Source organism: Zootoca vivipara, chromosome 14, assembly GCF_963506605.1.
Source record: "Zootoca vivipara chromosome 14, rZooViv1.1, whole genome shotgun sequence".
Classification (NCBI taxonomy): domain Eukaryota; kingdom Metazoa; phylum Chordata; class Lepidosauria; order Squamata; family Lacertidae; genus Zootoca; species Zootoca vivipara.
The window spans coordinates 21472941-21714900 of NC_083289.1; the positions used below are offsets into that span (position 1 = coordinate 21472941).

The window sequence follows — 241960 nt, forward strand, 5'->3', positions numbered from 1 at the left end:
GCTACAGAATTTATTCTCTGGAAAGCCATCAAAAGGGCATCCAGAAGGAAAAGAGTCTAGTGACAACATGGGTCTTGGCTCAGGGCATTGATGGGAAACTATAAACCATAAATACGTTCTCTCTCTTTTTCTCTCCCTCCCTCTCATTCAACAGCACACAAATTACTTGTCATTGTGGCAAAACAAACAAGGCTTCATTATCATTAACATTTGGATGGTGGTAAACAAGTTTATTTATGCTTGAGCTCTGCTAAAGAAACAGGTCCCAGTGAGAAAGAGGAGCTCCTAGTAGGTGGCCTGGATGGTTTTATATATATATATTTTGGGTTGTTCCCACCCTCCCTTCTCTTCACATTGAGAAACGGCTTTTACAAAATCCCTCTGAACTCAGAGAGACAGTCTGCTATTCAAGCTGGCCCCGGGTTAATGAAAGTACGGGGTGTGCTTGTTAAAAGGAAGGACTCGGACACTAGCAGCCATGGGTGGTCACATTTTTATGGGATGATCTGTCTCTTTTGCCCTTTCCACTGTTTTTGCCTTTAACTCTTACATCCCAGCTGCTCACCTTGGGGGACCTAAGACGGTAACCCATCCCAAATAATGGAACAACCACAGACATGATCTCAACAGCTTATCTAATCCAGCTCCCTGACAATGCATGAAATCCATTGCTGCAGCATCCCTGATCCAACCTCTGCTTTAAAACATCTGGTGAAGAAGACTGCGCCACCTTCCAAGCAACTGGTATTCAGAAGCATCTCTGCCTCTGACTGTGAAGGCAGAGCATAGCCATCATGGCTGGTCGCTATTGGTAGCCTTTTCGTCCATGAATTTATTTTATCTGTCCTGAATTTTCCACCATTCAGCCTCATGGGATGGCCATGAGTTCTAGTGCTATGACAGGTGGAGAAAACGTTTTCTCTATCTTCTCCAGTTTATGAGAAAGGGACAACAAACACCATTCCCACGCCACTTACTCCGTGCTATGCTTAAGTTTATATACCTCAGTCAAATCCCCCGGCCTTCTATAGCTTGGTTTTTCCATAGACTAAAAAGTCTGCAACCTTTCCTCACCGGGGAGTTGCTCCGTCCCCTTGATCATTTTAGTTGCCCATTTCAGAACTTTTTCCAGTTCTACAATATCCTTTTTGAGATCAGGTGACCAAAACTATTATGACCCTGAACCATACACAGTATGGGCGTGCCATAGATTCGTATTAACAACATTATGTTATCGATTTCCTAATGTTTGGTCTAAATCCTTCACCTTGTAATTTGGAGCTTGTCCTCTGGGGCAACAGAAAACCAACTAGCTCCATCATTTACGGGACAGTCTTTCGATTTATGGATATATCTATCCTCTCGCCTCATAATTGTCTCTTCTGCAGGTAAAACGTACCCAAACCCTTCAAAAGGGGGAGACCGTCAAGGGAAGTCCAAACTTCTTGAACACATGATGGAGGGGTAGGGGATATTTGGAGGCAAAGCCTGACTTTCAATATCAGTACTGGACTAGAGGTGTTTGCAGATGCGAGCTTAATATTTCAAACAGGTTTTCACACATTGTTTGCCACTCAACAGCTTCGATATGCAGAACTGGCATCGTTACAGGAGCCACATAATACTGTACTTGTTCCACATTGGTAAGGGACGCAGGTGACACTGTGGGTTAAACCACAGAGCCTAGGGCTTGCTGATCAGAAGGCCAGCAGTTCGAATCCCTGCGACGGGGTGAGCTCCCGTTGTTTGGTCCCAGCTCCTGCCCACCTAGCAGTTCGAAAGCACGTCAAAGTGCAAGTAGATAAATAGGAACCGCTACAGCGGGAAGGTAAACGGCGTTTCTGTGTGTTGCTCTGGTTCACCAGAAGCGGCTTAGTCATGCTGGCCACATGACCTGGAAGCTGTACGCCGGCTCCCTCGGCCAATAATGCGAGATGAGCGTGCAACCCCAGAGTCGGTCACGACTGGACCTAATGGTCAGGGGTCCCTTTACCTTTACCTTTACCCACTCTTGGGAACACCCTGCATACTGACATTAGGCACGTGCCTTCACTGTACTCTTTTTGGCACCTGCTAAAAACATTTTTTAGGAAACTGGCCTTTTCATCTGGTTTTTAACTTATCGTCAATTAAGGAAAAATCAAAAGCGGAAATGTGAAAGTGGGTCCCATGTTGTAACTTGGGAGTCAGAGGTGGCTCTCGGGTCTGTGTAAGCAGGTGACAAAGTAGACCTTCACTTGAGATCCCCAAGAGTAGCTGCCAGTCAGAGCAGGCAATATTGGGTTAGGTAAGCTAACAGCTTCCTATGTTTCTGTGATCAACACAGTGAGCTTCCCAGCCATGAGCTCCCTTCAACTGATAATCTGGAGTTGCTCATCAGCAATCTTCCTGACAAAGAAACCCTGAATCAGCATTGTAAAATCGCCACTCAGGGTGGCTGGGTGAAGTGAGCTGGGTGCTCTAGAATGGATTGTGTGTGTGTGTGTGTGTGTGTGTGTGTGTGTGTGTGTGTGTGTGGTTTTTCCACCTGAGGGCCACATTCCCTTCTGGGCAACTTTGTGGGGGCCACACACCAGTGGCAGACATGGCCGGAAACAAAAGTGGTCAGGTTGTAAATTTTGCTTTTACAAAGTAGGCTGTACACTCCAACCAGGCAAGAGGCATCCTGGGAGTTCAATGACACGTTCCGGCCTGTTGAAAATACTCAAGGAGCGGGGAAGCAATGCAAGCGAGGGCGTGGTCTAAGGAGAAGGAGCTTTGCCTCAGGAGAGTCCTGAGGGCTAGATAGAGAAGACTGGAAAGCCATGTTTGGCCCCAGGCCTGAGGTTCCCCACCTCTGCCCCAGAGGGAAAATTGTGTATGGTTTGAAAGACCCTGCTTAAAAACCCAAAATCCGTCCCTACCCATCCTTAACGTTCCTGGTGTAGGCGAAAGATGAAGGAGTCGCTCTTCAACGAGGCTGAAGGTAGGCGGGAGAGAATGACAGAGTTCTCATCTCACCTCTGCCACGGTGTTTTCACCACCCTCTATGGCCTCGGGCAAGTTTCCTCACCTCGCTTTGGAACACTGTTTCTCCCTTTGGTGACACAGATATAATAATAGCAGCACAGGGCGGTGTTGCAAGCATCCATTACAGAAAGGGGGGGGGCATTGTTTATTGCCTTGGAGATGGAAAGTGCTGTTGGAAGTCTTGTTTATTATCTTCCGAAGCTGCCAGGCTGGTCCGGCAACCTTGCATCAATTGGGGGGGGGGAGCTGTGTTTGTATGAAGGGGGGAGGTTGTCCTGTGACTTGCAAGAGATAATTATGGTGTCTCCTGCCCCATTCTGTGCTTAGGGCTGCAAAAGAACCAAACTCCAGTTCCAGAGGGTTTTATAGCAGTTTGGGGGAGACCTTCCTCCTCTGGATGTTGCTGGACTATAATTCCCATTATCACTGACCATTGGCCATGGCGCCTGGGACTGATGGGCCTTGTAGTTCAGCAACTTCTGGAGGGCCAAAGGTCCCCCTCACCTGATTAACAGGATGGTGGGCTGACCCAAGACATTTTGCGGCCCGATTTGATGCTGCTTCAATATATGCCAGACTGACAGTTGAATCTTATTTCCATTTTGGCAAGGCCAGTGAAGGAGGTGGCCTGGGGAGGGTGTGTGTGGCTGAATAGCTGGACTGAGGTCCAGCGCCGAGGGCCTTCTGGCGGTTCCCTCGCTACGAGAAGCCAAGTTACAGGGAACCAGGCAGAGGGCCTTCTCGGTAGTGGCACCCTTCCACCAGAGGTCAAAGAGAACAACAATTACCAGACCTTTAGAAGGCATCTCAAGGCAGCCCTGTTTAGGGAAGCTTTTAATGTTTGATGGATTTCTGTATTTTAATATTTTGTTGGAAGCTGCCTAGAGTGGCTGGGGGAACCCGGCCAGATGGGCGGGGTATAAATAATAAATTATTATTATATAGCAGGTATAACCTGGAACCCGATGGAGAGATCTAGAGAGCCACACTTAGACTCCATGCCTGAGACTCCGCAACCTCCTTCAAGCAGCTACAACCACATCAGCCCTATTCACAAACTCACAGCTTTTGGAATCACTCAGAGCTTGCCTGAAATATTTTGATGCATGAAGCTGGGTAGGCATTCCCAGGGGCTGGGATTCCGGTGGTCTACATAGCTTTTTGACCCTGCTTTTCATTAGCAGGAACAGAAGGAGGAGGAGGAGGAGGAGGAGGAGGAGTTTGGATTTGATATCCCGCTTTATCACTACCCGAAGGAGTCTCAAAGCGGCTAACAATCTCCTTTTCCCTTCCTCCCCCACAACAAACACTCTGTGAGGTGAGTGGGGCTGAGAGACCTCAGAGAAGTGTGACTAGCCCAAGGTCACCCAGCAGCTGCATGTGGAGGACCAGCAGCTGCATGTGGTTCACCAGATTACAAGTCTACCGCTCTTAACCACTACACCACACTGGCTCTCAGAAAGAAATAATGCAAACTAAGGGACGATAGAGTATTTAATTAATTGTTTATTTACAGCGGACGCTCTGGATACGAACTTAATTTGTTCCGGGGTTCCATTCACACCCTGAAAATTATGTAAATAGAGGCGTGATTGAGTGCTTCTGTGCATGTGTGCGTGGTGGAACCAGGAAGTATACACTTCCGGGTTTGCCGTGGCCATAACCCAAAGATTCTGTATCCAGAGGGGTATGTAAGCAGAGGTACGACTGTATTTAATGTCTTAGATTTATATACCTCCCTTCATCATAAGATCTCAGGGCGGTTCACAGAGTAAAATACAGTACAAGTTAAAAGCATGAACCTAATTAAAACAAAACAGCAAAACATTAAGGGGACTTGGCATTACCTTGATACAGAATTTGGATTTATGTGTAAAGCAAATCAACTCTTTGCTGTAAAATCCATGTAGGTGAAACCAATTCAGAGGACGAGAATTTTTTACTCTCAGTGTGACCCAGTTTGTTTTTTCGGGTTGAGGAGCTGTCAGGGTCAATATGCACCAGCTGTTAAGGAGTCATGAACCGCTTTGTAAGCACAGTGATTTCTGGGTGCTTGGAGATGTTAGCCAAAGGATGTGTCTTCCATGAGAACTTTACAAGACTCTCCCTTTGGACCTCTCTTGGCAAGAGAAGTGCTTTCCTCCCAAGGTGACACCATTTGACCGGCGCTTCTCACTCTCCTTACATAGCAACGAATGAAAGCAAGGCTGGCCTCAGATGCCCACCATCCTGCGCCGTATTCTTTGTTGATATTACTAGCTCCAAAGTATTAGGGCCTCTCAGATGTCACTTGGAGGTGACTAAGAGTCAAATCTGATTAAAAACATCTGACCTTGCTGCCAAGTCAACGGTGTAAACTTAGTAGGCTGTCGTATGTCAAGTCATGTGAGCCAATTAAAAGAGCCCCCTCCCTTCACTCAAAAGATTCAGTTTATATTGTATAATCCAGTGCAAAGGGCATCTATTACATGCCCACCACAAAGTTTCTCTTTGAACTTTTCCTAGCGTCAAGGAGTCTTCAGTATTAAAGAAGACTGTGTTTGGACAACAAAGGGATACTTACTAGATCAATCCCGCAAACCTCAGAGTTTCTTAGGAAGGTCACATAGCATAGATGGATGGGGCATGAGATGGTTGAACAGGTGTTCATTCAGAAATTTGACTGTATTAAGCCAGGGCTTAATAGAGATTGGGGTTTCTTTGCACACCAGTCCACAACTAAAGAACATAAGAACGTAAGGAGTGTCTGCTGGAGTGGATCAGGACAATGGCACATTGGCTCCAGTATCCAAATATTGCAGTGGCCAACCAGATGTCTGTGGGAAACCCTCAAGCAGGATTGGTGCACAAGATCAACTCTCCCCTCCTGTGGCTTCCAGCAACTGGTATTCAGAAGCATTGCTGCTTCCAACTGTGGAGGCAGAGCACAGCCATTGTGGCTGGTAGCCATTAACTGCCTTATCTTCCATGAATTTGTCTAATCCTCTTGTAAAACCATCCAAGCTGGTAGCCATCCCTGCCTCTTGTGGGAGGAAGTTCCACAGTTTTAACTATGTGCTGCGTGAAAGACGTTATTTTATATGTCCCGAATCCTGCAACATTCAGCTTTATTGCATCTCCACAAGTTCTAGTGTTATGAGAGAGGGAGAAAAACTTTTCTGTGTCCACTTTCTCCATGTTGTGAATCATTGTACAAACTGGTGTTCAACTGGTCCAACAGTGGAGGCAGGAATTTAGCCTTCATGATTAGAAGTTATTGATACTAGTAGTTTGGTTTTCAATCCCTTTCCCAATAATCTCCCTCGCGTGGAATTCACCTTTCTCACAGCTGTCTCACACACCTAGTTGACATTTTCATCAAGCTATCCACTATGATCCCAAGGACCCATTCTTGGTCAGATACTCCCAGTACAGACCCTATTAGCGTACATGCAAATTTAGGATTTCTTTGTCCCAACAGGCATCGCTTTACTCTTGTTTACATTGAATCACATTTGTAATACCTGCTGCTTAGGCGTGCAGTTAAACAGACTTGAAGGCATCCAAATCTTCTGTAAGCATTAGCATTGAATCATAGACCCAGAAGAACTGAACGTACACTTGAAGAGCAGGCATAAGCATCCTGGCTAATTAAACACTTTTGTCTGTGCTTGCAAGTGTTGCCTACAGTTCTCTGTAAAGGAACAGTACGCCACAGCGTTTGCCATTTTACTGCCCGTTCATCCAACTTGGACAGATAATTTTGGAGCTCCTCATAATCCCCTTTCGCTTCAACTTCCTTGAAGAACTGGGTCTGACTCAGTATAATAAAGCTTCCTATGTTCCTAGCTTGGCTGATTGGCACCTAAGATGCTTCTCTCATTATTATCTGTAGACACTGCAGAAATTCAATGCAAACAGTGGGAGAACATTTTGTAAGCACGGAGTTTATTTGAGAACAAAGGAAGTTCTCAGACTGATAATCAAGACACATGACTTCCCCCACCCCCTGTTTCTGTTTTTTAAAGGAAGCTAAATTACAGCTGTGGTATCAGCAGAAAACTTGGCTACCTCACAGCTCACCCCTAACTATATATATCATTTATGAACAACCACAATTATTAAAAAGCACAGGTCGTGACACTGGTCCATGAAGAAATCCACTTTATATATTTCCATTGGGAGAACTGTCCATTTATTCCTGCTCTTTGCTTCCTGTTCTTTAACTAGTTACCAGTTCACATCTTGTTTTATAGAATAGGCTAGGACAGCACCTTTGGTGGGTAGGGATGAGTGAATATGTCAATTTCATTTCCCCCAGTTTCTCTTTTTTCCCAATTCCAAGTTCAATTCTCTACATTTCCACATCAGTTTTCAGTTTTAAAAAATCATCGCAAACATTACTCAGCATTTTAGCGCAAAGTTCTCCTAATGTACATATTTTGTATGCATTTTTACCCAAGAAACCATTTTTACATGCAGATTCATTTTTGTGCACAATACATTGCTGGAGAACTGCATTTGGAAAAATTCAAAGGAGAGCTGTGTTTAGGTTAATGTATTGTTTCAAAAAGTGTGAATTAGGTAGGTTTGCCTTTCAATGCCAACCAAACTGAATGTCTTCATCAACCCTAGTTTCGTAGTTTCGTCTCAGGAACAAAATATGCAAGAACACAGGCTGGATGAATCTTCCAGCTGGGGAATTCACCACTTGGAGTTTGGGGAGCTGGAAACCAATGATGGCCCCTGCTCTTAAATGTACTTTCTCCCAAAAGAAAGAAGTGGACTAACCTGGGAGAAAGCAAAGACTGCTAAAGTGCTTTTAATTCCCTCTGAGGAGAATGAAGTCCGGACCTAAGCAAAGCACTTGCTGAATCTATCCCACAATACAGGCTGAGTCGCTACAAGCCCCAGTTCCTATCCTTTCGAAATGCTTTTAAAATGCCTTAAGATGCCTCTCTTTAGCATGCAGGGCAGAGGTGCACATTCTCTACCTTCTTAGGTCAGACTGGTGGTTACAATCATACAGAAATCTGGTGTTTAGAGTCAGAGCTTGGTGTTTATGCAGCCATTTCTCAGTGGATTGGCCAGCCATTTTTCTAGCTTCACCTCTCCAATGTGTCCACCTTCCTTGCTTGGCTTTTAGGTCTGAGACGTGGATCTCATGAAGTGCTTTTGATCTCAGCATACACACCTGTCTATATGCCTACCAAAGATGCATGCTGTAAGTCTACAGCTTTCTTGCTGTAGACCTATCTCCAATCCTCTGTTGCCCTTCCCTCTTTATTCTCATTTTAGGCTAGGATTCCCTGACTTATTGACAGAGGCTGAAACCTACAGCTTTCTTGCTGTAGACCTATCTCCAATCCTCTGTTGCCCTTCCCTGTTTAATCTCATTTTAGGCTAGGATTCCCTGACTTATTGACAGAGTGGCTGAAACCCACAAGAATGGACACACACACAAAATACAACCATGCCTAGTATTGCTCCACATCCTTCAGTCGTAACGTGCTTTGCTAAGAGCAATCCTATGGTTGCATTAATATAACTCCCATTAGCTGGAAGACTTTGCATAGGTTATCTCATCTTATACGCCATGATTTTGCCACAACAAACAAACCAGCTCATCAATGGCAGAGATAAGCAAACGAAGGAAAATGGGAGTGAGGGGAAACCTACAGCAGCAGCATTTTAAAATGCAGATTTGCTTGCAGAAATTCACATGTAGGTTTCCATATTCTTCCCACCCCAACACCCCTCATGTGTGGATGCTGTTGGATTAAGGGGTGTGGAAAACAATAAGGTATGAAACTATCAAATTCAAGCAAGGGGTACCCTTTTTTTGGCCCAGGGGCACAACTTTCCAGGTGTGACAGGTCAGTCATGGGCAGGGCCAGAGGCAAAAAATAATAATGGGTGCAGCAATGAATGCAATTCACCTTTGCACAACAGGCTAGTTTCTGCACGCACTCAACTCCCCGCCAATCCTCCATTCAGGCAAGTAAGTCTCAGAAACACAGGTCGAAGGCACATTCCAGCCGGGCAGAATCCTTAAGGACAGTGTGAACAGGGGACCTGTGAAGAGTGCATATAATTGACTTAAAATCCATGAAACCTCTTAAGATTTCACAGTGCAATGCAGCCCGAGTTAAACATTTCATGAGCTCAAGAGGATTCTAGTGCATGCTTAAAACTCTGCCATTGAAATAAAATAATTTCAAAAACACTTAGATGTATGCATTGTGTTCTGAGTTTTCAAAAGCTTCCTCAGACTTCAGAAGCAACAGCTGTAATTTCTGTTTTTTAAAAATGCCACATTGGTGAGTGTGTGTGAATTTTGCTTCAGTTCTAGTCCATGCCAGAGGTCAAAAATGGCTCCCACATTTGGGAAATGTAGTTCCATCCTGCAAACTATTTAGAATCCAAACTTTTAAAAATAAGCTTCCGGTCCTCAAGACGGTTGGTGTTAATTTAGTCATAATGTTACAGTGTGATCTGGCTTATGTGGATTAATATCTGACTTGGGGTAGAATTGAAGTTGGGGCTGAGGGGTTTCTAGTCACATGATTCTAAAGCAGCCTTTGCCTGGAGCACTCCAAATTTTTGGAATACAAGATCCATCATCACCAGGCAGCCATTTTAAAACGTGTTGTGGAAGGGAAGATTATAGGGTTGTCTTTGTTTCTGATTTTATTATGTATTTTGAGTTTTTTATATTGTGATTTTATGTTGTGAACCTCCCTGAGATCTGCGGTTGCTTGTTTTCCATGAGTTGTAATTAATAACTAACCAGGTCATTCCACCTCATCTAAAAACAGAGGTCTCTCTGTTTTTGAGTCCGACAACTGAGATTTGGGTTGCAAGGACTTAGTAACACATTCAGTGACCTCAGCAAAACTCACTTGAGCTCGATTCCTGAGAACTTTGGACACTGATCTTATGGTGACCTGGCATCAGCAATTTTGGAACTTGGCACTCATGGACAAATTAACCAATCAGCTTTGAGCTTGTAGAAAGTTTTATTATTTATTTAGCAACAAAAGGACATGGATATTAACAGGCATGTCCAACAGGTAGATTGTGATCTACCAGTAGATCACTGGACGTCTGTGGTAGATCACTGGTAGATCATTGGCTCCCCCCAAAGAAGCTGAACAACTGTGTCTCCCCTAAAAAAAGCTCCACATTTTACCTTCTCTCTGAAAAAAATTCAACAACTTTGACCCGAACCCCCCAAAATGAGCCTTCCTCCTTCTTAAAAAAGCTCAACAACTAACTTTGACTTGAACCCCCAAAAAGGGAGTAGATCACTGCCAGTTTTTTATTCTGTGAGTAGATCGCAGTCTCTTGGGAGCTGGCCCCCCCTGAATTATAGACCATAGGACTTCCATGGAATTTTTTTGGCAGGACACATTTGAAAGGCAGATATGACTTATGTAACCATTTTACTGGAACTGATTGAAACACCCCCCTTTCTTTTTCCTTTCTATTGTGTTATATCGTATTGTTTGATATTTGAAAAATGAATAGGAATGTTGTTGTTTTGAAAGAAAATCTTTGCAGGGCGCAGGGGTCAAACCATCACAATATTATCACCAAATTACAAACGTATCAGGATAGCTATTGTTACATAAGAAAAATAGAAGGAAATGATGGTGTTCAGTTGGCTCGGGGGTCACATTAACTCCACACTACACAACATTTCTTTGATAAAAATAGGGACATCCTAGCGAAAAGTGGGACATTCCGGGATCCAAACAGAAACCGGGACAACTTCTGTAAATCCAGGGCTGTCCCTGGAAAATAAGGACACTTGGAGGGTCTGAAAGTAGCCTACTGCACAAAAGTAAAAATTACATCCACTGCTCCACCCACTTTTTCCTTTGGCCCCTGGTCACAGCAGGCATGCGGCCCTCAGAAGGTTGCGTAGATGGGAATGTAGGTTTCTGGTTGAAAAATTTCCCTCAGCCCTGAACTCTCTTCTGTAAAGGCCCCGTTCATGAACAGAGATGTTCCTTGATCATTAATTGTCTCTTTCCAGGCTTCCAAGTGGTGAGGGAAGCCTTCGTGGGCCTGTAGCTGAATGGTGCATGACATAACCACCAATAAATGTAGGCTCTAATTATACTTTTTCGGCACCCACAATGAAGTTGACTGGAGCATTATTAAAAGGCCTTTTCATTTGCCAGAGCTCTGCAGAGGAAGCCCATGTCCAAGGCCCCTTTTTGGATCACTTAAGCACCGTTTGTGAGAAGGCCGGTGGTGGATTATTGGGCACATCGCTTCGACAGCCACCCTCAGCGTCGATGTGCCTCCGCCTGGCCACCCACTGCGCAGATACCTCATAGGAAACCCATTCACACAAGGATTAGGCTTTGGGCATCTTTGTGTACTGCGTTATACATGTGCTCAGGGCCAGCTCCTGGATGGAGACCGCTCCAGGGAGTTAATAATGGAGTTGAAGGGGGCCAGCTGTAGCTGTGATGGCTTCCCATCCTTTCAGAACTGTGCTGTGAAACAAGTCTTCTGGTTAAAGAAACTTGAATTTGGCCCAGCTTGCATTTTCTCCCCTTAAGACTCATGGACCATGATGGCCATGCTCTGCCTCCACAGTTGGAAGCAGTAATGCTTCTGAATACCAGCCGTTGGAAATCTCAGGAGAATGGCGTGCTCTTGTGCTTGGGTCCTGCTTGTAGGTTTCTCACAGGTTTCTGGTTGGCCACTGTGGGAACAAGATGCTAGACTAGATGGGCCATTGGCCTGATCCAGCAAGCTCTTCTCATGATCTTAAGACCCTTTAAGCAACTACATTTCTTCCCCCTGCCCCAGGCTTCATAGGAGGTTTATGGAGAAAAGCTGTGGGAGTTATTGCTTTACTTTGTTCTAAGAAACAACTCTGGTTAGATAAGAGACAGTGTGGTGTAGTGGTTAGAGTGTTGGGCTAAGACCTTGGGGAGAAAGGTTTGGATCTCCGACTCAGCCATGAAGCTCCCTGGGTGTGACCTTGGCCAGTCACTCATTCTCAGCCTGATCCACCTCACAGGGTTGTTGTTGTGTGATTAAACGGAGAGGAGGAGAACTCCTTAATTAATGAGGAGAATTTAATTAATGATAAGATGAAATAAGCAAAAGGACTGAGCAAGTGAGGGTCTTTGATGTGGGAGAGTCTGTATATTTGTCTAAGCACTCCATAGTTAAACTGTGTATGCAGTATATTAGATCAGCTTTCCCCAACCTAGTGCCCTCCTGATATTTTGGACTAAAACTCCCAACAGCACCTGGCTGGAGTTGATGGACATTGTAGTGTAAATCATCTGGAGGGCACCAGGTTGTGGAAGACTGATACATTCTTTAAACAGTGACATTGCTTCCCCTATTATCCTCCCTCACAACACTTCAGGGATCGTTTGACTTTGTCCGTGTCGTTCCCCATTCTTAAGAAAGAAAGTGGCAGGTGATAATGGAACCATAAAATTGTAAAGTTGAAACAGACCCCGCAAGGATCATCTCGTTCAGTGCATAGCTCTATCAGTGCAACATGACTTGCAAACACAGGAACTACTTTAAACATTCGTGGCTTTTCCTAAAGAATCCTGAAAACTGTAGCTTGTTCATACTGCTGAGAGTTGTTAGAAGACCCCTATTCCCCTCACAAACCTGCAATTCTCGGAGCAGCTTATCAATAAACTCATATTTCCAGGGAACTCACAGGACACAAAAGCCTTGATCATGGGAGTACTGTAGTTCTCCCATGGGCTAATGCAATTGCTGGGGAATGGGGGAAACTGGGGATTCATCTGTGGCTTAGATTTTTATCTGAGCCAGAGAATAATTTAGAGGGGGGGGGAGCTTTAAAATCCGATGTTCCTGTTATTTGTATTTCTGTATTTAAAAACAAACAAAAAACCCCACCTGTCGTTTGAGATGGGCTTTTAAGTGTCCCTGAAATTTGTTTCCCATAACCCCTAGCTCAAACCCTGAAACTTTGCATCAAGTCCAGAGACCTGGCATTTTCTTGGGTCAGCCATTACAGGCTCTCAAACAGATGCCTCTGTTCCACTGCATTCATTTTACAATTTTAAAACAAATTTCCATCTAGACAGCCAGTTCCGTGGTAACTATGGCTTTTGTGCTGCCATTCTCCCTCTTATGCTTGGAAGATACTCCCACACACTCTTCCCTACACAATGACAGAACGTTGTCTTTGCAGTGTGTGGTATTTTCACATTGATGGGACTCTTTAAATAGTGCACTACAAAAAAGTAGTGCATCCTAATAAGGCCTGCCAAGTTAAGGCAACATTGGAATGGATTATGTACTTCCCAAGAATCTCTGTATATGTAAACCAGCACCTTAAGGGCACATCTGCACCAAAGATCAGCCTTTAATAACCTGATAACCTCCAGGTATTTTGGACATCAGCCCCAGCCAGCATGGGAATTGTAGTCTCAAACATCCAAAGAGCACCAAGTTTTTGATAGCTCTCATAGACGGTCATTGCAGTCCCATACCCTCCAACATTTCTCCGATGAAAATAGGGATGAGCACCACAACCTGAGTCGGTCACAACTTGACCTAATGGTCAGGGGTCCCTTTACCTTTACCTAATGTAAGTGTGCTGTGTGTAGTGCATATTGATCAAGTTGCAGGTGCTTCATTCCTTAAAGGGACCCCTGACCATTAGGTCCAGTCACGGACGACTCTAGGGTTGCGGTGCTCATCTCACTTTATTGGCCGAGGGAGCCGGCGTACAGCTTCCATGTCATGTGGCCAACATGACTAAGCCGCTTCTGGCGAACCAGAGCAGCGCACAGAAACACCGTTTACCTTCCCACCGGAGCAGTACTTATTTATCTACTTGCACTTTGACGTGCTTTCGAACTTTACCTTTACCTAAAGGTTGTATAGTTATCTCCTTGGCCCAGGGCTCGCATAACTCCATAACCTCCAACGTTTGGGATAAAGCAGGACATTCCAGGATCAAATAAGAAACTGGGGTGGCTTCTATAAATCTGGGATTGGAGGGTCCTCTGTGTGTCTATTCAGAAGTAAGCTTCATTGAGTTCAGTGAGACTTCCAGGTGTGTATAGGACTGAATTCCCACACTGCTCTGGTGGGTGCAGGCAGGGCCGTCTTAAGCACCTTTGGTGCCCTGGCGCCTTGGTGTGACGGATCCCTCCGCCGCCCCGTTTTCCAGTGCGATGGGCGGGTGGGCTCAGCGCGCAGCGTGGTCGCCGAGGGCGCTGCTGCGCGACAGGCGGGTATGCGGAGCGGCGGGCGTGGCAGGCGTGGCTGCGTGGTGGCGCCCGGCGGCACCCAGCCTGGCCATAGAGCCGGCCCTGGGTGCAGGGAGACTAGGATTGTCGTTCTGGCAACAGGGACCTATAAACTGGCAGCGAAGGACCTGTGGCCTTCCAGATCTTGCAAGACTTCAGTGTTTATCATACCCAAACAAGCCTGCGTTAGGGACGATGGGAGCTGCAGTCCAGCAACATTTGGAGGACAACAGTTTCTTCACACTGGCGCTAAATAGATAACCATATCAACCAGGATTTTTGTGAAGAAATTATTGCTGTTACACTGGAACAGGACTGCTAAAACATTGTAGTTACAGATATACAACTATAGTGTTTGCAATCTGTTGTATAGTGGGTCTTCAGTGATTTCAGCTCAGTGCAAATAAGAAACAGGAGGCGAGGATCTGGTACATCTCTTTACTTCAAAGAACAAGAGCCAGAACACTGGGAATGGGGAAAACTGGGGCTTATATAGTAACAGAGAACAAGCAGGGGAAAGATACATTTTGGCGGGAACCAATGGCAAGGATTCCCTCCAGCGGAAACCAATCCAGCAGCGGATCCAAATCCTGCACTCTGATAGACATTCCCTCTGGAACTTATACATTCAAATAAACTCTGTAATACAATACAATAAACTCTATATTACAATACATACTTGGCTGTGCTATTACTTTAATACACAACACAATCCTTCATTGCAGGGAACTCTGGGGAATGGTAGCTCTCTGAGGGGATTAGGGGTCTCCTAACAACTCTCCCCACCATTAACAAACTACAGCTCCCAGAATTCTTTGAGGGAGAAGACTGTTTAAAGTAGCACTTTAAGTGTATGGTGCGGAAATATTCTCAGGCACCTCCCTAGAAGTGGGGAACAGCTTCAGGGACAGGAGGTGGTGGTGGAGTCATGTCAGGTGACTTTTCCATGGGCAGTTGGGACATCCAATAATGCTAAGGAAAGTCTCTCCTCAGACAACCTGCAGGGCCTCAGCATCTAGATCACGGGTAGGCAAACTAAGGTCCCGGGGCCGGATCTGGCCCAATTGCCTTCTAAATCCGGCCTGCGGACGGTCCGGGAATCAACATATTTTTACATTAGTAGAATGTGTCCTTTTTGCATCCTTGGGTTATTTGTGGGGCCTGCCTGGTGTTTTCACATGAGTTTTTTTTTAAAATGAATATCTGGGTTATTTGTGGGGCATAGGAATTCGTTCGCCCCCCCAAAAAAATATATATACCGTAGTCCGGCCTCCCACAAGGTCTGAGCGACAGTGGGCCGGCCCCCTGCTGAAAAGGTTTGCTGACTCCTGATCTAGATCAGAGCCTCCCACTACTCAGGGCCCCTTCCAGTTTGGCATTCACATCCCATTCTTCCTTTCCTTATGAGAGATGCTGCCACATGGCTTGTGACACATTTAGACACTTAAAATACACTAGTATAAACAACTGGTGAGTAATACGAAAGTCAGTTTTCACACCCCCAGCACCCCAACTATCTCCATGTTTCCTGCCCCTTGACGCCAGATTTTGTTCAAAAACTTGGTTTGTTTCCCAACACTTACAAGCACAGACACACAGAGTGGTGGGGTTTTTTTTGGGGGGGGGTAATAGCCAAAGCACTGCCTCCTTTAAAGAAAAAATGGATCAAATTTTTTAAATGCCCATTAAATTGTTCTTAAAAGGTTACAGGTGACATTTGTATCCATTTAGTTAATTGACAAGAGCTGGGGGTTTTAGTACTGGAAAATCCATCTCAGTATTTTACTGGAAATCGCGTTAAGATGGATTTTGGCGCCAGAATGTATACCTGAAATGTGTAAGATATTGTGTGTGTGTGTGTGTGTGTGTGTGTGTGTGTGTGTGTAAATTCTGTAAAGTGATTTTAAATTTCAGGATGGTTTTTGCAAAATGTTAGTGCAAACACAAATCTTCCACATTTAAACAAGAGAATCTTCCCCAGTCTTTCCGCATCCATGTTGCTCTATATGAAATTAACATTTTTATGTGCATTGTTTGCTGTTGGATTACGCCTTTGGCTGCTGCCTCAGTTTTGAACTCAGCGACGTTATCAGTCAATAGACATATTTATCGAAGCATAAGAAATGGACTCGTGTATATTTAACTATCATTAATTTAGATTGTGGGCAACAAAACAGATTTACCGTATATATATATATACACACACGCACACATGGGGGGGGGCGATCTGTTTCGTGACTCGCTGGCACAGCCCAGTGAAATCCATGTAAAATAAACAGTGCCTATTTATAGCCTTGCTCAGGCTGCCTGTAGGCTTTTGTGTAGCTGTGTTTACTCTGCATGAATGGGGGTTTTCAATCAAAAGCCAGATTCCGGAAGGGAAATCTGCCCCGGGTTTTCTGCAGAGCAGAGAGGGTAGCTCATATGTCATGAGCAAAATATGTGATGCTATAAAAAGTGGAGTGGAGTTTCACTCAGGCAGAATCAGGATCCCTCCCCACCGCTCAAAGGCTTTTTAAGTGCCTTGAAACCGAGTGCATGTGATTATTAGAGCAGATGTCTGAGAGAAGGGAGGGTTAGAGCTGGCTCCCTGATTCTTGTTTGGTTGTCGTACAATTAATTAAAGTAATTGGGGCAGTCTGGCGCCTCAGTCAGGAAGTATTTGGAAGGGGATACTCCCGTCTATGAGAATTCGGCCATTTCAACCATCAGTATTTCTTTTTTAAAAAAACCCACAGTAGGGAACATGAGTTTAATATGAGGGGGATGTGTTGATCCCAGAAGCACACCTGGATGGAAGCAGAATTTACTTCAGTGGGTCAAATCCTCCAGGAACTAAGGTTGCCAACTTTTCCTTACTGGCAGGGCTCTTGTGCCTATTAAACATCTGGCTGACAGGCAGATGTTCAGCAGTTGCAGCTTTTCCCAGCCTTGGAAAGACAAGAGGTGGGAAGAGCGTCATCTCTGCCCATCCTGCAGCTGTTAAAAGCACAGGTGCCCTGGTGGTTGGGAGAGGTAGCAACTTACCTTCTTCAAAGGTATTAATGCACTGCGGTGTCTTGCATTATTCTTTATGCTCAGAGCAAAAGTAGTTAGCCTCTTTCCCCAAGTGCAAGTATTACTGAGAGAGAAACATCCACTGGTTTTATTTTTATGCAGACCTGTGTGCGTATACACACATTTACACACAAAACAGATATATAGACACATATAATTAATATAGGTTAACGTAGAATTATTTTATCTTAGGTTTAGAATGGAAGATTAAATTAAAAGTGCACCCCTTGAAAGCAAGTTCCCCTTACTCATTTGTTAGCAAATATGTTTGGGGTTATAACTTTATGGTGCAAAGCCCCTTAGTCTTTTATTTTTTTATTTTTAGTAAAGATGTTGAGTACTATAGATTTGTTTCTGGGGAGCACAGGCAAAACACCACCCAAATTCTCCCTCCCAGCTATTTCATTTTCAATAAGGAAGCATTGCCATCCCTTCTGCAATTATTTATGTGTCTCTCATTCATGTATCTGTAGTTCTCTGCATGTGGTCAAACAAGTCCATTCTGGGTTGTTGACTCACCAAACAGAAACGTAATCTTCTGAGACTGAACACACAATGAATGTTGGCATCTAAACAGCTATGTAAATATAGATGGAAGCCAGTTCTAGGGTGTGTGTGTATTTTTGTTCTGATACAGGAATTCAAAGGAGGAATAATTTCAGGTGATTTACAGTATATGTGATCCAGTTATGTAACTTCTACAAACATTCCTCTGATTTATTTTTAAATATAAACTGATTATGCCATTACTAGTACTGGAATTTATTGCTTGGTAAATCTGCATGTAGCATCATTGCATTCATTACAGATTTAAAAGAGTGTATTTATTGAAAAATCACAGCTGTCCCTATTAAAAATGCTAATTACTGATAGGATTTTAAACAAATTTGTGTACATCCTCCAATCCCCAAATGATTTGCCTTGCAAGTGAACAGTAGCAAAAAAATAGTCATTAAATATCCCTCCAGTGACATATGCATATTTGTTTATAGAGGCACTGTGATCTTTTAATTGGTTAAAATGCATTAATTGGCATTTTTTAAAAGACCTGACTTTGTAGAGAGTTCTAACTAGAAGGGGGAAGTGAGAAGATCTAGTGAAAGGTTTATCCTCTGATTTCAGTTTCTTTATTTTTGAGTCTATATTGTCTAAGGCTGTAGTCTTAATCACACTTACTCAGAAGTAAGTGCCAGGGAATTCATTAGGATAAAGCCCCATCTACACTATAGGTTTAAAGTAGTATCATACTTTAAACAGTAATGCCTTCCCACAGAGAATCGTGGAGAATGTAGTTGGGTAAGGGTACTAAGAATTGTTCAACCCCCCCAGTTCACCTCACAGAGCTACAATCTGCAGAGTGGTTTAACAAGCAATCCCTCTGGAAACTGTAGCTCTGTGAGGGCAAGAAGGATGCCCTATCAGCTCTCCATATCCAGTTCCCAGGATTCTTTGGGGGAAGCCATGACTGTTTAAAGTGTCATGATACTGCTTCAAATGAAGCCTTATGTCTAAGTAAATGTGCATAGGATGAGGCACATTTCTCCTCTTTGTGTCTACCAGCAAGAATGCTTGTCTTATATCAGGGATGAGCTACTGCAGCACTTTTTCCCAGGCTCCTGGTAAGCTTACAAAATTATAAATCAGGATTTCCCAAACTTGGGTCTCCAGTAGGGCTGCCATACATCCAGATTTCCCCTCATTTTTGTTTTTTACTTTTTGAAATTTGGCAACCCTAGACTCTCCAGCTGTTTCTGGGCTACAACTCCCATCATCCCAAGCTAGTAGGACCTGTTCTAAATCAAGTTATGGTAAGATGCTAGGTTTAAGGAAAATGGGGGATGCTTTATTTAGAATACGTGTACCCCATTCTTCAGCCCAAAGGTGTGCAAAGTGGCTTACATACTCAGGAGTCTTGGCAAGAGGGCACGAGTTTGTATTTAATAAATCTGCATGCTGCTTTTCAGTAAGTGTTCTTCTGAAAGCAGTTTGCAATCCAGATGTCAAACATACATTTGGTTCCATGGCTGAGTTTCCCACATTTGGTTTAGGAGTTTAGATGAACAACAACCCTAATTTCTGGATTTAAAATTGCCAGCCTCCTATTTCAAGTTGTCAGTCACTGCTTAATTCTTTTCTCCTCTTGTTCTCATTCCCTCTCTGCCTTTCTCTCATTTATTTCCTTCCTTCCTTCCTTCCTTCCTTCCTTCCTTCCTTCCTTCCTTCCTTCCTTCCTTCCTTCCTTCCTTCCTTTTTTAACATCCCTTCTTCCATTTCTTGCCCTTCAGTCATTTCTTTCCTTGCTTTAATTGTGTGTGTTTTTTAAAAAAAATATTTAACTAAAATTGCTTTATTCTCAAAGTTACCAGTATCCAAAGACAGTTACATATCAAAGGAGAAACTGAGTGTTTCATTCTGTTTGGTGCAGATTATAAGCATGCAAATATGTTAGATTAGAAACAGCTTTTCCAAAATAGAAGTTGGAAAATGGCAACTGAAGAATTTGGCCTTATTTGGGTCCAGAAATTTGATCTTGAAAATATGTTCTGTTGTTTGTTTTAAATATATGCAGTGATGATTGAGTTCGCAACAGAGGATGTGGTAGAGTGTGAAAAAAAATGAGAGAGGGTGGCTCGGGTGGGATCCTCATATTGTTTTAATTATGTAGCTTCCAATCATTTTCACAAAGCTGATTCTCAGCTCTGCACCTAGTCCTTTTCCTGTGCTTTAAAATTATTACTTATATTTAATACAGGTTTCAAATGACATTTGTTATCACCCGACCTGTTAGCAAATCAGAATTCTGGAAAAATACAAAATTAGCCTTTCCTGATCAAGGTGGTGAATCTCTTCACGTTGCTCTTGGTAATACATAATTTTGAAAAATAAAATAAACTGTGAGTACTGGTGAAGTTACAGATAAGCATGTTCAAGGCCAGGTGGTTAGGAGAAAACCTTTCCATAAATCTGCAGGTGGAAAAACACAGAATGAGCTCAGGGAGAGACATATCAGCAAAATGTCCAACATGCATCAAGCATTCTGCCCATTCACCCCCCAATTTTGCAATCCTCCATATTACAATATGCACACACAGCAAAAGGAGGTGGTAGAAATCCTGAATTGTACCACATCGTTCTATAGGTAGGGGGATGTTCTTTTTAATTTTCTCCCATGTAGAAAAACTTTCTGCCAGTAAATAAACAAATAATAGTAATGGTGATAATAAATATTATTAATAATAAAAGCAATAATAATACATTAGGAGGAACGGTTACCATAGTCGTCCCTGCATAGTGATAGTTTTCTATTTGTAGACATATATTTTTAATATGGTGGAGAAATTAAAAACTGTTTTCCCGCACCCCCAAATTTTGAAATGGAGCAGCCTATCCCACCTACATTTCATTCTACTGCATGCATTGATTAGGAGGGAGGGACACAGTGCATATTCAAAATTATCAGTTGAAAATACATTTAATATTAAATTGCTTCAGATTAAATTGCTCCCCCCTCCCCACGTATTCAAAGAAAAAGGAGAATTCCAGGCATAAGTAAAAAAATGTTTTGCAGTACAACAGAGATTCAGCCACTGCTTTTAACTCTGTTATCTATGTGTTTATGATGTTAAATGTTGTTTTGTTTGTGTCACAGAAGCAAATAAAATTTATTTAAAAGAGAGGGCAGTTTTTGTGGCTAGCATGTTACCATTCCCAATGAACACTGGTGTGAGAACCCAGAATTAGACCAGGGAACCATCCTAGGAATTCTTTTGTCCATCTGTCCCTACTGAGAATGGGCTGATTCAGTTCATATTTAAAAGTGAATTTACCTAATCTGAGGTTTTGAGGGGAAAACACATGAGCTGAAACACAGCCACCATTTGAAATTTGCTAGAATTCTGAAATGTAGTTCTCCAGCCAAGTAACAAATGTATATATATATTAGGGTGAAGTGTGCCTAGAATTGAATATATAGGTGAAAGAAACATAGCAAATTGCATCATATATATAGGGAAATTGCTTGACAAAAATGTGAATAGTAGGCAAAGTTGCACAATAACTGTTTCTTTCAAGAGGACTTCACACTAAAATGCAGATGAATATTAAGGAGGACATTGGGGGGGGAATTGTGCTCTAGTGTGGAAATGTGAAGAACTGAATGTGAGAGTTGAAAAATTACAAACAGGAATATTTCCGTACTTGCCATTTATAGTGGTATAGTTGCCATTTTTTTCAGATTTTTTAGCATGTTTCCACATGATGCAATTATTTTTCAGTTAGACTATACATCATTATTCAGAATGATGTATAGTTGACTCGCAACTTGCATGCATTTATGGCCGGTTGAAATGACACAAATTAAAAGCACGCAAGGTGGCGAGGTCAGAGGTCTTTCTGCATCAGGTTTTCTGGCCAGAGCCCTTGCAAGAGCTTCTCAGAACCTGGTAGGAAAGGTGCAGAGCTTAAAAGCTCTCTGCCTTGCTTGGGGAGTAAGGCCTGTTTGACCCAGAAATTAAGATGGTTCACATGGGGGCGGTTCACATGGGGGCTACGTGTTTTTGTGTATATGCGCCACCCCCTGCACAAGATGTTGGTCAACTGTACCAAAGAAACTTTTTCCTTCTACTGCCAAAGAAAAACTGACTTTCGTGATATATCCCGAATGGATCCTCAATATTTTCATTTTTGTGGCATATCTGCAAACATCATCCTGGTTTCTGTGTGGAAGGGAGCGAGAGGTTCGTGGGCGGGGCTTGAGACCCATCTCCTTTGCACCACTTCCTCTGACTGTGGCCCGCGAGCTGTCGGTTTGCGAGCTCAGTTCAGAGGAGAGATGTGCCATAGGGGGACAATGGTACTCAAAGTACTGTTCGTGAAAGCAATCTTTAGCTGCGTACAAAATTTTGTAATAATAACCAGGCTTGCCATAGCTCAAGCAGACACATATTTCTTCTAGTCTCTTAGTCCAGGAGATAAAAAAAAGTACACAACTTTCCCCCTGTACAGTGGTACCTCGACTTACGAATGCCTCAACTTCCGAAGGTTTCAACTTCCGAAGTCCGATAACCCGGAAGTATTTTCACTGCATGCGTTCTGCGCATGCACAAAGTGCAAATTTGCGCATGCGCAAAATGGACGATTCGACTTACGAAGGATTTGACTTCCGAAGAGCGCCGCAGAACAGATCGCCTTCGTAAGTCAAGGTACCACTGTATTGGAAAGTTTTTAATGTTTGACATTTTATTATGTTTTTATATGTGTTGGAAGCTGCCCAGAGTGGCTGGGGCAACCCAGCCAAATGTGTGGGGTGTTGTGGGTGTGGTTCTTGTTATTTGGCCCAATAATATTCCAGAATATTAGGCATTATTATTGGAGAATCATTAGGGTACATATGGGATGTGACTACAGCCCTTAAACTTTTCTCATTCAGGTACAACCCGCCTTTAGTGTGGAAAGGAGAGGAAAACTCCCTGTCTAATAACAGCAACATATGACCAAAGGGTTCAGACAAGCAGCTACAGATTCAATGCAAAAAATGTCAGATCAAACATTAACAATGACACCATAAAATAGTAAGTGTTGAATGGTCCTGAAATTGATAGATTTTATGATCTCTATCTAGAACGCACCCAACATTCCTTTGCAGGGTAAAGTCAGTCCAGACACTGTTGAATCTACAAATGCAAAAAATTGTAAATATGTTTGGCTCACATCTTACTTTATTCTAGATGCAGCAAGTGGCCGGATCTATGCCACTTCAGCACTACATTCATTATACACTATTAATAGTGTGATTTGGGAGCAGCTATTCTAGTATTTTGGGGGCTCAGGTGTTATATAGCACCAGAAGCTTGTAAGCACATAAAAGCATATTGCTCATTAAAATCTCGATAGTCTCCATTTTACTATGCCTTCTTGAGAGCATTATGTTTTACAAGGAGCAATCCTGCTACGCACACAATAAAACTCTAGCGTGATTGCAACAATGCAAAATAGACTCCCTTAAGGACGAACACAACCACCCTATGTTGTAACTAGGGATGGGGGAGAAGCTCAATCCAGCTCACATCTAAAGGGAAATGTAACATTTTTGTATTTTCTTAAACAATATATGAACTGAAAATGCAGCCACATCTTTCATATTTTGCATTTCTCCACTTTTTGCAATGGAACAATGTGTACAAAGATTAATATACTGGGGTAAAGTATGCATATGTTTGTGAAAATAACATACAAAAATTCATTGCATTTGGGAAAATTGTGTCGTGTACATTAGACAGAACTGCATATAAAAATGTGTGCAGTAGGAGAGGTTAAGGTTAAAGGACCCCTGGATGGTTAAGTCCAGTCAAACTTGACTGGGGTGCAGCGCTCATCTTGCTTCAGGCCGAGGGAGATGGAGTTTGTCCACAGACAGCTTTCCGGGTCATGTGGGCAGCAGGACTAACCGACTTCTGGTGCAACGGGACACTGTGATGAGTGCCAGAGCACATGGAAACGCTGTTTACCTTCCTGCTGCAGTGTTACCTATTTATCTACTTACGCTGGTATGCTTTCGAACTACTAGGTTGGCAGGAGCTGGGACAGAGCAACAGGAGCTGTTGCACAGTCTCAAACTGCCAACCTTCTGATCGGCAAGCCCAAGAGGCTGAGTGGTTTTAGACCACAGTGCCACCAGCTCCCACCCTGGTGGGAGAAATTAGACCTCAAACACCGACAATTTTTCACAAAGCCCTCTGGGGCAACCCTTTGGCCTCCTACCTCTTGTGCCTCTGGCATTCTGCGCTTTCAACCAGCCAGTCAGACCACACACAAGACAAGGGCATCTCTCCAGGCTGCAGTGTTGTCAGCTGACCTCCCATAACCAATGGAATGCCACTTGGCCTTTCTTCTAGGCTGGTCCAGCATTCTGAGCAACTTATCTCATTCGGTAACTATGCAGATACTTTGCTTTGCTTTGCTTCTGCGGTTCGGTATTTGATTTCTAGTCTTTCTATAACGAGACCCTTGGCTCTCTGATGTTGTTGTCCGATCTGATCTCAAGCTACCTACCTGTTTACTACCACCCCTCTAGCCTCTGGTCCATGTGAATAGGCTTGGGACAGAAATTTGGTCCTGTTGGCATTTTCATGCAATATTGCTCCATTCACACTTCCCAGAACAATGTGCAAACCAAAACACAGACCTATCCTTGAAAATTCACACAGTTCTGAATTTTGCAACACAGTTCTCCTCAACTGAAAATGTTGGTTAGGGAAAAGCATTCATAGCAATGCATATACTAGTGGAGGTAACATTAAAAAATGCATTCTATTTTATCTGATTTTAATGTCTTTGCTATGGATACTTTGACTTGACCTATTAGTAAGCAGCATGCTTACTTAAATGTTTGTACATGTTAAATGAACGGTTAATTGTTGGTTATTAATTTTTTTGTGTTACATTGCAGAGATATATGTATTAAGCATGTAGTTATTGTATTATTATACTGGGATTTCTGTGTGAGCCACTTTGAGCACATATTTAATTGTGGAAAATGTGGTATGTAAATCAATTGACAAGGACATTTTTGTTTTACTTTGTAAGTTGCTTTAAGGTACTTGAATGTGACTAATAAGTAACAATAATAGCAGACTAAAATGTGACAAATAAAAATAGCAGAAATCGCTAGTGAAAATGTGTAGACTGGGAAACATTGCAAAAATGTGTTTATTAGGGAGGGAAATGCACACTAAAACAACACCAACAAATTTTCATGAGGGCTTTAAAAAATATAAGAAAGAAAACAAAACAAAAAAGAATCTACATGTTGAACTGAATTTAAGGGAAATGAGAAACCCGAGAAACCAGTAGTAACATATTTTTTTGGGGGGGGGGGCTACCAGTGCCGATCCCCTTACCTGTGTCATTCCCAGTGGCAACCTGTCATAAGGGAGGCATTGGACCAGATATTCAGAGTCCACCAGGTTCCTGTGGCTCCTTCTCTGAACTGCCTACCTCTGCCCTAATCCCACTCAAAACCCATTACACCTATTTTTTTCCTAGAGGAAGAGGTGCCGGAACTCACCACAAACACCTCCCTCTTTCTCTTAGAATGGCAATGGCACCCACTTGGGAGCTGCTGGAACTGAGTTCCAGTGAGTTCCTGCTGAAAACCCCCCCTGCATTCCAGCCTGATTCTGCCCCTGAACTATTCTGATAAACAAGACACAAATTATCCTCAAAAAGAAACAGTGAAACATTTTGCAAACAGAGATGATTGGGAGGGATGCATATATATATATTATAAAAAACCCAACAACACCAGCATTGTTTATTATAATAAAATTTTAATTTATATTCAAACACTACAATGAAAATTCATTAAGAGGCTGAACAGTGTGAAGCATATTTTCAACAGAATAAGCCAAGCATGTTTGGATGAAAAGGTCTTCCTTGGTGGTCTAATATTATATTATATTATATTATTTATTTATTCTTTACTTGAAAGGTGCTATTTTTAAGAAGAAGAAAGTTAAGAAAAAAATAAGAAAAAGAAAATAGTATATCACTATAGCAATTGTTAACAATTAAATTTTTTAACCTAGATTATTTTGTTTAAATTAGTTCCAAATTTCATTATAATTATCCGTGCATTAGTATCCATTCACATTGTCCAGTTGTCAAATTCCATGTAGTTAGGTATGTAGTTCAAAAGAATATTATCCTCTGAAATTTTTTAGCTTTTCCCACAGTCATATTTATATAATCCATTATTTTTCTCCAAAATGTACTAAGTATAGAACATTGTAAAAACTTTTGTTTTAAAGAAACAATATCCTTGCTACATCTCCAGTGAAACGCTATCTTAAAAAGGTAAAGGGACCCCTGACCATTAGGTCCAGTCGTGACCGACTCTGGGGTTGCGCGCTCATCTCGCATTATTGGCCGAGGGAGCCGGCGTATAGCTTCCAGGTCATGTGGCCAGCATGACAAAGCCGCTTCTGGCAAACCAGAGCAGCACATGGAAACGCCTTTTACCTTCCCGCTGTAGCGGTTCCAATTTATCTACTTGCATTTTGACATGCTTTCGAACTGCTAAGTTGGCAGGAGCTGGGACCAAGCAACGGGAGCTCACCCCGTCACAGGGATTCGAACCGCCGACCTTCTGATCAGCAAGCCTTAGGCTCAGTGGTTTAACCACAGCGCCACCTGGGTCCCTATCTCCAGTGAAACGCTATCTTACTATATTCCTTTTTCAAACAAATGTAGCGGGGTCCAATAAATACAATTTTCTGTTATGCAAGTTGTAATTCAAGGTTCACCAGCACCCTTGTTATAGAAGTTAAAACACTCTCCCATTGTCAAGGCAATATAGGAACCTCAAATTCTTTGTTCCATTCATTTTATAACATCTGCATATCAAATGATAATAAATATAAAAATTATCACAGGTGTTTTTTTAGTTCTAGTACAAGTTCTAGTACCTCAGCTGTCTTAGAAGCTGAAAATGCTGCTGATCCAAAGTTTTTAACAAATGTTGAAGCTGTAGGTATTGCCACTGGGTTACATCTGATAGCTGATATTTATCTCATACACAATGTATGCTAAAAATTCTTCTTAATCATCTCTCAGTTTATCCAAAGTCAGTATTCCCACTTCCATCCAATTTTTCTGTAACAGCATCTTTCCCCCAATTTTAAAAGTTGGGTTTCCCCACAAAGTCAATTTAGCGTGGGAAACATTTTTTTGGTTAAAAAAGAGAGAGCTAAATATAGTGAATCTGGATAAGCAGGCAATTTTCAATAGTCACTAAATTAACCTTCTCAAAACTTACTATATTGTTAGCCATCAGTACAAACTTTCCCAGGCCGTCCTTATTGATGAAAAATGATTCCTGTGGAACACTCTGCTGTAGGAGATTGTGATGGTGTTAAGCTTAGCAAGGCAACGGAGCAAAGTTATCCAGTCTCTCCAAGTATTGGGGCTGGGAGTTTTTGGTTTTTTTGCCTTGCATTTTTATTTTTGAGGGGTGTGTGGGTGTTTTCTCTGTTGTTTTTGAGGGGATTTTGAGCATCCAGTGACATAGCGTGTGGGGGGCCCACAGGGACAGTTGTCCCAGGCACAAAATGGTTATGGACGCAAACTTTCAACACCCGGTGCTGCCTCAATACTGCTATCATTGGGCTCCATTGAAAATGGCTTCTCTGTGTGAGCCAGGAAGTGACCTCTCCAGACAATGGAATGACTCTTGTCATCTCTGCAGCTGTGATGTCCTGGGTGACTTAGACGCTGTTAGGCAGTTGAATGCGCATGCGTACTCTGTGTGTTTCTCTCCCCCCCCCTCCACACGGCACCTTGAGCTTATCCCAGCAGCTAAATGGTCACCAGATTACCAGATACTGTGGGAAATAACAGGACAAGTCTATCTCCATCATGTTCTCCTTTTGAGTTTTCCCTCAAGATCTGGCTGATATTATAAGAGACTGTGCTAGCGGGTGTAACAGTGTTCAATTTTGAGTCCTCAGATGTTGTTGGGCTACAATTCCAACCATGAACACTGCCCATCCATGTTGATTTGGGCTCATGGGAGTTGGGAGTCCAACATCTGGAGAACATCAGATTGGGTAAAGCTGGTCTGCACTCACCCATTCCCCAAGTGTAGTCTTCTATGCCATTTGTTGTTATCTGGGGTGTATACAGTGGATTTGGTACAAGTGTTCAGCCACTGACTGTTATCCTAGAAGAGCATGCAAAATATCATGGGTTATGGAAGGTCATTCTAGCCACCAGATGTTAATTGCTCTGGAGGACAGAGCAAACATGGAATTATGTAAGATGGGTGATCTCAAAATATATATCCACGATTGTGTGAATCTGTAGATGTGTTAATTTGGGGAGCTCCCTATGAAATTGCCAGTTAGAAAGATTGGGGGATTATTTACATCTACTGTATTTATATTAACTATTTTTAACAAAAAATAATAGTTACGCTGAATGAATGCTAGATTAGAACTATCAACTTTTGAGGGAATTGACACTTGCTGCCTCTGCTATTGATCCATAGAAGTTCAATCTCTCTCCCATCTACAAAATGCAATAGACTTCTTAAGCCTCACAAGTGTATACGAAGAGCTCAGAAAATGTTCTGAACCAGTTATTTAGTTTTGCACTTGAGGAACTGACAAATTCTGTCTGCTTGCATATAACATAGAGCTGCTAATTTAAACTGAAAGACTGCATAAAAAAAACATTTTATTATGTTTTTCATCCTTATTGTGAGCCACTGTTGGTGTATCTAGATTATAGGACAGGGTTGTAAAACACAAATAAAGAGTGCTCTGGTTGATTCTTTTAGGTTCTGGTATCTTTTACAATGAAGAATTTTAAAAATATATATGGGAGATAGGCAACGTTTTATACTTGGAGGAGTACTATACATCTGCTGAAATAAATGGATGTGAATAACCCTAAAGGAGGATTTTCATTCTTTTACTTTTGAAATTGTATACTTTCTTCCATTTCCTCCCAATAGGTAGGCGTTGGTCACCAGAAAATATAATTAAACCCAATCACTTAATTGTTTGAAAGGCAAATGATTTATCAATCAAATAGATGATCCTTTTAGTCCCTTCCAACACTTATGATTCTATGATTTCCATGATCATTTCATCTGTTAACAAGGCCACCATGATTTAACACTGTCGTACATTCACCATGAACATGGGAGGGAGGGAATTCCCTTTTGAATAAATACTTTGTGGGTTATTACTTTAAGTGCACTTTCCCCTCTAAATGAATGCTTTATGAGGTTTAACAAGATCCACACAGAACTTTGCTCACTTTCGTGTCCAGGTTGGTTTTAATTTGCTGTTCTTGAGCCCCTTACAATGACCAGCCTTCTTCCCTTCTCTCTCATATTGGGACCAGTATTCCATCTGGCTAGCGTTGCACCTATATGAGTAATCCATTTCTCAAAGATGCAGTCATACAAAATGTAGAAAAACACACAGAACGCAGGACTATGCAGGGAAAACCTGATGTCACCTTGATGACTATCAAGTCTGAAATGCTTTTAAAAGCTGTCCTTCACAACATGCTAATATTTGCCTAGTTCCCTACAGCAAATGGAAATCAGCTAAGATGGTTATAGTAGGCCTAATCAGCATTTTAAACTATACGGTATAACTGGTCTTTTTTTAAATATAAAAACAATCATGTGGTCTGTTTCGAGAAGCTGGAGGACCCCCTAACTGTTCTGGCAAAATTCCTGTGGAACATTCCCCACCCCCAATCTTAATACAAAATGAAGTTATGATTCACTGATTTGCAACTTGGGATGTATATTTTTGTTGCATTTTCCATTTTTCTAGGTATGCATTGGTGAATGCATTGGTGAACACCACCACAAACCTGTGGCAGATTCCACCTTCCTGATCCAATGGAAGGATCAAGGGGGCTTTCGGTGCAAACTTTCAGTCCAAATGAAGCATCTTCTGCATTCCTCCTAGTCAACAACTGAGATTGCTCAGCCCGTTAAGGGAGGATTGCTGCATTTCATATCGTTGTGAGACTGACGTTGCAAGTACAAACTGTTTTCTGTGTTGCATTTGATAGCTTTGGGTCATACCCAACGTTAGTCATACTTAGACCCATTGGAATTAATGGACTTGGCTACATTAGGTCCCTTCATTTCAGTGAGCCTACTCTGAGTAAAACTGGAGACAACCCTTTGCTCTGAATGTGCAATTGCAAATTGCGATTGTTGAAACACCTTTTTGGGGGGCTCTCATTTGATTGTAGCTAACTAATCAAATGAATTGTAGCTGATTGTGCATACAGAATCAATCAAATTTTTTTAATGAAAAAAACAGTAATTCTCCAGAAACAAAAATAGTGCATGCATTTTTTGCTGAAAAAGGCACCATCTCACAGGTATTCCTTCTTAAAAATTTGGAAAACATATGCTGATTTAGGGCTGTACTCTACTTAGAGCCACTGAAATCAATAGCTACATCCACTAATTCCAGCAGATCTACTCTAAGTAGGACTAGCATGGGACACTATCACTTACCTAGATGTTAAAGTCCCATTAAATTCAATAGGACATACTTCTGAGTAGACATGGTTAGGATTGTGCTGTAATTAATCTGGGACATCTTTCTAGTTGATCAAAATTGGCTAGCTCAGGGGTTCCCAAACTGTGGTCTGTGATCGTCACTCAAGTGGTTTGCAGCGTATCTGTGCAGAATGTCAGGTGCTGCAGCTCTGAAATTGTTCTTAAGAGTCAAGTTTTCCACCCGGAAGGTGAGCAGGATGTTAGTGACAAGGGTAGAAGCAACAGGGGAAATAGGATTAACAGCAAAGTTAATGGTACCAAATGTGTTCTGATGCATTTTAATTATTGCTTTTAACTAGTTTGCTTTGATTACTCTGTATTTCATAATGTTTCTTAAATGTTGTAAGCCACCTTGAATCCCCGCTTGGGAGAAAGATAGGATATAAAGACGACAACTACTACTACTAATAGTATGCACAGAATTCAGGCACATGTGGTGCTGGCTAGCATCTTAGCAGCAATGTCACAAGATGTGGTGAGGATCACTACTTTAAATGCCTTTCAAAAAAGGGTTAGACAAACTCAAGAATGCTGGAGGAAGAGTTGGGAAACCCAGGATTAAATCCCCACTAAACCATGAAGATGGTTTGGTGACCTTGGACCAGTCATTCTCTCCCTCTGCCTAGCCTCCCTCACAGGGCTGTTGTGAGGATAAAATGGTGTGTGTGTGACCTTAAGGTCTTTGGATGACAGGCAGGATCCAAATAAAAACTGTGATTGGCTCCGATTTTAATAAGGCCTCCATATTCAGAAGCTCTGTTTTAGATCCCATGGACAAACAACAGGAAGCATTCCTGAACACACAGGTTGGGTTAGAGAAAAAGGAAGCTAGCTTTTAGGCTACCAATCCTACTGGCTCAGAATTGTCTACACAGAGTATGTGACTGGAAGGGGCTCCCTAGGATTGCAGAATGCGAACATTCCTAGCTCTACCTGGAGATGATGGGATTGATCCTGGGATCTTCTGCATGCAAAGCAGATGCTCTACAATGGAGCCACAATTCTTTTCCAGCCTCAGGATTGCTCAGCACAAATTTGGTTGAGTTGCCAACTTTTTCACTGTCTCTGCTCTTCCTTAAACACGCACACACACGCACAAACGTCTGGCATGCCTAAATTAAAGAGGTGACACTTTTCCAGTGATAGATACAAAACTGTCTGGAAAGCTTCCCTCACTAAAATTCTGTGTCAGTAAAGGCTGTTAGTAAAGGCACAGGGACAGAGAGAAAAAGTTGGCAAGCCTATGAGGATTGCCCTTAACGCTTTCCAGCTGCCCTGTGCTACTGAGATACTGACAGGTTAAAAAAAAGAAAGAAAGAAAAGAGGGGAAAGGGTTTTCTTCCTATTAAGTGGTGTACAAGTGTATCCAACTTTTGATATAGTATAAAACTGAATTGCATTTGCTACAGATATGATGCTTCCAAGCCCAAAATAAGAACAATATTATGTAAACTGCATTTTGTTGAAATCCACGTTAGGCCAAACATTTTGTGTTGAGAGTTTTGAACCATTTGGAGTGTGTGAAGAGGCAGGGAAATTTAGGACTTTTGCAATACATAAATACTTGAGAAAGAGTCTCTTGGCTCCCATGCTGTTTCTTCCTGGCCCTTTACATCTGCCCATAAAAAGGTAAAGGACCCCTGACAGTTAAGTCCAGTCGTGAACGACTCTGGGGTTGCAGCGCTCATCTCGCTTTACTGGCCGAGGGAACTGATGTTTGTCTGCAGACAGTTTTTCCGGGTCATGTGGCCAACATGGCGAAACCAGAGCAGTGCACGGAAACGCCGTTTGGCATGCTTTCGAACTGCTAGGTTGGCAGGAGCTGGGACCAAGCAACGGGAGCTCACCCCGTTGTGGAGATTTAAACCGCCGATCTTCGATCAACAAGCCCTAGGCTCAGTGGTTTAGACCACAGCGCCACCCGCGTCCCACATCTGCCCATAGCCAATGCCAACCAATTGACCTCCTGGCAAGCTAACCTTGGCTACAAGGACATCCAGTTCACCCAGGGAGATCTGGAATAATTAAGCAAACCAAACCAAACTAAAAATCCAGCAGATAACGTATTATGTAATAGATATTCAGAGCCATGAATACCAGTTGCTGGGGATCACAGTCTCTCTCAGGTCCTGGTTGTCCTTGGCCAATGTGAGGACAGGTTGCTAGGCTAGATGGGTCCTTGGCCGGATCCAGCAGGGCTCCTCTTCATGTTCTCATGCTAAGACAGACCATTGGATCTGTCCTTTTGGTTTAGGATTGCCTCTGAAGACCAGTTGCAAAGAATCACAAGTGGGGAGCGCTGCTCTTGCAGTCAGGACCTCCCTGCTTGTCCTCAAGTTTCCTTCACACACACACACCCTAAAATTTATATACCGCTTGCGTTGCAAAAGAAATACTTCCAAGTTCCAAGCAGTTATAAATGATTGGAAAGCACGCCCCGCCGACGAAGCCCAGTTGGCATTTCACTGAGCAAGACCATGCGTAGGATCACATCTGCGCGCGCCTTGCCACCTCAACCACGCCCCCTGCGCAGTCAAAGCAGCTCCGTTGCAAACCTTTTGCGTTGCATCTAGAAAGGCTTACTTCCGACTCGAGAGGAGGAGCAGGCACACTTTTTGAGAGAAGCGTGTGAGTGCGCTTCTAATGCAACTGCGGCTAGGAGCGCCTGCGCGCAGCTTCTCCTGGGCGGGCTTATTAACCGTGCTTCTCTCCCCCCCCCCCGTTTCTCTCCCTTTCCCCTTCTCGCTTTTTGCCATTAGCTTTGCCTTCCTCCCGGCTTGCCTCGTTGCAAGGATCTGCAGCCGCCGCCGCCGCCGCCGCCGCCTTTGACCACCACCAGCGCGCGCTCCTCCTCCCTGCGCCGCCAAACGCGGCTCCGGTCCTGGATTTGAGCGGCTCCTGCTTTTACCACGCGCCTGCCCGGGCCTTGCGGACGCGCTGGTTGCTTCTGCAAATTGCTGTTGCGCGCGCGCGCCGCTTGGGCCTCTTCCCCCTCCCTCTCCTTTTTCCCCTCGGGTGTGTGTGTGTGTGTGTTGCGGGGGGGCGGGTTGTTGTTGCCGTTGTTGTGGTAGCGCAGTCCGCCTCCACCTCCTCCGTTGCTTTGCGACCCCGAGGGCGCCTCTGTAATCCTCCCTCCCTCTCTCTCGTTCGCGAGCAGATTTCCCTAGCTATGGTCCCTGTGCCATAATAACCGAGCACACACACACACACACACACAAAAGCCCGCACAGCAACCGGGATCCTGCTTTTGAGAGCCGGCTGCATCGTTTCTCAGCCTCGCGCGGCCCCTTCTTTGAGGAGGGTGTGTTTTTGCGCAAAGCCAACAAGACCCTTCAATCAATCAATCAAAAAAAAAAAATCTTGTGAATCCAGCGGCAGGAGAAGCAAAGCAAGGGAAGACCCATCTGGCGCTCCTCCTTTTTTCGCTCCGCAGTGGCGGCGGCGGCGGCAGCAGCGGGAGGAGACGCTGTGCAAAGGCCAACCTCTGCAACGGGGAGGCGGATTCCTGCGGAGAAAGCGAGCGCAGGGCTGGACAACACGCTCGCCCACCGCCCCCTCCTTCCTCTGCCAAGCCCAGGAAAAGGAGCTCCAGGAGAGGAGAGCGAGAGTCGGGTGGTTTTCTCGTTTTGTTTGTTTGCTTGCTTTGCTGCAAAGCTTTGACCTTCAGCGACTGGATCCTTCTCCCTCCGCCTCCTCTTCAGCCCCAACGGATCCCAAGCAAGACAGCACCAAAACCATCGTCTGGCGTTTTTACAACTCCCTCCTTTTTGCAAATTGTAGCTTTTGCTTTGGGTGGACAGGAGAGGAAGAGATTGGGAATGGAATGAAATAATATATATATATTCCTAAAAAAGCAAGAGACAAAAAGAAAAGGCCGCTTGGATTTTTGTTTGTTTTGCTTGGATTTCCTTCTTTTCTTCCCTTGTTGCAATGGCCAAACAGCAGCTCCCGGGGATGGAGTGCTGAGGAAGAAACGACCTCGGCCGCCTTTCGCTGCCTGCATTTTCTGCCTGCTGGGACTTCTCTATTCTTTCCCCCGTTTTTGGGGAAGGCGCCTGGAGGGGGGGAGGGAGAGGGAAGAGGTGGAGTGGGGGAAGCCACTCTGCCTCCTTCCATTCATTTTGATTCCGCATTTTGTCTCTCTCCAAGTCAAACGCTTTAAAAAAAAAGAAAAAGGGGGTGGTGGTGATTTTGGGAGATCCCTTTAAGGGAGCCTCAGATTTCTTGCAAAAGGGGAAGGGGGGGGGAAGGCTGTTTGTTTGGGAAGCTTGATTTCCGCTCTCTTAAATTCGGGAGTTTTTTTTTTAAAGGAAAAAATTGTGTGTGGGGAGGGGGACGCTGGAAATATTTTCTCCCCTCGTTTCTCTCCTTCGATCTGCGGATCTCTCCATTTGTTTATCGGAAAGCCCAGGCACGCACGCAGCTCCCAGCCTCTTCTGTGTTTTTATTTAGAGAAAGGGAGGGAGGGAAAAAGAGAGAGAGAGAGAGAAGGGGAGCAAAAGAAAAGATGGAGGTCGAAGATGCGGACTGTTTGCTCCAAAGTGGTATATGTTTGCTACTTCTGGGTGACTGCAGGCGACGCTGAGCGCCGCGACCTTTCTCCAGCCTCTCGGAGTACTTTGGAGGAGGAAGAAGTTGTCTCAGGAGGGGGGAAAAGCGGGGGAAGTCTGTTCCCTTATTTTGCAGGCACCAAAACAGGCTTTTTCCCCCTGCCTCCCCTTCCCCCGTCTTGGTTTCTCATTCAGAGGGGGACAGAACAATTTCCTTCCTAAGGAGGGGGAAGAAGAGAGGAAAAAACCCCTTGGCTCCAAAACATCTCTTATTTTTCACCTTTCAAAATTCCTTATTTCCCCCCCCCCTCCCCTGAATTTTTGAAGGAAGGGGAGGCTTGGATTCCCCCTCCCCATTATTTTTCGTGGGGAGGAGAGGAGAACTGAAGACTTAAAACTGTTGGGTTTTTGTGTATATATATCAAGAAAAGGCCGTTTTGCTCCAAAATAATAATAACAAAAAAGAGGAATGAAGTCAGGCGCCGGAGGAGGGTCTCTGACCTTATTTGGGGGACTTCTGATTATCTTGACTGCATTTTGCCTGTGGCCAGCAAATGGAAAAAGTGAGTATTGTTGTTTTGGGGAGCGTGGGGGATTCCCTTCAATTTAATGGGTGTTGTTGGGGGTTTAATTAGGGTGTGTGTAGACCTGTGCCTCGCATTGCGGTGGCAACGAGAGAAAGTGGGTGATTTTAAATGCTCGGGTGTGCTGTTGAAATTGGCCCTGAAAACGGGTGTTTAAATCAACAACCCCTCCTCTTCCCTCCATTTGTTGGTGTGATTTCTAGTTTATTAAATGCAGAATACATATTCTTCCCATTTTTAGAAAAAAGCAAGCATTTTTCCCTTTTGTTAGGATGTTTATTCCAGGCCTATATAACCTCCCAGATATACATATTGTGTGTGAGTATGTGTGTTTATGTGTATGTGTGTACACACATACACACACGTGTGTGTGTATCTGCTACGCATCAAAGCAAACATTTTAAAATCTCAGAAGAGAGACTGGTGATGCCTTCTTAATACGCTGCCAGCGCTAACCATTTTAGGCTGAGAATAATGCGTTCGAAATAATGCACTCACCATTCGAATAATATTTGTGGGGAAAATAAATCTCATTTCGATTGATGTTGTATTCCTAGTGAGTGATGCTTTGAGTCTCCGGCCCCCCCGACCAAAAAATGGGGAAAGATGAATGGTTGCGAGAGCAGTGCTGCGTAAAAAACAACAACGCAGTTGTAAAGATGCTTTTCTCTCGACCTGGGGGCGAAAGGATTGGTGTGGGGAATGCTGTGGGTCCGGCAGCAGTCTGAGCAATCGAGAAGATCGGGAGAACAGAGAGAGGGATGCTGGCGGTGTTTTCTTCTCCCCGTTCCCCGCCTGCTTCTTGTTTTCTTTTGTGTCTAAACGTGCCCCAAGTTCCTGCGTTGCGAAAACGTGGTTCCTTGTGCGCGCGCCTTTCTGCTGGTGCGCATCGCTCTGCAAATGGTTAAAGTCTCCAGTGTGTGGACAAAGATGTCTGGATTGTGTGCGTGCGTGTTTCTCGCCGGCCCGCCACCCCCCCCTTCCCGCATCTTTTTGAGATCAGCGTCTGTCTTGGTTGCTTGGGATAATATTTTTTTAAAAGTCCCGATTAAGGCTTAATTTCGAATTCCCCCCCAACCCTCTGCCTGCCCGCCCGCTTGGGTTCTAAGAGGGACCCAAGTGGGGTGGGGGGAGAGAGTTGGGTTGTAAATAAGTCCAACTTGCAATTAATTATAACTCTGGAACTATCACGGATAATGGTCTGTTTGAATAGCTAAGGGGCTATTCTTCCTTTCCTTCTTTACCCCCACCCCCAAATGTGGTTTATTCAGTTTGCTTATTTCAAGAGGAGCGAGAGTGTGTGTATGTGTCGAGTTGCGGGGGGGGGGGGCGGCGGCTATTGCTTCAATGCAACCATTTTAACTCTGCATCCCTCTGTCTCCTACTGCCTGGGTGCAGAGAAATGCGTTGTTTGAGAGTGGGGAAAGAGGCATGCGTTATAAGCTTTGCCACTACAATGTGTGAATCTATAAAAACAAACGAGGAAAAAATGTGCTCCCAAATCAAAGCTGGCGGCTGGATTTGTTGTTTACCCTGCAGTTATTTTGGTGATAAAATGTTCTTGAATGAAAGGGATGCACCTCCTTTGTCTTAAGAGTGATCCATTATTAATACACTTCTTTAAAAAGTGTTGAAAGGGTGCTGGTTGGACATAAAAGCGCTTTGGACCTGCTGTGGTAAGGTTACTAGATACAGAGGTCATGTTGCTCTTTGTTTTGTTTCTTTACTACCTGGTGAAAATTCTGGGTATAAATGGATTTTTGCAATTGTTGCTTGACCTTTCCCGCCACACACAAAGGGAGCAGAGGGGAACCCCAGAAAGCCCTCCCCCTCCCCGAATTTAAACATTGGCCACAAATTTGCTTTGGGGATAGAATGCGGGAAGAGCGATTACCAAATTTTAAATGGCTGCGTAGGTTTGTGCATGCATGTTTGGCAATAGAATTAGAAGTACAGTAGACAGTTGAACAAGTGCGATTTAATGTCTTGAAAGAATTTCATGCCAGGCGTAATTTTTAAGATGTTGGTGTAAAAGTTTTGTTTTATACTTTACCTGTGTTAACTTTCCCATCCTTAATGAAACATCTGAACAACATTCTTAGTAGCCAGCAAAATAAAATAAGATTGCACGTTCTTTTTATATTCATGGGGATTCCTTTTTAAATGGTTTCTTTTGAGCTGTTGGACTAAAAGCCCTTTTTTCATGGTGTGTGTTCCAGATAGTAAACATAACATAGCTGCTTCTGTCTGGGGGGAATTCATCTTCGTAGTTCAGTTAAAAGCACCCTCATTGTGTGGTTTGTTTTTTTAAATGCTCATGTTAAGAGAAATGGTCCTGAGCAGATAATTTCATGATGCAGCCCCTTCATAGTAGAGGAAGGAACATTTTGTCTTAATTTTTATGTGATTTTTTTATTTAAAAAAATAGAATGTGTCATAGTCCTACAAGCTCTTCCATTTTCGGTCATAAGAAGCCATGCATTCCTAAATAGGAATACACAAGCGTTGAGACCAAGATTGGGGGGTGGGGAAGGCAGGGTGCGTGCATGTGGAAGCTTCAATTAATTCACTTAATTTTAAAGTTGCTAAAATGTGATTGGTGAAGAAAATAGTAAACACACAGTCAATTAAGAAAGCAAGTGATCTGTTGTTGACGCTTATGGTTCTTCTTGCTGAGATGTCTTTGTACAGCACTGAAATGTTTTGCATGCAGGTGTGTGTGTGTGTGTGTGTGTGTGTGTTGGTACAAATTGCATGTTAAGCTTTTCCAAGCAGGTGGGCGGCCCCTTATGCATGAGGCGGGTTTTGCGTGGACCCTCAACTTGAATTCTTATCTGGCCTTTAGGTTGTTTCCCCGAGGTAGTGCGCATTAAGCTTCTTCCATTCAGTCCTTAAGGCGCTGACAAATACAGGCTGCTTTGACACCAAAACAACCTCCTCTGTACCTTATTGATTTGTGTGGCGGGGTGGGGAAATCGCCCCAGTGCTGGTCCCCATTTGCTGCACTAAAACTGTGTTATTTAATAGAGCACATTTCAGCTCTGTTCACTTAGATCTCTATCTCCGAATAGGTAGCAAAAACCCCTCATAGCTGTAATTACTACTCTTGTGAGTGTGTGTATAGTATCAACATCAATATCTCTTAATGTGCTTGCTGATAAAGCGAATATAGTTAGCTTGAGAGAGCGTAAAAGGTAATTCCCAATGTAATTTAGATACTTGAGTGCAAAATGGCCTCGCCACTAAGGGGATTGGTGTACTGACTAAGAACCTAGGTGGCAGAGGGACTGGATATTTCATTGCAAACCACCAGTGAGAGGTGATATGTCAAGGGTCCATGGCAACGAGTGCGTTCCTAAATACTGTGTATTGGTCGTGCCTCCTTCGATTCTTTACAGCTTGCTTGCTTGCCAGCTCCGTTACGCCAGTATGTTCTTTGGCTAACTGAATTGTGGATGCTGCAAACTGTTTTGGTACCTGAGCAAAGGATTGCATAATTGGATGCAGTTATGACTGTGCAGTTCTCTTGACAGGTGGTGTGTTTGGGGGTATTCACAGTGGAATAGGGGTTGAAGGTGAGTAGTTATTTGATAGCAGGTGCAACTGATGTCAGAAGGAAATGTCAGTTGAAGCCTTGGCCCTGTGTGCAACAAAAATAAGGGTAAAAATTTGGCTCTGGAGGTTATACCACTGGAATCAAACACTTAATGTGAGTTAATAAATGAGAAGATACAATATTAATATATTACCTGGTATCAGCTTTAGATAACCTTGGGCCTAAGCAGACAAACTCAAAATTTCCAAATTGTCGAAGATTTATAGGAAAAAACTCATTTTTGACGCAAATATTGTTTTAAGTGCTTATTGCTGCATGAGTCCACTTCCGTTTTCCATATCCCAGTTGTGCTAAAAGGGAAAATAAACATAAATATGCTTATTGTGGTCACTTGGAGGCAATTTTTAATTGGCACTAGTGATTATTCCTCTTCTTCCTTCTTGTATATGTAGACTTAAGTCTTAGCTCTTTCACTTACCTGTGTTGTGGCTCAGGCATCTTAAAACAAACTGGCATTCTAAATTTGACAAACAGTTCAGCTTTCTGTACTGTACTAATTCAGAACCCACCCACCCCCATTTTGTGAACTAGCTTTAAAGGATTTTAAATGGCTAACTTGAATGAAGCCATAATTATCCTCTGTTCAGAAGAAGTCCTTCTGTTCCGGCAACTTTGCCATATTTAGATTTTGTGATCAAGACACTGTGTTCTGGTTGTAATGTTTTGAACAGAGACTTTTCTTTCCTTGTGAACCAGTACTCCATTAAAGCCAAGTTACTTTGCTCAGGATGTACACAATGGATCCTAGGTTTTGTTGATGGTGATTTACAGTACAGTCCTAACTGTGCCTGCTCAGAAATAGGTCCCGTTGAATTCAATAAGGCTGACTCTCCAGTAAATGGGATTAGGATTGCAACTTTGGTTATTTGGAGTAACAACCTCACAACCTGCTTCTAACCACATGGAGGTGTAACCTCTTTTTTTAAGTATGTGAGAAGCCTCTTAATTCATTTGCTATTACTAGGATATTATTTTAAGTATTTAAATATGCTTTGGTGATGATAATAGTTAGAAAAATGATGATGGGTGTTCTGCTATTCTGAAACTTGGAACCGTGCAAATAACTTATTTTGCTTAAGTCATGATTCTTGGGTTGGGGTGAGAATTTTTCTCTACCTGCTTAGTTAATCCTGCATATGTATTGATGGGTCCTAAGAGAAGCTAAGCAAAATTACTGTAAAGTTCACACATTGCCAAAGCCCTTGTAGTAGATCTGGTAAGCAGGGAACGGAAAATAATAGTTTGCTTTCGCTTCCTCCCATCTGTTCATTCTAAAGAATGGATTTCATCATCAAGATCTTAGATACTCCAAGCTTGAAAGCCCATCCCTATTTCACCATATTAAGACACTTCCTTAAAAGAACTGTAGTATTGCAGCTTTTTCAAAACATTCTTGTGGTTATGGTTTTTGAGGTATTTTTTCTTGGAAAAAAAAGATCTCTACTTAAACTTAACTGGGAAGTGCTTTGTCGACTTAGCTTGCAACAGCATAGTAAGCAGGGAGGAAGTCGTATCTCTCTGAGTGGGTTTTCCAGACAGATTCTGTAGGTGCCATTTAAAAAGCTTTAAAGTTCTCTCCTGATTTTTGGCTCACTCCCTTAGAAAATGTGTTTTGTATTGAACCCCAAATCGTGTCTTTAATAATAATAAAAAAGGAACTTCCACAAAACTTGATTGACATAGGATTTCCCACCTATACAGAAAAGTGATTCTGCAGAGTTTATGGAACTCAAACTCTGCAAGTGCTTTAAATACTTGGAAGTTGCCTTGCTTCAAAAGTGTTTGAACACCTTCACACCCTGTAAAATCGTAAAACTCCCTAACATGTTGGGAGATGCTGTGGTTTTCTTATGGCTGAGTAATAAGGGAACTTTCCTAACTGTTAGCCTGTCCCTGTTGCTCTTTTAAACTAATTATAAAAGGCAGATTGCGGCAAGCTTGTTATCTGGGCTCTTGTGCAACTTTGTTTAGTCTTCCTTCCATTCGTGGAGTGTGTGTTGAATTTTTGGCTGTGCATGTGCTGTTTTGAGCCTCTGTATGTGTGTTTTGCTGAGACGGGAAAAGGCCACTGAGAGGCTCTTTTCCGCAAGTTATGCATAGGATCTCGGCGCCCTGGCCTGCCATCCTGTGCACACTTACTGTACCTGGGAGTAAGTTTCCTTGGACTCAGTGGGGCTTAACTGCTGAGCGATGTCCATAGAATTGCACTGTCAACATCATAATACTACAGCAAGTTTAGCATGCTTTGTGAGTTTTGTACAGGAAGGTGCTGCTTTCTTACTTTACAAAAGGAACTTTCACAGATCTTATCGGAAATCTTAAACTGAATCCATTTTCTGTACGATGGACACAGATAAAGATAACACTTCTCTGTTTACAAAATCTAGGGAAAGCTGCTTTGCTAGTATGAATGGTGTATGCTAAACATGGAGGATAACTTGATAAGAAATGCTAAAACCCATTAAAGCTCTTCAGAAAAGGTATACTGTTTTTCTCCATAGCTCTTCCATAGTGCATTTGGAGTGCTTTGCACATATAATTTTGATGAGCACCCCTGTAAGGTAGGCTTGCGTTTACTGTTGCATACTGTATTGCAAAGGGAGCTTAAACTGAGAGATCATGAATTGCCTAAGGCCATATTGGTTGAGGTAGGGTTTCAACCCAGTTTCCAGGTGATGTCACAGTTAACTCACTAGAATGAAAGTTTGCTTGAAGTGGATGGATTGACTATCTTGGTTGGAAAATACGTCACTTTATTGGGGTTTCCCAGGATTCAATCAGCACCATACGGGCTGTTCTTGCTTAAAATTTCACAAGAACAAAATGTATGTTGGATCAGCTGATTATGTGTAAGAATACGTTTGGTTCCTTTTAAAAAAAGGAAAAGAAGTGGTGTTTTACGTTTTCTAACTGGTGTAAACCAATTTATTGCACCTCGTCGCAAATTCAGCACAAGATGCTAAATCCAGTGTTGGGAAACTTTCCCAGCTTTAGGGCCTCATTCCATTCTAGGCAACCTTTCGGGGGTCACTTGACAGTGGTATGCATTCTTGCATTGCAGGGGGTTGGACTAGATGACCCTTGGGTTCCTTCCAGCTCTACAATCCTATGATTCTATGACTTCCCTTTCTGTGCAACTATCAAGACAAGCACGAAGCATTATCAGAGTTGAAAGACACATCACAGGCAAAACCACTCAAGAAGTTTGTAAAGCAGGGCTGGTGAGGGGTGTGGCAGAGGGATAAGGGGTGTGGCTGAGGAGGGGGTATGGCTGAGGAGGGTGTGTGGCCTTCAGAGAGTCCCCACAGCCAGAAATAGAGTGCTGAAGGCTGCTGGGAACGAAGTTCCTCAGCCTTGTATTAAATGGTGCATTTTCCCAAGCTGAGATAATAATCAAAAGATGTTCTATAGTCACTGTTTTAAATTCAGAAGTGCAGGCGTCTCTTCATGATAGTCACAACCTTCTAAGATTATGCAGCCTTCTCAGAGTATATAATAATCTTATAATTATGGAACAGTAATAATTAGGAATGCATTGCAATGATGAATGCAGATCTTCATGTGTTGTATTTTAGCTTGATCTACTGTTTTCTGTGAGCTTAACATGGGGAAATGGATTTGGAGTGCTCCAAGTATCCCATTTTGAAGCGACCTAAGTTGTTTTCCGTGAAGTTGCATTGTGTGTAAGAGAACTTGCACGCCCTTCTCTTGAAACTGAAGTGGCGTATGTTTGAAGTGTTCCTAAACACTTTGGAGCTTTTGGAGCATACAGCAGCTAAAAAGCTCCGCTTCCATGCTGGATGGCTGGCTCTGGAACTTTGCAGAAGATGGACCCAGCTGCAGAAATAGTTACAGCGGTGCCTCCACTTACGAATTTAATCCATTCCGAAGGCACCTTCGTAGGTCGAAAAATTCGTACGTCGAAAAACGCCATTGGAAACGCGATTTCCCATAGGAATGCATTGGAAACAGAAGAATTCGTAAGTCGGAAAATCCCTATCTAAAACTGCCGCGGTTTCCTTTCGGATATCGAGACATTCGTAAGCGCGCGGCCATTACCCCCATTCATAAGTCGAAAAATTCGGTTGTCTAGTTGTTCGTAAGTCGAGGTGCCACTGTATACTGTATGACCCTAGACAGCTACACCACTGTATACAATAGTTCAGGTTCAGTGTTGGAAATTAGCCAGGTGCATTTTGCAACTGACGTGCGTCTGATTGCGACCACGTGGATGCCAGGTTGGTGACTGCAGAAAGCAAAATGTCACTTGGAGAAGGATCTGAAATATTTTCCTTGAAGCCTAAATTTGTTTTATTTGATGTTTTAATGTGTTGTAAACCACTTTGAGATTTGGTCTTTAAAATATAAAGCGGTATAGAAATGAAAACAACAACAATATTCATTTAAAAATGGAGCCTGGACATTCCATTGTGATGACCTTAACCTAGGTTTAAGGTGGCATTTTGCGATTCGATTATATTTCTGAATTTCTAACACTGTTTAGATTTATCCTCTTGTTTTATTTTTAATAACCTGGTGCACTGGGTTACTGCAGACCTGTGCAACTTATGTTTGACCAGTCATTTACAATGTTCCATTGGGCTGCAGTAAGCCTTCTTTTTTTGATGACTACCCACTTTCAGGTCACGTAATGGATGGGTCGCAGTTGGCTCACAAGTTGTGCAGGCATGGAATACAGTGCCTCAGGCTTGGGGACATAAGAACCTGCCTAAAATAGTCAAGGCAATTGGCCCATAAACCTCAGTGTTCTGTATACTGACCGGCAACTGCTCTGCAGGTTTTGCGGCTAGAGTCGTGGTTCCCCGCTTCCCCCCGCCGGTCCTACCTGGAGATGCTGGGTATTGAACCTGTGCCCCTGGCACTTGAGCATCTGCCTCTGATTGCTATCCTGGCTTGTTCACAGCTCCTGCCACTACTGCCACATCAGCTTAGGTTTGAAGATGTGGGGATACAATGACGGTGTGAAGTTGCCGTTCTAGGAGTCTGGCCAGCCAGATTGTTGTCTTTGAGCCCATTGTCCAGGAACCAACAGCAAAATAACACAATAGCTAACAGCTATGTGTTTCCCCCCCTAGTAATAAAAGAAAACTTGTTCAGGGCCTCGCTTTCCTTACAAGTACAAGCTAGCTCAGTGGTTTCCAGTTAGTGGTCTACAGACCCCAAGGGGTCCGTGCCACATACCCGTCAGCTGTCTGGGACAACATGTATTGGGGGCCATGCTCTCGCACAGGTTATGTAAATCATGTGGGAGCACAGCCGGGAAGACGCATGTCCCAGTTCGGTGCTGGGGCATTTTGGAGAGTATGATGCCACCATTCACATAACAAAAGCTACCACCAAGATACCAACAGTTTCAAAAGTAGGTGGTTCATGGCTTGGCTTTTGAAAAAATGGGGTCTTCATTACTTAGCTAATTGGGAACCACTGATGTAGGGCAGGGGTGTCCAACAGGTTGATTGTTTTCCTAGTGATCTTTTGGCGAGCGACTTTCCCCCTTTACTAAATTTTGACATTTTCCTCCCTAAAACCTGAACCCCCTAAAAAGAAAAGCTCAACAACTTTGACCTGAACCCCCCCCCCCGAAAAGGGGCAGATCAGTGCCATTTTTTTCTACAAGTAGATCACAATCTCTTAGGAGTCGGACGCCCATGGTCTAGGGCAGGGGTAGGCAACCTAAGGCCCGTGGGCCGGATGTGGCCCAATCGCCTTTTCAATCCGGCCCACGGACGGTCCAGGAATCAGCATGTTTTTACGAAGTAGAATGTGTCCTTTTATTTAAAATGCAAAGTTTTGTGGCAATGTTGACCACTTGCAATGGTCTTAATTGGTAGCTGGGTTGTTGTTTCATTTTTTTATTTTAAAAAGCCCCTTTGCATTCACTTTCTGTGGAAGGCAATGTTCACTGGATGCTTTAACCTTAGCATACTTAGGAGAAAACTTCACTAATTTGGATGTGACTTCCAAGTGAACATCTTTTAAAGATTTAAGGAGGTGACTATTGTCCCGGTGGGGCGAGAGTTAATGCTAGTAATAGTCGTTCTCAGCCACATGCTTCCCATTTCCGTGGGCAGATGAGTCTAGCTGAACCTGGTGACTTCATCTCCTACGGTATGTGATGCCAGCAAATAGCATTAAACTGTGTGATGCCAACAAATAAGCATTGAAAAAATTGGAGGTGGGGTGGTGGTGGTGGTGGTGGAATGGGAAGTGGTCAGGGAGAATGTTTATCATGTGTAAACCTATTGATGCTGCAGCACACCGTAAGTGATAGCCCTGTTTACTTCGAAGTATGAACCAATATTGTGGTCCAGCTGGCTATGACATTACATCTGCTGTGTTTTGAATTTTGCTGTTTTGTGTCTTGGGGGGGGGGGAGGGAGGGAAGGAACATTATTATTTTGGAAGGAGAATCGAGTGAAGCGCAATGGCTCAGAGCGAGCGGCACGCAGCACACGGGTTCTGATCTTCAGCAAACAAACCATTGACCTTCTTGGCTTCTTCCTATCAGCACAATTCTGCCCTTACTACAAAATTCAAAGGGGCTGCTATCTTGTTTTCTAAGTTTCCCAGATAATAAAGAAACTCCTTTTGGGGAGGGAACGACCCGTGGCCATTGATGTTGCCCTGTGACCTTTGCTCCAGTTGCTTGAGAAACCTGGAGAGCAGCCACTCTCACCTCAACAACCTGAGCTGCTTGGGATGGGGAAGCCATGGATTCCCGATATGCAGGTAGCTTCCCTGTTTGTCCATCCAACTCAGCCTTGTCAACTCCTGACTGGCAGTGCTTCTCCGTGATGTTGGGCTGGGCTCTCTCAGCCCTACCTCCAGTTGCCAAGGATTGAACCTGGGACCTTCTGTATGCAAAGCAGATGCTGAACCTGTGATGCTGAACCCCTTTGCCAACATGGGAACGGGACCTTCTCTACATGTAAAGTGACGTCTAGCGCTAGGGCCTGGCCCTGATTGTAGTTAGTTGATTCAGAGTGGGGTTTGAGCTCTTAACCAAGGCCAAGATGGTAGTGTGTGTTGTGTTCTGCAGAAGGTGGTCACAGGGGAGGCCCACACACAGCCCTTACGTGATTGGGGGCAAGCTGTGTGATTGTGGCAGTTCCCAGTCCCTCCATAAACAGTGTTCAAAATTCCTCAGGCACCAGGCATGTTTTGCAACCAGCGTGAGTCCAATTTCAACTGCACGGAGATTTCTGGGCACCACATTGGCGACTGACATCTTCATCGAGCCAGCTCACTCGTGCGCAGCAAAAGATGCGCATCTTGGAACCATGGACCCCTTGCTGTGTACATCTTACTCCTCCTTCGTTACATCAAAGAAAGTGTGTGCAGGGCTGAGTACAGATATATTTATTATGCTGCAGCCTTTTCACCAGCCACCCAAAGGGAACTCACAGACCACAGCTTAAAAACCTCTGCCTTAGTCCTTAGACTCATAGAATCGTAAAGCTGGGAGGGATCCCAAGGGTCATCTAGTCCCAACCCCCAGCTCTACTTTAGACCTTGCAAAATTTGACACAAATATACTGTGGCTGGGAGAACATTTTTGGAAGCCCAGAGTTGAGTTGATTTGCGAACGAATGAACTTAACAAGAGTGACTTTTTTCTGTTCCCGTTTTTTAAGGAAGCTAAATTTTCATAAAGTCAGAAGGTGAACAGTAACCATTGGAGCGTAGCATGATATTGCAACTGGGGGCACACATTGAACTGGTACTCTCTTGGAAGGGAGAAAATAGTGTGCTGGGAAATTGATTAACCAAGGAAATAAATTTATGCTACCTGTTGGGTGGGGAGGGAAGAGGGGAATAAAATAGGCAGCAGTTGAATGAAAGGTAGCATGAGAAGCTTAGCCATTGATCCTGCACAGGGTTGAATAAGACATCTGCTTTCACAGTATTTCTGGATGCCTCAGTAACGAGGCAAATGGGACTTCTGGGCTTGCTTAGAAAGAAACTGGAAGGTTAAAACTCTGGTTTTGCAAAAAAGGTGCCACCATTGGTTGAATAGAAATGGGTTGGGTGGGTGAGGAAGAGGTGTGCCTCGCCTCTCCACTAGCAGAAGTGCTGTGCTTATGCATCTTCCTTCAGCTGAACTAACTTCCTCTTTTACAAGTGTCACAGATAGTGCAGTGTAGTGGTTGGAGCCCAGCCTTAGTACTGGGGAGACCAGGTGCAAATCTTCATAGCACCATCATGATGCTTACTGCACAGCTTTGGGCCTGTCACATGGTCTCTACCTCCCTGACAAGGTTGTGAGGATAAAATGGATAGGAAGATAAACCCACATAATGCCACTCTGGTCTCCTCAGAGGAGAGGAGAGCTACCAGTGCATTAAATAAATACTACTGGCTTTTATTTTTTAAAGTGTAAAATGGCTCCGAAGCTTAGAGAAGGGTCTCCCACAGTTGGAGATTTCATAGCGGAGTGGTTGTATCTGAGTTGAGGGAAAGGTTTGCGCTTGTTTGTTTCTGGCATTGATATCCCACCTTTCCTTCGCAGAGCTCAATAGGGCTGTGGGCGATACCAACTTTTCAACATCGCACAAAACATTGGGATACAGGAATACATTGCAATGTTGACAGGCGGAGGGAGGAACAAGCTGGATCGGCCGTGGTCCCGTGAGGCGCCAGGGGAAAACTGGCTCAGGGAGGAAGGAGGCAGGGGAGAATGTAAGGCACAGGCAAGCCCCAGCCATGATATACTGCTGGGCAAAGGCGCCTTCGCTCTCTGGCCCTCAAACCGGTCCTGGGCAATGTATCAATACATCATCCAGGCCTAAAGCCTGAGGTGGCATTCATGGCTCTCCCCATTGCCCCCACAGCAGTCTTGTGAGGCAGGTAATAATAATAATAATAATAATAATAATAATAATAATAATAATAATAATATATACCCCGCCCATCTGGCCGGGTCCCCCCCCCGCCACTGGGCGGCTTCCAACACACATTAAAATACATTAAAATATCACAGATTAAAAACTTCCCTAAACAGGGCTGCTTTATCTCTCGTGACCTCTGATGGAAGGGTGTTCCACAGGGCGGGTGCCACTACCGAGAAGGCCCTCTGCCTGGTTCCCTGTAGCTTTGCTTCTCGCAGTGAGGGAACCGCCAGAAGGCCCTCGACACTGGATCTCAGTGTCCAGGCTGAACGATGGGGGTGGAAACGCTCCTTCAGGTATACAGGACCGAGGCCGTTTGAAGGTCAGCACCAACACTTTGAATTGTGCTCGGAAACGTACTGGGAGCCAATGTAGATCTCTCAGGACCGGTTAGGTTAAGAGCCAATGACTGGCCCAATGTTGCCCGGTGAACTTCATGGCTGAGTGGGGATTTGAATTCTGGTCTCCCATATTGTCGTCTACCACTCCCATTCATTACACCACACGGGCTCTCTGGCTGTTAGAACAAAGCTTGTGTAGGTTGGCTCTGCATTTGTTTTTCGTACGTTTTCGTCATCCCTCTCCTGCTTCCACCGGGTACTTGTTCCCAGTTCTTTTGTTTTCTTTCAAATGCCCAGCGATGTGTAATGCTCCAGTCCTCCCAACCCTGCCAACTGTGCCATGAATGTTGCAAGATTCAACAGGTGGGAGGAGAATCTGGGATCGGCAAAGGCGGTGACATTTGCTAGGCTCAGTTATCATGCAAGGGCCTCTGCAGGGTGGTGATGGGGAGGGAATAAGTCAATATAGGAACATAGGAAGCTGCCTAGTCAGACCCTTGGGTCCATTCTAGTTCAGTATTGTCTACACTGACTGGCAGCATCTCTCTGGAGTTTCAAGTAGGATTCTCTACCGGTCCTACCTGGAGATGGTGGGGATTGAACCTGGAACCTTCTGCATGCAAGGCAGATGCTCTACCACTGAGCTACAGACCTTGCCGACTTAATGGTTGTGTTTGCTCCAGAGCTTCTGTGTATGGTGTGAATGTGGCCCAGAGATAAGGGTCATAGTTCAATGGTATAGCATCTGCCTTGCAAGCAAAAGCTCCCAGGTGCAATCTCCGGCACACACACACACGCCAATGACCAAATGCACCTTAAACTTAGGTTATGGGCGCCATTCCCCCCCCTCAGTGGGAGGAGTTGTTGTTTTCATTTCCATACCACTGTATATTTTAAAGAAAAAATCTCAAAGTGTCTACAACACATCAAGACATCAAATAAAACCCAGAAGAAAACAAACTCAAGCTTCAAGGAAATTGTTTCAGATCCTTATCCGAGTGACATTTTGCTTTCCCCATATTTATTACCTACTTAATTCATATAGCTGCCCCATAGCAGAAGTACTCTAGGAAACCTGTGCGGTGTAGAGGTTAGTGTGCTAGACTAGGACCTGGGAGGCCAGGGTTCAAATCCCCATTAAGTCATGAAGCTCACTGGGTGACCTTGGGCCAGTCACTGCCTCTTAACCCACCTCACAGGGTTGCTGTAGGGATCAACTGAGGAGGAGGAGAACTATGTACTCCTTGGATAAATATAATTGCAATAAATAAGCTATTCTGCTTAGCTGTGTAGCAAAACTGGAGGGGTCAGCCAGGTGGAATATTTTTTCAGCCTTGGAAGGGTGTTGGCGACGCTTCTGCCGTCATTGCATCCACTTCAGCCTAGGCCACTGTCCCTCAGACCTTGTGGGGGGCCGGACTATATTTTGAAAAAAAATATGAACGAATTCCTATGCCCCACAAATAACCCAGAGATGCATTTTAAATAAAAGGCGATTGGGCCACATCCGGCCCACAGGCCTTATTAGTTTGGGGACCCTGCAATATACAAAAGCCCTGGCTTCCCCCAAAGCGTTCTGGGAGTTGTAGTTTGTTAAGGGTGCTGAGGGTTAAGAGACCCACATTCCCTGCTGCCCTGAGCTACAATTCTTGGAGTTCCCTGGCAAGAGATTGATTGTTAAACCACTCTGGAAATTGTAGCCCTGTGAGGGGAATCGGGCGGTCTCTTAACAACTCTTAGCACTCTTAATGCACAGAAGTTCCAGAATTCTTTGGGGGGGAAACCATGACTATTGGCTAAAGGGCTTTAAATGTAGCGGTGTGATTGTGGCCAGGGTGGTAGAAGAGACTAGTTTCTCTTGCAAGTGCTCCTGCTTAGTGATGGTGAGTTTTTGAGCTCGCCCTACTGGTTGCTGGACCACTCACAAGCACCTTGATTGTGTGAACTGGCTGTTGAAGGCTAGATGGCATTCATAATTTCCCATTTGAATGTGTTCTTGAGCATACCAAGTCGTAAGGGGTTCCGGCAGGGCAATCCTTATCTGGATTTGTTGTCTTTTAGAGATGAGATCGCTTGTTTGGTGGTTACTTATTTTAGATAAATACACAAGTTTATTTATTTCAATTTGTATGCCACTTTCCCATTATGAATATGTCCGAACGGAAATGCGAATTGGTACATCGTTACAGTCTTCTGTTTGCACCATGGTTACGCTAACACTGAACCATGATTCTCCCCATAAATTTCCCAAATTGTTATTGCTTTGGGTGCTCCTGCCATACCCTATTCTCTGTTTAGGATATTTTGGGTCCTGGCAAGTTTGGCACCTACAGTGCACACCTAGAATGAGGCCACATATTGCTGAAGTCTCTGTTTGTACTGTGACCCCCACCCTACCACTCCAGCAACAATGGAATTCCAATAAGGAGTGGAATATTTTTAACTTCGTATGCAACAGTGGAAAGTCGATCTAGTTGATTGGAAGTTCCTGCTTTGGAAACTCTTGTAACATACACAAATGGCTCCTTGAGGACAAATGTGTGTGTGTGTGTCTCCCCTTTTACTATGTTTTTATATATTCTGGAAGCCGCCCAGAGTGGCTGGGGCAACCCAGTCAGATGGGCGGGGTATAACTATATTTTAATTGTTGTTGTTAGGCCATACAGATATTTTGCCTGAGAGAAATCTTCCTTGTGGTGTAAGGGTTAAGTCTGAAGCTCCACCCCACGGCTTGCTTAGGTTTGCAAGGGGGGGAAATGCAACATGCTTCGAATTTTTGGAATTCCTAACCCTAATAGTTCACTGGATGAAGGAATGGTTTATTCATAGGAGGTGGGGGGCCCCCTCCCTCTTTGCATTCATCAGACCACTCTCCACCCCCTTACTTCCTGATGTTCTGCTCCCAAGATTTATTGGGGAGGGTCTAAGACTGATTGTTTGTTTCTTTCTCTCTTTCATATTGAAAAGCAGCCTTTGAAGCGGCAAAAGCTGTGCTTCCTGTTGCTGTGGCTTGAGGTTACAAAGGGAACAGATCATGGAAGTCTAGCCACTTGCTTGGGCCTTTTTCACAGATATTAAAGAGAACCCTTAAAACATATACACACACAAACAGGACCCTTGCACCACGGCCACATGCACACCATACATTTAAAGCACTATAACACCACATTAAACTGTGTATCTGAAGAAGTGTGCATGCACACGAAAGCTCATACCAAAATATAAACTTAGTTGGTCTTTAAGGTGCTACTGAAGGAATTTTTTTTATTTTACCACATTAAACAGTTACAGTTTCTGCAAAAGAATCCTGAGAAGTATAGTGTGTTAAGTTGCTGTGAGTTGTTTGGCGGCCCCCTGTTTCTCTAGCAGAGCTACAATTCCCAGAGTTCCCTGGGAAGAGGGGCAACACCCTGGGAACTATAGCTTGTCCGTGCTCCTACCAACAGAGTGTATGTAGTTTATGCTATCAGTGGCTACTAGTAATGTTTCTGAATGCCGGTTGCTGGAAACCCCAGGTGGAGAGGGTGTTCTTGTGATCAGAGTCTGCTTGCAAGCTTCCCACAGCTGCCTGGTTTGCAGCTGTGAGAACAGGATACTGGACTTAAGTGGGTTATTTAGCCTGATTCAGCAGGGCTCTTAGCATTCTTGCTGGTCTGCAGCATGCTCAGTTTCATGGGAGAAAAGGCTGGTTAAGAGATACCAGTTTGGTTGCTCTTTTCCCCACTCTGCCGCAGTCTTTCCTTAGATGTTGTTGGACTACAGTTCCCATCATCCATAGCAAGCAGTGTCAGTGGGAATGTGTTCATTTGCTGGGCTCCAGTGGGAGTCTGCGGGGGATGGGTGGGTGGGTGGGAGATGCTTAAATACAGATAAACTTCACAGGGACATGTTTGAATTGGGAACATAGGTAGTTGTATTAACGGGGAAGTTTTGAGTGTACAGTCGTACCTCGGGTTACGGACGCTTCAGGTAATAATAATAATAATAATAATAATAATAATAATAATAATTTATTATTTATACCCTGCCCATCTGGCCGGGTTCCCCCAGCCACTCTGGGCGGCTTCCAACAAAACATTAAAATACAGAAATCCATCAAACATTAAAAGCGTGTTTTCGGGTTGCGCACCGCACCGAACCTGGAAGTCCCGAAACGGGTTACTTCCGGGTTTCAGCGCATGCGCAGAAATGCTAAATCACGCTTTGCGCATGCGCAGAAACGCCAAATCGCGACCCACACGTGCGCAGATGCGGTGCTGTGAGTTGTGAACGCTGTGGGTTGCGAACGTGCCTCCCGCACGGATCACGTTCGCAACCCGAGCGTCCACTGTACTTGCAAGGTCATGATAGGGCATAGCAGAGACACCTGTTGCAGAGTGTTTGCCATCATATTTATGCTTGCAAGTTTAAGTTATTGGTTATGGAGGTTGAACTGCCCTTGGATTTGCCCCCCATGTAGTCAGGATATCTGTACCCTTGTGCAACCTCTTTGTCAGAACCTTGACATGTTTAATAGCCCTTTTTGGACATCTGCTGAGTCAATCTGGGCACGGAGAATGTGTTGATCAGAGCTAAAAAGAAAGAGAAGAGAAAATTTTCTTTGAGAGCTAAAGTAACTCATTATCTTCTCTGGGTGGCGTAGCATCCATCTGCTGATATAAAAATGAGTATGAAGCAAAGCTTGTGTTCCTTTAGAGGTTAAGCATAGTTATATAAATTCTCTGGATTGCGTACTAGTTAGAAGGAAGTGGCAGAGTATTTGCTAAAAATGGTGAATGAAGAACATTGTAGTCCTCAGTTTTGTCCTTTGGGAAGATGCACCACGGTAAGCGCGAGCACACACATACACACACACACACTTCCTCTGTGTGTAAAATGTGGTCCAAAGAAAACAGAACGCAACCAAAAAGAAACTGTAGTCCTCTTTGAACTGGGATCAAGTTTGTCTTTCTAATAGATTAATTTCAGGGCGAAATGAACAAAAATAAGAAATAACGTGTTGTGCAGTCGTTAGTTGAATTTCACAAAAGGAAGGCAAGATGGGACGAAAGGGCAAAGGCAGGTGTAAAACAGAAAAGCAAAAATGTTAGATACTGCTTCTTGAAAAGCATTCAAATCTTATTAAATCATGTGAATTTCGTCTTGAAACCTCAAAACTCTGGATGCATTGTAAGCAGTGTAAGCTTAAGTGGTCCTTCAGGGGAACGAATAGCGAAGTCTTATTAAGCGGCTATTAAAAAAGGTGCCCTAGGTATATTCTTACTTTGTCTTCTAGTGCTGTCACTCTTGTCTTCAGACCAAAAAACAGACCCCAAGGGGAGGTTTGGATGTAGGGAGTGGCTTGGGTTGTCTGTGGCCTCCCTGACACAACACCAAACCAGAGTTTTTAGCATTTCATGCTCAAACCTTTGGCGTTTCTGCTTCTCCCGCCTCTTTCTTCCTCGTGTTTTCAGCCAACTACAGCCACTTGCTTGCTCCAAAATTGAACAAGGTGAACCATGGTTTAACTATGATTTAGGGAAGCAAACCAACTTCAAGCTGTGGCTTTTATGGTCCTGCCTCATTTCCCTAACCAACAAATGCAATCAACTGTGTATTTAAGTGTTTGCTTGGGATCCGTCCTTCTTCCATCAACCTGCTTGCTCACCTGCATGCGATCTATCTAGCAGGCTGTGCCTGGCATAGAAACCAAATGGCTTGCTGCTTCTGTGCCCAGAAATGGAGTTGTGTGCTGCAAGAGGGATAGATCTCTCATTCCTTCCTTTCCCAGCCCTCAGCAGGATAGTAACTTTAGTGGGCTTAATTGCAGTGTTGACAACAAAGCTCTGGTCCCTCTCCCCCACCCTCAATAAAAAGGTTCTATATAGCAGCATTACAACACCAGTAGTTTTATTTTCAACTCCTTCCCTTATGATCCCTAGCATGGAATTTGCCTTTTCCATGCAAGCTGCATGCTAGGTCAACAGCTTCATTGAGCTGTCCACTATGACCCCATAGTCTCACTCCTGGTCAGTCATTGCCCTGTCAAACTCCATGAGATTATCTCTGAAAGTAAGGTGGCTTTCACGTATAAACTTATTTTGAATTGCATTTGCCATTATACTCATTCACTTGGGGAAAGTACTTTTGGAACTCTTCGCGATCCTTTTTTGTTGTTGTTGCTTTGAGCCTGAAACTAGTATCAGCAGACACTGCCACCTTACTGCTCATCCCTAACAAAAGCTTTGGTCCAGTATAGATCCTTGGTGGCTTGGGATTCCCTCCCTTGGGAGAACTGCCCATTTATTCCTGCTTCCTGTTGCTTCGCCAGGACTTCTCCTCTTATTCCATGAATGCTAAGCTTACTCATGCGTTTTTGGTGAGGTACTTTGTTGAAAGTTCTTAGGAAGTCCAAGTACACTGTGGCTACTGGATCTCCTCTTGTTGACATTCTCAAAGAACTTTAATAGCTTAATGAGACGGTACTTACAGGATTCATAATAGATTAGTGTGACAGAGGGGAAGAATGGTCTCTGATGCTTTGTATTGGAACCCATGATATTGGATGTATCCACGCCATATATTTACAGCAATATCATACCACTCATGGCTTCCCCCAAAGAATTTTGGGGGTGGTAGTTTAAGAGTGCTGAGAGTTACTCAGAGACCACTGTTCCTCTCCTAGAGCTACAAATTTCAGAGCAGTTTAATGATCTGCCCCTCTTCACTTGGAGAATTGTAGTTTTGTGAGGGGAACGGGGGCCTCTTAACTACTCTCAGGACCATGAACAAACAACAACTCCCAGAATCCTTGGGGGAAACCGTGGCTGTTTAAAGTAGCATGATAGCCACTCAAATGTATGGTGTAAATGTGGCTTGAGTTTTTCTAAACCGCAGAACGGTTCGATTTTAAAGTATATTTTGTTTATAACCTTAAGCGTAGCTTTAAAGATGAGTCCATGTATTGTTCTTTAATCCTGTTCTTTCTGTTCTTCTCCCTACCCCCGATTATTTGCCTTCCAGTTTGTGGGCCAAACATTGACATTCGTAACAATGTGGAGCAGTTCAAGCAGCTGGACGACTGTACGGTGATTGAAGGGTACCTCCGGATTTTGTTGATCAGCCAAGCCGAGGACTTCAGTCACTACCGCTTCCCGAAACTCACGATGATCACGGACTATCTGCTGCTGTTCCGTGTGGCGGGCTTGGAGACCCTCAAAGACCTCTTCCCCAACCTCACAGTCATCCGCGGCAAGAACCTTTTCTACAACTACGCATTGGTCATCTTTGAGATGACTAACCTCAAGGAAATTGGACTGTACAACCTGAGGAACATAACCCGGGGGGCCATCCGGATCGAAAAGAATTCTGACCTGTGTTACCTCTCTACCTTGGACTGGTCTCTGATCTTGGATGCTGTTTCCAACAACTACATCGTGGGGAATAAACCGCCAAAGGAATGCGGGGACTTGTGTCCGGGGACAGCCGAGGAGAAGCCGCTTTGTGAGAAGACATCCATTAACAACGAATACAGCTATCGCTGCTGGACTTCCGGCCACTGCCAGAAAAGTAAGCATGGGTAGTTAACTTCTGCCCCCTTTTGAAAAGCATTTCATTTAGGAATAACACTCCTCTCAACCTCTTATAACACATACACCTGACATGTATCGTTGACAGGAGCTGTCTGAGAAAAGGCACGGTTTTAAAACCAGTGTGGATTTGGGCAGAAATGACCTTGAAACTGCAGATAATTCTCTTTGTCCACTTCTTGAACCAGATTCTAGAATAAGACAGAGAAGGATCGGGTGTTCTATATTTATTGTAGGGGTGGGGACACCTATGGCTGTTCAGATATGGCCATGGCTAATGGCCATGGATGATGGAAGCCGTAGTCCACTAAGAATGGAAGGCCACAGGCCCCCCGCCCCTGATCTTTTTATCTTTGCTTTCATGATGGAGTTTGAGGTCATGGAGATATTCAGAGTTGTGTCCAGTGGTGCAATTTAGCTGATGGTAAGGGAGCATCAGTGGAAGGGGGAGGGAAGCAATTTTCAATGATTTGCCCTCTCTAAATCTGCTCAAGAAAGTTGTGGGAAACTTGAAAGCATAATTAGGGGCGAGGTATTTCTTGCGGAGGTGCAAGGAGGGGGGGGGAATAGCTGAAAATGGCTTTCCTCCAAATTGCACTGATGGAGCGTCTTCTGAGCAATGCCATTGGATAAAACCCAAACTGCCCAGGTGTTCTCTTCTTCCAGGCACTGACCAGATTAGCTCTAGCAATTGTCGTTCTCTGGTGTCCCTTGAACCATAGCCTGGTACCACTTTGGGCAGCTGGTGGGGAAGATAGTATGTTAGGAGACTTCACAAGAAGAAAAGCATACCATACTGGGAGGGTGGTCAGGACGCTATATGGATAAAGGCTAGCTTTGTATGTGCCCATAATATTTTCTCCGTGTTGAAAAAAACACAAACATGCAAATCCCACCACCACACAGCAACCTAAACATGGACAGCCTCAGGAAAAGCATCACCACTTCTGTATGCTGAATGTATAACTTCACGGAAGTTACCCTGGTACTGACTTCGTGATGAGTGTGTGGAAAATCATAGAACCACATAACCAGATGGCGGTTAGGTGAGTTTGTCTGCGGCGTGTAGATATAAAATTACCTGAAATTTGAGAGGGGGGCAGACTATGCAGGTCCTTTGATTTGCACTGTTGCTCCTCTTAGAGAGTCGCTTTATAGGAGAGACTCCACTTTTTGGAAATGGGTTCTACATGATGCTGACAAATCTTCAAAAGTGCAAAGTAGTGCATTTTTTTAGAACGACAATGCTCCTCCTCTCCCATTTCAGGCTTTCAAACTGATCTTTCACTTGTCTATCAAAGCAAGTGTGGACGGAGGTGGGTTATTTTTGGAGTAAATATGGATTTTGAATGTGGTACCTAGTGGTTTTACGTAACCATTACACCTGGGTGCACAGGTGAAATTGTGCTTGGCGCTGCTGTTCGCAGTCTTATCACCTGTGGCAGAGTTTGTCTTCCCCCTGATGAAAGCAAAACAAAACACTTGTGGTTTTTTTTTCTGCTTTGAGGTGTGCGTGTGGGAACTAGGACGAACATGCTCGCTGCTTGGATAATGGGTAGTGCATCCATTCTTGTATTCGTCCAGTGGCGTTGAGCAAACAGAACTATGGTAGTGTGTTTTGAAATGGTGAAGGGGCCTATGGGTTATTGTTTTAAAGCAGAAGCCTCCATTTTGTAGTGAAGATGCAGCTGGCATCAGTGGACAGCACCAAATATGAGGAGAAATTTATGGCATGTTATCAGTAGGAGTGAAATATTTAGGTTGGGAGGGTGTACTCTGTGGGTCTGTTATGAGGAAGACCCCCAACCTCATATGAGATGTGGGCAAACATAATCCATTCTCTCTGGAGAGAAATTTGGGTAGATTGGGTTTTGCTTTATTTATTTAAGTTACATAACGTATTCAAATTTTGAAACCAGAGAGAAGGATCATATCCCAGTAATAGGGCCTCTACTGGGCAAGAAGGGTCTAGATTCAATCGCTGGCCTCTCCAGGAAGGACTGGGAGAGATCTACTGTAATCTGAAATCCTGGAAAACTATTGCCATTCAGAATCGATAATACGGCTTCCAATATTCCTCTGTTCCATTTCATGAAGTAAACTTTGTGAGGTAAGTCAGAATTATCCCCATATTACTGATCATAGGAACTGAGATTGAGTGGTTGGAAGATTGAATTGGGGACTCGAAGCGCCGCACGGGGGCCGGGGGAGCATGCGCTCATGCGTGTGCGCACACACTATTTCCGGCGCACTTCCAGGTTGCCGAAGCACCGGAAATGGCTAGTGTGCATGCACACGAGCCTCCTCCAACCCGGAAGTGCGCCGGAAATGACGCATGCACGGAAGTTATTTCCAGCGACCCGGAAGTGGGCCACCGCGCCGCTAAGAGCAGGCAGTGGCGGCGGGTCTGCCGCGGGCCGGATAAATTGGTCCATTGGATCGTATCCGGCCCATGGACTGTAGTCTGGAGACCTCTGTTCTATATTCCAAAAAAAAATGTAAGGCTGCCTTTGTGTAGCTCCCATTGGTGTTATAAATGTACAATGCAATTGTGGCCTAGTTTGCCTGGGAGGCTGGAATGCACTCCCAGTGCGCCAGGAGACTTGGGTTTCTTTCTCCTCCTCTTCCTCCCACACTTGAGGTTTTAGTGGGAGGTCCTCACCTTTATAGGTGCAGAACAAAGGATGGTTTGGGCAAGATGCCAGAAGTGTTTCCCAGGCTTCAGCAGAAATGACACATTTGTCAATAGTCTGTTGAGGGCTAGAAGCTTTAAAAACAGCACAAAACAAGGTTGAGATTTTCTGACAGAAAATTCCAGGCCCACAGGCATGAAATGAACCGATTAAGAAAGAGTTACAACTCATTTTATGGGAAATTTAAAGGCACTACTGGTAATAAGCCTGGATTGCAAAGAGGGAAAACATCATCTTTCCCTTCAGCATGACTGGAGGGGGGAACTGCCTGCTCTTTCAGTAGGGAAAATAAGGGAAGTATAAATGTTCAATTGTTTAAAAGGGAGCTTCCTGTTTACCCTGCTTGGATGTTGGAGAGCATTAACAGAGGAGGGACAGGAAAGGGGTTGCAGCTTAGCTGCGGAACATCAGCTTTGCTGCAGATGCTGACATCTCCAGGTAGGGCTAGGAATGCTCTCTATCCGAAACCTTGGAGAGCTGCTGCCAGTCAGAGTAGATAACCCTGATCTAGATGGTCTGGTGTGGCCATTCCCTATGTTTCCTTGTTGGCTTGGGATCAGGTTATTTGAAAACTTACAGGGAAAGGCTGTGGCTGTGGTAGAGCACAAGTACTGTTTGCAGAAGGCACTAGGTTTAACACCTGACATCTACAGGTAGTGCTGGAGGGACCCCCATCTGAAAACCTTCCAGGGTTTTAATAGGTTTGTGTCCCTTGGGCAGATGGGTTCTGGACTTGCCTCGCCCTTCCTCTGAATGGGGAGCAATACCTAGCAGAATGTTCCCAAATGCTTGGCTCTCCTGCCTGCTTTTCATTTCCACTTGAGTCTGTGAACCCCGGATCTACCACCATCACCCGCTGCTCTTTCCTTTCCACGATTGCACCCCATTTGGTTCCCTTTCATGCTTCCATTCCACTTCTACCTCTTCGTTCAAGCCCTCATCAAAAGCCACCTTCTTCTCTGCATCTTTTGACATTGCCTCTTAGCCTCCAACTGTGGCAAAACCAGAAGACGCATACAGTTTGATTGGAAGCTCCACAGGGCAGAGTCCTATCATGCTTTCCCTTATATTCATTTATAGATGGATCTGGCGAGTGAAGTTAGCCCTTGGGATTCTCCCCAACCACACCCCATCTCCTCAGGCCACGCTCCTAACCGACTTGGCTTCACACCCACCTTGCAGCATTTTTGCCCTCCTGGAATGTGTCCTTGAACTCGGGTAATTATGTCCACTTGCCTGGGTGGTGGACCTGGAAGGGTGTGTAGAAGCCAGTTTGCTGTACACTAGTACATTGCCCCACCTACTTTTGCCCCTGGCCCCACCCACCAGTGTTCAAAATTAGCCAGGCACCAGGTGCATTTTGCACCTGGCTATCAAACACTTTTGACCAAGCGAAGATGCCTGGGCGCCAGGATGGTGCCTGACATCTCCACCATCTGAGGATCATTGGAACTGGACTGTTTTCACACACTATTACCACCTCCTGTAGAAGTCTATCAGCTATATTTTATCTGCACAATCGGAATGAATTTCAGGAACCAGATTGCTTTTTCTGTGCAGCCTGAGCAGGAGCAGTCACCATTAAGAAAAATAGTTCGGAATAGGCCAATATATATGTGGACTCTCGCTGGATCAAGTGACTTTTCTTCTTTAAGGTCTCAAAGCTGTTCACCTAGCTCAGGGTTGTCATCTGAACGAGCCAGAAGTTTAACTGAAAACCAACCATAGTCACTCCATCATTTGAAAAATAAGACTTTAGAGCCGTCTTGCCCCCAAATGGCAACTAGACATTCCATTTTGGCGACTGTAACCTTGGTTCAAGGAGCCAATGTGGTGTAGTGGTCAAGAGCGGTAGACTTGTAATCTGGGGATCCGGGCTCACGTCTCCACTCCTCCACATGCAGCTGCTGAGTGACCTTGGGCTAGTAACAAAGTCTCTCAGCCCCACTCACCTCACAGAGTGTTTGTTGTGGGGGAGGAAGGGAAAGGAGAATGTTAGCCGCTTTGAGACTCTTTAGGGTAGTGATAAAGCGGGATATCAAATCCAAACTCCTCCTCCTCCTCCTCCTCCTCCTCCTCCTCCTCCTCCTCCTCCTTCTTCTTCTTCCATTTGGTGCCTAGCTTATATATATATAAGTTTCTAACATTGGTATCAACTTGTACAAAAATTATGTTTGTGGCTGTATGTGTGTGTGTGCGCGCACACACACTGCTTTTGGAGGGTGGCACAGTCGCAAGTGTCCTTATTTGTGCTCTCGGCTGACTGGCTTGGGAAGTTTTGGTGCGGATGCCCCCACCCACCCCAGTTCCTCCAGGAAGCTTGTGTTCGAATCCCTTTGTCCTTGCTGAGACCTTCCACTGAAGGATATCAAGTGGGTGGGTAAGTGCTGTGTGGGAACACTCCGTTCTCTTGCGAGCAAGCTGGCTTGTTTAATTTCGTCGCCGAGCAGAAGCCGGTTATCACAAACAAAGGAGCAAAAAAGCTGTCGCTTCCTTTGGCCCAACTCTCATGGAAACAATGTCAAAAGTGGGCTGTTCTCTCCCCCCCCCACCGGCCCCAGCTATCCAGGACTGTGGTATTTTTTAATAGCGATAAATAAACGGGATAGAAAAGTCAAAAGAGAGGGGGAGAGGAAGATTCAAGTTTCTGTGGGTACCTCTCTTCTCTCCTCTCTCTCCCCCCCCCCTTTAACCTTTTAAGTACTTGTATTCATGTTAGTTCCCACAGGCATTTGCAACGCTAATCCTGCAATATTTACTCTTTGCTTTCTTCACAAGCTGTAGGGAGAATGCCAACTGCGTAGTTTCGCTTACATCTCCTTTTGGCAGTAGAACTGGAGAATGATGTTGCCATTCCGGATTTCCGGAAAAGCGAAGTGGTTGGATACTTTCCAGCAGCTGCTGGGATGAGTAGTTGTTCCCTTCTCTCTCTCTCTCTCTCTCTCTCTCTCTCTCTCTCTCTCTCTCTCTCTCTCTCTCTCTCTCTCTCTCTCTCTCTCTCTCCCCTCCCTCCCTCCCTCCCTCCCTCCCTCTCCTCCTCCCCCTCCCCCCCACATTTTGCTAAGGATATATTTTGGATGAAAGTTTGGCATCAGGAGTAAATTCTGGAGAGCAGGGAGAGACTTTTGATGTTGCAACACTGCATAAAAACATTAATCGGATCTCCATAGGAGTCAAACAATTGTTGTATTTTGAGGGCCTCCCCCCCCCTTCCCCAGTCAGTGCTGTCATTTTATAGCATTTATTTAAAATGCCGCCCAGAATTTATTTACGTTATCATTTTTTTATCTCCCCACTGCTTTCTCTACACTTGCCAACCACCGGATCACAGAAAATATAGCCAGATTCCTTTCTGTAGCAATCAAAACTAGGTCGCTATTATTAAAGGGAAAATGAATCCAGAGTTAAAAGTTGTCTGTGCTTTTTAACTACAGTAGTTCTTTTTCTTAAATCCAAATTTTTTTTTGGTTCTCATGTCAATACAAGAACAACATATAGCTACAGTAACTTGTCCAGTAGAGTCACTTCCGACGTAGAAGGAGGTGAGATTGTGGGCGGGCCACGAACCCAAGCACATGCTGAGGGAATGGCTGCCATTCTCCCAGCCCATTGGCTGGCTCCCAGATGCGGCGCTCCCTTGGCGTGTCCAATCAGGGCGCTCCAGGGGGGCGTGGCTCACTAATTTAAGCGAGCGCGTGGCTGGGATTCAGTCTCTCCGATTTTGTCATACTCTCCTCGTAAAAGGCACTATGTGTGCACCTGTATACTTTTTGTGTTGTTTTCCCTGTGATTGTCTTGATTAATACTACATGTATTTGACATTTATGGCCTGTAGACTAAATAAACTGGGCTTGACTTCACTGTACATGAAGACTCCTTGGCTTCTCTAAGGATTAATCTGCTCTTTAATTGGATTTATCTACTGTTTTGGTATGAACTGCAAGCTGCTGACTCCTGGAGCAAATTGGGCCCCTTAAGGAATACATGTTAGACATAATCGGGGGCTTCATCAGACCCTTTACTGCTATTCCAGTAAGTCAGTTTTGGGGAACCTTTTGCTTTCCAGATATTTACTGAAATACAACTCCCATCAGCCCCAGCAAACATGGCCAGGAATGATGCGAGTTGTAGTTCAGCGACATCTGGAGGGCCCAAGGTTCCCCACACCTGCCTTATGTCCTCCCCCCTTCTTATTTTTCTGGGGTTTTGAGTTTTGCTGTGTTCACTGGAACCTGTATAATACATGCATACATCGTATCATATATAAGCCTGTTTACATGATGGTTTTGTGCTTTTTTATTGTAAAAAAACCTATTTATTTTCAAGTTGTGCAATACCTCTGTGACAAAATTTGCAATAAACTAAACATATAACTGTATATTATTGCATTTGTTATTCCAGTACATTGAGAAGAACCTCTTTCTCCCTAAATTTATTAGGTTGATTAGCTTGTAGTCTCCCTTAGTAGGTTAACTTAACCATATATCAAATCAGTTCATTCAAATATAGTAGATGGTGAGGGTTTTTCTTTCCCTTCAGGTTTTTTGTGTGTGTGCTTACTATTTTTGCTGCAGTGATCTGACTACCTCAAGATCACTTTCCATAAAATGTATCTAAGGCTCCAATGGAATATAAATCCCTATAATTTGTATTATTCCTATAATGTGTTTGGACTCTCAACTCCCACAAGCTGGCATGCCCATCGGTAAGGGATGATGGGAGTTGTGGTCCAACAACATCTGAAGGGGGCATGGATGAGTTAGTACTGGTCTCCATGATTGGGGGAAGAATCCTGTCTGCCCATCAGGTACTCTGAAAACACAGTTTCTGTTTGTGAGTAGCGCTGAATGATGATGTCTGGTTTTCAGCATTGTGATATATCACCAGCTAAACATCACAGTAAACCTAGGACCCAGTCTCTGCTGGTATGCAGCTGAATTGAGTGAGTGGACCTTGTTTTGAAGTTGGCAGCGCAGTGGTGTTGAAGTTGGCAGTCCAGTAGAAAGACTTGTGCTTCACGACGCGCCTCCAAACTCTTCTTTCCTTCTTCGGCTGTCAGACCATGTTCTTTGTCCTTTAGAAAATATTGAATCTATGCAAAGTATGCAGGCATGACTGGAAAAGGGAGGGGGGGAGCCTTTAGGCCCTGAATCGGTTCCTTCTGTTTTATTTAGAAGCTGCTTCTTGCATTTGTCTTGTGCTGTGTGGAATGCAGGGGAAATCTGTAGTAGAAGCTTAAAAGGGGCAACTTAAATGTGTCTTGGTATACCTCATTCCTGAGCTCTCTCTACCCCTTTCTCTTGATCACCCTGTGCCAAGTTTTGGACTGTGTGTTCCTCAGAACAGGAACTTGTCCTCTTCTGCTATGTATGCTGCAGGTGCTAAATAATAAACCAGCAGCCACAGCTCAGTGATGGAACACCTGCTTTGCATTCCGAAGGTCCCAGGTTCAATCCCAGGCCAGTGTTAGGTGGGGTGAAGCTTCAGACCCTTTTAAGAAAATTCTCTCCTAGAAATTAGATGTGATGCAATAGTCATTGCGAAAGCCCTGCTTGAAAATTTAGCTTCCTCTTGAGGAACAGGAAAGTGATGACGGTGGGGAAAGGACTGCTTGAAGCCCAAGACTCTTAATCCCAGGGTCGTGGGTTCGGGCCCCACATTGCATCGCAGGGGGTTCTACTAGATGACCCTCATGGATCCTTTCAAGTCTACAGTTCTATGATTCTCTTAAGAAGAGCCTTCTGGAGCAGGTATATGTCTCATCTAAGTCTAGCATCCTGTTCTTACAGTGGTCAACCAGATGTTGCAATGGAAAATCCTCAAACAGAACCCAGGCACAAGAGCACTCTCCTAGCTGTCTCCACCAACTGGAGGCAGAGCATAGCCATCATGGCTAGTAGCTGTCAATAGCCCTCTCCTCCATGAATTTGTCTAACCCTTTTTAAAAGCTGGAAATGAATGAACTGCAGCTAAAATATCTTCATTTTTCACATGGCCTAGTCCTCATTTGAAGACTGCAACAAAAAAGCAAAACCATTCTCCCCCTGCCTCCCCCCCAGTGTAATATTCTTATGAGGGTCCCTTCTCCAGTCTTCAAAGAGTGGCTGGAAGTGGGGAGGCAGAAAAAGGTCCTTTTCTTGCAGCAGTGCAGTGGCAATTTTAATCTGAAATCTTAGGCTCAGTCCAGAGCTCAGAAACTGCTTGCATTGATGAAATTCCCTGTCACAAAATGTGCCTAGAACAATGGGAGTTTCGAACGCTGATCATGTCCCTTCTTCCTTGCCTTTCCCCTAAACTGAATTTCAGTCTTGATACTAGTTACAGGTAGGTAGCCGTGTTGGTCTGACGCAGTCAAAATAAAATAAAAAAATCTTTCCAGTAGCACCTTAGAGACCAACTAAGTTTGTCATACGGTAGGTATAAGAAGTGTGCATGCACACAAAAGCTACCTATGACAAACTTAGTTGGTCTCTAAGGTGCTACTGGAAGGATTTTTTTTATTTTGTTCAGTCTTGATATAAGAGATTGTGCTTGGCGAATGGACACTGTGCAGAGCAGCCTTCCTAAACGTAGTGGTGCCCTATCAGCTGCTTTGTATTGCAGCTAAGCCAAGATGCTCAGTGGTTGGCTATAATGGAAGTTGTAGTTCAGCGACATTTGGAGCGCAGCAGGTTTGGAAGCTGGTGTGGACCAGTAGTTCGCAAACCTTTCTCCCCCCCCCCTCCATGTGCCAGTTGAAAATTGCTGATGGTCTTGGCAGACTGCTTCATGATTTTTCAGCCTGATTTTTAATGGTGTCTTTATTGCTTATATTGTATCTTATTGTATTATGATTTGCATTCCATAGAATTCAAATTGCAATACAATAAAATGCAATATAAGAAACAAAAGAAGCAATTTAAATATAATTAAAAATCAATATGAATATTTTATGTGGGAATGCTGCAAACCACCTGAATGGAGCTTGAACACCGCTGGTGGTCCATGGGGCACGGTTTGGGAATGCTTGGTCTACACCAGGGATGTCCAACAGGTCGATCTTGATTGACTGGTCGATCCCCGGGTGGTTTCGGTAGATCGTGGTAAATCGCTGGCTCCTCCATCTGGCCCTGGCCCTGTCCTCTAGACTGCTAGAGCGATCATTAGCGATCTCTTGGTAAGCACCTTTTTTTTAAACCTAAGCCCCTAAATTAAGGAATATTTCCTCCCTTCCACAAAAAAGCTCAACAACTTTGACCTGAACCCCCCCCCCAAAAAAGGGGTAGATCACTGCCAGATTTTAATTGTGTGAGTAGATCGCAGTCTCCTGGAAGTTGGATGTCCTTGGTCTACACCAAGCACTATTGAGTTAGATTGACCAGTGGTCTGATTCTGTTTAAGGCAGCTTTCTACGTCCCAGCAGTACTTAACCCTGGTGTAGGTTTCCTGGAAAATTTTGAGTTGGAAAACATTCCTACTTAAATCCGCCTAATTTGTGTTGGAAAATATGTAGTTTGCATTGGAAAATTTTCTGATGCCCTGCCTAGAGAGTGATCTAATTTACCATGTTTGTTTTACTTGCACTTACTTTTTTTTTAAAAAAAAAAGCTAAAAACTTACGATCGTGCCTAATATAGTATTTGCAGTTGGCACCCATTTGTTGTTACTAATGAACTTTACTTAATGGGTCTTTTGAATTGCCTGCTTGTTTGACCTAGCATAGGAGTCGGGAGCCTTTTCAAGCCCATGGGCACATTTGGATTTTTGAGTGATTACGAACAACACCCACTCTGATCACTTTCCCCCTTTCCTTCCCTGAATCTGTCCCTACCCCAAGAGGCAGACGGAATCCACACATGCACTTTGCTTTTCCAAGCAATCTGAATAGAAGTCGAATTACCCTGAGCCTTGAAAAGTGCATAGAGCTGAAAGAGGAAGTGGGTAAGTGTCACTTTCCCAATTTCCTCCTTCAGTTCTGTGTACTTTTCAGAGGTGAAAAGGGTAACCATCTCATGGCCGAGTGAGTAGGTCAGTGGCTTACAGGAGTGCAAGGAGATGTAGCAGCTGCTGTTTCATTCTGAATTTTGTAACTTTATTGTAGTGTTTATACACTTCTTTGTTGTCCTTATGAAAGGCAGTGCATATAAATGTTTCATTCAATAAAATTGCAACGCCTGCCCTGTGGTTGCTGGCCACTGGTGGCGAATTCCCTGTTGAGGAAAAATCCTGCAGCCCACTGCACCCCAAGTAGATCATGGCCAAATCAGTGTTAGAGACTCAGATATATAAGCTAGGTGCCAAATGGCTCCTTGAACCAAGGTTATAGTCACCAAAATAGAATGTCTAGTTGCCATTTGGGGGCAAGAGGGCTCTAAAGTCTTATTTTTCAAATGATGGAGTGACTATGGTTGATCTTCAGTTAAACTTCTGGCTCGTTCAAGGTGAACAGCTTTGAGACCTTAAAGCAGAAAAGTCACTTGATCCAGGGAGAGGCCACATATATATTGGCCTATTCCGACCTCTTTTTCTTAATGGCGACTGCTTCTGCTCAGGCTGCACGGAAAAAGCAAGTTGGTTCTTAAAATTCATTCTGTTTGTGCAGTTAAAATATAACTGATAGACTTCCACAGGAAAGAAAACAGTGATCCTCAGATGGTGGAGATGTCAGGCACCATCCTGGCACCCAGGCATCTTTGCTTGGTCAAAAGTGTTTGATAGCCAGGTGCAGAATGCACCTGGCAGCTGTCTTAATTTTGAACACTGGGCCAAATACAAGCAGTTCCTCCAGCTAATACGCCTGTCACAATAGGTAGCTGTTTTCATTTTTCATTAGCTTCCTCTCTGTCTCCTTTTATTTTTTGTCGTTTCAATAAAAAAGGATTTGTTCAAAACACGATGCTTCCAACACTGCACTCTTGAAATTTGAATGCATGCAGTATCAGGATGTACTAGCAAAGCAGTAATTTTGTTGTTGTTCAGAAATCTGCTAATCTAACCTACACGGGGAGGATGTGGATTGTTGCTCAACTGGGCCATCTGCTTTCACAGTAAGTCCCTCTGTTAGAGGCGCCTGAACAGTGTGGTGGCTAGCTGGTTGCAAAAGGGGACTTCCCTTCTTTTTCCCCATTTTCTTTTTTAAAAAGTTTTTCTACTTCTTTTTGAAGCGAAAGGCTTCTTTTGAACAAGTGTGGGAAAGAAGTTAGGAATTCTGAACCTGAAAGAGCCTCCTGTGTGTTCCCTTCTTCCTGGACACTTTGTTAGCCTTTGTCATTGATTAAATTGTCCTGAATGAATGCTGTAGAGCCTCTTGATAGCGCTTTGGAGCGTTTGAAAATGCTTCACATACATCATCTCCGTAATCCCTGCACCAGCTCCATAAAGTGGGGTTGTAAAGGATTTCTATGTCTTTCTCCTTGGCCTGGCTGTCGAAGGCCTCACAAGCTGAGTTTGGTGGGGTTGATGCCCATGAGTTGTGGGTGAACATGGGAGAGTTAGAGAAAGATCGATCTAGCTGGTCTTAGGCAAGTAGAGAAATGTGGAAACCCGGAACCTCACTTAAAACAAAACAGTGGACTGGCCTGTTTTAATTTGTATGTTTAAATCAGGACTGATGGATTATTAATCATAACAACAACAACAACAACAACAACAACAACAACAGCTGGCAGTGTTTTTTAATAAAATTATATTAGTTTTTCTTGTATGTTTTTTATTTGCAAATTTTAAAAAATTAAATGCAAAACAAAAAAAGTCTCCAGAAGGTGGAAAAACTGGCAACTTGGAGGAAAACATTTCATGAGTTAAGGATGGGTGAAGTGGTATGTTTAAATCAGGGGTTCCCAACAAAATTTTCTCGAGGACCCCTCATCAAGCCGCTATTGTGACAAGGACCCCCATTAATTCCTAATCCTAAAATTAAAAAGTAGGAGCCAAATTAAGAGTCTTTTTATATTTTATATTTATACGTTTTTTACAGTTACAACAGAGTACTCCATCAGTATACAGTTAGTTTTAATTTTCAGTTCTTAATGAGATGAGTTAAATCTGTCCTTTGAGTCCATTATTTCTGAAATATTAGGTTCCAAACTTGAAACTTTCACTCTGAAATCCGACCGCATGTCGAACCGATTCCTATATTTGTTTTTCATGAAACACATGGAAGAAAATGCTTGCTTTGTTTACAAACACTACTGTTTTGCAAAGAGGCAGCGCGCACCAGGGAGGAGGGAGGGGAATGGAGAAGACAGGGTACCTGCGCAGTAGTGCACAAATGAAGCCGACACGCACAAAGCATCTTGGGGAGGTGAGCGTTAGTAGAATGCGCGCGCTGCCTCTTTGCAAAACAGTAGTGTTTGTAAAGCGCCACCTAACGGCATACAGCAGAACTACTGCCTCTATCTAATTCTAGTTTTGCGCTAGACTCTGCTCATGCAGGAAGCGGCCAAAACAAATATCTGTTATCATACGAAATATATTTAATATTTTGTTTTATTCTAATAGCATCTTGTGGACCCCTCTGGCATAGCTCGCGGACCCCTGGGGCCACCTGTTGGGAACCACTGGTTTAAATATTGCTAATGGGCACTTTGCAGTGCTACAGATCCTCAAGATTCCAACGGAGCAGTCTTGCAGCAGTTGCTGTTTAGTATTTATATCCGTCAACAGTAAGTGCCAAGAACAGCTCCTCTCCCCCCTGAAGAAGAAGAAGAAGAAAGAATTGGAGAAGTTAATACATCAATTCATGAACATGACCAATACCGGGTTTTTTTTAAACCAAACACTACACATTGACATTAGAGAGATAGCATTGCTTCTGTTTTTTGACTGCGCTGCTAAACTCTTGTAGGACTTGATGGGGACTGCTGCTTATTTCCTGCTTGTGGGCTCTGCAAAACAAAATTCTGGATTAGATGGGCCTTTTGTCTCACCCAGAGAGGCTTTTCTTACATTCTTACAAAGTTATGGAAGTTGATCTATATCTGAAAGTTTTCGGGGTAGGAAAAATGTTTTCCCATTCATTTGTTAATTCCTGGCTGCTGTTTTGATACCGTAGACCGTGACGTCACATTGTGATGATTTGAACCTCTTTCTGGAGTGTCTGGTCTTGCACTTCAGGAATCCAATTCTTCTTGGGAGTGGTTGCCAGTGATCATAATTTAGCCCCTTTGAGATGGCTAAACCTCAGGGCTCAGTCTTGGTGCCTGTCATGAAGGGGCTTAGTCTGTTTGGGAAAGAAGGGGGGTTTGTTAGTTTCTGGGTTTGAGACAGGATTTTTTCTGGAGATACAGTCATACCTCGGTTTAAGTACGCCTCAGTTTGAGTATTTTCAGTTTAAGTACTCCGCGGACCCGTCTGGAACGGATTAATCCACTTTCCATTACTATCAGTGGGAAAGTTTGCTTCAGGTTAAGTACACTTCAGGTTAAGTATGGACTTCCGGAACCAATTACACTCATACCTCGGGTTAAGTACGCTTCAGGTTGAGTACTCCACGGACCCGTCTGGAACAGATTAATCCACTTAATATTACTTTCAACGGGAAAGTTTGCTTCAGGTTAAGTACGCTTCAGGTTAAGTACAGACTTCTGGAACCAATTGTGTTTGTGAACTGAGGTACCACTGTAATTGGGAGTTGAACTTGGGAACTGCAGGATGCAAAGTGGGTGCTCTATCCAGCGTTCAATATCTGCCAGGTGCCAGGTACATTTTGCACCTGGTTATCTGCCACTTGCAACCAAGTGAAGATGCCCAGACACCAGGATGGTGCTTGACCACCATCTGGTAGTGCATGCCTGGGGGGGGGGGTCCTTGGATCTTAATTTTTTTTCACACACGAGCAACACACCTTGTAGAATTCTATCATTGATATCTGCACAATCAGAATGAATTTCAGGAACCAAAATTTCAGGATTTTTCAAGTCGAAAAATATGACTTTCGAGCCATCTGCCCCCAAAATGGGAACTAGGCATTCCGTTTGGCGACTGTAATCCTGGTTTAAGGTGCCGTTTGGCGCCTAGCTTATATCTCTGAGTTTCTAACTCTGGCTCTACTGCTGAGCCACAGCCAGTTCCATTTGCTGCTGGGGGCTAGCAGCAAAAGGACACCGCTCCTGCAAGAGCCCACTGCAGCCTGTGCTTGGTGCAGAGGAGGGAACTGAGTGTTCCGCTTGTGGAATCTCATGCACTCGCCTTCATGCAATTCCTTCTCGCCTGTGGCTACTTGGCCAGCGCTTAAAGCACCAACTGATCTATTTATTATATATCTCTATATATAAAATAGCAAATTATGTTCCTGGGAATGTATGTAATTACTAGGTTGGAATGGTTGTAGTGCAGGGCATTCTGCAGCTGATAAATGCAACAGCTGCTTGTTTTTGATTTGGGGGGGGGGAGAGAGAAATAGTTAAAATTAGAAATTATATACATACATGATGTTGTTTCTGCATGGTTCCATACCCTGAGACAGAATGCCGTATCAGGGATATACCAATGGCCATTAGCCCTGAAGACTAAATTGAAGCCAAAGTACCTGTGATTTTCATGCTCGAAGCAGTGAAAGGCTATGTTGCCTTCAGGACATCCTGATAGGCTTCCTCTGGCTCGACTTCATTGAAGCCAGTATGCTGGGCTTCATGGACCCCTTGGGTTGGTCTTGTGTCCTTGTCCTTTCTTGCAGGTGGCCCAAATGTTGATAGCTTAGTATGTGCCCTCCAAATACAAGGTGTGGGGAAGCACAAGTGTGAAGAGTGCTGTTGGGACCGGCTTGTGAAGGGCAAGTATAAAATAAACCAACAACAATATTGATACGAAACTCACATGCACAATGGGAAAACTAGACCACCAAAAGGAAGATCACAGCAGGTTCACAGAAAAAACATGGTTTTCTTCCAAAGCATGATTTGGATCATGCTTGCTTCTCTTATTTTCAGAGATTATGCTTTTTAAAAAATTACTAATCTAGGGTTGCCACACTTCCAATATAGGCTGCCGTACGACTGTATTTCCCCAGACATTTCCAAGTGACTTCCTAAAATTCTGCCTGGACGTCATTTTTTACAGACGAATCCTGGCTGTGTCTGGGGAAATTCCAAACGTATGGCAGCCCTAGCTAATCCGAACCTGTTTTTTGTTTTGTTTTTTTGTTACGCAGACATTTGCAACGCATGACATTCATCTGGCTTTACTCTTGACATTTCCCCCCTCAGCCCGCCCACCCATCCCCATTCTTTGCCCCCAGCCAGTTAAAACCCTACAGACACAAGCAAGCAGCAAGTCTAGGCCTTTAAGGACTCCCTCCTCAAATATACTTTCCGAAACGAGTTGTGAACGAGTTGCTAGACACTGAACAAGGGCGATTAAAAATTATGTAAAAAGAAGCATAGAGGATCACCTCATCCGGGGTGGGGGTGGGGAACAATTATTTTAGTTATGGTAAGAATTCTAGGCTATGGCATGGTCCACAATGACACTCCATTTAGGTCCAAGAGGTGGAACTCCTGTGTGACTGCACCAATGAATACTTAACTAAAAGCAAGCAGCTTGTCTTTTCTCAAATTGCCCCATTTATATGTTTAAAGTTCACTCTCTCAGGTGAGAGGGCGAAGACTAGGCTAGAAGTGTTCGCTAGTGTTCTCTGCATTCTTAACATGCAAATACCTACCTGTAGCCCTGTGTCCTACTCTGCAAACTGACCCTCTGTTCAAGTGTCCTAAGCAAATCTCTCGTACATCCCCGCCTCCTTCCCTCTGACCGCCCCTCCCTCACCTTTTGTATAATAGGGCTTTGACCTTCTCATGAAAATGCATTTAAGTGCTGTTTTCTCCCCCAGGAGTGTTCTTGGTGGCTTACAATGGCCTCCTCTTAAAGTTCAACGTGTGCTTCTCAGGTACCTTGACGTTTTGCAAAACGCTTGAGCAAACCTTTATCTAAGCACAGTGACCTTTTCGGTTTGAGCCATTCTCCGCTGCCCCCGTTTGCTGCAGAATATTTAATTTGCAAAAGGTTTTCCAGGGCAGTCAGACATATTTCTCTTGTTTCGATTAATCCCCACCCCACCCCGCATGGCTGTGTTCATTGCCTCATCTCTTCTCTCTCTCCCCCCCCCCCCCAAACTCTACTTTTCTCGGCAGTGCCTTAATCTCTGTTTATGTTGGTAACTTGACTCAATTTTTATTTGCTGGCTTGCATTAAAGCGCCGGTGTCTCTTTGTGTATAAATGCAAAGGCTTTTTAATAAGGCAAGATGAATTGGATTAGGTAGAAAAGATGCGTTCTCCAAAAGCGCACCAGAAAGACGTGCGCCTAGAAAAGGCATTGCGTATTCAGCATGTGGGCAAGGTCTTCGAGGTGGACTTCTCCCCCCCCTCCTCTTTTTCCTTCTATGAATAGAAACTTGCAGTATAGAATGGCAGAGGGGTTGGGGGGGGTGCGTGTATGTTTGGGGGGGGTTGGCTTGTTCTCTTTAAGTGGGTTTATAATTGGGTAGGAATTTTTGTCAGTTTAGTCATCCTAGCACTGGGTGGATTAAGGTGGGGAGGGGGGGGGGTTGAAGAAGCCACAAGCCCCAACCGTTAGAGGCCCTTGGATAAGAATTTGTCATCCCTAAGGAATGTGTGTGAACGAAATGCGCTGTTCTCGCGTGAGGCTGCGACTGTTGGTCTGAACAGTGATGCATTCTTAGAGCTTGGCTCTGAGTCACATGGAGCAGATAGATTGTTTCGCTAAAATGGAAGGTTATCTTCCCCCCCCCCCCCGGCTCAGCCATCCCTATCAGGGTTTTCAGCATGGTTTAAACAGACTGGGGTTTGGGTGTGGCGAATGGGCTGGGGAGCAAGGCCTCTGTGGGTCGGACCATGGATGTGGAATTCTGAAGACGACAACAGCAGCAAAGTAATCCGTTCCCCACTGAGTCACTTTGGTGGTCTTGTGTATGCTTCCAGGGATCCAGACACGATCCCCTAGCAGGAAAAAGAGGAGGGCAGGATCTGTAGGGGAGAGAAGGGGAGGCTGTTTAGAACTCCTTCTCCCAAACTTTTGCACTTTTTGTAAACAAACCAACAACAAAAACCCCACCAAGCATCATCAAAACATTTTAGGCGGAAATACACAAAAAATAGTTACAAATGCACATATTTGACAGCCCATGAAGTTGGTCAGCAGATGGCCGAATGTCTAGAGAGATGTTTAAAAGAGGAAAAGTGATGTGATATTCAGTGAAATGAGGAAAAGATGAGAAATATAGACTGCTACATGCTGCTGTGTAGCTAGGTTTACAGAGCTGCTTCAAGGGTGTGCGAAGCTGCCTTAACACGGAATCGGACTATTCGTCCACCTAGCTCAGTATTGTTGACATTTGATTGGCAGCTGCTGTCCTGGGTTTCTGACAGGGAGTATTTTCCAGATCTATGTGAAGATGCTGGAGATTAAACCTGGGGTCTTCTGCGTGCAAATCAGGGGCTCTGCTGAGCTACATTTCCCTTTGCCTACAGAAGGTTTGAGGTCCAGTCCCTGGCATCTCCAGATAGGACTGGCAGAGACCTTTGTCTGAAACCCTCGAGAGCTGCTACCAGTCACTGTTGACAGTTCTGAGCTATAGAGACCAAGGGCCTTGCACAGCAGAAGGCAGCTTCCTATATCACAGGGTTATTGAATCCAGGTGTCAGAACTGGGATCATTGATGCACCATAGTGAATTCAACCTGGGGTATCAATTCAGTTCCCTTTAGGAATTGGGCTCTGCAAGGACTGGACAGACCTAGGATTTGATTTGTAAGGAAAATATCTTTTCATATGACTAGTTTTGTAAGAAAAGAATGTCTAGCCTAGAGGTATGGATTCTTTTAATATTTAAAATTAGATACTTTATTAATAATGTGCCAGAATAATTGGGCCTAGGGAGATGGCAGAGGAAGGGGAAAAAATATTAACAGAGGCAGAACAAGGAAAGATTATGCTATGATTTTTATCAAGCTTCGTTGGAATGGAATCAAAATGCAGAGGGCAGACTTAAAAAAAACAGCCATAGAGTGTTAGGTCCAAGGAGAATAGACTGCTGTGTTTTCCATGACTGTGTTGTGGTTTCACATACAAGAAATGTATAAATACAGGCACAGTTATTTGATATAAAAAAATGAATATATCAGATGTGTGTGTATATGTACCGCCTCCATTCTTGCGTGTTAAGAAAAGAAAAGGGGGTGCTCTTGGTTGTTCTGTCACCATCAAAAGTGTGGGGAATGGCAGCCCAGCAGAGATGCACATTTTGCACCTGGCTATCAGGGGATGCAGGTGGTGCTGTGGTCTAAACCACAGAGCCTAGGGCTTGCCGATCAGAAGGTCGGCGGTTCGAATCCCCACGACCGGGTGAGCTCCCGTTGCTCGGTCTCTGCTCTTGCCAACCTAGCAGTTCGAAAGCACCTCAAAGTGCAAGTAGATAAATAGGTACCGCTACAGCGGGAAGGTAAACGGCATTTCCGTGTGCTGCTCTGGTTCGCCAGAAGCGGCTTAGTCATGCTGGCCACATGACCTGGAAGCTGTACGCCGGCTCCCTCGGCCAATAATGCGAGATGAGCGCGCAACCGCAGAGTCGGTCACGACTGGACCTAATGGCCAGGGGTCCCTTTACCTTTATCAGCCCATTGCAACCAAGTGAGGATACCCGGGCACCAGGGTGGCACCTGACGTCTTTACCATCTGGAGGTGCATGTCTGGGGATCTTTGCTTTTACACGCTAGCAACACATCCTGTAGAATTCTATTCATGATATATTTGCACAATCAGAACAAATTTCTGGAATCAAAAAGTCGTTTTGAAAAATACAACTTTTGAGCTGCCTGGCCCCAAAAAGGCAACTAGACATTCTGTTTTGGCGACTGTGGCCCTGGTTTAAGTAGCCATTTGGCGCCTAGTTTATATACCTGAGTTTCTAACACTGGTTTCAATCCCTAGCACCACCATTTAGGGCTGGGAATGTCCCCTGTCTGAAACGCTGCCAGTCAGTGCAGGCAATACTGAGCTAGATGGGCAATGCACTAACTCTGTATGACGCAGCTTTGAGTGTTTTTTGTGCCAGCTTTTAAACCATGGAACTCTCTTCTTACAGAGGTGCCTCTTCATTGTATAGTTCTCTCTATAAGAAGACAAAACTCTTTCCACTGGCCTTTGATAGTTACGGTATTTTGTTCTGTGGGACACACCTCTTTGGTTGAACCTGTACTGTTGTGTTTCTGCTGTAATGGTTATGCTTTGCTTGTTTTCATAGTTGTGATGGTTCGGCTTGTTTTTTATAACTATGTGTTTGTAATATTGCCTTGCGACCTCTTGGTGAATGGCGGGTGAGATATCCTGCTCACAAGCAGGCACAAAATAAATAACTGATTCCTAACAGAATTCCTTAAACAGCAGGATGTAGCAGCATGGATTGCTTCCTTAAATATTGGGAAAGGGTTATCAAAATGAACAGTAAGTTTTTAGTTGAGGCAGAGAAATTGGCACATCAAATGGACTGGGGAAAGGAGGAATTATAAATTGATCCCACTGTTGCATGTCAAGGATAAGCTTCTAAGACTGGAAATTAAAAGTATAATTGCTGTCCCTGTACAGTATTAGAATGCATTAATTTCTTCTAAATAACCCCCCCCTTTTGCTCTGAGATGATTTATCTGCATTGGCTGTTCCATATTTTGTGGAAAGGAAATAATATTTAAAAAGAAGGTGAAACTTGTAAAAGGTTTTTCAGCTTTGTTATTGAGGATGTCTCTCTCTCTCTTTTTCAAAAGGATCAAAAAGTTGTTAAATGCAGCCTGGGTCTGATACAAGCCACATAGTTGACTCATTCTCTTACCAGTAATACTTTGAAGTTCTGCTTGTAGATAGTGTTCACTGTGGGGGCAGTTAATAGCAGCAGTTGTACAACATTTCAAGTATATAATTCTGCTTTGTAAACTGATGAGGTTGGAAGACCAGTTGTGTGCAGGAGAGAAGAGAGTCTGAATTCCTGAGACTTCAGCTCGTGTACTTAGCTGCAGTGCCTCACCAAATCTCATGTGTGGTCATATTTCACCAGTGTGGGGTGCAATGTTTAGTGTTGGACTTGGACCTGGGAGAGGAGTATTCAAATCTCAATTCAGCCATGAATCTCCCTGCAAGACTTCAGGCCAGTCACAGTCTCTCAGCCTAACCTACCTCACAGACTGGGGTGTGAAGGTAAGGAATAAATGGGAACCTTTGTCTTATGGGTCTCATCAGGCCTACCATGGGGCCCAGTTTGGCCTGTGAGGCCATTCCGCACAAAACAAGCCCACCTGCCCCATATACAATATCATGTGTGGGGCAGGTACGGATGCGGCAATTGGGAGCTTGCACACTGTCAGTTCCACTCAATTGATCATCACTGATAGGAGAGTCCCCTAAGGCAGTGCTCCCCAACCTTTTTATCACCGCGGACCAGTCAACGTTTGATCATTTTACTGTGGCCGCTGAGGGGGGGGCGTTTATTGTTTATATTTTATTTAGATTGTTTTGATTTAATAATTTTAATTTAATTGTATTTAATGATCCTTAGGCGGCCCGGTACCAATTGATCCACGGACCGCTACCGGTCCGTGGCCCGGGGGTTGAAGACCACTGCCCTAAGGTATTAGCTACCCTAGGGAGCACCACATTGGAAAACCCTGAGTGCAGCCAAGGCAGCTCTGTTTTGAAGCATTTGCAATTGAGGCTGCTTGCTAAGACAGCTTCCCCAGAAAACCCCCTCAAATTTTATTAGTTTCTAGGCAGATTGCTTCATCAAGCCCTGTTAAAGGTTTGTTCCCATCTCCAGTCGGTGGATTGGCGCTCTGTAGCACCCCATCAGCTGATCCCCTTTGAACTTTGACATACATGAGACCTGGTGATTGCTAGGTGGGAAGTTCTGCTCACCTGGCCAAGTTGGCCCATGGAAGGTGGGGAGCCTGAGGGATGCAGCCTGATCCTGTTCTCTGCCCCAGCCATGTGTCGAATCCAGTATCTGATTCTCCTCTGCTTCCTCAAATCCTAAATTTAAAGAGAAACACCCCATGTTGTAAGGATTGTTTTTCTATTCGAGCTTCAAACTCCCTAATCTTCTCCCGCTTGTTGCAGACAAAGAAAAAGAGGAATGCCGCCTTCTGCTGTATATCCAGTTCAGCATCCCATTTGCATTAATGCACATTCTGTTCCTGCATATAATATCACTGCTTGAGAATGACTTTTGAAGTACATGGGCGAAACCAAATATTACCCTTGGCTTTTTTATTATTATCTCACACTGTAGTATGTGCAAGAATTATACGGCGAATCCCGGAGGCTAATGGGGAACCAGTTAGACAGGGACTGAGTGCTCCAGTTAAGCAAGCCAATTTTGAATGCTGCTGATGAAATCTCATAAATCCGCAACATGGACGCAAACTCTAGTAACCCTGGTATAGTTAAGCATGGAGAAGTTGTTTTGCTCTCGGACTTTTGGGATATCTGGTACCTTTTTTTGGGGGGGGTGTCAACTTGCGCTGCAGACAGGCAGGGGTGGGGTTTCTCATGGCGCATCTCTAGGATTACCAGCGGTTTGGAGAGTCGTGTTTCCTCACTGCTCTATTTCTTCATAGATTTGGAGAGTTGGAAGGGACCGCGAGGGTCATCTAGTCCAAACCTTTGCAATGCAGGGATTTCAACTAGAGCCTATAACTTGTAGGTTACTTGCCTTGCAGTTGGTTTGTAACAGTGACTTGCAAGAGAACAGTCATCCTATAGAAAAGTGTGTGAGTCATTCAGCCCAGATGGCCCTTGTTCAACACTGTGCATGGAGGAACTTGGATGTAATAAGTCAGTCTGGTTTTGTTGTGGGTGGGGTGGTTGCTTACAACTTCAGCCATCCTGAATTGATCAGTTTATGTCCTGACTGGCTACTCTTGTGTTGTGTTGTCTTGTGATTGTAGATTAAGCTTGCCTATTGCCTTTCCTTTCCTTTCCTTTTTTTGTATTCTGTACTTCATAGCAGAAACTGGGATTTAGAGAGCTTTGCTTGAGGCCAAACAGGTACCCGACGCTGTTCTTGAGTATCTGTGTTTCCCAGATACTCTGGGAAAGTCTTCCTTGACTTTGGAAGGGGTCTGCCTTTTTGTTTATAGCCATCCTCTTAAGGTTTGTGGTCACATTTGTGTATTTGGGTGGGTGTTGAAGACACCACCCACTCTCGCCACTTCTTTCCCCTGGATTAGCAGCTCCCCACCCTGAGGGAGGAATCTGGGTAAACCCAGTAGAACTAATCTAAATTTTGGGCAGCTGGTAGAGCTGAAAGAGGAAGCGGGAAAGTCTTCCTTGCTCCTTCAACTCTACATTCTTTTCAAGGGAGAAGAAGGTAACCACCCCCATGACCAAGCAGGCAGTGAGTGGTGGTGAGGCAGGGGTGGTGATCTCAGCGGCTTTGCAGGCATCAGCAGAAGACCTCCAGGGTGCCATTGTTTTCACAGTTGCCATGTTGGATAGATCGCTATGGAATAAATGGCTTCAAAACTCATTCCCTGAGCCTGTTGTGCTGTTGCTGTCCTGGATCTGAGAGGTGATTTAAAAAATGTGGGGCAGATTATTGACTCTCCTGAACTTTGGACTGCAGGTGGGAGATTAATTGATTGTGAATGCTGTACCATGTTTTGCAGAATTATTTGTTCCAAATGGAATGTGGATGGGTTCAGACTTGTCCTTTCTCTGACGTTCTAGCTTTTCATGGGCAGGGTGTCCAGGCAACTCCACACCCTACAGTCTGCTTTGTTTGGCTTTTTCTGCATTCTTTAATTTGACTCCAGAGTAGCTATTTATATAGGACAACTCCATACTATTAGATTGAGCCCTGGCTATGTATTTTTTCTCTTTTCTATTTCTTTTCTATTCCATAGTTAGCCTTTTTCTTGAAAGAGGGGCAGTATTCAAAACTAGTCCTACACAGAGCAGACCAACTGAAGTTAATGGGCCTGGCTAACTTAGGTTTATTAATCTGAATAGCTCTATTCAAATTGAATACAACAAACAAATTCTAGAACTTGGGGCCCAGATGAGGTGGGGGATGAAAGGCTGCTCTTTGGGTTAATACCCAGACTAGAGCCTCAATCACTTCTTTCATTTGCTCCATTTTAAAAATGAAAAGGTATATTTTGGGAAATGGAACTTGCAACTGTTGGTTTTTAATGTGAAGATGGAGAAATCTAATTGGGAAAAGCCTGGATCTCTATTGTCTCACTCATTTATCAGCCCACCTCCACAAAACCGCTCTTGCATTTAGGGTTGCTGAAGTCAAAACCCTCATTTTTTCAAGGTTGCACTTGGACTTTAATGCCCAGATTTCATGAACTAACTAATCTACTTTTGCATCGTTTGGAGTATTACCATGTGGTTTTCATATCATACAGCAAATTCAAACTTAAGCACCACACTGTCCATTTCTTTGTAACATCAACAGGAAAATGCTCGTTTCTACTTACCCACCGTTCCTTCATGTAGTGACTTTCTAATTCTGTATTGAGCAAAGCAGAGCAAGAGTTTGAATTGCATTCCTTGTAATCTTAATGTTATTTGAGGTGGAGAAGCAGCAGCAAAGCCAGGCAGGGGAGAGCATGTACAGTGATGGGCATACAGGAGTCTTGCTCCATTTAGATAATATCCTGACTACATTAATCCATATCCTGTTATTTCACCTTGCTCAGTCACTACTGCCGGCTCTCTAATGTGAACTAATTGCATTTGCTCTAGGAAAGCAGTTACACACACACACACACATGAATATTTCTGCAGTGGATTTAGCATTATCAATTTAGTTGCATGAATGGAATTGCAGTGCATGATGTCAAAAGAAAAGTATGATAGCAAAACCTTCCAGTTTTAAAGCAAATAATAATAATTGACATTCTGTGTATTCTGGCACGCACACATAGTAGAATTGTGCTGCTTTAGAATCACAGAACCATAGAAGAGTTGGATGGGACCACGAGGTTCATCTAGTTTGTAAAGGGTTTGATTAATTCCAAAAAAACTGGGAGGGCAAGAAGAGCAAACAGCATGCTGAGGCCACTTCTTAGGTCTTTAAATTTACATTTGGTGTTCCCCTTTTGTTGTTTGTCCCAAATGGATGGACTGAAAAGTAACATCCTTTAGAGAGTCTTTCCTTTGAGGAGACTGTGTGCGTTTAATTCCCACAATGGGGCTTGGTGTGGGCTTGTGCTGGCAACAAGCCACTGCGGCTGAAAGAAGAAACCTTTTCCCTTGAAAATCAAGTGCCTAGATGCTGACCGGTCTCTGAACCTGAGAAAAGCAAAGGCTAGGTCAAGGTATGGAGCTCATATCCTCCCAGATGATGATGGACCATAATTCGCATCATTCCAGACCATTGGCTGTGCTGCCTGAGTGATGTCTGTCTGTCAACATCGTATCTCCAGCTAAACATTGTGATACACCAATACATCATGATGTCAGAAATAAGGATGTAACTGTCAAGGGGAACAAGGTACAGTGGTACCTCGCAAGACGAATGCCCTGCAAGACGAATTTTTCGCAAGATGAATGCGTCTCGCGATCTGATGGTGAATCGCAAGACGAATTCGTTTTGCGAAAAATTCGTCTTGCGAATCGCGGTTTCCCATAGGAATGCATTGAAATGTAATTAATGCATTCCTATGGGCAAAAAAAAAAATTTCAATGCATTCCTATGGGAAACCGTGATTCACAAGATGAATTTTTCGCAAAACGAATTGACTCGCGGAACGAATTAAATTCATCTTGCGAGGCACCACTGTAATGTCCTGAAACTGCTGCTACTTAGGTTTAAAAAAAATGGTGCATTTTTACTTACCTTTAACATATTGTGACCTTTTTTTTTATAGTACAGAGCAACAGGGGCAGCAGGAATTATGAGAGAAGTGATGATCCTCTTCACGGTTTTTCCCATGTTATGATTTTTTCTCTTTCCATTTCCTCCGTGCCATTCATGTACTGTAGACATCGCTGAGCTAGATGGATGAATGTCTGACTCTATGTATAAGGCAGCTTCCTATCTTCATATAGATGCATTTATTCACAACATTTTTCTCTTGCTACTACAGAGTGTGTCCTATTGATGAGGTCACCCAGTGTTGGTGCCTTGCAGTGCTTCACAGGAATCTTTGTCTCTCTTGGTGTCAGCATCTTACTTAAATCAGCTGTGTAGCATTTGTCAGTTTCTGGATTGATAATAATAATAGTTTATTATTTATACCCCGCCCATCTGGCCGGGTTCCCCCAGCCACTCTGGGCGGCTTCCAACAAAATATTTAAAATACAATAAAATATCAAACATTAAAAACTTCCCTAAATAGGGCTGCCTTCAGATGTCTTCTAAAAGTCAGATCCCGGTAATTGTTTGCTGACAATCTGTTACGCAAGTGCATTCCGCCTGACTGAAAACACATAGCAATTTCTGCAAGAAGATGACTCCATATTTCTGGTGGAGTGTTTTAGAGAAGTCTTAGTGTCCCGGGAATCTTCAACTTTGGTTGGCGATTGACATTTCCCCCCCTAATTGTTACCTCTTTGTGAACCTTCAGTACAAAAGTGGTATTTTCTGCAGTTTGTGTTATGATACTTTTCACAGTCACAGTCAAGTCAGTTTATTGTGTTTTATTAGCAGGCTGCCATTATACACATGAAAACAATAACAACAACAACAACAACAACAATAATAATAATAGAGATTTACATTTATTCTCCTTAACCTTTAACGGGTAGATAATTTCCCATACCCCCTTTAAGTTTTAATAGCACATATTTGTGGAGCCTTAGGAAGAAATTTAGATATTCTAAAGGATATAGACTTATCTACATTGGATAGCAAAAAAACCCCAAGTTTTTGCTAGGGATGACTTTCTCTGCTGTGATCTTAACAATGGGTAAATATAGTTATTTCTGTGTTCATTATGAAAAGGGGCATTCAAGGAACACATGAGTTGCATCTTCTGTTGACACAGAGTTGCAACTACAAACTCTGTCCTTCTTAGGAATTCCTTTGTGCTGGCCCATCCATTCTGTTAGTGGAAGGGCTTTATAAAAGTTTTAAAAATCATTGTTTTGTAGGGCTTTATATAAACAGCATCCTCTCTAAGCATTGAAATGAGTTACTGCATATTGCACTCAGTTTATTTACTGGATTTGAATATTTTCTGTTACGTCGAGAGAAAGGGTGGTAGAGCACCTGCTTTAGAAAAGGTCACAAGTTCAGTCTTCATCTTTTCCAGGTAGGGCTGGCAGAAACTCCAGTTTGCTGCTGCCTGTCAGCGTAGAAATTGCTGAGCTAAATGGACCGATGCTGTGTCTCAGGATAAAACAACTTAGATTTCTGCCTAAATTACTTGGCTTGATTGCTTTGTCTAAATTACTCACTGAGTGTACACGCATTGTGTGATGGCTGTTCTTTTCCTGGGAGTGGTTGAAGCAAGCTAGACCTCTTAAAGTAGTTTTGCACGGCACATCAAGATCTTTTGAGATTTAAAAAACAGTTTTATGAATTCGGGATATTATTATTACTGCCCTGATCATATAGCGTGTCTATTAAGTATTTGAGCCTCACTCCAGAGTGCTTGTTAAGAAAGGTATCAATTTGTCTAAGAAATAATGATAGCTTTGCGAGTAGAAAATATCACCTCCATTGCAGGAAAAACCTTATAACCTAAAAGGACAGGGGACAGATACTGTGTGGGGATCATGTCAAAACTGGGCTCATGCAGAGTGTCGCTTTGAATGTCCCTCTGAGCTAATGTCACTGAAAATTGAAATGCTGAAATTCAAAAGTGGCCTGTCCCTTAAAAAAAACATTTTCCATAAAATGCTTTCTGAAACTCATCTTCCAAGTTGTCTATTCATTTTGAAATATCATTGGCTTAGAATGAAGGAGAACTCCCTGTTTTTCTTCTGCAATGATGCAACCACTTGTATCGAATGCTGCCAATTGCCACCATGCATAGTATGGATGCAGAACTGTTTCGCTTGTGAAGCTATGTCGTACTCTGGCTTTGCTCAAACATTTTTCTAGAGAGGGGATTGCAGCTTCTGGACAACCTGCCACTGTGAAGTAAGCCACTCTATTTTAGAGACTGCTGCTCCTTTCTTTGTCGAGGGGATAGAGAACTGCTGATAAAACTTGAATGCTGGCCAGCCGCCATTTTGAATCAAGATGGCAAGCCAAAACATGACTTTTCCCAGTTTGGCCTGACAGTTACAAACAATATGGGACTTTTTGCGGGCGCCAAGTTATTGAAGGAGCCGTAAGTTAAGCAACGAAGCAAATGTTTTCTCTTAAAAAGTTCTTTCCTTTTGTTGGGCTTCTAGTCCTTTTGTTGAGATTTCCAAACCTCCTTTATCCTTGAGGAATGTGAATGCATCATGTAATCCTTGTGTTGCTTTGGAATCCCAAGTAGGAATTGGAAAAAGCCTTCCAGACCACCAAAAGACTTTTCACCTACATGCCTGCACGTAACTGTGGTGAGTCACAGGGCAGCTGGAGAACTCCCTTACTGGGCGCTGACTCACCTGTGAAGAACTGCAACGCTGTGGGCAAGTAGCTAATTCTCCACCTGCCTGAACTCTCAAGTAATGGAGAGTGGCATTGTGGGCTCTCTTCACCCACCCAGCTTGCAAAATTCCTCCTACCAAAGCTTGGGGCATGGATAGAGCTGTAAAAAAATCTCAGAGTCATTATTTAAGCATTGCTTGATCCCTCCATGTGCTAGAGTTGATATAGGCTCCAAATATATAGTTTTATTCTAGAACCCAGGAGATTTTTCCCCACCACAAGATCTGCATTTGCAGGTGTGTGGATGCATGAAATCTTATACACCCCCTCTATCCGGCGATGAAAGTGGCTTACACATTCCCCCCTGCAGTCCGTAGCGTGCCTGTTCTTGTCCACTTCACCAGTGTCTTTTTGCCCCAGCTGCCAGTATATCCCCAGGGGAACTCTGTTGAGGATATGGCTAGCGGAATGTTTTGTGTGCAGAGGTTTCCAGGTTCAATCCCTAGCATTTCCAGGTAAGTTAGGAAGGACTTTTGTCTGATACCCAGTCAGTCAGTTTAGACCTGGGTGGAATCTACACACAAATAAAAAACGTTCTGAAAATGCTTTCCCCCCCTCCCCTGAAAAAAAAGCATTTTAAAAATGCATTGAATTTTCCGTAAGGCTCGCCATCGCCATCTAGTGTCACATTGTATATTGCATTTAAAACACGCTTAAAATGTTTTATTTGCAGGTGTACAGCTGTGTCTGTGGTATACCCAATTACTTGGCAAAGAACACCCAACAGCGGCACTGAATACCCCTTTAGCTCCCGCTTAAAGCCCTCTGCTCCTCCAGCTGTTTACATTTTTTTATGGCTTTGCAGAGGGTCATCTGATTCGGGGGCAGAGATGGTGGAGTCTGTGACCCTACAGAAGTCTACAGCTAGGCACCAAATGGTTCCAAATAATATATAAGCTAGGCACCAAATGGTTCCATAAACCAAGGTTGCAGTCACCAAAATGGAATGCCTTCTTGTCATTTTTTGGTAAGGCGGCTCTAAAGTCATATTTTTTCAGTTGATGGAGTGATGGATTGATCCTCAGTTAAACATCTAGCTAGTTCAGATGACATCCTTGAACTAGGTTAAGAACTTCGAGAACTTAAAGAAGGAAAGTCTCTTGATCCAGGGGCAATCCACATATATATATTGGCCTATTCTGACCTCTTTTTCTTAATGGCGACTGCTTCTGCTCAGGCTCCACATAAAAAGCAATTTGGTTCTTGAAATTCATTCCGGTTGTGCAGATAAAATATAACTGATAGACTTCCACAGGAGGTGGTGTTAGTGTGTGAAAACAGTCCAGATCAAATGATCCTCAGATGGTGGAGATGTCAGGCACCATCCTGGCACCCAGGCATCTTTGCTTGGTCAAAAGTGTTCGATAGCCAGGTGCAAAATGCGCCTGGCTAATTTCGCATGATGCATCTAGGTTGGAGGCTATCACAGTTTGTCGGGGGACCAAGTTCCATAGTTTAACTGTGTGCTGGGCAAAAAAGCATTCTCTTTAATCTTTTCTTAACTTTCCATCTTTTAGTTTCCTTGGATGTCCACAGGTTCTTGTATTATGGAGGAGGGAGAAAAGCTTCTCTTTGGCCACTTTCTCCAAGAATATTCAGCCTTCTAGTTTACAAAAGCGAACAGAGTTTGCAGCAGGGGAGGGGGGGGGACCTCTACTTGCAAGTCAGATTTGGCCCGCCAGGCTTCCCTGTTTGGGCACGAGGCTGTTTGGGCCAATTGAGCCAAATGTCAGGTGTGGACACATAAACGGGCTTTCAGAGCTCCATGCACAGCATTTTGCAAACCCCACTGAGCAGTTTGCAAAGTGACTTGCACTGGACTTCGTAAGCACCTGTGGTCCAGTTTCCCACCCTTAGGGCTGTCAAATATGAAATGGATCTTCTCCCTTGAACCATCAAAGCAAGTTATAGCATTAAGTCATTCTTTAGGGGGTGCAGGGCGCAGAAAGGAAATAACCAGTGTAGTCCCATGGATTATGGGACAGGATGCTTCTGATAGAGGCTCGGCTGACTTGAGAACCTGAAATAAAATTGTTTTGGTTAGAAATGATTCACATCCCCTCTCTTCTAGGATCTAAGCTGTGTGGACTGTGGGCTAATAAGCCAGTGTTCTAGGAAGTTTGGCAGGCGGCTATGAAAATACTTCAGAGCACTCTGTTTCCTGATGTGGTGTAAGATGACAGATTTAGAAACCGCTTTTCATTTTTCTCTCTTCCCTTAAAACTAGGAGGGGGGGGAGTGTGCAGTTTTATAGAGCTTGATCCTCCTAAATACCTTTTATTTCTAAGCCAGAAAACTTCTCTCTTCCCACTCTAGAAGATTTTTTTTATATTAAGAATAATTATAATCTTGAAAAGGCTCTTTACAGGAGACTGTTCTCCGTCCAAGAAATGTTCTAAAGGCTAAGAGCTCAAAGGAGCAATGTTTAATAATGTTTTGAAATATCTGCCCTTGGTTATGTCACTTTTTTGTAAACGGCCTGTGTTTTAAACATTTTTTTAAAAAAGAAAAGCCTCTCTTCATGAGAAGCTTTAGCAAGAGCCAACAGTCTAATACAGGCTCAGATCACATCTTAGTTCAGAAGTCTTTAATTTGATTGTGTCTTGTGTGCTTTTTTTTTTACAATTTTTTTTTTAAAGAACCACCGCTAACAATTTTCATTGAGCATCTTTGGCTGGTCTTAGTTACAGGAAATTTAGAAAATTAATATAATGAAGTGTGTGCATGTGTCACTTAAAGAAGCAAACTTTCTGATAGCTCTTGTGTAGCTCCGTGGCAGAACACCTGCTTTCTATGCAGAAGGCCACTTTTTAAATCGCAGACATATCCAGGTAGGGCTGGGAATATTCTCTGCCTGAAATCCTGGAGCACCAGTCAGTTTAGGGAATTCTATTAGCTCGATGGACCAATGGCAACTTCCATTCATTAGAAGAGCCTGCTGGATCCGGTCAATGGCCCATCCAGTCCAGCATTCTGTTCTTACAGCATCCAACCAGATGTCTCAATGGGAAGCCAGCAAGCAGGCCCAAAACACAAGAGCCCTCTCCCCTCCTGTGGTTTCCAGCAGCTGGCATTCAGAAGCATTATTGCCTCTGACTATGGAGGGCAGAGCATAGCCATTTCTTTTCTGCAAATTTGTCCAGTCTTTTAAAGCAATCAGAGTTGGTGGCCATCAGTTATTCCTGTGGGAGTGAGTTCCATAGTTCAGCTATGCATCATGTGAAGAAGGACAGGATCACACTTCAAAATGACCTTAACAGATTAGACAACTGGACCAAAGCAAACAAGATGGATTTTAACAAGGAGAAATGTAAAGTACTACACTTGGGCAAAAAAGAAAGAAAGGCACAAATACAGGGTGGGAGACACCTGGCTTGAGAGCAGTACATGTGAAAGGGATCTAGGAGTCTTGGTAGACCACAAACTTGACATGAGTCAACAGTGTGATGCAGCAGCTAAAAAAGCCAATGCAATTCTGGGCTGCATCAATAGGAGTATAGCATCTAGATCAAGGGAAGTAATAGTACCACTGTATCCCGCTCTGGTCAGACCTCACCTGGAATACTGTGTCCAGTTCTGGGCACCACAGTTCAAGAAGGATACTGACAAGCTGGAACGTGTCCAGAGGAGGGCAACCAAAATGGTCAAAGGCCTGGAAACGATGCCTTATGAGGAACGGCTTAGGGAGCTGGGTATGTTTAGCCTGGAGAAAAGAAGGTTAAGGGGGGATATGATAGCCATGTTCAAATATATAAAATGATGTCATAAAGAGGAGGGAGGAAGGTTGTTTTCTGCTGCTCCAGAGAAGCGGACAGGTAGCAATGGATTCAAACTACAAGAAAGAAGATTCCACCTAAACATTAGGAAGAACTTCCTGACAGTAAGAGCTGTTTGGCAGTGGAATTTGCTACCAAGGAGTGTGGTGGAGTCTCCTCCTTTGGAGGTCTTTAAGCAGAGGCTTGACAGGCATATGTCAGGAATGCTTTGATGGTGTTTCCTGCTTGGCAGGGGGTTGGACTGGATGGCCCTTGTGGTCTCTTCCAACTCTATGATTCTAAGTATTTTCTTTTGTCTGGGCTGAATCTTCCAGCATTCAGCTTCATTGGATGTCCACGAGTTCTAGTATTATGAAGGAGGTTGCAGCCTTTCCTCATTTTGCTTGCTCTTTTCTGAACATTTTCAAACTTTTGCAATATTGTTTTTGGGGTAAAATGATCAGAACTATACACAATACAGTTTTGGTAAGTTTGAGCTGTTTTTCGCCACTCTCTTCCTCTGCACCCCCCGCCAAAAATAAAAAAAAAAGAATAGAGAAGACTTGTTTGGGGGGCAGAAGATGAGTTGACCAAGTCATAAAAATACGCAAGTTGGAGGTCTGGAGGGAGAAGCAAGAGGTAGGGCATTTGTGTGAATATACCTGAAGGGATAGCTCAGTTGGTAGAGCATGTTAATCTCAGGGCCGTGAGACACCATTTAAATCTAGGGCTGCCTGTGTGGCCTCTGCAGGTAGCTTCGTTGCCCCTGAGGCTTCCCCTGTCATTCTGCCTCCTTGGTCATAAGGTAATGAGGATGTTTACCTTTCTCTGCCTTGAAAAATATATAGAGCTATCCTCTGTACATGCGAGAGAACCTGGATCCCTTTCCCCTTACCTGTTTCCTCTGCGAGATCAGGAGAAGGGGATGCTTCCCTGTTACCTGGGCAACAAAAGGGCTCGATAAATATTTTTGCACAGTCCGGTCTCGTGCGACTGCATTCTTAAGATAGGGAGTTTCAATTGGCTCCTCTTTTTTTCCTGGTTTGAAGTCTTGCCCTCGGTTATACTGGAAGGCTGTTTCATCAACACACAGTGTAATCTCGGAATTGAAAGTTGTCAGCACCTAATGTCACAGCCCCCCCCCCCCCCCCGTGCTGCGCATTCCTTTCTGGTACACAGTGGATCTGTGCTGGGGGATGGGAAAAGGGCACAGGACCTATACAGAGGGGTCTGTTAGCTCAGGGTGGAATGTTGGGCTATTTAGAGTTGTTGAAAGACGGGGGATCTTAATAGGTTGGAGAGCACCTGCTAGTCACTTGATAGGGGGTCATTACTTGGTCACTTACCTGTCACCATAGTCCCTCTTTTTTGGGCTACCTGCCTTTGGATATCTCTCTCCCTGCCCCATCTCCTTTCTTGCAATGCATTGCCCACTGTTGGGCAAAATTACAGAAAGCAGTATGGTGCTGTTTGTTTTTCGTTCATAAGATTTATATCCTATATTTTCTCCCGAGGGGGAGTGCAAGGTGGTCCTCATTTTTATCTTCACAACAGCCTTGTGAGGGAGGGTTAGGTTGAGAGGCTGTGATTGGCCCAAGGTCACCCAGTGAGCTTCGTGGCTGAATTGGGGATTTGAACCCTTGGCGTCCAAGGTCCATCACTTCTAACTGCTGTGCTGCAGAGGCTATTAAGACTCTTAATATGCTTGCTAAATTTGACAGAGATGCCCACCTCCAGGGCAGTGATGCAGAATTCTGCTTAACTGGTTGTTTTAACCCAGGCATCCCCAAACTGCGGCCCTCCAGATGTTTTTGCCTACAACTCCCATGATCCCTAGCTAACAGGACCAGTGGCTGGGGAAGATGGGAATTGTAGTCCAAAACATCTGGAGGGCTGAAGTTTGGGGATGCCTGTTTTAACCTGATGCTTTTCTTCTACTTTTAGTGTAACTTATTTCTCCCCCCCCCCTTCTGCCCCACCCCATTTATGTATTTGGGAGGCTGTGTGTTATAGTGAAATCATGCTCTTTGTGAGATTTTTTTTTTAAACGGAGAGGTGTAGAATATCAACCTACCGACCCCTTTTCACTGTGTGTCATTGTTCTGAGTCAGATTTAGGATTTATAGGAGCAGAACAACAACAGCAACCACTCCCTTCAGCAGCAAACATTCCTCTGCATCCACAGTGATTGAAAGCTTAAATTCAGAGGTAGACCCATGATCTTTGGGTAGGCCTCTGCATTATTTGAAGTAGATAGGCAAGAATTTCCAACTTAGTAGTTATCCCCCACTCGCCCGCCCTGCAGCCTCCAAGATACACTGCTGAAACGAATATTCCTTAGAGAAGCAATAACCAGAAGTTAATTTTTGTGCGAAAAGACTATGTATTCCCTTCAGTTCTGGCACTCAAATTCCTGGTCTCAGAATTCTAGTCTTTAAATGTATGCCATTGGTACTTACGTTCCAGTTAATGGATCGTTGAGTTCTAGTAAAAAACAAAACAAAAGTAGATTCAACAAGTCTGAACTCCACCCTCCCCTGATCTAGTCAACCAAATGCAGAAACATGCCAAAATCACCTTCTTGCCAGGCCGATTGGAAAGAGGTCAGGTCAGTGCAGTGAATCGTGCAGAAAGGCGGCAGGCAGCCCTTTCTGTGGGTGGAGACGTTTGGCTCGTGGGAGCTTTTGCTTATTTAATTCTCTTGCTAGAAATAACAACCATCTCGTGGCATTTGGTGTGATCTTTGGGGCTAAAATGCCATCACTGTACGTGTTGATGGTGGAGCGATTATTGGGATCCTTAATTGTCCTGTGCAAGCCTTCTTACTTGGAGACCATTTTTATTCTTTAAAAAATACCCTTTTAGGTGAAGAATTCATCTCCCCCCCCCCTTTTTTTGCTGCCTTTGTTCAAAAGCATGCTCAGAGAGGCGGCTGCGCCTCTGCAGTGTTTTGTGTGTGTGCAGACATGTGCTGTGTGTGTGCAGCATCCATACACTCTGTGGCACAGCTGCAGCACTGCCGGCAGCCAGACACCCAAACAAAAGAGGCAACGGTAGCCCGGCTGATAGCAGTAAACAGAAAGGTGATGTGCTTATGGCTTCTGAGTGAAGCTTACTGTAATTTCAGGTCACCCTGCCATTTGTCTTAAGTAAACAGGAGCTGCTCTGCAGCAGCATCACAAACCTGGGAGGGATTTAAACTAGCTGCTTTCCCTATCAAGTGTGCAATGATGAAAAGTGGGAGGGGAACCCTCTGAGTCACCTGTTTTGTGTTGTAGGTTAGCTGGGCAACTGTATTCTACCAAGTTATGTTTTGATTTTAAAGAGAGGGAGGGAGAGCGTGTTTTCTAGCTTTTACTTTTTCGTGGATCTCTCATATGTTCTGGTACCTGCTGCTTTTTCTCCTTTGTGTGAAGAATCGTAGAATCCTAGAATTATAGAGTTGGAAGGGACACTTGAGGATCATCTAGTCGAACCTCCTGCAATGCAGGAATATGCAGCTGTCCCATACGGGGATCAAACTTGCAACCTTGGCATTATCAGCACCATGCTCTAAAGAAAGCAGTCGGCACATTGGAATAGGTAGCTTTGGTTGAATAACCTCTTTCACAAAAGATCTCCCCCTCCACAACACGCCCTCCCCCCCGCAAACAACCCCAGACTCTTGCATGGAAAATCACAGGGACATATAACCTGTGCTCAAATTTTGTGATAAATAAATTGGGACACGGTGTGGTCGGGTGCTAGCCTGGGTTGAAGATTGCACTTAAGATTTCCTTCATTAATAATTGGGTGGGGGCAGTTCCTTCCTGTGAAGCGGTGACCGCTTCCTTTTCTCATTTCCCTGAAACCTTTTCTGAATTCCCACTTGCAGATACAGTCATACCTCGGGTTACAGTCGCTTCAGGTTGAGTCTTTTCGGGTTGCACACTGCGCGAACCCGGAAGTACCCGAACGGGTTTCGGTGCATGCGCAGAAGTGCTAAATCGTGCTTTGTGCATGCGCAGAAGACCAAATCACAACCCGTGTGCAGACGCGGCGCTGCGGGTTGCGGACGTGCCTCCCGCATGGATCACATTCCCAAGCAGAGCATCCACTGTAATACATTCTTGCCTTCTGTTAATGTGTAACTTCAACTCTTTCTCACCCTGTCCAGGCCTTACTCCCCATTTGCAGCCCCCTCCCCTCAAATGCCTTTCCATATAACAAGGCCTCTGCCTCCCACTTGTTGGCTTGTGTTTACTCTCTCATAGAGGCCAAAGGATCCTAACATTTCACATACTGAGCAACTTGTACCCTCTGGCACACGACACTGCCCCCCCCAACCTGAACAGGTCTAAATTGATCTAGGGCAGGGGTTTCCCAAACTTGGGTCTCCAGCTGCTTTGGGGACTACAGTTCCCATCATCCCTGACCACTGGTCCTGCTAGCTAGGGGTGATGGGAGTTGTAGTCCAAAAACAGCTGGAGACCCAAGTTTGGGATACTCATATTTAGGGATGGATTTAGGGATGGGATGCTGGACTAGGTGGGCCATTGGCTTGATCCAGCAAGCTGTTCTTGTGTTCTTCAGCTGAGAGTGAGTGACTGGCTTGAGGTCACCCAGGGAGCTTTATGGAACGAAGTGGGCTCTGCACCATCACTAATAATACATTTGGGGTAAAGAATCCAGCCTGCACATTGGTTAGTTTCCAGAGCTCTAGGACTGAGACCCCTGTTGCTGGCTGGAAAAGAAAGAGTAGCAAAAGGACCTCCCTTTTTTGGCACTTCAATTTTTCTCTATCTTAATGAGGTGTTAAGGTTAGTTTACATTTTGATAAATATAATGACTGCTTGCTGTGGCTCTGCGCCCAAGTGGGGCTGAAAAACAGACCACATTCAGTGACTATCTAATGGCAGGATAATGGCCTTTTATAAGTGTTAACAGGTTTTTCTCTCCCCTCCCCACTGCCCCCCCCCAATGCTAGTTGTAAGTAGTGCTCTTCATTTACCAAGGAAGGCCCTGGCTTTGTGGTTTGTGTACATAACAACAAAACAATTGGAAAGTTCTTCCTCTCTTTCCCCATGGAATTCCGTGGGACTTTCCTCCCTGGCAACTGGAGATAGCACTTTGTTTTTTAACTCCTTGGAAACTTCTTCAGTGCTGTAAAGTTTGGCAGAGTGAGAAAAGAGGGAAACCACTTCACTCATGCCAATTCACTGCAAAGCGCTCACTGGTTTGTTTGCATGACGCTCTCACAGGTGAATTTAGAGGTGCACTGAGCCCTATAGCTAGTGCAAGGGGGCGGCCACCTTGCATTTCCGGCCGTGGAATGTTTTGCACCATCCCTTGGCAGCACATTGGTTTTTATGATTTGCACCAAATCTCTAGATTGGGCGGGAGTGGCGGAGTTACAGGACATGAGGGTCTAGTAATGTTTTCACATGGTGAAAATTTCCGTTCTTGTTAAAGAAGATAATCTTTCAAAAACGTTCCCATTCCTCTCCTTGGTTGATAGAGGCATGCTTGAAATTGCTTGTCTGCTTCAGCTCAATACTTGTTAATTTTTCTTCCCGTTGTTTGTACAGAGCTGGGAAATTCCCAAGTGCTTGCTTGCCGGAATTGGACTCCAGAGTTTTAATTGCTGAATTGATTATTTAAAGGACATTTAAGTCTGCAAAAAATAATAACAATTACAAAATCCCAGCTCTTTACAAAATTGCAGATAGCAGATTTGCAAGATAGCAAAAAGAAGCAAAAGCTGGACTTCAATAAAAATGTTTTGCTGTTGTCGTGTGCCTGACCCCGTCATTTGTTGTGCACACTCCCTCTGCCTACACCTTCGTCCTCTCCGCTATCCTGGGGCTTCCCTGAGGATGTTGAAGGCTCTCCTTCTCCCAAGATGCACAAGGCGACAACAAAGGGGGAGAGGGCTGTGGAATGAGGGGGAGGAGGCAAAGTCAGCAGAAATCTGCTTGCACGTTTAATTGTAACTATTATGTATTATGGTTATTGTTTATATTTACAGTCATACCTCTGGTTGCGTCCGCTTCAGGTTGCGTATTTTCAGCTTAAGTATGCGGCGGACCCGGAAGTGTTTACTTCCGGGTTCTGCCGCATGCGCAGCAGCATTCTGCGCACTTCACGCATGTGCAGAAGCGTTCTATCGGTGCGTTGCGCTTGCGCAGAAGTGCCGCTCCGGATACGTACTTTTGGGGGTGAGAACGGCACCCTGGAACGGATCAGGTACATACCCAGGGGTACCACTGTATATTTATATTTAAACTGTTTTATTTCCTTTCAACCACTCTGAACATGGAGGTATATTTGACGAAAACATGGCATCGGGGATCAGCAACTGGGCTGCCTGCAGGTCCACGTGTTGCTGCAGGGTCCCCTCCAACTTCTCCCCTGCCTTGCTGATATTAAGCTTATTCCGTTCTAGCCACTGCAGTGTGGGGTTGATTGTGAGGGGTGTTTTTGATGCCCACAACAGTTTCTTCCTATTGACCCCAGAAAAGCTGGCATCACCTGCTAGGACTATGAAAGCTGGGCAGTGACCTTGAGAAATTGTGCAATCTGAACATGCATGGTGCCACTGAACATCTGCCTTTGTTCATCCCTCCACTTGGATGAAAATGGTGTTTTGTGTGTGCGTTGGGTAGTCCTTTAAGGTCAAGGGGCTATGCCCAAATTTCATGATTGGTTAGGGATCTGGGTAGTGCTCCTTGAGGCAGGAACTTCAATGGCAGCCTTTTGACATAGCATTTGCTCTCCTCTTAGCTGATCTCACAGGGTAACTGGAAGGGCTCCTCTGAAGAAGTGAGATGGAAACATCTCCCCTCCCCTGCTACGCTCCCAAGCAATTAACAATCCCTGAACTGTTCCCACATGACACATTACCCCTGTGGAGTTAGAAATGACTAGATGCTTAATTTGCATGTGTAAAACCCAGCCTCCTGCCCTTCTGCCTACACCTTTTTCTGTGCATGATGATCAGCCTCTTTTAATTAACTTAAAAAGCTTCTAATTAAATATGGCTTTTATTATAGGGATGCTAATTATTATTATTCTACCCCCCCCCCCCAACATCCTCTTGCATATGAACAGGGGGGACGATGTCTCTGCCCAAGTAAGAGATTTATCACAGGAAAATTATTATTTTCAATAATTTGAGTAAAAGAATTACAGTTTTCATACATGACTTGGGTTGTCCTGTTGAAATAAACACATCAGTCAATATATTTGGATATTTTGGTGCCTGGGGTAGGAAATCCATAACACACACATATACACACACACATACACACACAGAGCTGTGCCCCTGCTTACTCCACTTGCCAACTCCCCTGCCATTCCTCCCCCCATTAACACCCTAGAGTTTATCCTCCCGCCCCATGCAACTACTGAGCTTGCTTTTCTTGGCCACGCATGCAGAAGGTCCCCAGTTCAGTTGCCAGCATCTCCAGGTAGGGCCAGGAGAGATTGCTGTCTGAAATCAAGGAGATCTGCTGCCAGTCAGTGCTGAGCAAGGTGGGGGGGGGGGTTCCTTACTCAGCATAAGGCATCTTCTTGTGTCCCTATGTCTTCTTCCCAACAAGGTCACAGCCAAAGCTCATCATCGGGGAAAGGGAACAGTCTCCTCTTCCAGTGGGTGGACAAACACCTTTTTTCTACCTTGACTGTCCGTGTGAAAGGGACCCTGAACACTGAACATCCAAGCTGACTGGCTGAGCAGGGAAGCCATCATCCAAGGGGAGCGGGCTCTTCAAAAGGAAGTTTCCCCACAGATCTCCCAGAGATGGAGTCCCCCCTTGCATCGTCCTCTTTGCCTCCTCCTTGTTACTTGGGCAAAGTTGAGGCCTTCTGTGTGGCTTCTCTGAACGCAGATACCTTGCTGGCATTTTGAGATGTCACAAACTAGACTACAATCCCAGGATGTAGTGTGGGAGGACGGCACAGCAGCTAGATTTATTACTGGCCCCAACTGCTTCAGTTTGCCACGATCTGCCAAAAAGCTACACAATGCTCCCCTTTGAAGAGTTAGTTCATAGGAGTTAGTTTGCATACTTTTTTTTTTCAAAGGGTTGAATTTCCTAACCATAGCGTCTGTCGCTGCAAGTAGCAAATGTGTATCGCTTGAATTTGTGATGATAATCTAAATGTATTACTTGAGTTTTCTTGAAAATCTTGTCATGCATGGGCCTAAAAATCATGTGCCATTTGCAGTGCGTGTTATTTTTTAAAACACTCTATCAAAGTCATGAGTACCAGCTGCTTCAAAACTTGAAAGAAGTTGCATCCCTTTCTAAGAAGAACCACCTTCTTCCTTTTCTCCTATAAAAGTGCTGTGTTGTACATTGTGAAATAGGGAAATAGCTGAGTGAACACTCTTGCTGTCAAGGTATGTGGTCATCACTGTTTCCTTATTTTACCTGGCTTCTTGGTCATAGAAGCATAGAGTTGGCAGGGAGCATAAGGGTCATCTAGTCCAACCCCCTGCAATGCAGGAATCATTTTGCCTAACGTGGAGCTTGAACCCATGACCCTAAGCAAAGAATGTGACTCCCCCCCCCACCAGCCCTGGGTCGGTAACAGCAACAACTAAAGCACTGCATTAAAATCCTGCCTTTTCTCTTCGTTTATCTTTCTCCCAACCCCGTAAATTTATACCTTACTTTCCCCCCCAGCAGAAATCTTTCTCTTCAGTACTGTAGGTTTATTTCAATCCTTATTTATTTAGCCTGTTCCAGACACAGTGACCAGAACAAGTTGTCACTCCCTGTCCTATGAACTGCCTGCCATTTCCATAGTAACTTCAAATTGGTTTTAGATGACTTTTCAATTGCCAAGAATGCTACCCTTTCTGCCCCCCCCTGCTCCCCCCTTAATTTGGGGTGGTCTTTGAAACGGGTGGCCTTTTAAGCTGCTGGCAGTTTAGTGAGTTTGAGAGAGGGCCAGCCTTTTAAATGGTTTGCCACCTCTTGTGCCTACGTGTGGGGGCTTTAGGAAGGATTAAGGAATGTTGTCAGGAACAGAGATTCCAGAAATTCCTCAGCGTTGGCTCCTCTTAATCTCCCAAATTACCTCGCCTTCTGGCTAGCTGGCAAGGAACTGGGAGAGCAATCTGCTTAGGGAGGTTGAAAATTAGAGGAGGAGGAGGAGGAGGAGGAGGAGGAGGAGGAGGAGGAGGAGGAGGAGGAGGAGGAGGAGGAGGAGGAGGAGAAGAAGAAGAAGAAGAAGAAGAAGAAGAAGAAGAAGAAGAAGAAGAAGAAGAAGAAGAAGAAGAAGAAGAAGAAGAAGAAGAAGAAGAAGAAGAAGAAGAAACTGGGCAGGACCTAAATTTTCAGAGCCATTGAGCCTGGAAAAAGTAGAAGTACCTTCCACTGGGCAGATTAAAAATGAAGTTGTGAGTCAGAAGGTGAATGGAAGTGAATGTACTTGTCTTGGCATACACTGTAGCATTGCTACCATTTACCATTCACAGCCTATATTTAAAGTGCTATGATACCACTTCAAACAGTCACGGCTTCCCCAAAGGAATTCTGGGAGCTGTAATTGTTTGAGGGGCACTGAAAGTTGTTATGAGACACCCTGATATAGCTACCATTCCTAGAGTTCCCTGTTAAGAGGGATTGATAACTAAACCACTCTGGGAACGGTGGTGCTGTGAGGGGAACAGGGGGTCTCATAGCAACTCTCAGCACCCATAACAAGCTGCAGTTCCCAGAAATCTTTGGGTGATGGCGTGGCTGTTTAAAGTGGTTTTTTTAGTGCTTTCATTGTATGATGTGAATGTGGTCTTAGGCAATGTGGAATCTGTGCCCATATAGTCACTAGAATCCTACAGGAATATAGGAAGTGTGAAATTCAACACTGAGTGCAAGGTTTGCTTTTAGGAAGTGTGAAATTCAACACTGAGTGCAAGGTTTGCTTTTAAGTGTTTTAAGTTCTTTTTTAATATATAAAATATAATAAAATATAACTTCTAGTTCTTACGGTTTCAGATGTAGAAAGCGTCAGATCAGTGCCTGGACTGTATAGGAAGACCAACAAAATTTCTGGATTTTCATATTTTCCTGTGATCTGGTGTGTACGTTTTCAGCCTTCAATACTGGCCCTAATCCGACTTTGTGCAAAGTTTTTCAGGTTTCTTCATTGTCTAACCAGCCCTCCTCACAAGACTATTGTTGTTGTTATGGAGATAATGAAAGGGGAAGAGGATTTAGGATTTAAATTAATTGTGCAGCTTCGTATGTGCTATAGATAGTCATGAAATAGCTCAGTTTGTTCAGGGACAGATTTGCTGTCTGGAAATAGAAAATAATCCGGGAGAGAAGGTGGCCAGCCATGCAAATTTTGTAAACAAGGCAACCTTGTCTAGGGATTGCAGGTGATCCTGTCATGTAATTAGAAAGGCCAGAGAATCCCTACCCCCCCCTTCAACAAAACAGAAAACCCAACATCTTCCTTGATGAGATCAAAGTTAGGTGTTGGAATATGGGACCTGTAGGTAGTTTGTTAACTTGTGTGTGTGATTATGCTTCAAAGAATTTTTTTGGTGTGCTGATTTCAGATGAAGCAAAGGTTTCCCGGCATTTTTCAGTTTTGGCAGCTAGAGGTAAAACAAACCGAAAAAGCAGGATTATGTTGGCATTGAAATCAGTTACTTTTGATTAATTTGCAGCTTGCATAGGCCGGTGTGTGTTCTGAAATTATGAATAGTTTTTGTTTCGCTGCCTGTGAAACTCCCACTGCCCATGTCAAAAGGATGGATGGGGTGGGAAGGTTGCATGAGCCATCTCCAGCTGCTTCTTGCTCCAGCAGAAGGGCCTTGGGACAGGCTTTTCTTCTCATGGTGTACTTATGTTCCACAACCACTCCTCTGGCCAAACAGGTTGGCAGGATCATTTGAACGTCATTGAAACCTGCCAAACCTCTACACCAGAAGGGGAAAGTGAAGCGAATATACGCACCGCAAAAAGAAGCTGCTATGATCTCAAACCACCTTCAAGCTCTTTGAAAGCCCTTCTCTCTTACCATAGTTTTTTTTTAAAAAAATCTTAAGCAGAGGAGGGGAGAAAAGAAGGGGCAAGGATACTGCTGCTTTGTGTTGCAGTAACTTGTCTAACACCTCACCACGCCCATGCCTGACCCTAGAGAGTCACCAGTGTTTTGGGGCCCGTGGGCACATTTGCAAACTGGAGAAACTGTTTTGGGCCCCAAGCACACACACAAAAAATATCACATTGCTAGAATAGAATGTTTCTTCCAAACCTAATTTCAGAGGGAGTGGGGGAGATGCTATGACTGTTGGTATGGCTGTTATCCACAAGTGTGATGTAATAAATACTTGCCCTAGACAATAGGCCAGAGATCTCTAGCCTTCCTTTGTTCTGGGAACTGTCTAGGGCACCACAAAACACCCATTTTACTGAAGAAAACTGATCACACTCAGAGGCCCTCAAAACAGGCAATACAGTGGTACCTCGCAAGATGAATTTAATTCGTTCCACGAGTCAATTCGTTTTGCGAAAAATTCATCTTGCGAATCGCAGTTTCCCATAGGAATGCATTGAAATTTCTTTTTTTGCCCATAGGAACGCATTAATTAAATTTCAATGCATTCCTATGGGAAACCGGGATTCGCAAGATGAATTTTTCGCAAAATGAATTCATCTTGTGAGTCGCCATCAGATGCCCTTCGTCTTGAAGGGCATTCGTCTTGCGAGGTACCACTGTACTCATACACCCACCTAAGAAATAAAATAGAGGCAAAAAAGCAGGCAACTCCCTTGACTCCCCCCCCCAACTAAGCAACCCTTCAGAAGTGGGAACACCCCCCAAAAAATTTTTCCAAAAAAAATTGAGTGTAGGGAGCTTTGGCGGGTGTCAATGTGGGAGTATGAGATTGCCACACACAGCAGTAGACTGTTGGACATAACCTGGCAGAGGCTTCTTTGATTTCTTTCCGTCCTTTTGCTTTGTCTTTTCCTGCCTGTACATTGTTGTAAAAAAAAAATACTTCTTTTGCGAAGAGGAGACTCAGCCATCGAAATGCGCAATGCATGCAGTCCCACCTCTAGTATCTGCATCCCATTCTTCCAGAGCAGGCTGGGCTGCATGTGTGCGTGCGTACCCATTGAGACCTCTTTTCCCTCTGGTCCAGCATTAACACCTGTTGGAGAGTTGGACTGTAAGCTTGTTTACTATCTCTTAGCCTGGACATAGCCACATTAAAACTCCATTTAAGGTTCTATGACAGCAGCTTAACTAGTCATTGTTTCCCCAAAGAATCTTGGGAGCTGTCACTTGTTAAGGGTACTGAGAGTTGTTATGAGATTACTTTCTCAAGTGGTCAGTAGGACACCTCCACTGCTTGGAGGAAGCAGAAAGATGTTGTCCCTTGTTGGGTGGATGTGAGTGAGTCTCCTTCCTTGGGTGCTCAGTTTGTTTCCTGCCTTGCTTTGAAGCTGGACCTATTTTGCCACCTCTGTTCTGGCCTTAGTAAGAAATTTCAACCTCTAAACATGAGATGTAGTTTTAGGGTGCAGTCTTCTATTCTGCTCGCAGAGCTGCAATTCCCAGAGTTCCCTGGGAAAGGGGGGGGACTGATTGTGAAGCCAGATGAAGGAGCACTTTTCATCTGTTTGAATCAAGATGGCAGACTGAACCTTCAAAATTACACTGTTTTTTAACCACTGTTCTGAAAACGGCACTGACTTATTCGTTTCTTGGAATTCCTGAGTAGTGCTGAGTACAAGGCAGCTAGTGGTAAATAGATCCCATATGAATATTTGAGGCTGGTGAATTATGAAAAGTTAAAGGCTGTTTTCTGATGCGCCTAGTGGTGGCTATCCCCCTTATTTATCACTGATAGCTCTTAAATACCTTCTAGGGGAAGAGGTGTGACTCTTTCCTAGGCATTTCCCCACAGCACTTCTTCCTTCTACAAACAATGTCTTGATGTGCCACTTGATATAGTCGGACTTGAGCTGCCTGAAAATAAATGCACAGTACCTTCAGTATTCTAGCTAGACAGTTGTTGTTTTTTCAATTACAACTTAGCAATCCCCTCCTTAATGTTTTGCAAGCCAGTAGCATCTTCAGCTGAAAATCACCAGGCACAGTGTTGTTTATGAGTATTCCCAGGTAATTATGTGGCTTGTTTCAAGGTGAAACTCACTTTTGGAGTACAGTACTGGAAACAACGTGGTTTTTATTGACTCTGTTTCTTGTGAACTTCTTCATTCTCTCTCTCTCTCTCTCTCTCTCTCTCTCTCTCTCTCTCTCTCTCTCTCTCCCCTCTCCCCCCCCACTCCCTCTCCCCCAAAGTTCTGCATTGGATAAAATCTGGAGACCCTTAGAAAGTCACATTATTTGTTTGATTCCTCCCCTAGATATTGCATACTTATTTTTTAAAAATATATATATGTTTATTGGTTTTTTTCTAGCCAATCATGAAATCAACACACACAACAAAATCTTAAATGCAAAAATACAAATATTCAAAATAGCAAAAGAAAAACAGAAAAATAAAATAAAAAAATAAAAACTATCACCATATAAACACATTTCATAACTCAACTTCAACTTACCCGACCCTCCATTTCTGAGCCTTTGTAATATCCAATTTACACAGCTTTCAAATTATGACCATATTATTCTAAATCATTATACTTTACAGTACTATTCATTTATAATCATCACTTATTTTAAAAAATAAAATAAAAAATATTAAACTAACTTTTAATCAGATCTCATTTCCAATTTACCTATCTTCAAATTAAACCATATTATATTGAATCATTATATATAACTTCCATATTTTGCCAACCCTCTAATATCTCCCCTTAGCCTATTATTTTTCTTTAAAAACAATTATTTTGCCCAATCAAAAATCCATTTCTTAAACCATTACAGACATTGCATACTTATGCCCCCTGCAAGGCAATTGGGCCGTATAAAAATGCTGAAACTACTGAATGTTTCTAAGCACATTTGTGTGAGAGTGTGTGTGTTTACACTGCTATAAACTCGCAATTCGCTGTCATACCGCATTCAACAAAGACCTTGTCGATGTGCTCTATTAATTTCCATTGTTGCAGAAAAGGGACATCTCCAGAGTTAAGCAGTGCAAGTATTTTGTCTGTTTGAAAGTAAACAGCTGCTCAGATTATTTTAATGCACACATTTATTATTTTAATATCTGCAGCAAGATGTTGTTGATGATTATTTTTTGCAACCTCCCCCCCCTCCACTGGCCCCATGGTCAGCTAGGATTTCTCTTTTCTGTGGATCTTTTTATTAATGTGTCCTGCCCTTCAAATAAACATTTTGAGGGCAGCTGCACAATAATCCATGCCAAGCAATCAACTTTATAAAATAACAGAATCAAATTGCTGTTGTGGCATAAAACCCAATTGTGTGATACTTCCATCCACCAACATCTCCAGCTTGTTGTCTGGGTTGAGCTCTTTGCTGTTCCATGACAGAGCAGAGAATACCGGTAGTGGTTTATGCTTAACCTGTATCAGACGTCTGGGGAGAGAGCTTGTTCTCATCATTTTAATGACACACTACCCTATATCCGCCTTTGACCTCACTCAGTGGTTCTATATAGACCTTACAAAGGAAGTGGGGCAAGGTCAAACCCTGCCAAGCACCATAGCCTAAATAATTGGTTCTTAACCTTTTTTAGGTCATGGACCCCCTTGAGAATATGATTAAAGCTATTGATCCCCTCCCTATACACACAACATTTTGCATGCAATGTATATTATTGCACTGGAAAATCTCTTTGCACCTGTTTCATGGTCCACAGGTTAAGAACCCGCAGTCTAAATAGAGTAGTAGGCCCCAGAACCACCTTCTGAAATTGGGCATTCCAGGTAAGATTCTTAACCCAGATAACCCTGTTCACATGTATATTATTGGCATATTACCGGTAGCCAGATAAACCAATGGGATTGCCAGATCAAAACATCCCCACAACAGTTGGGTGCTGCATCAGAAAAAATGTTCATGTGAATAATCAAGGTGGCCAGAGCATTAAGAGGAAACCCTATGGGGCGACACGGGTATTAGTATCAGACAGTAGATTGCTTAACCTTTCTGGAAGAAAATGTGATTGAATGGGCCAAAATGATACCAGAAAATTTAGTTTCAGAACACAACAAGCAGAATAACTTAAAATACAGGAGATCTTCCAGCATGGAAGCTCCACAAACACAAACCCACCATGCCAACAAAATCTGCAGTATCTGTGCCACCAATCATGGCAGCTGGCATGGTTTGAAAGTGAATAGCTGTAAAGGCTTGTGTGGGTTTGGGGAAAATAATAGTCACACAGGAGACTGAAGCCAAAGGAAGGAGAAGCTAATGACTTTCTAATCATAAATACCAGGAGTGAGGAACTGCAGGCACTGTGGCTGAATGTGGCCCTCCACGCATCTCCATGTGGCCCTTGAGACATCATCCATGTTTCCTTTCCAATCCCACATTCCTCACCAACCTTGCTCCACACTCTCCTCATGTGCTTTTTCCTCTGTCTGGAAATGGGTCCAGAATTGTGACAGTGCCTCTTGTTTGACTTCTCTCTCTCTCTCTCTCTCTCTCTCTCTCTCTCTCTCTCTCTCTCTCTCTCTCTCTCTCTCTCTCTCTCTGTCCCCGTATCCTTTTAAGCAGATAATTAATTTTTGTTATTCCCGGTGTCACTGAAAACAAGGAAATGGTTTTCCAAAACAGGTTACAGGGATATTGCGGCTTTTGAAATATGCTTTAGTCATAAATTTGCAATCTGATGTTTGGAGACGTTCTGTCGTCCCAAACACAACTGCCGCCCTTCTTTGCAATATTCAGAGAAAGATGAACTCTCCATGTGGGGGAGGGACCTTTGCTGTGTCTGAAGTTAATGATGGGAGATCATAGTGTGTTTGCCTCCCCCCCCCCAAAAAGGGAGAGAGGTCCTGCTTATAGTGGTTTTTGGCTAAGAGGTGTGAAAACCCTCAAAGACCCTTTTGTTTTTCTGCAGAAGAGTTTTTTTTTTTTGCATACTAACAAATGTTTTCATACAAAACAGCGCAGCATTCCTCGGCCTGGCGTTCTGTGAGCAACAAACCCCTATCAACCCTAGTTGGTAGGGCTGGGCTTGCAGAGGCTGATGGGAGTTGTAGCCCGAAACATATGGAGAGCACCAGGTTGGGGAAGGCCACTGTAAGAAGCATGAATATATTTAGTAACTTGTTTTTAATATGTGCAAAAGTGGGTGGTTTGTTTTTAAAAAAACATTTTTGTGAAAGGTGCTGGGAATTGAAGCCTATCTTGTGTCTGTCCTCCTGCTTTTAAGTTCTTATCTCTGACATGTGGTGTAGGGTTTTACATTAAATGCTCCTCACCCTTCTCTAATTGGTGGTGATAATAAGTCCTTCAGCTGACTGGATAGCTCTGTTGGTTAGAGTGTGGTGCTGATAATGCCACGGTTGCAGGTTCGATCCCCGTCGGGGACAAACTGCATATTCCTGCATTGCAGGGGGCTGGACTGGATGATCCTCAGGGTCCCTGCCGACTCAACAATTTTATAATTCTGCGATGGTGATGATGCTGATGATCCTCAGGGTCCCTTCCAACTCTACAGTTCTATGATTCTGATGATTCTGATTTTATCTCATCCTTCTTCCAAGGAGCACAGGACAGTGTACCTACCCTGCTTGCTCTCAACAACCTTGTGAGGTAGTAGGTTAGGGTAAGAGAGAGCAACTGGCCCCCCAAGATCACTTGGCAAGCTTTGCTGCTGAGTGGGGATTTGAACCCTCTCTCCAAAGTCCTTTTCTAACACTCTTTAAGTGTTGCACCCCACTGGTTGACTCTCAACTGAATGGAACAGGAAAGACTGAATACTGAGGTGTAAGTCTGCTGACCAGGATCTGCCAATCAGAAGCTTTGGGGTAGATTCAGGAACTTAGTGGGTGCTCTGTATTGATGTGATTTGAGGGTTGCTTCTGTCAAGCCCAGCTTTGGCTGCAGTTATTTTGAGGATAGTGTGGTGGTTGAACCTGCGCTGTAATTAATTAGAAACCTCAATGATGAAAGCCCTGTTGAAATGAATAGGAGTTGCGTAACATTCCCACCCACATTTCCATGGAGTTTGTTCTGAATTTCTGGAGGTTGTGCATTTGCTTTGCAACAGGCAGTCTCTTGGCTTATCTTCAAAATAGGATGAGGACACTCGTCTTCCAAGTTGGTTTCCTAAAAGCAGTGGTTATAGAACAGAGTAACCTTGTGCTCAGAAGTATTTTCATTAGTTGTCCTCACAGGTGACAGGTGAGACCGCCACACCGATCGTCATTGGCCATAGCATGAAGTCAATACTCAGGTGGTTGGGTGATTAGATCCTTCCACCAGGTAAGTTTATGTTAGCTTACCTGGAATAAGTACACTGAAGTGAAGACCGGACTTGTGGTTCTTAGAGCAGGCAGTATAGGGGCTTCAAATTGCTGCGAAATGCAGTCGTACATGTTTTTTCTCTCTTATACTGAATCAGAACATTGTCCACCTAGCTCAGTATTGTCTCTGCACTGTCTGGCCGTGCCTCACCAGAGAGTTTAAATGGGGAGAATTCCCAACCCAACCTGGAGATGCCCGGAATTTAGCCTGGCGCCTTCTGCATGCAAAGCAGGTGATCTACCGCTGAGTTACGGCACTTCCATGGAGGTATAACCTAAGGGCATGGTAGTTTCTAGATCGAACCCTAGACAAATAATGCACCACACCCTAGTTTTGCACCACCAGTTTGGTGTTGCAGATGAGAAATCTCTGGCTTCATTTTTGTGCTTGTGTATTTCGGAGAAGTGGAAAGTCCCTTTTCATTCTTTAGGGTTTGAAAGTGCTGTTGAGCGGTTAAAACGTTTCAAGGTATACCTGAGCCACATTGAGCAATGTGTGCCCTGAAAAGCAATTTTTGCTCCCCCCCCCCACATATTTGCTTCTGCCGTTGGCCATTTCCCCTTATAAAAATGGTACTTTGGAGGGTGAAATCTGAAAGATTTGTGATTTAAAATATTTGAAAGTGGTGTGCTCACCTCTAACGCTTAACTGTATAGACATGATTTTTTTTTAATTATACGTCTCCTGAGCATGCTGTTGGCTTACATTGGGATTTTTCCCCCTTAAACGCTCTAGAAATGCAGCAATGAAAGACTAACTTTCCTCAGAACAGCCACTGAGTTTACTACCCTGCCCACGATGAGCCATTCATGGTTGCATTCCACATCCCCTGTTCATCAGCTCGTCTATGTTTTATAATTACTGTTTATTTTTAAGAGCCTCTTAAAGCCACCCGGAGAGGAGGTGAATCATAGGGACTCCTGGTCTTTGCAAAAAGAAACCCTTTTTTGTGTGTGAGAAAGTCAGGCTTTGGTCCATGAAAAGGATTCTCCTCTTTTTTGCTCCACACTCTCTTAAGTTAAAGTCTGGCAAATGGTACCTTTTGCAACTGACTAAAGAGAGATGCAGTGTGCTTTTCATATGGATGCCGGTCCCTTTTCAGCAGAGAGGTTCCTTAATCTGGGGAGATCTGTATTCGAGTCTTGTCTGTGTCATGGATTCTTAGTGTAGCTTGAACCAGGGTGGATTTGATTTAAATCAAACTGATTTAAATCATGATTTAAATCACGATTTAAATCACTAGTCAGTAAGGCTTGATTTAAATCATAGTCGATTTAAATCACATGAAAAACTTAAATACTGTCCACTCCAAACAATCAGAAAAATATTGTTTCTATTCTATTCACTGAACTTCTTGAAACTTAGCACTGAAGGGGTTGTTTCTGTATTCATAGGTTTGTAGAACAATAGGATTAAGGTCTTTTTCTCAACTCTGTTCATGTTATAACATTTTTGCTGTGAAGAAGAGGCATGTGATCTCTGTTGAGTCAAATTCAGTTTTGAGAACTGCAAAAGTAAACCAAGTATCTGTGATAATATCTTGTAGGCAGAGAATCTGCCCAATAATCTTACAAAAACCTCTGGAAGAGCATGACATTGTGAATGGATTAATGGCATTTATTTACCCCCAAAAATAAACATATACAACCTTATTCTACATAATTAAAAAACCAATCTTTATTTCATGATGGAATAACCTTTGGGTGGTAATATATTTTCCTCAAAAAGCATTTTATTTTAAAAAAATCCGATTTAAATCAAAAAAATCCGATTTAAATCAAAAAAATCCGATTTTTTTGATTTTTTTTAAAAAATCATTGATTTTTATCCACCCTGGCTTGAACAGGTTGCTTTGCAGAAACATCTGACATGCATTGGCTAGAAAATTGAGAAAGGAACCCCTTGTTGGCTGCAACTGGATTTTGGAACTCCTTGCTGAGAGAGGTTCTTCCACCAACAAGCAGTAACCTTTTAAATAGTTATAATAAGCTGCCTTCCATTGAATCAGATGATTGCCCCGCCTACCTCAGTATTGTCTACACTGCCTGGCAGTGGCTCTCAAGGGTTTTCAGACAGGAAATTTCCATCCCTACCTGGAGATATAGAGGATTGAACCTGGGACCTTCTGCATGCAAAGCAGATGCTCCACCACTGGGCTACAGCCATTCCCAGGGTCATTCCGCCTACTGAACAGACTCTTATTTTTTTGCTCTGCTGCTCTGTGCTAATTGTTCCTTATTATGGGTTTTATTGTCACCTTGACCTTTTTTCAAAAACTGGAAAGGCAGGGTATGGACATGGGTGTTGATGATAAAGTGGGAACTATAGTTAAACTTGCCCTACAATTTTATTGAGAAACAAAGGGCACAGTGCTATCTAGTGGGCCTCCTCCTTTCTGCAGTCATGCTCCCTGAGAGACTGGGCAGCTTCCATTGGTGACTTCTTCTTCTTCTTCTTCTTCTTCTTCTTCTTCTTCTTCTTCTTCTTCTTCTTCTTCTTCTTCTTCTTCTTCTTCTTCTTCGTCTTATTACTCATCCATCTGACAGAGTTGTTCTAGAGTGCAGTGGGTTCTGCCTCCCATCTAAATGTTGTGTGTGGTGTCTTCTGTAACGCCATCCAATAACAAAAGGAGTTGCAATGTCAAATACAGTAACATATAAATAAAGCAAAGCAACAACAGCAAATTACTCAAAACAATCCAACCCGATAAACTGTAATAATTCAGAATATTGGAAAGAGTGTTGGGGAGCTTTAGCCCTGAATGCCAGGTGTGCCTGCCTTCTACTTTGCTGGGTAGAGCATGGGACTCTTAAACTCAGGGCCATGAGATTGAGACCCACGTTGGACAAAAGATTCCTGCATTGCAGGGGCTTGGACTAGGCGACTCATGTGGTACCTTCCAACTATACAGTTTCATGATTCTGTGTTTCAAGGTGATGCTTTTTCATGCCCTTGGAACCTTCTAGGCCCACACACTTTATCTCCTTGCTTCACCACCCTCTTCGGTTGCTTTTACCTCACTGTAATGTGTCCTTGAACTTTGAAGGAGGATAGAGAAGGGTGTGGATGTCTGTATAGAAACCTAGCCTAGATTGCAGAAGTAAAAGTGACCTTAGTTGCTCTGCCCTCTTTTGCTTGTGGCCCCACCATTGTCCTGCGGCCCCCAGAGGGTTGACCAGGAGTGGATGTGGCCCTCAAGCTGAAAAAGATTCCCTCCTCCTGCTTTAGACAGTAATGAACTTCATGGACCCCTGGCCTAACTTGTGTGCCTGTTAATTACAAAGTCTGCCAAGTTAGAAAAGGACCACTATTTTGTCACTTCTGAACAAGGGAGATGGTAATTGCTTGCTCAGTTGAGGCCATTAGCTACTGCCTGCTTAAGTAGGGTTGAATCAACCGACTGTGTTTGCATGACCAAATTTTTAAAGAGCAAAATGCTGCCAGTGATATTTGGAGTGTGGTGTGTGTGTGTGTGGTGCCAACCTTTACTGTGTTGCAAAACGATTTCGCTGAATGATGCACCCCTCTGTTCCCTCAAACGCCGCGGTGGCAGTGCTGGGCTTCCTCCGAGGCCTGTGAATAGCTTTAATGCTTTTTTACTCAACGTGTCAGGATGCCATTTCAGCACATCTGTCAAAGCAGGAGCCAGGAGCAGCAGCTGGTGTTTGGAAGCTTACCTTGACGCCTTTCATCGCCTGATTCATCCGAATTTGGTGTTCTGGAAGGGCCTGCATGCAGATTTTGTTGAAGTCCTGGAGGTATACGTGCCAACTTGACTGAGGCTTGGATCTAAACCCTTTCTCCCTTCTTTCCCCACCTGCATTTTGGAGTCCAGAGAGGACTACGCCATATGCTATTCATTTTGACAGAACAAACCTGTGCCAGTTTATTGATAGTGAGGTGTTTTCTTTAGCCTAAAGGTAGCATGCTAAGTCATACTTGCAGGAGCTCATGAGGGAATAGCATGAAGCTCCTTTCTCCAAAGATACTTGACTTTCTTGTGATTTTACAATGCTCGGTGTGCTTCCAGAGCCAGCCATTTGGTTGCCCCGTGTCATGTTCTTTTAAAAGGAACATGATACATTGTTTACCAAAACGGTTCCTGCCTGGAAGAACAGGTTTTTATTACACCAGCCTTCAGTTTCCAAGCCCCTATGGCTGCAAAGTTCCTCAGCTTTTTTTTGTGCTTTAAAATCTTCTCAAAATCTTTCAGGGTGGGAGGTGATATGGCTGCAGGAACTGCTACTGGACTTAATGGTGGGACTAACTTCTTATTAATTCTCTTCCTGGAGCTGGAAATGCAAATATTTTGAGCTGTAGCAAGATGACTTGTAAGAACCTCTCCATGCAGTCTCATTTCAGTGTAGGAAACTGTGTGTTTTGTCCAGCATATGTGCTGGGAGGCAGAGAAGGGAATGGACCTTACATGTGTGTTGCAGCTTCAAATATATCGGGTCCTTTGAATCTAGTGATAGCCAGCATGGTATAATGGTCAAGAGCAGGAGTCAGCAAACTTTTTCAGCAGGGGGCTGGTCCACTGTCCCTCAGACCTTGTGGGGGGCCGGACTATATTTTGAAGAAAAAAAGGGGGGGGAGAATTCCTATGCCTCACAAATAAGATGCATTTTAAATAAAAGCACACATTCTACTCATGTAAAATCACGCTGATTCCCGGGCCATCTGCAGGCCGGATTTAGAAGGCGATTGGGCCGGATCCAGCCCCCGGGCCTTAGTTTGCCTACCTGTGGTTAAGTGTGTCATTTTAGGACCACATTTATATCATATGATTCCACTTTAATAAACAGTCATGTCTCCCTCCCCAAAATTCTGGGAACTGTAGTTTGTTAAGGGTGCTGAGAGTTGTTAGGGGACCTCTATTCCTCCTCACAGAACTGCAGTTAAGTGGATTGCGAAGCCACTCTCGGAATTGTAGCGACTCTGGTTGTGAGGATGAAATGGGGCAGGAGAGAACCATGTACATCAATCACACCAAGTTTCTTCAAGGAGACACGGCACAAAATGGTAATAATTGAAAATATTACTGTTTCATAACAAAGCCAAACATTCTAGGCTTTGTTGCCTCGTTGGACTTAGCACTCTTTCTGGCATGTGAGTGCAGGCTGTGGGCGCTCCCATAGCAAAAGGGATGAAAGACGGTCTGCACACGCTCAGGAAAAACGTTGCTGTTCACTAATCTCCATTTCTTCCTGCCATGGAGTGGGTGGGGGAGCCTTGTTTATAACATGACTAACAGAGCCTCGGTGGCGCTTGTAATAACTTATTACGGTTTTGAATCTGGTCAGCTTTTGAAACTGGGGCACGGCAGCTCTTTCTCTTTCCTTTTCCCCAGAGCAGACTGTGTGCGTTGACTCGTCCCAGGGATGGCTTCTTTTTCTTCCTTGCTTTCTTTTATAACGTGCATGTGTTTGAGAGAGAAATGGGGCCCCTGGCCTGCTAAAAAAAGGCTGCACCAGGAAAGCGACTGAAAAGGCCGAGGGTGTGAGTTCCGAGGAGCTGAGATCAGGGGTGGTGAAACTGGTGCCTTTTCCCTCTCTCCCCACCCCTTCGCTGAGGCCCTGTGCTTGTTCAGGCTGCTCCAGGCCCTGGAAGGCTACGCTCAAGTGAGGCACCTCGAAAGGGGTGGTTGAAGCGAGGGGGTGGTCTGTTTTTCCGCCCTTTGTGTACAGGGAAAAGAGGGAGGGCTCTGGAGCACACACTATTTAAAGCTACCCGAGAAGGCGAGCCCACTTGCTTGAAGATGGCTCCTCCTTTATTTCCCCCCACCTCCACCCTGCACAAAAAAAACCCAACTCTTGTTTTCGGAACGGAGATGGAGATGTTTGCTGTGCCCGTTTTAAGTCAAGTGATCGCAGTTTGGTACTAGTGGCTCCATTCATGAGCTGTGTGGCCTTTTGTCTGTGGAGCTGTGGAAAGAGAGAAACATATTTCGGAGGGTCTCTCTCCCCCCACCAATCTTCTCCCCACCCCTTTTGAAAGGAAAACAAGGAACAGCCTTTTCTCCTAGGCTGCCATGCCTGTTAAAAATCACTTTACCTGGCAATAATAACATGCTTAGGAACATAGGGTTGTATCCATCTACGTTGTTCTCTGGGCCTAAGTTGGTCAAATCAGTGCAACTGCAATGGGTCTACTCAAAGTATACAAGCTGTAGGAAGCAGCTTTATTTGATTGATTGAGTGAGTGAGACCATCTAGCTTTGCATTCTCCTGCACTGTGCCTCTCCCAAGAGTTTCAGTCAGGAATCTTTCTCAGCCCTATTTGGAGATTGAACCTGGGTCCTTCTGCATGGAAAACAGTTGCGTTACCATGGTGTTGTGGCTGTTCCCCAAGATTCCAGTCCTCATGGTTCTGGTATAAATGGGAGAGGAAACCCTGTTATGTGGAGTCAGACCATTGATGCATCTAAAGGTAAAGGGGCCCCTGACCATAAGGTCCAGTCGTGTCCGACTCTGGGGTTGCGGCGCTCATCTCGCTCTATAGGCCGAGGAAGCCAGTGTTTGTCCGCAGACAGCTTCCGGGTCATGTGGCCAGCATGACAAAGCTGCTTCTGGCGAATCAGAGCAGCGCACGGAAACGCTGTTTACCTTCCCGCCTACTTGCACTTTGATGTGCTTTCGAACTGCTAGGTGGGCAGGAGCTGGGACCGAGCAACGGGAGCTCACCCCGTTGCAGGGATTCGAACCGCCAACCTTCTGATCAGCAAAAGCCCTAGGCTCAGTGGTTTAACCAACAGCGCCACCTGGGTCCTATTGATGCATCTAGCTCCGTACAATTTGCACTGACCAGTAGCAGCTCTTTGGGGTTTCAGACAGGAGCTTTCCCCAACCCTACCTGAAGATGCTGGGTATGCAAACCAGTTACCTTCTGTATGCAAAGCAGATTTTCTGCCACTGAGCAAAGTTCATTCCCCAGTGGTGTTTCCCGCTTCAGAAGACAAGTAGTCTATCATTGGACTAACATCCCTGATGCAGTTTTCAGGTGGGTAGCTGTGTTAGTTTCTTTTAGCAAAAGCAGCAAGGAGCCCTCAGGAAAAAACAGAATATTGTGGCAGCTTAATAACACATTTCTTGTAGGAAGTGTTCGTGGACTACAATCCACGTGGATTTCATCAAGTGCATGTGATGAAGTAGTCCATGTATAGTAAAAGTGTTAATCTTTAAGGTGCCATAAGGCTCCTTGTTTTTTTTCCAGAACTTCATCTTTGTACAGCTCATGTTGTACTCCAGTGGGGAGCAGAATTATTTGTTTCCCCCTATAATTTTGTTTTTGTTTTTGCTGCAAAGAAAATAGTGAACATTACATTTTGTGAGCAGCTAAGTATGTGTTCAGTGTTGACTGTCCTTAGTGATTTTGGCTGTGGCTATGCTTTTCGGCATATATTTTTTTAAAAAAAGAAAAATGCTTTGCTTGAGGAGAATTTTTAATCAAAACCTAGCAAGGATAATTGGATTCTTACTTTGTGTTTCTGTTCCACCTGTCCTCATGGTTTCCTTCATCCCTGGGCCCCCAATTTCCCCCTTGCAAGGTAGGTTAGACTGAGAGATTGTGACTTGCCTGAGGTGAGACCAGTGAGCTTCAAGGCTGTGTAGGGATTTCAATATGGGTCTCTCCAGGCTTCTTACAACTCTCATAACTGCTGCATTATACCAGTTCCCAGGGGCTGCAATTTTATCTATCACAAATCAGTGGGGACTTGAATGTGGTTAAGTTTGGGGTTTGTGTATTTACTTTGTGCCACCAGTTTGTAGGGTTGGTCTGTGTACTTTTCAGTACCCTACTAACTCTATGGTTTCCTGGGACCCTTTCTTTTGCCTTAAAGTGCTTGTGGTTTCCTGTGGTCCTGTATCTTAACTGTTAATTAGGGCTGGAACAGTCATAATATTTAATTCTTTTTTTAGTTTATTACAGTTTATTACAGACAAAACATCAAAACAAACAAACCGATATAAAACAATCAAAACTCATGCAAAGCTCATGCCGGAAACCCCCCCCCCCACATGTGAACTGTGCAACCTCATTACACACTTTGGAAAAAATATATAGGATTGATTAAAGCAGCAGGCATGCAAAGTGAACAACAATGACATTTAAACCTTAGAGAGAGTCAGTGGAATGATATCTAAATAAAGAAAACCTGGAATATCAAGATAAAAGTTCAAGATAACAACTCTCCAAAAGAAGAGTGAACAAAAGGTGGTCTAGGTTCTTCCGGTGAGGAATTAATGAAAGAAATGAAGGGTGACAAGTTATTATAAAATTGACCTCTGTTAATGTCACCTCTGTCACTGCTCTGCAGTGTTGTGTTGGTTTCTTGCAAAGTAAAGGTAAAAGGTAAATGATCCCTGGACAGTTAAGTCTAGTTAAAGGCAACTTTGGGGTGTGGCGCTCATCTCGCTTCAGGCCAAGGGAGCCAGCGTTTGTCCACAGACAGCTTTCCGGGTCATGGGGCCAGCATGACTAAACAGTTTCTGGCGCAACGGAACACTGTGATGGAAGCCAGAGCGCACAGAAATGCCATTACATTTCCACCGCAGCGGTACCAGTACTTGCACTGGTATGCTTTCGAACTTCCAGGTTGGCAGAAGCTGGGACAGAGCAACAGGAGCTCACTCTGTCATCCGGATTCGAACTGCTGACTTTCCAATTAGCCAAGCCCAGGAGACTCAGTGGTTTAGACCACAGCGCCAGCCGCATCCTTGCAAACCTTATCACATCACTGCAGTATTTACAATTTTAGAAATCACATGGAACACATTGTCCCAAAACTTGCTTACATCCTGACACTCCCACCATAAGTGAGTATAAGTCCCATTAGTAGAGCACCTCTGCCAACCAAGAGGGAAAACAGCCGTAAATAAGATATAAATGCACTGGTGTTAGATACCAGTTGTGGCAGAGTCATTGCACCTTAACAAGTGCAGAGATCGATTTAAAAGAAGATCTCCTCCAGATATTTCCATTATATCTGCTTCCCATATTAAGCAGAAGCCACCCTTATCCTAAGGGACGCAGGTGGCACTGCGGTCTAAACCACAGAGCCTAGGGCTTGCCGATCAGAAGGTCGGCGGTTCAAATCCCCACAACGGGGTGAGCTCCCGTTGCTCAGTCCCTGCTCCTGCCAACCTAGCAGTTCAAAAGCACGTCAAAGTGCAAGTAGATAAATAGGTACCCCTCCGGCAGGAAAGTAAATGCCATTTCCGTGTGCTGCTCTGGTTCACCAGAAGCGGCTTAGTCATGCTGGCCACATGACCCGGAAGCTGTACGCCGGCTCCGTCGGCCAGTAAAGCGAGATGAGCGCTGCAACCCCAGAGTCATTCGCAACTGGACTTAACTGTCGGGGTCCTTTACCTTTACCTTTTTACCCTTATCCTAGTACTGACGATCATTATTTAATTTAATGGTTGTAAAGCTGGCTTGTTCCCTCCCTCCCCCTTTGTATGCAGATTCCCCACTTCCTTCTCTGCCTGGAGATGTAATTAATAGCTAACCATGGTTTGCTTCAACCCAGGGTTTGTGTACACTGGTTTTGCTCTCACCTTCTGCTACTTGCTAATAGTAACTGATGTCTGCCCTGATGCCTGAACATGTCAAATTGTGGTTCTCACAAACCCTAGGTAGCCTTCAAACCAGGGTTTTTCATTTGGCTTGGATGCGCAATTTAGCTGCTTGTCATATTGAGGCATCACTACAGACTGGTTGCCATGGAATGAGGAAGCAAATGGAGGTGCAGTAGAGGGGAGGGTGTGCCGCCCTATAGACAGTAGACGGCTAAACCGAGTTTTGGCCATGACAAAATATAAAGTTTAACCATGGGTGATAACTCTGGTTGGTACAGTTTCAGCTCTGAGTCACAGCTGACTCTAAAGTTGGGAAGGAAGCCCATAGCAAAGCTCTCATAACTGAGATCAGATTGTCCACCCCCCAATTGTTTAGTGAGGAACAAAACTCCTTGCATGTCTTTTATAAAGTTATGGGCAGATTGCATTTTACAGGTCCATTTCTTGGGTGCTTTCCCCCCTCCCCCTACCCCAAATAACATAAACTAATTAGAAATGGTTTGCCTAAATTATACTGAAATTGCATGAAGAAGAGAATGCGTATTTTTGGCGACGTGGGGTTTGTTTTCAGTGTAGCATTTCATGGAGATGAAACCTACTGAGGAACACAGACCCAGATATGAAATTTGTGAACCACCTGGGCGGCAAGGCTGCTAGTGGAAATTTCCCCAACAAACATGTTGATTTATTTGAAGAAGAAGAAAAAAATCCATGTCTCCGTTGAGTCTGGTTCATTGATAAGCTGCTGAATTTAGAAGCTTGGGTTTTCCATATTGAAGCGTTCCTTGGTGTGTTTATTACACAGCCCTTGTATTTATAAAAGTAGTTTCAAGATTTGGGGGCAGAACAAGAAGACAGAATCAACTTAGCTAACCCAGACAAGCCCTGCTTTTCATTTTGGTATTCATATCCGCCAATCATGTAAGAATTTCTGGTTAACAGTTTTAAAATGTCCACATATCTCATCACTCAAGGAGTCTAAATTGCTTTCTGTCTGCTTGATAAACGGTCCAACCTTCCTTCTGCCTTAGTATTTTTTCCAAGTATACTTGAGGAATATAGGTTGACACTTGGCATATCTTCTGGTGATAAGCAAATGTGGAGATTTTCTCATCAGGCTGGAAATCATTACTCTTGCTTCTTGCTAATGAAATGTAGGCACATCTACAGTACTTGCTTTTCGGGGGTTTCCAGAGGAAAAATAACCTTCCTTTTGCATATGCCAAACAACATGGCTTCTTATGAGCTTATTCTTTGATGTGAATTAAAAAACAAAGCCATCCTACTCGCATTAAGCTAGCAGGGATATCAGCTTGGCTGTCTTGCTTATCCTCTGCCTTGTATGTTATATTTTGTTTTCTAGTGCTGTAATAGGAGCCAATCTGTCAGAAAAGTGGGGTATGAAATTAAACCAAAATTAATAATTTTTGGCCTAAAATGGAGGATGGCAGCAATGTTTATTTTGCTGGGTGCTGGGTGGTGATGATTTCTCGCCACAATTTATACCAGGTGAGTCGCTATTTACAAGGGGTTCTTCACCCAGTTGTGCACCAAGGTTAGTAATGTTCATAGTGTTGAATCAAACTTGGTTAATGCAGCCTTGTGCCTGGTTGTCTGTGGCACATGACCAGGAGTGGCATGTGTGCCAAGATGGATTCCAGATGGAGGTAGTCATTCATTAATTTCCACATGTTGTATAGCAAAGAGAAAGTGCCTTGGCTGACTGTCCATCTCTGAACTACCCTGTTTCCCCTATTTTAAGACGTAAGTCGTAAAATAAGCCATAGCAGGATTTTTAAGCCAGTGTTTCCCAACCAGTGTGCCTCCAGATGTTTTGGGACTACAACTCCCATCATTCCTGACCACTGGTCTTGCTAGCTAGGGATGATGGGAGTTGTAGTCCCCAAACATCTGGAGGCACACTGGTTGGGAAACACTGTTTTAAGCATTCTTACCCCGAAAATAAGACATAGTGATAGGCGCAGCAGCAATGCTGGCCGTGGCAAGAGGAGGAGGAAGAAATTAAGATAGCCCCTGAAAATAAGCCATAGTGGTGGTGGGTTTTTTTTTTAGGAAAAATAAATATAAGACGGTGTCTTATTTTCGGAGAAACATGGTACATGGAAAAACACAAATGCTAAGTACATAAACCCAACATTCCTCCATATATGCTACTATGGGCCCAGTTGTCCAGAATGTGGAATGCCTCCTTGTTGCCTTGCACTTTTGTTTATCCCCCCCCCCCAAATCTCCCCTTTCCTCTCCTTTGTCATCTTAACAACAGGCTGTTGATTTTTGGGAAGGAACTTAGCATGCAAAGTTTCAGGTTCAATCTGTAGGGCTGGGAGGAACCCTGTTTCTAAAACCCTGGAGAGCCAGTCCCAATCAGTGTAGACCAGGGGTAGGCAACCTCAGGCCCGTGGGCCGGATGCGGCCCAATTACCTTCTAAACCTGGCCCGCTTTTTTTACATGAGTAGATTGTGTGCTTTTATTTAAAATGCATCTCTGGGTTATTTGTGGGGCCTGCCTGGTGTTTTTACATGAGTAGATTGTGTGCTTTTATTTAAAATGCATCTCTGGGTTATTTGTGGGGCACAGAAATTCGACTGTATTTTTCTTCAATATATAGTCCGGCCCACCACATGGTCTGAGGACGGTGGACTGGCCCACAGCTGAAACAGGTTACTGACCCCTGGTGTAGACAGTCCTGTGCTCGATAGGCCGGTGGTCTGACTCAATAGAAACAAGTTTCCTATGCACTTGGGTTCTTCACTTTTTATTGCTTTACTGATGGCATATTTGTTTTCCAGAAGTGTTGTGCAGACTAACAGGAGAGAGAAAAGCATTTAAATTTTATTAAAATGTGCTGGCCCTTCAAGTCTCCCCCAGTTCAAACTACGAGGTATCACTGTATCTCCTTATTCTTAACCAAACTCCTCCTCGGCAAGCCGGATTTAAGATGTTTCTGTATATGTATACTTCTTAATCTTGTCCTTGCTGCTTTCGCTCACTTACACACGATGATGCCTTGGCAATTGTTGAAAAGCTTTTTCGTATAAGTCAAAATAGGAGGCCCTGTGTTGTAAAATCCAGCCCTCCAGAATTCCTCTTGGATGACATACAAGCACCTCAGATTGCAGAGCCTCACGTGTTGCCCCTCCTTCAAATTAAGCCTCTGCAGCTCTCGGCTTTCCTGAAACGTCCAAGTTGAGTTACAAATTGTGCAGCTCTTTGACTTGGGGCTGAGGGGGTAGGGTGCGCGCGCGCATGCATGCTATACTGAGTCTGGTTTGCGGAGGATTTTGAAGTTTTTCCTATTTGCCTTGATTCCACCAATCTCTGCATTCTGCTTTATAAAACAAATAAATGTATACACACACTCCAGCTTCTGCTGTTTTCTCTGTCTTTCCACCTCTTGGTTTCTGCTGTGAAGCCTCCCCAGAGCAGCCATTTATAAAAGAGGCACCAGTGGCAGGGGGAAGACAACCTCCGATACGATAACAGCCTGGCACTCTTGTTTCATTTAGTGGCTTGTGAATCCAGAGAAATTAACCTCTGTTTTTATCCATTTTACTTTTCGAGTGGTTTCCTAACATGGCTGTTAAACCAGGGTTGTTTTCTGTGTGTCCCAGATCCCCCCTCCCTCTTCCTGAACAATTGTGTGTGTGTGTGTGTGTGTGTGTGTGTGTGTATGTATGTGTTTTATGGCTGAGGAACACATCAACCCAGCTCTAGTTTCTGCATTCTTCCACCAAAGTCTCCCCTCCCTCTGGTTAAAAAACAAAAGTTAATAAAAGCATTGGTTCCTTTTCCATACTGTTTCCAAGTAGTAGTGAATTAATGCGCCCAGCAGTTGTATACCATGATTCTGTGATGATATGGTACAGAATACACCTCTGTAGGATTTTTTTTAGTCTGTTTTTGTTCTGCAGAGGGATTTTTTTTAAAGTGTGTAAGCAATGCCTAGAATTAAATTAAGCAAATGTTATCAGTTCACCCAGTTTGTGTAGGCGGTTGGACCCTTTAGTTGGGAGTTTTTATTTTATTTTTTAAAAAAGGAATAAAGTTGCCTTAGCATGGAACACAACACTGACCAAAGGCCTGCCCCCCCCCCAGCTCCCCATAGAAGTTGAGGGGTTTTGCATCGGAGGAATGGCTATGGGACTCACACAGGCTACGGTCCCGTCTTCCCCAGTGCGCCCCCCCCTTCTTGTTGGCTACATTTGGTAGCCGGTTGTTTGTGGCAGGCCAGACCCCTCCTGTTGCTCACAACTGAATTGACGCTTCCCCGACAATGGCACCCTCGCTTCCTATTCAGCGGGGGAATGAAGAGACTAGCCATTGTTCCTGGGCATAATTGAGCCTCTATCGAAGCAAAAAAACAAACAAACCCCAAAACAAAACAAAAAACAAAAGAGATGGACAACCCAGTTTAAAGCTTCTTGTTTGAGCCTTCCAGCAGTGGTGACTGCATAGGGCGAGAAACCTAATTACTAACAATAAACTCTTTGAAACTCATGCTTATCCCCTTTATAGATAAGGACCTGCATGGCAACCGCAGTGAGAGAGAGATGGAGAGCGGGAATGTGCACACGAATCCTAGTGGAAATAGTTCCGTTTCCCTTTCATTCCACTGCAAGAATATTTGGTTGCCCCAGCCTTTTTTAAGGAACAGGGATATCCCTATCCAGGCATTCGGTGCCCTTGCATACCAAATACCTGCATAGGGTTAAACTATTTTTTCTCTGTAGTTGTGGGGTGAATGTACGAACCTTGAGAAACCCCAGAATTTTTCGATGTTGGGAAGCTAGTACTTAAGCTGTGGTTCTTCCAGAAACCCCTTATGTGGCTTTGGGTAGACCACCCTCATCCCTGTCCCCCCTGCATGTAAAGAAGCACAGTGGTACCTCGGGTTACAAACGCTTCAGGTTACAGACTCCACTAACCCAGAAATAGTACCTCGGGTTAAGAACTTATGCTTCAGGATGAGAACAGAAATCGCGTGGCGGAGGCTCTTCTTCTTCTTTGGCGATCACTTGTAGCCGAGTAAGATTGTCTTCCATAAGCACGGTGTTAACAATGAGTCCGTAAGTGACTGTGGAGGCCAATTCTGGATCTGCACGTCCTTCCACAGTGGAGACATTGGTTTCCGGGCGGGAGTTGATCATGGTCTGGATTTGCCAAGCGTGCCTTCCTCTTAGCATGTTTCTCCCTTGCGTCCTGAAATCGAGTGTCTTCAAAGCCCATGACACCTTTGATAAAGGCTGTTCTCCAACTGGAGCGCTCGCAGGCCAGTATTTCCCAGTTGTCTGTGTTTATACTACATTTTTTTAGATTTGCCTTGAGACAGTCTTTAAACCTCTTTTGTTGGCCACCAGAATTACGCTTTCCATTTTTAAGTCGGGAGGCCCCATTAGCTAAAGTGGTACCGTACCTCAGGTTAAGAACAGTTTCAGGTTAAGAACGGACCTCCAGAACGAATTCAGTTCTTAACCCGAGGCACCACTGTAATAGTGTCAACATAGCCAGACCTTTGGTCCAGTGAGCTCAGTATTGTTTACATTGACTGGCAGTGACTGCCCAGGATACCAGATGAAGAAGGCTACATCAAGAGTCTTCAAGACCATAAGTAAGTGAAATCCTCAGGCCTTATGCCACCCCCTGCCCTTGGTTCAAGTGAGGCTCCCTGAGAAGCTGGTTACAGCAGCTCAACCTCTGTCGAAAAGTACAACAAAGTTATCAAATGCCGTTCAGAGTCAAGTGATAAAGTTAAGCGTAGGCAAGCTGGGTTAACTGCTAGAAAAAGCTTTGTAGTAAGACAAAACAGTGTTGCCAGCAGCAAAGGGGGAAGATAATCAGATAAACGCTTCACACTCAAAATACAGAAATCAACCAGCTTCAAGGAAGATGAAAGCCAGAAGGGCAAATTAACTCAAGTTTCCCGTCAGACTTTAAGGAATAGCAAGGCAGGTAAGGAAGCGCCTGTCTGTTCCCCGTGCTTTTCAACATTTACATGAAACCACAGGAAGAGGTCATCAGCTTCAGGTTCAAGGTGTGCCAGGTTCTATCCTTGGTGTCTTCTGGTAGGTAGTGCTGAGAAATAAAAAAAAACCTGTCCAAAACCCTGCCTGCCAGTGTGGACGATACTGAGCTAGATGGACCAATGGGTTGACTGCATAAGGTAGCTCCCTATGTTTCTATGGTTTGTATCCAGCCACTAGCTTGGTGTAGCACTGGAATAGACTAGATCAAGGAGCTCCAACGCACGAACCGAGGGCAACATTTGGACACACACACACACACACACACACCAACTCCTATCTGTAGTTTAAACACAGAGTTGATTGGCTCCTCATAGGCACAGCTTATGATCCCCAACTTGGAGCTCCTGGTGTTGCAGAAACGTCCCTCCAGGGGAAGTGTTAGCATGCTAATAGAGAGGACTCTTGGTTTAAAGCCACTAGCACTGGACTGTTCTGAAGTAATTCTCAGGCACCCGTGATGACTTCACAGGCCACTTGTTTGCACCTGTTTTTGTGTGTGTGTGTGTGTGTTTTTTGGGGGGGTGATCTAGAATAGTGTGTTCCAACCTCACTGCAGGATGTGACAAGATAGCATTAGGGGCAGGAGAGGAGAGGAGATGGTGAAAAAGATATGCAGTAGTTTCCTCCCCACTCTGCTGCCCCCAAATCAGAATCCTAGTAGTTCGAAGGAACCCCGAGGGGCATCTAGTCTATAATCTCCTGCAATGCGGGGATCTCATGTAGATCATGCATGACAGATGACCATCCAGCCTCTGCTTGAGCTGATGAAATTTATTTATGGATGTTCAAAGATGAGCATTTAGATCATGGCAAGGAATTATTTATTTTTATGTTTAGAGCGATTTTGATGCCACGTCTCAGGATCGCAGTTCATTTTAAAGCAGCTTGCCTGCAACTTGCACTAAAAAGTCAGAGAAACACAACACATTAACTGTTAGTGATGAGTGCCTGGCGATGCCTGGGAATTTGTATGTATAAACAAACAAAGTGTATTCTTTTAAATGGGTAGTGTAATTTGTGAGTTTGGACCTGCTATGGTAGAAATTGGGTGAAGTCATGCCAGAGTCACATTTTGGTCTTATCTTCAATAAAAATGACACCTGGCATCCAAATGCTGCTTAACATCGCCGCCTCCACTTAAGCAACCCTCATGTCGAGTTTGGTGATGATATCTTAAAAGGCAGACAAACTTATAGACAGCGGATAGACAAACTTTCCAAAACATATACAGTGGTACCTCTGGTTAAGAACTTAATTCGTACCGGAGGTCCGTTCTTAACCTGAAACTGTTCTTAACCTGAAGCACCACTTTAGCTAATGGGGCCTCCTGCTGCTGCCGCGCTGCCGGAGCACGATTTCTGTTCTCATCCTGAAGCAAAGTTCTTAACCTGAGGTACTATTTCTGGGTTAGCGGAGTTTGTAACCTGAAGCTTTTGTAACCTGAGGTACCACTGTAGTAAAGAATAATAATAATAATATAATATGCATGGGCATAAATGCTCACGGGTTCTGAAGTGGCCGTGAATGACCAGGAGCAAGACATGGGGTGTGAAAGCAAATGACCAGGAGCAAGACATGGGGTGTGAAAGCAAATAGCTTGATGAAGGTCCAGTGTGTGGCAACTACAAGCAGTTATTTTTCTTTCCATTGGCCGTAGTATTAACTCAGTTAAGGTACATGTGAAAAGGATCTAGGAGTCTTGGTAGACCACAAACTTGACATGAGTCAGCAGTGTGATGCAGCAGCTAAAAAAGCCAATGCAATTCTGGGCTGCATCAATAGGAGTATAGCATCTAGATCAAGGGAAGTAATAGTACCACTGTATCCTGCTCTGGTCAGACCTCACCTGGAGTACTGTGTCCAGTTTTGGGCACCACAGTTCAAGAAGGATACTGACAAGCTGGAACATGTACAGAAGAGGGCAACCAAAATGGTCAAAGGCCTGGAAACAATGCCTTATGAGGAACGGCTTAGGGAGCTGGGTATGTTTAGCCTGGAGAAGAGAAGGTTAAGGGGGGATATGATAGCCATGTTCAAATATATAAAAGGATGTCATATAGAGGAGGGAGAAAGGTTGTTTTCTGCTGCTCCAAAGAAGCAGACACGGAGCAATGGATTCAAATTACAAGAAAGAAGATTCCACCTAAACATTAGGAAGAACTTCATGACAGTAAGAGCTGTTCAACAGTGGAATTAGCTACCAAGGAGTGTGGTGGAGTCTCCTTCTTTGGAGGTCTTTAAGCAGAGGCTTGACAGGCATATGTCATGAATGCTTTGATGGTGTTTCCTGCTCGGCAGGGGGTTGGACTGGATGGCCCTTGTGGTCTCTTCCAACTCTATGATTCTAAGGTCTGGGGTTCCCAAATTGTGGTTTGCAGACCACCAGTTGTTAGAACCATAGAATGATAGAATTGGCAGGGGCCCCAAGGGTCAGCTATTCAAACCCTCTGCAAGGCAGTAATCTCTTTGCCCAATGTAGGGCTCGAACCCACAACTCTGATATTAAGAGCCACCTGCTCTACTGACTGAGCCGTCCCAGCGGTGCTGTTCACCAGCTTCATTCAGGTGGTCTTTGGTCTGCCGGTGAAAAATGGTGGGAGCAGCAGCCGTGAATGGTGGCTGCTTTCAGCTGCTCTTAGAACCTGGCAGTCTACCCATAAGGTCAGCAGGAAAGGCCAGAAGTAACAGGGCCGAACCTAATCTGAGGAGCCATTCCTGCTATAGGGGGTGTACATGTGGTGGCAAAACAGGGTCTGTCTGCTTTTAATTGATTGGTCTGTTTTCAGCATGGGAAAAGTGCAGTCAAGCATCTCTGCTCTATTCCACCTTGCAGTAACTAGTGGCCGTTCAAAACTTTTTGTCACTAACAGAGTTAAACACACACACACACACACACACACACACACACACACACACACATATGCTAATATAATCCTGGTTCTTCATGACTGGCAGGCTGGAAAGGCATTTTGTAAGGGGAGGAGAAGGGGTTAAACCAGCCTCCCAGACGGATGCAATAAATATGCTGTTTGCATAGGAACCCAAAAGGCTCCCAAGGCAAAGACTGTAAATGGCTGCTCTTCAGATGGCCCTGCCCATCAGGGGGACCTGGTAAAGGGAATAACTGCTCATGGGGCTTCCTGCTCTGCAGCTGTTTTAGTTTCCAAGTGGATGCACATTCTAGGAAATAATAAAGCCATAAAAATGGAGGGGAGGAGGAGAATGTCTTGAAGTGGCAGTGCTTGGACAAAGGTGGCCATGAGGTTACGATGGTGGAAAACAACCAGTGGAGGTGAAGAATAGATGGGCTGATTTGTGTGACAGGAACTGGAATTTAAGAGAACTAGCTTTAAAGTTGTGGAAGTGACCATCTATGCTTGTGTTCAAGGTAGTAATTGGAGTCCTCTGTTAACTGTTTATGAGCTGTTTCCGTCTCTTTTCCTGTAACATGCTTTTTTAAAAGGCCCCCAGTCCCTAGTTTTTGTGAAGAAAATGTAGAGTTCTTTGCAGGAATGTTGACAGTGTTTCGATGTAGTGCATACACTTGTCACTCTTTCTTGGCTGCAAATAAATTTACATTGTGATGTTTAGTGTTCAAGAACATAAGGCAAGCCTTGCTGGATCAGGCCAAGGGAACATGTAGTTCAGCATTTTATTCTCGCAGTGGTCAACCAGATGCCAAAGGGAAACCCACCAGCAGAACGTAAGCACAACTGCATTCCCCCTACTTATGATTCCCAGCAACTGGTACTCATAGATAGGGGAATGACTTGGAAGAAGTTCTGGATAAACGTAGGTAAACATGGGAGGAAAGTCTACAAAACATAGCATAGAGAATTGCAAAGTTTAGGGAAAATATTTGTCTTGGAGGCTTAGGAGATGTTGGGGAGAAAGCAACAGAAGTGCAATTGCAGATAAGAATCTGAACATTCACATTGCTTATCTAAAGCTTTTAAGTCCAGAAATTGGATTGTGGAAAAAGGGGAAGAGTGACAGTTCTCAGAGCAAGACTACACAGTAACTGCGATTTAACAGATGTGCTTTGACAACTACTGGTTGCTTAGTAGGTGAACAAGGATGATGTTTGTTTGCTTGCTTGCAGCAAAATACAAAACACATTAAAATAATTAATATAAAGAATATAAAGAAAAGGCAGAAAGTCAGCTATAACTTAAAAAATAATGTGAAATGGAATAAAACAGTTGTGAAGCCGCAGGGGGGGGGGGAATGCACTTGCACCTCTGGCATTAAATACCCTGCAGGAGAGTCTCTTTTCCTTATTTAAATTTATCTGCAACAGGGATGGGGAAGGAACATGTGACTTTTGCCAGACTCCAGCTCCCATCATCCCTGGCTGATGGCCATGCTGACTGGGGCAGATGGGGGTGAAGGGCCCTGAGATGAAGGGGCTCCAAAGCCCTTTCCCCTTGAACAGGCGTTTCGGGGGCCTAAACTGGCCTGCCGGTCAGTTTAATCTAGCCCCTGTTAAAAACAACTTAAACCTCAACAACTTCAATCCTAAAAAAGGTCAACAACTTTGGGTTGGCTCTTTGGTCGGCCCTCACGGCCCTTCACTTCATCAAATCTGGCCCTCTTTGAAAAAAAGTTTGGACACCACTGCCCTTGGGGAAGGAACATACCGTAGCTCAGCGGTAGAGCACCTGCGCTGCATGCAGAATGTCCCAAGTTCAATCTCTAGCGTTTCCAAGAAGGGCTGTCTGAAATTCTGGAGAGCTACCGCTAGCCTGCATAGACAATGGAGTTGCAGATCTAACTTACTGAGATTCCTGAGTCCAGCAACATCCGGAGGGGCACAGATTGTCTCCATCCCTGATCTGGAAGGCAAGACTTCTTTCCCTTCACCTTCTTCTGATTCGCAAGCATAGACCTTGTTGGTGCTTGAGTGCTTTGCTTCCCCCCCCCCTTTCCTCACAGCTTAGTCTTGTGGAGGTTGTTGCTTTAGTGCAGAAAGCAATGAATTTATCAGATGGCCAAGCCAGGCTGCGAGCAGCGGCAGTAGGAGGGAAGGGTGCTGTGCGATTACAGTATCAGCTACGCAATAATAATGGTAATAATAGCAAAGTGACCCTGGGCTTGTTTTCCAAGGCAAAAAGTCCTCTTCTGGCCAAACTTTTTTTTTAAAGCAAAAGCAAGCCAACTATTTGAGGACTTCTTTTTTTAAGTGATCTTTTAAAACAGAAAAGAGTTCTTACGCAAACCTTCCACTTTTGCTTGTTTCCAAGAAGGAGGGAGGTGGAAGTTACAGCTGGAGATGGGGAGTGGGAGTAGACTCTTGAAGGGGCATTGGAGGGGGGAAATTTCAGTAGTAAGGTCCCAAGTTCTGAAAGCAACCCTTTGTGTGCTCCCCCATCTCTCTGCACCCCCCCTGCTTTGCCCATGGCAAAACATTGCACAATCAAGCTATTGTTTGTTTGGGGAAAGCTACAACATCCTATTGCAATTATTTATGGAATAAAATATTTGATGTTTTTCTAGGGGGTGGGAGGGGGCAGGAAAGCTCGTTTCCCTTTTATCCTTAAAAGAAAACAACACCAACCACTTATTAACTCCTTTTATGGATTCCGCAAGGAACTTCCATACCCTTTGTAAATTCAGTTCAATGTAGGTGCCTCTTTGGTATAGGGCAGCCTTGCAAAGAATTCTGTTCAGGGGACTAGTCTTACTCTTGTTGCAACCAGACTGTCAACCCACACAGGGGTTAGCTCAGTGGTAAAGCATCTGCTTTGCATGCAGAAACGTCTCAAGTTCAATCCCCGGCATGCCTAGGTAGGGCTGAGAGAGATCCCTCGTGCCTAAAACCCTGGAGAGCTGCTGCCAGTCAGGGTAGACTAAGCTAGCTGGATCATTGGCCTGGTTTACTGCATAAGACACCTTTCTTTGTGGTAGACCATATGCAGCAGTGGCATGGAAAGACCAGGGCCGGCTCTACGTAGACCCCCGGTAGCGCAGGGCACCATGGCGCCGGCCCGCCCGCTGGCCGGCTGGTCACGCGCGGCGCCCACCGCGCTGGGAAACGGGGTGGGAGGGCGCCGGAGAGATCGCGCTGTGCCTGCCCACCCGCCGCGCAGCAGCAGCGCCGCGCCCACCCGCCCACCGCACTGGGAAACGGGGCGGAAGGGCGCCGGAGAGATCCGGCGCACCATAGCGACAGGGGCGCTTAAGACGGCCCTGGGAAAGACTGGGGGAACCTAGCATTTCCTTGCCCGCCCAGTTGTTTTTCTGCAGCCTTGTTATAATTGCTTCTTAATGGCTGGAAATACCTTGCACTGAGCAGTGACTTCCTGTTTTAAGGTCTCCTAGTCCAGTATTTCATACAGTCTTTTGGAACTTTTGAGATTGGGGCCAAGTGTCTTGACTTCACAGTCGCTCCGAACAAGTGCAAAACTTAACAGCGCAAAAAAAGTTCAGCATCCTGAGATTTTAGAAGGAAAAGAGAAGTGCCTAGTCCTTAAGGTTAAATGCACAGGTTTGAAAATGTAGCATCAGGAGTTGGGCAAGGAGGGAAACAGGATTTCCCAGTGCCTTGCAGTGTAGCTCTGAGTGTCATTTTCTGGGAATTGCAAGTCAGGAGAGTATTGCTGAAGCGCCCAGGTCCTCCTTGCAGGCTACCCAGAGAGCATCTCTTTGGTCACTGTGAAAACAGGATGCTGGACTAGATGGGACATTGGCCCAATCCAGCAGGAACTCGTTTCTGTTTTTTTGACACTCCTCAGAATGATAACAGGAGAAAAAAATACACAAACGGGTAAATACATGCAAGTTGTTCCCTCTTCTAAAATGCAGTATATCCATAGCACTTGCAGCGATTGCTCGAATGCATTGCTTATTGGACAACATTTCAAAGGGGCAAAAGAAGCTAGTTGGCAACATGACTGTCCTGTCCTTCATGTTGGTGTGGACGTTTTCAAATTCCAGTAGTGGAAGGATCTTGCGAAAGATAGAAACGAAGGCAAGATCCCAACCAGGAGAAAGTGCCAAAGGAAAGGATTAGCACTGAAAACATTCAGCGCTTGATTTCTGTTCCAATTCTCTCTGTCTCCTCCCTCCCCCCTTGCCCCCAGCCCTTTGACTTAACTGTAGACTCCAGAAAGCACATTCTGTGTGCTGGCAACAGGTTAATGTGAAATAGGCTTACAGTAGGAACGTCATCGTGATTGATCTCTCCCCTTAAAGAAGATGGTTCACTTGCTTCAATGCTAGAAACATCTTTCCAGTACAGCTGTGTCAGATCTTACTCTTTTTAAATGTATGTGTTGTGTCTGATTCCCAGTCAAACAAGCCTCTTAGGATATTTTCTGTTTGGCAAATGAGCCTGGAAACGTGTCCAACATAGTTGTCATCCCTAATCCATCTAAGTGATCCTGGGCAGGAGAAAAGCCATAGGTCTCCAGGCTCTTGTTCAGCTTTCCCAGACATCTATGAGTTTCTTCAGCATAATAGAAAATTGTTCATTCTCCCCACCTACCCTTTTTTTATATCAGCTTTGCTAATAATAACAATCTACAACAATGGTTCCCAAACTCCCCGCCTTCCGACCAGTGTTAGAAACTGCGACAGAAAAGCTAGGAGCCAAATGGCTTCTGGGACCTGGGTTGTAGGTGCCAAAACAGAATGTGTAGTCGCCACCGGGGGGTGGGGTCGGCAACCCTTTTTATTTTTTTATTTTGATAAGCATGAACTAATACACAATTCACATAAGTGACACGTCGTTAATATCATGTTTCAGCAAAAATTGTTTAAAAATGTTTAATTTGGTGTTTACAATAAAAATATTGGTACCATACTTCACTCTACTGTTGATTGTTAAACTCCTTAACATATTGTCTATCCTTAACATATACTTAGAGGCTTCAAAGCCCATACATTTCAGAAATCGTTGAATGTTAGCCATGCGCAAAAAATGGCACCCAGGCTTTTTGAGGTGCTCGCAAATGGAGAATCCATAGGTGCAAAATGCGCCTGGTGCCCTGCTAATTTCAAACCCTGCTCCCGATTTTCTTTTTTCCTTTTTCCTTGCATGTTATAGCAATCGTAGGATCTCTATTCAAGCCACAGGTGTCAGAACTGAATTGCATAATGAACTGGGATTCAACAGTTTCATGCTGAAGTTTCCCTTTGAAGTTCCTCCTTTGAAGGCTGCTTCACTTTTGGCTGGTTAAAATGTTCTACTGGTTACTACTGATGATGATTAAGCTACTTGCAGCACATAGCATAACTTATACCATTAACAGAAGTCATACAAAAGTCCTGCAAAAACCTCACATTACACATATAGCCCATCCTTCCCCCACCCTTTTTTTTGGGTAAAACAGAAAACCATTATAAAACCAGACGAAAATTAAAAGATGAAAGTGTAAAATAGACACATAGAATGAGTACAGTTACACATGGGTTTAAATTAAAATAACAAAGTCCAAGTGAAGACTATCAAATGTTACCAGATCAGCAAGTATAGTTCCAGATTGGCCAGGCTTGTGACAAGGGTTGACTTAAAAATGACGGTTCCATTGTATATGTCATAAAAGAATGTCAAATGTCATAAAAAGTGACATATTGCCATTTTTAATATCAGATTTCAATCTATGATCACCTGTTTGTCCTACATGGAAAACAAAAATGGCATCACTGGGAGTTTATTGCTACTTACTGTATTGGAAGATGACCTGGCAACCATTGCAGCCATTTTACATTTATTTGTTTGTTTATTGCATTTAGACCCCACTTTTTTATCCAAGGTTGCCTACATGGTTCTCTCCCCACCTTTCTCCCTGATACATAATCCCAACAATAACACTCGTGAGTTGCGATGTTCTAATCTGACACTCTTACTATGACACACAGCCTTATGGTATTGGGTATGTGTGACTTAAGCTAGTTTGTCTTCTTTCAGTCTTGTATGGATTTCTGCTTTTACCAGAAGTACTGGTAATTTTGTACTCCACAGTTCTCTTCCCCACCCCCATTTTTCCATTTTTGCAGGACCAACAGTGCAGGAAAAAAAATGAGTTCAAGACACAGAGTGGTTGGTTTAGTTTTTTTGGGGGGGCGGGTAGTAGTTATGGTGTGCTCTCAGTCCCCTCAGCTCCAACTAAAATATATATAGATATGAAAATACAAGCACCTTAAAGAGAGGCAAAAATCCTATAGGCAAACAATATTGGCATGTGACTTAAAGGCACTGGTTAAAGAAGTAACAACAGCATCTGGCAGTGTTAGAGCAACAAGGGAAAGTATTTTAAAGGGAAAAAGTAGAAACTGTAGGATCATATGTTAAATCTATTTTCAGTTTCCCCGGCAAAAACACAGCTATTCTTGGTGATTTGGCATGATGCATGGGGTGGAAGAATGTGCACCTCCTTTGGGCACTGTTAGCCTTGTGTGTAGATCCCTGCAAAGAGTATGTGTGCAAAACACGCTTCACAGTCGCACACAAAGCAATTTTTGCTAAGGGGATCACTGTTGTAGGAGAGCTTACAGTGTCTGGTTCAGCACTCCTGCCCCATAATCCGTTCTGCCCTGGGCTTTGCAGATCTGCACGTTAGCCTTCTTGGGTTATATTACAACATTATTGAACTTTTGGGGAAAATGGAACTTTTCAGCTGCCTTGACTTTGCTCCTGCTGATAAAGATTCGAGTCTAGCGGGTAAGAGAAGCCCTCCAGCACATGTCGTTGAGAAACCATGGCCTCTGAGCGGCCTGGGCTGATCTGTGTGAGGTCTTAGAGAGCTGCGGGACAAGGAGGAGGGGATCTCAAGTGCAACCGGGAGAAAAGGCTTAATAGTAAAGTGATGTCATGGCTAACCAATCCGGAAAGCCCGTGTTAACTTCCCTGCTGAGACGTGATTCACAGGCGCTCAAAAGAGAGGCTAAGTTGTCTTGCCTTTTGCCCACTAACTTTGCTGCTGGGAATCGGATATTTTGATGTTGCTGCTAGGATATTTTGATGCTGTCCAAACTTTTTTTTTTTTAAGGGACAGTCAGTTATTTTGTGGTTTCCAGAAAGTGTGCAACAACAGAAGAGGCAGGTTACCAGTGTAGTATGAGGTAGAAATTTGTTGCTACAAGATAATTACAGAATATGTATGAATGCACACACATTCATCTTAGAATAGCCTCGGTCAACCGGGTGCCCTCCACCTGCTTTGGGCGGAAACTCTTGTCAGCAGGCACTGTTGGGAGTTGTAGTCCAAAATTTCGGGAGGGCACCCAGTCAGCAAAGGCTGTATTAGAACATAGGCTGTTTGCATAATGGCTTGTCACAAATAACTCGTGACGTTTTGCTTTGATATTTTATCACAATATATTTTAAATAGTGAACTGCTGTGGGCGTCTTGGCGAGAAGGAAGTACAAAAGCATAATAAAATAGAACAAAATGCTTCATAGATTTGTTTTAAATACGTGCACAGCCTATTTTCATTAAGCATGTGTTAATGCTATATTCTGTGCTTTTAAATAAGCATATCAATTTCCCTCCCCCATCCCCATGACAGACCTGTGCATATTTACTCCAGTTGTGTTACAACACGATAATGTAGTAGTCCAGGCACATCCAACAGGTAGATCAGTGGCTCTCCCCCAAAGAAGCTCAACAACTTTGGCACCCCTAAGAAATGGTCAACAATTTTGCCCTGCACCCCCCCCCCCAAAAGGGGTATTCCTTCTCTGTAAAAAAAAAGCTCTGGTAGATCACTGCCAGTTTTTTTACTCTGTGAGTAGATTGCAATCTCTTAGGAGTTGGCCACCCCTGTCGTAGTCTATGGGAGATCTTGCCAAAATGCAGCCTGCTTTGCAGCCTGCTTTTTCACAGTTCTCTCTAAATAAGAACCTGCCTTTTACTGAGTCACACTGTCTACCCATCTAGCTCAGGACTCTTGCATTGACTAGCAGCTGTTCTCCAGGATTTCCGACAGTGGTCTTTCCCTGTCCCACTTGGAGATGCCAGGGATTGAACATGGCAACTTCTGGTATGCAAAGTGGATGCTTTACCACTGAGCCCTTCCCCAGTTCCCTGCTCCTGATAGAGCTCAGTCCCATTTTGTTCTTGCAACAACCCTGTGAGGTAGCTTAGGCAAATGGCCTAAGGGAAGCCCCATGAGCTTTGTCACTCAATAGTCACTTGATCCCTGGGATTCAGGGTCCTAGTCTGGCACTGTAACCACTTTACAATACCATTTCAAGCTGAATCGTTGTATCAATTACTTTGGCTGAGTGGACTGTCCGTTTGAAACGCCTTGCATTCTCTGTATATTGGTGTTTGTGTGTGTTTGTCTGCAGGTTCTGCTTGGGATAGATCTGTTCCTGTCTTTTGTTCTTTGAATTTTCTAATAATCTTTAGTGTTGGGGGGGGGGAGGCAAAGAAGGAAGGGAAGTACCATTCATCAACCAAAAAACTGTATGTTCTGTGGCTAAATCAAAGACCTCAGCTTTAATGTCCTCAACAGACACCTGCGCAGAACTTGGATCCTCTTGTTAGAATACACAAAAAATTGTTTCTAGATGAAGTTTAAAAGTTCATCCTGACTCCAAAGAGATTGTTGTCCTCATTGCTCCTCTGAACATCCTGTGACTTCTTAATGCAGCTCTTTTTAATATGTAATAGTTCTGACCTTCAAGGAACACAGTGGTATTGACATTTACTCTTATAACTTCTTAAACTATTCCTTAAGCTATTTCCCACATGACCATGGGAATTATGCAAGAGCTCTTGCATACTGCAAGGTCTCCTGACTTGGAAAGTGGAGGTGTACAGTGGATCTCTTTGTGCTCTGTGCATATACAAATGGTGGGTGAGTGCACACCCAGTGGGAACTGGCCGATATCAGTGGGCAGATTTTCTTGGTGCTCTTAAGTGCAGTGATTTTCATTCCCCCGATAAAAGCGAGCATCCTCTTAGACGTGGAACATCGGAATCTGCCTGTCCTAGCTCTCACTCAATGAGGAACTCAAAACTCAGGTTGCAGTTTCCACCAAATATTTAATGCTTCAACTAGCTCCATATTGTCTACACTGACTGGAAGCAGCTCTTTGGGATTTTAGGCAGGGTTCTTTCTTTCTCCATTCTACCTGGAGATGCCAGAGATTGAATCTGAGGGGCTTTCTGCATGTAAAGCAAATTGATGAGGGGTTTAATGAGATAATAAACTTACAATTTTAAAACAGACCCTTAAGGTTTGTTATTCCAGGCAGTATCTTTGTATTCTACATCTGCCCTTATAAGCGGGATTATTGTCAGTTCTATAACTATTAACTATTAGGCTATCATAGTTTCTGTGCATAACTTTCACATGCTCGCTGGATGACCTTGGGTAAGTCCTTCAGATGCACAAGGTGCCTTGGAGGCTGGCCAGCTGCACATTTACTCCCCCCCCCCCAAAAAAAAGTCCCCAAATTTTTCAAGTTGCAAAAGGACTGCTCACATCAGATTGTCAACGGTTTGAAGAGAGGGAGCAGGGAAGTTAGTTGCAGCAAGGGTATGTGGAACTCTTTTCATTCCGAGGGCCACATTCCCTTCTGGGCAGCCTTCTGAGGGCCAGGGGCAAAAGGGGAATGGTGCTACTAATGTAAATTTTGCATATGTTGTAATAGAGTTGGCTAGTTTCTACCCTCCCTTTCCGTCAAGGCAAGCATGAGAAATCGCCAGAGTTCAAGGACACATTCTAGCTAGGCAAAAGCATTTGGAGTGTATAAGCAGGGCCAGTGAGAGGTGTGGTCTAGGGAGAGTTTCAAGAGCCAGGTAGAGAGATCCGGAGGGCCGCATTCAGCTCCTAGGCATGGCGATCCCCAGCCCTGAACTTCAGGAATAACACACTCCTCATTCCACATTTTCCTCTTACTTACCTTGAGCATATCCTAAGAATTGGGCTTCCACTATCTATTCAAATCACACCTGTTCAGGTACGTATTGCTATGGACCACTTTGCTCTTTCCTCTCTGATTATAAAGGCTTCACAATCAGAGAGGTGCTGTCAAGGGTTGGCCCAATGTGGCTGTGGCGTGGGTCCGCGAAGAGAAGATGCAGTGCCTCAAGGTAGAAAAACATTTTCCAAAAAGGGCACGGTTTCAAAGGCTGAGGTTCTGCAGAAGGAACTTGGTGCCAAAAACGTAACCTGTTTTCCATAAACATGGTGGACAGTTGCAGCCAAAACAAACAACGAAGGTCCTTAAATGAACCTGAGTGAAAAATGGGTTGCTGTAGCGAATGGATAATGCTGGTTAAATGTGCTCTCTTTTTTATAATGCTAGTTAAATATGCTGTTTGTTTGAGGTGGGGGGCCGGGGGGGGGGAAACAACCGGAATAACGTACGTCTCTTGAGGCTATACAAGTTCGGTGGTGCTTTAAGAGTTAAGGAGCTGTGCAAAGAGGCACACACTCTGGAATGCATCATATTCTTTATGTCCGGGGTGGCGAACCTTTTTCTGGGAGTCATATGCTTGTGATGCGTGAAGCCGTGAAGCCATAACACAAATGGGTGGAGCCAGTGGTGCCACACTTAGCTTTGGGCAGTAGGCTATATTTCATTCGGAGGTTTTTACATAGATTCGCACACATCTCCCCATCCTTCAGGCGAGTAGGAGGCATTATCACAGTTCACTGAGACATTCCAGCAAGGCAGAAGCACTTGAAGAGAGTTCAAAGCAGGGCAGCTGAGGGCAGAGCCTAGGGAGTTGTGGGTGTGGCCTGGGATAAGCCTCAGGGCCCAGCTTGAGAGGCCTATGTGATTAGACCACTTCCTTGCGGGAAGGAAGGAGCCAAAATTAACTTGATAATCTGAACATTTGGGTTTGGTGTGTGTTACGAATGACAGAGTCAGTATGTGCAAGGCCTGTTGGATCTGGCCACACACTCGTAAAGGCCAGTGTCACCTCTTACAGAATAGTCAGCTTTCCTCAGGCTGGCTACACAGTGCAAAGCATCCATCCTCCTTCCTAAAAGCTACCCAGAGGCGTCTTTCCCATAGGGCCTAGTGGCTCGTTGCACCAGGGCGCCGGCCTCTCAAGGGCGCCCCAGCGAGTGGGGAAGCTGCGCGGCTTTGCTGGTGGCCTTCCCTTTCCCTCGGCCACAGGAATACCCTCAACCGCTAGCATGTTTTTAAAAGGCTTCTCCTTGAGGCCCCGCTTGGGTCTCACTGCAGAGAAAGCGGCGCCCGGGTGGGTGGCTTCCTTCTCGCTGTGCGGCAGCCATTACAGGCGGCGCCTCCTCCCTCAGGGCGAGACAGGGAGGGAGTTTGCCACCCGCCGGCGCGGAGGCTCGGCTGCCTTTCCCTCTGGACCTTGAGGAAAGCCCTGGGAAGCGGCCTCCCCGGAGCCTCGCAGGGCAGAGCGGCACAGCCGATGGGACCCACAACTCCTGCCTCTCGCTCCACCGGCTAGAAACCGCTCAGCTGTCCCTGCTGAGACTCCGCAGGTTTGTGGCCAGTAAGCAGGGGTCCTCCTTGGGGGGAGAAAGCTGTGCTCCCGGGACGGCGCAGTGAGCTCTCCAGCAGACCGGTGATCGTCAGAGGTGTGCATGCGCTTGCCTCCTCAGGCATTCTGGCTGCATGTTCATGTGAGCGAAGGAGTTCCTCAGCCTTAGACAAGCATCCCATTTCTGACAAGCGTCCAGCATGTATTGAGGACCAGTTAAACTGCCCTGGAGGAGGTCCCCTCGCCCTCTTCACGTTAAAGTACTCATTTACACACCCACAGCCCGTTCATCGCAAGCACTGTGTAAGAGATGGGAATGTGGAAGGCAGGGTTTCTAGAGCTGCTGCTATGGGTGTTGGGGCTTTGCAGTTGGGACCTCTTCCGAAGTCTTTGTGGCAGGCAGACTTTAACAAGGGGCAGGTACCCCCTGCTTTCTACACACCCATTAGAGCAAAGGTAGGGAGGGGCTTCCACACCCAGGCAGAAGAAGGGGGAAGAGAGCATCTTTTGCACGCAGAGGGGCCCAGCTTCAATTCCTGATGTCTCTAGGAAGGGCTGAGAGAGACCGTAGGCTGAAATCTGGAGTGCTGCTGCCAGTCAGTGCAGACAGCAATGAGCTAGATGGTCTGTCTCAAAATAAGGCAACCTTCTATCTTGCTAATGGATCAAAAAAAGGAGGAGTGCTGTATGGGCCTATGTACCCCTTTGCCTCATACCTTCCTCAGCATCTGATGCGACCATTCTGCACGCACGCATACCCGCACACATTATGTCTGAATGGCCAAGTTTGCCAGGGAACATCCCAGCAGCCCTCATTGCCACTTGGCTGTGAGTGCAGGGGTAATAAGTGGAAGAGAGAACCTCATCTTGGCCAGCAAAGGGGTGGGTGCTTCTAGGGAACAGTGTTAGTGTCAGAGTAATGCCCTTCAGGCAAGACACAGTATTCATATATAGCAAAGAAGATGGGGAGAGGGTTACAACATACAATATAGGTTGCTATAGGCATTGATTCTCTTGCTCCTGCCCAAATCTCTGTTTTTATTCTAGAACATTTAGCTTGACATATAAAGGGCCCTATTACCTTCAGTAGCTTAGGGCCAGGGGCATCTTAGCCATAGAAGCTAGTGGCACGAGGTGCCACGGCGCCAAGTTCTGGAGGGCACCTCCGCCATGCCGCGCCTGCCAGAGGAGCCGTCCTCCAGCTGCTGCCCACCCGGAGGGGGTGTGTGGGGTGGGGGCGCGAGAGGGATCCTTGCACCACGGCACCAGATAAGCTTAACACAGCCCTGAAGCTACCTTACCAATATGTTTTCGTCATGCAAGCACCATGCATTAGCAAACAGACATAATAAGAGCTGCTGGATCAGGCCAGTGGCCCATCTAGACTAGCATCCTGTTCTCACAGTGATGAAGCAGATGCCTGTGGGAAACCCACAAGCAGGACCTGATTACAAGAATACTCTCCCTTCCTGTGGTTTCCAGAAACTGGTATTCAAACGCATTACTAACTCCAACCATGGAGGCAGAACATAGCTATTATGGCTAGTATCCTCTTTAAAAGCTATCCAACTTGGTAGCCATCACTGCCTCCTGTGGGAGGGAGTTCCATAGTTCCATATTGCTGGGTAAAGAAGGACTTTCTTTAGTCTTGTCTTGAATTGTCCAGTGTTGAGCTTTGTTGGGTGTCCCTGAGTTCTACTTTTTTGAGAGAGGGAGAAAACTTATCTCTGTCCACAGAGATGCATTTACCCGGTAACATCAGGGAAAAGAGCAGACACACAAGAAGAATGCATTTTACTACTTTACTTTTTTTTTAAAAAAAAAGCAAGCTTAATGCACTCCCCCCCTCCTTTTACCTCAAATAATAGTGTTCATCCACAAAGCAAGACTGTATGCCTGGTTTGGACCCACAGATGCTAAGAAAAGTGATTTTAAGTGTGTGTGAAGAAACAAACATCACACTTCAGATTTTTTATGAGCTGTTGCCGATATTGGGCTCCTACATGATGGCTTCATCTCATAAATGCTTCATCAAGGAAATAGAAATGGTTGGCTTCCTTGAAATTTACCACGGCTTTTGGGATTCCTACAGATGTGCTCTGTTTATCCAACTTTCCTGTGAAGCATCTCTTTGGCAGCCCAAAGAGAGAACCTCTCTTCCGTCGCGCAAATCTGGGAAACTTTTGCAAAGCTTCACCACCTTTGGCTTGAGTGTCCGTTTGACATAAAGAAAACAAAACCAAACACTGTAAGCGTGTAGTAAAAGAAAATTCAGGGAAAGAGGGGAGATGACAACTTTATTTTCAAAAGGCACCAGGGTGTCAATTGAGCTGGTGGTCTGGTTCTTTCAAAAACGCTGACCTTGTGCTCCTTCTTTCCTTAGGGATTGTGATTGTCTTTTCCTATCTTGATGCCTCTTGACTCTTAAAATTGCAGATTATTTCCCCTCTTTCTTTGAAAAGCATTTAACCTTTTGTCATAATTACTCAAACCACTTTTCCTAAAATTAAGTAACTGGCTATTTCTGTGCTTTGTTTCTGAACTCTCATGCAGACTGATTCATAGATGACAAATTGAGAGCAATTTTCAGGGGCTTGAGTTTGGCTGCTTAGGAAAACATACGGAGAGACTTGGGAATCTGAATTGAGCCTTAGTTCTGCCTTCTGCCTTTGCAGGGTGGTGAGTGGAAGTGCACAGCCATCTTTAAAGACATATTACCTGCCGCTTGTACCATTGTTTGGAAAAGCATAGCAAGATGGCAACCGCTTAGTACCTTTCCCTCTTGAGTGCTACGCTTGCCTTGAATGGTGTAGCAAAACCTGGCATTGAACAGACATTAATCAATCCCGCGTGATCTAGCAAGCAGAGGCATATTCCTTTTTAAACATATAGTAATGAATGTTTTGGTGGCAGTGTGTGTGTGTGCGTGCAATTGCACTGCTTGTAAACAAACAATTCCTTTTGCTTTGAAGTGAGTGCTCCAATCTCTGCATTTGCTTCTTTAAATGTGGGTGGATGTTGTGCCCTAGTTAGTGTTCCTTGCTTGGGTTATATCTCAGAATGAGCAACGTGTGTGTGTGTGTGTGTGTGTGTGTGTGAGAGAGAGAGAGAGAGAGAGAGAGAGAGAGAGAGAGAGAGAGAGAAAACAATTTCAGTACATGCATAAAATCGGCTTTTGGGTTACGGTATTCTCCTTTGGCCTACACATCTGCAGTTTTGCAGAGTAGGTGAGACTTCTTAAATAGGAAGAACCCCAGTGTAGTGGCTAAAATGACTTCTCTAGGGAAATGCCTGGCATAGCAGCATGCATACCTTTGTGGTGATATCTTCCTTGGCAGTGGGAAGGAGGAGGCTGTGAAGGCTGAGAGTAGCCTTTTTGGAAAAACCTTAAGCTCAAGTCCTCCCAGAGGAAGCTCAAACTCTATGGTTGGTGGAGGGAGGGGGAAGCATAAGAGAAAGCATTCTGTTTCCGCTTGAAATGCAAGAAATAGGGGTTTGGGGGGGGGACTTTTACTGTTTTTAATTTTGCTTTAGGTGGAAGGAAGGGAAACAGAAGATCATTGTTTTCATGGTTGCCAAGCCCTTAGACAACAATTGAGCCTATTGTTGTTGGTCTGTGATTCCAATTGCTAGAAAGTAACTCGATAGTGAAATATGCACACCAGATTTCAACCGAAAACAGTCTTTCTTTACCTGCAAAATGATCTGTATTTGCAAGAGAAGAGGGGTTGCTTGGAGGGGAGTGGGCAGATGAGCCGTAACCCCCAGATTGATAGCTTTCATTTTAAAAAGAATTTGTAGAACCTGAGGATCAAACCACTGTGAATTTAAATCAGCATCATACCAGTTATAGAGCTACACTTTACAGAGGAGTTTAACAATCTGTCTTCCCAGGGAATTGTAGTTCTGTGAGGGGAATAAGGGTCTCCTAACAACTCTCTGCATCCTTAGGAAACTACAGTTCCCAGGAATTGATTTGGGGTGTGTGTGTGTGTTTAAAGTGGTATGACACTGCTTTTAACAGTATAGTAGAGATGGGGCCTGAGATATGAGGCAAAATGTACACACTATATTCTTGACATTCACTGTGTTTGTGTGTGTGAGTGAGTGTGAGTGTGTGTGAGAGGGGGCCACTTGGCTGCAGCAAGATTTGAACTGGGAACATCATGGCTCTCACTTGCAGCCACTACATTGCACTGGCCCTCTGTGCATGCTCCACTAGTTGGTACCTAGAATTTCTCAAGATGTGTCCATGGGATAGAACTACTGCAAATAATTCCACAAAAGTTGCATGCCCAGATTTTTATTTTATTTTGCCAATACTGTGTGAATTTGTATGAGCTCCTACTTGGGCAAACAAACACTTTTTGTGGTGGGGGTCATAATCCCATACTTGGCTTCCTGGATTTGATGTTTGCTTACAACAGGTGAACAGGTGAGTGACTGTTTATAAGCTTGAGAGAAAAGCTTGCAGTTTCCCAAGGAACTGTTTGTCCTCCCACACTGCCAAGATGTTTCCAGGTGCTGCTGTGGAGGCCATTCAGGCTTAACGCAAAAACGTTGGCCTGTCTTTTTATGGAGGGGGCATATGGTTAAGCCTTCAAAAGTTTGCTCATCCGTAAATTGGTATCCATATGATTTAAAAGCAAATAAACTCATGTTCAATTAGTGGTTCGCCTAGAAAAATTACAATTCTGTTAAGTGCTGCACTGTCAGCAGCAATGTGTCTTCATTGGGGTGGGGCAGAAGAGGTCTATTGCTTATAATGCCAGCATCACTTTAGAAATTCCCATGAACTTTATGCCAAGTGGCCCATTTTTCTTTGCCACAGATGGCTCTGTTTGTTTTCTGGTTAAACATTAATTTAACAAAATCAATTTAGGACTCTGCGTTAAGTGGAGATCAGGTAATTCTCCCCTTTATCTGCTGTAAATAAGAAAACATTTCTCAAGTGTGAACAAGCAAGCAATCCCTGGCAGAGGATTTCATTCGCAAACAAATGTCTCCTGGTTGATATACCTTTTGCCTGTTATGATATCGTCTCTGTTAATCATTCATCTATAGTAATGTATACAGGCATATGAGGACAGACAACTGTTTGCTGCCATTGCTGATTTTAACATGAAGGTGGTGGTGGTGTGGTGTATTGGTTAGAGCATCTGACTAGGACTTGGAAGCCCATCCTGGGTGACCTTCAGCCAGCCACTCTTCCTCCTGGCCTAATTTACCTCACAAGGTTGTTGTTAGGATTAAATGAGGCAGAAGAGAACAATGTGCACCATCTTGAACTCTTTGGAGAGAAAAATTATATATAAATGCAATAAGTGAACATAAAATAGCCAGAATGGTTGCCAGTTCATTTCTGAGCCTAATTCAAGGTGCTCATGTTTATGTTTAAAGCCACATAGGCCCAAAATATCTGAAAGACCACCTCCTCCCCTACAGACTGGCTCAGGTTTTAAGATTAACAGAGGGGGCCCTATTTGTATATCTGTTACTTTCACTATGCAGTTTTATGTGTCTGCTGAAAATGCACCTCTTGTAATTTTTAAAAACAACTTTTGATGTATTTTATATTGTTGTGACCTTAGGATGAAGGGCTGATAATAGGTGAAATTAGATGATGATGATGATGATGATGATAATCCTTATACCGCTGAAAACCTCATTACCGAACCAGATACCTCTCCTAACATGAATGTACCCAGACCATACAAATGTCATCTGGGGCCCTTTGTGGTTTACCCCTCCTTTTCCAGAGCCCGCCCCCCCCCAAAAGCTAACATATACAAAAAGCAATAACCAAAACATTGCAATTTGAAGATTTAATAAAATCAGTTGAAGTGCAGTAAATCATCTGAGGCCTTTATTTGTGTGCCCCGCCCTCCAAGAGGCAGTCAGATGGTGGGAACAAGGAAAAAAGCCACCTTTAGATTGCCCCCCACAAGTGGAATGCTCTCCCCATTGAAGCCGGCCTTACGCCAAAACTGATTTCTTTCCAGTACCAGGTTAAAGGCTCTTCACCCAGGCATTAGACTGAATTTGAAAAGTTTTTGTTGCCGTCTATGGGCTCGCATGCGTTAGGCGACCCACTAATTAATTGAATAAATAATATATTGTCTATTGCACTTCTGTAATGATCTGTGGCCAATACAAAAATAAGACTGAAAATGTATGTTGGCAGCAGGGGAACGGGGTGTAATGTTGTCTTAATGCAAGGTGGAAGGGTGTAAAGGAAATGGCTTAATTGCGTGACTTTTTGCATATGAAGGAGGAAATTAAGAATTCACGAGGAGTTCAGAATGTGTTGGGTCAGTGAGATTCATTGGAAATTTTTTGTTAAGACCTTAAAAAGGAACACGAGTAGGCTGTTGGCTTTTCAGTAGTTATTTTTATAACCCCATGAAGGGGATTGTGAAACTCACATGGCCAGCAGAATTTAAGGCAGCGTTTTTCAAACTGTTCTGGGGAAATTGGAAGTTCCTTAGAAGCTCATCTGGGAATCCTCAGTGAGAAGGTCAGTCTGGTGAGCGAGTTTCCTTGACAGATGGTTTGCCCCGTGTTACCAACAACGCACAGCTGTGAGGAAGTGTTTGTCTGCAGTGTGTGGAAGAGGCCCAGCAGGCCAGGGCAAGTGCAGGCCTCCTAAGACACTCTCCAGAAACCTTTGCATCATTACAGGAAGACATTCACATGCGAATGAATGCATGAGGAGGGAGTAGCAGCATCCCCCCTGCACACTGATGCGCTTGCTGGCTGTGTGTTAGTGCACCTGCTTTGTGTGCAGAGGATTCCAGGTTCAATTCCCGGCATCACCAAGTAGGACCGGGGAAAACCTCTGTCTGTAACCATGGAGAGGCACTGGTAACCAGAAATGAATTCTTGTGTAATGGGACTGTGGGAGCTCAGTTCTGGTACTGAAAACCAATTCCTGGGCTAAGAGCATGTACTCGGAAGTATCTTGACTCTTAACTCTATATTTCCACCTGACTCCTGTGTGTGAATCTGGGGTTTGGGGGTGTTGAGTGAACATTAAACAGAGCCTGGAAACCTGAAGTGTGCCCACTCTTGCCTAACATGGCGGAAATAGGAGCATCAAACTGGTAAAGCACCTAGAAATCAGGTTTTGCCCATGTGTTTAGAACAGTGGTCTTCAACCACTTTGCTGTGGCACCCTGGGGTGCCTTGAATGATGGTCAGGGGTGCTGTGAGCAACACTGGCCCTCCCTCTTTCTTTCTTTCTTTCCCTCCTCTGATGCCCTCTAGCATCTCTGCCTCCCAAATGCTTGCACAGCTGTTTGTTGCAGCAGCCCTAGCTACAAGCTCCCCAAGTGAATGCTGCCTCTGGGGCTGGTCAGGGGGTGCTTCTCAGGCTCCTGTGGGGTAGAGTAAGGAGGCACCTATCTTTGGGGGGGGGGAGAAGCTCAGAGACCAGGGATGGCAGCTGCAGCTGCCCAGAGGACTCTCAAGGAGAGGGGAGAAGAGAGGAGGCTGAGGGAACCCTCCACAAGGGAGCGGAGAGGGGCTGCCAGCTCTGCAAGCAAGGGGTGACATAACTGGGCTTCTGAGCCCCACAGGGGTGCCACAGAAAGAATGTAGGTGGTCAAGGGAGCCGTGGACCCAAAAGGTTGAAAACCTCTGGCTTAGAAGCTCAGGTTTTGGGCAGTCTACATAATATCAAGAGAGGGGGCAGACCCACTCAGCACAGTGAACCAGGCAAGATTATCATACAAGCCCTACTGAAAGCCCAGCACCTGCTTTGCATACAGAGGACCCCTGGTTCAGTCCAGGTAGGGCTGGACGAAACCTCTCTCTTAATTCCTGGAGAGCCGCTGCCAGTGTAGGCAAGACTGAGCTGACTCTGTTCAAGGCAGCAAATGAATCTTTCATTCAGAATCATCAAGTTCAGCGACAGCAGTGAACTCGAGGAGGTGTTTACATCTTGCTTGGTTTTTACTTGCTTGGGACAGAGTTTACCAACTGCTCTGGGGTAGCCGTAGATTCCTATTTTGGATGTATAACAACAGTGAAAAGGCTCTCAAGTGGATTGTGGTTTCTTGCTCGGAGCAGTATGATAAAGGCATGTGGCCATTGTGCAGCAGCCAGGCAATTCCCTTTCCAAGATTAGTAAGTAGGGAGTGTCAAGTGTGATTTCATAAGCATTTCCAGATAATGGTGGCAGGAGCATGCTTGGTTCACATGAATTTCCATTGAATTTGCGTAGTTAACCCTACTTCACAAGAAAACGAAACGTCTTTTTAAAAAAGTGATTATATAATAATTTTCCTTTGCCGGATGTTTTGCACAAGTACATCTCCGGTGTGAGCAGAGATTTCTTTAACCCCCTTGTCTAGGGTAAAATATTTGATGAGCTTACAATTTGTCTTTCCTGTTGCTTGGAGACGCTTGAGAACTATAGAACAACAGGATTGGGAAACCTTGGACCTGTGCCCCCCCCCCCCCCGCCTCACTGTCTGGCCCTTGGGACTCTTCTCGGACATCCCAGCCCTGCTCTGTGCCATCCTTGTGTACTTTTTCTATCTGGAATGTGCTGGTGCTTCTTACTTGCCTAGATGGTAAGATATCTGTGTTAGATGTGGTTGTGTAAAATCCTCTTGGTTGGTTGGAATGTAGCCTTAGCCATAGAAAGGGTCGTACTCGCTGCTCTTCCAACTTTTGAAAGGCAGCAAGTTTTGAGATGGCAGCAACAAGAGTGGAAGGCACGAGGGATGGGGAAGAGCTTTGCCTACAATTCTGGGCTGCTGCTTCTTTCCAAAGAACGTAATACTGGACTAGCTTAGGGGTTGCAAACGTATCTCCCCCACGATTCCTGTAGGCATGTGGGTTGGCATGGTCGACCAAACTGAGCAGGATTTAATGCTTCCTCCCTCATCTGCTTAAATAAATAAAATAAATTAGTACTGTACTCCTAGTAAGGCTTCATGCATTCGTGCTGCAGCTACTGAAAATTTGAGATTACCCAGTGGCTAATAATACCAAAACCTTTCTCCCTGGTTTGCTAATGTGACCATTTTTGAATTACACATATTATGTGGAATGATGTTTCATATTGCCTAGATAGATACGCAGCATTAAAAACAAGACAGTCAGTTTCACCTTCTGTTTATAGGCTTCCTAGAAATTCTCTGGTATTTGAATGTTCAGCCCTATGGTTAATAAACTTTTGTCTTTTGGGGAGACAGAACATGATGTCCTATGTTTTAGTTTATCGTTTTATGAAAAACAACTCATAAGAAACAGTCCCTTCAGAATACAAACAAACTTGTTTGACTTACTGTAATTTGTTAAATGTAGGTGGGGATATTGTGTGTGTGTGTGTGTGTGTGTGTGTGTGTGTGTGTGTGTACGTACGTGTACCTGCATGCGTGTATCGGGAAGGGGAACAAAAACCTTTTGTTCTTCCCTCCCAAGTCTCAAAGATGAGCTTTGTATATATAAGTTGGGTGCCTCTTGCTAATCTTTCCATTGTTTTAGAGTTGGCTTTATCATTCTGATCAAGGTTTGTGCTGAGTGCACTGGGTGCTACAGTGACACGCCTCTTGTTTACACAGCCCTCATTACCTTGTTGCTCCTTTTATTCTGTATGTAGACTCCTGGTCTCTACTGAAGCAATAAGAATGCGGCCAAAGGCTCACCTATTCCAGCATTCTGTTCTCACAGTGGCTAACCAGGTGCTCCCAAAGGAAGCCCACCAGAAGGACCTTTGCTGGCCGGCACTTTCCCCACTTGCAATTCCCAGCAACTGGCATTCACAGAGAATACTGCTCCCGACAGTGGAGGGGAGAACACAGTAGCCATTAATAGCAGCCTCCATGACTTTGGCTAAACCCCATTTAAAGCTACCCAGGTTGTCGGCTGTTACTTGATTTTGTGGGAGCGAATCCCATAGTTTCACTAGGCACTGTGCAAAGTAGTGCACCTTGGGGTGGCCCAGTAATACGGGTTGCCAGTAGATTCAGGAAAGCCAAAATGAAATGTGTCTCTTCCTACAGTAAGAACATAGGTAGAGCTCTACTGTACTGGATCAGACTAAAGGCCAATCTAGCCTAGCATCCTGGACAACCAGAGCACGACACCAGCACAGCAACATTTCCTCCACTTGTGATTCCCAGCAACTGGTATTCAGAAGCATACTGCCACCAGCAGCAGAGATAGAACATAGCCACAGTACTGTAGTTAGTAGCCACAGTGTAGTAGCATAGCTGTCAAGTCCTCCCTTTTTTAAAGGGAAATTCCCTTATGCTGAATAGGCTTCCTCGTGAGAAAAGGGAAAAGTTGACAGCTATGGTAGTAGCCTTACACTCCATGAATTTGCCTAATGCTCTTTTAAAGCAGTCCAGGTTTGTGACCTCCACTACATCTTGTAAGAGCAAACCCCATCATTTAACTATGTGCTGTGAATTTTCGTCTGTCCTGTCCTGGTTAGAAAGCCCATTTATTTAGTTAGGGGGGGGGAGTTCCCCAGGCTGTGTACAACTACAAAAGTTGTAGCTGAAACATAGCTAAAGTCCCCAAACCAATTAAAAACCAATATGCACACAAACTTTATCATTAAAAACCAAAGATAGAATTGGTAAAGCTTTGAGAACTTTCCCATGTCGTGTGTCGGAAGCAGAAAACTACTTGAGGGCATAAATTATGTCTGTATGTGGTATCTGGGGTTCGGTGGAAAGTCAAACTGTGGGCCAGATTGAGCCTATTTCTCGCCTTCCAATCTACGGTATCACTTTGAACAGCTGTTCAGTTTAGCACACAGTTGTGAGGGTTTTTTTCTTGGGGGGGGAGAACAGCAGCTGCCCCGTGGCACTTCATCTGGGTAGCAAAACTGCAGGTGCCTTTCCCACCCAGTTTCTCCTGCCACCTGCTCCTGCATCGCTGGCATGGCAGCACCCACAGATCATATTTGTCTTCCCCCTCCAGGCATTTCAGGCCCGCAGAAAGTCCCAGGTTCACTCTCCAGAGTCTCCAGGAAAGACTTGGAAAAATTGGACCCTGGGCCTTTCTGTATGCAAAGCAGATACTCCGCCACTCAGCTGTGACTCTTGCCCAGACAATTCCTGCTGCCAGTGCGCTGCTTGGCGGTGGAGCATCACATTTCAGATCGACAAAATGTAAATATTGAAATGCGGCAAAGAACCCACATTTAAAACGCCTGTGCCGCATTTAAAATGCATTTATTGTGCTGATTTGCTTATATGGCATGCAGAAATGTAACTTGCTTGGGTGCAGGATTATTGTGATGCTCAATCCTTCAAGCGTATGTTACAGATATCCAAAATGTCACCATGGAAAGGGTGCAGGACACATTTAAGAAGATCAGTCTAATACTCAGCTGTAGGGCATCTGCCTTGCATGTAGAAGGCCCCAGGTTCCATCCCTGGTGTCTCCAGGTAGGGCTGGGAAAAAGTCTTTTCTGCCTGAAATCCTTGCTGCCTTTTCAGTGTGGACAGTACTGAACTGGATGAAGGCCGGGGTGGGGGGTGGGTATTGACTCTCTGCATAAGAGCAACTTCCTGTGTTGTTCCTATATAAACAGTTAAGGGCGTTAAATGAATAAAATATTTCTTGGTGGAGGGGTGGGGACATAGTAAACCTGCTTGTTTTGTAGTAGAGGATGCAGCTTTGAAAGGGTTCTTAGAAGGCTTTTTGCTGTGTGAAACTGCATATCCCACCCTCATCCTCTCTCTCTGGCTACGTGTGACTTTGACTCCACCTCAATGGCTCTTGCGTGTCCTCTTTTGTCTTAGAGCACGCCACTGGGTGGGAGAGATTAAAGGGTGGAGCACGGCAGCCAGCGGAAGAGAGAGGGAGGGGGGTTGTTTACTACTTTCTACTCTGAATAACATGCCAATCATCTGGATCCGCCCTCCGTGCCATCCAATTGGTTCCTTCGGAAATTCCACCTTTATGGCTGGGCTCTGCAAAGCTGGCTGACTTGTCGGGATTTTTCTTTTTTTGTTTTTTTGGCAAATGATCCAACTGGGCATCGTGCAGAGCAATGCTGCTACAATAGAACCGGGGAGACTCTTGCTTCTAGCTGGGATGTAGTAAAATAATTGCTTCCTGTAAACAGGAGAGTGTCTGTGCATTTAACAGAGCAGGGCGGGGGGGGGGGTGCTTCCAGGGAAGGAATATGCAATCTTTGCTTTAAATTGATAGAGGCAACCCCTGCCTTGCGTTTTTGTATTTTTTAAAGAGCAATTTCCAGAGCACAGTCCTCCTTTATATATCTCCCAATTTTATTGTGCTCATTTCTAAATGCAGGGTTTTCTTATTGATATGTGAGCTGCTACGGTAGGAGAAACGGCATGCATGCTGAACTCAAAGGTGGTTTGTTTCGGCTGGGGGAGGAAAGCCTTTTGTCCCACTTCCTTTGCATCTTCCTATCTGTTCATCTCCCACTTTTATGCTCTTGAGAAAAGGCTTAGACGCCTCGTCTGTTTATTAATAATGGCACTGAAAGGAGCATGGCGGCGGAACACGCGGATGGAACCATTTTGGGATGCAGGCAGCCAGGGGGAAACAAAGCACTGGGCGACTCACATTCACTCCACCCCCCACCCACCCCAATCTAGTATTAGGTTTCCCTGCCTTCCACAACAGTTTCGAATTAGCGGTTGGTTGTAGGAAAAGTAGGGTTGTTGTGTTAAGATCAATGTTGTGGTGTGAGTGGGGGGTGGGGGGCAGGAGGGAGAAAAGCTTTTTGCTATGACCTGAATTAGGTTTCCTATTTCCACACAGCACAATGTGCCTGTATTCAGTATGACAGAGGAGTAGTGGACATGAATTATTTGTGACAGGGTTGCTTGGAACATGTGGCGTGGAGTCCTCTTGCAGAATGCAGTTGCTCCAATATTAACATGGATAGTTTGGGTAGTGAATGCTCGCAAGCTTGCACACACACACACACACACACACGCCCCCTTTTCCTGGCCAGAAGTGTGTTGGAAAGGTGATGCTTCAGGTTAGGTGCTTGAAGCGTTTTTATTTTGTTTTATCTTGTCGGCCAGAATTGTTGCTTTTTCATCTCTCAGAGTATTAAATGTGGGAGTCATGCTAAGAGAAGCTCTAGAAACTCTTTGCATGGGAATTTGTCCTTTTTATTATTATAATAGAAGCCGGCGGATTTGATTCAGTCTGTTGTGAAAGATCAATGAAACGTCAACAGAAAGGGCTCCATGAGGTTTTTATTTTACAAATTCCCCTTATTGTACACCGTTAGTCTTAAACAGCACAGCACTTGCATCACAAAGGGGACATGCAGCCCCGTTGGTCTAATAGAACAGAATCCATAGGTCACAGTTTGGCAATGCCTTGATTTGAACCAGCTAAAAATGTCACAAAATAATGAGAGAACTTCTAGATTGTTCAGAATTCTTCATTGGAGTGGTGGGAAGCAGGAGAGACAAAAGGTGGGGAGTGGCGCATCCGGCATGATAACAGCAGGAGGTTATGGTTTTGAGGGGGGGGGATATGGGGGGTATAAAAGGGAAATTTTCCTATGCGAAATAGGGTAATTTGCATTGGGGGCTTTTTAGTTTGCTTCAAAAAATCTTAGGGTGTCCCCAAGAGTGATCCAATTGCAGCATGTTTGCTTTACTTACGTTTAGTAAACACAGTAGAAAACTTTGAAACTACCATCCTCACCTGATACTGTATTTGCAATTGCCCCCACACCCCATATTCGCCATTGACTGGACTTAATTGTCCAGGCGTCCTTTACCTTTTTTACCTATTTGCAATTGGCACCCATTCCTTCTAACTAATGTATTTATAACTGGAAATCTGTCCATTTTAGAAGAATTTCTGCTTCGCTTCACTAGGTTTGGAGCATCCAAAGTTCATGGTCCATCCTTGTCCTGAAACTTGTTTGGCTATATGAAAACCTCTAAATCTTAGCCTCAGTTCCTTCTCTCTTGCAAGGATGTTGTGAGCATTATTCAGAATTTGTGGTTTTGTCCTCCAATGCGTGTTTATCACATCAGTCAGTCCCCCACCCCCCTTGTGTACAGTGTCAAAACACAGCTTTTACAGTAGTCTGCAAAGAATATGATGAAAGTGTCCTAAAGCATTTCTGAATGGTGTCAATTTTTTCCAAATTGAAGAGCAGGACAGAACAGGCTGCATGTTAGTGGTTTACACTGTTTCTCTGGAACACTCTCATTCTGTCAGAATTGAACTGAGCCGGTTTGGCCTGACCATGTGGCCCAAGCTTCTGGATGCAAAGTAGTAAGTGGCACAACTGATGGTGTATTAAATTAGAAGGGAAATGGTTGGTACTCTGGTTGATCCAGTGCACATAAAATAATGTTAATGGTTTAAAGAACTCCGCCTCCTTTCTTAAGTTTAATGCCTAGATGTAGTAGAAGCATGGAAGATTTGTGAGTATTACTAGGATGGAAATTTAGTATTTTGTTGACTAATTGGTAGATCTTGCTTTGAAAATCACTATAGCCTCCCCAGGAGTAGAGTGAGGCATTGCCACTGATTTCTTGTGTATGTTCATAAAAACACGACGTTTGAGTGGAGGGGATAGATAAAAGGAGATATTTTTGTTCTTAGACTTCAGCATGAAAAATCTTGGTTCAGTACCTAAGTCTCAGGTGTGAATGTTGCCCACCCAGTTTTGCAAAACATGATTTGGCCATGACTCATGGTTGAATAGATTTGGCAGTGGCAAACTTGGGTTTGCCCCAGTATAATGTATGAAACGACCAGACAGGTAGGGGTGTGTGTGTGTGTGTGTGTGTGTGTGTGTGTGTGTGTGTCTGCTTTTGGGTGGATATATTTATAAGGGATTGTAAAAGACATGATCAGTCTTTGGCACATTAATGGTGCAGGAGTGGGGATCCTATATCTTCTCACTCAACCCTGTTAGTGTTTTTCAGCAAGCCACTCTTCTTGGACTTTCTCCATACGAAATGTGGGGATGTGGCTGGTCTGGCCTACCTTACAGGTTCGTTGCAGGCGTTACTGAGAATCTGCAGCTCTCTGAGTGCAGTGATAATAATAAATAATAATGTTCTGTAATAATAAATAGGTGCTTGGGTGAGCACATTGCCAAGATATAAAAATCACGAGCCAATTAAAATAAAATACAAGGCCACTTTAAGTCCCCCCAATAGCTTTTAAAAAGCTCTTGCTTATCTTCATTTAAGTTCTAGCTTTTCTTTCTTTCTTTCTTTCTTTCTTTCTTTCTTTCTTTCTTTCTTTCTTTCTTTCTTTCTTTCTTTCCTCCCCACCCCACCCTACCCTACCCTACCCTACCCTTACACGGTTTGGCTGTGACCAGACGTAGGGATGTGCGTGGCAAAAGCAAGCTAATGGAACTTTTTGTTCTGTCTAGACATTTTAGGAGCAATGTTGACAATAAACGAGGCAAAGAAAATCCGGCAGATTAAGTAAGAAGGCAAGCCTGATAACCACATGCAGCAATAGGAGGTGTGGGAGAGAGACTAGTATTTCTCTGTGTTCCAGGCTGCTTTAATGGGCTTGCCTCTGTCTTCTGTTCCCTGTCATTGACGATTTTTATGAATATGAAACAAATGTTGGCTGGAAAACAACCTTTCTGGAATCTGTAGTACAATATGTGTTGAATGGATTATGGAGGCATCTTTTAAAAAATCCAGAAGGATTTCCTTTCTATACGCAATTTATCTCTGAGTGGCTGGGATTCTTTGGTGTTTTGTTTTTTGAATAAAAAAAGTGATGAAAGAACATAGATACCGAAAAACCTGCATTTAACTTGGCATTTAATTATTTTTACTCATCCCAATAGGGACCCAGGTGGCGCTGTGGGTTAATCCACAGAGTCTAGGGCTTGCTGATCAGAAGGTCGGCGGTTCGAATCCCTGCAACGGGGTGAGCTCCCGTTGCTCGGTCCCAGCTCCTGCCCACCTAGCAGTTCGAAAGCACATCAAAGTGCAAGTAGATAAATAGGGACCGCTCCGGCAGGAAGGTAAACGGCGTTTCTGTGTGCTGCTCTGGTTTGCCAGAAGCAGCTTTGTCATGCTGGCCACATGACCCGGAAGCTGTCTGCGGACAAACGCTGGCTCCCTCGGCCTATAGAGCGAGATGAGCGTCGCAACCCCAGAGTCGGACACGACTGGACCTGATGGTCAGGGGCCCCTTTACCTTTACCTTTACTCATCCCAATAAGGCTTCCAGGGCACACGAATTAAAGAAAAGCAGGCCATCACTTCAAATGAATAGTTCCACATTAATTATCTAGTTATTCAGGGGTAGACACTGGCCATGTGCACACATGTATTTTCTAGAATCAATTGGCTCTAAGTACTTGGTTATGTATAAAATTTCTATGCTGCCCTTCATCTGAAGACTACAGGGCAGTTTACAGTTTGTAGTGTACACACAATGTAGATCTACTGCGTATATTTTGCCCCTGAAAAACACATCTTGAGAAACTAGTTTGATTCCAAAAATGAAAGCACGTTGCAGATTAATTCTGTATTACCTGCAGTGTGTCCAGTTGAAAACAAATGTAGCGGTCCCAGCAATTGTTAGTGTGTGTGTGTCTCCATATCTTCCCAATGGTGTTGTGGGTAGGTGTATACCGTATAAGACGACCCCCGACTTTTGAGAATATTTTCCTGGGTTAAAAAGTAGTCTTATACGCAGGAATATACAGTACCAATATTGCAGTTGACACATCCTTCTTCATTTATCTGGAGGAAAAGTTGTGGATCACCAAATCAAGGGGAGAATTTGCAAATGTATTTCAAGTGCTCAAATCCGCCCTTGTAGATGGCAGTGTGTTCATGGCAGAGTAGAGATTTGAACTGGGTACTTATCTCCTACTTTGCTATGCTAGTTCTCACATCTAGAATGGAAATCTGTTTAATATTAAAACACATTCTCTCCCCCCTCCCCACATAACCCATCAGCCGTAGTCAAGTGGTCAGGGATGGTGTGAGTTGTAGTCCAACAACATTTGGATGCCATCATGTTGGGTACCTCTGCCTCATGGCAGAAGTTGTCCCCTCCCACCCCATGAGTCCTCCTGTCATGATCAGCAATAGGCAAAATTACTTCCTTTCTCCTTTTGCTACCCTGTTATATGCAAACAGATTAAAGAACATTCCTTGACCCAGTTACAGTTGTATTTTTGAAAATAGGCATAGTGCATGTCAGTTGATGGATTTATGCAGTTGATTTGTACGTGTCTTGTGTGATAATGCATGCAAACAGCTATTATATATCCTACTAACATTTTTTGAAAACACATTATCTAAAAGATAATGCAACCTTTAAATATAGTGCAAACGTATTTATGCATCTGCTTCCTTCCTTCCTCCCTCTCTCCCCCCTCTTTTTGAAGTGTGACTGAATCTAAGATTCAAAGTTTTGTTTAAATGGATAGACATGATGCACATTTGTGGGAGAGCTGAGCTGTGCGTGAAAAGCTTCCAATGCTCTGAATTTCATTGTCCTTGGATTGCAGTGGAAGTTCCCTGCAATGCATCCTGGTTGATGTGTTGAGACAGCATCACTGCCCCGAGATTTCCTACCCGCCTCCTTATAAGCAGGTCATTGCTGTTTGTGTTGGCAAAGCTGTAAAGCCTTGTGTAAGGCAGGAGGAGGAGGTGTTGGCAGCGTATCATGTGACTCTGCTCCAGACTCATAAACAACCATGTCATGTGGTCTGTCCAGGGCTTCAGCGTAAAAGAATATGAAGGGACCTGGGTCTTTTATCTCTTCTCTTTCAGCCATTAGGATGATGCTTATATGTATATATTATGGGACTGACTGACTAGTAGATTAACCAGGTCTCTTCCCCCAACTTCTTCCAGTTAGTTATATGGCTGTTTCTTTCCCTGGTATGTTTTGTTGCAAAGAGTCGCATGCTAGTGTTTTTTGGTCTTTAAATGCAGGTTTTAAATCACCAACCCCAGTTTGTGTCTCTCTCCCCCATCCCCTTTTGGTAAGTTGTCTGTCTAGATTCTAGAATATTGGGGAGGAAAGCATTCTTCATATTTCAAGGGCTTCTGGTTTTCTTTTCAATTCTTGCTCAAATAATGCAAGTTACAGTACCACTTGTAACACTATCTGTATGTTGTTATGTACAACCAGGGCAAACTTATTTGCATAAGCACAGTTAATAATGCAAATGAAGAAAATTCAGTTTGGCTTGAAACAGTTCATTATAGTTGAGTTTCTAAACAAAAGCAGATGCCCCAATCAGTGAGCTACAGCCTTCCACGAATATTGAGAGAGGGCAAAGAGGTGTGGGTGGATTTCACCATCCAAGTGCCTACAAATCCCATGTCCACCAGCCCCCAGTCAGCATGGCCCAATGCCAAAGATAATGGTTCAGCAAAATCTGGAAAGCCAAAAGTTCACAACTCCTGCATTAGAATGTTTTGGATCAGTGGGCTGCCCTTTAGAACATTAAGTTTAAAGTTTCATTATTTTTGAACATTTACAGTTTGAAAAGCTTTTGGCAGGAGGTTTTTTTTTTAAGTTCAACCCTCTTAACTCATCTATAAAAATGCTTTGCTTGAATTTGATGGCTTGTGTCCAGCTAAATGTTTTTTGAAGTGGACCTATTAAAATTAACCAGCCCACATTAAGTCATATTCACACTGTACATTTAAAGTGCTATAATTACATTTTAAACAGTCAGGACGACCCCCCCCCGGCAATTCTAGGAATAGTGCGGTAGTTTGTTAAAGGTGCTGAAAATTGTGGGGAGGCCTCCTATTCCCCCCATAGAGCTACAATTGCTAGAGTTTTCTGAGAGAGGGATTGATTGTTAAACCACTCTTGTTTATTGCAGCTCCATGAGGGAAATGGGGGTAAGAGCACTTAGAGTTGTTAAAAGGTAAAGGGACCCCTGACCATTAGGTCCAGTCGTGACCGACTCTGGGGTTGCGCGCTCATCTCGCATTATTGGCCGAGGGAGCCGGCGTATAGCTTCCAGGTCATGTGGCCAGCATGACAAAGCCGCTTCTGGCAAACCAGAGCAGCACATGGAAACGCCGTTTACCTTCCCGCTGTAGCGGTTCCTATTTATCTACTTACATTTTGACGTGCTTTCGAACTGCTAGGTTCCAAGCAACGGGAGCTCACCCTGTCACAGGGATTCGAACCGCCGACCTTCTGATCAGCAAGCCCTAGGCTCAGTGGTTTAACCACAGCGCCACCTGGGTCCCTACTTAGAGTTGTTAGGAGGCCCCTATTCCCTTCAGAGGCTACAATTTCCAGAGTGGTTTAACAGGCAATCCTCCTTCCCAGGAAATCCTAGGAATTGTAGCTTGTGGAGGGAACAGGAGTTTCCTAGCAACTATCAGCAACCTTATCAAACTACAGTTCCCATAATTCTTTGGGAGATGCCATTGTTGTTTAAAGTGGTATCATAGTGGTTTAAATGTATGGTGTGAATGTGGCCTTAGTCATCCATGAATTGCAGTAGGTCTCCTGTGAGTATGAGTAACATTTGATACAACCCTATATCTCTGCCTACGTCCCCATCACTAAACATTACATTATACTCTGGCATATGTTTTTTGTTTGTTTTTTAAAAACCCAGCAAGGGAACCGTCCATGTTTTTATATCTAATGAATTACCTCTTTTGCAGCCTCCAGCACAGTCTCGCTCGCATAAGGGGTGCTGCTGCTGCTGCTTGATTGCTACCCAGCCCTCACACATGGGTATCTGCAATACTCATCTCTACTTGGGAACAGTTGCCTTAATCCAGGGATGAAAGAGAGGGTGGGATGGCTGTTTTTCAGCTCTTTCTTTTATAATGGGAGCTGAATTTACAAGCAAAATAGGACTGGTATGACTCTATTGCTAATTATCCCCGTAATGACTTCAGCCTATGGCTCTTTTTGTTTTGTTTCAGGGGTTCCTAATTGTTTGCAAAACATGTTCTGAGGTTGGCATCACTTGCCAGAACTTGCTCTGGAAGCTTTCCTTTCATTTCAAAACTCCCAGATGAGTTCACTTGAACTTGGGTTTTTTTGGGGGGGGGGTTGCGGCTTGATACAGAGCAGCATGTATGTGGGGCCGTCTGCATTTTGAAGAAGGAAGCATTCTAGGATTTTGGTAAAGGGACCAAGTGTGGACTTGGACACCATGGCAGCTTAATTGCAAATGTGGTGGTAGAACACTTTCAGGAATGCACTGCTTGAGACTATAGGTGGAAGAATTTCACAGTATTATTTTTAAACGAACAACAACACTTCCTTGCATGAGAAGGAGGGACCGTTTATTGGTGACTAGAGCAGTTGTTTTGCATGCAGAACGTTCCAGCCTCTTCAGTTAAAAGGCTTTCATGAAGCACGTAATGGGAAAGGTCTCTCTCCCCTGCTCTCTCATTGCCTGAGACCCTGGAAAGCTGCTGCCAGTCAGTGTTGGCCTAGATCAGGAATGGGGAGGTGCCCAGGCCCTTCCCCTCACTGGCCCTGCTCCCTGCCCTACAGGAGTACTTTTGCATGACTGGAAAATGCCCTTGAACCCTGATTCTGTCTTATTCCAACCTGCGGTCCTCCAGATAAATAATAATAATAATAATAATAATAATAATAATAATAATAATAATAATAATAATATATTATTTATACCCCGCCCATCTGGGTGGGCCTCCCCAACCACTCTGGGCGGCTTCCAACTGAATATTAAAAACAGTACAGCATCAAACATTAAAAACTTCCCTAAACAGGGCCGCCTTCAGCTGTCTTCTGAAAGTAGAATAGTTACTTATTGCCTTGACATCTGCTGGGAGGGCGTTCCACAGGGCGGGTGCCACTACCGAGAAGGCCCTCTGTCTGGTTCCCTGTAACCTCAATTCTTGCAATGAGGGAACCGCCAGAAGGCCCTCGGTGCTGGACCTCAGTGTCTGGGCTGAATGGTGGGGGTGGAGACGCTCCTTCAGGTATACAGGACCGAGGCCATTGAGGGCTTTAAAGGTCAGTACCAACACTTTGAATTGTGCTCGGAAACGTACTGGGAGCCAGTGTAGATCTCTCAGGACCGGTGTTATGTGGTCCCAGCGGCCACTCCCAGTCACTAGTCTAGCTGCCGCATTCTGGATTAATTGCAGTTTCCAGGTCACCTTCAAAGATAGCCCCACGTAGAGCGCATTGCAGTAGTCCAAGCGGGAGATAACCAGAGCATGCACGACTCTGGCGAGACAGTCCGCAGACAGGTAGGGTCTCAGCCTGCATACCAGATGGAGCTGGTAGACAGCCGTCCTGGACACAGAATTAACCTGTGCCTCCATGGACAGCTGTGAGTCCAAAATGACTCCCAGGCTGTGCACCTGGTCCTTCAGGGGCACAGTTACCCCATTCAGGACCAGGGAGTCCTCCACACCTGCCCGCCTCCTGTCCCCCCAAAACAGTACTTCTGACTTTTCAGGATTCAACTTCAATCCATTAGCCGCCATCCATCCTCCAACCGCCTCCAGGCACTCACACAGGACCTTCACCGCCTTCACTGGTTCTGATTTAAAAGAAAGGTAGAGCTGGGTGTCATCTGCATACTGATGAACACCCAGCCCAAACCCCCTGATGATCTCTCCCAGCGGCTTCATATAGATATTAAAAAGCATGGGGGAGAGAACGGAACCCTGAGGCACCCCACAAGTGAGTGCCCAGGGGTCTGAATCCCCAGGGATCCCCCACCACCACTTTCTGAACACAGCCCAGGAGGAAGGAGCAGAACCACTGTATGACAGTGCCCCCAGCTCCCAGCCCCTCTAGACGGTCCAGAAGGATGTTATGGTCGATGGTGTCAAAGGCCGCTGAGAGATCCAGCAGAACTAGGAAACAGCTCTCACCTTTGTCCCTAGCTGACCGGAGATCATCGATCAGCGCGACCAAGGCAGTTTCAGTTCCATGGTGAGGCCTGAATCCCGATTGAAAGGGATCCAAATGGTCCGCTTCTTCCAGGCGTGTTTGGAGTTGTTCAGCAACCACCCGCTCAATCACCTTGCCCAAGAATGGTAGATTTGAGAGTGGGTCTATAGATGTTTTTTTAAGAAGCGGTTTAATGACCGCCTCTTTCAGTGGGTCTGGGAAGGCTCCCTCGTAGAGGGAAGCATTCACCACCCCGCGGAGCCCATCGCCCAGCCCTTCCCGGCTCGCTTTTATTAGCCAGGATGGGCAAGGATCAAGGAGACAGGTGGTCGGTTTCACTCGTCCAAGCAGCCTGTCCACATCCTCGGAGGTAACAGATTGGAATTGATCCCATATAACATGACTAGACAGGGCTCTAGCACTCTCCCACCCTGGCCCTGCTCCCACGGTGGAGTCTACCTCCTTCCGAATCTGAGCGACTTTATCTGCAAAAAACTTTGCAAAAGCATTGCAGGAGATCTTGGGGTCCCTACCAGGCCCCAATGATGAAGGTGGTTCCAATAAATTGCGAACCACCTGAAAAAGTCTCCTGCTGCTGTTTTCTGCAGATGCAATAGAAACGGTGAAGAAGGTCTTCTTTGCCGTCGCCATTGCCACTTGGTAGGCTCGATGTTGAGCTCTAACTCGTGTCCAGTCTGATTCAGAATGAGTTTTCCGCCACCGGCGCTCTAGCCGTCTCAGCGATTGTTTCATCACCCTCAGCTCTGGGGAAAACCACGGGGCTGTCTGGGCTCCATGCAATCGGAGAGGGCGCTTCGGAGCCAGACAGTCAATAGCCCTGGTTAACTCCACATTCCAGCGGGCCACCAGGGAATCAGCTGAAAGGCCATCAACATGGGATAAAACATCCCCTACCACTCTCTGGAAGCCAATTGGATCCATTAAGTGGCGGGGGTGGACCATCTGAATCGGTCCCACCTCCCTGCAGAGGGGAAGAGTCGCGGAGAAGTCCAGTTGCACCAGGAAGTGATCTGACCATGACACTTCTTTTGTTTCACTTTTACTTAATGTCAGATCACCAACATCCATAGAGGTAAACACCAGGTCTAAGGCATGTCCGCGGCTATGAGTTGGGCCAGACTTATTCAGGGACAGCCCCATGGCGGCCACGCTTTCCACGAAGTCCCAAGCGGCCCCTTGTAGGTTCGTGTCGGCATGGATGTTAAAATCCCCTAGGACAACCAAACTAGGTGTCTCCAGGAGAACATCCGCCACGACCTGAAGCAGCTCGGACAGGGAATCCTCGGTGCAGCGGGGATGTTGCTGATCTACAGCTCCCATCAACTCCAGCAAACATGGCCAATGGCCTGTTAATGGTATTGTCATTTAGCAACATCTAGATGGCCAACAGGTTGCACACACTTGCTCTTTGCTTGCCTGGGAGGGATGCCTGTGTGTGGAAACCTCTGCCTTTTGTGTGGTTGGAATATAGTCCTCTGTAGAAGTCATATGCATTGTTCCACTTTCTGCCCTAGCCTAGTCAGTGAGGCTGAAATGGGCCAGAAAGACACATAATTAGCCCCATCCAGCATGGAAGGCTGAGTTAGAAGCTGGGGCTGTTTGGAGTTGTAGTCCAAAACACATAGAGGTTATCAGATTGGGGGATGGCTGAATTAGAAGCTCCTGGTGACCAAATGCAGCTTCTTGGTTGCATTTCTTGACTATTCCTAATGTTGTATTGAATATAGTTGGGCAATATGTTTTAGTACTTCTATCAGTATTATATGTTGATAACCAGTAGCAGGGATTGAAAACTTTTGGGCCCTCCAGAACTACAACTCCCTTAGCCCTGGTCAGCATGGCTAAGGATTATGAGAGTTGCAGTTCACATCAAAAAATTTAAAGCGCTATGGTACCACTTTAAACGGTAATGGCTTTCCCCCAAAGAATTCTGGGAGCTGTAGTTTAAGAGTACTGAAAGTTGTTTTGACACAGAGCTATAATACTCAGAGAGGGAACTATAACTGTGAAGGGGAGTAAGGGTCTCCCAATAGTTCTCAACAGCCTTAACAAACTACAGGTTCAGAATTTCTTTGGGGGGAAAACATGACTATTTAAAGTGGCTTTATAGTACTTCAAATGTATAGTGAATGTGGCCCTGGAGGGCTAGAGATTCCCTCCTCCTCACTTACAGCTTGACACAGTACAGAAGATTTAAAAATGACTCCTACCCCCAAATTGTACACTTTCTGCTCAAACCATTTTGCATTAACAGAACTATAGAGAGAAACGAAAAGTAGAAAAGGAGTTACCGTATCTTTCAGACATTTTGATGTGGAGCTGTATATCAGGCATGTAATTTACACATAAATGGTCTCTGGTACCAGGTCTGAGATGTACTGCCAAACCCCACTTTGTGTGTTTGAGCTTGGAGACGCTGCTTCAGTTAGGCTTCTCTTTTTCAAAAAAACAAAAACAGCCCTGGGTTTGTTTCTCCCTGGGACACAAACCTGCCTTGTTAGGAAATCGGCAAAGTTTGGGAGCCCACAATACCTCGCATAGCTCTGCACACAGCAACAAAGTGTAAAAATGGGGCCCTCGGCACAAACAAGCAGTGGAGCGATAAATATAGAATACCGTCTCAATTCCACTTTCATTAGTCATGGACGGACAGTTGAGAGTTTAATAAACTTATAAGGAATATTGAAACAGCTTTGCATTTAAAGCAACTCATCAAGTGTTTAAAGTTGGTGTGTTTTTTAAATGCATATGAGGGTGCCCTTCCTTTTTTGAGGACATCGTCACGAGAAATGTGGATTAATGGAGATGAAAAAATATTGATAAAAGATCTGTTCTGTACAAGAGCGTGCTTTCTTTGCTTTCTCTCACACACATATACACACTGTCCTTTTCCCTTCCCAATCTCTTCTGGTAAACACCAAATGATATGTCAGCCTTATAGCAATGTTAAACATTACACCTGGTGGAATAATTTTTCTGTCGCACGTTTCAAGTTGTTAACCTCGGCTGCCCTTAGAAGAGGCCTTCAGTCTCCAGTATCTTTTCCTTAGTCGGGGAGAAGTCTGCTCACAGCTAGGGGTCTGTTTTTGAGAATCATTTGCCATGTGGCTTGCTGCTTAAATGTTTTGGGTGGGCGACAGCATAGCTGTAGGCTGTGGCGAGGTGGCTGGCTGAGAGTTAGCATAGCTTGGGTGTGGCAAACCTTTGGCCCTCTAGATTTTGCTGGACTACAACTCCAGTCAGTCCCAGCAAGTACCGTATGGCCAATGGCAAGGGATGATGGGAATTGTTATTTCACTTAAAGCTCACTTCCCACGAGCCATCCGGAAGCAATTTACAATACAAAGGCTGAATATATTAAAAAATATATAAAAATAAAATAAAAGAGCTGAATATATAAAACAGCTGAATATATAAAAAACAACTTTCAAATATTCAAAATACATTTGGGATGTCACCTCCCACCCCATCCAAGGATCTGTCACTTGCCCTGGCAAAAGATGAATTTTTGGAACTTATTAAGAAAAACCCAATAATACTGTATTTAGCAATATATAACTCTGTATGGAATTTGTTAGTGCAAATATTTATAGTGTCTATTATCCCCCCCCCCCAAAAAAAATACAGAGGTCCCTCAACTTACGAATTACTTGACATCTGAAGTTTTCGACTTAGGAATGGAACAAATGGCCGCACGCTTACAAATTTTTTCTACATCCGAACGGAAACTGCTGGCGGTTTTAAATGCGGTTTCCTCGACTTGCGATTTTTTTAATGTGATTTCCTCAACTTACAAATTTTTCCTAATATTTTTTTCCTATGGGAATCCACTTTTCGACTTACAAAATTTTCGACCTACGAGTGTGCATTCAGAACGGATTAAGTTCGTAAGTCGAGGGACCCTGTATTTGAAGTGTTGCTTTAGGTTAGGTTCTTAACTTTATTATTTTAAGCTTTATAAAATAAAGCACTGTGACATTCTGAAATACTTTGTCTCCAGGAACTTTGGGTTCCATTTAATGATAGTGTTATATGTTTGAATTAATGTTACTAGTGCAATGCTCCGCCAGACTTGTGAACTGCTTGCTGATTGATGTCCAGTTCTAAGACGTTCGGTGCTGCATTGTTCTTTTTCCTCCCCCCCCCCAAGATTTGGTTTTAATATTAATATTTTTATTGTTCTTGTTAAATCCTCAATAGGTTGGTATTTCAACCAGTCACCTCAGTCAATCAATTGAAAGCAAGGCAATTAATTGGCAAGGTTTTTGAAGCTTAATTCGATTAGGGTCTGTATGTATTAGTACAAGTCTCAAATGTAACTCCCCCAACCAGATGTTGTTAATTCTGGAAATGTAAGTGGTAGCAGGAGGGAGGGACTGCTATGTGGGAAGATCCTCAGAATATCTTGGAAGCCTCCGTTGGATAAGAGTGGCTCTGGTAGGATGTAAACAGGGAACATATGGTGGTTCCTGAAATGAATTTGGGTCAAATGTAATTCTTGGATGGTAGACAGCATGCCCTGAGTTGCTGTTGGGACAGCAGAATCTTTCTATGCTCTTTGCAAGTGCAAGCAGTTGTGTGCAAACTCTGGAGTTTAAAGCAAGAGCAGATAATTGCTTGCAGTTCTTAGCACCTGTGAACGACAGTGAGAATGAAAAGCTATAAATAAGGGCCTAGCAGGCGATTACTCCTTCCCCAGCCTGTTCTCCCCTGACCACCACCTTCTTCAAGAAATCTTCTAATTGTGGTTTAATTATCAGGAAGCTAAAGGAAGCCATTCAGTGTTCTCATGCTTGGTGTTATGACGCTTTCCTCCTGTGAGTTCCTCCTCACAGAAGTGTCATGTCTTTTATCCCATAGCTGCCAAGTTATCCCTTTTTAACAGGGATTTTCCCTTATGCTGAATAGGCTTCCTCGTGAGAAAAGTGAAAACTTGGCAGCTATGCTTTTATCCCACCCACCCCATCTCTTTCTTTATTAAGCTGCTCTGGTGAAGAAGAGGATTTACCCAGTGAGGCAGGAGTGGGGAGTATGCAAAGTTAGGCCACATTCAGGGCATTCACTTAAAGCCCTATCATACCACTTTAAACCATCATGGCATCCCCAAAAGAGTTGTGGGAAATGTAGTCTGTTAAGGGTACTGAGATTTAGTAGGAGACGCCATTCCCCTCACAAAACTACACTTCCCACAGTTCCCTGTGAAGAGGGATTGATTGTTAAACCAATGGCTCTTTCCATCTGTCCTTTGTTCAGAAGAGGCTAGGATTCCAATCCTGACATTCAGTTAAATGTGGGCACATTTAAGGGTTGTGTGTGTTCAGTGTAGGAGAGGCCCATTCGGTACAAACAGGAACTGTGTAGGAAGAGCAGATAGCCTCTCATATAATGCGGATTTTTGAAGGGATATTTAAAAGACATTCAACTGGGCACTATAGATGGTACTATTGGGCATCCTGGCACCCATAGGTGCCATGTTGATAACCTCTGATTTAAGAAATTTAAAATGCACTGAATGAATACAGTGGTACCTCGCAAGACGAATGCCCTGCAAGACGAATGTGTCTTGTGATCTAATGGTGATTCACAAGACGAATTCGTTTTGCGAAAAATTCGGCTTGCGAATCGCAGTTTCACATAGGAATGCATTGGAAATTTAAATAATGCGTTCCTATGGGCAAAAAAAGAAATTTCAATGCATTCCTATGGGAAACCGCGATTCACAAGACGAATTTTTTGCAAAACAAATGTACTCGCGGAATGAATTAAATTCGTCTTGCTAGGCACTACTGTACAATAATGTGTTCTGAAGGGCAATTTCTGTCGGATGATGTCAAGCAGATAGTTAGAAAACACATTTTAAAAGCCTCTTCCAAGATTTAATACGAGTTACTATTTCCAAGTTCCACTTTTTGTGAGTGAAATTAGGCACGTTCATATACACAGCTCATATACAAATGCATAAGTCATATACAAATGCTCATCACCTTCTGAATTCCCTTCTTGAGACAAAAGTTTTGTTGAAGTACTCAATTGGATGGGGATTTGTTTTAATTTTGGGGTTTGTGGGAAGGATAGGGCTTGGCGAGAGCAAAGGGAAGACTTGACTATCATTTTACAAGAAAGGGAAGAATATTTCTTTTAAAAACTAAAAAGAAAAAAAAAAGAAAACCACCACACTTGGCAACTCTGTGTCTGCCCGCGTGCGACTGGCTCCCTGCCAATCTTGGCGGAGGCTGTGGCCTTCGCTTGCCAGGCGTCTTACGCTGCTGGCTACGTTTCTTCATTCCCTCCAACTGACTGTTTATTCACCTGATTGTTCTGTTTCAGCCTCGGTGAAGTCATGGCGACCTTTTGAGGCATTCCAGAAAACTTAGTGTGTTTGCTCTGTTATGCTTCGACAAAATAATTTACGGAGAGGACTTCCCACGACACAGTCTTGTGTTCAAAAGACAGTAGTATGGTCCCCCTAATACTGAAACTGCCCCCTTTTTTCTTTTAAATAATTTACTTTTTTTTAGGAATGTGAGAAATTGCTTCATTTGTATGTTTTCCCTTCTGTTGTCTGCTCTCCTCAGAGTCTCAAGGCAGAGAGGACTCTCTTTATAAACAAAGCAAAACTATATATATTCAACAATAAAAGAGGGGAAGCATCCCATTTGTTTGTTTGTTTGTTTGTTTGTTTGTTCTTATGCATTTATAGCCAAATATTGCTCAAGGCACTGTACATGGACCTCTCCTCCACCCCCATTCCATTTAATCTCCACAACAGTCCTCTGAGGTGGGTTAGATGGAGAGGCAGTGACTAACCCTAGGTCACCCAGTGAGCTACATGGCCAGGTGAACCTTGATCTCTCACATCCTAGTCCAAACACAAACCAATACACATAAATTAACCTCACATACATTTCAAAGTAACATTTTTTTTCTTTTGCATTTTCCATTCATAGCCATCCTTTTTCTGAACTATTTTTTTTATAACACAAGAGTAGCCCACTCCAACACCTGAAGTATTAAATTGTCTTTTTTACATAAGCTGTTAACTGACTCTTCTTGATAATTATCCTCACTGGCAATTAATCAAGCTCAGTTCCCAGATATTTCTGCTCTGTCGGTTTGCAGGTACTTTCCTGTGTTTTGCCATATAATAGCCTTGTTATAGTCCAAACCTGCAGAATCTGGATCTTACTCCTATTAGGGGGACTTTCAAATCACCTGTTACTTGAGCCTTCTAACTAGAGACAGAATGGCTTCATAATAAAATAAATATTTCAAGGCACGTACTGAAAAGCATTTTCTCGAAGAGAGTGTTAAGACGAAGACTAGTGGTCTAAAGTTAACACAAATGGGCTGCAGCTCCGCTGAAGAGCTGTGTGCAGACAATCCCAGGTTCATTCCCCAGGGAGGGCTGCGAATGTCCACTCTGAAATGCTGGGGAAAGTTGCAGGAGATTGCCCATGTCCTGCTTGTGGTCAAGCCATTGTGGAAAGCAGGATGCTATACTAGATGGGCTTTTGGTCTACTCTAGTAAGGACTCTCTTGTGTACTTAAAATGATAAAAGGGCAAAAATCGAGGCCAGGAAACCAGAGGGGCTCGGTATAAACGCAGCTTGTGTTAGAAACAGCCTGTTCTGATTGTATTGTAGCTTTTTATGCTTTCTGAAACATGAGTGATGCAAGAGAACCTTGTGTAACTGTGCTCTTCAGCTCATTGATGCCAGATTAGTTTGGTGAGATGGTGTGGATGACCCATGCAGTGTTGTAGGTTTTTGTTTTCATTTGCAAATCACCCTAAATAAGTGTGCATCAAGGTACATAATATTTCTAGGTATCACAAGCTGAGCTCTAAAGGCATGGTATATATGCATGTGTCTGCGGCTTTGCTTGATATCCTTGTGTAAACGGGAAATCTTGTTACCATACTAAATCTTACGTTTTGGCACCCGTGGGGAGCAGCAATCCATCTGTTTGCAAGACGCGCTGTCTGGAGCTGCTAATGAAATCCCTTAATAGCCTTGGAGACTTCTAATATTTACGTACACTGAGCTGAGGCACAGCCCACTGCAGGCTAGCAAATCTGGCATCCAAGCAGAGAGTCCTTATGATGTCAGGTTAACACCGGTTGACTTATTTAAACTACTCGTTCAAAGTAATACTGCGAATGGTCATTTACTATCTTTAGCTGAAGACAAAAATAAGAAAACTCGCAGCCGGCTAAGGCTGCTGTGATGTCATGCAGTGTTCGCTAACAGCTCTGAACTGCTTGAGCGGGGAAATGTCAGCAAAAGAATGTTGTTAGGCTGTGTAACTTCTGTGAGGCAAGTGAAAGGGTTGAAACTGTAGCGCAGCGTTCAGACTCCTGCTTTGCAAGCCGAAGGTTCCTAGGTTCTTTCCTCGAAACCTGTCCCATGGGTGGGTGGGGGGCGACTGGGAAGAGCTGGGGGGCAGTTAGAGAGCCCCAGGTGACTGCATTCAGCTCCTGGGCCTGAGATTCCCCGCCCCTGTGCCATTGTTTGGGTTGCGTTTATGCCTTATAATGTGCCCCTTATTTATGCTGCTTTGCTCTTTTTCCTCCTCCTTACAGTGTGCCCCAGCTCATGTGGCAAACATGCTTGTACTGACCAAAATGAATGTTGCCACCCGGAGTGCTTGGGAAGCTGTACGGCCCCAAACAACAACTCTGCATGTGTGGCTTGTCGCAACTACTACCACGATGGGACCTGCGTCGCCACCTGCCCGCTCAATACGTACAAGTTTGAGGGCTGGCGCTGCATCACGAAGGAGGCCTGCTCCAAGGTGGCCTTGGAACACTTCGACTATGACAGCTTTGTGATTCATGACGATGCGTGTGTGTCCGACTGTCCTCCTGGATTTGTGCGCAATGATACTCAAAGGTAACACACACACACACACACACACACACATTGCAAGTTGCTGTATTCTTTGAGGAACAGAATTGGAGAAAGACTATTCAGACATGGAGGATATTGCAGTAGAACACCTGTCCCGTTTTCTAATATTCCGTTAACAATGCAGTACCTTTTTTTTATTATGGAGGTGTGGCTTTTTGATCAATGTACCAACTATTTATGTGCGGACCAGGGGTGGCCCATCCCGTTTAGCTGCCTGAGGCGCAACAGAAAGATGCAACCCTATGCTCGCACTGCACTGCACACCCACACCCCTTGCCACACCTCTCGAAGCCTCACTTACTGGGGTTGCACAGCTACTGCTTCTGGGTTCTGACAAGATCACATGACAGATTTTTGTCACAGACCTCTGGAGGTCTCTGTGATTTTGCAGAATTCTCACGAGATCTCGCTGGGAGCCACTGCAGCCACTTTGGCAGTGGAGGTGGGCCTGGAAACGCCACTTGAATTCTGCTACCTGAGATGGCTGTGTCAGCCCTCGGTGATGGGCAGGTGTGTGCACAGAAACTAGACTTTTTTTATTGCAGGAACATAACAGGGTTGGAGTAAGATGAGGGTCTTTTGTTATTTCCCTGGGAAGAGGGTTTGACTGTTAAACCACCTTAAGGAACTTCAGCTCTCTGAGGAGAAGGGGGGGGACTCCTAACCACTATCAGCACCCTTAAAAACACTACAGCTCCCAGGATTCTTTGAAGGAATCCATGACTGTTAAAAGCGGTGTAGTAGTGCTTTAAGCGTGTTGTGCCCACGAGGCAAGTTGAACAACACGGACAGGTATTCTTCCACTGCAGATCAACTTATTGTGCGCAGACTACTTCTGCGTTGCAGTCAATGAGTAATGAAAATCTGTGTGAACTTGCCCCTAAATCCCTTTGGCATTGTAGCATGTGTTTCATTTATAAACCTTTGGCCAAAGGGCTTGGGTGACAAATTCCGGAGGGATGACCATGTTAGTCTGTTGCAGCAAAAAGAGACAGACTAACTTAATGGGTCAGAAGTGAGCCCAGAATCTTACTTTGTTGGGTGCCATAAAAATAAAACTTTGGCATTCTCATGAGTGGATGGTTACATAAATAAATACCATCCTTCCTCTTGAACTTTTTTTAAAAAAATGTTCTGTGGAGTGTTTGCCTTTATTTGTTCAGGGATTTCATTTCCTGTTGACATCTGACTTCTTACTTATGTTAATTTATCCAAACAAACCTTCCTCTGGCCCCCCAAAGAGTTCCTACTTTATATACAGGTGCAAAGTACTGATCTTTGCCCCTAATTAGAAGCCCAGTGTTTACTGGGGAAAGTTTTTTTCCTTGCTGCCTCTGTCTGCTTGAGTTTTCAGGCGATTAAAAACACTCATAAAAAGCATAAGCTCTTTATCTGAGCCTCTGTGTGGCAATGGAGAAGATGGGAAGTGGTGAATTGAAAGCCAATGAAATTTGTAGTGTCCCCTCCTCCCTTCACCACTTGCCTTCCCATGATTAGCACTAATAGCTGCAAGGGAAGGGTTGGTAATTATTGGTGTGTTTACTTTTAATGGTTTCTGGCATGAACCAACAGGGCCATGTACTGAGAGCGCTTGAAATAAGTGTGAGGATCATTCAATCATTGGGCTGTTTTTGTTTTTTTGAATGTATTCTTTGTTTTTATGTTGTAACCTGAGACCTGCGGGTATAGGGCGGTATACAAATTAAACAAACAAACAAATAAATTTGCATGCTGCTTTTCCAAAGTTCAAACCATGCTCAAGGTGGCTTACAACATATAAAACATTACATAATTCCAAACGTAGCAATAATAGTCAGAAACAATAAACAAAACATCAAAAAGTACACAGCCAAATTGGACAATTTCCACATAAACCGTAAGATCTGAAATAAAAGTTACAAAAAATTAACAGCAACAACGTACCCACACCCCGCCACCCAGCAACGCTGCCTCCTAAACAATGTCCCAGCCCAAGATTCTGTTCAGCAGCCTCAGCTTGTGTAGCTGGAGTCAGTCAGAGCCCCACCCTCCCAGGCCAGGTGGGAAAAGGCCTGCAAGGCAGGGAGCAGTTCTTCCGGGACTGGAGTATAGTCATTGTGGGAATAGCTGACTTGAAGAATCTCCATGTAGCTCATAAAACAGAGAAGAGTCATTTCTCTGTCCCCAAGGAGCTGGCAGTAGAAATAAGAGCAGCCTTGCTGGAGCAGAGCAGAGTTCCATCTGGTCCAGCGTTCTAATATCACGTTGGTCAAGGAGATATCTCTGGGAGACCCAAGAGCTGGACATTATCATCTTCTTCATCATTATTATCCACATTTGTTAATTAATTGCCTTCTAAACCATTGTCTCAAGGCAATTTACATCAAAAAAAAAAGCTGATGGCAATTTGTCCCCACAAGGAACCAAACCACTGTGTCCTGCACCAGCTGCTGCAGCCTCCTGACCAGCCCTAAGTGTAGCCTTGCATAGAACATATTGCAGCAACCCAACCACGAGCTTCTCAGTGCAGAGAAAATTGTGGCCAAACTATATCCCTATCCAGGAACATCCATAGCAAAAGTGTTCTCCTACATACTGCCTTTCTCTCTCCAATATTGAAGGTAATATAGCCATCATGACTAAAAGCCATTACCTACCTATATTACCATCATGACTAAAAACTGGCGGCTTATGAGAAGGTGACCCTCTATAAAGTCGGGAGAGACTGGAAGTTCTCAAATATATGGACTTCTTGCCCAGTTTTATTTGCTTGAATGTCCCACCACTTCCTCCTCCCCCTCCTCTCTCCCCCCTCATTAAATGTGCACACAGAACATAATTGTTTTGATTTATTTTTGTTTATCTTGTGTTGTTTGACTATTGTTTTGCTTTTTCCTTGGGGAAGTTCAATTAAAAAAAAAACCATTGATTGAAAAATGGCAGGTTTTTGCTGATCATTTGTTGCCCATCTCTCCTGACAGCATGTTCTGCAGCCCTTGCGAAGGACCCTGCCCCAAGGTGTGCTCCTTTGAAAAGACGATAACCATTGACTCTGTCACGTCAGCAGAGTTGTTACAAGGATGCACAGAAATCAAAGGGAGCCTCGTTATCAACATTCGCCGTGGAAGTAAGAAGCAGTTTCTGTTCACTTGCTTGCTTGCACATGTTTGTGTGTGTGTGTGTGTGTGTGTGTGTGTTTAATCACCACCAGTCCTATTTTTCTAGAAAATGTAGATGAGCTTCTCCCTGGCTCTCTTAGAATGGCAGTGGCGCCTACCTGAGAGGTGCCGGAACTGAGCTCCTGTGAGCTCTGGCCAAAGAAAAGCTCCGATCAACACTGCTGTTGTTTGAGAAACGTCTCCATTTTGGACACCTTGCAAATAATGCAAGCTTCTTCTTTTTTTAAAAAAAAAAAAGTTTTCCCTTTTTAATGGTATATTTTTATTTCTTTATAAAAAGCAACAAGCTATGCAGAAGGATGGTAACGTAGTCCTTTAAAAGAAATGGAATAATGTTTGCTTGGTAGAATGCAGGCCATTTGGGAGAGCTACTTGCTAAAGCAGGCATTGGGAGGGAGGGAGGAAAGGAAGCATCCTTCAAACAGTAGGCAGACTGCAGGCAAGTTGAGTCTCCTGCCCTCTCCACTGGCATTGACTTCCCCCTTTCATCTCTGCATTACAACACCTCCTGCCTCACCAGCAGAGTTTCTCTAATAATTACAGGGACTTCCCGCCTTCCTCCATTGCGTCAGTAAGGAAAATGAGAAGATTCCTCTTGCCTGGAGTGCCTTAGCCAAATGGCCAGGGAGCATATTTAGCATTTCCATTTGGATTGTTATTGGGAACCCGAAATCTGCAAGCTTGCTTATGGGCAACTTTTCAGCTTGTAGCAAAGTTTCTAGCTCTCATGAGTGGTAGAATGGTTTGGTAATCTCTTGAATCATATTGTACTTTAACTTTTAATGTATTGCTTATATATTCAAAGCTTACTATTTCGTTTACCGGTATTATTTAAATTGTCTAGGCCAGTGCAGTAAATTTGATGATGATGGAAAACTACATTGTGCTTACCTTACCTGGTCTACCTCTGTTTATTTGGCTTCCCACCATGAATATAAGTATTTGGAAGTTTGATTGTTGAAACAGAATAAATAAAATGTGTATTAAAAGTGCATGCATATATATATATATATATATATATATATATATATATATACGCACGCATATGCGCCGATACGATAAATCCACATAGTTATTACAGTTGAATTTTTAGTTTGATCTGGGTAGAATGGCCTTCACCAAACCACTGTACAGGTGCCTACAAATCCCATACATCCCAGCCACCGTTAGAATTCAGTGGTTTATGATGATGGGAATTTTAGTCCAAAACATCCAGAGGGCACCAAATTGGGGAAGGCTGGAGTAGATTATATAGTGTGGAGAGAAGCTCTGAGCGGTGGATGAAGAACCTATTTTGTTCCACAGTTGTTCAGACAATTACTGCCTCTTCTTAGATAAGGGAAATGAATTCACAGTATGACCTTGGAGGGGGGGATACTGAGATAAGGGCAACATTCACAACCATATATTTAAAGCACCATGATACCACTTTAAACAGTCATAGCTTCCTCCAAAGGATTCTGGGAGCTGTAGTGTGCTTGCCATAATTCCTGACATCCCCTTTCTTTTGAAAGAAAGAAAGGACACATTTTCCAACTTCAACCCTCTCTCTCTCTCTCTCTCTCTCTCTCTCTCTCTCTCTCTCTCTCTCTCTCTCTCTCTCTCTCTCTCTCTCTCTCTCTCTCTCTCTCTCTCTCTTCCCTCCCAGCCTCCTCCCGAAAAACAAAGCAAAAATCCACCACCCCCAGCGTCTTCAAGAGCTTCTTCTTCTTCTTCTTCTTCTTCTTCTTCTTCTTCTTCTTCTTCTTCTTCTTCTTCTTCTTCTTCTTCTTCTTCTTCTTCTTCTTCTTCTTCTTCTTCTTCTTCTCTTCCTCCTCCTCTTCCACCAGGGAGGAAATAAAGGGAGATTCCCATTTGAGGTGCCCCCACACACACTTTGGGAGGGTGGGACTGAGCAAATAGCTCCTAGGCAAGTAGCCACAGGTGCCCTGTTCCCTTTTAGCCAGGCTCCTCGCCTCCTGCTCTGCATCCTGGAAAGGGGAGCAATTGCCCCCCTCGAGGCAGCAGCTGCGGCAGCTTTGAGAAGGTAGCACAGCGGCTCTTGAGATGGGAGGAAGGCAGGGACAAGATAACTGAGTTGTCTTTATTTTCCTCTCTGGACGGCTGGTGGGTCTCGGGGCTGCTCTTACCCTCTTTCCACCGTCCTCCGTGTTCCCCTCCTCCCCCTCAGTTTTGGGCTGCTGCGCATGGGGAGGCGGGGGGCACAAGCACGCTTTGGGTCTCCCACATAAGGGGGGGGGACATTCTTTCCACTGCTCAGCGGGGGGGGGGGAACTGGGGGGGGGAGCCTGGGTTGTCATGTGTATGGGAAATTCCGGACATCTCTTAAAATTCAAAATTTCCCCCAGGACGTCATTTTAGGCTTCCGATTTCATGACATGCCTGGAATTTTTCGGACATATGGCATGCCTAGAACCGATTCTCATCCCAGAGCTGCAATTCCCAGAGTTCTCTGTGAAAATTGGATTGATTGCTAAACCACACTGGGAATTGCATAACTGGGAGGAGAATAAGAATCTTCTAACAACTCTCAGTACCCTTAACAAACTATAGCTCCCAGAATTCTTTGGGTGGGGGAAGCCATGACTGTTTAAATGCGGTATCATAGTACTTTAAATTTGGCCTATGTTTTCAAATCAAATATGGGAACAAAGAGCTGCTGCCGTTTAGAAGCTTGTGGTGTTTCTTTTTTCCCCTTGTTTCTCTTTTAGTTTTTTTTTTAATGTAAGGATGCATTTTAATGTTGGCACCTCCTATCGCATAGACGTTGGGTGGCACGTCTGTGGATTAAGGTATTTGCCCACTGGCAAAGTTTTTCCTGCAGTGTACATGATGCCCTCTTTAAATACTGGCGCCGAAGCTTCCATTTCTGCCCTCCCTGGTGCCATGAGCTGGCCTCACCAAGTACATGTCTTAACAGAATACAAGTGCTTAGTTAACGATTCGTCGGGGTAGTGAATCATACTCTGGGAAGATTCCAACCAATGCTAAACTCTTCTTCTTTTTCTTGAAATGTGTGATTTGTCTTTATTATAAACAAGCAAGGAAGAATCCAGAGAGGAACACCATAATTTTGTCTGTTTCATGAAGCCACATTTCTGCTGAACATTTAAAGGCACCATAATCCTATATAATAAAGTCCCTGTGTCTCTGCGTCCAGTCCCTGTGTCCGCGCTACTGCGCACGTGCCCCAGGGACACAGGGATTGGACGCACACTTGCGCGCGCTCCCCCCCCGCCTACCGTTTACCTGCGGCCGCCAACCGCTGCTCCCGGCTGCTCCCCCCGGCAACTAGCAGCAAGCGGGCGTTGCACACGCGCTCTCCCACCCCACCCCGGCCGCTCTGCTTTGACCTTTCGGTCTCCGAAGCCCCGTCTCATGCTGGAGGTGTGCGGCGAGGCGGTGGGGGAGAGAAGCGCTCCTCCCCCCCCACCGCTGCCTTGCCGCGCACCGCCGGCATGGGACGGCGCTTCCTCGGCGAAGGCAAGCAAGCAAGTGGGCTGTCTACCCGCTTGCCTTCGCCGAGGAAGTGCACGCTGCCGCTTCGACTCGGCAGCAGCAGCGCTTCCTCGGAGAAGGCAAGCAGGCAGACAGCCCACCTGCTTGCCTTCGCCGAGGAAGCCGAAGGGGCAGCCGAAGTCACACTGCAGCCATTTTGGAACTGGGCAGAGCTGCATCAAAAGTCGCTTCTGAGCATGCTCCGCCCTGTTCCAAAATGGCCGCCGCACCAGAATAAACCGGGGGGAAACAAAAAAATCCGTTCTTTCAGCTGGGAACAGCTGGAAAAACGGGGGTTTCCCAGGGAATACGGGAGAATTGCTCCCTGCCTCCTGCCCTACCAGCCCCAATGGGATCCAGCCTCCATTGATTACAACTTTGTTTCCCTCTTGATAGCATTTTCACACCTTTTGAAACAGAACTTTAAATTCTGCCTCATGTTGACTGTTAAGTTAGTTCATCGTTTGTCTTAACTGGATCTGCAAGAACAAAACGTCCAAGATAAGAGAGGCAGTTAAAAGCTATAATTTTGGGGGGGGGGATGACATTCCTTTTGGCCTGAGTCATGATACAGCCCTAGAAATACCATAATTTTTCCCCTCTATTTATTTCCCTAAAGCAAAGCTTGTGGGAAACCTAAACTCAAAGAAGTGATAAGCAGCTTTCTTAAAAGTGCTGTAGAGAATCTGTACTCCATTTAGTCTCCTGTTGTAAACATGGACCGACTATTCTCCTTATCCTAATGGTACAGGAATAGGGAGGGCTAGTCTGGATGTCAGCTTTGAGTCCAGGCCTATGGTTTTTTGCCTGTATGATGGAATTCTGTAGAAAGAGGCTACTAAAGCGGTCAAACCAGTCTCTTGGTTAAATGAATAGCTATAGGATATCTCTTTGCATGATTAAAGAGTACAGGCAACTAGTTGCCATAGAAACTACTGTGCTGGAGATGCATCCAGAAGGCAGGACTTCCCCTGCCTCATGCCCTGGCTATAGGTGGTATCCCTGGTATGTGTAGGAGAACAATGTCTGGGCTAGTCCGATGTGGGCCTGGAGGTGGGCAGACACAGCATCCACAGCTATGGCTTTCAGGGGCCTAGAAACCTAATGAGGAAACAAGTACTATTGGCACATTAATGACCTGAATCGTCTTTTGTTCTGCTTGTATGTATGTGTAAATAAAGCCATATCTCGCAAAGAGAGCACAGACTCCAGTGAACTTTATTCCAAGGAAACAAAACCTGGAGTATGCTCTGGCACCCCTGAAATCTCTCGCTTCTCAGAGATTTTTGGGTGTGTGTGGGTGACACTAATTTGTTTGGAAACCCAAACACTCCTTGGGAGAGTTATCTAGGTGAAGCTTTCTTAGCACAGGGAGTCTGTTGGGAATCTGTTGGCGCTTTATCAGAAGGTTGGCGCTTTATCAGAAGAGTGGAAATCCTACCATTCCAAATTACCCAATGAAGCTAAGTTGTTTTGGCAGTCCTGGACCTACTTCCAAAGGAAGTATTACTTCTCACCATGCGTAACTAACTTAAAAGAGACCACCACTACAGAATGGGATGATGGTCATAAGTTTAGAGGCCATTAAACACAGATTAGACAAATTAATGAAGACCATGAGAGCCAACCTCCAAGAGTCGCAAACCTCTGGATAACTAAAGTTTCTGACCAAATTGGTGATGGGCATTGACCACTATGTCCTGTGTTTGAGAAGAGCCTTACTGGATCAGGCCAGTGGCCCATCTAGTCCAGCATCCTGTTCTCACAGTGGCCGACCGGATGCCTATGAGAAACCCACAAGCAGGACCTGAGCGCAACAGCAATTCTCCACACTTGCTATTCCCAACAACTGGTATTCAGAGGCATGCAGCGTCTGACAGTGGAAGTAGAACAATAGCCATTGTGGCTCTTGGCTATTGAGAGTTATATCCTCCCTGAATTTGTCTAATCCTAAATTGAGTTTACGGACCTTACATTTTAGAGAAGACCCTGCTTATTTCTCTAGCACAACTTGCATAGCTTGAGGTTCCGGGGGCAGAGGTTCTCAGCGGGATGTTTTCTGTTAGCATTAGTATGGTAAAATTTACGTCTGTCATGGAGCCTAACAGGAGCTGTGGCTTCCTGTATGTTTAAATTTACAACTGCATCAGAAACTCTTGCCAAAGCATTGGCTGTTGAAAGCTCAGAATCCGACGCTGGCACTAGCAGGGTGCATTCATAATGAAGGGAAGGCCATCCGTACTGGCCAGAAACTGACGGTGTAAAATTGTAGCGGTATCTTGTTTTGCGTTCCATTTGCCTTGTGTTCGTAGGTAAATCATAAAGGTTGGACTGCTGAACAAGGAACCTGTATTTAATCAGAGAAGGCAATCATTAGTATTCTGATTGGGGCCAATGTGCAAAGGGAAGCTTCTGAAACTAGTAGTTTTTCTCCAACTCTTCTTTCAGGCAACATTGCCTCGGAACTGGAGAACTTGATGGGCCTGATAGAAACAGTGACTGGCTATGTGAAGATCCGGCATTCCCATGCACTGGTGTCCCTCTCATTTTTGAAGAATCTCCGCTATATTAACGGAGAGGATCAGCTGGAAGGGTAAGCATTTAATTGCCATGTAATGATGTTCTTGTTTCCACTATTTCTTCTGAAAACAGTGCCATTGGAGATACGTTCTTTGGCATACACACACACACACGTGGTGGTCTCTCAGTGGTCATGTGCTTGTGGAAGAGGCAAAATTTTCTGTTGGAATGGAAAGAGTACCAGCCATGCAGCAACTAGTTAGTGGTGGCACCATCAATATTATTAAGCCTCCCCACTCCAGCTTCTCACCTGGCTTTCCCAAATACATCTACCCAGCCATGAGGCCTAGAAACTTGCTTTAAAAGACCTACACTGATGTTTCTGTACCACTGCAGCATCCTGTATTATTTACGCTGTCTTAAATAACGGCCATGCATGTGAGGCAGAGGTCTTTTGAGATATTTTACTCACTATTTCATGTGTTCTGACCCCACTCCTTGTGGTCTCAAACCACAGGGTGATTTCCACCTTTGCACCATATGCGTGCAACAACATTTATCAGTAGTGGAGGGGAGACAGCATGTCAGAATCTTGCAGGTTGTGGTTGTTTTTGTGGCAGTGGAGTTTGTTTGGGAAATTGCTGTGTATGTTCTCTTTCTCTATGCTCTCTCTCTCCCCCCCCCCCAATTCCTTTTGGATTTAAGCTGTGACAGCAGTTAATAAACACAGATTTGGGGAAAACAGTTTGTGAACAAGGTGGTAGCAAGGTCATGGGAAAGGCACTGTATGTGTCTGATTTCTGATTTATCAGGTCTGAAAGGATTATGTTACAGCATGAGGGTTTCTTCACAAGCCTCCCTTTTTTCTCAGGCTGTGCTTTGGTGAGCTTTAAATTCTTAAAATTCCACTAAGTGATAGAATAAGCTCGATTCTACACTCGAAAAATCCCACTGTCTCCCTTCCCTGTGAAGATTGCCCTGACGGTGCACATTGAGAGCAGCAACCAAGTACTTTTCTTCTTTCTGCTCCTGGCAAATCCTGGGATCTGCTCTTGTTTCTTGAATAAGGAAAGTGCCTCGCACCAAGGGAGACCATTAGCCCATTTAGCATAGTACTGTCTGCACTGGCTGGCAGCAGCTCTTCAGGGTTTCAGACAGGGGACATTCCCACCCCTACCTGGAGATGCCCGATGACATTTTTCATGTAAGGCAGATTCTCTGCCACTGAGCTAAGGCCATTCTCTTAAGACATGGGAGCATTAAAAAAATTGCCTTATACTGAGTCAGACCAGTGGTCCATCCAGCTCAGTATCTTCTACACTGACTGGCAACAGCTCTCCAGGGTTTCCAGCAGGGGACATTCCCAGCTCTCTCTGAAGATGTCTACGGCTGAATGCGGCCATACATAAGAAGAACCTATTTGATGGCCCATCTGTTCCAGTATCCTGTTCTCACAGAGGCCAACCAGATGCCTGTGGGAAATCTTCAAGCAGGATCCAAACACAAGAACTCGCAACTCCCACAGTTTTCGGCAACTGGTATTCAGAAGCATTGTTGCCCCTGACTGTAGAGGCAAAGCACAGCCATCAGAACCGATGGCCATTGATAGCCTTCTCCTCCATTAATTTGTCAAATCCTCTTTAAAAGCCACTATGGGAGTTCCCTAGGGCCTCCAGGTTTCTCTGCCTGACCCTCAGGCCCAGCATTCAAAATTCACCAGGCACATTTTGGGCCTGACTGTTGGCCATTTGTGACCAAATGAAGAAAGATGCCAGGATGGCGTCCGACAACTCCACCATCTGGAGATACATGCTTGGGGATCCTTGGATCTTGACTGTTAGAAAAATATGACTTCTGAGCCACCTGCCCCGCAAATGGCAACTAGGCATTCTGTTTTGGCAACTGTAACCCTGGTTTAAGGAGCCATTTTGTCCGTAGCTTACCGTATATACTCGAGTATAAGCTGACCCGACTATAAGCCGAGGCACCTAATTTTACCTCAAAAAACTGGGAAAACTTATTGACTCGAGTATAAGCCGAGGGTGGGAAATGCAGCAGCTACTGGTAAATTTCAAAAATAAAAATAAATACCGTCCTATGCCTTTCCCAGTTGTCGGCAGGGTGGGGGGAGAAGCGGCGAGGAAGGGATCCCTTCCTTGCCGCTTCTCCCTCTCTGCCGCCTCGCACATAGCAGGCATAGGACAGGGGTTTGGAGAGTCGCAGTGCAGCACTTCTCCGAACGCCCGGTCCTGTGCCTTTCTCCACCGCCACCCACCTCACTCGAGTATAAGCCGAGGGCAACTTTTGCAGCACATTTTTTGTGCTGAAAAAGTAGGCTTATGCTCAAGTATATACAGTATATATCCGAGTTTCTAATGCTGCTGAGGGCTCTCCCTAATCACACCTCCTACTAGCCCTGCTTCATTCACACTCTCCTTGAGTGCTGGAATGTGCCCTTGAAGTCTCAAAATGCCTCACACTTCCATGGATGGAGGATAGAAACTGGCCTACTGGTTGAAAGTAGCATTTATATTCATTGCTACGCCCTCTTTAGCCTCTGGCCCTACCTACCCCAGCATGTGGTCCCCAGGAGGTTGCCCAGAAGATAATATAGTCCTCAAATTGGAAAAGGTTTGTTGACCCTTGAGTTAATGGTGCAGCCCTCTGCCACCCATTCTTACCAGTATGGAAACCAGTAAGCTGCAAGCAGTACTGTCTACCAACTAAACACATAGTCATGCCCGCATGTTTCTCAGGGTAGTCTACCGCATACAGTTTCTGAAGACATGTTTGTTTCTATTCCTTGCAATAAAGGTGTTGTTGGAGAAGTGTCTGGGCATGGTACTATGACCATGTTTTTCAGAAACGTAAAAGATACATCTTGTAAAAAAGTCCTTCAAAGTTTCCAGTCCACAAGGGAGTTATTCATTCACATACAGTGGTACCTCGGTTTATGAACACAATTGGTTCCAGAAGTCTGTTCATAAACTGAAGTGTTCATAAACTGAAGCGAACTTTCCCATTGAAAGTAATGGAAAGTGGATTAATCCATTCCAGACGGGTCCGCGGAGTACTCAACCTGAAGCGTACTTAACCCGAAGCATGGGTGTAATTGGTTCCGGAAGTCTGTTCATAAACTGAAGCAAACTTTCCCATTGAAAGTAATGGAAAGTGAATTAATCAGTTCCAGATGGGTCCGCGACGTTCGTAAACCGAAAATTCGTAAACCGAGGTGTTCGTAAACCGAGGTTCCACTGTACTGTATTCCTTAATCAGTCATTTGCAGGCAAAAAAGGGAGGGGAAACCAGCTTTTATCCTTTTATTTCCTGAAGGCAATGCTTCACTTTCCAGGGACGATTATACAAGTGCCTCTGTTTACAAGGCTACAGCAAGAATGCTAGTTTGACTTTTGAGCCATTACTGTGCCTTTAGATTCTAGATGCTTCAGGAGAAGCAAGCAAAAGCACATCCTTTGGGTGCAGAAGGTTCCAGTTCAGTCCCTGACACCCAAGAGAGCTGCTGCAAGCTGATGTTGATAATGCTAGGCTATATAGACCAGTGGTCTGATTCTGTGTAAGGAAGTTTCCTATGTTTCTGGAGCCCCAATGGTAATTAGTGCACTATTCCTTAGTGGCTTTGGATGCCTGCAATGCACAGCACTCTCCAAAGTGCCTCTTAATCTGCTGTTGCAGCTTTTCTGGGGTGGGGGAAGTCACTCTCTCTGAGCATCAGTGATTCTTGTGGGGGTTCTCCCTAGATCTGATTTATGGGGACTGCTTAAAGATGGCTGCTGCTGGCTGAGAGAGAAGGATCTTTGGATTGTTGCACGGACCTGGCAAGGTACCAGCATGCGAAGAGACAGCGTTAACGTACAGAGGAATCATAGGCGCAAATTCGCACAGAAACTTATATGTTGGTCATATTCGCTTGCCTGAGAAAACTCAGGGGCCTGAAAGAAGATAAAAGGATTTTAATAGATTATTGGATAAGATCTGGATATTATTGATTAGAAAGCAGTGACAGAAGGAGGTCAGAGCTTTCTGAGTCTGAAGCATGAGAAGTCAATTTTAAATTTGTATAATTTGGCAGAAGATCTGGATTAATTGTTTAATTGATATTTGCATAATTTGTATAATTTGAGAATGAATTAGATATTTAAATTGGAAAATCTAATAAAAATGTTTATTAAAAAAAGGCAAGCAAGGAGTGTGTGCGTGCACACACACACTTGTGTGGATTGTCAGCCTTGTAAGCTCCCTACTGTAATGTTTATTTGTTTTATTTGCAGGGAGGCAACATGCAGAACAGAAAATGTGTACAGTTGTTAGCAAAGACTGAATTTGCTTTCAAAACATTCCTGTCCTCTCCCTCCCTTATTTTTTTTTTATAGGAATTACTCATTTTATGTTCTGGACAACCAAAACCTGCAACAGCTATGGGACTGGAGCCATCACAACCTGACCATAAAGGAAGGCAAGATGTACTTTGCTTTTAATCCCAGACTCTGTGTTTCGGAGATCCAGGATATGGAGAGGGTTACTGGAACCAAAGACCGGCAGAGTAAAGGCGACATAAATCCAAGGAACAACGGAGAGAGAGCGTCCTGTACGTAAAGGAAGTATAAGATAATGATGGTTCTGTTACAGTTGCAATTAATGAAAGTTGTTAGTTGTTTTGCAAATACTCTCCAAGTGCCTTGCAATATATTTAAAAACAGAAGTGAAAAAAATACATTATACTAGAAACACATTTACACAGAAACACATGCAATTCAGTAAAAGTACACAAAGCAATCCCATAGTGGCAGAAAGCTTTAATAGTACACTGGCACCAGACAACATCATTGTACTGCATCAAAAACCTGGGAAGGAAAAGAAAAGTTAAGTTTTTACTTGGTGCCAGAAAACCAGGCATCTCACTGAGGAGTGTGTTCCACAAAAAGGCAGCCACATCTAGCTCAGGATTGTCTGCGTTAAATGACAGTGTCTCTTTCAGACAGGAGAATTGTGCAGCCCTACCTAGAGGTGTTGGGTCCTCCTATATTCACTGCCATTGAATTGCTGGCCCTTTCCTGGTTTCTAGTCCTCAGCCTGCTTTTTTGCTGAGGGGGCAGCAGGCTTATGAGCCCTAGACGAATAACAGGTGCCTGGAATGCTACTGCTGCTACCGCTGCCTCCAAATCTCACGCCAGCCTTTGTTTGTTTCTTAAAACATACACAAACACACAAAAGAGCTTTCTGACTTGCTCGCCTTCCATGCAGAGAGAGAGAGAGAGAGAGAGACTTCTCAAACAAGCTAAATGGGCTTTGAAATGCTGGCAGTTTTTTGAGCCAGAATACAAAAGGGATGAAGCATTGGTAGTTCTCTTGAGATTTGCAAGCTTCTTTTTAGAAACAACAGCAGCAAAGCAAGCAAGAACCTGCTTCCCTGTTTGACATTCTGCATGCTGGATTCTCAATGCAAGAATTAAGGGTATTTAAAAAGAAACATACACAAACACACACATCCCTCTTTGTTTTGAATTGGATGGCTTTGGAAGATGAGGAATTAAGTCGCCTGTTCACTTGGCGCTCTTGACAAACCCTGGACTGATCTGGAGGGTGGGGTGTCCCCTCCCCTGCTTGATGAGTCTGAAGACTCGAGAATCCAGCCTGTCTCAGCTGGAGGGAGGTGCTATCCTGGGGGGGTCACAACTTCTCTCCATGAACAGAGGTTCATGGTAAACAAGCTTCCAATTTAACTTGGCAAGGATTGGCTGAATCACTTCTGTATGAAACATATTAAGAATAGTCTGGGTGATAAATTGATATATGGTCCAAAACTGGTTTTAAGACCATATCGTGATAACGGTTTTTAATAATTTTTGACCTGGAAGTATATTGCAAATCATGGTGTATGTGTGCACACGCACTATGCAAAAATTGTGATGCCGGAAAAACGTGAAGCTAGCCAATGCTCCTACATACCGTGTTTCTCCGAAAATAAGACACCGTCTTATATTTATTTTTCCTCAAAAAAACACAGGGTGACTTATTTCCAGGGGATGTCTTTTTTTATTATTATTACGTGTCCAGCCTGGCCTCTTCCTTGGCGTCCTCCAGAACTGTGCCTATCACTATGTCTTCTTTTCAGGGTATGGCTGATATTGTGCAAATGCTTGGAAATCCTGCTACTGCTTATTTTATGGGTATGTCTTATTTTCGGAGAAACAGGGTAGCTCCACCCTCATTTCAGACATCGTGGTATATCAGTATATTATGATATTTAGCTGGTGATATATTATGATGTTGAAAACCAGATATCGCCTAGCCCTAGTTGGGAAGCTCTTGGCGTTGAAGGACTTTGAAGCAGGGATGAGGAACCCCTTTCAACTCAAGGGCCATATTACCTTCTTGGCAACCTTGGCTGATTTACACATTCACATTCCTGTAGCGGGGTGGGGGTGGGGGGGGAGTGCATTTGTGCTTACAGGAATGTTTTACCTGTCGCACCTTAAGTGCCAGACAGCCCCGTCCCAGGCCTCTCACTGCAGGAGAAGACAAAGGCCATAACCCCCCTAATCTCCAACCAGTTTTATCAGTGGAAAACTTCTGAAAGTCGGGTGATCCATGATATTCCTGACTAAGTAGACTGTAAGTGCTGCTTTGCTAGTTTGTAGCCTGGGCTACAAAAAAGTAAAAGCAGAACAATGATAGAATTAGAAATGAAGTTGGAATGTAACAAGATTCCTTGTGTGTGTGTTAACGCTTACATATTTGTGACACTTCAGCTCACTTGCTGTCCTGCGTTTTTCAGGTGAAAGCCACATTCTGAAATTCATTTCCAACACAACCAGGAAGAATCGGATCATGCTAACCTGGGAACAGTATCGCCCCAAAGACTACAGAGATCTGATTAGCTTCACCGTTTATTACAAAGAGGCGTGAGTATGCACATCTCCAGATGATACCACTAATGTGTGTGTTTTGCGTATGTGGGGTGGAGGGAGGAAAGGGTAGCAAATTGTATGAAGGATGCTACTGACTGTGTAAAAAGAGGGCCTGGGTCTTCATGTGGCTTCTACTGAAGATCGCCAAGTTGAAGACAAAGAGAAATGCTGTTAAACTATAGCAAGGGTTAAATTGCATTTTAAAAGAGCTTTATCCCAAGTAGGCTGAGTAAGGTCTGCATGTGTATGAGAGACTGGTGTAAGGTAATCCACCGAGCACTATGGCTCAGTGGAGACTTGAAATGAAGTTGAGGTTTCCCAAGGGTATATATGCAACTAAATTGTGTGGTGACTGTTCATATCATGTACGTAGAGCAAAAAATGTTTGCAGCATGAAAGGGTAGAGCACCTCTTGAATACAGTGGCCACATAACGTTAAACTATGGTTTGTTGCAATATGCTTGAGCCTGAAGATGCCTGATCAAAGTGTATGGCTTGTGTGCTCCACTTTCTTTCTCCTCCTACACTGGAGAAGGACAAACTGCTAAAGAATCCCATTATGTTTCAGCCAGGCATCCTGGTTTAAATCACTCTGCTTAGTTTATCAAGTCAGCTGCATAACCCATGGTTTGATGTTGGCTTTTTATGACAACAACAACAACTACTACTACTATTTATTTATTTATGCCCCGCCCATCTGGCTGGGTTTCCCCAGCTACTCTTTTGTGAAAATTTTATTCCGTGGTGTTTTTCAGACTCTCATGTCTGCTTTGTTAACCTTGTTGCCTGTTACTTTGCAAAAAAAAAACACCCTTATATTTTCTTCTATTACCCATCTTTTCCCTTGCCTCTTTTTAATTTTTTCTTCTTTTTTCTGACATTGTAAGTGGCCCTGTCAATTTCGGTATGTAAAAAGCTATAGAATATCTTGCCATCCACAGTAAGTTTCCATCTTGCCTAGGATTTTCCCCATCCCCTTTCTCCATACTCCTTTCCCTTGGCTGCATTCAGACATAATAATAAACTCAATAAGGCTTATGATAGGAACAATAGTAGATGAGCTCACATGCTCCTTCCTCCTCCAGCATAGCTTTGAGGTGGCAATCTGGTTTGCTTTTGATTAACCACAGCTCAGCATTGCATCTGGACTGTGAAATCTGGTTAGTTATTGTTTATTGAAGTGAGCCACTTCCATAAACCATGGTTTGAAGTTGGCTTCCTTAAGTAAACCATATTCGAGGCTAACCACAGTTTGTCCAGGTTCAGTCATAATGCTAAACTGTGGTTAGTCAAAAATAAAAATGGAATCTTCTAATTTCATCAGAGTTGTAATGGAGGAGTGGGGAGTGTGAGAGCCCAAGGCTTGGGTAGGGTTGTTCTCTTAATGATAAATCATAGTTTTACTCTTGAATGCAGTCAGTGTCTCTTGTGCACCTAGATTGTGACTCTGTGGGCAAGGCCTCTTAATTCTTCTGTGTACAGTGCTTTGGTATAATCTAATATTTTTACCATTGTTGCTCCCAAAACTTCAAAGTTGTATATAAAATAGTAGTTTGTGTTTCAGCCAGGAGTGGGTGAGGAGGGAGCTGTTTGAATAATGCCACTCAGTTGACTAAACAAGTTTCATTGACAGTAAAAATCTGTCAAAACAGTGGTTTTCTTTTAAATATTGATCTGTTCCCCTTTGTTAAGCACTCGTTAAATATAATTAGTGATTGTGTATGTATTTTGACTAATAATAGAAGGAGACTGAATCCATGGGGTCCTGGTGAGATGGACAAGGGCAGCCTTTCTCAACTGGGTGCCCTCCAGATGTTTTAGACCAGGCATCCACAAACTTCGGCCCTCCAGATGTTTTGGACTACAATTCCCATCTTCCCCGACCGCTGGTCCTGTTAGCTAGGGATCATGGGAGTTGTAGACCAAAACATCTGGAGGGCTGCAGTTTGGGGATGCCTGTTTTAGATGGTGCCAGTGGGGGCTGATGGGAGTTGTAGTTGTGAAAGGCTGGATTGAAGAGCCACCTTTTTTTCCCTCATGGCAAGATTGCTTATGACATTGCTGTTTTCAAAGCCTCTTGCAAAGCTTGCAGGATGGTGATGACATGAGGTTTCCCCCCATCTTACAGAGGGCAGACTGGCCTTCATCAGAAGTCAGGCATTAAGGCTATATTCACACCATACATTTAAAGCACTATGATATCACTTGAAATTATCATGGCTGCCCTTGGAGAATCCTGGGAAGGGCAGTTTGTTTAGGGCAGGCATCCCCAAACTTCGGCCCTCCAGATGTTTTGGACTACAATTCCCATCTTCCCCAACCACTGGTCCTGTTAGCTAGGGATCATGGGAGTTATAGGCCAAAGCTTCTGGAGGGCCGCAGTTTGGGGATGCCTGGTTTAGGGTGCTGAGAGTTGCTAGGAGGCCCCTATTCCCCCCACTGAACTACAGTTCTCAAGAGTTCCATGTGATGAAGAATTGATTGCTAAATCACTCTGGGAATTGTAATTGGGGGGGGGGTATTGGGTCTCCTAACAACTGTCAGCACCCTTAAGAAACGACAGCTCCCATAATTCTTTGGGAGAAGTCATGACTCTTTAAAGTGGTATAAAAGTGATATAAATATATGGTGCAGATGGGGCCTCTATGAGTGATGTGAAGGCAAGAAATTGAAGAGTAGAATGAGATGGGTGAATCCTCACAGGGGCTGTATAACTTTCGGTGAGAAGGAAGTAATGGAGTCTTCAGACTAGGGAGCTAAAAGAGTGCAGGGTTGATAGATTTAAAGCAGGAGAGGGTGGAAGGTAGACTGGTACCCGCTGGTAAATCTTGGGGCAATCTTCAGTAGATCATCAAGGATTTTAAACATCGCAACATCAAACTGACTTTCCAGTGGCCTAATTTAGGTTGGAAATAAAGAATGTGATCCCTTCTGTGAGAGGACTGTGGGCTCAGCTGAGTTCTAATGCTGAAAACAAATCTTTAGGCTTAGAATGTGCTCAGAGGCACCCTTGTGTGCCCTTTCCATCTGGTCTGTTTGGTAGATCTTGGGTTCTGGGCAGGGGGAGTAGATATGACAAGATCTGCCTATCCCTGAAGTCTGCCCACCTCTGATTAGTCAGTCTATTGTAGGAAATAAATTCTGCCAGTGGTGGCTGTTAATATCACTTCAGCATTGTGATGATCCCACAATCGTAAGGGAAAAGTGCACACACACACACACACACCATATAAAAAAGTAGTGTTGGGACTAACCATCCAAGTCCTAATGGAGGCTGCAAGCATGCATCTTGTCCAAGAGGAGTGGGAGGTTCTACTTGCTTGCTTGCTTACTTACTTACTTACTTACTTACTTACTTACTTACTTCTTTTGCTTTATGTCTGCTTTAGCCAGGGAGTGGCTGAATAAAAAGCTGTTTGCTTTTGTCTTTAACAAAAAGCTTCATTTTGTGGGAAGCAAAAACAACAGTGGCCTGCCCCTTTTGGATATCCCTTGTCATTTCAGTAACTTGCAAAGGCTTGGTTTCCTAAATATGAATAGAACTTGAGAAGTAAAAACCTGGGATTCTCCAGGTTGGTTTTTTTAAAAAATCCTATAAAATGCAGAAGTTTTATTATTATGAGTTTCATTGGGGGAAAGTTGGCATGAAGCGTCCATCCTTAAAAGTTTTTAAGAGGGATTTTTGTTAGAAGTAAAAAATTCACAGCCCTCTTTGGTTGCCCATTTTCAGACCTTTCAAGAACGTGACGGAATACGACGGGCAAGATGCATGCCGCTCTAACAGCTGGAACCTGGTTGATGTGGACCTTCCTCAAAATAAAGAGGACAATCCAGGGATTTTGCTACAGGCGCTTAAACCATGGACTCAGTATGCCATTTACGTCAAGGCTGTCATGCTCACTATGATGGAGAATTACCATGCTCATGGAGCAAAGAGTGAGATCGTCTACATCCGAACAAAAGCTGCAGGTAAAACAAAAACCCCAAATATTATGTCCAGGATTAGTCATATTCAGACATTTTCAAAATTCATGAAGATGTCTTAACTCCATTAACTTTCAGAGGGTTTACTGTGAGTAAAACTCTGTTGAATACAACTGCGTGACAGCACTTGGTCCCGATAAATTACTTCGCGCTTTTGTAAGATGGTATTGCTTTGTCAGAGAGGGCTATGTGCTTGGAAAACCAATCCACGATGCCTTCAGTGGGTAATATAAACTAACAATAAATCTCAAGTGTTTCGGCTTAATTAGGCTTTGGCTGCAAAACATAGATACTAGGATGCAACTCAGATTTTGTCCTGCTATGTCCCAGTGGGATTTGCTTATGAGTAAATGTGCATAGTAGCATCAGGCTATTAGTCAGTACTCTGAGATTTGTATTGGAAGGGGAGGTGTTGCACAGGTTTTCCAGCAGATGGCCAAAAGATACGGTTTGTTGGTTTTTGCAACATCTCATCCAAGCTTTGTTTAATTCAAAGATCCAGGGATTTTTGATATGAAAATGCAGAAACAAGGAGCAAAAATAGTCACTGTTGAATTTTAGAATCAGCTGCTTTAATGTGGCTTACCAGTACGAAGGCTGAATGCTATCAGGGCTGCAGTTTTTTCAGAAGTAAATACATTGCAGAATCTAAGGCTCTGGCCAGTTCCGTCACGCATATGCATAATTTGGGTGCCCTTCTTTTAAACCTACATTGAAGTTCTGCTGAAGTTTCACCTGTGATGGTCAATTCAAGACTTGCTGCTACAGTCAATGGGTGATGAATGAGCCTTCTCCTTAGATTGTTATTTTTTATTTTATTAATTATGTTTTTCAATACTTGGTATAGATATGGCATCCAATATCACAGATTCTCACAACTGAGACTGAAAAGGTAAAATAAAGGAGGCAGAAGTTATATTATTATCAAACCAGTGACTAGAAATGCTTAGGAATTACACCTGAGCAAGAAGGGTTTTTGCAAAATTGGAGTAATTTACCCTCTTGTTTATTAACATAAACAATGAGAGGTGTTGCAGGTAATGGAGAAAGATTTCTGCATTTTGGCTTCTCTGGCCTGTCTGTTGCGCTCTCTCAATTTCTCTGTCACAGCCAATCTGCAGATTCTGCTCCAGCAACCTCTTAAGCTAAAATGTGTGTGGTACGTCCAGTACTAAGCAGCTTCCGTAAGTGCATCTGCTAGTAAGAAAACGATTCAATCTTTATATTGCACGTTTCACATTGTATCACGCAATATTGACAATAAAGCTAGTCCAGGGTGCATTGAAAAAAGCTGTTGCACTATAGCTGAGACTTCCTGAAGTACTTCTCCTCAGAACACTTGTATGACTGGGCATTCCCACCACATGTGGAAATAACCCACCAACCTTTGCAACCCTCGATATTGTGCAACTTAGCCAGTGCAAAATACCATTAGTAGGTTAATTCAGCATAGCTTCCCTAGTTTGGGATGGTACTTTTTTTTTTTTAAAGGAGATGTATGCCATTTATCATTCCACGAATTCTCTGTTATCAGGCCCAAGCTTCCCTAAGACTTGTCAGTGTGCTCCTTAGATTTCTGGTGCCTCTGTGTCTCCTGAATTCTGGAGAGGATGCAGTAGCAGTGCATGTCCCATTCAAATAATAAGAGGTCGTGTTGGGAAAGTGCTACACAGCTGTACCTTGGAAGTTGAACAGAATCCGTTCCGGAAGTCCGTTCAACTTCCAAAACGTTCGAAAACCAAAGTGCAGCTGCGGAAGCCCTGTCGGACGTTCAGCTTCCAAAAATACTTCGCAAACTGAAACAGGGTTTGCGGTGTTCGGGAGCCAAAACATTTGAGAACTAAGCTGTTCGAAAACCAAGGTACGACTGTATTTGTGGGACCAGCTATGGTGAGGTTGGGGGAAACCTATGCTGAAACAGGGAAGCAAGGAGTCATCCTTGTTAGCATGTCAGGCAGCTCCTGTAGACCGGTGATGGCTTTAACTATACAACGCCACTCCACCCTGGCCTTGCCAGAACTTAATTGTATCCAATACAGGGCTGTGTGTGGAGAGGTGATAATTGTCAGATTAATCAAACACAGATAAATGCCCAACAGCATTTAATCATCTTGAACGAAGTCTCTCTTAATTGAAAATGGAAATTGTATCTGATTCAGTGCGGAAACGGGATTGATTCTGGTTCTGCTGCAAACAGGGATCGGGGGGGGGGGCTATATGCATGCCATCCTCTGCAACATACACTTTTCGTGGTAAAAATAAGTCTCATTTCTCCTGAAACAGAGTTTCTGATGCTTTGAAGTTCTGTGCGGTTCCTCTTTAAACTCCCCATCCCCTCCCAGGCTAGCCGGAATTAAATATGTTACGGTTATTTGCATTACTAGAGTCCTGAATGTGTTTATTTTTAGCTCAGAATCTCATGTATTAAGAACAGAGTATGCACATCCCTGACCATATTTAAGGTAGCAGAAATTATTATATTTGTTGTAAATTCTCTTAATTTCCATTCTTCCTTGGAAAGCTAAGAGTGTGCACAAGGATTTCCCAGTGGTCTCCAATCCAGGTACAGATTGGTACCCAATTCTACCGGTATAGCGTTGGGTACACCTAGACCATTTACTGGGCTAATCTGTTTAGTTGGCTATGCCTTGATGTCATTGGTTTTTGAAACTTCCCTCCTTCAAAGAACACTTTGCACGCCAGGAATTCCTGTGCGTTGCAGAGGGAAAGGCGGAACATTCTGAGGAGCCTCCTAGGGTGCATGCTGTGTTCACATGGGGCACTGATTAGACCTCTAGGGCCCTCCCCATTGTCCCATGTGAACCGAGAGTGCATCCCAGTGCAGAGTCAAGCCCCTTTTGAAGGCTGCATGTTGCTGGAGGGGGCAGTTGTGATTGGGAGAGAAGCCAGGGGCTGCCTTTGAGAGAAGCTTCTCTGACACAACTGATCTAATTAAGGGACATTGATTATGCTCCTGAGGAACCACAGGTTCCTTTAATGAGTGTCAGGTTCATTTGGGGGCATATGAACCTGTGTTGCTTTGGAACAGCCTTTGCTGACCTTTTTAGGCATAGGAGCACAACTGCCACAGGTACCTACAAATACCCATTTCACAGGGGGGGGGGATTGGTAATACTCAGAACTACCTTCACCCCACAAAAAAGAGACACCCCCCATAAAATAGATAAAAGCAGGATTACCCCCCTCCTCAAGCAGCAACCCCTACCTAGTAAAAAAAGGCCAAATCCCTCAATTTTAAACGTAATACTAAAATTAGGGGGCAGGAGGTGTTGGCAGGCATTTCCATTCCATTGTTTTGCATTCATTTTACACCACTTAGAGACTATTGTAATGGACCAGTACATTAATTGTCTAAACCCATAATTAATAAATAAATAAATAAATAAATAAGGATGTGCATGTTGGGTGCCATGTTGTACTGTATTTGTACTTTAGCTCTGGTGAATGAGCGAGGATATTATTTTATTATTTATTAATTAAATTTGTATACCTCCTTATGCCTGTAGATCTGAGAGCAGTTCACAACATATCCTGCATGGAGAATGTTAACAATGGTTTTCTTCACTGTAAATATAATCCCGTTCTGTTTCTGACTTTAGCAGATGATCATCCCCTTGCAGGAATTCTAATTTTCTTCTTTTCTTATGTTCCCCCCTTAGTACCATCTGTTCCTCTGGACGTCTTTTCAATTTCCAATTCTTCCTCTGAGTTGATTGTGAAATGGAACCCGCCCACTTTCCCCAACGGCAACCTTTCCTACTACATTGTGCGGTGGCAACAGCAGCCTCAGGATACTTACCTTTATAAGCACAACTACTGCGCCAAAGGTGAGACCAAGGTTGAAATGCCCTTACACCATTTCAGGGTTCCTCTTCATCTTAGCACTTGAAAATCCCTAAGATCGCATAGAGCAAGGATGGGGAACCCACCCCCCGTTGTGGGGTTACAACTCCCAGCAGTCTTGAATGTTGGCTTTGCTACCTGCAGTCAATGTGAGATGCAGTTCAGCAACACCTTGGCTGATGAATTATATCTCCCATAGTTCATGGTGGGGTCTATAGCAGATGTAGTGCAACAACATATGGTCTTTTAGGGAAGGGCCATAGCTCAGTGGTAGAGCATCTGCTTTGCATACAGAAGGTCCTAGGTTCAGTCTCCATCATCTCCAGGTAGGGCGGGGAGAGACTTCTGTCTGAAATCTTGGAGAGCCACTGCCAGTCAATGGAGACCGTACTGAGCTTGTTGGACCAATGGTCTGACTCAGTATAGAGGCAGCTTCCTATATTCATAAAACTTCTAGAGGGCCAAAAGTTCCCCACCCTTGCATACTGGTAGATCATCTAGTTCAACCTTTACTCTCCATATGTTTTGTACTATGACATCCATCATCCATGACCATTGGCCATGCTGGCTGGGGCTGATGGGAGTTGGAGTCAACCAACTTAGGGAAAGTACCAGGCTGGGGAAAGGCTGGTTTAGCTTTTCACAAAATTGGCAGCAGATCATCAAGGTGTGATCTACACATGCAGAAGAGTGAAGTTTCAGAATGGGCTGTACCGCTCCTTCATCCTACTGTTGGTAGGTACTGTTTTTGAGTATTCCTCCATATTATAAACAAAAGGAATCTCCTTGCAGGTTTAAAAAAAATGGAACAAAAATTCTAGCACCCTAGAGAAATTCTAGTTCTCATTTTAGGGAATTGGAGAATACAGAAGAAAATTTGTAAATGTGATTTCCTCCGCCTGGAGGCAAAAGTAATATGGGATGCCTCCAGACTGCCAGTATTTCATGGGAGTGATTTAGTAGCATGCCAGAATTTTAGGTTTGTGCATTTAATGTGGATTAAAGTTCTCCTACATCCTAGTACAAAAAATCCACTTAAAAATTAAACATTGAATTTTTGCAGTTTGGAAAGTGGCAGAGAAATGTATTGGAAAGTGTAAATATCCCGCAAGCAAATCAAGATGAATGTGGGATGAATGTTTTCTCTGGGTCTCTCTGTAGAAGCTGCTGCCAAATTGGGTTATTATGAAACATTTCTTCCTATTTGTTTGCAGGGCAGTTATATGGCAAAAAAAGGACTTCTACTCACCATGAATGGGAATTCTAAATCTCATAGAAGCTGCTGCCAAACTGTGTTATATTGCCATCCGGCAGTCAAGAGGCAAAATAAGTTGAAAATTACAAACAATTCCTATTTAGCTCCTCCGTGTCTCTACTGGAGCCAGTTTTTCTTTTGCGTGCATCGAAAGCAGTTGTGTAAGACTTCTGGCTCCATCGCCAAATTTCAGACATTATCCCAGATTGCTTCTTCCTTTCACCTTTGTTTGCCTTCATTAGAGCCCCTCTTGGGTGACACTACCCCCCCTTTCTCTTTTTCACTCATAACTTCGTTATTTAGCTCCAGTGTGGCTTCCTCCAAAGCGTCCAGGCCCACTTTTACTTTCATTTTCCACTGGGCCTAGAGGAGTCTTCCCCCTCCTCTGCTTGTCACTGCCTCCCACCTTGCCTTAAGCCCATTGATCTGTGCTCTCAGCCCGTCTCAGCTCTGCTTAAATCTTAGCCCACAGGCAAGTGGGGGGAAGAATTCAGTCTCTCAGCTATGCTTAAGCCTTAGCCTACAGGCAAGGGCAAAATAAAAAAGAATTCACTTTAAATATGTGCAAGGCCTTAAAAGAAATCAGCCACGTCATGCAGGGAGCTAATGGCTGCTACACTGCAGTTCTCTTCCTTACAGGCCAAGGACCCAGCCTCTGTGAGCACAACCTAATGGTGGCACCCCCACCCCCCACCCTGTCACCCGGATCAGTCTTCAACCATCCTTTCTGCTTTCTCAGCTTTGATGTCAGCTTTCCCCCTCCCTAAGGGTGTTTTACAATGAATGCCTTAGATCCAGAGAGGGTATGCTAGGCTGCTTTCAACCTTGCCACCCAATTGGGCACTGTAAGTGGAAGATCAGCAGCTGGCATGACCCCCTGCTTCTATGGACATGCACTCAATCAGAAGGGCAAGGAAGCAGAAGAATTTTATTGGGGCAAAGAGGAAGCCGCAACTCAGCCTACTTGGTGCTCCCCTCTACAAGTGTTTGGAGGAGGAGTAGTAGGAGTAGTTAGAGGAGTTAGGGTTTGATATCCCGCTTTATCACTCCCCAAAGGAGTCTCAAAGCAGCTAACATTCTCCTTTCCCTTCCTCCCCCACAACAAACACTCTGTGAGGTGAGTGGGTCTGAGAGACTTCAAAGAAGTATGACTAGCCCAAGGTCACCCAGTAGCTGCATGGGGAGGAGCGGAGACACGAACCCGGTTCCCCAAATTACAAGTCTACTGCTCTTAAACACTACACCACACTGGCGTTGGTGTAGTGGTCCTTCCTGGGCAGTCCTCTAGAAATCCCACAGAAGTTCCTACACTTTTGGTTTGGCAGCGCATAGCTACCTCGCAAAAACTCTTCCCTCTGGCAGCAACATCTTCTGCCCTTGGCGCACAGCTCCAGACTCCAGCTATGCCTTATCTGCATCCAGAGTTATTATACTGCCTTACGGAGGCTTTGCTGGTAGATCTGGCCAGAAATGCAGTTGTGCCTTCCTCCTCTCTTCAACCTTAGGTTACTTTCAATCCTTCTACCGGTAGTTCTGCTCCTCCTACACACCAGGCCAAAAGACGGTCTAGAGTGTGACCTTCCTGTAGGGTTCCTCAGTCCCTCCCATGGGGCTCTTCTTCCCCCAAAGTTCAGGAATCAGAGCATCTCTCCTCCAGTGAACAGGGTGTCAATTGGAGTAGTGAATTAAAAGTGGAAGAGTCAGACTCTGATAGATGATTTCAGGACTCCCATTACTCTATGCTTCTAGGCAAGGCTATGGAAACACTCAAATTCATTGATCTTCCTGCAGCCACTCCTACTTCTGCTGACAAGGTAATCACAGCGGCCCCTGATCCCAAGCCTAAGTCCAGGATGGGAAAGCTTTCTGCAGTGGCTCCCAAAGTTATCCATTTAGATTTTGACATGCTCTGGAATGGGATCTCAGTCCCTCCCAAGGGGCTCTGCTTCCCCTGAAGACCAACACTTAGATCCTCAGGCGATGGATCCAGATGGTGATGAATGGAGTGGACAATATGAAGTAGTAGAATCGGACTCCTACCATCTGCTTCAAGACTTAGCAGTGTGCCCTGACTCCACACCAAAGTCCAGGAATGTCTTGTGACCACTAACACTCTCTGCCAGGCATGATGAAGGGGTTACATCAGGTTCTGGGGGTTTCTGCTAGAACTTCTCCAGGAGTTAGTTTCAACCCCAGTCTCCTACAATACATCGAAGAATCTTTCCTGGGAACTTCAGAAAAGTCCTGCCACAGGGCACTTCCTAGCCAGCTGCTTCAAGATCTCCAAACCGACCTAACGTTACGGCAACAGTTCCCCGTTGATGCGGGATAGGGGATCTTAAATCCCAGCTTCGGGTATTCTGCTTCCCTTGGATATGAAGACTCAGTGTGCTGGCAGTTGATGACAAATGGAGTGACAAGTCTGATATTGAGGAATCAGAATCCTATAAGCTCTTGTCTAGATGCCTAATACCTTCCACTGTTGTGTAAATCCATGGTAGCCAAGTAGGAATTATTTGTGTTTATCAACGTAACTTGCTATTTTACCTGTTGACCTCCGGATGGCAGGAGTTTGGCAGCAGCTTCCACAAGACCCAGAAATCCCATTCACAGTGAGTAGAACCGTCTTTTTTTTTTTGCCATGTAACTGCCCTGCAAACAAATTGGAACAAACATTGGATAAAAACCAAATATATTTTAACCTCGCTGTAAGCCCTGAGCTTCTCCATCCATGATGCGACAACACTTAGCTAAGTTATGTCTAACTGTGTAAGGCAGTTTCCTGTTTTCCCAAGTGTCGCCACCTATGCCTTTTTCGTTTGTATGTGTTTGTGTGTGGGGGGGGGGTAATTTTCTTGCTTGTTTGTAACTGTTCTCCTGCCCCCTCTTCACTTAAGTCTTCACAAGTGGGACTTGTCCCACTTTGAGGGGAATAGAGAGGCAGCAGACTTTTGCATTTCCTACTTCAGCTTCTGATTTCTTCGCACGTCTCTTTTTTTAAAGGTAAAGTCCCAGTTCGGAGGTATGCCGACGGCACCATCGATACCGAGGAAGCAACTGAACCTACCAAACCTGAGGGTTCTGGGGGAGAAAGGGGACCTTGTTGCTCCTGCCCAAAGACAGAGGCAGAGAAGCAGGCAGAGAAGGAGGAGGCGGAATACCGAAAAGTCTTCGAGAATTTTCTGCATAATGCCATCTTTTTGCCCAGGTGAGGGGGTCCCTTTCCAATAAATAAATAATAATAATAATAATAATAATAATAATAATAATAATAATAATAATAATTTATTATTTATACCCCGCCCATCTGGCTGGGTTCCCCCAGCCACTCTGGGCGGCTTCCAACAAAATATTAAAATACAGAAATCCATCAGACATTAAAAGCTTCCCTAAACAGGGCTGCCTTAAGATGCCTTCTAAAGGTCTGGTAATTGTTGTTCTCTTTCACCTCTGGTGGGAGGGCATTCCACAGGGTGGGTGCCACTACCGAGAAGGCCGTCTGCCTGGTTCCCCAACACACGATGGGGTTCGTTTTAAACGAGCAGCCTTATACCCAGCATTGCTTAGGAAAGCTGTGAAGTGAGTAAATTGTGCACTTTTGAAATTGGTGGTTAAAATCAGTGAATGCAGTGTCGGACAGTTATGTCTGACATCCTGATTCAAGACGGCATCTGTTTGTAACCACAAAATACACGAAAACTTTCATTGATCTCAAGAACCGTCATGCAGGAAATGGTTGCAGTATCTTTAAGAGGTGTTCAAATGCATAGTGAATGAACAACTTTCCAAAATATATAACAGATAACTTTTTGTTTTGTATTTTTGATTGATTTCTCTCTCCCCCCCCATAGCCAGTAATACCAGAAAACCCTTTCCTACATGCTAGTAACAAAAATAAGTGCAGTTACCTTGAGCCATGTAAGATATGTGCCGCATGTTCAAAAGACATTGTGTTTTGTCAAAATTTATACTTTGGGGCAGGATTTGAACACAGGATTTAAAATGGCAAGATTGAATTTTTAAAAAGGGCCATCAGAAAACATCATTAAGTCAATCAAATAAGGAAGAGGTTAAATAAGGAAGATTTTTAAGTGCCTGAGTGAATAATAATAATAATAATGAAGTTTTAGCCTGGTGAATCAAAGATGACTCTGTTGGTGTCAGAGGGGCCTTCTTGGGGTGTGCATTCCATAGTTGGGGCATAGAATACAGGCAGCTTGATTTAAGAGTAGGAGGTGTTCAATCATATAACTGGGTCCCAAGCCATTCAAGGTGAGTACCAGTCTCTTTGCATTGGGGCGTGGAAGCAAATAGCTGCTCAGTATTGTTATCTATTATTTTGTGTTTTTTACATTTGTTACTCACTTTATTGGAGGGGGAGGGGAAGCCTCAAAGCAACTTAACAAGACAAATAACAAAGAGAAACAAAAAAAAATTAAACCATATACAAAACAAAAATTCCAAAGATGCTCATTCCAGTAACACAACGAATATGAGAAATCCTACCCCACCTCACTGCAAGATCACATTGTTTTCTTTGGGATACTATGCAAGCCATGCCTGCCTTCAAATATTTCCTCCTTCCCCCCCCCCTGCCCCGCCCAAGAGAGGGTGGTAAACTTTCCTTACCGTATTCACCTTTTTACACACCCAAGAGCCACTGCTGGCTATTTCCTTTGCCCATCACATTTGAGGGCTTTTTGCAGGGGTTAGTGAACCTTTGAAGAGAGTTCCACAGCTTTGGATTTCCATATGGTTGCCTTCAGAATAGTCTTAACATGGGGCATCCTCCCACATGGTGCCTTGCAGATACTGTTGGACTCCACTCCAGCTCCCATTAGCCCTATCCACCAAGGCCAGTGGGTCAGGGGTTATGGAATTTGTAGTCCAGTGCCAGCCAGAGGGCACCATGCCAGGTACTCCTGGCCTTACAGATGCCTAGGTGACCTGGCAAATGGTTTGCCTTTCTTTTGCCTAGATTTGAAAAGCAGCATTTCCCAGTAGCATTGCTGGAGATAGCATTTGCTTTTAGACTTGGGTAGCAAAACTTAATACTAAAATCAGGTTTCTGGAAAAGCCTGTTTCTCCTGCATATCCAAAGGCTCAGATGGAACCGATAGTGGCATGTGGTCGCTGATAAGTGCATGTTTTCCTGGTTGTGTGAAGTTTATACTTGCTACCGTGTATGCCCCATTTTTTCTTCTCTCTCTGGCTTTTTCCTCTCATTCCTCTGGGCCATTCACTCTGCTGTCATTCCTTGCCCTGCTGAGTTATCTAAGGAGCAGACTAATTCAGCCAATGGCAACTGGGGAAACCTCTGCCTGGCTCTGCCTTTCACAGCCATCAGCTTAGTTCCGATAGCCGCTGCTCAAAGCTTTCTCCTGCCATGGCATTCTTGTGCTAATCAAATATAGGTTTCTTATTTCAGCTGGTAGTTAATTTTGAAATTGAGTAATGCATTGGTGGGGGCAGTGAAAACAACAGAATGCCCTGAGCATCTTGACCCTAGAAGAAATGGTAGCAAATGATCAGGTATTGTGACAGTCTCTAGATTGCAGTTTTGGGTTGTGGGAGGAAGCAAGTGGGAACGATTTGCTAGCACAAGCCTTGACTGTTTCTGCATATTTTCCTCCTCTTTGCTCAGCTTGTGTTCATAATTGGTGCATTTTTTTTTCAATGCTAGAAGAACCTTAGCAGTTGAGATGCAGCTGCTAAGTCACTTGTGCTTGTAAGTCACTGAGCAGTTAAAGTGACTTAAGAACCCAGGATGTCAGGGAACTGTGAGATTAGGAACTGGGTGAGATTGCTCCCTTTAAGCAACTTGTTACTTGCACATGTCTGTCTGTCTGTCTCTCCCACCTCCTCCATTTGTCTTTTCGTCATTGCTGTCTCCCATGGGAGAGAGAGCAATTCGTATGTCAATTAGACTGGTGCAGTACTTTCCTGCTGGAGCAGGAGTGTGCAACATTGCAAAAGCACCAAAGATGCTAAATAAAAGGCTTGTGTTCTTTTAAACACATCACCAGTTAGGTCTAGCCCCAGCTATTTTATTTATTACTATTTAAATTCATATCCTGCCCTTCCTCTCAAAGGAGACCCTGGTGGCAATCTAAGCTATCCAAGGCAGGTTATCCTAAGACCTTAAAGAAGGTTGGTCGTTCAGTTACGGAGCATCTGCTTTGAGCACAGAAGTTCCCAGGTTCAATCCTTAAGTACCACTTGATCCCTTACAATCACCTTGATCACTGAGAACCTCTAATGGGGCATTTCTTATGGTTCTTTATGCATCTGAGGGTTGGTTGGCCTTTAATAGAGACCGAGTTTTTAGTGTGGGCAAGCCCTGACGTAGCAGAGGTTTGGCTGGAATCATTCCTGCCTTTTAAAAAGCATCTTCTAAAAACTGTGTTAGTCAAACAGGCCTTTGTTATTTGAATTTCTGTTTACCAGCCAATATGTTTTTATTTATGTTTATATTCTTACTGTAGTTTTGTGTGGTCTATACCACCTTGTATGTTTTTTAAAAGTGTTAGTTACAGGTAGGTAGTAGCCGTGTTGGTCTGATGTAGTCGAAACAAAATTTTAAAAATCCTTCCAGTAGCACCTTAGAGACCAACTAAGTTTGTCATTGGTATGAGCTTTCGTGTGCATGCATACTTCTTCAGATATCAGATAACCTCTGCTAGGTCAGGGCATGCCCACACTTCAGATATCTGAAGAAGTGTGCATGCACACGAAAGCTCATACCAATGACAAATTTAGTTGGTCTCTAAGGTGCTACTGGAAGGATTTTTTTATTTATTTTAAAAGTGTGATTTCTAAATATTTCTATAAAATCCCAGGCATCTCCAGGTAGGGCTGGGGAAAAACTCAGTGGCTGAAGCCCTGGAGGGCCCTTATGGTTGCTTAGAGACTTAAACTTTGAGACAGGAAGGATAAGCACCCACCACCTATTGCATAGTGGTCTGAAGACCTCACTTCCCTGTCTACATTTGAATATATTTCTTATAGATGAAATGTCAGTCTGGGGATACCTCTTTTGACAGCTGGAGGTCTTATATTAATATATTTCTTGTAGGTTGGATGTACTGATGTATCGATGAGAGCTGCTGGTGGTTTATTAGTATTAGTATTATTAATGTATTAGTTCTTTTTCTTCCCTTTCTTGTTCTTCTTTCTACTTTGTTTAATTTGCAAATAAAAAAATAACCAAAAAGGAAGAACAGCTGCCAGCCAGTGCAGGCAATAATTGAGCTAGATATGGAGCAAAGGTCTGGCCAGTGCTTTCCTGCAAGGATCCAATGATGGGATCTGCCTCTCTCCTTGATGATTGCTTGTCCTATTGCTGAACTTTCCATGGAGCTTGAAGTGCTTCTGTTTTCCCACAGTGTTATCTATATCATTTCTGCCCTCAGCTGCCTCCTTTCTGTTTCTCTTCCCTGTGAAATGTGTTTTATTGGGCTTGGATGAATCACCAATGTGAAATTTAACTCGGGAGAGACAACACCTATAAACAGAGTTCTGTTGAATGGGACATCATGCAAGCTTTGGACATCTGTCATTCTTTAGCCGTCCTAATGGTTCTCATTATTTTCTCTCAAAACATTGTGACTTCTGGCTACAAATGGGGTCTCTTAAATTTGCTTTCCTCCTTATAAAAGGGGGTTGCTAATCTCACTTTCACTGACTTCTCTTATTTCTCTGTCCAGGCCTGACCGGAAGCGCAGGGATGTGTCGCCTGTTGCAAACACGACCTTTGCTCACAAGAACAGGACTGCCACAGCCCCAGAGCACTTTGCGAATGAATCGGATGCTGAGGAGGCCGATATGGAGTTTCCCTTCTTTGAAAGCAAAGTGGAAGGCCGGGAGCTGACACTTATCTCCCACCTCCTGCCTTTCACGCTCTACCGTATTGACATCCACAGCTGCAATCATGAAGCTGCAAATCTCGGCTGTAGCGCCGCTAACTTTGTTTTTGCAAGAACCAGGCCTGCAGGTACAGTTTTGAAACCTGGCTTAAATTCTCTCCTTCCTTCTTTAATAATAATAAAAAGAACAATTCCATCTTTATCTCTGCATTCAAAGCATCTTACAAAAAAAAAACAACCCAAAACCTGGCACAACGTTGTCATCTCAGACTTGCTTTCAAAAGGCAGTTTTAACTCCCCGTGTTGAAATCAACCTGGAAGGAGTATAGCTCAGTGTAGAGCAACTGTTTTGCATGCAGATGACCCCCAAGTTCAATCCCTGGCATCTCCAGGTAGGGCTAATTGAAGACCAAAGGTCTGCACTGACTGGCAGACGCTCTACAGGGTTTCAGGCAGGGGTCTCTGCTAGCCTGGGAGAGACCCCTGCCTGACACGCTGTATTATTGTTTGTTTGTTTGTTTGTTTATTCCCCTGCCCATCTGGCTGGGTTTCCCCCGCCACTCTGGGCAGCTTCCAACAAATACCAAATACATTAAAATATCACAGATTAAAAACTTCCCTAAACAGGGCTGCCTTTAGGTGTTTTCTAAATGTCAGGTAGTTGTTTATCTCCTTGACCTCCGACGGGAGGGCGTTCCACGCTGTAGAGCAGTGGTTCCCAATTAGGGGGTCCAGGGACTCCTGGGGGTGGGGTCCGCGGAACCCATCTCTTGTGTCCCCTCCAACTAAATATTTGTCCCTTTTTTTGCATGGTAATATCAAAAGTTTTATGGTCTGTTTTAGTGCTGTGCGATTTTTCAATATATTGGCCAAAAATCACACCGCGATAACGATTTTGACCCGGCAATACATTGCTCCTCGTGCCAAGGAGAGCAAGGCCGCTGATGTCAAGGCACTGCCAATATTGCACAGTGATCTCAGCTGGTAACGCTGCTAATCTGAGCTGCCTTCCCTGAGGGAGCCGATAATGCCGCAGCCTTCCCTCGTGTTGAGGGAAAACAGGGCAGCTGATTGTGAGGTGCTACCTCCCCCTCCCCCTGACGGAGAACAGGGCAGCTGATTGCCCTCCAAGGCACCGTGGCACTACCTTCCCCTGGCACTAGGGCAGGGCAGCTTTTCTCAGTCAACGGTAAAGCAGCAGTAGCCACAGTGGACGTGCATCTTCGCTGGCTGCCCCACTGACGGCGGCTTGATGCACACACACCCATCCCCTCCCACTCAAACCATGCAGTGGAGGTGACTCATAGAATCGTAGAGTTGGAAGAGACCACAAGGGCCATCCAGTCCAACCCCATCCCCCTGCCAAGCAGGAAACACCATCAAAGCATTCTTGACATATGCCTGTCAAGCCTCTGCTTAAAGACCTCCAAAGAAGGAGACTCCACCACACTCCTTGGTAGCAAATTCCACTGCCGAACAGCTCTTACTGTCAGGAAGTTCTTCCTAATGTTTAGGTGGAATCTTCTTTCTTGTAGTTTGAATCCATTGCTCCCTGTCCGCTTCTCTGGAGCAGCAGAAAACAACCTTTCTCCCTCCTCTATATGACATCCTTATATGACATCCTTTTATATATTTGAACATGGCTATCATATCACCCCTTAACCTTCTCTTCTCTAGGCTAAACATACCCAGACTCCACTTCCTCTTCCCCCCACCACCCGTCCAGTGTCCGTGACTGCTCCTTTCCTCATCCCCATACCTGATCTCCCATTTCAGACGTCATGATGTATCGCAATATTTAGCTACTGATATATCACAATGTCGAAAACCAGATACCGCTCAGCCCTAGTCTGTTTTTTAGTATATATCTAAATTCCTTTGCTTATTAGGGGCTACCCTGCATTTTGTTCAAAAAATTGCTACTACCATAGAAATATCAAGATTTTCAAAAGTAGGGGGTCTGTGGCTTGGCTTTTGAAAAATAGGCGCTCCTCAGTAATTGGCTAACTGGGAACCACTGCTGTAGAGTGTCGGCCAGGGGTGTCCAAACTTTTTTCAAAAAGGGCCAGATTTGATGAAGTGAACATGCGTGAGGGATGATCAAAGTTGTGGATCTTTTTTTTTTTAGGATTGAAGTTGTTGAGCTTTCTTAGGATTTTACCCCAGGAAATAAACTGTCGCAGGGGCCAGATTAAACCAACCGGCAGGCTGGATGAGGCCCCCTGACACGGACTTTGGACATGCCTGGTGTAGACCATTGGTCTTCAACTGGTGGTGTGGCCTACTTCAATGTGGGTCATAGCAGAAGCACTACTAGCAGGCAAATCTATAGTAAAAAAAATATTAAGAAATGGGTCCCCAAATGCATGTTGTGGGTCTGAAAAGGGTATAGATACCAGTTGCTGGAAGCCATGCGGGAAAAGAGTGATATTGTGCTCGTTTCCTGCTTGCCACTTTCCCTTAGGCATCTGGCTGGCATGATGCAACAGGATCTTTGTATGTTCTTATTACTTTAGTGACACCACGGTATGTTGTTTGCCTCAAATCTTGACATTGACTCTTGCCCACATCTTTTCGCAGAAGGAGCTGATAACATTCCAGGGCCAGTAACGTGGGAAGGGAAGGAAGAAAACATTATATACCTCAAGTGGCCGGAACCTGTTAACCCCAATGGGTTGATCTTGATGTATGAAATCAAATATGGGCAAAATGGAGAGGTAAGCGGGATTATAGGTCTTTTTCATCCAACCCAATTTACAAGGTCCTTGTGTTTATATACACAGCCCTGAACAACCAGGGCCCAAGATACCTTAAGGATTGCCTAAGCACTTCTATCGCAGCCCAATCGCCAAGTTCATCTGAAGAAGCTCTGCTAGCTGTCCTCCAGGTTACAGAGCCTCGAGTCTCGGTGTCCTGCATGCAACAGATGCATTAATAAAAATCATTTTAACTGCTTTTCTCCCCCCCCTCCCCCCAAAAAAACCTTCTGTAGGAGAAGCGAGAATGTGTTTCAAGGCAAGAATACAAGAAACTTCGAGGAGCCAAACTGACACATCTGAACCCTGGAAATTATTCTGTCCGAGTTCAAGCCACATCACTGTCTGCGAATGGATCCTGGACTGAGGCAATCTCATTCTATGTGCAGCCCAAAAGTAAGGATGTTTTCGTTGGTGGGGAGGGAAATACGGACACACTGGTTGTGTAACTGCTTTCCCTCCAGTATTTTGTGTGTTCTTCAGATTTAAGATTCTGAACTTCTGGCAGAAAATGGATCGTTGGATATTTGGATCGTTGGATATTTGAGCTTAAGCTCAATTTTACTAAAAAACCAGAGGCTTTCCTCCTCGGAATTCTGAATACTGATTTGCCAGTAAAATATAGAGAGCATTTCCTGTATGCTACGGCGGCAGCCCGCCTGTTGATAGCTGCCAACTGGAAAGGAGATAAAATCCCTACAGTTGGCGAGTGGCAAGTCAAGTTATTGGGTTTTATGGAAATGGCTCAATTAACAGATAATCTAAAGGGAAAACCCAAACAGGCATTTACGGAAAAGTGGGAAAAGTTCAGGAATTATATGCAAGAAACCGACAACAGGGAAGGAATCTTCATGGCAGTGTTGCATTGATGGGCATACAATAATTACTCAGACAATCTGGTAGGATAAGCTTTATTATGTACAAAAAAGAATAACAAGATTTTGATGAGGAATGTCAGTACATGAAGAATATAAAGGAGACAAGTTGCAGATGGTGACGGGAAGTCAAGGGCAGTATTTTGATGTATATAATTGCCTAGGTGATGAAATGATAATGTTTTTTCCTTCTTTTTTTTCCTTTTCTGTAAACTTTTTGTAAACTTTTTGTAAAACATTACTTTTCAATAAAGATCTATTAAAGCAAAAAAAAAGAAAAAAAGAAAATGGATCGTTGGATATTTATCCCAGATTAATTAGAATAAAATGTCTGTGTTTCAAGGCAGATACTGTAGATGAAACAGCAGATGAGCCGTGTCTTCTTCCTTTTTTTCTTTTTCTTTCCTCCGTGTGAGTTTCCTTGGGAGCAACAGCCAGCCACCCTTGGGGTTCCCCCAGATGATCGGCTTGTTGAACATTAATCCCGATTTGAGCATTCGTTCTGATAACATTTGCAAGGAAGTTAAAGTGATCATTTTCAATGAGATTAAATGACATTGTGCCAGAGCAAGTGCCATTTTCCAGTGCCATTTCCCAATCACCTTCCTTTATCACAAAACCTCTGCTCTTTTTCAGGAAGCAGGTTTGTAGCACAGGACCTCCAAATCAGCTCTAATAGTGCAGCTTGAATTTTTCTGATATGTAGTTGAGCCGTACCCCAAAATACCAATCATCTGGAAAGTGCTCTTGTAAAAAGAACGCTCTAGGTGGCCCCGTGTTCTGTTTTGTGTGTGTGTGTGTTATATTTAAAAAGTTTGCCCAGCAGTAGCTATTTATGTTTCAGAGAGGTCTAACTAGCTAGTGCAGCAGTAGAGATGCACACATGAATTATCACCATCCTTTTATTTACTTTCTTGTTTTGATTGCTGCAGCACCGAATTATGGGGGTTTCTTGCACCTGATTATTGTTCTACCCATTGCTGTCATTTTGATCATCGGAGGGCTGCTCATCATGCTGTACGTCTGTAATAAAAAGAGGTGAGGGTTGATATTTATTTGTATTCATTTATTGCATTTATAAATGTTGCAATTTTCCTCCCAAGGAGCTCAAGGGGGCATATATGATTCTCCCTCTCGTCATTTTATCCTCACAACAACATCCTCACAACAACACGACAGCCAGCGTGTAGTAAGTCAGAAAGTAATATTGCCCTTTTCCTGATAGATTTTGTAGTCAGGCACAATGGGTTAAACCTTGTCATACTAGCCTAGACAAGGACAAATAAATTGTGTGTTCTTCACCTTGCTATAGTTGATTGACTGCTGCTGTTACTGTTGTTGTTGTTGTTATTTTGTTCAGCTAACCTAGGTTCAATAAGCCTGTCATTGAGCATAGGCATATTTGGGAAGTAACACAATTGATTCCCAACACCTTTATGCAAACTTGCCAAATGCTGCTGCTGTTGGGGTGGGTGGGTGGGTGTGAAAAGCAAGTCACAAACCGGAACTCAAAGGTGAGAGGACCAGAATAGAGTGAAACGTTGATCTCTCTCTCTCTCTCTTTAAAAAAAAAATGTGTGTTGAAATAAGAAACTTTCCTCTTGCATTTTAACAGGAACAGCGACAGGCTTGGAAACGGAGTGCTCTATGCCTCTGTGAACCCAGAATATTTCAGCGCCTCAGATGGTAAGTCAGGCCTTCCACTTCTGACTCCTTTTAAGATAGCAACTTCTTGGAATAAAAGTGAATGCAGAGCCTGAGGTGGAGTCACAAGGAGCTCTATGTGAATCAGTTGTAAAGACAACCTTCACTGTCAGTCAGGCAAAGAGGAAGTTTGGGGGGCTAAGGAGAGGGGGTCTCAGGCTTTTTGCTTTCTTTTTTAAAGGTCAAGGTAGGTCAGAAAGTTCTTAAAGAATACCTAATAGTATTTTTTTATTGCAATAACATGAAATATCATATCAGTGTACAGCAATAAAACATTAAACACTAATAAAAACTATACAAATAATCATTTGAAGTGAACTTTAACAATTCTTTAAATTCTTAAAAGCACAGTGCAGGCCTCTTGTATATATTGATTTATAGTTATTCTTTAAATTTCTGTCCCGCAGTTCCTCCTAAAGGAGCCCAGGGAGGCAAACAACCCCCAAAATGAAGGATATTTAACATAAATACACAATTAAAAGATTGCTGGGAACTGTATCTTTCAGCTATCATAGTAACATAAGAAGCTACCTTATCCCAAATCAGACCATTGCTCCATCTAGCTCAGTATTGTTTATGCTGCCTGGCAGAAGCCCTGCAAGATTTTAAACAAATGCCTTCTCAGTCCTACATAGAGAAGCTAGAGATTGAACCGGAGACCTTCTGCACGGAAAGGCAGCTCCTCTGCTGCAGAGCTATCGTCTTTTCCTTCTCAATTCTTTCTCATCATCTTTCTCAGCTACAATTAGCACTAGTTTTTATTTGTAGTGAAACCTTTAACCTTTTTTTTCCTTAAATGCTAGGCTGTAGCTCTTTGAAGACTTGTCAGAGGTTGCACCTTCCAATTGTAAGCTAGGATTTATAGCTCTTAAGTTGCCTCCTGGAACAAAGCAGTGCAGCTCTCTGGCATCCCAAAAAAAACAGGGAAATGTTAATGTTTTGGAGTTGAAATCTTGACCTTGTTCTTGGAAGTTAAACCTGGAGTTTCGTGTTGCTTGTGTATTTTATATATATATATAAAAATAATCTTCCTATTCAGCAAAAGAAGTTCCCCAAGTGACTTTCAAATCACAAAAATACCCAACAGCAACAGTCCCTCCTCTCAGGCTTATACTTTTAAAAAAGGATACAAAAGGAAAATGGATTGGTAGGGAGGAGGAAATGAGAAAACACAGGTGCAAATTATTAGTTACAAAGGTATCTAATGGCCAGCTGAGTGGAAAACTCCGGTGTCCCTTCTCATAACCCCCCCCCCTTCCAGAGCGTGTTGTAATGGCGGCTGCCACTACATCCCCCACCCTCTGTTGAGAAATGCATGTTACAGCTTTTTAATCACATTATTCTGCTCCCCTCTCTTGAAATGCATAGCAGATGCTAAGCAAAGTGTCCTTGCCCTCTTAAAATATGCTTTTGCATTACACCTCTGCTGCAGAATGCTCCCTTGCCAGGTACACCACACGCTAAAGTTTGGGTCTGTGTCTTACTTCAGCAATAGGCTCATTTGTGCATCTTTGGGCATGATGTTTTTGCTCGGGGTCAGTTTCCAATCTGTGAAATGGGGGCAATATTATAGCATGGCTAAACAACGTAAGGATTACAAAGGGTTGAAGCAGTAAGATGACTGTTGAAATTAAAGCAAGAAGTGCAAGAACAGGCACCCCCCAAACTTCGGCCCTCCAGATGTTTTGGACTTCACTTCCCATCTTCCCCAGCCACTGGTCCTGTTAGCTAGGGACCATGGGAGTTGTAGGCCAAAACATCTGGAGGGCCGCAGTTTGGGGGTGCCTGTGCAAGAACATCCCAGTACAGTATACTTTAATGGAAGAGGATGTTGCTTGCACTCTGTTGGTTTTTTTTATTTATTTTAAAAATTATGACAGTCGTTTCAATTCAAAGCTGCTTGTGAAACGGGTTCTCCTTGTGATTTTTACAGTGTACGTTCCAGATGAATGGGAAGTACCCCGAGAAAAGATTACCATGTGCCGAGAATTGGGGCAAGGCTCCTTTGGAATGGTGTACGAAGGGATAGCGAAAGGCGTGGTTAAGGACGAGCCAGAAACCAGGGTGGCCATCAAAACAGTCAACGAGTCGGCAAGCATGCGAGAGCGGATCGAGTTTCTGAACGAGGCTTCAGTTATGAAGGAGTTCAACTGCCACCATGTCGTAAGTTGCTGAAACGCATTAAAGCTTCTTCCACTCCGTCACCACCCCCCACCCTGTTCTCCTACTTAAATCCTGGGAGATGCTGCTCACCGGAAAACCGCTATTTGCTTGCCGGTGTGGTGCTTTTGTACAGAACCAGTATAAATGGAATTCTATATCAGATAAAAAAGCTTCCTTCATAGCTTTTTGGATTAGTTTTCTCAATGCTCTTCCCAGGTTCTTTTTGGGACGGGGCGGCGGTGATTTAAATTTATGTTGTGTATGCAGCTAGGAGGAGGATGCTGACATCTGGTGCCACCCTCTGGGCTGGCTATAAGTAAGAAGGTGGGCAGGTGGAGGCTGCCTGGGGACAGGCTGAAGTTGGTGGGGCAGAGCCCCATTCACCCTAGTGGCCTGGCCTCCACTGCTTATGTTATGTTCTTTCTATCTCTCTCCTCCTCACTCCCTTCTCCCCCTTTTCTCAAGTGGATGCATAGTGTTTGTTTGTGTAGTGAAGAGTCACACACTCACAAGCGCAGTGCAGTCATACCTCAGTTTAAGTACGCTTCGGTTTGAGTACTTTCAGTTTAAGTACTCGGCAGACCCGTCTGGAATGGATTAATCCACTTTCCATTCCTTTTTGTGGGAAAGTTCACTTCAGGTTAAGTACACTTCAGGTTAAATACGGACTTCCAGAACCAATTACACTCATACTTCAGGTTAAGTACGCTTCAGTTTAAGTACTCAGCGGACCGTCTGGAACGGATTAATCCACTTTCCATTACTTTCAATGGGTAAAATAAAAAATTCCTTCAGTAGCACCTTAAAGACCAACTAAGTTTATATTTTGGTATGAGCTTTCGTGTGCATGCACACTTCTTCAGATACACTAGAAACAGAAGTGTCAGACCCTATATATATACAGAGGGTGGTGGGGGTGGGTGGGAATGGGAGATGGGCTGATGGGAGTGGTAAACCTGTAGATGGGTGTTAATGGCTGCTGATGGCTGCAATTAGTCCTGGGCTGAGGTGCTAAAGAAAGCTTGATCATGCATAATGAGATAAGAATCCGATATCTCTATTCATCCCAGGTGCTTCCATGGTTTTAAGCTTGGTAATGATTTCCAATTCAGCAACTTCCCTTTCCAGTCTGTTCCTGAAATTTCTCTGTAATAAAACAGCTGCTTTGAGATCTTGTATAGAATGTCCTGGGAGATTGAAGTGTTCTCCTACTGGTTTTTCAGTCTTATGGTTCCTGATGTCAGATTTATGTCCATTTATCCTTTGGCGTAGGGTTTGGCCTGTTTGTCCAATATAGAGAGCTGAAGGGCACCGTTGGCATTTGATGGCATACACAATGGTGCCCTTCAGCTCTCTATATTGGACAAACAGGCCAAACCCTACGCCAAAGGATAAATGGACATAAATCTGACATCAGGAACCATAAGACTGAAAAACCAGTAGGAGAACACTTCAATCTCCCAGGACATTCTATACAAGATCTCAAAGCAGCTGTTTTATTACAGAGAAATTTCAGGAACAGACTGGAAAGGGAAGTTGCTGAATTGGAAATCATTACCAAGCTTAAAACCATGGAAGCACCTGGGATGAATAGAGATATCGGATTCTTATCTCATTATGCATGATCAAGCTTTCTTTAGCACCTCAGCCCAGGACTAATTGCAGCCATCAGCAGCCATTAACACCCATCTACAGGTTTACCACTCCCATCAGCCCATCTCCCATTCCCACCCACCCCCACCACCCTCTGTATATATATAGGGTCTGACACTTCTGTTTCTAGTGTATCTGAAGAAGTGTGCATGCACACGAAAGCTCATACCAAAATATAAACTTAGTTGGTCTTTAAGGTGCTACTGAAGGAATTTTTTATTTTGCTTCGACTCAGACCAACACGGCTACCTACCTGTAACTTTCAATGGGTAAGTTCGCTTCAGGTTAAGTACACTTCAGGTTAAGTACAGACCTCCGCAACCAATTGTGTACTTAAACCGAGGTACCACTGTACAGTACATGAGAGTGCACACCTTTTAATAAAATGCTGCCTCTGCAAGTGAATAACCCAAATCTTTCTTCTCTCAGGTGCGGCTGCTTGGAGTTGTTTCTCAAGGCCAGCCCACACTGGTCATCATGGAACTTATGACCCGTGGAGACTTGAAGAGTTACCTGCGGTCGCTCCGGCCAGGCACAGAGGTCAGTCCTGTGTTGAAAGGTTTGACTGCTTTTTTTGCAGTCCAAGCACCAGGGGCAGGGGCGAGGAGGCTGACCTGGGGAGGGGAAGAGAGATAATGAGGGGTACTCGCCTCCCATGGGCCTTAAGATGGTTGGTGACTCCTCATCTAACTGTTCTGTTTAGAAATGTGGTAGTTATTTAGTTATGAGCTAAGTAGAGTTATAGCATTGTTACATTGTTGTATTTAAAAATAAGAAGTTTTCCATCATATTGGTGGGGGGGGGGGATAAGAGCTTTCAATCATATGAAAATACAGAATCACCAAAGGTTTGTTTTAAGAAACCCCACCTGCCCCAGGTGTAGGTATTCTTGCCTCTTCCACCTGAGGTGTCCTAACCAAAACAGGGTGTGTGTGACCCATGTCCTTGTGTGTTTTTGGGGTGCTGTAGCAGGTGAAGAGTGGCCTGTGAGCTGGGACATCTCCCAATTCAGAGACTGCCTTGACTCTGGCCTCCCTAGCAGCGATGTGGGTGGTTTATTTTCCTGTTTGATAAGTTCCTTAGTAACAATGAGATGCCTACTGCAAATGCAATAGTAGCCAAGCTTGGCAGTTTTGATGTTTTTTGCTGTGTTTATTAAATACAAGTAAAATAAACATGGTAAACTAGATCACTCTCTGGGGCACGCTTCCTGACACAAACAGAAAATGTTCTAACTAAGTTTTTATTTTGGTATGAGCTTTCGTGTGCATGCACACTTCTTCAGATACTTCTTCTTATCTGAAGAAGTGTGCATGCACACGAAAGCTCATACCAAAATAAAAACTTAGTTGGTCTTTAAGGTGCTACTGAAGGAATTTTTTTATTTTACTTCGACCCAGACCAACACGGCTACCTACCTGTAACCAGAAAATGTTCTGATTCAGATTAACCATGTGCAATTTCCCCACTGGAAATAGTTCCAAGTCTAAACTTTCTGGAAAACCCATATCACTGCTCCCTAGCTAGGCAAACGGCAGTTATCATCTACAAATGATACGGGGAAGGAGGTTACAACACTCTGTGGTAGACGAATGTGCTCAGTTCCTAGAAAACGGAAGTAATTTGTAGAAGAATAGATGCAGTTGGGGTTCTTTGTTCATTAATTTATTTAGTTTCTTGCCCCCATTTGCTGTAAGGTCCCAAAGCAGTTTATAAGAATAAAACTTACAGTTATAAAACAATTACAAGATAGCGTGCAATACCAGGACACATTCACACAAACAATAAAAGTAAAAACAATTAAAGAGAGTATATAAAAATAATAATTCTTTTTATAAAACAATACAAACATTTAAAAGCAATTCCACATTTAAAAAGAGTTCAAATAGTTTTGTTACAAGATTTTAAGAACTATTATAAAATAGTTCTATACATATAAGACCCATTCAGTCGCATATGTCTATGCTCAATATGAGCAGTGTATAGAGTACTCGTATTTTCTAGAAATTTTCTGCTTTCCTCCTCAAACCTGTAAATGCTGTCCTTTTGACCCTTTTGCCCAGATTTGGACCCCATGAGCCACCATCCCTCTCAGTGATTATAGGTGGCAGTTGCTTGTTTCTTTATGCCTGTCATGTGCACTGCTAGTCAGCCTGCTTTTCAGGCCTGAATTAAACTTTCTGTGCCTACGTGTAACCCAGCGTGGGTCTTTGGTAGGCGCACAGATAAGCTAATTGCTCATGTATTAAATGCTACATGCTGTTACCCTTTTTTGGTTTTGATCTGAATTATGAATGAGTGTTGCAACAAACACTAATATTTAGTCATGCACCCAGCATTTAGCATTCATGCTGGCAATTAGAAGGCTTGCAGCCGCCCACATGCTGTTTGCACGGTCCAAATAGGGTAGGCGAAAGCAGGAGCCCCTGAAAACCATATTCTACTAAAATGAGGGCTAGTGGTATATGCTCGGGTCTCCCTGTAGGCCCTTGCCTTCATTGCGGTCAGCCTCTGGAGTAAATAATTTACAGTTAAGCTAGTGAGAGCACCTCACATTTGTGGAAGAGGACAATTAAAATGTGATTGGAAAGCAAACTACATTCCTTCCTTGAAAGGGAAAACGGGATTACACAAATTAATGGAGGAAAGGCTCTCAGAGGCTATGAGCCACAGTGGCAATGTTTTCCCTCCACTGTCAGAGGTGTTGGGAACAAAACAGCAGAGATCATTCCACGTGCAACTTAAGGGTTAATTCTATTTGTGTTAAAAGGATGACAGGTGGAATTATTGCTTAGCAACCAGGCACAGTTGGATGATAGTTGCTGAGGAAGTTTTTTCTCTGTATGATTGTTTGATCGTTCCCTGCTATGTACAGGAATTGGATCGTCTGACCAAACTTGAGTAGGATTGAACTCCTTGTACAGTATTCCCTCCCAATCTAGTGGGCCAAATTTGGTGCATGGAACTGGCTGGAATTCCTGAACAGGACTGAACTCCCTGTGCATCAATCCTGCTTTCTGCAGCCATGTCTCTACCTGCCAGACACCTGACGTCCATAGCTGCCAAGTTATCCCTTTTTTTAAGGGAAATTCCATTATGCTGAATAGGCTTCCTCATGAGAAAAGGGAAAACTTGGCAGCTATGCTGACGTCACATGTGACATCAGCCATAGGGCAGTTGGCCATGGTTTCAAAGAAATGGCTTGACAGGCCAAGTAGGGAGGCCTGGGTTTGCCACCTGTGTTTAACCTTTCTTTTGGAATGGATTGATTGCTAGATGCAAATAAATGAATCTGAACAGATCCTAGCCAAACCATTGAAAATTTAGCAAGGAAGGAAGCAAGCAACAGCTTCTTAAACTGATGTTAACAGTTGTCTTTCTCTTCTTTTTTTGTTCAGAATAACCCAGCTCATATTCCTCCAGCCCTAAAGAAGATGATTCAAATGGCAGGCGAGATTGCGGATGGCATGGCTTATCTCAATGCCAACAAGTTTGTCCACAGAGATCTCGCTGCAAGGAACTGTATGGTGGCTGAGGACTTTACTGTGAAAATTGGAGGTATTCCCCCCTTTTATTTTCAGTCCAAAGGTGAAATGCAAAGGAAAGAAGGATCTTAGTTCTAGGCAGGGCATTTGGAAGCCACAGGTCTGCAAAAGGATTTTCCTGCGGCTTGTTATCATTAAATTTATTCGCCATCCTTCACCAGCAGGTCCCAGGGCTGGTTACAACAATTTAAAATTCAGAATTAAAATCAGTTAAAGCATACTATGTTTGCAAGAATAGGATGGGTCCTCAAAATGCATTTTCAGCAGCTACTTCTGTTTAGAGCTGTCTTGAGAACAACACTGGGCAAGTCTACGTCTAGTGGAGAGTCAAGCACCCTGAATGTCTTGGCTTTTAACTTTTTAAGAATAAAATGAGCAAAAGCAAGTTTCTGGCCATTTATTTGGGCTGTGGAGTAGGCAGAGCTTTGTGAGATCACTAGAGGCTGGTGGAATAAAATGTCCAGTTTACAGCAAGGTAGAATTTTGGCTCCTCCTCCCTCCTTATGGCTGCAGATGAAAAGGGTAAGTGTGGTGCATCCTGTGAATGCAAGGAAGCACAAATAGAAACCTCCGGGGAGCCACAACAGCGACCAATCTGTTCAATTCACTGGGCAAGTAAGATTTGTATATACTGTATTGCCTTTCCTCTAAGCAGGTCAAGGCAATGTGCCACATGGATTTCTCCACTCTCATTTTATTCTTCCAGTAACCTCTGTGAGTTACATTGCATGCATCGCCAGGAAGGGCTGGGAACCCCCGCTTCCTGAAACCCTGGAGAGCTGCTGCCAGTCAGTGTAGCCAGTGTTAAGCTAGAAAGACCCAATGTTCTGACTCTATCCCAGGTGTCAGCTGTTGGCAGCTTGAATTGTTTAGAGGTAGTTCATAAGGTTATTCAGCGGCTTTTATGGCAATGTGGTACTTTTGTTTTATTTTTAGCATTATGATTATTATTTTAACATGTGTCCTGTTGTGTACCATGTAGATTTTGGCATGACGAGAGATATCTATGAGACCGATTACTATCGCAAAGGTGGGAAGGGACTGCTGCCCGTCCGCTGGATGTCCCCAGAATCACTAAAGGACGGCGTGTTCACGACAAACTCGGACGTCTGGTAATAATGAATGTGTCTGGGGTTGTTTTTGCAACATTCCCAGAACCCCTGCAACTTGATTATGGCATGGAGAAAACACATCAAGCTTTTGGACAACTCTGGTTTTTCCTATCCTATTTGTAGGATTATCTATCTATCCTATTTGTAGACTCCTTGCTGCAACCCCTGTGTAATGTAGTCTCAAGGGTGCTACTTCCTCTATTTTGGAACTTCTGTCATGCCAAACCCCCAGTTTTAAACATGTTTAAACAAATACCTATATGGCTTGAAGGCTGGTTCGGTCCTGTAATATACATGCAGGGCTACTTAGCAGCTGCTGCAAAAGAATTAGAGAGGAGAACTAGAGACATTGCAAGAAAACACCAGGAAATATATATATATATATCTGCTTGGGATTAAATTCTTTGACATGACAGACTTAAAGCTGTAAAGATGTGTCATTTTGTGCCTATGCCGTTTTTCCCACAGCCCCAGAGAAACATTTTGAAACTCCACGCTTTGGCAGTCATGCTTCTTACATAGACAAGTGTATTTTGGAAACCACTTGGCTTCCCATTGCAGAATTCTTGGGAAGGGAGAACCCGTTGCTCCCTTTGTAGCCCTGTCTTCTGGAAAAGCTAATTTCAGAGCTGGGCTTACATAGCTTTTATTTCAGATTCCACTGACGAAGTAAAATAAGCACACTATCATCCAAGCCAGAAATAGTGTTGCAGGGAGGGGTGTGCATGATTTGAATCCAGATCCTAGGGTATTGAGATTTTAGTTAGAACCAGGCAAGTTTCTATTAGGATGGATTCCAGCATCTGCATTATTTGGAGCATAAAGTGTTACTTGCGATACAAAATCCCTGTGGCTTTGGCATAAACCTAGCTTCCTATTTTGCAGATATTTTCTGCTGATCAACACTGGGTTTTTACTTTTAAATCATGACATAATTTACACTTCAGGGAGGTGCATGTGTAAAACCGGCAAAACACTCAAAGCAACTAACCCAAACAGCCACTTTCCTAAAAGCAGTTGCATTCGTTTCTTTTTCCAACACGAGAGATTTATTACCAGATCAGAAAAGGCGTGTGCCCCATAACTTGTGGATGGTTTCCTGAGTGGTGGCTTTGGTGTAGGCGCAGTCATCAAGAAGCCACGACATAATATTGCTTTATCATCTGTATATTCCAAGCCATAAAAGGTAGCCTCGTACCTCGAAGAATGCCAATGTGATGTTGGGCCATCATTGAACACATGGCTTGCTGTTTGCCCCCATAATAAAGCGGGAATCCTTTTGATCTTTTCATCTCCATACCTCAGAGCAGCCTTTCATTATGAGGGACAATCACGTATGTGGCTTTTTCAAGCCCTGCACCATTTCCTCCTCAGTTAGGCCCGATTCCCATACCTCTGGAATTTCTCTGCTCTTGACCCCCTTTGTTGAGGTGAGATATTGTCCTTCATTTGCAAGTCTGGGGTAGAGAAGGAGGTTACTTACTTAGTTGATGATGATGTGAGCAAAATACCCAATCCCCTCTCTGATGCTCACATAAGCTCAGTGCACAAAAGTAGCCAATTCCGTTTAAACTTCCATTTGCTAGAATGCTACCTAACTTTTAGGCTTTTCTTGTAGGTCTTTTGGTGTCGTCTTGTGGGAGATAGCCACGTTAGCAGAGCAGCCTTACCAAGGCATGTCCAACGAGCAAGTTCTTCGCTTCGTGATGGAGGGCGGCCTTTTGGAGAAGCCAGACAACTGTCCTGATATGCTGTACGTATCGTCCCATCTTTATCTGCCTTTCTCTTCTCACCTGACTGCCTTGACTCTGATGCTAGCAAGCTGTCCGGGTCATCAAGGCAGGCTGAAGGGGTGGTGGGGGATATGGAACTGAGGTCACTTTCCCATTTACGCTGTTTCCCATTAAGAATTGCTGTCAATGAAGCCAGAGCTAGGAATTCTTACGCAGGCAATGCCAAACCTCTGTCCTACACAATGTATTGCATGTATTTCATTGACCGTAACTCCAGTTGGGAAGGGCCATAGCTCAGCAGTAGAGCTTTGCATGCAGAAGGTCCTGAGTTTAATCTCCAGCTAGAGCAGGGAGACATACTGGCCTAAAACCCCATAGAGCTGTTGCAAGTCAGTGTATACAGTACTGAGCTAAATGGGCAAGTGGTCTGACTCCATTTCAGCTTCCTATGAGCCCATGATTCTTTCAAGTCAGGAATATTCACAGCACTCATGTTTCTTTCGGAAGGTTTTCCTCCCACCGGAAGCAGCTGCAATGGTTAGCCAGCTTTAGGCTGTTTCGTCTCAATCCCCAGCTTTTACACAAGCTGGTTTCAAGCATGGTTCGCTTCTCTGTGAACTGGCTCTCTGGAAAAGAAATGCTGCGCCTTGCTGTTTGCGATTTTGTCGGAGGCCCACACAAGGGATGCAATAGCTTAGGGGGCCCCAGCTGCTTCAGATTCTTGGGGAAAGAGCTTATTTGGCCAGCGAACTCGGGATGGTGTCCGGTGACAATCCAGTGTTGTTTTGCTGCTTGCTCGTTCGCTCGGGTTGGGCAAGAGGAAGAGCCTGTTGGAGGTTGCCATGGAAGTGGATTTCCCCCACCTTGCATTCTTTCCCTTCCAGGATGGGAATCTCCAGCAGGCTCAAACGGCTTTGAAATTATGCTTGACATTGTGGGAATAGCTCAACAAGGCGGGCGAGGGGAAGGGTAGCGTGTGTGTGCGCGCTTTGGAGTTCTGTAGAGGAAAAGAAATGTTTTCCCATTTTCATTTCCTTTGGCGGGGATGACGACGGATGAGAATAATAGGGTGTTTTGTTTTGTTTTGTTTTAAAAGCTCTGATGACCCTCCCCCCCCCAACATTGAGACTGAAATAATGTTTAGAGAAATATTTCACATATTTTTGTTTCCTTCGGGCATTTCCAAGCTATATTAGTCACTGGTTAAAGTTGAGGATTGGAATGAAGTTTTGTATAGAGTTAAACGTTAAGCTGCTAATAGGTACCAATTGACATGTTTTATGGAATCAATAACTCTTCCTCCCCCCGCTTGAATTGGCTTTAACTGATGGTCAGACTTTACATAATTCATTTTTCTGATCCTTCATGGGGTAAATGACTCAGTTTTGGAAAGCAGCAGACAAACGCAGAGCTTTGAATTCCAGCCCTCAATATGGTTACTAAGATTTGATCCAATGGCTGCTACTGAACTACCAAGTCCAGTTCAAGGTCTTGCCCTGGGCAGGCTTGAGGAACCCTTTTCAACTGTGAGGGCCACAATACCTTCTTAACATCCTTTTGAGGGCCACACATCAGTGAAAGATGGAGCAATGAATGGGAACTTTGCTTTTGTACTGTAGGCTGGTTTCTACACACACACACACACACACACACACACACACACACACACACACACGTGTGTCTATGCACCATCCAGACAAGCAAGAGGCAATACCAGAGTTCAAGGAGTATTTTGGACTATTTTGAAATATATTGTGAATAAGAACATACTGTTTTAGATTTCTGTATGTAGTGTGTGATGTTGTATTGTGCTTTTGCTATTTTTTTTGTTGGGAGCTGCCCATAGTGGCTGGGGCAATCCAATCAGATGGGTGGCATATAAATAAATGATGATGATGTTGATGATGCTTTATGGCAGAGTTGGGATTTGAACTCTGGTCTCTCAGGTCCTACTCTGGCACTCTAACCACTACTCCACATTTGGCTTGTATATCATGTTGCTCTGCCGCCGTCATTTGGAGTGTTGTCCCAACCAGCATCATACATACCTGCTGTTGGTCCAAAGGGGACAGGAAACAATCCATCGCCAGGACCTGTCCTCTTGCTCTACTGAAGGACCAGCTCCATTTGGCTCTTCCTCTCCCTGAACTGTTTTCATTCTAACTGCTCAGTGTAAAAACTATTAACTTAAGGGTACCTGAATTTTCTTCTTGCCCTCTTCTCTCCCCATCACCTGTTCCTTTTGTATGGTGCCTTTTATATTGCAAGCCTCCAAGCAGAGATTTCCTCCCTCCCTCCCTTTTCTATCTCTCCCCGATTGCTCATATCTAAGCTGCTCTGGGAGCCTTCTTCAAGTGTAAAAATACTGTACCTATAATGAATCATTGCCAGCTTAAACGGGGGGACCAAGACGGACCAATACGGGGTGGTTGTTGCTTTTCATTTCCAGCCACACAACTGCAACTACATATTAATCCAGCCTCAGACATGGACTTCCATTCGGAATCCAGCAAAGAAGATGCTGTTATTAGCATATTGGTTTTCTCCCCTCCCTCCCAGTTCCATCCACTTACAGATTCTTCCTCCATCTTGGGAAGTGCATCTTGTTTCCAAGACAGTATAAACAAGGCCTCCTTAACCACTCGGTGCAAGTAGCAAAAAACTTCCTATTATGGGAAGCACTGGCACTGGCTTAAAGGAAGTGTGATGTGTGCTTGCTGGCGCTGATTGTCACGTGTCTCCCGTTCCACTGGTTGTGGTATCTCCTCAGCAATGCCCAAAGGCCACAGGGCAGGAAGCCAGCCCAGTGTCCCATGCTCTTGGCTCCAGCTGGTGTGCCAGTCCGTTCTCCCCCCCCCCCCTCCCCGGAGACAGAGCTTCGTCAGCTGGGGAGGAACAGCGATGAAGTAACAGAAATGGATCTCGGATATTTTTGTCACACTCTTTCTCCTTGGTTGTGAGGGGGTGGGGGGAGGTGAGGAGGGGGTGGCAGCTGTTCTTACAGGCTGCCTGCTTTTCAAGAGGAGGGAAGCTAGTCAAACATAGGGCTTACTTTAAGAGGGTGGGGAGATAACATTTCACCCCCTTGTCCTGTGCGTCTGCTGGGGGTAGGTAACGGGGGGGGGGAGTGTCTGCCCTGCTCAAATGAACCGTTATCCCAGATTTTCAGCTTTCCTTTTTTTAAAAAAAGTAAGTTTGTGGCATTTGTAGTATGTGACCAAATGTACAGGCACTATTCTTACATTTTGTGAGAAATTGGCCTGCTTCCCGTCATATTGCCCCACCACCACCACCACCCTCCCAAAAAATTATTGGGAACACCCATGATCTATTACCAGGCTAGAATTTATGATGCCTTTTTTTATGACGCCACACAGTTGTACCACTAACACATTTTTCCAGGCACAAGAATAAGGACCTCCTAACAATTCTGAGCACCCTTAAGAATCTACTGTTTTCCAGCATTCCTTTGGGGGTGGGGGGGAGCCATGAGTCTAAAGTGGCATAATAGTGTTTAAATGCATGGTGCTGATACGGCGAAACTAAAGTTGGTCATTTAGTATCGGTGGTCAGTCAGTTGGTCCTACGCTGTGGAAAACATCCGGCAGAGATTTGGCATAGGCATCTTCCATTTTGTCTTTCTGTTGAAGACATTTTTATGTAGATAGGCCTTTGCAGCTGTTTAGTTATTTATTAACCAGTCACCTTACTGGTAATTTATATTTTTGTTTGTACAGACGTACCTTGGTTCTCGAACGGAATCCGCTCCGGAAGTCCGTTCGTCTTCCGAAAACATTCAAAAACCAGGGCGCAGATTCCAATTGGCTGCAGGAGCTTCCTGCACTCAATCGGAAGCCGCGTCGGACATTCAGCTTCCAAAGAACATTCACAAACCGGAACACTCACTTCCGGGTTTGCGGCATTCGGGAGCCAAAACATACGAGTACCAAGGCGTTCGACAACCAAGGTACGACTGTATTCTTTTAAATGGTGTTTTCTAGTTTCACCTTGAAAACTGCCCCAATACTTTGCAATGTGGCGGCATAGAGACACATTTATAAATACTCAGCGCTGCAAAACTAGATTGGTGGTTTCACGCCTGTGTGTTTTTCTCTCTTCTCTTTCCAGTTTTGAGCTGATGCGCATGTGCTGGCAGTACAATCCCAAGATGAGACCCTCCTTCCTGGAGATCATCGGGAGCATAAAGGATGAACTGGACCCAGCCTTCAAAGAGGTCTCCTTCTTCTACAGCGACGAGAACAAGCCGCCCGACACGGAGGAGCTTGATTTAGAGACAGAGAACATGGAGAGCATTCCTTTGGATCCTTCCTCGACCCTCCAACCTTCTGACAAACACTCAGGACATAAAGCTGAGAACGGCCCCGGCGTGGTGGTCCTGCGGGCCAGCTTTGAGGAGAGGCAGCCGTACGCGCACATGAACGGGGGGCGCAAGAATGAGCGAGCCTTGCCTTTGCCTCAGTCTTCGGCCTGCTGACCTTTCAGAACCAGGTTTTTTTTGTTTTGTTGTTGTTGCGAAATCGTGCATCTGCACAAGCATCGGGAGAGGGGTGGGCGAGAGAGAGCAAGCAAAGCAAGCAAGAAAAATAACAATATATTCAAAAGCCTACTGTACCTCAGTGGATCTTCAGAACTGTCATAGCTGCACACAGGAGAATCCTCTCTTCAGTTTAAAAGTTGAAATAGCATTTCTCTATTTTTTTTCTTTTTTCTTTTCAATATGCAAGCAGAAGATTGTTTCAAAGCAAAAAACAAAACTCTGAATGTGGGGCACACACTCAGCCTTCTAAAACTCTTTGACAGTAACAATAGCAAATGAAAACTTGAGAATCTGATGTGTGTATCCCCCTTTCCTTCCTTTCTGCTTCATAATGGGAAACATATCTGCGTGAAGTTCAACTGTACGGCACTTTTCTTCCTTTTTTAAAGAATCACATCAAGAGAAAAATGGCAGGCCAGCAGAAGCACTCTCTCTCTCTCTTCCCCCTGTTCCTCCCTCCCTCCTTCTCTCTCTCTCTCTGTCTCTCTCTGTTCCCCCTCGCAAGCACCTGCTTAACACTTTAGATTGTTACAAAAGCAAAGCAGGAGTTCAAGAAGGGCAGGGGGAAGGACTGGATTTTTTTATATTATTCCTTAATCTTTTTAGGATCACCTTAGAGATAAAAAGAAAGGCCATTATTTGTCCAAGGTTGTAAACTGTTTTCAATGCTGCCAAATTTTGCCAAAAAAAACCCCACAAAATGAACTTTATTTTAGGGGTGTTTGTTTTTGGGTAGGCATCGAGGGGGCAAAATAATCACATGTTCCCTTAAAATGAAACGCAGACCAATACACTCCAATCATACACTGGCATTATTTAAAGAAAAAAGAAAAAAGATCAGATTGTCTAGATTTGATTTTTTTTTTACTGGACAAAAAAAATGATTTTTTAAAACGCAGTTGAGAACCTAAAGGAGAGGGTAGAGGTGAAATAAATTACCTCCCCTTATATGAATTCTGGACAAAACTGGCACTGGTTAGCCAAATCGGGGGGGGGGGGTGGGGCGGAGATGAATTTTGTGTAAAAATTCAACAGCACTACGAAAAGGAAATAGACAGTAAAAAAGAAGGAATTTCCATGAGTTGTTCCTGCTGTTCCGTGGCAGGCTTGCGAGAAAATACTTAAGAGAAACACACACACACAAAATGGAGAAGAATAGCCAATTAAACGGATTCAAGCATCCAACACTGTTGACCTTTTTTCTCTCTGTTATTAAGACTTCAAAGGGTCTTGCAGTTCTATGTTAGACCATGGATCATTTGCATACACATTGTCTTTTGGTGTCACTTTTATAACTTTTTTACAGTTCAGATGCTCATCTATATGTCTGTACAGAAAAAAAAAGCTGCTATTTTTTTTGTTCTTTATCTTTGTGGATTTAATCTATGAGAAATCTTCAGGTCTACCCCCTTTTTTTCCTCTTGCCACCCCCTCCCTCCCCATTCCCAAAAAAGTTTCTAAATGCTTTGTACTATAATGTGTAACTTCTCTTTTTCGCCAACCCCCCCCCCCCCACTTTCCCAGGACGTGATACCTGAAACATGATTTGCCATCAACTGTTAATGCCTTTTATAAATACGTTTCTGTTTCCTCCCCCCTGTCTTCCTCTCTCTCAAATCTCTCTGTTTCCCCACCCCTTTTCTGTTAGTTAGTTTAACAGTATCTATAGGCTGTTTGGGCGGGCCTGAGTGGGGGGAGATATATTTCTGGTAGCGTGACTTCTGCGTCCTGCCTAAATATGTATCCTCCTCTCCCTTTTTTTAACCGTCTCCTCCTTTTCCTCGCCCTTTGCCCATAATACAGCACCCATGTCTGTTACAGTGCAAGGTATGATGCAAGCTCAGGTCAGGAAAACAAGTTAACTATTTAGTACATTCTTATTCAGTGTTCATATTCATATTGGTGTATTGATAGCCTCGCCCCCATTTTCCTTTTGCCTTTGTTTTGTTTTTGGTTGTCTCTCTCAAACAACCACACACATAAAGAAGTACATGCATATGTATTTTAAATGTTGGGTGCAACAGCTGTTGAGCTGCCAATACCAGGTTTGGGGGTCATTTAAGAAAACAACAGATTGATTGGTTTTTAACCCTTTCATCCTACGAACAGCACGTCTCTTTCAGTTCTCAGCGTGGGCAACTTTGTACAAGGTCACGAAACCTCTGCGTTTGTTTTTCTTTCTTTTCTTTTTTTAAAAAGTAAGCTCTGGTGGCGAAAAAACAAGGGTTGCTGATAGTTCCAGCTTGCAGAAAATGGTGGGTGGTTAAAAATGGAGGCAAGCCGCAAGAGGTCTTGAGCATTTGGGGGCCACTGTTTATATGTGAGCCAGTGGTTCCCTTGCAGCAGCTATGAATATCTGCATAAGTTCAGACCAAACTCCCCAAACAAAGCGAGGAGCAATCTGTTAGCTGAGTTGCATATGTAGAGGAACAAGGAGCCTGCAGTTTGCAAAATCAAGGTGCCTTAACACTCGTTAATTCACCTGTACTTAACTGCATGGAAGTTCTGTATTAGCACTGATCCAACCAAAGTCTGACAGCAAAAAAAGAAGGGTTGTTCTGGGATGGAAATGTTGAAATATTTCATTTTGGGAGGGAGGGGGTGTTTGACTGAGAACAAAGAATTAAAATATAATTGCTAGATGTGACTGGAGATAATGATATGTTTGTAGTGCTTCCCCTCCCTCATTTGTGTAGCTTCAGTCCCATTATTTTCTTTTTCACCTATCCCATAGTTAGCTATACCCCCCCCCCTTTATAAAAAGAAAAGAAAAAGAAAAAAAGGTATTCTATGTAGGATTTTTTTATTTATTTTTGTGCTATCAGTTTAAATCACTGTAGAGACGCCCCATAATAAATTTTAAATACTGAGATAAGGGTTTTTGAGTTATGACAAGGGGACAGTTTTTTATTTTATTTTTCTTATTTTTTCAAACATTTATCTACCTCACTCTTATTTTTTGTGTGTGTATATATATATATATATATATAAATATATATAAATATACATCTCTCAGCAGCCAACAGTATACTGTTGATATACCGGTAACCTCATTCATTGTACAAACCACATCCTCCAGGTTTTGGAGAGGAGAGGTCACTACCAAATCAAAAAGGTCACCTAAAAACATTTGTAGCTGCTGGTTTAAAAAACACCGTTTATGCTTTCACTTGATGCTGTGTTGAGAGTTGAAAATCATTGTCAGAAGTCATTTGAGCTGAACTCAATAGCTGCTCTTAAAACCTGTTGTTGAAATGAATGGGCAGGGGGGGGGGGAACCTCACTGGAATATGCCCATGTCATCGAAAAGAATGGCATAGTGAAGCACAACAGACCCAGGTCATCCTGGCTGAGAACTAGTGGCTCTCTGGGGTTTAAGAAAATGACAACTGTTAATACATTTATCATGCACCAGTTGTGTACTGAATTTGGATGGTTGCTCTGCTGTGGACGGATAAAGAGTCCAAGCAGATGCATGTCTTTCAGATGCCCCAAGCACCCACAAAAAAAGACTGCTAGAGCAAAGTGGTACCTACATAATAATGATGAAGTGTAGTAGGTTCCGTTCTTTGACTAAAACAGACAGTGAAATGTGTTGTCCTCAAACCAAGAACCCACTCAATGTACACTTTAGGAACTTTGGTGGAGAAGAGTGGGAGCTGCTTCTGTTCAACAGGAGCACTGAGGCATGTTTCATTCTGTGCAGATGGACCATCTTGAAATCCTTTCCCCACACCTCCAAAACTCTGCTATAGGTGTGGATTCTGACCATCCCGTTGTCAGATTTGTCACAGCTTCATCTTATCAGTAAGATTTTTATATTCTGTTTACCTGATTCTGGAGGTTGTTCCTGCTGTGGCATCTGATTGTGTTAGTTGACTATTTTTGGAATTATAGAGCCTCTTAGATACATGGCCCGTGGTTGTCGCCTTGAGAGAGCATGACTATCTAGTTCCTGCACTTGGCCTTGGGATGAGTGGGAGGTGGGGAGGAATCTGGAACGCCTGGTATGCCAGGCTTCCCCTGGCTTAATCCCTTGGTTTTGCCCTTTTCTTCTTGGTGACCCTTTGTGGTAGTGGTGGTGGCCTCTGTTCTCTTGCACATATTAAATCTCCACAACCGTGGGGATCCTCACTCAGTCCTTTCAGCTGGCTAAGAGGGTTTTGTTTAAAACTGTCCAAGTTATTATTATTTTTTTATTGTATGTAGGTGGTTTTGAAATATTAGGAGAGAACACTAACAATGTAGTGCCCATCTAAAAAACACATTTCAGAAGCATTCAAGTGTAAGGCAGTCATGTGACTAAGCAAGTGGGCCCATGTGATACGTCAGCCCATCTGGACCAAACCACCTCGACTCTACCATTGCATTCTGCACTCACAACATTTTTAATAATTCCATTTTGGTTTCCACAGTTCTTTGTATTGGGATTTGTGTGCGTGTGTACATGTGTGTTTCCCAGATCATATAATATACCTGGCTTTTCCCATACAGTTGTTTATGCATGTCAAACAGAGAATTAATGTTGGCTTCATATTGGGCATGAGGCTGGGGTTTTCAGCAAGACTGCTGTCTTGCACGGGATGAAGAACTGATTTTAGATCTTGATGGGCTTGAATTAAAGATGTTTGGATTAACGTTGTAAAATAAAATAAAATCTACTCGTGTTCTTAATAGTAAACACAGAAGATCTTGGCTCCTTCAGTCACCAGATGTGACTAACCAACACAGATTGTCTTCATTGAAGGAAAAAAAGGAAGCTGAACTAACAGGTCCATTATGTATTTTGATGAGAACATAAGAATAACCTTGATGGATCAGACCAAGGATCCAACCAGTCTTAGCGTCCATTTTTCCACAGTGGCCAGCTAGATGTTTCTAAGCAGTCAACAAGCCAGGTATGAAGGCTGCAGCCCTTCTAGTTTATATCCTCCTGCAAGAGGGTTGTTGCATCTGGATCCAGATGTTCCATTTAACTTTCATGGCCATCAGCCATTATTAAGGCCTCTTGTCCTCCATGGAGCCTCCTTTTTAAATCCATATAAACCAGTGGCTATCCTTGTATCTTGTAGCAGCAAGTTCTGTGTTTTCTTTCATGTGTCCTGAACCTTCTATCATTGGGTGACCCAAAATCCAGTGTCAATGAGAAGAACTTTCTGTAACCCATTTTCTCTTCCTTGTGCATTTTTTTTAATAAAAGAAAATTTATCATCCCCGCCCCCCTTAATGTTTTATATTCTAAATTTTAAAGGCACCGAACTTCTTAGTTTTTCCTTTCTGGGAAAATGTTCCAACCCCATGGTTAGACCTTTTCCAACTTGTTGAGATGTGGTGAGCAGAATCATACCCAACATTTCAAGTGACTTTGCACCAATTGATTAGGTTATTTGCATGTTATTTTCAATAAATTTCCAAACAATCCCTAATTGGCTTATTTCATTGCCAGTGCACATTAATAGACACCACAACCTCCAGTATGTATTCTTGGAAACAACTTGATGGTTCAGATCCCATCAAAAGTGTATGTGTTAAGATTATTTTTTGGTCCAGTGTGCATCACAATTTCATTCCCCATGTTCTTCTTTGGCGCTTTTTACGGTCAGCATGAGTGTTCACTATCCCTTAATAAATTAAAAAGCATTAGTCCCAATACAGATCCTGTTGTTTATATTCCCCCATTGAGAGATTTCCCCATTATTCTGATTTTCTGCCTCCTGTTCTTTAATCTTCGTGATCCATAGGAGGAGTTGCCCTTTTATTCCATAACTGCTAAATTGATCCAGGAGTCTCTGATGAAGGATTTTGGCAAAATATTTTTTAGAAGTCAAGAGCAGTATAATATCTATTGGATTATCCTGATCTACATGGTTTTTGAATCTCTCAAAGAATTCTAAAATGTTGATGAGGCAGGATTTCAATTTGCAGAAGCCAATTTGCTGCTTCTGTTTAATAATTCTATCTTCAGTACACTATGCCAACTTTACTGGGATGGATGTTCAGTGAATGGACCTGTCTTTTTCCAGGTCCTCCTGGCTCACTTAAAAAAATATAATTGTTGGGATTTGTTTACTTTCTAATCCTCCAGTATGGAGGCCAGTTTGTATTGAAGCAACATGCAAAGTTTTAAGAGCAACAATTTCTCATTTGGAGTTTTCAAAGAACAGCATGTGACTTGTTAACTTCTAATCTCATAATTAGCCCCAGAATTTCATTTCAGGACAGTTCCATTTGATTTAGTGCCCACCCCCACCCACCCCCCAAAATGTGATTCATGTGCAAGTGTCTGTCGCTGAGTTCTTTTAGTGATGTGCAGGAGGTGGTTTGGTTTCAGAGGAAGGAATCTTGTATCGACACAAAAGTGTTGCATGCTTGGTTACTATTAAATCAGATGTTAACCTTGTTATGAAAAGAACTAGACACCAAAAGCAGAGCATGAGGTGGGGCTAATTTCCAGTTCATTTCTCCTCTTCTCCTTAAGAGAAGAGAAGTTAAGATTCTTTCACAGTTTAACACTGATGCTACTGTTGATACAGAAAATAAAAGAAATGCTCAGCCTTAAGACTAGTCAGGAGATGGAACTGCTTTTTAGATCTCTGGGAACCTGCTGCGGGTTGTTTACTACAATCCATGGCTGTATGAATGACACTCCTGTTGTTGATATAATGTTCTATATAGTTATATATTTTTTAAAAAAATTCCATTCCAGTAGTAGGTAACACATTCTTGTTATGCTCTTTTAATTTTGTTTTTTCAATGGTGTACTCTATCACTGGATAACAACGAGTGGATCTATTGGGGCTGCTGCGATAGTTGCATAGCCCAGCAATGAACTCTATATACTGCGACCCCACTCTTTTAAGCATAATTAAAAGAAAGAAAGAAATGTTGGCACAAAGAGAAATAACAAGAGAGCATGTCCATATATATGTGCCGACTCAATCGTTATGTTTAGGTTGAACCCTTCCCCCCCCCCCCCCGCGGGTGCTGAAGATACAGAACCAATGGGGTTGTATTCTAGAAGTCGCTGGCTATCATCTCAGTTTGGAAGACCAACTGGTTCTGAGTCGAGGCACTTAACTTTTCTTTTTAATAGGTTTTTTAAAAGAACTATAATGAGGTCTATCCAAACTGAAAGCAGAAAATATGCAAGACACTGTGAAATACAGGTATGGGGCAAAGATACTCATCTTCAGACACAGTTGGCCCGAAGTTCAGCCTAGTTTACAAAGCATGACAACATCCAACTAATTAATTTGTCCGTGCATAATTGAATTCCCGTCTCAATGTCTTTGCTGTGGAGTAAAGTACACTATGTAGAACTTCATTAAAGGTTCTGATAACAAGTTTACCCTCATCCAGAGCTCCATGATAACAAGTTTACCCTCATCCAGAGCTCCATGTGCACATGGAGTTCTGCACACCTGGCTTCCCTTTTCACCTTAATGGAAGGCAGCTCTGCTGAAGTAAATGGAGTAGCGCATGTGCTCTATGCACGTACTAGAGCAAGTGGAAGGGATTGCTGGACTGGGCCACCTGACCATAAATAAGTGTTGCACAAGTTCCAGATGGCTTTCATTAGATGTGCATGTGGAATGGGTGTGTACTTGTGTGTGGTTGTCATCTTTTACTTTTGTATCCTTTCTGTTGACTAGCAATCCATTAGCATTTTCAATAGAGCTCTTAAGTCCAGTAGATTACGGGTAGTCAGTTGACAAAGCTCTGGTTTACAAAACAAAACCCTTATTACATATTTCATTGCATTTTATAAGTACATAGAATGATTTTTATAGAAATGTTTGTAGTTTATAAATGCCTAAAATAATTTAAGGGCACTTTTCAGTGTGTGTGTGTGTGTGTGGATGTATGTCTAAGGTTTTCTTTTGTTTTCCTTTCCTTTTTAGGATACTGGTTTTTACTAGTTAGCTTTACAATATGCCAAAAAAGGATCCTGTACCAACTCTTAAATCATGGTTCATTTGTTACCCCAAATACACAGTAAACCCAGAATATGTTCTGTATCTTCAGTCACCTGGTCTTCCAGAGCCCTCTGGATGGGTGGGATCATCTTCAACTGGTCATTTCACTTATACTGTATGGGTGCAGGTTGGGATAAAACCTCATTGGTTAAGGAAACAGAACCATTGTTGCTGCTACGCAGTCTTTAGCTACAATCCTCAGTACGCTTCTTTGGAAGTAAATTACACTGAAATTCAGAGTAAATGCATCTCCAAGTAAACGTGTTTGGGATTGGAATTGTTTGTATTATTTAAGTACCTGCTTTATTGTTGCCTAGGTTGATTGAAGGATTTGACTGCATAGTATGATATTGTGGTGAAAAACCACTTTCAATACTTATCACTGAAAGAAAGACAACTTACGTTTACAGATTCCTTATCACTTCTATTCAAAGAAAAGGTGGCTTTGTATGCAGCCTGTACAATTTATGTAGATATTTAGCAACGTTAAATCTTTGTTTTAAATGACCATCAAAGGTCCCTATTTATTATTCTAATTATTTAAACAAGAATACCGAAGATCCAATTTCTGTACCCAAATTAAAACAGCTCCTTCTCCTCTTTACCCGAAGGGTTCTGGGTAGTTCTGTTGCCTTTTTTATTTTATTTTTTTCTGTTTTCTAAACCAGTGAGGTTTGAGAAGAAAGGACTGGCCAGAGTTGTTCTACCTCTGGAACAAAAAAGTTGAAAAAAAAACACAGAAACTAGAAAGTGCTATGGAACTGAATGCATTTGCAAACAACATTTTCCAAGTTACCTTGTTTAAAATAGAAAGTTTTTTTAAAAAAATAATAAAAAATAAAATAAAACAGTAATAACATGGCCAATTTATTACATAAAGACTTGCTATGTATAAATTATTCCTAAAGAAATTCCTGTGTTTATATTAAAATGAATCAGTAGATGATGAAAAAAATTCAAAATGTTTTTGTATATTCTGTTGTAAGAATTTATTCCTGTTGCGATATATTCTGGATTCTTTACATTATGAAAAAAAGAACCTTTTGTCTATTTTGAATGGCTGAAGCTAAGGCTCCTTTAGTTTCTCTTACTCTGCTTTTTTTTCTAGTAGTTACAGTACTACATAATTAAGTTAAATAAAAAGAATTCTGTATGCATTTTTGCGTACTGTGTATTGCCTTTTTTTTTTCAGGAATACAAGATACTTTTAAAAAATGCAGCCTCTTCTAATGAGATGCTCTCCAAATGATGATGATGATGAATTTCTGTTAAAGCTTCGTTTCTTTGGGGGGGGGGGTGTCCACCTTTTGGATAATTCTTAACAAAAGTATCTGCAGTAATGCATCTTTTAAAATTTAAGATTTTCCTCTTCAGAACCAGAGTTACAGAAAGATTTATTTATTTGCAAGGGGGGGATTCAGCTTTCCTTTATGTTTCTATGGTTTTCCATAGCCACTTAACATGTGCATGGTGTATTGTTACGGGTGCAATGAGAAACCAGCTCCTATCAGCCCAAGCCAGCTTGGCCAATGGTGAGGGATGATGGGAGTTGCAGTCCCAACAACATCTGGAGGGCCATAGGTTCCACATCCCTGCAGTATGGTCACAATACTCTCATGTACACATGCAGCACCTTTGTCCCAAAGTGGTTTTTTTTTCATTTCATCCCTGAGTATAAGCAGTGTGCACATTGAATCATGAAGGCATACGTTTGCACACACAGAACATTGGATTGCTTTGGTTATTTTTTTATAGGTATGACTGATGGTATTAAATTTTTCACAAAGATGAAAATGAACATACCTTGTAACTTTTGTGTGTAGGTTTTTTGGTTTACATTATCCCCTGTTTACATTGCTTTAAGATCTCTAAGATAACAGTCTGTAGGGCTCTTCCAATAAGTTCTGCTGTCACCCATTGGGATAGGGGAGGTACATGGATAAACGCTGCTCTTCCATTACCATAGTAAAGAGAGTTATAATAGATGTAATCACAAACGTACCTGCAGCATGGAGGAAAGGTATACTTAAAACTACACAATATGTATGCTTAATTATATACTTTTAACAGTTAACTCCATCTTGGTATTGAGGACTAGCTTTCAGACAACTCATCAGAAGAGGTAAGGTTGCTAACTACTTAAAAGCATCTCAGTACAGCAAACAATTTCAAGAATATTTGCACATCTGTGGTTTATCTAGCACCAGAAAATTTGCATTATAAAAATAGTATTATAATCACAGTAACCCAAATTCAGTGATGCATTAAGGCACAGAAGTGCCAGATACCATTCAATAAAAGATTCCCTACATCGTGGATGGAGAACCTTTGGCCCTCCAGATGTAGCTGGACTAAGATTCTCAATCCTGGCCATTGGCCATTCTGGCTGGGGACAATGGGAAGTCCAGTAACATCTGGAGGGCCACACGTTACCCACCCCTGTGCATTTAGGTTTGCTCCCAACTTTGAGACTAATGGAGAAGCTTCAAGAATCAGGTTCTCTGCATGCATGGGCCAAGGTGCTAACTTGAGAAAAAGCTGCATCAGATCCACCTTGTGGTTAAGTTGGGGTCCTAAAAGTTTAGATCATGTTCCATTAAGTATTGGCCGGTCTACACAGAAGATACTGTTTTCTCATATCTTTCCAAATTTTGATGTTTTTGTCTTTCGGGAATATTTCCTAGTTGAATCATGTCTCCCACAACTGACATGGTTTCTCAATACGGCAAGTAATTTACCTTCCTGCATCTCTGGAAAAAATTACATCCATCCCTTCCACCTGAACGTTTTTCCAGACACACTTCAAATTAATTGTAGAGTCTATTCTTTCCGGGCCTTCTAAGACACAACAACCTTTTTCTGGACAAAATCCACAAGCATCCTTTTCTTTATAGCCTTTGTTCTTCCCACACTGCTCCAGAATGATGATTGCTTTAGAAGTAGAAACCAGGCCAATATGAATCATAACCTGTAGGTTGCCCCAAAAGAGAGAAGTTGGGAAATAAGTTATGATATACAATATATAAGGAATCTGTGCCCTGGCCTTCTGTGAAATACAGACTTGCTATAAAGAACCTTGTCCCTGGAAATGTATGTTTCCACTGTGTTGGGGAGAAAGTTGTGGGTTTTTTTGTTTTTTTGTCTATTTATTTATTAATTCAAACTCTGTATGCTACTTTTTAGGGCCAGGCCCTCACAAAGTAGCATGCATGATATCAGACGCATTAAGGACATCAGATAGATATACAATTACTATGAAAAACACAAGTAATTAACACTCCTGAAGGGCAGCAGTGAAGAAAAAGTTTTTCTGAGCCCTGTTGCTGAAAAGATGAGATGTAAATTAATCAGAAGGAAGTTGAGTAAAGGGGAGGGGGGCTATGGGCAAGAAGGCAGAACACTGCATGTCTGCTAATGGGGGTATAGGTATATGGGTGAAAATTGTCCTGAAGGCAGAAATGGAGACCCTGTGGCCCTCCAGTTGTTGGACTACAACTCCTATCGCTTCTTCCTGTTGGCCATGCTGGCTGGGACTGGTGTGAGTTATTTTCACTTACTTGGGGCTGAAGGGTTGCCCATGCTTGACAGACAATTTCTCTTGCTTTTTTGTAAGCCACTGGCAGTTCCATGATGTGTAGGTCTACATCACTTCCAAGACCAATTCTGGCCAGTTCCTGTGTTGGAGTGAACAACCTAAGTTGTGTTAAAAATATTTGATGTTTCAGAGGAAGCTGTACAGCTGAACTTTGTGGCCCAACTTCTTCTAAACCCCATTTCTTAGATATGGCTGATCAGCATGCAGAAGGAGGAGATGGCCTAAGCAACCATGCATTCATCATCCTTTTTAAATGCGTAAGAGCCTTGTCTGATAGAGCAGAGCTGTTCTCAGCCTTTGAAGGTAGACATAACCATGCTTGTATAAGTTAGCGATGCAATGTTTAGGAATTCCAAATGCGTAACAGAGAAACCCGCTCACCTGGGACTGCGGGTGAGCAGCCGTTGTCACATGGCACAGCTGCAGTGGATCCAGGGAGGCCGCCATCTTCTGGCACAGCCAGGGGAGGAAACTGCTGGCACTGCCAACCTCCAGCTGCATCGGGCCCTTGGGTAAGGATGGGCAGTGCCCGCTCAGCCAATCAGAGCCAGGGGCTTGGGGGCTATGAGCAGCCCACCCCCAGCCTATTTAAGGGGGTGGCTAGGTGTTGGCCACCCTGTTGGCCAAATGTATGGGCCTCCAGGTGGTCTTGGAGGGTCATTGCTGGCTGGGACTGATGGGAGTTGCATTCCAAAAACCTATGGAGGGCCACAGGCTCCCCAACCTTGCCCTATGGGGAAGCTGCTGCCATTTCATCTTCCATGTTTCCACAATCTGTCTTTCCTGTGTACTAGCTACTAAAACTCTTGTCCAAGCTCTGTTGGCCCTGCCCCCCCCCAAAAAAACCTACTTCCTGTTTTGATGATTTAATGTGTGTCTTTTAAGGCACTTCCCAGGGACCTGTCCTTGTTTGGAAGGATCTGTATCTTCCTTTGCAAGTTGGAAGGTCCCAGTGTTTCATTTATTGCACAGAATCCAGGGTGGCACAGAAGGAGCCACAGACTTAAGATTTCCCTGGTACTGGTGTGTGAATGGGACAAGCTTGTTCTTGAAGGTCGGCTTCCTGAGTAAACTGTTACAATTTCCTTGTCAGCGGAAACATTGATTAGCTGTGCTCAATAAACTGTTTGACATAAACAAGCAAACAATTCTTGCAGGCGAAGTAAACACATTAGGAGAACACAGCCAGCTGTGTTTTTCCTGTGGCACGAATGGTCTTGGAGAGGCTCTTGCATCATCTTGCATAAGAATGCAGCATTGTGTGCCTGTTTTTTCCAAAAGTAGATCCATGCCAGCTTACAATTAGCATTTTATTTTCTCACACACATTTGAATTTCTTTGTGTTTAATGAGACACTCTTCTGTGACTGGTTAGGCCAGGGTCAGATGGCCGCATGTAACCTCCCCCCCTCCCCTTTTCCATGCAAGAAACAGAGGCCAAAGAATAGATTGGAAAGCTGCTGCTACTGTTTGCTGTCCATGGTAAGCAAGAAGAAAGGTTATTTGATAAAAAGCTGAGGACAGAAAATAATTTGTAAACTAGATACAACTTGAATGCTTCTACAGCAGGGGTCAGCAAACTTTTTCAGCAGAGGGCCGGTCCAATGTCCCTCAGACCTTGTGGGGGCCGGACTATTTTTTTTGGTGAGGTGAACAAATTCCTATGCCCCACAAATAACCCAGAGATGCATCTATATATATAAAAATGTAAGCATTGTGCATGCTAATGAAACAGCCTTTCTCTGTAACTGCTGAACCGTAATGTAACAAAGTTGGCCACAACGTTCCATGCCAATCAGGGAGGGATCTGGCATAATTTTTTCCCAAAAAAACCACACCTTTCACACCTAAAATAATGATTAAACACACAAAAAAGTGGCGCCCAAATTAGACGTCACCACCAGAAGCTCTGAAGACTCCAGCAGCTGCGCTGCCAGATGACATCACAAAATTCCACAACAACCAACTGAAAACAGTCCTTTTGCAGCAACAAGGCCCAGCTTTTTCAATAGGCCGCAGCATTTCCAAGCAGGGAAAAACAAACAGAATAGGGCCTTTCACAATTGGGGGGGGCACAGGGATGAGGCACAACAAAGGGAGGGGGAAAACACATAGCCATGGGGGGGGACCCTGAGTCAGCCAAAGCAGTGGGGGTGGGTGGGTTGGGACAGGGAAAACTGAGTAGGCCGACTGCCAAAACGGCCATTCCACCTCCAAAGCCCAAGCCCAAAGCCTCTCCCGGCGGCTGCATTAATAAACGCCTGGCAGCATTAGGCAGTCGTTCATCATTTCCCCTAACACGCACTTGGGGGCATGGTGAGGGGTTTTTGCTTTTTAATTTAGTGGGTGTTGTGTCACATGCAAGGCTACGGCGGCCATTTTAAGTAAGGGCAGTCGTGCCCCTTTTAACCATAGCTGCCAAGTTATCCCTTTTTTTAAGGGATTTTCCCTTATGCTGAATAGGCTTCCTCGCGAGAAAAGGGAAAACTTGGCAGCTATGCCCTTTTAACCCAGGCTTTATACTATGACTGATTGCCAGCCTCTGCGTCTTTAAAAACAAACAAACAACCATGCACTTTCTCTCCCCAGTTTAAGTCCTCAGGTATTTGCAGTGGCCAATCCCCCCCCCCCCGATTTACAACCCCCTACCTTCCCCTCACCACTTCCTGGGTTTTTTATGGAACCGAACAGCTCGGGCGCTTCAGAACGTGCCTTCTGTTGTGATTTTTAAAGTAGTTCTCTGGGTCCCAGGGTGCATCATCACCCCCGATACCCACCAAAATAAATGACAACCCCAAAAATAAACTTAAACAATAGTAACTTCTGCTTCTCATGTTCTTATTTCAAAAAAATAATAATCTCTATATATATAAATGTTCATGATGCGTGTGCAGTAGCCAATGTATGGAGATACAGGGGGGAGGGGACAACACTCCCCGGGGACAACAGAGGGCTCAGACAAAAGTAAATACTGGGAAATAGAACCCAGAAACTGACAGTTCCTTCTCCAAGGGTGGGGGCCAAAGTACCGGTAGGAAGATACCAGGGGGAGGGGCCAACACTCCCCAGGGACAACAGAGGGCTCAGACCAAAGTGCATGCTGGGAAATAGAACCCAGAAGCTGACAGTTCCTTCTCCAAGGGTGGGGGCCCAAGTATGGAAATACAGGGGGAGGGAGCAACACTCCCCGGAGACAACACAGGGCTCAGACAGGGGGTGGGGGAGGAGAGGGCTTGATAGCTCATGGGTTGGGACAGAGTGGGGCCAGTAAAATGGATGTGCCACGTGGGTGGGGAAAAAAGGGGGCTCAATAGCTCATAGGTCAGGACAGAGTGGGGGCAGTCACAGGGATGAACCGGGGGGTGGGGGAGGAGGGGGCAGGATAAGTCATGTGTCCGGACAGAGTGGGGGGAATCACAGGAAAGAACCACAGCAACGCATGGCCGGGCCAGCTAATTTTAAATAAAAAGGGCACATTCTATTCATGTAAAAACACTGGGCAGGCCCCACAAATAACCCAGAGATGCATTTTAAATGTAATGCATATTTAAATAATAAAGACACATTCTACTCATGTAAAAACACCCTGATTCCCAGACTGGATTTAGAAGGCGATTGGGCTGGATCTGCCTCCCCGTATTCTACAGTGTTCTCTCATCTCCAAAACATGCAGAACATAGTTATTAGCAGGCATAGAAATCTTGGTTTGCTTGGGACAAATATGGATGACATCAATATAAAGAGATAAGAGGTTAGGGTTGGTGTGTGTGTGTGTGTGTGTGTGTGTGTGTGTAAAAAACCCTATTATTTATGGAATCCGAACCTATCGAATTGTTTTTCAAGCCTGAATAAACCACTGCCTTAGTCCTCAACAAGGACCAACATCTTCAGCTACACTCAAAAGTAATTTTTTCAGCCAAAGAGGAAAGAGACTTTAATGTGTCTTCTACTGCAGGGCTTTGGCATGTTTAATGATATACCGCTTTCACTTATCTTATGTCATTTTTCAGCACTGCAAGAAACCAAAAATATTCTTCAAAGAAACCTCCCATACTCTATTTCATTAGTTTATTTTGGCTTTAGACTGCACTAATTTGCAAATAAATGACACTTAATTTTCCTCCTGTACTCTAAAATAGGGGCCAAACACTACCAGAAAACAATGTGTAGAGCTATTAAGTGATTCTTGTGGTTTCAGGCACATAGCAAGCTAGGGCTGGGATAAACAATTATTATTAATTTATTAGATTTCTTACCCACCCTTCACACCAAGGCCCCAAAGTGCATTACAACATTTTAAATACAATATTAAAATCAGTTAGAAGAAATTATAATCAAGAGAATAGGGTGGATCCTAAAATAAATATCTCAAGTGTCAAAAGCCAGGTTAAATAGAAGTGTCTTCAACATATGGCAAATAACCACATAATGAAGGTGCTAGGCTTTCTCTAGTCTATGGGGAGGAAATTCCACAGCTTATGGACTGCTACAAATAATGTGCCATTCTTGGTTGTCACCTGGAAGTACCACTGATCTTAACACCCAAGAGCATCTGTAGGGAAGGCGGCAGTCTTTCAGATATTTGAATCCTAAGTAGTTTTAGATCACTTGGATTGCTTGATCAGGATTGCTTGAAATATTTACAATTTAGTAAGGAACTTCTGGTTCAGTAATTTGGGTTATCTACTGCTTCAAAATTTCACTGGGTGTACAATAAATTTCCTATCTAGAACACCAAGTTCTTGTTATTATTTTTCCCATCTCTTTTCTAGTACCGTAGCTAATTTCTGAGAAACAAAACTTGTGTAAAATTTGGTCTGTGAGGGGAGGGAAATAATGATTCCAATTATCAAGAGCTTGCACTACATAAAAAACATACTTAAGTCTTTGATAACTATTCCTGTAACTCCATGATGTACCTGAAACCTCAAAGTAAATAATTTATTGTGCCTTAATAGAACTCTGAACTGATTATGCAATGCAGGCATCCCCTAACTTTGGCCCTCCAGATGTTTTGGACTACAATTCCCATCATCCCTGACCACTGGTCCTGTTAGCTAGGGATCATGGGAGTTGTAGGCCAAAACACCTGGAGGGCCGCAGTTTGGGGGTGCCTGATGTAATGCTTTATTAATACCATAATTTCCCCACTTAAAATTTCATACCTTTAAAATTTCATCAGTTTTTGCTTATGTTTTGATTACAAAGAAATAATTTCAGGTAGTGAAAAATATCCTACCTTTGAGAGCAAGAGAAACACAAAGCTAAACCTGAATATTGTTCCTTTTTGTACTTCAACATGAAGGGCATTCTTACCTTTGCTGCTTCCCAGCTAGAGTTAACAAGATGCTGACGAAAAGGACCAAAGCCTGAAAGCAAATAAGTATAATTGCAACCTTAAAATTCATAGGTTCCTGATCTTGTCACAATTTGTTCCCTTGGCTATCTTCTGCTGTCCGTTGTTTATTGAATAGTTATTGAGATTTTTACAGTAAAGGGTTCCCTTATCTCAGTTTCTCAATGACAATTAGTCTCTATTTCCTATGGTCTCCACAGACACCCTCACTTCAGGTTACAGGCATGTGTTCAAGTTCTGTGTCACACAAATTTAACTATTTACAATTAACACTTAGCTTAATCACTTAACTTTTGCTATTTTTTTCTGGTAATATTCCTGTAATATTCTTCATAGCAAATTCAAAGAATACAGTTAATACTGTAATTCTGTTCTGAACAAGAATTTGAATCTGAAAGCATGTTTTAGTTGCTGTATTTTAATAGTTGCTGTGTTTTATTGTTAGATTTTATGTTGTAAGCCACCCTAGGAGCATGAATTCATGAAGAGCTGGAATGGATGGATGAATAAAGAGATACAGAGGTGTAAGTAGTATAAGGAGAAGAGATCTATCCTCTACTCCACAATCCACATAGATGTGTAAGAAATGTGAAATTTATCCTTTTAATGTAGACTCTTTGTTCATGAACTGCAAAGATCTAAAAAGTATTTCACCCATTGATCCTCATTAGGAGACGTGCCCACTTTTCATTTGTGCAGGATTTAGCTATAGGCTTAATTTTGTATTGAACTGGTGGAAGGATTTTGTCCCTTCTACTCCAGGGATGGAGACCCTTTGCTCCTCCAGATGTTGAAGGACAACAACTCCCAGATTCCTGGTTGCTGACCATTCAAAGTAAGGCTGATGGGAGTTAAAAATCCAGCAATATCTGAAGGGCCACAGGTTCCCCTCCACTGTGCAATAAAAATAGAGTTGCAATAGTCAGAACCATTATCAATTATCTAGCAGCTTTTGAAATAATGCTAGTTTTAGTGCAAGACTCTATCAGGGAAGAAACCTAAGATGGTGTCTCTTCTGGTATGATACATAAATCCATCATCTAAAGACAAAGTGTGCTCCTTGCTTCAGAACTATGTTGTTGTTGTTTAGTCATTTAGTCGTGTCCGACTCTTCGTGACCCCATGGACCAGAGCATGCCAGGCACTCCTGACTTCCACTGCCTCCCGCAGTTTGGTCAGACTCATGTTGGTAGCTTCAATAACACTGTCCAACCATCTCGGCCTCTGTCGTCCCCTTCTCCTTGTGCCCTCCATCTTTCCCAACATCAGGGTCTTTTCCAGGGAGTCTTCTCTTCTCATGAGGTGGCCAAAGTATTAGAGCCTCAGCTTCAGGATCTGTCCTTCCGGTGAGCACTCAGGGCTGATTTCCTTAAGAATGGATAGGTTTGATCTTCTTGCAGTCCATGGGACTCTCAAGAGTCTCCTCCAGCACCGTAATTCAAAAGCACCAATTTTTGGCAATCAGCCTTCTTTATGGTCCAGCTCTCACTTCCATACATCACTCCTGGAAAAACCATAGCTTTAACTATACACACCTTTGTCGCCAAGGTTATGTCTCTGCTTTTAAAGCTGCTGTCTAGGTTTGTCATTGCTTTTCTCCCAAGAAGCAGGCATCTTTTAATTTCGTGACTGCTGTCACCATCTGCAGTGATCATGGAACCCAATAAAGTAAAATCTCTCACTGCCTCCATTTCTTCCCCTTCTATTTGCCAGGAGTTGATGGGACCAGCGGCCATGATCTTAGTTTTTTTTTTATGTTGAGCTTCAGACCATATTTTGCGCTCTCCTCTTTCACCCTCATTTAAAGGTTCTTTACTTCCTCCTCACTTTCTGCCATCAACCTCAGCATATCTGAGGTTGTTGATATTTCTTCCGGCAGTCTAACAGAAAGATATGGGACACAAAACATCACGCTGCAGTGTGACGTTCTCCTGTTTAGGGTTTTACTGATTGGGCTGTTTGCCCTCCCCCCTTTTAGGTTTCCTTGGGGGGCAGTTTCCATATGCAAACCTTGGGGCTCCCCAGACCTGCTGATACCACCCCCTTCTGCATGGGTGGTACTGTTTTGGATTTTAATTTGTTGCTGGTTATTGTGGTTAAGGAAAAGGAGGAGGAGGAGAAGGTGATCTCAAAGAGCAAAGGTCTTGGCCTATAAGAAAGATCCCAAAGTCTATATTGGACTTTTCCGGTTCATAAAATAGCATGCAAGCTTTTGAGTTTTCCCCAGAGTCTTCCATCTTAAAACTTACCAGAATCAAACATGGGTGGCTTAAAAAACACCACCAGCCTTTTCTTTTCATGCAAGTTAAGGCTATTGATGACTACTAGCCATGATGGTGTCCTACCTCTACCTTCAGAGTCAGTGTGTATCTGAATACAGTGGTACCTTGGTTCTTGAACAGATTAGTTGTCAAACAAATCGGCTCCCAAATGCCGCAAACCTGGAAGTATTCCGGTTTGCGAATGTTTTTCGGAAGCCGAACGTCCAACATGGCTTCCGCTTGAGTGCAGGAAGCTCCTGCAGCCAATCAGAAGCTGCGCCTTGGTTTTTGAATGGTTTCGGGAGTTGAACGGACTCCCAGAACGGATTAAGTTCGAGAACCAAGGTACCACTGTACTAGTTGCTAGGAATCACAACTGGGAAGAGGGTTGTTGCATTCAAACCCTGCTTTGCAGGCTTCCATAGGTATAAATCTGGCTACTGTGGTAGCAGAATGCTAGACTCGATGGGCCTGTGGCCTGATCCAGCAGCGCTCTTCTTATTTTCTTATATTCTCTTCCCTATATGTTTTTTTAAAATCTAGTCTGATGTTTGCATACGATTTTATGACATTTTGGGTGGCCAAATAAATATATTGCCCTCATATGGACATTGAAAATGGATATGTATCCATCATGTATGATTTTGTTCAGATTATGGTAACACAGGGGGTTGGACTAGATGACCTTTGGGATCCCTTCCAACTCTACAGTTCTACGATTCTACACAAAGCTTAAGTGGCTTTGTCATTCCCACTTCCTCATCCAAGTCACCTAAAACTATGGAGCGTCTGGAATGTTTCTGCCTAGGATGCCTGGGAGCTATTTTAACAAACACAAAAATAATCTTAAATTGTATGCTAATTGAAAATGGCTAGATTCAGATTCTCTTTGATGCCACTTCATTCTCAGTCCTGTGTCCTCAGATGGCCTACAGTGGAAAACTATCCAGCAACTCACATGTCAAGCCTATACGTAATGATTGCCTTTAGAGCAGCTAGTGGCGTAACAGTGAGCAAGAGTGTGCAGTGGCATTCCAGGAGAGTTTCAACCTTTTAAAGCTCAGTCTCTCTCTCTCTTAACTGATTGCATCTTCACTGGTGATTCAGCATTAACTATAACTGAAAAGAAAATATCCAAAATTGGCTCCAGGGACTTGGATGTTCCAAAATGCTATTTCAACGCACTGTTGATATATTATAGTGTTGGGGTAATAAAACAATATGTGTTATTTCCTCTGATTTTTATCTCCTTGTTTTGAAACTGAGAAGTTGAAATTTGACATGTGTTGGCTCTAATTTTGGACCTTGGTGTGAAACCAGGAAGCAGTCTTGCTCTATAGCTGCTTTTTAGGCAACACTTTTCTAGTTTTACCCTAGAGGCTAAATATCCAGCACAGGAAAAGATATCAACAGATATTTTCGGAAGTGACAGGAATAATGACCGGCAAGCTTTCTTGGATTAAGGATAGCATGCATTTTCTTTTACCCCACTGACATACCATCTGATCTTTTTTAGCAAGTTGCAGCAGCGAGCTATTTTCCATTTGGAAATGTTGGTATGTCCAGTTGCTAGTTGTTTGTGTGTGTCTGTGTGCCTTTGGAGTTGTTTATGACAAAGAGCAGACCAATGTATGCACATTCCATGAATGGCTAAAATAGGACTAAAAAAATTGAGCCTTACCCGTGACAACCACCGTGTCAGAATTGATGTCCATTTAATTTAAATCCTTTACGTTCCAGACACCAATAACCACCTCACTCTTCAGTGGTAACATGCTTGATCACAGCTGACCTTATTATATTCTTTTACCATCTGTTCCAAAATGTCCATCTTCCTATTGGTCAGTGGAAAAACACTTCACCAAACTGGGACCGTTCTGGTTTCACATGATGTGGGATAATTTTAATTACACAAGCCCTGGAATATTGATAGTTACAAAGATCCTTATGCTTTTTCCCCTTTCAACTATGCAGAGTGACTTAACTACATAATCTTAGCTATTGATTTCAAATCTAACCTGATTAGAAATAATCCAATCACTTTTATTTTTGTATGTCTCTGTTGCATAGTGATGTTGAATTAATAAAATAAGTCTACCTATTACGTATAAATTTGGGCTTTTATAGTCTAATATATACTTTGTAGAAGCAATTTTAGTTATCTTTTATTTACCTATGTCTCTATATCTTGCTTTTCCAGGCAAATAGTCTTGTCAAAATGGCTTACAATATACAGTAACGTGCCTCTCTGAGGCTTTCATGCCCCTCTTCTTTGGATAGCAGGGTGGCATACCGTCATCATAAAATAACATCAAAATAACTTAAATCACAGTTAAAAAACCCACAAAGACACATAAAAATACAGTATAATAACAACCATTTTCCATTTTAAACTGAAGCATCTAGCTACTATAGCAGTGATGGGCAACCTCTTGAGCTTGGTGTGTCAAAATTCGCCAAAAAACCGAGCATAACTTGGGTGGGGGGTTCTTCTCTCTCCTCCAAGGGCCCCCTCCTCTCCCTTGAGGCGGGGGTGACGGGGACGGCAATGGAGCGAGCGGACCCGTTCTCCTTTGCCTTGTTTTTCTTTCTTTTCTCCCTCCTTTTCACGGCGGCAGCTGGGCCGGGGATTCCTTTTTCCTCCTCCGGCCTTTGAAGTGCCTCAAAACCATAAATCAGGTTCGCAGGGTGGGGGTGGGGTCCGGCAGCTCCCCAGTTGCTGCAGTAGTGGCCCCCAGTGTCCGGGCGGAGGCGGCAGCGGTTTTGGTAGCTCGGAAGCCTGCCCGGCAGCTCCTGCAGCGCTGGTCACTTTCAGGAGCTCCGCGGCTCCGTGCCGACCACCATCTTGCCTCGCCGGAAGTCCACAAGGCCCCCAGAGATGCGTTGCCTGTGGCATTCCGCCGCCAGCCGGAAGTAAGGTCTCGGCATGCAGCCGCATGTCACCGAAAATGGCTATGTGTGTCAGTGCTGGCACGCGTGTCATAGGTTCGCCATCACTGTACTATAGGATTAGAACCAATGGTTGCAAATCCAATGAAGCAGATTTTGGCTAAACATTAGCAGAACTTTTCCAATGGACCTAAATTCACCCTCGTCCTTTTTAAATGGGTCTTGTTGCATCTGGCTTAATTTGAAAACATAGTATCCCACCACGAGCCATCCCCATAATGCATCTGGTTGTACGTGGGTTATGGTATTGCTAATGACTCCTATCTGATGTATAGGGGACTAGAAGAAGCTACAGTGGTACCTCTACTTACGAATAACTCTACTTATGAATTTTTCTACTTACAAATGGAGCTCCGTCCGCCATCTTGGATGCGGTTTAGATAGGATTTTTTTT

At 43.9% G+C, this 241960-nt stretch overlaps 2 protein-coding genes across 3 annotated transcripts; one reads left to right on the top strand and one right to left on the bottom strand.

Moving 5' to 3' along the window:
• Positions 1-33274: 33274 nt before the first annotated feature.
• On the top strand, positions 33275-228563 carry IGF1R (insulin like growth factor 1 receptor). 2 transcript variants are annotated; one of them, XM_035131059.2, is made up of 21 exons: positions 33275-35530; positions 55419-55964; positions 165931-166240; positions 169219-169364; positions 175363-175507; positions 179826-180040; positions 182231-182357; positions 186094-186332; positions 190028-190195; positions 194470-194674; positions 199173-199459; positions 201912-202048; positions 202324-202483; positions 203895-204000; positions 204578-204648; positions 206600-206829; positions 208912-209022; positions 211881-212040; positions 213010-213139; positions 214758-214892; positions 219001-228563. In XM_035131059.2, the coding sequence occupies exons 1-21, from the start codon at positions 35437-35439 to the stop codon at positions 219365-219367; spliced, it is 4089 nt and encodes a 1362-aa protein (XP_034986950.1). In that variant the 5' UTR covers positions 33275-35436; the 3' UTR covers positions 219368-228563. The 2 variants fall into 2 exon arrangements, with proteins under 2 accessions (XP_034986950.1, XP_060138465.1); XM_060282482.1 differs by lacking the exon at positions 33275-35530 and adding an exon at positions 35542-37227.
• A 676-nt stretch (positions 228564-229239) lies between these two features.
• PGPEP1L (pyroglutamyl-peptidase I like) lies at positions 229240-231502 on the bottom strand. Its single transcript, XM_035131736.1, has 4 exons — positions 231383-231502; positions 230964-231080; positions 230145-230374; positions 229240-229408 (listed from the first exon to the last, which is right to left on the bottom strand). The coding sequence occupies exons 1-4, from the start codon at positions 231500-231502 to the stop codon at positions 229240-229242; spliced, it is 636 nt and encodes a 211-aa protein (XP_034987627.1).
• Between the last annotated feature and the right edge of the window lie 10458 nt (positions 231503-241960).

Coding starts and splice junctions, on each gene's coding strand:
- IGF1R (XM_035131059.2), top strand. CDS start 35,437: ATGAAGTCAGGCGCCGGAGGAGGGTCTCTGACCTTATTTGGGGGACTT. Junction 186,333..190,027: donor CATCCGAACAAAAGCTGCAG/GTAAAACAAAAA, acceptor TTCCCCCCTTAG/TACCATCTGTTCCTCTGGAC. Junction 204,001..204,577: donor TACGTCTGTAATAAAAAGAG/GTGAGGGTTGAT, acceptor GCATTTTAACAG/GAACAGCGACAGGCTTGGAA.
- PGPEP1L (XM_035131736.1), bottom strand. CDS start 231,502: ATGCAGCTGGAGGTTGGCAGTGCCAGCAGTTTCCTCCCCTGGCTGTGC. Junction 231,081..231,382: donor CTGCTCACCCGCAGTCCCAG/GTGAGCGGGTTT, acceptor ACTCCAACACAG/GAACTGGCCAGAATTGGTCT. Junction 229,409..230,144: donor TTTTCCAGAGATGCAGGAAG/GTAAATTACTTG, acceptor TCCATGCTGCAG/GTACGTTTGTGATTACATCT.